This window comes from Gossypium hirsutum, chromosome A05, assembly GCF_007990345.1.
Source record: "Gossypium hirsutum isolate 1008001.06 chromosome A05, Gossypium_hirsutum_v2.1, whole genome shotgun sequence".
In the NCBI taxonomy this organism is placed as follows: Eukaryota; Viridiplantae; Streptophyta; class Magnoliopsida; order Malvales; family Malvaceae; genus Gossypium; species Gossypium hirsutum.
In genome coordinates, this window is record NC_053428.1 from 17,187,498 (window position 1) to 17,468,314 (window position 280,817).

Genomic DNA, 280,817 nt, shown 5'->3' on the forward strand with positions numbered 1-280,817 from the left:
CACCACCATCCATCTTAGTCTACAACGTATAGTATTGATAACCAATGTCCTGCTCGCCAACATTTTCTTGAGAGCACCAAAGGCCGCATGTCACCTCTAAGGGGAGTCAAGTGTCACCATGCATGGCACCTAGTTACCTTTAGTATGCCGCATGCCTTGTAAATACAAGGAGGATCCTCCATGAGAGAGAGAGAGAAATTAACACTCAACAAAACCCAAAATACAATTAAAAATGATCTTAAAAATGAAATTTGGAACTATAGAACAAACCCTCCATTATCCAAATCCTTAACGCTATACTTCGTTATCTCATTTAACATTCGTACTTTTTACATTGATTTATTTTTCAATCCTTGTCATTTCAATTTTAAGGTGCCAATATTAGTTTTCTACCATCAAGTTTAGGCAAGTTTTCCTTTTTGGTAGGCAAAAGGAGAAGGGTTGAGCCCTACAAAACTACAAATCAATCAATATAGGCATTTACTATAAAGCTCAGGGAAGTTTTAATTTCTCCACAAAATTCAAGCAACTTTAGTGACACAACTATATAGCAAAACAGGTTTTTAGCGGCGTTTTTTTAAAAAACGCCACAAAAAATGGAAAAATGAAATACTATTATTTAAAATAATTTAAGAGATTTTTGTTATATGACTAATTGTTTTTTAATTTATATGTTAAATATTTTCTTATATAATTGTAAAAGAGATAGTATTAATTTTAAAATATTAAATTATTTATCATTATAGTTTAGGGTTTAGGGTTTATGGTATATGATTAAGGGTTTAATGTTTATGAGTTACTATTTTAAGGTTTATGGATCATGGTTTATGATTTATGGGTTAACGGTCAGGGTTTAAGTTTTAGGAGGTTGGGGTTTAAGGTTTGTGGGTTAAAGATTAAGGGTTAAGGGTTTATGTTTTATTGTTTAAGGTTTAGGAGTTAAAGATTTAAGGTTTAGATTAATTAGTGTTTTTTAATTTATATATTAAATAATTTATTATATAATTGTAAGAAAGATAATATTAATTTTGATATATTAAAATTATGATTATAGTTTAAATTATTTAAGAGATAATAGATAAACTTTATATATATTAAATAGTTTAGAATTTAAGGTTTACTTAAGATTTGTTAAATGATAAAATTTTTTACAATCAATTAATACTTTTATATTTAAAAATATTTAATAAATATTTAATCTACATCATTTGATATATTTAAATATTAGATTTAAAAAAAACATTGATAAACAAATAAAAAGAAGTAACAGATTGATATGGATAAGTAACTAATCTATTTTGGATACTTGTAACAGGAGTTAATCTTTGATATATTAAATAAATAATATCCGTAGGTAATCATAATTATATACTCCACAATTAACTATAACAGGTTGCATATAAAAGCAGTTGCCTTCAAGCTTGGCAGCAGCGATGCATCCATACTCATTGTCTTTAAAGAAGTGCGTGGGAGAGATCCATAGGGAAGGGATTCCCCAAAATATTGTCCATGAAATAGTGTGGATAGGTAGCCTCCATTACCACAAACTGCATATCCTCAGATGGCTTCCAATGCCTTTTCCTTTGATTAATGAACCAGTTGTTAATTTGCTTCTGGTCCAGACCTGTTGACTCTGCCAACGCTAGCTTCTGCGATTCCTATTGCAACATTCAGTTGATGGACCGGACAATGTTAATACAGTGGACAAAAAAATGAAACCCTTGAAGGCTGCACAGCTTGCCATTTATAAACACAAATTAAGCAAATTAAAACTGAGCCATATTTCCCTAAAACCAACCATGTTTGGGGCATGTTCAAACATAAGTGCGGAGATATGATCTTTTAAATAAATGGAAAAACTAACTAAAAAAAAAAATGATCATAGCGGTGTCTAATATATACCCATCCGACACTTAGAACCCTGAATCCAAATAACTTAGGCAAATTGTGTACATACCGATGGGTACGGCCATTTGTAATGTTTAGCCCACCAATCCAGCAACTTCTGTCTGGCTTCCTTAGGAAGCTTCCCTCTCTTCCTCTTCTTCATAAACTCTTGCTTCAGGCTGCCTAAATATCCGCTGTATTTACGCAAAAGCTGGCCTTTAAGCTCTCGGTCTTCCGCAAGGGGATCGATGAAATGGTGGTTGCTCATATCAGCCTCTTCCTCAGATGATCCATTCAAGTTAACAGCATCTCCACAAGCTGAACACAGAATGAACCAGTCAATCTCCTAATTCTCAAACCGAATCAACTACCATGTTCACCATAAAATTCATTTCTTCTGTCTACAAACAAACCATTACAAGAATCCAATAATCAAAACTATTATTATAAAACCTGTGACGCAGTCGGTTAAGGCAAATTACACATACACAAGATCACTTCCATAGATCAACACAAGGGTTCAAACATTTTTGTACGCACATTTTCCCCAACTTAAAGTAAAAAGGATTGTGATGATTTCAATGCCAAGATATCTAGCATTGAGTAAAAGAAGGCAACCCTTTAATGATACAGAATTAATAAAACTTTGTAATTCCAAAGTATTCTAGCTTCGTATATTTATTCCTAGTGTAAATCAATCTCATAAAAATAAAAAAATGAAATATAAAAAGGATTGTCATAAAACAAAGTAGTATCAGTATTTTATTAGCAAGCAATTCTAGATTAAACCCTACTGAAATCCACAAATGAAAAATTGAAGACTACCTAAGTACAGCATCTATAATACGTCGAAAGCATCAAAGAGCTTTGACATTCAAATATATAACCTTTTGACTTTCAGTCGTCAGTTCCACAGCTGAAAGCAAGTAAACAAGTATTTGGTGATCAAATGCTTTAAGAAGCACCACAAAAAAGGAAGCACATATAAAGAATTCTAAAACGGTCAACCTCATGCATAAATAGCTAAAAACCACTACATGAGTTGAATTACCCACCCTTACATGTTTATAAATCTTTAACACTGTGCTTCATAACTCCCCGTACTCAAAACTTTGTAAAGGAACCCTAGTTTGTTCAAAACCTAAAATTCTTACAAATTTTGATCAATCTTACAGGTCTGTAATCATCTTTGATGTATATAGTTACAAGTGTCATTTCCGGAAGCCTTTGCTACTGAACTAGCCGGTCGCTATTTAGCTACAGCAGAAACATCCTTCCTCAACCGTGACCTTGAAAACCTCATAACTAGCATAGTCGTTATTTTCCAGAATAGTTGAAGGACAAAAACAAGAAATCTTCCATATAAAAGCTAGCAAAACATTGAAATGTCATTCCCTTCAATGGTGGAACTCCGAAAAGTAGAAGAAAAACGGGTCCATTTCTAACATACCAGATGACTTCACAAGAAACCCAAGATGCAAACGAAGAGAACCAAAGCAGCAGGGAATATCTACTATTTGGTTATTGTGGACACCCTAGTTGGTAAAACAGTTCCATATACCCATTGTGAAAAGGAGTAGCACAATTTTAAAGAAGCATCAAAGAAGAAGAAAACAAAAGAGAAAATGGTGCCAAAAGAGGAAGGCGACACTCAACTTAGAACAAGCACCAATAAACCATACATTATTTCGTTAAGATTTGTTGATTAATTATTAGAGCTACATGTCTCCAGAAATATAGACATGCATGGGAGATTGTTCCATATTTAATATTAGCAATAATCCTTGAAGGTTGCGAGAGAGAAAAAGTACTATCACCGGAATTTGAAGGGGAAACAGTGAGTTCTTTAAACTGGTACTCGACACTTTGGAGGAAAAGCATGGCGTCCTTAAATGTTTTAGATAGCTCCTGCTCGTATTTAGCGAGCATCTCAGAATAAGCTTCCATGAACTCGTCAAGTGCTGGATCTTCACCTATGCAGCCGGTGGTACTGGGACCCATAGTGGCCGCAGATGCACATACTTGTTCTAATCTCGCAACCACTTCAGGTGGTGCTCCTACCTGCTTGGTTTTTTTTAAGATCGCTTTCGTTAGAAAAAAAAAACGGTACCTTCACTACTAGGAAAAAAATTTAAAATAAACAAAACTGAAGACTCATGTCTCTATCGGACAGGAAAAAATTATCTTTAAGGAAGGCAAAAGAGATGAGAAATGACAAAGGTATAAAAATCTTCCGTCTCCGCTAAAAACTGCTCAAATGAAATGGCACAAGCGTTCAATACCCAGGTCCCCACAACTTCTAAGAACTTAGTATAAGGTTCATATCCCAAAAACTGGCCAAAGGAGAGAGAAGGGGAAAGCTTGTGGCCAACCGGGTAGCAGATTCATAAGTCAAACCTGTTTGGCTTAGTTTTTTACCTTTTGGCAATTGACATAGGCGGCTACGAGACGGTGGTAGTGAGGATGAGCCATGATCTTGGCCTTGACAGAAGAAGAGCTGCCATCGTTGCTCTCCATGAAATAACATCCGGTATTGTTGTTGGTGGTGTTGCTTTGATCGTCAATAATCATAGAGGAGCCGCTGCTGCTATTGTGGTTCTGGTCTTGATTGTTGGTTGGGGCTAAAGGAAGAAATAAGGAGTTGAAGTCCGAATTATGATGATGATGATATTGATGTTGATCATGAGGATGAAAAGCAGTGAGAGGCATCACCGTCATAGGGCATAGTCCATTGCTGTTGTGCCCAAAAGCCATCATGCAAGAAGTGCTATTGGAAACGCCTTCCATTATCTCTCACTGTCTTATCTTTTTTTTCTCTTTCTTTTTGGCTAGCTGTTGTTCACTAGGAAGCTTTGGTATATAACAACATAAACATTCTCTCACTCTTATTTTCCCTTTTTTTTCTTGCTTTCCCGGTTTCTCTCTCATACGCAATCTTCTTTTTCGCCCTAAAGGTTGTATCTCAAGGACTCTCCCGCGAGATTTATGCTACAAGAACCAGGCTTTTTACAGGAAATCCTAGACAGTGATAGAAATGAGAGTAGTAGTAGGAGCTGCAGCACCAGGCAGTCCGTTAAGAAATGTGGGTTGGGTCTGGCAAAGCCTGCTCAGGTTTCCATTAGAAAAAATGGGTGTTTATCTTTGTAGTGACTAGCAGCATTAATTCCTTCTTTCGAGTTCTCTTTGGTCTTTCATCAGAAGAAAGGAGCAGAGAGAGAGAGAGAGAGAGAAGGCAGGAGTGTTTTGAGTCGGACTGGCACTTGAGAGCAAGCGCACGCGGGGGGATACAGAGGAAGTAAATAGGGCCGTTAAAGCAGGGAAATCGTTTCAAATGGTGTGATATGTTCGAGAAGACAATTGGCCACTGGCTTGACAGCCAAAGCTTTACCTTCCCGATGAAAACTCTCCCTTCTTTTCTTGCACTGCCATTACTGGCCAGGAAGTAAAAACGAAATGAAACCAGCATTTATGTTAAATAACTTGGATCAACGATAGATTTAATCACTTGTATATAGTTTAAAATTTTATTATATATAATTCAAGTCGTTTAATATAATTATTAGTGTAACAAAAAACCAAACGTGTTCGTCAACGATATTTTTCTTTTTCCTTCGCTCTACATTAACTTTATTTTTGTTCTCCTTCTCCTTCTCTCTCACATTAGAGAAGATTTTTGACAGTGGAGTTGCTAATGGAAATAAAATGAAAGGTATGAGGAATTTTTGATAATATTTCAAAATGAAAAGGGAAAAGAATAAAGCTGTTGAACTTGGAAAAATGAAGTTAAAAGGAAATATTTGAAAGAAGTGGAGGAGATAAATGTCAAGACTCAAAGCGCCGCCCGACTTTGAAACAAAAGTAGGAAATGTTTAGGATTTCTTTCTATTACATTATTTTACTTTTTGTTAATTTTTCAAGCTTAATTTTAGCTTTCATAATATTTATTTTTAGTCCTGTATATGAATATTTATAAAAGTTTTATAATAAGCTTATATAATATATATTAAACTTATTTATAATGTATTAGGGATATACTCATAATTTAACATATATAATTTATTACTACTTAATTAAATTTTCAAAAAACTTTTTAATATTACTACCAATTTAATTTCATTACCGATTAATTAATTGAATTAAATCGATTTCATCACTTATTTCGACTTTAACATAAATTTATTTAACTTTTTAAAAAATTATCAAAGATTCATATAATTAGATAAAGTAGTACATTTCTATTTGCAAAGTAAGCTCCAACATGAGGCAAATTGTGAGGGGGCAAATTGTGAGAGGGGAGCCCATTTGTACAAGTAGTTGGATTTGATGGTGTTGTTAAGGTGGATTTAGGGTATGTTGCTGCAAAGGGAGTTTTGATGGATTAAAATGGGGGATTCCTGATTTTAACTGACATTTAGGGAATGTTTAGTCTTCTATGTTGAATTATGGAATATTTCAAATGACTTGACATTATTGCAAGGCAGACATTGCGATAGAGTACTAGTGCAGACGGATAACATGAAGGTTATTGTGGCTATTTAGGAATCTACTTCAAAAACTTCAAACTCAACCTTAATCAATTAAATACATCATTTGCTAAAGAATGTGGGGAATTGGATGTTAAAACATGTCCCTAGAGAAAAAAACAAACAAGCCAACCAAATAGCGAAAATGGCATTTGACAGGGAGGAAAAATTGCAATTTTTTCAGAGATTCCTTTTGTTTTAATTTAATTGGTTGTAATCCTTTTGTTTGTTTTTCACCATACATATATATATCATTTTTATTTTATAGTTGGTAGAGATTAATTGTTTTAAGGTTTGTGGTTGTTTATTTTAATAAAATGTTTTAAAATTTAAATTAATTTCTCCTTTTAAAAAATAATATGAATTTTATATACCCAATATTGATATATTAAATGAGTTAATTTAAATGATAAGATGCAACTGTAAAAGGAAAAAAAGGGGGGTGGGGGGTGGATGCAGAAAATAAACTGTTAGAAGTAAATAGTTGTTACTGATTGTGGTGCAGCAGAGTGAAGGTGAACACAGAGACACCTAGAGATATTAAAATTTGCTTCAAATCCTTGTTAGTCTTCTCAGTCTCAGTTATCACTTAATCCACAATTATTTGGCACGGTAAAAAAAAAGGATGGATTGAACCGGAAACAGGCTGGTAAAGCCAGTGTGGGACAGTCCCAACCTCATCCTCTCTCCCACACACAAATATTAAAAGTTATGTCCCTCTCACTCTTGGTCTCCTCTCCTACAGCTTCCACCGCTGTGAGTCTATGAGTGCTTGTAATGCACCGATACAGGCTTCAACAAATTGTCTCCCTGAGTCTTCATAACGCTAAACCTATCTTATTCTAACGCCATAATTGTTTCGCTGGTTTCGTAACTTCTGCGATGGCTACTACTACCATCCACCGCTGCTAATTTCTCTATATCTTTTCGTTTCATAATATACAAAGGTGTGGCAGTTTAGAATGTTTATGTATTAACTCAGTAAACATTATTATCAACTCGATGATATTTTACATTTATTGTATAATATATTTCTTGGTCGACAAAATGTCACAACATATGCTTAGCCCATATATGTTCTGATTCTGCAATCTGTCTTTTACGCTTCAAGAATGTTATGCCATGCTAAGCTAAGGTACATTGAAATGGATGCGTAAAGTTGAAGTGCACAAAGAACAAACAGTACCATTGAGTCTATAAATCTTAACCATTTAATTAATAAAATAATAAATCTTTTATACGGAGCACAACCTAAGTCTCGTGCTAATGATAGTGGGTGAGGATGTGGGAAAGCTAATTTACTGAGAAAAAAACCATCTCCCATGCACGCATGAGCCAATAAGTTGCAACAAAAACATCTATGGCTAGCAATCCGTGAATCAATTTCTCAACACCCCCCATCAAAATATAGTATAATATCCTTGAAAAAATAGAAAATAAAAATTTTAAAAATAAAAATACAAATGTATCAAATTTTAATTATAATTTTTAAAATTTAACATTATAATTTAATAAAAAATTAAGTAATTAATTCAACTCGAAGGAAGCGGAAACATACATATTTTTATGAGGACAAAGGGAACAAAAGCATATACTGATATTTGCTTAAAAGCCAATAAATACAAATGAAAAGAGAAATGTAATGTTTATGGTTTCCCCCTTTTATTGCAACATTAAAGTTTGAAGTCAGGAGCTAGGTTTAGGGTTAATGGGGAAAGAGCCTTGGCAGGGGTAGCTATAAAGGGCTCGAAAAGAGCGAGTACACCAAAAGAATCCGTCACAACAGAAAAAAGATTGAGAGACGCCAAGTGAGAACTACTGGTGCAAACGCTTTGTTTTCCTTTTTCCTCTGAAAAAACTTTACGTCATTTCCATCAACAGTTGCATGATAAGATGGTGAGAGATGTAAAAAGAAAAAAAAAATTGATATGAAAGGAAGGGATGAAAATTGAAGAAGGTTAAATTCGAATATTATATTATGTATTTGGATAATTTTAGGTTTAAATATTATTGGTATGATAAGAACTCGTATTATTTTTTAGAATTTTTCTTTAAAATAATATTTTTACAAATATCCACTTGTAAACCATCAAAAAGAAGAACAAGTATTCAATCATGATTGATGGTTGTGAAAGCTTAATAGCTAGTTTATCTTTTTAGTTGTGGGTGATTAAAGCTATATATAATTGCGACAGATAATCCACTTATTATTTAACCATATTTCTGCATGAATTGAGCTTCCTCTTTTCTACATCATGCATGTAATTGACAATTAAGATTTCCTCCTAACTAAAATCATTAATTATGGACTAAAAGGTGCTCCCTATTGGTCTGGTGCTGCCAACTCAGCAAGTAGTTAGAATTGGAGGAAATTTTTTAGGCTCAAGGGTGTTGCAATAAATTCTTTCAGGAGCTTTTCGATTGGGATAACAGTGTCCATTCATAAGCTTTGGGAGGTCTTTCGGGTTAAAGCTGTTAAGGTCTCTTGGTATAAGTTTTTTTGTTCTGTACCTAAACACTCTATAATTGTTTGGATGATTATTTTAAACAAATTTTCCACTCGCCACAAATTGTTTTGTCATGATATAATTTTTTATCATTGTTATTTGTTGTTTTTTTTTTATACTTTTGAGTCTTGAAATCATATTTTCTTTTAGTGTACTTATTTTCAAGGTTTGTGGCATCAGGAGGTCTATTAATACGTGGCTTCAAGAATTTAATTAGACAATTTCTTGTTTGAAAAGCAAGTCGTTCATTGTCTGCCTGTTCAAGCAGGCATGAAACGCAATTATGTACTTTATTTGGTGTGAAAGGAATAGTAAGGCTATTTAGGAATTCTTCTAATTCTATTGAAGTTTTGTTAAAGAAAGTTAAAAATGTTGTGCATCTACGTCTTAGTGGTAGATGCCCCACTAATTCAAACCCTATCCGATTATATTTGCAAATAGAGTTTGAGAAATGTTTAAGTTAGGCTTCTAGTTTTGGTTGCTGTAATCTGTTGTACTTTTTTTGATTGTATAGTTATAATTTAATTGTTGTGAATTGTTGGAGGTAGCATAATTTTTTTTTTATGCTTCTTGGATCATACAATATTAATATAAAAAAAAAACTAAATCTTACTTTCAATATAAAACTATTATAATTAATATATCAAATTTATTTCAAGTACAAACATTATCTCATTATTTGATTGATACTAATCTCGATTTCTTTTATTTACTGAAACACATTTTTTTATTAAAAGTAATAAATTTTAAATTTCGTTAATATACTCATTATATTAAATATGGTAATCGATAATTTTATCTATTTTTATTATTTTATTAAGTTAAAATATAATAATTTAATTTATTAAATTTTATTTCCCAGTATTTTTGTATAGATGTATGATTGTAATGGCGATCATCATCTTTCTCTATGAATATATAATTATACATTATCCAACCATGTCACATGTCAAGTACCAAAAGTCCAGTAGTGCAGTACAAACTTATAAGTTCACTGACGATTTTACCACGTTACTTATAATCTATAAATTTAAGGATAAATTATCTAGTTGGTCATCCAATTTTTAGGTTACTTTCATTTTAGCCACTTAAAATGAAATATTTGCATTTTGGTTACTCAACTTTTAGGTCAATTTTAGTTACTCAAGCATTAAATTTTTAACGGCAGTTAACTATACACGCCGCCACATTGTGCTTACACTTTCATTTTGGTCACTCACAAAATATTTTTTAAAGTATTAATTGGGGTAAAAAAATAGAGGATTAAAGTGAAAAGGCAATAAAAACTAAAATAACATACAAATTTTGTCAAATTTTACTTGTTTATCCATTATCAAAATTCTAATTTTTTTAATATTGAAATTTTAAATTTCAAAACATCAAAATAAATTGAATAAATTGTTTAAAAAAATTTATTCATTGGTAATGCTAATCGATTTGTTACAATAATATTAAAATTAATTAATTTAATCTCCTTCTAAAATTTAAAATTTAAAATTTATGTTTCTAACTCATCCTTAACGAATCAACTCAAATAATTTATATTTAATAATCGTCCACCAAACTTAAATTTCTGTTGATTATATAATTTCAAATCTTCCATGCTAAGAGCTAAAAGAAAAAAGGAAAAAAGAATTTTCAATTAATTAAATTAATTGCTTGTTCTTCTTTTGGTTAAAGAAGTGATTTTTGTTTAGAACAGAAGATAAATTTAATTAATTTAATTCATTGCAAGGATTTTTCTTTATTTTTAGCTTAGCATAAAAGATTTAAGATCATATAATAATAATTAGGTTTTGTGGACAACTATTAAAGACAATAGTTTTTATTGATGATTTTTTAAAATTATTTCAAAACATCAAAGTAAATTGTTGAAATTTTTTTATTCAATAATAATGCCAATCGATTTACTACTATAACTTGAATCTTAATATTTAAAAAAATATATTTCAAAACTTAAATTTAGAATTTTCGATAATGGGATAAATAAGTATAATTTAACAAAATTTTTATGTATTATTTTGATTTTTACTTATTGTTCACTTTAATCCTTAATTTCTTTTACCCTAATTAATATTTAAAAATATTTTTTTTTGGTAACTAAAATAAAAAAAACCCAAAAATTATGATTAAAATGAAAGTAAAAATATAATATAATATGTAAAATTAACTGCCATAAAAAATTTAAATCTTAAATAAATCATCCTAAAAATTGAACGATAAAAATAAAATGTCGTAAATAATTAGGTAATATATACAGTTACGAGGGGAGAAAAAGAATCCTGGATTAAAGAAGCTTTTTATCAAAAAGTGTAATCGGTTGGTTGATGGCCATAAACATGATCATCATGATTTAAAATTATTGTTGTAGGGTCATTTTGTGTATCTAGATTAAGGACCTTGACCATACCCATTTCTGGAAACTACTTATCCGTTCAACGGTTGTGCAATCATCCCATAAATTCATTGGGGGATCTGCTTACTTTTGTATCTAATTATGTTTCTATCCTTTGTTTTATATTATGTTTTTGTATTATATAAATATAATAATACCTAAAATTATAACCATGAGGTGTGGTAATTGTTCACTTGATCATTTTTTTTATCATAAATCTCTATCTATGAAAATCAAACACATTTCATTACTAGTCATTTACCTCTTCAAATAATTTCTAGTAGCAAGAAAATTAGTCACTGCTACCTGTAATGAACATCTTGATTTAGATCAAAAATAAATTATAAGGTCTATAATCTAAATGTCGTCGGCTTGTTTTCTATAAGCACCTAGGCTGGCTAGCACATCGTTCCATTAGTGGTTCTTCATTCTGTTTTCATGACGGACTCTTATATCCTAATTTATACTATCATTTCACCTTGCAATTACGGTATAAAGGCACCAAAACTTAATGATCAAATGTATCAGATTTTTTGGTGGAGAGATTCGCAAAGCATTAAGGGATCCTAATTTATATCCCTTAATGCTTTTTCCCTTGCTTCTGGCCGACATATTGCTTTTTCCCGTCCAATCTATACACCACCATCGATGGAGATAAAAAAGGAACTGTATAACTCGTGAAAGGGTGAGATGGAAGTCTCCATCCCTGGCCAACCCTTCCCTTTGTCACCAGACTTGCAAGGAAATGGTGAGCTTAAGAATGAAACGCTTACGGCAGCAATTTTGGCATGTGTATATAATATATGTACGGATATACCAATAATCCTCTGTAGGGAGAAAAACTGACCACTTCTACGATGATTATCTGGTTCAAGAAAAAAATTTCAAACAATTCCATACCATTTAACTAGAAAGAACCATCAAAAACCTGCTTCCAGTATATAGTAGTGGTTCATAATCGTTTCAAGTATTTGGAATCTTTTTCACTTGGTACAATAAGCACTTGTAGAGATAAGCAGATACGACACTTTCGACACAGTCAAGGGCCTAGAACTTCTGGATTACCACAGAATTGGCAAGGCCTGCCTGCTCTATGGTTTGGGTTGGATCAGTAAGAAGTTTAGGAGGGAAACCCATTATCTGCAACTGATAGTTTGTTGCACCCCCAGGTCTAGATGCATTGATGAAGGAACGGATGTCATCAACCGTGTGGTGGAGATTGAAGCGGGTTACCATGCGAGTCCCATCAGCCAACCTAAGTTGAACTGAGGTCGATGGTAAACTTTCATTTACAACCAAGCCAGGTGAATGGTTCGGAGCTGTGTTGAGAGGACTGGAACAGGTAGTTGGTTCAGGAGCTGCCGAAGTACTGCTGCTACCGAGAGTTCTTCCTACACCTTGAAATGCTACTTGGCGTTTCTTCTCTGGTTCCTGCAAGAAGACAAACATAGGAGTTATATCTCGAAAAGGACTTCAAATCAAGAATCAACCAAGTTGAAATTTTATGCTTGTTAAAAGAAGACAGAAGCACTTTTGAATAAGGCCCTTTCAATCAGCATCACTTTCTAAATTCGACTAGTTCAACCTTCCAGGCAAAAATAATGCTAACAAGGAGAGAGAGACTCACAGGGCATTTCTCGTCCCTCTTTATCAGATTGACATGGACAGAAGACCTTCTATCAGCAGGCTCAAGCTCTTTAGGACACTCAGACTTTCTGATGCTCTGATTCGAGATGCAACCAAGTTGTTAATAAACAAGAAATGACATTCTGAAACATAAAAATTAATCCACCCATAAAAGAATTGAAAACATATAGAATGGGACACCTCTTTGTACAATACACAAAATGGAAAAGACAAGAATTCAGAAGACCGAACTCAGTAACCGTAGTCATGCAACTGAGTATTCACTCCAAAAGATGAACAGAAATCGCCCACATCCAATAACAGCTGTCACTTTATTCATTTTCTATAATTCTATTTCTTAAAAGAGGTATTGAATCCTAATTTTCATTACCTCTAAAAATGCTGCATTTTCAGGATCATCCAACCTCCTCAGAGGGCCATCATCCACGGTGAAACCGTTGGTCCAGAAAACTATGTTGTGAATAATGGAATCAGGCTGCTGAGGTGCAGAAGGAACAGTTTCCCCTGAGAGTAATCTACCGGTTCCAGTAAAACTTGTTGAACTTGATGGACGAGGATGCTCGAGAGGACCTTCTACAGCTCCCAGTTGCCTAGCTTGATTGAAAATTTCATCTACATCATTTTTCTTTGAAGGATCTTGAACAAGCATGCCACTGCAATTAACAGAGTTAAAGTTGATCATCCTTAAGCATGCCATCATAATATATTGAATTGCTAGGTTGGGAATTCTATCTGAAAAAATTAACATAAATAAAGGAATGGCTTCATGAATGATAAAAAGAATGATGATTGTGTTGATAACTTGTTCCAGGACCTCACATAAGATATGCAAGTCAAAACATAGAAACTCGGTACTTAAACAGGAGATACATCTAAAATCCAGCACTATTGCATATAAACATTCCAATACTATAAAATGCAAATAATAATTACACATCACTTAATGTGCAGCAAACAACATAAACTTCTGAAGGAAGACTTATTTGTATCATCTAAGAATCAATTTTATTTTATTTCCAATCAAGCAGACAAGTACTCAACGAGGTTAAAATTTTATTCAAATTATTATTAATACATCAAATTAGGTAGCATGTGTTTATTCAAACAACACAAGAAGTACACTGAATACGCCAAAATTTCAAAATCCAAATAAAGATGACAACTTATTCAACTTGCCCTCCATGCACATCAGCTCAAAACTAGCATCATCAAGAAAAAGAGAGAGGATCTTTTCCAGTTACTAAGATCCCTAATTCTAGACGATTATATCTCCAATCTAAAGGTAATGTAAATCCGTTGGACTTGCCCTCATAATTCGTATTCAACAAATGACGTGAACATAATCTGCTATTGTGAGAAACTGGGGTTTTAGTTTATCACATCATCAAACCAAGATAGGCTTCTCAAGCACTTAATTTAGGTGAAAGCAGTGTTAATACCTTGCAAGTACTAACTCTAGTCTCCAACACCACTCAAATCATAAAGTCCCCCAAAAAAATTTCCCAAAGTAGCAGGTGATAGTATAAACCCCAAGTAAGTTCTTAAGTTCTCGTCCAAATTCATTCTCAAAATCCATAGAAATCAACCAAGCTTGAAACTTTAACAACTCATGAATAAATCAAATTCTTCTTTCAACCATTAAATTTACTCAACAATCAATCAAACAATTGGATGATTCATGCTAATAATAACAACAAGAAAAGGCGACAAATAAATTGAAGAAAAATGGAAAGAAAATAAACGAGAAAAGAGATGACCTTTTCTCGCCTCCAGTGTAGTACTCCTGGGGATCATCGGAATCGCTGTCGGAATCGGGTCCAGAGGGCCGGTTCAGATCCGAGAGCGTGCGTATTCCACCGGCACGGCTGCTCGACGGCTTCGCAGGTTTCTTGTCACGCGAGGCCATCGATTTTGTCAGATTTCGCTTTATCTGATAGAGAAGCAAGTTCCGAGAGAGACGACAGATAAAATAGAGAGGAGGAAATTATGTTTCTATGGCTCGCTTGGCTTAAAGATTGGCTTGGCTTGACCTTTGAATTCACACTTGGGAATTTGATTCCCTACGGCTCAAACCGGATCTTCTCATGTGCTTTCCTTGAGCCGAAAATTATATGCTTGTCGGCGGCTAGATTCTATTTTCTACCTTTGAACCAAAGCCAAAACTAACTCATTTGAACCATAACTAAGTTAATGATCCGGCAATCCATTACCAGTCTGAAATTTAAAAATCTTTGAGTAAAACTATTAGAGCTGAAAAATGTAAAAAATATTAGATTTGATTAAAATATGGGTTAAGTTTAGGCTTAACATTGAAAGTCTAAATTTAATCAGACTTATTTTTCTAGTTTTTTAATGTTTTATATTAGTTGTTTTTATATATTATATAATTTATTACATATAAAAAATTAAATCTATAGTAATATATAATATTATTATAATGTAAACATTAAAATAAATTAAGATGAATAAATGTTAAACTATAATAAATAAAAAATATATAAAATTAAATAAACATAAACATATTTTTAAAGAAAATTTAAAAATAACATGGACTGATTTAAAAAATAAATTTAGATTAATCATTTATAAATATAGAGGTGTTTAAGGGTATTTTACCAATAAAGGCCCATTTTTTACTTTTTTTACAAAAATGGGCCGATTTCTTAATTATTTACCGGAACAGGCCGAAAACGGGAAAATCACATCCACGTCAGCGCGAAGTCAATGTATTTGCCAGCAAAGTGCGTCCTTAAGGAAGCCCTTTGTCCACATCAGCAGAAAACGCTTCCCTGAGGACGCGATTTGTGTTGATGTGGACAAAGCGCTTCCTCAAAGACGCGCTTTGCCCGTGTTTTTCAAATGGTCAAAAATTTGACCGTTGGGCTCCCAACGGTAAAAAAAAACTATAAAACCCCCCTCCCCTTGATCTTTTACACAAAAAAAATCCCCCTATCCAAATTCTCTCAAATTCTTCCAAAAATTCCCTCATATTCTCTCAAATTTTTTCAAAGCTCTCTTTAATTTTTGTAAAAAAGCTCTATTTAAATTTTTTTTGAATTAGTTGTATTTTAAATTAAATTTTTGTAATGGAAAGGGAATTAATTCGTCTCGATAATAAACACATCTCCATCGATCAAATGACAATGGTAAGTGATAATTTTAATATCTCAATAGTATTTAATATTTTTTTTAATTTATGCAATTTTAATTAATTTTTCAATACATTTTAATATTTTTTTTCATTTAAGCAATTTTAATTTTAATTTTATAATTTTTTATAACAGTCTGTAGATCGAGTGTTCCAATGCTATATTCGTAATATGTCTGGTCCTCAATCGCTGTTGGTAGAGGGTTACCTGCGGGACGTGGGTTTTTGGCACGTGGCCACGATAGGCCAGGGGTGCAAGTTGGACCTGAAACTAATTAGTGCATCGATAGAGAGGTGGAGACCCGAGACACACACTTTCCATCTTCCATGCGAAGAGTGTACTATCACTTTGGAAGACGTAGAGTTGCAACTAGGATTGCCGGTGGATGGGTACGCGGTCACTAGGTCTGCTTATTCTGCTGCTTGAGGCGCCGTATGTTACGAGCTTTTGGGTGCTATTCCAGACAATATTAACGGAGGTCGAATCGAGGTGGGTTGGTTATGAGATACATTTTCTGAGTTGGATAATGATTCGACTGAACTAAAAAGAATACGATATGCTCGGGCATACATTCTTGAGATGATCAGAGGTTATCTAATGCCGGACTTGTCATGAAACCGCGTACATCTAAGATGGCTGCTGAAACTCGTTAATTTTAGAGCAGCTGGTGAACTTAGTTGGGGGTCTGTCGTGTTAGCAACATTGTACCGGGAGATGTGCGGGGCGACACGACCGAACAAAGCCAAAATAGGAGGTTGCCTATCACTACTGCAATCATGGGCACGGTGTCGCTTTCCATTTTTACGTCTTCGAATGGACCACCCATATACATTCCCACTTATAACGAGGTAAATTTTAAATTAGATTTTACAATTATTACATAGATTTAAAATATAATTGTATACTAAAAATTTATTTAATTAGGTGGAACCATTCGGCGAGTTATGTTGAAATACCTACATCTCTTGAAGATATACGGCTTCTATTAGACCAACGATCGGGAGCACAAGTAAGTTTTAAATAATATATATATAGATAATAAAATACTCGTTTCGTATTTAGTATTTAATATTTAGTATTTAGTATTTAATATTATGTATACAACTAATATTTTTATTATGCACCAAACGAGGATCCCGCAATTCGGGAAATAATTCCGGATAAATTATTTCAAAATCCAAACGTTTGGCACGTGAAGGTTCCATTGGTCAAATATGCTATCGTGGAGATGCACCAGTCAGATCGAGAATTGCGGCAATTTGGCATCCGACAATCGATTCCCGTGGCACCTGAGGTGCTCGATGATGAGCACAAAATGGACTTACGGCAATTGCATACGGATTAGCCGAGATTCCACTCAGCATATATCGAAATGTGGAAGAATTGTTATGATTATATACCTGCTCGAGAATCGATCATCGTTCCTTAGTTAGCGTGCGTGCCGGAATACATGTCATGGTTTAGGATTTATGGGAAGCCATATTTACTGTCCGAAGAAGAGAGGCGACTGTAAATTCGTGTCCAAAGGGAACGACGAGGCCCTTTAAATCCAAGACGAAGGGATAACGACCCGGGCCCATCAATAATGCCCATACAATCAGCTGGCCCATCAATAGCGCCCACACAGTCACCGGGCCCAACACTTCAACCGACGACACCCATATCACAGCCTTTTCAGATTATGCCAAGTGCGTATTCTAGCCCTTATATATATCCTAACTTATATGTTTCCTTTTTCCAATCCTATGACAGGTTGGAATGCACGGCTCGGTTCATATTCGTTCTTAATTACTCCGAGTCAACTGCTGATCTATAGGCCACCGTCACACGAGGCGCCGTCAGGGAGCTTTTCTTTTTACTAATCCCTATCGCCTTATAGGATTCAAACACTTCCACCATGGGTGATGCAAACACCTCCGCAGTCATTATTCTATCAAGGTGGCTCATCCTCCCAACACCCACAACTAGATCTCCAGCCAGATGGACCAAAATCCCCGCCGGAGCAACCAGAACCCTCTCCGGAACCTGAACCAAGGAAGAATCCAGCGCGTAACTGTCAACGACACCCATGTGGCACCGATTCCGACCGGCACCAACATTGATTTTTCTAATATACTTGTATAAACTTTTTTATATTCTTTCATTTAATAAAATAAAAGTTGTTTTTAATATTTTAATTATAATTTACTCTTTCGTATTTGTAATAAAATAAAAGTTGTTTTTAGTATTTTAATTATAATTTACTCTTTCGTATTTGTAATAAAATAAAAGTTGTTTTGAATAAGGAAATATTTTTAATGTTTTCTATCATTTTAATAAAATGTAAATAATGCAACATAATTTTATTACAACAACTATCAGCCATTCCGATTTGGACATTATCGAGCTGTATGGCCTGTGCTCCTACACCATTCGCACAACTTATATTGGTTGGTTATTTCTCGGATATCCATATTGTTACGTATTCTAGTCGAGCAAGGTCAACCCTTTGGTTTACGACGTAAATCTCTATCCAATAACAACTTAAACGGAGCAAGCGATACAGACGGCCATTTACATTTATCTGGGACCGGTAGGAATACGTGTCTCCACACGTTGTACATGTATTCTATTTTGTACACTTCGTCGACATAGCTCATGGGATTCAAACGGAGATTCTGACAAGCTGCAATTACATGAGCGCATGGATAACGAAGTGCGTCAAACCTCCCACAATCGCTGGTCCTATTTGTCAAGGGTACATGATATTGCCCGCCAACAATACCTTGGTTCGGTCTGTCAAACTCCGTCACACAAAATCATAGGTTGTTAATTTCTTGCAATACCTTCGCGCACCATACATGGCCTCCCTGCATTTCGCCTTTATACCTCGCTGCTCGCTTTGGAAATAGTGCTGTTAAACGAAAATACATTTCTCCCACAACCGATGTTATCGGTAAATTACGCGTTCATTTTAGAACAAAATTTATGCATTCAGTCAAGTTCGATGTCATTTGACCATATCGTAGGCCGCCGTTGTATACTTGTGTCCACTGTTCGAAAGGTATGTTACAGAGATAGTAATGGCCTTCTTCATTAACTGAACGCAAAACCGCCAACATCTCATTAAAACGGTCTTTATTGATCTCATACCCTGTGAATATAAGATTATAGCAAAAATTACATACCACTCTTCCATTCAGAATAAATTGAATATTACAAAAGAAATTATTTTAGTAAAGATAAAATACCCATGTTGGTCACTTATCGTCGTTCACTTGTAGATCGAAATTGCCCGTAATAGTTTGACGCAACGTCCCTTAAGTAATACCGATGGTGTGTACGATGCTATAGGCTACCCTGACGCTCAATTGAGGCTAGTATTCCGGTGCCCCAATCCGATATAATGCAGATATCAGGTTGGGGGAAGACATGTCTCCTTAGCCTAGAAAGAAAGAATTCTCAGTCATCAGCTGACTCTCCCGGTGTTATTACAAGCGTAATTGAAAGGATTCTCTCATTATCATCTTGTGCCACAACTAGCAGTAATCGATAGGTATATCTACCATAAATAAATGTACCGTCAATTTGTACCAACACCTTGCAGTATAGAAATGCGTCTCGACATTGCTTAAAGCTCCAGAACAGACGCTTGAACACTTGGCATCCGTAGAACAATCAGTTGTTGTAGTACGCAGGTGCCATTTCAAGGTCTGTTATGTAACCTGGGACATATCTCTCCAGCACCTAACACTACTGCCACACTTCATTATATGAAACATCCCACCCACTATGCATCTTTTCCAATGCCTTTTGCTTAGCTATCCAAGCCTTGCGGTAAGAGGGTGTGTACCTCAATTGGCTACGAATACTGGCAATTAAGATCGGCACTAAAGTCCTGGGATCTGTCTTCACCGTCTGTAGTATTAAGTCAGCTAACATATCTGAATCCATATTTGAATGATCTTGTGAAACACCTATAAACAAAGTACGTTAAATAATGCAACATTACGTAATAACAATATTATTCAGAAACCCTAGAAGTTTAGTGAAACTGTACCGCCAATACATGTATGTGGACCTTTGTATTTTTTAATCTCCCACAAGCCTGTCTTTTTCCTCAACGAGGCCATAATTTTTCATGAACATGTGTTGTCTTGCACTGCACACTTGGCCTCACACTTATCGGTTTTGAATTTAACCATGTTGTAGTTAACCCCGTCCATGATGTTATGTTGTTTCAATGCACCAAGAAAACTATCTTTATTGGAAAACACCTTACCAACTTCCAGTTCACCCGAATCCAATGATGAACTTGTACGATCACGCCTTCTGTGTGGTAGATCTGGAAACTCCAACATATCATATTGAGATGGATCGACATTATGCATGTGAGCTGGAGGCGAGTATGCCCTAAATCGTGGATCTTCTTCTTCTTTGTCTGAACCACCTTCAACATCTTCAGGTATGGTTGGAGTAGGCTCTGGTTTAGAAAATAATGCAACTTCTTCACCATCGGGCCCGAGCTTTCGAGGAGGATCCACATCGGACTCATCATCCGACCCACCATCATTTGTAACGAACGAAGTTCCCTCGCTGGTGGATGTCGTTGGGAGTAAATAGTCCCTTCTTGTGGACGTTTCATAATGTCCCCAATCAGATGTTGATTGCCAATCACTAGTAGTTGATGTCGTTCCCCTGTATATATTTTCAGTATCAAACGTCGACCCACTGAGGTGCATGTCTCATGCACTAACGGAGTCTCGGCCAGGGGTGTGTATTCATATTGTTATAAAACACAGACGCTTCCGTGTTTTACCACCCACTAGCAGAGTCTCGGGTAGAGGTCATGTATTCCTCTTGAATAGCAGTAGATGTTGAAGTCGCAAATGCATTATTTGGCGATGCAAATTGCACATATAACTCGAGGTAGGGTAATCCACTAGGAAGATGAGTCTCCACCATTGGCTCCAAGCTACGAGGACCTTTGATGTCGAACGAGTCATATCTCACGAGATCAACTGAAGCACAAAATCGATACTTAATAGATAAAACATTTATTGGCGTTATTTCGAAGATTTTACGCATAATTTTTTTTCAAAGTTCTGTCAAATCTATGTTCTGGTTAAAAACCAATCACACTGTGTTCTCTGATAAAAAAATAACACCGTTCTCAGTGTAATGGACCTCACAATTATAGTAAATAACAGCACTAATGCGTTTACTTATCTTCAGTTTTTATTCTATTTTAACCTCAGTTTCTCTTGCTGTAACTTATGCATCCTGAGAATGAAATTTGGCTCATTTATAGTCTAAGGTCAAATAGGAACTACTGTAGAAAAAGAGCGTTCACGTGGGAGCTTTTTTCAGTAATTTTGCTGAAAATGCATACCATGAAGCGTTTTTGACACTATTTGTTTAGAAAGGTAATCTCACAATTATTTTTTCAGATACCACTGTATCAAAAGAGCGTCCACGTGAGAGCTTTTTTCAGTACTTTTGCTGACAGTGCATCCTGCTTAAATCATTTTTTACACTATTTTTTCAGAAACGTCTTCTCAAAATTATTTTCTTAGATACCACTGTAGAAAAAAAAGTCTACGTGGGAGCATTTTTCAGTAATTTTACTGACAGTGCATCCTGCTTGAAGTGTTTTGGATACTATTTCTTCAGAAACTTCTTCTTAAAATTTTTTTTCCAGATACTACTGAAGAAAAAAAACCAAAAATTTATTTTAAATACACTAATACATAATTTATATTGCATACATTTTTTCCCAACACCCTAAACACAAATTTAATTACTTAACCCTAAACTCGAATTTAATTAATTTTTTAATTAATATTTAATTTAATTAATTAATCTTAGACCCTAATTTAATTAACTAAACCCTTACAAAAACCATAAATCCTAAAAAACCCTAACCCTAAACCATAAAACTCTAACCCACCCTAACCCTAATCCCAACAGATGAAAAACACGGGCAAAGCGCGTCCCTGAGGAAGCGCTTTGTCCACATTAGCACAAATCACGTCCTCAGGGAAGCGTTTTCTGCTGATGTGGATAAAGCGCTTCCGCAGGGACGCGCTTTGCTGGCAAATACCCTGACTTCGCGCTGACGTGGATGCGATTTTCCCATTTTCGGCCTATTCCGGTAAATAATTAAGAAATTAGCCCATTTCCATAAAAAAGTTAGAAATGGGCCTTTATTGGTAAAATACCCGGTGTTTAACCCAAATATTAGACTCGTGTTTCAAATTAAAACGGGCCTAAAAAAACATGAAATATATAAATATAATACTTAGGCCTGATTTGAGCTTATCCCCACTCAACATCTCCATCCATAACCATGCCTTTTGTTATGAAAATGGGGCTCTACACTGTTAGACTAAATGGGCATGTTCAGTTTCTGAAAATTCTAAACAGATTAAGCCGATATGGCCCGACATTTGTATTTGGAGCGTTACCCTTTCCCAATTTCCTCATTTTAATAAAACAAAAAATACAGTATTTATCAATCAACTTTTATTGGACTGAGATGTAAGGTGTTTAATATTTTTTAAAATAATATCTCGAGTTAGGTTTTAATGGATTAGAAAAATAAAATATTAGATGAGATTTACCTATTGTTTAGAAATGTTAGGTTCTAATGAAAAGATAGAAAACTTCCAGCTTTCCATATATATTGAAATTACATGTTATTCTTTATTATAATAAATGATTAATTAAATTAAAAAGATTTATTTTGGTTAAGGTTTATTGAATTTTAATTATTAAATAAATTACGGATCAAATATATGTAAATATTTCAGTAACTAATTTTTAATTGATGATAAATTAATTAAAAATTAAGATTAATTTGTAAAAGTTATATATTAATGTTAAGGTCCCCAATTTACACATACGTAACTTTTCTAATATTTCATATTTAAAAAAAAAGAATCACTTCTTCTGAATTACTTGTGTGCTAACATAGAAGATAAAAATTACAAAACTAAAAAATCCAAAAATTAATCGATTCAGATACACTTTTACGTATCTTAATTTATTAAGTTTTATATCATATTTTATTTTAGGTTTTTAACAAATATAAATTGTAATGGTAATTTTAGATAAGGTTGGTGGTAGTGATGCTTGGCTGGTTCCTCATTAACAAATTAAATCAAGACAATAGATGATTGAAAAACACCTTTTACTTCAACTTCAGCGGGACAATGATATGATGTGAATTTCATTTAGAAGGAATACCATGAATCTGGAATGTGTGATAATGTGAAACGACAACGCTGGGCCTGGGGAGTTTTCCCTAAGAGTTAATGGAGAAACAAGATTCGTCTACTTTCTACGCCTCACATACTAAATAGCCACAAATAATAGTAGATATGATCAACCAAACTGCAAAGCTAGTAGTTGATGCCAGTAATACTGCCAAATTTTATATTTTAATATTATAAAAAAAGAAGAAGCTAAAGCTGAAATTTTCACTGCTCCACACTGCTAATTTTACTCCAAATAAAATTTGAATGGTCGTAATTATAGTTGTAATTAAAAAGGGCAGAAAAAAAACAAAGTAAAAAAATCTATTATTATCTTCTAAAAACTACCATCGCTTTCATCAAAAGAATATAATTAATTTAAAAATAAAATTTCTTTTTAAGTATTTCCTCTTTCGTAGCTGATGTGACAAAGCTAGTAATTAATAAATAAATTGATTAAATATTTGGTATAGGAAATAAGTATGAAGTCAGAGCAGTTTCAAAAACGAGCCCACAATTTCCAAGATATATGTGATGTATACAAAATAATCTTTTTTAAGTAGAAAATTTTCGACATCTCTAACCGATAATACCACTACTATTTAGCAAATGACATGTAAAATTAAGACTCGAGAGAACTAATTTTATGTTTACATATGGATTCAATGGACATTAATAACAAAAGGATAAACAAGAAAATTACTATAAAAAAAATTAAAATCCAACTTAAAAAAGGTTTACACGCTTAATAAACTTTCTTAGTGAAAAGATTCCGGAAGTTAAAAAAGTTACTACCGCTTCCGACGTTAGGGCCGTTGGTTCTACCATTCCTGCCGCCGTTCGGGTCGGTGCTAATGCCGGCAACCGTGGCACTGTTATTGTCGATTCTACAATTCAAATGATGCTTATACCCAATACACATTGGCACATTCAAATTCAAGACCTTGGCTTTGTTACTATTGTTGTTGCCACTGTTACCAATTTTACCGCGACGAGTTTCGGTAACTTCTTTTCTACTGCTACCTTTTTCAGCGGTCCGGGCCATAACATCGGAGCTCTTAACAGCTGAACCTCCACGACGAACCTGCCAAACCGGGCTGCTTCGACCCAAATGAACCCCTGCCCTGCTGGGACTGCTCGGCCATTTCCTAGACTTGGATTCACCCGCTGAGTTGCTGCGGGAACATGGAGCGCTACTTACTTTTCGGGTACCGGCGGTCATCCTGGGTCTGGTCCCGCTCGTACCTGCGGATCTGCTCCTTGAAAAGGGCCATATGTTTATATTCAACTCAGCTGGACTCCCTCCGCTTTGACTCTGATTTTTCTTTTCTTTCTTCTTCTCTTTCTCTTTCTCTTTCTCTTTATCCTTGTCTTGTTGATTTTTGCTGCCGTTTTTGCCCTTTTCCTTTTTGAAAATATCCCTCCACCGCTTCGAAGCTGATAAAACAGGCAGCGACTGGGATGTTATACGAGGACCGGCTTCGGGTTCTGGGTCGGGTACAGATGGTTCTGACGCGGCGGGTGGATTCTGCTCGGTTAGTGGGTTATCTTCGGGTTGTCTGCTGGCAAATAGATGGAGAGGACGGAGAACGCCGTTAACGAAGAGTTCATCGGCGGAGGTGAGATCGGGTTGAGGAAAAGACGGGTTTCGAACCATCCAAAACTCGAATTCGGGTGAACTTGAATGGCTGCTCGTACTGCTTCTTCTTCCACTGCTACATGGTGATAGATTTTTGGGTTCTTTGTTAACAGTTCTTTGGCTCTCCATTTCTCTTTGGAATAAGAAAAAGAAACTTTGAGAAGAAAAAAAAAAAGGTGAGAATTTATTATGTTTTTTTAAGATGAAAGGAAAGATGAGCGTTTTGTTTTTTAGCGAATGACTACAAAGAGGGAACCAAAAAAAAGGAATGAGAAAGTATTAAACAAATGATAGAGAAAAATAGGGGATCTTAGGAATTACAAATTTTGGGTCCATTTATTTGAGTACTAGAAATATTTGTAATTATTTTTTAATTACATAATTATTAAATTATAATAAAAATTTTATTAGCATCACAAAAAGAATAAGTTATAAAAATTAAAATAAAATCATGTTAGTCCAAAAAATTAGTTAATAATAAGATTAATAATAAAAATAACAAGAAAAATAAACATTATATAAAATTAGTCTAATTGTTCTAGTGTTTCGTAGTTGTTGATATTTAGTATAAATTCATTTTTATTAAATGTTAGTCATTGACTGAGTTCATAATTATTAGATATTAATATCTTTTTTTCAATGTACTCTTCGAAGTATAAATCATTCAAATCCACTTATGAATGAAGTCATAGAATATGTAACATGCTAGTATGATCTACCATTATTTTTTATGCTACATTAAGGTAATATTATTAATACGAAAAATACTTTTTTATAACAATAAATATTCTCTCAACTACATTTTGAATCTTTGAATGTTTCAAACTAAAGAGTTCCTAAGTCATCTCTCGTGCTTGTGTTTACCTCAATTCCCTTAAATGATATCATATCTCACAATATGATGCAAGAAAACCATTTGTATTTGCATAATCAGCATTTATCATATAATATTTGAGTCTATAGTACAAATAGTTTACAATTTTAATCATAAAAATATATATATAAACTTATATTGGAAAAAGAACTATGCTATGTTATAACTCTTTTTATAATATGTAAATAAAGTGAAAAAATGATATAAAATTTATAATATATAAAATTTATAATAAAAAAGGTTTTATAAAGTTTTCAATATTTTTCACAACACTTTCTATAAATATTTTTTAATAAAATTAATTTTTTTTATAAATAAATTATACTAAATTATACTACAATTATATAATTACAAATAATTGTACCCAAAACTAATTATTACAGCGCTTTCTAAAGTATAAACACTGCGTTTTAGTTGAATATAATTTTACTAATGGGTTTTAATTATGAAAGGCAATTTTCGCTATTAGAATCTAAAAAGCTGAAAAAAAAAAACTGTACATTAGATTCTCCAGCATTTTTTCAATCTTTAATAATAATGATTAATAATAATTTAAGTAACATGGCTGCCATTTACACCTTTTCTTTACTTTATCTAAGTGAATAATTATTCTTTATTATTATTGTCGCTATGTTGATAGCAAAAATAAAGTCTCAATAATATTAGTATCGAAGGCAATTTTTTTTAATGTATTTATTAGAACGAAATTAATAATTAATCATTTGTATTTTATAAATTTATTAAAAAATAAATGTTGATCACAAATTTTAAAATTATTTAATACCCAATATGAGAATTTAACCCTCATCTCATCAAATAATCGTTAACAAGGTAAATTACATTTTATCATTGGTAATGGAATTTATGATCACCTTTACATATGCTGCACATATTTTGGTATACATCTTGTCATCATCATTGTGGCATCCAATGTTTATAAATATTGCTCCATAAATTTGAAATTAGTATTATAGAATATCATGACCGTTTGATCCTTGAAGCTAGGAAGTTGATATGCTAGATGCTTGATGATTATTTCCTAGGAAAAAAATGAAAATGAAAAATGATATAGAAGTTGAATATATATGAAACATATGCAAGTGGGTTGACCTTAAGTGCAATAAGGGCAGTCCCAATGTGAAAGTGATGCCGTTGCATGACGGCATGTGATGTGGGGATATATATATATGTATGTGTATACGAAGAAAAGTAGTAAAGCTAAATTTAACGATCTTCTTCCTCAACATAAAAAGTTAATTACTCTCAAAATATGAAAAATTCTATGAATTAGGAGACGAACTAAATCATAACCAAAGGATTCTTGTCCCGCTACTGTTCATTTGATACCGTAACGGCGTAATCCCGAACTAATGTGTGTGCGGTAGGTAATTCTCTCCGTCACCCGTCACCGCCAACCTAATCGCTGCTATTATTATTATTAAAAGAAATCAGAGCCCCTTCAGCAATCAACAGAAAATGACTCTAACATGGATAGCTAACAAGCAATAAAAAAAGAAACCTGTTACTAAAATATTCATTTTTTTCAGGGATTAAAATTCAACAACACTTTTGAATTAAAAAAAAAAAGCTTCTTTTTTTTCCCTTCTTTTCTTGTTCCTTTTTACAAGAATGTCAAAACTTAGAACTAAAGTTTCCAGCCCTTTTTTTGGATGAAAGTGTATATAATAAAGAAAAAGTAATGTAACAATGGAGTTGGAGAAAGCCCAAACAACCTAATATAAAATGATGAACAAAATACTTTACTGGATAAAAAGAATGTTGATGTTTAGCAGATCCCACAGGGGAAAAAGAAAAAACAGTAAACCAATGAATCTGAAGCATGTGATGAACATAAGTCAAATGGGTATTAAAGAAAGAAAAAGAAAAATGGAAGGGTTGAAACATCACAAATTCATAATTGAGGGGACTTAACTAAAATGACAACTTAAACTGGGACCCCAAGGGGAAGGGGTAAGTGGTTGCGTTGTAAGGATAATGGTGGGGTGGTGAAATAGTGTCGGGACTAGGAATCTAAAAGGTGTGAAAGAATGAGAAAAATGAGAGAATGGTTGAGGTTTTTTTTTGAGCTGATGGTTTTCGTCTGTCACCAAAATGATGAGCCATGTGCAAGCCTAGTAAAAAATTACCCATTATTTCATTTGTTGAAATTGGGACGCGTATCTACTCCCAAATGGCCCCCTTTTTTTTTTTTTTGATTGCAACTGCCTTCTACCATTGTTTTAGCCGTAAAAGTATAACCAACGCTCTAATATTTAGAGTTTATTCAAAAAATAATTAAATGAATTTTTATATGTTAAATTAAATAATAAATTAATTTTTTATTGATAATTTTAATTTTTTTTATTGTTAAAAATTAACATAATTGATAGATCAATAAGATGTGATATGTCACATGTGCTTTATATTAATGTAAAAGATTAATTTTTAATAATAAAAATAAATAAATTTTTTAATAAAATGACAAATTACCCTTTGATCTAATTTGTAATTATTAATTTATATTTTTAAACAAAATGATAAAAAGTTTATGACACTTTTATCTTGTTTTAGATTTACTTAGCCTAAAAAAAAACAGTGTATAAGCAATATATAATCACAAATGTTGGAACATTAGAAACTAGTCATTTTTTTTTTCTTTTGATGATTTATAATAATAGGACAAAACTCGAATAATAAACGTAATTAACACAACTTAAATTCAAGCCACACTTGAGATAATAAACATCCTTAATTATCAATATCAAACTATCATATAGAATTTTGAAAGTTCAATTTTCAAGAACATTAGCATAACAAGGCATAAGATTATGGATGCAATTAATCGGAATAAAACGTTTTTTTTTTCAGTTCATTGATTAAAGGTATATATAATTTCAGAGTTGTTCATAATATTCACCTGACATTTGCAATTTTCATTGGCATGGTTTCCATGTATCAAGTGTCAGCACCAGTAAAATTGGGTAGCTTGAGGACAGCAGAGCAGCGCCCTACCAAAAAGGTGCAATGCCTGGTGCATTGCAATGACAAATGAGAAATGTGCATCAAATTGATTAGTTTGCGCATTTACATATGATCCATTGTTAGCATCAAATGGTCCACCGCTGTACACAAAAAAGAAAGAGATTAATTTAAAAAGGGTTATGGGATTTTAAATGTTTAATTTTGACGTATCAAGAATGTGACATGTGCTGTTTTTATGTGCTTTTATTTCATGGATTTAAATGATTGTTGATCCTACACGATATTTTTGAAAATGGTATTTCCTTTTTTCCATTTTTTGCCAAATGACATAAATTAGCGATGAGTGAAGGGCAGTTTCTTTATATATTTACTTCATCGACATTCGACAATCCCTTCTGAGTTATTTTAGGTTTACCTCGTCAAAGGATTCGAGCAACTTCATCTATTTGGATTTCCCGAGGTAAGTAACCAGTATTTTGTTGGTGCACTAAAGGTTTTTTATTGTTATAAATGTGTATTGATATATAGTTTTGGGTTTATTAATATTTTTAAATTATGTATGTTTATATTTTATTAATAAATTATATGTATACAAACATATCTCAATTACTCTATTAAATATATTTAAAATATATTTGTAATTATAAATTATAAATATATCTCAAATATATTTTTAAATAAATTATAGTTTAATTCTATTTATAATTATAAAAAATTTAATTTAAAATATCAATTTTATAATTTTATATATCAATCAGTATTAGTTGAAAAAGTTTTTTCTAAACAATCTCATTGTAAGTTTTAATCATATCTTTTTTTTTTACAAAATGCTTCTCCAACTTATAAATAAGAAAATAATACGCTTCACAGTACTCAAACTCACATTCTCCTGCATTGACACTTATATTAATATCAATTGAGTTAAAACTCAATTGATCAAATTAAAAAAATTGAAATAGAACGAAATTATAAATTAAAAAAAAAAGAAAAAGAAAAGTAGCAAAATTTTAGGCAAGGAACTTAAAATTGTACCAATTTAAGATGATAATAGCATCCAGTACCAAATTGGTATGGGACTATCATGGATTTCACCCACCAAAAAGAAAAGACGAATTCTTCGATATTGACCTCTTCCTCACCAACATAAAATTTAAATTGCCATTGTGACCAACAATGCATTTATAATCAATAAATTGTTGGTTGAAATGATGATAATTTCTTTCCAATTAAGAGTGACAACATATTGTAAGATTTTTTCTAGGTAAATTACATAAATGGTCACTTAATTATGTCTATATTTCTATTTTGATAATTCAATTTTAAAAAATTTTAATTTAGATACCCACAGTTAAATTGACAACGAAAAAGTCTTTTTCTAATTGGTATAATCACATACTTAGCCATTAATATTTACATTTTCTATCAATTTGATCTTAATTCTAATTAATTTAATAAATTTAATGCTCCACATTTACAAATTCTATCAAATTAATCCTCAAACTTCTTAACCAAAGCTTTCAGTTTTTAGAACAGATGTATTACATATCTATGAAATGTTTTACTCTTCCGTAAATAATTAAAAATAAATAAAACATACATAATAATCTCATAATCAGTTTATAAAAAAAAACATTATCAATATAACAAAAGGAAATTTAATTAATTCTTTTATTTTTTTTCTTATGAAAAATTAAATGTTCATAAATTTTTTTATATAATTGTTAATTGAACAATTAAGTTTTGTAAAACTATATTTTTTTAACTCTGGATTTAATTTCTAATTTCAAGAATCAACTTCGACGACTATTTTTATGTACGTTGAAGAAAATATCATAATATGGAGAAAATAACAAAAAAAACCAATAATAAAGGAGCTAGGTAGTACAAGAATAAAGCAATTTTCACTCAACAAAAATACAATATTTCAACATTTTACTTCTAAAATATGTAGACCAAAATAGATAAACGAAGTTAAAAAATTATGGTATGCTTTATGGGTGGTTTTACCATGAGCATCAGAGCTTTATAATATTTTCATGTCATAAACAAATAAACAAATAAATTAAAAGGGAAAGTTCAATATTATCAACCTTTTAAATTTTGATTTCTAGGTTCAACAAACAAACACTTTATTAAAACATAGTACCAATTATATTTATTAATTATATGAAATAGTAAATTACTTTTTGTTTGAAAAACAATATATCAAAATTCAAATTCAAACATACAAGATAAATATAATGAAATTTGCACGCACAGAAAAAAGAGATGATGAAAAAATAAACTTGTAAGTGATAGCCTTTAGGGATATCTGTCAAAATATCCCAAAAAAGTAAATTTAAGAATATGTATTATGTAAATGAAAAAATATAATATTTTTAACAATGAAAAAAAGAAAAACACACTTTGACATGAATAGTTTATTGATAAATATGACATTTAATTTCAAAAACAGTTACGTATTAAATTGGATAAGTTTAACTATAAATAAAACAATTAATAAATATAAATGACTCTATTTTAAAAGTTAAAAGTTTTTAGTAGAGAGTTTAATGATCAAATTAATATAATTTGTAAATGTAAATATTAAATTTATTAAATTATTTAAAATTATAATTAAATTGATAAAATATATAAATATTTAGGATTAAACGTGTTATTATATTAATTTAAAAAAATCATTAATAATTTAACAATAAACTATTAAAATAAAAATAAATTTAAATGTTAATACCTAAATTAAAGGACTAAAATAGTAATGTGGACATAATTTGGTCAGTTAACTTTATTTTTAATGTTAGCGGCTTGGACTAATTTTTGTAACAAAAAAGAAAAAAGAAAATTGGAGTTATGGGATGCATTTATAGGAAGAGGACAAGAAGACAAGATGGGATTGCCCAAGGCAAGGCTGCAGATCTGTGTAAGCTATGATTAATAATGGTGTTAAGATTTTGAAAGGACTTGTGTGTGTGTGAATCTCGAGTGAGTCAGAGTATACAGTTCACCCGGTAGGCGCAGCTTTGAGTCTCAGACATGGCTGGCTAAAAGGAATCCAGAACGTGGCCTAGCACCAGATAAGTCGTAATAAGACCCCCCGTTTTCATTTTCTATTGTGAACTAAATTATTTGGGGAAACTAAATTCTCACCACATCCCAGACGTTTGAATATTGAAAGCAGAATTTAGCAAAAGTACATCGATAAAATATGAACATCTCTCAGACGTTTTAAACTAAATTCGTTTTGACTTTTTTGCGATTTCTGGAATCTATTGAGGTATAATACAGACAAGGAAGAAGAAGATGGATGGTCCATCTGCAAACACTGTTCCTCTATTTGTTTATTGTTTTTTGATGGTTCCATTAAAAAAAAAATCGAAAGGAACTGACATGTTCCCCAAGATTCTCTCTTTTTATCTATCGCCAATTCTTCGTTAAAAAAAAAATAAAGTGTTATGACTTAAGAGTGAAAACAAAACGAAGAGTCATTTTCCAGGCTTTTAGGCTAATCTTGGTTGATTCCTCTGGAGCCTGCCTGGAGAAGATTAAAATCCAAAATTCGGAATATGGGGATATATTGAAAATGCCAAAACCGCCATTAATAAGGATCGTTCATGGTTCCAAAAGGCAGCCATGAAAATGCTCACAGAAGCAGACACGTGCTTTCATCATACCTACTTGTAAACCCCAAAATGAACTCTCTCTTTTTCTTTCACGTAGTAGATGACATAAGAAATATTAATGACTGACTGAAACTGTATTATTCTTTGGTGTCTTATTTGTTTATTTTTATCTTTTTCATTGGGCAGAAATGTTCCAGATTTTATCAGATATGGGGACCATTGTTTGAATTTTGAATCTATAATGATATTTTATTGACGCCTTAATTACCCCCTTTTTTTTTTCTTTTTAAAATCAATCGCGTCTCGACGGGGAGATGAAATAAACCTCCTGCTTCTGCTATCTCTACGCTTTGCCTATTTCGATTTTAATAATTGAAGTTTTTAAATTATGAAGCAGTTTTAGAATAAAAAGTTTAGAAAAAATAATTCACCTCATCAGATATTATTTTTGTGGAAGAGTAAATGGGCAAATAAAAACATTGTATTTAAAGTTGTAAAATTTCTAATTTTGAATCTAATCTTTTAAGGCTTTTTAACATTATTTTTAATAGAATTCTTTACCAGCATTGTTTCTATCTACTATCATCTAAAAATAAAGTTATTAATGACCAAATAAAACTAATAAATAACCTCGTGTACAAATTTATAGAAAATTTCTTTTAAGACCAAATAATTCTTTAGAATTGAGTATGATTATATGTGTGATAGCACTTACTATATAAGAATATCAATGAACACGATTATTATAATGGTTCAGGAAACCTTTTTTTTAGTTTAGCTTCTACAATTTTTTTTTTAGTTCAAAGTCCATTTTTACTAATTGAAATCAAAGAATTAATAAATTTGTTCTGCAAAAAATGAGAATGGGTTGGGATTATGAACTTATAATCTATAATCTGATGATCGAGTTGAATCCATGATTATAAGTTCATTTCATATTAGACCATATTAAAATTGAGCTTTATATATTCTCGCGATGAGATTTCACACAATTTTAAATTGTGAAAGCAATCAAAATTATTATTTTAAAATGTTACATAATTTAACTTAACAATAATTATCAATTTGATTTTAAACTACCCATAACTCACATCTATTGGCACCAATATTAATACCAATTAAATTAATGCTCAATCGATTGTATTGATTAAAAAGGTCGAGAGTATAATTTGAGTTTAATAATCTTTCGCTTTTTAAGCAAAATTGATAGTATTATATTCTTTATTCATTTATCAACAAAATTTAACAATTTTTTATTTATAAAAATACTTATCTAGTAGCCTCAAGAAGCTCCATTGTATTTGGCAAGGACATGGGAGGAAAGAGCCAAGGGCTTATATTATTATACTATATACATTAGGCTCCTAGCACGATACCTTGGGCTTCACTCTTTTTCTTTTTCTCACGAGTAGTGCAACTAAAATTGCACATACTCCCACAGTCATGTCTTACTACTTGAAAGCTTCACAACCAAGAATGACAGACAGGCAAAGGTACATTCTACAGTTTCTATTCCTTCCTTCCAAGCTGTCTCCTTGGTTTATCATTCTCTAATGTCATATGCCTTGTTTATGGGGTTTTAATGCTCACCAACTATTCCTATTATTTTAATGCTTCGTTTCATATGATTGATTTCAATCTTATCTCTTGGGGGTAATGAAATTTAGTATACAACATAGGTGCATTTCAAACTCAACCGAAAACCTAAGCAAATATTATTTTTAAAAGGAGTCTGTGCCCCATATGAATTCATTAAATCTCTTGCTACTCTTACCATTTGACCTGTACTGAAACAATGGTAGCTCTTATTTAGGGCCATAGAGGACCACTCTTTTTATTTCTATTTATTAGGGTTTTCACCTAAATAATACAAAAAATAAAATTAATAACTAAAATAGTATGTCTATAAGATTATTTACCAAAATTGTATAGTTTTTATTGTTGCTGCCTGTCAGATTGGCGTCACCGGGCTGCAATAGGCGACACTGAACTAAAATGTAATAGTCTAAAGTATTTAGGGACTTGTGTGGAATTTTTCTATTTTAGTATGGCTGTTGAAAAGAGAGGGAAAAGGTGCCGCCTAACAGAGTGGCTGCACAAAATTTTAAATAAGGTCAATTTCCTTTTAAGCCATTTTTATTTATTATTTTCTTTTTATTTCTCTTCAACACACTATATTGTGTTTAACAAACTCTTAATTTATTTTTGTAGTAAAATAAGCCCTTGACTTATGGTTTTTTTCTCATAAAACCCCTTTATTTTAATATTAAATTAAATATATTTTACCCAAAGTAAAGCTATTTAAAAAAATATAAACTAATTCACATCTTATGTTGATGTGAATTTGATGAGAATAATTTATTAAATAAAAAATAAAAATTTTAAATTTCTTGAGAGTGCTTATATACATGATATTCTTAACTACTCTTTCGAAATTTTTTATTACTTTTTTAGTTTTATGTTGATGTTAAAGTTGTATATAATTTTTATTGCATCAACAAAAAATTAAGATAAGAGCTTGAAATTCAAAATATATATATTTACTTTAATATTAAAATATAAGGCTTTTATGAATAAAATCCATAAGTTAAGGCTTATTTAACTACAAAAATGGGTTAAGGGTTTGTTTAAACATATTATAGTGAGGTGAAAGAGAATAAAAAGAAAATAATAAATAAGGAAGGCTTAAAAGACAATTAATCCTATTTAACGTTTGGGACTCTAACCTTTCCCTTCCTTATCAACAGCCATACTAAAATAGAAAAATTTCATCACATGTCCCTAAATACTTTAGACCATTACATTTCAGTCCAGTGCCGCCTATTGCAGTCCGGTGACGCCAATCTGACATGCAGCTCCAATAAAAACTATACCATTTTAATAAATAATCTTATGGACATACTATTTTAATTATTAATTTTATTTTTTTGTATTATTTAAGTAAAAAACCCTAATTATTAGCTTCCTTTTGGATTTATTCCCATATTGGCACGCACTGCAGGAATAGAGTCCAAAAGTTAAAAGATAGTGACACTTGGAAAGTGCAACAAAACAGAATATATATAATATCGTCATTACCAAATCGTAAGTAATGGGCAAAAAAGCCTTTAATTTTAGTGGAATTAGGTCGGGGGATTAATATGTATATAAATTCATTGATTCTTTTTGGCAAAGGAAGAAAACCCATATTTGATTGTACCCTGCTGGCGTATATGTTATTAGGTGGTTCAATTAGAGGATGCATGCATGTGTCTAAGTATATATTTTGTATTAGCATTGTTGTCTTGTAGTATGATTTTTGGCAAAGCTGGCTAAAAGTAACAGAGGATTATTGATTAAGGTTAAAGTTGATGGTACAAGAGTGTTGCCAAATGAGGCAGTTCCACTTGATGAGAGACTATTGGTGGGATTTTGGCTGATTTCCCCACCAATCCGATGGATCCTGCACAACAAGACAATTAGAGGCAAATAAGGGCACTAAAGGCAAAGATACTCGTTTCCAAAAAATGTCAGTCAGATACCTGAAGACCCCACAACCACAAGCAAAAAACAGATTATTTTGGTTTGCTTAACTTTCTATTATTGAATTGAAATTAGTAGTAAAATAACTCTGAGCTTGAGCACCAAGTTGGAGGAGCAAAGTGTAGTTAACTGTACTATAAGTTGGCCCAAGAAACGACAACCAAAATCCATTAAGAAAGAAGACAATGGTTTTGATGTTAAGAAACGAAGAACAACCATATTGAATCCACTAAGTACAGATAATAAATAAGGCCCATTTATATCAAAGAACATAAACTGGGCTATTCCCAATGGAGATAACAGGTAAAGTAATTGCTGGTAGGTACATTGGGCTTTTTCTACCAACTGAATTCTGGGAAATTATTGGAAAACAAGATCAATGTATTGGAGGACTAAAGGGTCAGCGTGCAGGACCAGAGATATGCATTCTATATTGTTAACCAACCCCATGGTTCTTCTTGCTGTGATCCTGGGTAGCACCATCATTTTCATACTATTCCTCCAACCGCGCCACCTATCATCTTCCCCGAAGTCTGATTCCATGGCTGCCCGGAGCTTTGTTCTTTGGCTTCACGGGCTTGGTGACTCTGGTCCAGCCAATGAACCCATCAAGACACTCTTTAGGTCTTCCGAGTTCCGAAACACCAAATGGTCTTTCCCTTCTGCCCCTGAAAACCCTGTCACCTGCAATTGTAAGCCTCTTTTTTATACATTTTCTTGACGAATTGGTTCTGCCTATTGACTTCTGTTTTCGTGTTTTGAATGAATTGATGTGTATGGGTCTGATTTTTTCTAGCTTAATTAGAGTTTCAGTGTTTACAGTCAGTTAATACATTGGGAAATTTGTTTGGGGGAAAATGTTTAGGAATGATCGACAATGATCACTTCAAGTTTGGAACCCGTCTCATATTTGCATAGACTTTACTATGGAAAGTATTCATAGCAATAGTATAGTTGAATTTTTGCATAGACTTTCATGATCCTTTAGTATTGCCGTGGTAAATATTCTTAGGAACCCTTTTTTATCGGCTGCATGGAAATTTAGCAGCTGACATGGGCATGAATGTCAATATCTTTGATTTTGATATATCGGGGTATTTTAAACCTATATATATATACCTGATAGCTCATGAATTAAGGTTTACTACTGTGGCAAATTGCTATATTCTCTTAAAAGTTTCGTACCTCAGACGATTTAACTGATGAGTCAACTCTAGATTCATTCTTAAAAATGATGATGCTGTTCAAGACAGCTGATTAACATCCATAACGATAGGGCAATTGTTCTTTCTGATGCATTTTTTTATTTGCAGATGGAATGCGAATGCCTTCTTGGTTCGACATTCAGGAGATTCCTGTCACAGCCGTAAGTAATGCTTGTTCTCCTTCCGTTTCATTTATACTAATTTGACATACTGCAGGGCATTTCTCTTTCAGATTTCATTTAGGTAGTGTCATTCGTATTCTTGAAAACAAATTCATGTAGGCTTTATTATTAATCCTTATATGTAGTGGTTTTTTCTGCCTTTTTGTTTCCTATCCAAACCTAAGTGAAACTGAGTTTTGGTGGTATATGCTTCCTATTATTGGTTTGTTCTACCATTGGTTGTCTTTCTTAACGTTAATGCTTATTGTGGGCTTTCTGTTACATCAACAATCTGCATGTGCAATGGATCACAAAAATGAAAATGCCACCCTTGTTAATTCTTTTATCGTTATCAGCTGACTGAATTCCTTTTTATGTGCAAAAATATCATTGATGGAACTTTGCATATGCTTTTGACTTTGGCTTTAAAATTATTCAAGCACAACATTCAAAGTTTCCTCAAGTATGATTACCTAGATTTTGCGGTCAACCTGTTTTTCTGAAACTAAGTCTTTGCTTTGTAAAATGGAAAGAAAATTGAAAATATGAAAAATTGAACAGGTAGAAAGAAAGTATTTTTTCCACAGTAGTGTGCTTCGTAGGAAAGATGAAAAAATTGAAAGCAAAAGTAATTTTATTTCGTTTCATTGATTGGTAGAGTTCAAAAATGAGAGAAAAGAAAATGAAGCTTTTGAAAAATGCATAATTTTGAATTAACATACATTCCTCTCTCATTGTCTTCCTATCATTCCTATGATTTGTTTTCATGCATGAGGATGGAAAATGATGATCTCTCTTCTTTTCTACCAGTCACCTCGATGGGAAGAAAAAAAAATACATATATTTCCTATGGTTTTTCTTTTCTACACTTCCAATTTTCCATCTTGCCAAGCAAAGACTAAGTTTTATCGTTTCAATTTTCATAAACTTCTTTAAAAAGGATTTGGGACCTGTTGTGCTATGGTGTAAGGTGAAAGATATTTTGCATTAGACCAGTTGTCAATGTCTTGCAACTGTTTATCTTTACTTTGCTGTTACTCTTGAAAGGTTCCCATGGTCTTAAAACCAATTCTATATTTCCCATCATGATGATTTGAATGCTCTGCTTATGGTGCTGGTGATTCAATTGATGTTTGCTGTTGCTTATTTGTATAGGATTCTCCAAAAGCTGAAAGTGATGTCCTTAAAGCAGTTCAGAATGTGCATGCGATGATAGACAAAGAAGTAGCTGCTGGGACGGATCCTAATAACGTATTTGTGTGTGGATTTAGTCAAGGAGGTAGGAAATCTCTCCTAGGATCAGAGCATAATTCATTGCATTGCTTGCGGTATCTTACAAATTGTAACAAGTTCTTTCAGGTGCCTTGACCTTGGCTAGTGTTTTGTTGTACCCAAAAAAGCTTGGTGGAGGTGCAGTCTTCAGTGGATGGGTTCCTTTCAATTCTTCAATGGTAGAAAAGTTCCCAGAAGATGCAAAGAAGGTGATTTCTGTTAAATGCACTTATCTAGTTTACTAATACTTGACTCCCATTCCTTTTCCTGTCTTATTTGATGACTGCATTTAACGAATGATGATAAGCAAGTGATATCCGACAAATAGAACATTTGCTTGTCTGAAATATATTTCCAACAAATATTTGTAAGAGTATTAGTCTGTAAACTATCATTAGCATCCTAATTCACGAAGATGCAATTAGTAACCGTCTTTTATGCTTTCATGGATAAATAGTAATTTGTCATCTGCTATGGGTTGTTTTGGAGATTAATTAATTCTTCCTAAACAAACTGGAATTTGTCATTATTTTGACATACGCTTACAAATCGATTTGAGACCCGAAACTTTTGCAGACACCTATTTTGTGGTCCCATGGAATGGCTGACAGAACGGTGCTTTTTGAGGCTGGACAAGCGGGGCCTCCTTTCCTTCAACAAGCAGGAGTAACCTGTGAATTTAAGGTATATACTGCGAACATTTTGTCTGATTTTCTGGTGCTTTTCATATGGTAGCTACTGATGTGCCGAAATTCCTATGATACTACAGGCTTATCCTGGTCTTGACCATTCAATAAGCAACGAGGAGCTGCAGTTCCTTGAATCATGGATTAAAACACGTCTGCAAAGTTCTTCATAGATCAGTAGATTGTCTTGAGAACGATATCCAATTATTGTCATTGGTTTTTAGTGGAATTGGTAATCACTTGAATGCTACAATTATTGGTGTGGGTGACATATGAGGATATTTTTCATGTTTGGATTATTATAAGTTGGAATCAATTTCTGTATTGTTGCTTTATTTAAAACATAAGTTTCTATACTTGGAGTATGGAGAAGGGTGTATGATCTAATCTAAAAGCTTCACTTTCATAGCAAAATCGCTACCTACCTACTTTTGCATAAATTTGATTTAGACAGGAAGGAAGACGATCGAAGTTCTTGTGACGAACTGATTCTACATACCCCTGCTGTCACCTGGGAATTCTCTGTTCACTATGTATGTGGAAGAGCCTGATTATAAAACACCAAGGAAACTATAATCTAGTAGCTAAGCTTCACTATGGAAACACATACGGTACTCGGAATTTACTGTCCTAATTCCAGGAAAGCGAGCTTTGTTGGTGAGGGTGAGGGTGAGGGTGAGGGTGATTGACGAATTGGATGTCCGAAGTGGCTTGTGGTTAGGGTACCCTCCATGGTTGGGGCAAGATGAGGTAGAACCTAACTACCACCATTTCTATTGGTTCTACCAACCTTTATTTGATTATAGTAACGTATAAAGCGGGACAGTGAAGTGAGATAGACTGAGACAAATGGGTATATCGATCGCATCAGTGCACCAACTGCAACTCGAAACGACATGGATTGAGTAAACAGAAATATAATTTACTCGCTCTGATGATTGGACCCTTCACCATTTAAAGTCCCGTGTCCCACTTGAACGCACACTTCCCCAGGCTAGGTTTCTCTTAAGACCCAACTGCGTCATCCGCTCTTCTGTTATTACTTGTTATTCTCTTCTCTGCCCTTCGTAGAATAATAATATAAAAACCTCGTTAACCCTTCATACTCAAAAGTCTCAAACTTTTTTTCTCTCTCTGTCGCTGACTGTGTACATCAAAGTTAACCATGAAGAAGCTCTACCGCAGAGGCACGGTTCATCCATCACCTCCGAGCACAACCGATCATCTGTCTTTCCTTCCTGCCACCATCTTAGCCCTCGCGGCTGCTCTTTCCCCGGAAGACAGGGAAGTTTTGGCCTATCTCATCTCTTGTGCTAACAACGATTTCAGCACCTTCTCAACCCACCGGAAAAACACCCAGAAATACCCGACTAAAAGAAGCATCAGCTTCAGCAGCGGCAGCGATCATGACCATCCACCTCTTTTTACCTGTGATTGTTTCAGGTGCTATATGAGCTACTGGGTCAGGTGGGACTCATCGCCCAACCGGCAGCTGATACATGAGATTATAGATGCTTTTGAAGATGGGTTAGCTCAAAGAAAGAAGACAAAGAGCAAGAAAGACAGGAAAAAGAAGAGCGGTGGAGCTGATGGGTCTGGTGGTTCGAAACGAACCGATTTGAACTTAGGGAAGGACGAATCATGTGACTCGAAATCGGCGGAAGCCAGTAGCAGTAGCAAAAGTTGTGGTGTTGAAGTTTGTGGGGATGACGGTGAAGAAGGGACAGACAAGGGTCCGGTGAGGAGGTTCGTGAGCTTCATCGGAGAGAGGATTTGGAATGTTTGGGGGCAGTGAATTTAGACGAGAATCCCAAGAAAATAGGTGGGCTTTAACTCCAGCCGATTTTCTCTGTATTAGAGAAAGAACAATGAATTTTCTTCTATTTTTAATTAATTTTCCTTCTTTTTTTTTGTATATTATGCCCTTTTACAATGTAAAAATGGGTAGTTTAATCTTCAATCAACCATGTTTTTGTTGTTTCTTGAAGCAACCTTTTGATATAAAAAGATTTTCTTGTTGCCCACCATTGCCAAGCTTAAGCTATCAGTTGAATACATTTGCCATAATTTGATTTTAGATTTGTTGGAAACGAGGGATAAGAAATTGATATGCTGTCTGTGTTCCGCTCTGCTTGTCATTACAATGCCCTGAATTCTTGCATGGATATGTCGGAATTAAGCTCTGTTAAGAAATGGCAATCGATGTGGTTGGATTTTATCACTGTATTAATGTAATTAGTGTGTGTTTCTGTATGTAGTGAAGATGCCCTGCAATTGTCAACCCAACATGTTTACCGTATTTATTTTATAGTGGATGATGCCAGATTAGGTAGCAATGTTGTTGTTATCTACTTTTTAATCAATCTATTATTTTAACTTATAATAATCTTATTATCTCTTCATTTCAATTCAATCTAACGCCGTTGGTTGCCAAGACTTGCAATAACTACACTACTAAAGCCATCCTATTTAACTAATATTTGCTCATTGTATTTATTGAACCCCTTCTTCCAATACTGAAATCATGATTTCGTCCTTGACCAATCTTTCTAAATAAATAATTAACAGTGTAAGGAAGTGACAGATAGGGGTAAAAAAACAGTGGGCATGCATGCATGCATATCATGCATCGCCATGGGAGGGTGGAGGGTGAGAGCAGTGAATGAAAATGAAGGGCAAGAGGGGAATAGGCTGAAGGTGTGGGCAATAAACGAGGTCGGCAAAAGTAAGGCTTCGATTAAAGCGAAGGTTCTCGCAAATAATATTTTATTATTAACGTGAAGTGGGCCCCGCTCACCTCTCATCCCCTTTTTTTTTTGTTGTTGTTCCCTAAAGCCATTTATTCTTTCCATAAATGTAGTAGTAATCATCAACCCTTACCATGCCGCCATATCCCTCTTCTTCATCGCTAAGAAATTTTAGACAAACCTGTATTATTATCGATGACCTCAGCAGCCCTGTCCTAATTTTAACCCAAGGAATCTAAAATAAAAATAATCCTGATTTAGGTCCAAATTCAATGAGTTGGAATATTTAGAGAGAGGGAATAAGTCAAAATTCAAATTTCTAGTTCAACGAAGTTTAATTTAGTCAATAAAAGGGAACAGAATATCTTTTTTGTTTTTTGGTATGAAAATATTTGTACCGTATGACCCCTTGCATTAACTTTACTAATTACTGCATAATAAAGACAATTAAATCAAGAAAAGTGGTGTCCTTGGAAAGCGCATCTGCCAGCTTTGTGTTTGGGCCATTAATCACACACAAAAGAAAGAAAAGAAGAAGGGGACAACTGTCTCAATTCTCGGGGCGGTGACCCCTATTACTATGGCACATACATATTTCCACCCCCTCCCCTCGCCCTCGCCCTCAACTAAACCATAAACTACAATCTCTCCACTCTGTCATTTATGTTTTGTCTCGTAGTCTTTGCAAATATACCACATATAAATGCCCTTAATTAACAGGGATGGTCTACTAAAGCATTTTCATTATAACCTATGGTCCTTCAAAGAATCAAAAAGGCGTTTTCTAAGACTAGGGATTCTAGTATCTTTACTTTGTTGAATTCATTAATGCAGTAGATCCAAAAAGAAGGGTTTAATATTAGCATTGCCCATTGCAAGTTGGGGTTCTTGATATAAACTAAGTCATCAATCCTGTGACGAAAAACTTTGTCCCTACTACTTGGAGCTGTGAATTGATGATCACTTAGGTAAGTGAGCATGAATTAGTAAATTTGACTTACGGTATGAAATATATAAGGAGTTAGGACTGAGTCAACCAACGTAGGATTTGTTCTACTCATGGGAGGGGCCGCTATAACTCTGAATGGCATTGTTATAACAAGGAAGGGGTCGAAGCTAACACGAAGTGATCAGCCTGCCGCGTTTGAATGGTAACTTTGAAAACGGATGTGCAACAAAAGTTCATGTATAAAACTTTTTTCATTGGCAGGCGAAGCTAGCGTGTATCACCATGATTCACTTACTTTGGTCATAGTCTTCTAATTCGAAAAAAGTCTAGTCTTCTTTGTGACTTGCTCTACGAATGATCTGCGCAGAAGAAGGTTTAATAAAATGAGTGATTTTGCGATAATAATAACACCGTAATATATAGTGTAATTTTATTACGGTCAATTCCTTAAAATAGGGTAGTAAGATAAAAATTTGGATTAATTTTCTTTTTCTTTTTATTATTTTAATTAATTTATACTTTTTTTTCTTAAATAACGTTAACAACTAGTTAAATATATACATATTTCCTAATAGTGAATCAGTAGAAGTACATTACACTTATAATTATTTTATTTTATTTAATAATTTAATTATTAATATATTAATTATGGGTCTAATTAGAATTATGGTCAGTGTTGCGAATTGTAATCACTTTTTATAGAGTATTATAACTATAAATTATAAATTATAATAAAAAGTACAAATTTATTATAATTTTATGAAAATTTAGATTAAAAAATATTAAAAGAACCAAACTTGTTAAAAAACAATTGGAACGTGTATTATCTATATAGGGGGTCCTTCAACTAAGAAGATCCATTGACCTGTGAGACGAAGAGAAAGATTTCAATTTTTCCATGTTTCGAGGTATACGCTAGTCACAAGTTCTAAAATTGTTCTATACCCCAAACGAATATTAAATTCTTAATTACTAATTAAGATAAAAAAACACTCTTACTATCTCACCTAATCCCGTGATTTCAATCTATCCTTTTTAATTATTACCATTTGCTAATGATTTTACTCTGTGACGTGTATTTGAAATCTTCGCTAGTTTTAATCAAAGTTATAAGAAGAATGCTAATAGTGGATACATTTACAGAGTCGTGCAAAGACTTGGTCAACATAATGTTCTCTGCAATCTCGAGGTGCAGTGCAATGTGTGATTCATGTTTATGATTCAATCACAATTTTTTTTTCCCCAATATGGAAAAACGATTTCTCTTTTTTATTTTTTTTCAGCCGTAATTGAAAATTGTGTGATCTTTGTTCTTCATAAGATATGCAACATAATACTGATGTTTTGGATTAAAAGATGGAGGCCAATACCCGCCTCCATTTTCGACCATTTGAAGCATAACTAAGCAAAGTTTAATTCAAATGCTAAAACCAGTGATTTCATCTCCATGACCCACCTTTTTTTAAAACAAAAAAGACTGCAAAAGTTTGTTTTAAATATTTTCATTCTTTCTTGAAGTAGCTTTAAGTTTGTTTCGTTCTTTGTTTATTGTGCTACAAATTGACATCGCATGTTGAATGGCTCATGTTATCCAGGGAAAAGGGAGAAAAGGCTTTGAGCCTTTGTCAACATGTAATAAAGATTCAAGACCCAATTAACTCTTAGTCCAAAATCCTAATTTGAGCTTATGTATTATGGATTAGGGACCCAAACATCGCATTTCCATTTGGTGGGATTGAAGGTTACCAAAACCTTAGTTTTTGTTGTACCCTCATTAGCATCAATTATTATATTTAATACGAGTTTAGAAAAAAAAACAAAAAAAAAAACAAAACTTATGACCTCATTCTTTCTCCTTGCTTGTCGTTTTTTATTGAATTATTTTCATAAATAACAACTATAAACAACAATAATACACATGTATGGTATGTAGTATAGATAACGGAAAAAACATTACAAGCTATATTGCATTGTTAGCAAACAGAGCCCAATAAAGAAAAATAATAAATTAACTATAATTACGACACCGGAATGTTTAGAAACTAAATAGAGATGCATCACATTGATCAACTATAAATAATTGCATCTTAACTACATTATCGCTAGACCAACCCGATGATGAACTCCGGTCAATCAAATAATCATGGTCAAATTTCAAATGGCTTTTCTTTCTATTCATCATATTGTTGTCCAATCTTTATGATCACAATAACAATGCTTTATCATGACAAAACCTTTCGACAACAGTTCCAAATAGGTCTAACAGTGATATTGCCTTGATAAATTCTGTATATACACCAAAATATAATTAGAAATAAAAAGTAAAGTACATAAAATATCATCTTAAATATTAAACAACAAAAGTATTCACAGCATGGTCATATTATCATAAATATATAGGATTGAAGCTCCATAATAGTATACACATGAAATTCTATTCATGAAAGCTTTTAAGGATTTTATTTTTTCTATGCATTTGTTATAAATATTTTTTAATAATTGAGGATGGAGAATGATGTTCCATAGGAATGAATTCAAGCTTTCATACTTATAATATAAAATTTTTTAAATTAGTAACTTCACATTTATTGAAATTTTGATAGTTAAAAGTTTAAATTTTTATTATTTATTACTATATAAGTAAAAAAATAATGATTAATAAATAATTAGAATTAAGAGTGTTATGATACTAACTATTATCAACTCATTGATTCATTAGTCTGTCGAGTCCTAACCCACACTTTGTATGGGTTCGCACATGGGCGAGCAATAAAGGAGGACGTGTAATATGGGTTCGCCTACACATGGTGCAAATCTTGCATATGCGAACTATTTAAGTATATGCGTGTTAACCTAAACTAGAGTACATGTCATCATGCATGGAAACTTAGTTAGTATGTCACATCTATGAACAATAATTGTATCATATAAATACATAGAATTAACTCATATGAGGAGAGATACAGAAAAACACTCAACAAAGAGAGATGAGTTAAACGAAATGAATCAATGCATTTGGTATAAATATTTTTAATATTTGAAATCTTTTTTGTTTTTGAAAAAAGAGATGAAAATGGGGTCTCTTCCTACAGATAAATCGAATTGATTTAAACTAATCAGCGTGTAAAATCAGATATATTTCCTTAATAGGAATTCGGTATTAAATTTTTTCATCAAAAATACCTTAATTGTTGTACGCCAATGAATCCTTGACAAATTGTCCCCTTTTTTGATAGTACAAACATAAGCATTATATTGCGATCCCCTAAGCTAACCTAACTTTGGAGGTCCATTGTTGCTACCCTAACAAATTATGATGAACACATTAGAGAGTACAATGATTGATTCGATTAGATTTTAACTAATTACTCTTTTAAGAGAATAACAATGATTAGACTAATTTGCAAAGAAGCATGAATTTATTCGTTTCAAAATGGAATAAATTAAAGAAAAGGGAGGCAACTTAATTATAGAGAGAATTTTGGGTCTACCCACATCTTAGAATAAAAGGACGAGAATACCCTCCAAACTTGAGAAGATTTTTTGTATTCCTTGCATCATATCTACAGGACACTTATGCCTCAAATTTAAACCTCATTTTTTCTCCTTTTATTTTAACACGCGTTTTCCCTTTTCCGTTTTTGCTCGTTACCAGTAAAATTATTTTAATGTAATTAAATCAACTCAATTTTTTTTTTAAATTTCGAGTTCAAGTATTTAAATTTGAATAATTCGAATATTTTATATAAAACGAATACTAAACTATAATATTTTTTATTTTTACCTAAATTCTTTTACTTTTCCCTTAAATTATTTGTATTATTAAATGAAATTTCATATTTTGTACTATTTATATTGTTTAATTGTTTAATCATGTTGAATCTTTATCAATTTTTGTTAAAATTAAATTATTAATTGTTAGGATCGACCTGGTTAAGCAACAAGTAAAAAAAATAGTGGAATAAATTGATAAATTGAACACACAAATTTAACGTGAAAAAACCCCTCCAAAGAGGATAAAAAACCACAGGTAAAGATAATTTTACTATAATGGCAAAAGAACGAAGAGTACAAAAGATGGAGATAAAAACTAAACCCTGGAAACCTGAAAATAAATAACCCTCAAAACGTAAACTCAAAATTCTCTAAATGTGTTATGAGTTATAATATCTAATGGGTGTATTTTCTGATGTTGTAAAAGAGCCTATTTATAGGCTAAATTCATATGTCAAATAATAATAAAATAATCTAAATTAATCAGTATTTGATTGAAACAAATAAACAGAGTTTAACTGAAAGATTATTTCTCAAATTTGACTAAAAATAGGAGTCATATTTAACAAATCTCCACCTTGACTCATATTTCCACAACGCCATCTTCGCCAAAGCCCGCCATGAGCCTATCTTGAACTATGTAGGGAATTAACTGAGTCAAATTTGTGCTTAGAAACTAGAAGACTTCTAGCCTTCGACTTGTACACTACCAAATCAAAACTAACCCGAGTCTGATTTTCAAGAACACAGTGCCCTAACTTTTCAAAACCTGCATCCAAAAAAGAACATCTCTTCAACGAAACGGTCATACATTTTTTCCTCCTATGACCAAGTTGCCTTCGCTCCAAACGAGTTGACTTCGACTCTGTAACAAACGAGGGACGTCCGATTTCACCAGTCACTGTAGAACATTCCAGAATATAAACACTGTCAGTTCTTTTACCTTTTAACAAAACGAGAGCTCCACGAGATACTTTAATGCCGCTCGACTCAATGTTGATTCTGCATTCTTTCAAGTCTAAAATACTCAAGGAGATGAGATTCTTTCGTAAATCAAGTACATACCTGACATCTGAAAGTGTCCTAAGTCCCATCGTGTATCTTAATTTTAACAGTACCAATACCAATTACCTTACTAGATGAATCGTTTCCCATGAGCACAACTCCACCTTCAACCGAATTGTATCTGGAGAACAATTCTCTATTGGGACACATGTGGAAAAAACATCCCGAATCTAGGATCCATTCAGACGTGAGCTTGAAGTTATCGCTCGTTGACAGTAACAAGAAATCATCTCCGCTTTCATTGGTCAAATTAGCAACCAGTTACATCTTCCTCGTTTCTCTCAGCAGCTCTTTTATTTCACAGTTTATAACAATCTGCTTTGACGTGACCTAACTTTTTACAATAGCGACACCTTTTGTCTCGTTTCTTTGATGCTATCAAAACGAAAGCTTGCCTATCTACCTTGCTATCCAAATGAAGCTCATTGTCGAGTTTGTCTCTGCTCAACAAATAACCCTTCACATCTTCGAACGAGAGTTTGTCTCTGCCATAAATTAGGGTCTCCCTGAAAGACTTGTATGAAGGGGGTAAAGAGCACAATAATAGCATAGCTTGATCTTCAACATCAATATGAACCTCAACGTTCTTTATGTAACACCCCCTAACCCTATCCCGTCACCGAAACAGGATTACTGAGTATTATCGGTCATTACAGTTCGTTTACAATCAAAACATAAATAATTATTACACAGTTCATAAAATGTTTCTTATTGTCCCTTTAATAGGCCTTCGAAACCCGAGATAGAAGATAAATATAAATTGGGACTCAATCGAAAGCTTGTAAAAATTTTCGTGTAATTCTCAAAATTTCCCTTTTTGAACAGTACCACACGCCCGTGTGTCTCCATGACACGTCCGTGTGGGCACACCGTGTGGCTTAATTCGAAGCTAAAATTCAAGATATAGGGGATACACGGCCTAACTACACGCCCATGTATAAACCATATGTCTCACACGGTCTGGCTACACACCCGTGTGCCAAGCTATGTGGACTCACAATGAGCCTTAATGTCAAGTTTACCAACCCTGCAATACAATAACACCAAACAATCCAAAAAGCATACATTCAATCACTTCAATTCACATTTAAGTTTATTCTTAACTTGTCAAACTAGAAATTTTATACTACTATATGATGAGTTTTTTTAAGTATTTCACATACGTTATCAAATAACCCAAATTCATACCAAATAAACTATTTCCTACCCTATACCATTACCAACTCTAAATTTACTTATTTCATTATTGCATTCACAATTCAAAGTGACATACATAAGACATCCTAGGTACATACCATTACCAATAATTAACATGCTTTACCTCATTGAATTTGGGATTGGCCTAGGATGCTGATTCAACGGTCTGGCTTTAACTTACCCTAAGCACAGAAACAAATCGTACGCTAAGTATGAACTCAATGGTATTTCTATAATCCGAACACTTAATAATATGAAAATATAACATTTACTTAAAAATCATATAACAATCACAATTATTTAATTGTTCAATTCGTAGACAAATTCCTTATACTAATTCAATTCTTGTCATCAATTAACCCAATAGCTTTTCACAATAAATTCACAAATCATTAGAACAATAATATTCTTCATTCATATCCAATTCAGAGATACTTAATTCATGTGTCTTATTCATAATTTAGTTCACTGTTCAATTTTAATAAATATTATTTAACAATTCACTTGTCAATCAATATTCTGTACTCATTCATTCCAATAACAATTAGTATTTTCAATATTAATCACTTTATCTATATAATTCAGTAACGATCAATTGTTTAGTAACAGTCAGTTATTCAGTAACAGTCATTTATTTAGTAACAGTCAATTATTCAGTAATAATCAGTTATTCAGTAACAGTCAGTTATTCAGTAACAGTTAATTATTCAATAGCATTCAGTTATTTAGTAACTTTATTTACCATATTAACATGACTCGGACCTAGACGGATACACAGATCCAACCAAACACACCAGTACGGCAAATTGTGCCTCATCGGTGTTGCCGAAGAAAACAGTAGCAATACGGTACATAGTATTTCATCGGATTAAACTAAAGTAACAGTAACAGTACGACACACGAAGTGCCTCATCGACACAAAGTCGAAGTAACAGTACGACACTATTAGTGCCTCATCAACCCATGGTCGAAGTATCTCTGTACACTTCCAATCCTATGACATGTCAACTATATTTGACTTAGCCCAAATACTGTTAATAGGGTTTTCAATTTCACTTTCAATTTTTTTTCAACCAATACACATTTCAATTAATCACATATATTCTCAAATCAATACAATTCACTTTACATTCCAATAACAAATATTTAAATTTCACAATAATCACATATTCATAATTAATTTCATGATCACATTCCCAATTAATATATTTTTCAAATATAACATACATCCAATATTCAATTTTCATATCAACCACATATATCCATATAAATTTAATTCAATAACAATTACTAATGCTTACCTTAATTTCTTACAATAACATATAAACCAGAATATAACAATTAATAATTAAAATTCAGATTAATTACCAACTCAATTTAAATTTAATACCAATACTCAAATATCATATAAATTATAATTTCACAAATACTCAATTCAATATCAAATATACTACACTTACCTTAATTTTCTTACCATAAACATTTAAATTAAAATATAACAATTAATAATTAAATTCGGATTATAGAAATACAAACCGTAATTTCTCGAATTATTCTTCGTCAACTTTCTTTTTTCCTTTATTTGTCGATGTCTCGGGTTACTTATTAGCTACAAAAAAAAATTATATTATTAATACAGCACTAATTATAACAAATAATTTGAATTTCTATTCAATTTACACCTTATTTTCAATTAGGTCTTAATTAACTAATTCACTTTACTATCAAATTCCTATCAAATTCAACCTAACTATCAAGTGTTCATAATAAAACTCTAATTTAAAATTTCTTTCAATTTAACCCCTAAACCGAGACTAACTTTTATTCTTTACATTTAGCTCAATATTTCCATTCAATTTCCACTTTAAACTAATTTCAACTCTCTAATTTCACCATAGGACCATAATTTTAAAATTCTTTCAATTTAGTCCCTACTATTCAAAACTTATGATTTACCTTACAATTCAATCCTTATTTCACTTCTAACTTGAAATTTTATCAATTTAACCCTTAATTCTTTAATTTATTTAACATGAACCATATCTAGAAATCTAATATCTTTCAAAATATCAACTTAATTTCACCAAAACCTTATTCCAAGGCTTTTAAGACATCAAAATTAAGTAAAAATGACTAAATTAACTTACCTATTAAAGTTTAAAACTTTAAAACCTCAATTTCTCCCTTTTTTTCTTTCTTTCCCCTTTCTTTCCCCCCATTTTCGTTTGAGCATTCTGTTTCTTTTCTTTGTTTCCTTTCTTTTTCTTTCTTTATTAACTATATATATAATATAATAAAAATAAAAATAAAAATAAAATATCTATATTAAATATCTTTTAAATAACAAATATTTATTTTACATTTGTATATCACCATCTCCATACACTTGTCATAATTAAATTTATTTATTATATAAATATCTTATAATATAATTACTTAATTAAAAAATATCTTTTATAAATAGTAAATATCTATTAGTAATTAAATACAAGTATTACAAGTGTATGCATTTTTTTATTTACACACTTATATCAAATCATCGCCACACATTTGTCTTTATTTTATTTATTTATTTACTTTATTTAATTAATATAAAAGAATAATATAATAAAAATATAATATTTACTTAAATAATAAGTAGATACATACATGTATAACAAATGTATATACAATATTTATTACATATGTATTTTATTTTTACCACACACTTGACACTCATTTTGGCTTATTTGCTTATTTAGTCCCTTCAATTTTCTTTATTCTATAATTAAATTTTCACACTTTATTCAATTTAATCATTTTATCTAATTATCCTTAATTTAAGCTAATTCACTCCATTAAACTCTAATTAACCACCCACTTAACTTTGTAAATATTTTTAATAAATATTTACGAATCCATTTTTCAGGAACAAAGACCCGAAAATATATATTTTTCGATAATCGTAAAATTCTGGTCGTTACACTTTAAATCATTTAAAAGAGTAATAAATTGACTGGTGTGATCTCTAAGAAACTCACATTCGTTCATGCGAAACGTAAATAGACGTTGTTTCAACACTAAACGGTTAGCTAGAGACTTAGTCGCATAAAGAGTTTCTAACATTTTTCACAAGGCAAATGAGGTCTTCTCCACCAATACCTCTTGCAATACCGTATTCATGAGACACAACTGGATTGCAGACAAAGCCTTTTCATCAAGCTCTTCCCATTCTATTTTATTTAGATTCTCAGGCTTTTTCCTGATAATAACCTTTTTCAAGCCAGATTGAACTAGAATTGCCATCATCCGGACTTGCCACAAATTGAAATTTGTCTCACTATCGAACTTCTCAATTTCAAACATTATTGTTTCCATCTCTGAATGAGTTGATCTATGAAAATTGAACTAACTCTGATATTACTTGTTAGGATCGACCCGATTAGGCAACAAGTAAAAAAAATAGCGAAATAAATTAAGAAATTGAACACACAAATTTAACGTGGAAAAACCCCTCCAAAGAGGATAAAAAACCACGGACAAAGATAATTTTACTATAATGGCAAAAGAACGAATAGTACAAAAGATAGAGATTAAAACAAACCCCAAAAACTCGAAAACAAAGAACCCTTAAAACGTAAACTCAAAATTCTTTAAATGTGTTATGAGTTCTAATATCTAATGAGTGTATTTTCTAAGGTTATAAAAGAGCCTATTTATAGGCTAAATTCATAGGTCAAATAATAATAAAATAATCTAAATTAATTAGTGTTTGATTGAAACAAATAAACATAGTTTAATTGAAAGATTATTTCTCAAATTTGACTGAAAATAGGAGTCATATTTAACATTAATGATGTCATTAAATATTCGTGTTAAAATTTTCTGTTAGTATCAATTTCACGTTTTATCTTTAAAATAACTTTTAATAAAAAAAATCATATTTTTTACATTTAATATATTTTTTAATTTCAAATTACACGGTGACAAGAATTAGAAGATAATTGAAACAACTAAGCAAGTAAAGAAACTAACTCGTATATAAAAGATTAATAAATAAATTATGAGAGGATGAAAGTTAATAATAAAATTGATTACGGTGGGTGACAATGGTTACGAGGACTTAAAATTATTTTTTTAATTTTATTCGATTCGATCCGATCGAACATTCCCCTTAGATACAATTATTATTATTTTCTATAATAACCTATATTTATATTCATTTGAGATTAATCCGATTTAATTTAAGTATAAAACATTTATTTATAAAATTACTAAGTTGTAGTTTTAAAAAAGCCATATATAAAATTGAAAATATCCTTCACAATAAAATAAAAATATTTGTAATGCATTTGATGCATGGGAAGTAGTTGTAGAAGTGAAGAAGAAAGGGAAGGAGAAAGCTTGTGAAAATAATAAAGAATTGGGACGGTGGTGATTGTGATTGGATTATCCTAAACCCTTCAATGATTGTACAAAAAATGAAAGGATAGATTCCAATTTCGGAAGATCTTGCGATAGCATTAGTAACAGGACCCCTATTATCATTAACCATCTTCACTCCTCAATTCAATGCCAACCTTTTTCTCCAGGCTTTCAGGGACCCCCTCTCACTCTCATACATCCCTACCCTAACCACCATCTCTATCTCTCCTATGCCTTTTTCTATATTCCCCCACTCTCATTTATTCCATTACCATGCATAGCTCATTACAAAGCTTTATTCACATTTAATATTATAAGTGATATGGTTTACCATGTAGGAAAACACCACGGTGGTTGTATACCCTCATTGTCGGCATTTTTGGGTAAGATCAAGTGTAATACAACGCCACCGGTGGTTGCTAGACAACAACCTGACAGTGTCATGGGTTGCGCATGGGAACCCGCAACCATGACACATCTGTGTGAACCATCAAGAAGGCAGGAGGCCATTTGGCCCAATCAGACCGGCCCGTTGCTTGAAGAGATTGAAGACCCATCTACAAGTTAGACAAATATAATATATTATTTTATAAGATTACATATCTTAGATAAGATATGTAATCTTAGAAGATATGATTTTATATTCTTAAAGGTTTGGTGGTAGGTGGCCTTTAATCATAGCCGTTGATGTACTTAATTTTGCACCGTTGGATTTGGGGAGGCTCAACTATAAATAAGAGACCTCTTCCCTCATTGTAAAGCACTTGAGTTTTGAGTAAGAAGAATCCTTGAGAGCATTCACTCAAACTTTTCTCTCTTGTGTTCTTATTTTCCTTGGCTTGTTCTTGTCTCATTTTTCTTTCATCTTGTTGGCTTTGAGTTGCTTTCGCTTGAGTTGTGTTTTGGGAGGAATTCTGTTGAATCCTTCTTTTGTGGAAGTTAGGCTGACTTAGGCTTTTTGGAGTAAGAAACTGCCTAAGGCCGCACGGATTCTGAGGCAAGAATCTTAAGTCCGTGACAGTTGGTATCAGAGCCGTTCGAAAGCACTTTTGAGATATGTCGAGAGAAGTTGGTGAGAATGAGCCAATGGAGACCCGTGGGAGGGTCAGGAAGGCTAGTCGATCGAGGGACATGTTGTCGAGCTTGGAAAATCGAGTGGTCAATCTCGAGGAGTCTGTTGGTGACATGAGGGAGACACTCGAAGTGGTCTTAACCCGTATGGAGGAACTGCTGGAAGACAGCAAAGTATTCGTACTTGACACTCTTAGATCCACTTCGGACAAGCTGACGGTAAGGGACGAAGCTCTTGAGGCCCTGGTGACTGCCATGAAAGAGGAGATTGCTGAGCTTAAGGGGGAGCTCACAATTTGTAAGGTCGCTTTGGGAAATGGGATGTTGACTTCAAGATCGAAGCAACGCCATGTAGATGTTCCAAAACCCGAGAAGTTCAAGGAGGCTAGGTCTGCGAGAGAAGTGGACAACTTCCTGTGGGAATTGGAGCAATATTTTCGAGCAATAGGCATTGAGGATGATGCCACTAAGGTAAACACTGCTTCGATTTACTTTACTGATGTTGCTCTCTTATGGTGGCGACGTAGGTCCACGGATGAGAGACGTGGAGGAACGACCATTGGGACTTGGGAGGAGTTTCAAGGAGAGTTAAAGAAGCAGTTTTATCCGCAGCATGCTGAAAAGGAGGCTCGTGCTAAGTTACGTCGGCTTACGCAACAAGGCACTATTCGAGATTATGTGCGGGAGTTTAGTGAGCTGATGCTTCAGATCTCAGACTTGAATGAGAAGGAAGCATTTTATATGTTTGAGGATGGGCTAAGAATGTGGGCTAAGCAAGAGTTGCGCCGCCTAGGCATCACCGATTTGACTGTAGCTATGGCTGAGGCAGAGAACTTCTACGAAGCTGGTGGGAGAAAGTTTGACAATAATGATGCTTCCAAACCCAAGCCAAGACCCAAAGGCAATGGTGGGGGAGACAAAGAGCAAACAGAAAGGAGTGGCGAAGCCCCAAGGAATTATAATGGTAGACCAGGGGATAAGAAAGAGCCAATGAGATGCTTTCTTTGCCAAGGTCCACATCGGTTGAGTGTTTGTCCAAAGAGGGCCGCTTTCAATGCTATGGAAGCACGCGAAGAGCCCAATCCTGACACCAAAAGTCTTGGTACGATATTGGGCGGTGTTGAAGACAAGACGAGTAATGGGCTGATGTTTGTGGACATCATCGTGGCAGACAGAAAATTGAATGCCCTTGTTGACACTGGTGCATCTGATTTGTTCATGTCTAAAGAGATGGCGAAAGAACTCGGTCTCAAAGTGGAGGAAGATTCGGGTCGAATAAAAACGGTAAACTCAGAAAGTATTCCCATAACGGGTGTGGCTAAAGGGGTGGAACTCAAACTTGGCGAGTGGACAGGCAAGGCAACCATTAAGGTAATCCCACTTGATGATTATGATTTTGTGGTAGGATTGAGTTTGTTTGACCGACTTAATGCGTATATTCATCCTTCCGAGAACTACATGATGATCTCTGATTCGAACCATCGTTATATGGTGCGAATGAAAAGAAAGGGAAACATGGAAGGCAAAACATTGTCGGCAATCCAATTTGCCAAAGGAGTACGTAGAAACGAAGTCTCCTATTTAGCCACCTTAAGGAACAATGCAGAGGAGAAATTCGAAGAAGAAATCCCAAAAGAAGTGAAGCAGTTGTTGCAGTCTTTTCAAGATGTAATGCCCACAGAGTTGCCCAAGACATTGCCACCAAAGAGGGAGGTAGATCACAAGATTGAGTTGTTGCCTAATACTGAGCCACCAGCAAGGGCACCATATCGAATGTCTCCACCTGAGCTGGAGGAATTGAGGAAGCAGTTAAGGGAACTTCTAGATGCCGGGTTTATTAAACCTTCCAAAGCCCCATTTGGAGCGCCGGTGTTATTCCAAAGGAAGCATGATGGGTCCTTAAGATTGTGCATTGACTATAGGGCCTTAAACAAGATCACTGTGAAGAATAGGTATCCCATTCCTCTCATTGCAGATCTGTTCGATCAACTTGGTAGCGCGAGATGGTTTACTAAGTTGGATTTGCGATCGGGGTACTACCAAGTGAGAGTAGCCGAAGGGGATGAGCCCAAAACAGCCTGTGTGACTCGGTATGGGTCTTTTGAATTCTTGGTGATGCCGTTCGGGTTGACAAATGCTCCGGCAACATTTTACACCCTAATGAATAAGGTATTACAACCTTTCTTAGATCGCTTTGTGGTTGTTTATCTTGACGACATTATAGTGTATAGTAAGACGCTTGAGGAGCATGTTGGACATCTGAGAGAGGTGTTCCAAGTCCTACGGGAAAATGAGCTGTATGTCAAAGAGGAAAAATGCTCATTTGCCCAACGAGAGGTACCTTTTCTTGGCCATATTGTAGGAGGTGGCATGATCCGAATGGATGCAAGCAAAGTCCGAGCAATTTCCGATTGGGAGCCACCAACCAAGGTAACGGAATTGCGGTCCTTTCTTGGTTTAGCAAACTACTATCGATGTTTCATTGAAGGCTACTCCAAGATCACTACACCCTTGACGGACTTATTGAAAAAGGGCAAAGTATGGGACTGGGACTCTCGGTGTGAGAAAGCTTTTGACCAAGTAAAGCAAGCAATGGTGAGTGAACCTGTACTTGCTTTACCGGATTTTACAAAGGCGTACGAGGTACGCACGGATGCCTCAGACTATGCAATTGGGGGAGTATTGATGCAAGAAGGACATCCAATTGCTTTCGAGAGTCGAAAGCTGAATGAGACAGAACGGAGATACACGGTCCAAGAAAAAGAGATGACTGCTGTGGTGCATTGTTTGCGCACATGGAGGCACTATTTGCTGGGTTCCAGGTTCGTGGTATTCACTGATAATGTTACAAATAGTTATTTCCTAACCCAGAAAAAGTTGTCCCCCAAACAGGCTCGTTGGCAGGTTTTCCTAGCAGAGTTTGATTTTAGCATGGAGTACAAGCCGGGGAGTGCCAACATTGTAGCTGATGCGCTTAGCCGAAAGATGGAATTTGCAACGATAAGCCAACCCAATAGTCCCTTATTGGAGCGCATTCAAGAAGGGTTGTCCCACGATTCCACGGCCAAAAATTTGATTGAGCTTGCTAAAGAGGGAAAAACGAGGCGATTTTGGCTCGAGGGAGAATTATTATACACTCAAGGACAACGTCTATATGTGCCCCAACATGGGAGCTTGCGAAAGGAAGTCATGAAGGAATGTCACGATTCGAGATGGGCTGGACATCCAGGCATGCACCGCACTTTAGCTCTCTTGGAGGATCGATTTTATTGGCCTCACATGAGTGACGATGTGGAGACTTATGTGAAAACTTGTTTGGTGTGCCAACAAGATAAAATCGAGTTGAAGGCTCCTGCTGGGTTGCTACAGCCTTTACCTATTCCGGAGCGCCCATGGGAGAGTTTATCCATGGACTTTATTGTAGGTTTGCCTAAATCTGATGGATTTGCAAGCATTTTTGTTGTGGTGGACAGGTTTTCAAAGTATGCATCTTTTATCCCCACAACCAAGGAGTGTCCTGCTGAGGAGGCTGCTCGCTTGTTTCTTAGACATGTGGTGAAGTATTGGGGAGTGCCACAACCTATCATCAGCGATCGAGATGGGCGATTCACGGGACGATTTTGGACGGAGTTGTTCAAGTTAATGGGTTCAAACTTGAACTTTTCAACCAGCATGCATCCACAAACCGATGGGCAAACTGAACGAGTGAATGCGTTATTGGAGATATATCTACGGCACTATGTGAGTGCCACACAAAGGGACTGGCCAAAGTTGCTAGATGTGGCTCAGTTTTCTTACAATTTGCAAAGAAGTGGGGCGACAAACCAGAGTCCGTTCGAGATAGTAACAGGACAACAGCCACTTACACCCAATGCTGTTGCGACTCGTTATGGGGGACCGAATCCAGCAGCCTATCGATTTGCGAGAGATTGGCAAGAGCAAAATGATTTGGCTAGAGCTTGTCTTCACAAGGCAAGTAAGCGCAATAAGAAGTGGGCGGATCAGAATCGAAGGGACGTACAATTTCAGGTAGGTGAACCAGTTCTTGCCAAACTACACCTGATTTTGCGACATGATGGGTTGCACAAAGGACTCGTACGGCGGTACGAGGGGCCATTTCGAATTGTGAAGAAGGTAGGCAAGGTGGCCTACAAGCTTGAGTTGCCTGAAAAGCTTAAAGTTCATCCAGTATTCCACGTGAGTATGCTTAAACCATTCCATGAAGATGGAGAAGACCCAAATCGAAGCAAGTCTGAACGAGCACCAATGGGGGTAAAAGCCGCCTATGATCGAGAGGTCGAGAACATCGAAGCGGATCGTATGGTCAGACGTAAGCACTACCGACCGCGGCGCGAATACTTAGTCCGATGGAAGGGATTCCCGGATAGTGAGATGAGTTGGGAACCTGCTGAAGCCTTGTGGCAATTCCAAGACAAGATAGATCGATACCATGCAGAGGACGCGACGAGGGCGTCGCTAGATTTGGTGGGGGAGAATGTCATGGGTTGCGCATGGGAACCCGCAACCATGACACATCTGTGTGAACCATCAAGAAGGCAGGAGGTCATTTGGCCCAATCAGACCGGCCCGTTGCTTGAAGAGATTGAAGGCCCATCTACAAGTTAGACAAATATAATATATTATTTTATAAGATTACATATCTTAGATAAGATATGTAATCTTAGAAGATATGATTTTATATTCTTAAAGGTTTGGTGGTAGGTGGCCTTTAATCATAGCCGTTGATGTACTTAATTTTACACCGTTGGATTTGGGGAGGCTCAACTATAAATAAGAGACCTCTTCCCTCATTGTAAAGCACTTGAGTTTTGAGTAAGAAGAATCCTTGAGAGCATTCACTCAAACTTTTCTCTCTTGTGTTCTTATTTTCCTTGGCTTGTTCTTGTCTCATTTTTCTTTCATCTTGTTGGCTTTGAGTTGCTTTCGCTTGAGTTGTGTTTTGGGAAGAATTCTGTTGAATCCTTCTTTTGTGGAAGTTAGGCTGACTTAGGCGTTTTGGAGTAAGAAACTGCCTAAGGCCGCACGGATTCTGAGGCAAGAATCTTAAGTCCGTGACAACAGGGTACGGTTACTAGCCATCACAAGGGATAAGAATTGGAATTCATTATTCTATAAGAAAAAGAATTGAAAAAGTAAATTCAGGGAAAAGAAAGAGAAGAGAAGAAAAGCGTGGGGACCCATACTGTAGGCCGTGCTCCTTGTCTCACTTGCTAAAGCAAAGCTCAAAACAACGAAGAGAGCAGAGCAGCACCGTCATTTGAAACACAAAACGACATACATGTCCTTATGGCTCTCCTCCAACACACTCTCCTCATTTCACCCGCTTCACTCCTCTTCCTGCATCATTCCCTTCACCACGCTCTCTAGTCTACGCGACCTCCCTCCAATCTCTCTCTCTCTCTCTCTCTATATATATATATTCATAGCTAAAATAGACTGATTAAGTTGATAAAAAAAGAAAGGAAGGAAAAGATGGGTTCACGGGTTCAGTCTCACCAGCTAAGCAATGGGCTCATAGTGTCGGGGAGGCCGGAGCAGCTGAAAGAAAGGCAGCCGTCAATGCCGTTACGGGCAGTACCTTATACAGGTGGTAACGTTAAAAAATCCGGAGAGCTGGGCAAAATTTTCGACATCCCAGTGCTTGATCATTCCCCGTCCAGTGCTCCTCCTTCAAATCCCAACTCAAACCCCAACTCCAAGCAGCAGCCACAGCTTTTGCAACCCTCACGCTTTTCCTCTTCTTCTTCTCAGCCAAACAGTGGATCCATGCGATCTGGGTCTAACTCGGGCCCGATCCGGAAATCTTCTGGGACTATGCCGCTTCAGCCCACTGGGCTCATCACTTCAGGTCCCCTCAGCTCCGGTCCCAGCAGGTCGGGGCAGCTCGGTCAGGCGGGGCAATCTGGTGCCGTGTCGGGGAAAGCAGGGTATGGGCCAGCAGTGACTAGTCTCGGGGAAGGGGTGGGATTTGGGTTTAGACTGTCGAAGGCGGTGGTTTGGGTGGTGATGGTGGTGGTGGCAATGGGGTTGTTGGTGGGTGCGTTTCTGATGGTAGCCATCAAGAAGATGGTGGTTCTTGGGGCTGTAGGTGCGTTGGTGGCACCCATGGGGTTGGGATTAGTTTGGAACTGTATTTGGGGAAGGAAAGGCTTATTTGGGTTCGTGAAGATGTACCCAGATGCTGAGCTTAGAGGTGCTGTTGATGGCCAATATATTAAAGTTACAGGGGTAAGTTTTATTATTATTATTATTACTATTTTGTGATTTTAATAACCATTTTGATAAATGTCTCTTATGGTAATTCATCTTTTGTCATTGTTATCTAGGAGTTTAGTTTTTGAATTTGTTAGATGAGTTAGATTCTGGATTCATTCAGTTGGTTAATCGTTCTTATAAGATTCCGAATTGGAATCCTCTGTTAATAAAATTAAAAAACAGAATCCTTTGTTAATATACAAGAATTGAACACATATTTATGTCATGTTTTAACGTTTCAATAGGAGAGATTTAAACTCCCTTTTTGCTACACGTAGGAGTTGCATTCTGAAACTCCTCACCCATTTTGATTTGGGTATTTGTTTATTATTGGTCGTTTTAGTTTTAGATGAAACTGCTTTCGGGGGATATGTTTGTCAGTGACGATGGGAGTTCAGGTCCGATCAGAACTCAGAAACTAAATGTATGTGTCCAAGTCTCACCATCTTATAGTGTTTTGCAAAAGAAGGCCCTTGTTCCTATAAGCAATCTCTCAATGGGGTTTTAGTACATGTTCTTTGCTGGAAAATCTTTTTAATCTTTTATGGGTTAATTGCTTAGTCTATCAGTTGTTTTCCTCTACCTGTGAGCATAACCAGTTGGCACTTTCCTGATTTGGAGGTCTCATGATCTTTTATTCAAAGGACTATACATAATGCTGAACCAATTATAGGTAGTTGGCGTAGACATATTTATCACCTGCGTCAAATATTGATGCTATGGTGTTCCTGTACTCAACTGAAGACAGGGTTCTCGCTTTCAACACTCATGATCGCGTATTAAGTGTTACATTTTGTGCACGTGATCATGGGGCTCATTGGGAGGCATGCTTCACATGCCAAATACACTGGTAAGGTACAGCATTGTATTATGCTGGGAGCTACATGTATTGACAGTGGAAGCCTACAGTCATTTCGTTCTTATGGACTTTGTCTTCTTCAAATTGAGTTGTTCTTCGTTATGCGATCTTAAGGATGAAAGCTGAAATTAATGTTTTATTAAGTTTCCCAGTTGACCCTTAAATTTTTTTCTTTCTCATGTATTCATTTTCCTAAATAATTAATGAAATTGTAGGTCGTCACCTGTGGCAGCATTCCATTGGAGTCATCTTACCAGAGGGAGCCAAGATGTGTTTATGTTTCCACAGAGTTGTACGAGTATAAAGGATGGGGTGGGAAATCTGCAAATTCTAAGCAGCGTTGCTTCTCCTGGGGATGTAAACATTCTGAGGTACGTTTTGCATCAGAAAAATATTCAGAATCAATGACAGTGCTGTTTAGCCAACTAAGAAATGCAGCTTCCTAGTAAATTTTCTCATAGGCAACAACACCTTTTTTATTGTGAACAGAAATTTGTTGCTGATTTCTACATATCAGACTTCCAATCTGGATTAAGAGCACTAGTCAAAGCAGGCTATGGATCTAAGGTTGCTCCAATGATCAAACCAGCTACTGTACTTGATGTAACAAAGGAAAACAGAGACTCGTTTCCAAGCCTTTTACGTTGGCTAGCAGAGCGCAATCTCTCTAATGATGATTGTATAATGCGCCTAAAAGAAGGGTATGCGATTTTTTTTGGGATTATTATGAACCTCAGTTGTATCATTATGAGTAAATTTTCAGTCCAGTGCTGATAAAAGAGGCCGTTTGTTGTGACAGTTGCATAAAAGAAGGGAGCACCGTAAGTGTGATGGGGGTTGTGCGGCGACATGATAACGTGCTCATGATTGTTCCACCGTCAGAACCTATCTCAACAGGGTGTCAATGGAGCAGGTGCCTCCTCCCAACATATGTGGAAGGTCTTATTTTGACATGTGATGATACCCAGAATGATGATGTTGTCCCAGTGTAAATCCGGGTTTCATACAAGTTTCTTTTTGCAACTGGATGTCATAATGTAAATAGTGTTTAAGAATGAAAGAAAGGTTCCAAATATCACAGTGCCAGTACCATCTTCCTTTTCCTGCTAATCAATTGCATGCAAAGACAATTTAACACTTGAAGACTAGAAGGTTATTAAATTGAAAGAGAAGCCTATTAAATTTATTGATCTCCATCACAGCTGTTCCATTGAAGTAAACTATTTCTAGTTATAAAAAATAAGGAACAAAGGACGAGATATCTCTACAAGTATCACTTAATTTTTCCCGCAAGTGAAGGACTTATTAGCTAGTAAAAAAAGTATCCTTAGAGTCTAGAGGGCAATCCCCCTGCCACTATTAGAGTTTCCCCTGTAATATAACAAGCATCATCGGATGCCAAGAAAGCAGCTGCAGCAGCCATGTCTTTTGGGGTACCAAGCCTTCCAAGTAAGGTCTTTTCCTCGTTAGCCGCCTTCTGCAACATTGCAACTCAATTTCAGTTCTTTACAAGACATGGGGCGTCACTTCAGCCAAGAGTGTAACCAAAAATAAGAATCAAACCATTTACTTACCACACCCTCATCTTTTGTGATGTATGCTGCAAAGTTGGTAGGAACAAAACCTGGAGCAACAGCATTTACGCGAGTAACAGGGGCCATCTCAGTTGCAAGTGCCTAAAATATGTTAATGTGATGTTCAGAAGATGAAAAGACCTCATAGTTGTAGAAAATCTCGAAAACATAATTAGCATATGATGAAATACAACCCTAAAACCAACCTTGGTCAATCCAAGAAGTGCTGTCTTAGTTACCCCATACATAGCCATAGCGGGCTGTGGATTATAGCCAGCAATCGAGGAAATAATAACAATGGATGAACCCTTTTGGAGGTGAGGAGCTGCCTCCTGCAATAGATATACAAAGAAGGTAAGTCATGTTCCCTCCTTGAACAATGGTCAAGGATTAACAAATACAGATTGTGGAAATGTAACCAAGTAAGCTTCTATGGCAAGATACGGCTAGCTCGCTGCATAATTCAAGAGGTAAAAGAATAGCAGAAGATGCAACAACAATAATCTGATCATCTGATCATAACGAGTCATGCATCATATAAACTACCCTGAACCCTTGTATGTCCTTTTAACTCTGAACATTATTCTTCACCCAAAAGGTTTACCTGTAGAAGAAGTACAGTTGCTTTGACGTTTATTTCCCAGAGCTTGTCAAGGATAGATTCCAAGGTTCGCAACAAGGGATCCACAGATGGATTTACAGCAGCATTTGATACAATCACATCTATTTTTCCATATTTCTGAAACAAAACGGCAATTCTTAGATCGACTATTATTAAGTACAACATCAGCCAATTACTAAGCATAGACCGATATTAAGATGTTCTTGATAGATAAGACACTCGCAGTTGAGCTTGGCTAATGCATTTGCCTTTCCAGAAAGTAAGGATTTGAGACATTTTAAGTTAGAATTTAGAACTTTCCAATTTCAGAAGAAAAATCATATAGAAGGACAATGATAATTGTGTATTTAATAAGAAAAGAAAAGTTAGGATAAACATATACTAACATCAACAGTCTTTTGAATAAGATCTTTCCTGTGTTGTGCATTTGAGACATGACAAACCACTCCAAACACTTCAAGTCCTTTGTTTTTAAGCTTTTCAACTGCTTCATCCACATTTTTCTGCAATCACACCGAAAGCACAAACATCTATCACCCCTCATTATATTAAGAAGGAATAAAAAATAAATTTTAATTCAAAATTATAACTTTTTTAACTAGTTATGCAAAGGGGGGAAAAGCAGAAATCGATATTGAAATGAAAATCTTACAAATCAATAGAAACTTCCTATCCTAATTAAAATTCCGCAGACGGTCTAACTGATATCGGTAATTGTTTAACCTTAACAAATCCACAGATCATGAATCATAAAAAATCAAAATTTCACGAAAGACTTCAAACCTTGTATTCTTAGAAGAAGAAAAAAAGTGAAGAGATTAAAAAGGAACTAGGAAGGGAAAAAGAAACCTGCTTGCGAGAAGAGATGACAACAGATGCTCCTTCCAAGCCGAGACGCTCAGCGATGGCGAAGCCGATGCCTTGGGTGGATGCGGTGACGATTGCAACTTTGCCTTCAAATCTCCTCCCAATCTTGGTTTCCATATCCATGATCTTCGCCATTTCCAAGAAGAATGAGTTGTCTTCTTTCCGTTATTCCTTGTCTCAATTTATACTATTTTTTAACTAGATGCAATTTTCGTAGACGTAATCTTTTTCGTACAGACTGTATAGGGTTTTATATTTTTTTGGACGGATAGTTTTAGATACTAACAGACCCAATATTTGAATAATGTTTCTGAAACTAACATTAAAGTTTTATCTTATGAATTTCTATAAATTGTGAAATTGGCCAATAAGGTACTCTACAGAGGATTAATCAACTTTAGCACGATAGGCCAATTGGACCAGCTGATTAGCTCAACTAAAATCACAAATATGTATATATAGTTATACTATATGAAATAAAATAGTTATGTGAAAATAAATTGATAGCTATGAAATAACATATGTCTATTTTACAATTTTACCTTAACATATATGTGTCTATATAAAATAGTTATGTGATGAATTGTTAATTCAAGTGTACATGTGAATGCTCATTACATTCATTTATGGATATGAAAATAGTATAAGTGAAATATGAATGATTTATAGTGGCAGAGTCAAAAACTTTTTTTGAGTTGGAATTAAATTATATATTTTTACGATACTAAAAATATAATTTCATCATTTTAATATACTGTATTTTAATAATTTTTAAATGGTTAAATTAAAGTTTTATTATTTTTTGAGGGATTCAAAGTACAATTTTACTATTACTAATTTAAAATTTATAAATTATAAAAGGTTTAAATGAAAAATTTTATATTTTAAGGAGGGGCTGGGGTCACTCCTTGCCCCTTGGCTCCACCACTAATGATTTATACACGAAGAGAATTGGAATTATGATTATATTTGAATTTTGAAATTGATTCGGAAACATGAGTTATGAGTTGTGAAATTTAATAACGTGATGAGATTGAGATTATTATGGAAACATGAAAGTGTTATATGTATAATGATTAAATTAAATGATAATGTGTATTTTCTCTATAAATTTGGTAAATAACAATTGAATATGATTAGCATATCAATAGAAATACATACGTGTGTTTGTACATGATATGTGATATATTAGAGTATTGTTTTGCACACCGCTTTTACGTATATTGTTATGTTTGGTTGTATACGCTTTTGATGTAATTGATTTCATTGGGTGAAAATATCATCATATTCATATTTGTTATTTTGTAAAAGTAGTAATTTCTTAATTATTTTTAAATTGATTTAGTGTTAGATTGTCTCGTGACACAAATTTATTTATGAGCTTAAATAATAATATAAATAAATAGTTATATGAAAATTATTAGCGAACAAGCAAGGTGGAGGGTCTTATGGGAACCCAACAAACGCACGAAAGGCCTTCAAAATAGCCCATCTTGATCAGTAATGGACTCAAAAGCCAGCCGAAAAGCCCATTTAAATTATACAATAAAAGTCGTAAACAGTAGGCACAACCCGGGAATATGCGCCCATTGAACCGCCTTTTGACAGCCAAACTCGGAATTCCCAAAGCCGGAGGACCGGACGTCGACAAACCATAACTTAAACTTGCGCTTACGTTGTCAATCGCCAATTCCCACTTTCGCCTTTCTTAGTTTTCCATTTTTCTTTACTCTTAATTCCCCGAAGCGATGAGTCTCTCTTCATCGGCTTTTGCCGTCTCGGCACACTCTTTCTCCTTCAAAGCTAGACGTCCTAAAACCCCTCTTCCTTCCAGCTTCCAAAACCCTTTGCGTTGCAACTCCACCCCTTCCGTTCCACCGCTATCCAGGTAAATTTCTTCGACCAACTCTTCATTTCCACCACGTTCTAATTATCAGAAAATAAAATTAATTTATGGTTTTTTTTTTATTGTAGGAAGTTGCATCCAGTGAAAGCAACTATCCTGCAGGAAGATGAAGAAGATGTTGTCGTAGAAAAATCATTTCGGACGACGAGTTTCCCAGGAAATGGAATTGAAGAAGTAGAGGCATCTCGCGGGAATTCATCATCTAGTAGTTTGGAGAGATGGATCATCAAGGTTGAACAATCTGTGAATATCTTCCTCACGGTAAAATGTTTTATATATGTATATATATATTTGATTGTGTTAATTTCTGTTTGAATTAGTATAAATCAACCCATTTTGTTCAGCCAAATTGATTTGTTATTGATGTTATTTTTCTTCAGGATTCAGTTATAAAGATAATTGATACGTTGTACCGTGATAGAGATTATGCCAGATTTTTTGTGTTGGAAACAATTGCCAGAGTTCCTTATTTCGGTGAGTGACTTTTTTCTCACATCCTTTATTTACTTGATTCACCAGAAAGGTGCAACACCTTATCTATAGCTTTTGGCCATTTAGGGGAAATTATTATTATTTTTAACACTTTGCTTGAGCTTTCTGATATTATCTTTCATTTACTTGAAAGAGTTTTTGTTGATATTTCGGTGTTTTTTTTTTCTTTTTTTTTTAATTTGTCTTTATGACAGCCTTTATATCTGTCCTGCACATGTATGAGAGTTTTGGTTGGTGGAGGAGAGCTGATTATCTAAAAGTGCATTTTGCTGAGAGCTGGAACGAGATGCACCACCTGCTTATCATGGAAGTAATGGTCCTATACTGGTTGAACGACTTGTGAACATAATCTTGATTAGCATAACATGATTTTGAGTGAGTTGCATAGAAAATTGAAAATTATAGACGGTGAAGATGATGGATAGTTTCTTTAATGAGCCTATTGTTCTTGTAATATTGTGCCTCAAATCGATGACTTTTCTTATCATATTTGGTTTCAGGAATTGGGTGGGAATTCTTGGTGGTTTGACCGGTTTCTTGCTCAACATATAGCAATTTTTTATTATTTCATGACAGTCTTCATGTATGCCTTAAGCCCAAGAATGGCATGTAAGTACATTTATCTGGATTTCACTTTGCAAATGCCCCTTTGTGCACACATACCTGTTTTCATTCTTCTGGCTCCTTCATCCTGAATGATAAAAGGACATTTTCAGCTCCAGTAAATCCCCTTACTAATGAGCTTTTAGGGAAAACCTATTGATGGACATAAGCAGTTATCGAGACCAAAGTTGCCATCTAATTTAGTTGGTAGTCTTTCTTGCATACATCACCCCCTGCTACCCTATTTTCAACCTATTTTACTAGTTTTAACAAGAAAGGACCAAAGAGAATATTTTAAATTTCTTAACCTCTGCTCAGTTCAAAAACGTAAAACTTCTGCTTTCTTGTTGCTTTTTTGTGATTTCATCATTCAGAGAAAATGCTTTTGAATTCTCGAAGTCTTATTTTTTTTTTCTGAATTTTATTTTACAATGACATTGCTCTAATTGCGTAGGACACGAAATACATGCTGTAGAGTGGGTCATTAAGATTGAAACTTGCTCACTTTCATTCATCTATGGTACTTAATTTGATATATTTGGTTTCATGGCTACTGCAGATCATTTTTCTGAATGTGTAGAGAGTCATGCCTTTGAAACCTATGATAAATTTATCAAGGCCCGAGGAGGTAAGATGTCAGATTCCTATTTCCATGTCCTTCATCTTATCTTATCTAGCTTGCAGTTTGTACATGTATCATTTCTCACAAGTTTGGCAACAATTCTAGTTTCCAATTATCTTGCATATGTGAATGGCTTGCTCTGTGATTGCTCTTGACCAGTCTGAAAATAGATTGTTGTATTGCATCAAATATGATCTCCACTATGCTAGCTTAGTATATATGCATTTCATTTTTTTTTATTTGTAACTGACTTTACCAATTTTGACTTGATATATTCCTTTTGTTTCTTTTAGATGAGTTGAAGAAGAAGCCTGCTCCCGAGGTTGCTATAAAGTACTATACCGGAGGCGATTTATACTTGTTCGGTGAGTATTTCCTTTTAAACTGCATGGTTCAGTCTTATAATATGCCATATTGGGGTCTAACAATTTCTTCAATTTTCTGCCCAGATGAATTTCAAACTGATAGAGCACCCTGTTCACGAAGACCAAAAATAGGTGAAGGCCAGGATTTTGCTTTCCTCCCCTTACTTTTGTTCCATTGCATGGGCTATAGGTGTTAAAAGTGTTACAACCCATGTTATTACTAAATCCAATGCTAATGAGTGGTTTTGTATTTTCATGCCCATATCTACAGAGAATTTGTATGATGTGTTTGCGAACATTAGAGATGATGAAGCTGAACATTGTAAGACAATGAAGGCTTGTCAGACTCATGGAAACCTTCGGTCTCCTCATTCATATGAAGAAGATGGCTTTGAAGACACGCCTGATTGCATGATTCCTGAAGCAGATTGTGAAGGCATTGTAGACTGCATAAAGAAATCTTTAACACCTTCTCAAGTGAAGCAAATCAGGACAGTTGAGAGAAATAGATAATGAACTCATGTGAGTCTACAAACATAGTGTAAAAGATGAAATACATGTATAGTATGAGCATAAAAGAAAATTGCATAGCTCCCTCCAATTTATGGCTTTGATTCATAGTTAATGTTTTCAAATTTGTATATCCTCCCTGCTTAGGGGAAAGGTTTCCTGTTAGACAGGATCAATAACTAAAAATGGCCTTTTCATTTGTCAAAATTTCTCTCGAGTGGGGAAAAATAGCAACGTTTTTTAAGAGTCAAAACATTGGAATTTAACTTCAGTCAAATGAATGGAGTTGTTGGTTAGGACTTTGCCCTCACTCTGAAATGGACGCAGGTCTTATGGAAGATTCAAGTCATTTCTTTTCGCTTTTCAGAAATAAATGATATTTGAAACCAATGTTAAACAGTTGATTAAGTTCATTGGCGGTTTTCTTTTTTTACTTTTATGGTAAACTCATTTTAGCAAATTTCTCGATAACCACTTGATAAACAAGGTTACCCTTATGATTCGAAGCTACGTAGGTACACAATCGAATAACACGCATGGGTTTTTGAGATGAAGACCCGTCGTAGCTAGAGTTATAGCTGGATATAAGAAAACAAGATGCAACAACCAAAGGAAAAGAAAGGGTAGACCCAAAAGCAAATGTGGACGAGCAACAATCAGATCGTCAATGGAGAAATGACGACTGAAACGATATCTCGGCCTTCGGTTTTGATATACCTCAATGTTCCCTATGAAGAGACAATCGTATAAGCCGCCTCTTCACTTTTAAAACCGAACAGAGGTTTTCTGACGAAAGTCTGAGTACTGAATAAAGAAAAAGAACCCCATAAAAAAGAACAAAAGAGAGCAAAAACAGACATAAGAAATTCTACAAGCGACAGAAACGAGCAGAATAAAAATAGAGAAGCATTGGCAGCAGGGATGGTGTTTTTATATATGGGTTTCTATAGAGGCCTAACCCTAGAGACGCTGCTGCCAATGACTTATCTGATCATAATAATACACCCTTCTTTAATTATTAAAGTTTGAATGGGCTATTAGAGTTGGGGCATGGCCTAATCCATTTAAACAGTTGATTAAGTTCATTGGCGGTTTTCTTTTTTTACTTTTATGGTAAACTCATTTTAGCAAATTTCTCGATAACCACTTGATAAACAAGGTTACCCTTATGATTCGAAGCTACGTAGGTACACAATCGAATAACACGCATGGGTTTTTGAGATGAAGACCCGTCGTAGCTAGAGTTATAGCTGGATATAAGAAAACAAGATGCAACAACCAAAGGAAAAGAAAGGGTAGACCCAAAAGCAAATGTGGACGAGCAACAATCAGATCGTCAATGGAGAAATGACGACTGAAACGATATCTCGGCCTTCGGTTTTGATATACCTCAATGTTCCCTATGAAGAGACAATCGTATAAGCCGCCTCTTCACTTTTAAAACCGAACAGAGGTTTTCTGACGAAAGTCTGAGTACTGAATAAAGAAAAAGAACCCCATAAAAAAGAACAAAAGAGAGCAAAAACAGACATAAGAAATTCTACAAGCGACAGAAACGAGCAGAATAAAAATAGAGAAGCATTGGCAGCAGGGATGGTGTTTTTATATATGGGTTTCTATAGAGGCCTAACCCTAGAGACGCTGCTGCCAATGACTTATCTGATCATAATAATACACCCTTCTTTAATTATTAAAGTTTGAATGGGCTATTAGAGTTGGGGCATGGCCTAATCCATTTAAATAGGGCACTAGAGTTTGAGCCCTTCTATTTTTTGGTGGGCGAAAATGAAGCTGCAATCAAAATCCGAAAACATGAACTAGCAATAGCAGGGTATAGCATACATGACGTATTTTACGGGTACAGCCTACAAGGGTTTTCCCCTCAAAGTTGTAACAAGCTCACTTTAGATCATTATTCCCACTAATTAAGAACTTGTTTCAATTAAATGTTTTAAGTACTCTCTCCCAATTCTAGCTACCTGGAGAAATCACAAAGTAAAAAAAAAGTGAATCCTACCTTGTTTTTCTTCCTGACATTAAAATGCAACTTGTAGAATGAACATGAAGCCTCAGGTCATAGCTACTGTATTCAATCTGTCAAAAATGGCTAGCTTGACACGCTTGAAGTAAAAACTCCAACATACAAAATATAGCCCAAATGTGCTCTACAATACAATCAGCATTTCCAAACTTTAGATTCATCTATTCAAACCTTTCGACTTCGATCCTTCAATTGGCTACAGATCCGCAGATGATAGAGTACTTTTCCCTTGTCCATTCTATGATGCTGCTTGGTGAGAAGTTCACCATGCAAATAAACACTAGTATCCAATTGAATCGGAATTACTACGTGCTCGTTAATTTACATATTTCTGACCGAGTTTGTGAAATTCCTGTCGGTAGCCTATAAACATTATATTTGATTCTAATTATCTATGCACTGAGAAATAATAATGATGACCTGCTTCTAGATTCTAACTGACTAGGGGGCAGAGAAACAATTCATGATGGCTAGGGCAAAAAGTAGGATGGTGGTGCTGGTGGAATTAGTTAGCGGTTCTATTCATAATTCCCAACACCACCAACTCACCTTCACACTGAATGATGCCCTTCTGGGGGATGACAGACACTCCAACAAGGCTCTGAAGTCAAATTCGCTATAATAATCGACTTTATTTTCGATCAACAAAAAACATGTTGGTATACGTTATTATCACATGTCGATACATATGCCAAAGTACCAAAAAAGAAAGTGGTCCAAGCAGCACAGTGTTGTCTAGGGTAACAAGTAGCTCATGGACAGACAGCATATCCTTTTCTTTCTCAGCTGATGTTAACTTAACGTGTGGTTGTAATGCCCAACTCATTTGTTTTACCTATTGTGTGTGTCTGTCTCTATTATGTAAATGGCAGAATTCTTTTCCTGATTGGCTGTTTTTCTTTACATCCATGCCATATTAATATTATTAGCTGTTTACCATAGATTTGCTTATGCCTAACTATTGCACAGTCAAGTTGGAAATTGTGACATGTTTATTTTTTACTTGAATGCCTTTTCTGGAATTTTCCCACTATCAACACTTGAAAATTCTCTCTGTCACACTTTGTTGTTTGACTGTTGGTGGGTGCTTCTTGAATTCTGAGCTTAGATTCCCTTAATTTCCCCATTCTCATGTCCTTTGCTATCAAATGGATGAAGCAGTAGGGGTTGAGTTTTTTTCCTCCGATTGGCTGTTATTTAAAATATTGTTGCAATTTTTTTTGGCATATTCCTAGTGTTCAGATTGAATAACCAAAGTTCCTACGGCATTCACATTGTAATCTGTTTTAGTCACCCACCTTGTCTACTTATCCTCAACTTTCCATAGCAAGATTTTAGCACAGCTAGACAGTAAAAAAAAACAGTAACTTTATGGCGACTGTGACCTTGAAATTGCCTTTTTGATTCTCCTTGGGGTCACTTTCTTTTCTTTTTATTCGGATAAGTGTCTGGTCACTTTCTCATTCAAATAGTTTACGTTAATCAATGTTTATTTGGATTTTGGGTAACTAAGTTGGAGGTTAAAAGGGTATTACAACAGTTAGTTATGCTACTTTGGGAACTTTATTGAACTCAAGCATTAAAATAACATGTAAACCGAGATTACCAAGGTGCCCCGCGAAGAACATATGAAAAGGAAATCAATTTATATAATTAATGGACACTGAAAAACAGGCCATTATCATGATATTAAATTTATGTTACTTTATTAGGATCTTGCTGAGAACTTTCCTGTCATTGAGTTTAGTGGATTCTATCAGTTTTCCACTTGGAGTTTGTGTGGATATTACAAGCTCTAGCCTTGATTAGCTCACCTTTGGATTGTGATCCAAGAAACATAATAATTATGATCTAAGCAACATAATAAGCATTAATCGGCCGCTTGGCTGACGGAAAGATGATATAAATATTTCTTTATTTTCCTTTAAAAGCGGAGATGTGATTTCTATGCTTTCATTATTAATTTTGACAGCAGTTGCTCTTAGAACAGCTTTTGGCAATGGTCAACTCTAGCTTTCTTTTTTCATTGGGCTATCCAGGTTTTAACCCGAGAGCTGATATTGTAGTAAGCAGTTGATGGAGATATTTAAGTGCTGGAACCAAATGTTTGGTAATCTTTGGTACAGGAATAATAAGAGAATGGCAAGTTGGCAAAAACAAATTGTTGTGTCGAAAGGAGAACCCACCGGCACGAAGTATGTAAAATGTTAAAGACAGAAATGAGACAACGAGTTATTGAAGCCTAATAAAGCCAAAAACAGAATCTTAAGGACAATTTTTCATATCAAATATAGTTTGGTCACTTCCGACAGCCAAAACATCTCATTTAAAGCACAGCCACTAGCGATCAGGCACCATATATAACTGAGGAATTCTTAGTACAAGCTTTTTCAGCTTATTTTAAACTACTAAGCTCCACACCTGCAGGCACTCACTAATTCCAGAACTATAATTAACAGAATATATCCATCAGCCGACTAAACTTATTAACAGAAACACACTGCTAATTAAAACCCATCGCTCTTCACTCACTGAAGGACTCAAACAGTTGCAATAGGACCCAAGTTAACTGCAGACTCCACGGTCTTCATGGCTTCGAACCTTGGCTCCTTGGCTTGGAACTTGAGGCCAGCATAGAGCTTCATGTAGTCCTCAAACACAAATTTGGGGTACACTTGAGATTTGTCAGCTTCTTTCTCTAGCAAAGCTGGTGCTGGATATATAACAGCATCACTGCCCGGGTTGTAGAAGGAAGCAATGGACATTCTGGTCCCATCTGTTTGAGCAATCACACGGTGCATCACACTCTTATATTTACCATTTGTGATTACCTGGTTCAAGCAGGTACAAATAGTCAGCAAGTATATCTAGGAATGGGGCTTATAAAATAATTATTAGTCCCCAGCTGGAATTGATCTAGTTTGCAATAACTTTTGTCCTCCCACTTACATATATAGGCTTTGTGCTTTATGCAATAAAGAAATTAATTAATTGCAATATTATTCCATATTCCGTACGTAGCAAAATAGCCTATTATTATTATTATTATTATCATCATCATCATCATCATCATTATTATTATTATGTGGCATTAGTGTGAATAAAAGGTGAGTGCTTGGTTGGTATACCTCAAGTTGGTCACCAAGGTTGATGACAATAGAGTGTTTCATAGGAGGAACATCAATCCACTGACCATCCTTGAGAAGCTGAAGGCCGCTAACCTTGTCATCTTGGAAGAGTAAGATGATTCCACCAGCATCAGTGTGAGCCCTGAGTCCCTTGATTAAGTCAGGTTTGGGGCATGGAGGATAGTTGCTGACCTTGGTACCAAAGGTTGGCCCTTTGGACCCATAAAACACTTTTTTCAGGTAACCAGGCTCCAACCCCAGATTCTCACACAAAAGGTCCAAAAGTTGCTCTGCAAGCTTCTCCAACTCCACTGCAAATTCCTTCATCACCTTTCTGTTGCCCGAAAAAAATAAGTTAAACATAAGGCCATTTTTCATCATTGACACAGTATACGAAAAGGAAGTGAACTCTGACCTGTAATCTTCTTCAAGATCAGGAATTTCAGACATGTTAGATTCAGGCAAGTGGCGCAAAAAGAAGGTGCTTTCCCAGTCCATGTCATTGATCTCAGATTGAACAGCCTCAAGACCCTTACTGGCCACCATTTCTTTGAACCTTTGCTCCATGCACTTTCTGTAGTGCTCCTTTGTCAGCCTCTCCACAGTTTCCATCAGCTCATGAGATATTCCATGGTTCACCAACTTTTCAACAAAAGAGTAAACAAAAATACAACAAAAAGATTAGAAGCATTAAAACCAATGAATCAACCAAGTAAAAGTTCTATAAAATACACATTTGATAGCATTTAGTACCTCAAAGAAACCCCAATTCTCACAGGCATCTTTGATCATTTCCATGGCGGCTGCTCTCTCCTCACCATTGAGTTTGGAGAAGTCGATTACAGGGAAAGTGAGCTCCATTTTTTGTTTATCCCGGGGAATTTACTAAGCTATTCTATCAATGAGGTTACGTTAGTTTCAAGGTGTGAGTGAAATGGGATTCTGGGAAAGAGCAATTTATAGGCACAGAGTGAGGGGACAAAACAGGTGAAATTAAAAAAAAAAAAAATCAAAGGTGGGGGAACTTAGCAGATTAAGGCAAAAATAGATACTGCAAAACTAAAAAGGTCCAAAAATATTTGTGAATAAATCTGTTTTAATATCAAATCATATTCTAAGAAATAATTTATAAAATGTAAAATTATTTTAGTAGAACAAAATGATAAGATTGCCAGAGTCAGATTAGATACTATTTTGCATGTTACAATTCTTTTTCTTTTTGAGCAAAGCAAATCAGAATTCATGTTTGTAGAAATAGTATAAAAAATAATTACTAACTAGAATACAAGAGATAAGTGATGTAGTATTTAGCCCATTTTTAGAGTCTTAATTTACAATCTAAATTAAAATATTATATCATCCAAGTTATTTTTAAAATCCTAATATATTAAAACTATGAGAATTACAATTATATACTTGCATGGGAATTTTTTATTCTATATATATTTGTAATATTCTTTTATCAAAATCAAGGTTTTTCATACACCCTAAACTCCCAACCTTATTATTAAAAAAATAAGTAAACAAACACAAAACCAGATTGGTATTTTCTAATAAGGCAATATGGTAACTACTTTTGCATAAAAAAATATCCCATACATTGAGTGTCCATTTTTTATATAATACAACAAAAAGCCCCACCTTTTGCCTGATTCTATTTCTATCTAGTATAATTTTTTATAAATTCTGTAGTATAAGCTTTGGTTCCATAAAAAATATTAAAATTTATTGAAACAGTTTGTTACAACTCAATTTAACCTTAAAATCTGAAACAATTATACATTGAGAACTGATTGTATGAAACAGTGACGCTACGTCATCTGTATCCCTTTCCAATAGTTTTATGCCACATCAGTATTCTTATCCTGAATTTCAAGGTTTTATCATGAAAAAAATTAAATCCAAATTAAAATACTAAAATTCAGGATAAAATCCTAAAATTTAGGATAAAAATACTGATGTGGCATAAAACTATTAGAAAAGGGATATAGATGACATGGCGTCGCTGTTTCATACAATCCTTTCTTTTATACATTAACAATAAATCCTATATTAACATAACGTTAAAATAAATATAAATAATTCTTAATATTTACTGTCATAGTCATCATAAGACATTAAAATTAGAGTTGAGTCTAGATTTTTATTTTTTTTATTTTTTAAACTATTCACCATAACTTATTATGATTACTAAGCTTTTCATATTATTTTGGATTTTGAAATTTTTTATTTTATTTTGATAAAATAAATTTTATTTTATTATTTTTTGAATATTATTAGATAAAATTTTAAAATATTTTTTTATATACATTTCTAAAGAAAGTAAAATTTTAATTAATAAAAATCAATCAATAAGTTTTGGACATATAGTATTTTTTAAATTAATTTAATTAATTTAAATATAATATATATTTATATCATAAAATTAAAATTAATTATAAATTAAATAACAAAAAATTCAACTCGATTAGTGGGCTAAATTAGTCATATATACCAAAATAAGTTATTCATTGACCAAATAAGTAGGTTTTTTAAAAATTTAAGGAAATAGGCCGTTTTTGGAGAGAGTGTGTAAAAATTCGTCTTTTTGGGTGAGTTTTTTGCACAGCTGGCAAGAAAACGCGACTAGTTGAAAACGTTTTTGAAAAATTCCAAAGAAAATGTGTCCAGCTCAATGAGTTTCCCTAACATGTCAATAGAAAGCTTTCCTGCCAACTATGCAAAAAGTTCACCAGTTAGGACAACTTTTCCAACATATTTAACTAATTTATCCTTGTTAGTGTAATTGTCTTCTTTTATTTGTGAACCAAAACTGTTGAAATAACATCATATCAATTTTCGCTTTCAGTTTTAAAAAGAACAATATTGTAAATGCGAGGTGCCAGTTTGCGAAATTCTGGTGGCGCAAGTAAGCAGTTATTGGACCCGCTTCACCTCATCGCTCTTACCAACTTTTGGTGTTGAAAGGAGGGGCATCATCCCCCTCTGATCTTTGATGTCTAAGAATTGCTATTTGAGTTTATCTAGACATTCTTTTGGTTGAGAGGACCCCATTGCCCATCCCTCCTACCCTGTCCATATCTTGCTTTCTCTACTCCACTTCTACGAACCCCGAGGGACCTTTCCTATTCCTCCATGCACGCCGCCCCCCCCCCCGCCCTCTCTTCTTTTTCTTTTATCAATATATGTTGAAATTCGTATCATCATATTTTTATTGTTTTAGATATTTGATTAGAGGGACAGAATCTTAATCGTTTTAAAAACACCAGTAAAAAAAATTAATAAATTGGGCATCTAAGAAAGCATTATTATAGCTAACCCTCTTACTTCCATGATGTTAATAAATCTTTACAAATTCTCTTAATTTAGTTAATATCATAATAATATTTTTTTATTAAATAATTATTAATATTGTTGTGACTACGTTTTAATGTTTTTGTATATATTCTTTAAATAAAAGAAGTAAAAATAATATATTGAAACATTAAATATATCTAGGATAACCATCAATCATTATTGAGTAATTTTTTTAAAAAAAATACATAAAATATTTTCTTTTACCACACATTATGGGTGTGGCATAAAAATTTAATATAGATAATTATTTATATATATTAATAATTAAATTATTTAATTTTATAAACAAAATTAAAAATATCATTATTAAAAATAATTAAATTGATTTATTAAAAATATTAATGGTATATACTTAGATTAATTACTTGTCATATCTTAATATTTCTCACACGAAAAAAAGGTATAAAGAAGAGAAGCAGACGCCCCCACGTATCAAGCCGCCGGAATGAAATCAATCGTCGGTGAATCATATTTATGTTACCATCATAATTAATATGGGAATAAATAAGATACGACGGTTTTAGTTCAATATAATACTTTATAAAAAAATTTTAAATCAAATTATATTTTACATAAGAATATAATACTGTAGCTTTTTATTCATGATGTAAAGGTTTCAATATCGACCGATTTGACATACCATGAAATCAGGCCAAGAACCTTTTTTTTATCTTTAATAATTTCTCGAATCTAATTGTGATCTCTTTCACATTTTCCTTGTTCTTGGGCTAAATAAATAAAAATATAGATTCCGGCAAAAATAAAATAAGAAAGAAAAATGTCAAAACCTAGTAGTAATAATTAAACGAAAAGGCAATTATAAGATAATCAGGATTTCCCTTTCATTATCAATTTATAAACAAATATTATAATTACTAATTTATGTATTAGTGCATGAATGGGTAAAGATGAAAATATCCCGGTTTCCACACGTTTGGATTATGCTTTTTTTAACCTAATAATATAAAATAATTTATTAATTATAAAAATAGGATAGGTAAATGATTAATTATCGATATAGGTAAATGTAACTATGCTCGCCGGTGTCGCTTGACACACCGGTGGCACCACTCCCACTTTCCCCTAATCATTCGACCATCATTAGTTTAAAAAAAGAAAGAAATTTTTTTAATACTGTCACTGTGTTAGGCGGCATTCATAATATTTTTAATATTAGTTTAATTGTTAAATTAACAATGTAGTTTATTGGTTAGATGGTTAAATATTAGTGTTTTGGTCCTTGAGCCTTGGGTTCAATTTTTCTTCTAGTTACATTTATATTTTTTATTTCATGTTGTTTCAATTTTTTTATTTAATAAATATTTTTTTAATTTTTTATTTAATACCTATTTTATTTATAAAATAAAATAATAAATATGTAATTATTTATTATTAAAAATAAAATAAAAACTCGAAAATAATATATTTATTAATTATAAATAAAAAAGATTGAAACAACATGATATAAAAAATACATATTAAAATGTTTATAAGAAGAATTGAACTTGAGAATTAAGAAGAAGTCATAATTATCTGACCATCTAATCAAAAAAGCTAATGTGCTAAAAACATTAATTAAAAATATAAAAAAAACTTGAAACATAAAATAAAAAATACAAAAGTGAGTAGGAGTAGGGGTGTGCAAATTTCGGGTAAAATCGAATTAATTCAGTTGGGGTCGGTTAATAATTTTTTGGAAGTTCGGTTAACGGTTAATTCAGTTCGAAATCAGTTCGTTAACCGAATTAACCAAATTTAATAAATAATGTTATAATATATAAGTATTCGGTCGGTTCGGTTAATTTTTTAGAAATATAAATTAATCGGTCGGTTAAGTTGGTTAATTTTTTATATGTTTTACACTTGTTTTAACCAACAATAAAAATATATATAAATTTCGATTAATTCGGTTAACCAACAGAATTAATTGAAAAAGTTCAGTTCGGTTAATTTTTTTTTGAAAAAATATTAGTTCGATTAACAGTTAAGGGGTTAAAATGGTCAGTTAATTCGGTTAATGATAGTTCAGGTCGGTTAACAGATTGAACACCCCTAAGTAGGAGAGAAATCAAACCTGAGACTCAAAGACAAAAATATTAACATTTAACCATTTGATCAAAAATCTAAATTATTAATTTGTCAACTAAAAAAATATTAAAAATATTATCGGTGTCATCTAACATAGTGGCATCACAAAAGAGTTCATTTAAAAAAAATAATGATGATTGAATGATTGAGAAAAAAGTGAGGATAGTGTCGTCGATGTGTCAGGCGATACCGGCGGACATTGTTACATTTATTTTTTTCGATAATTAATTTTTAATTATTCTATTTTAATAATTATTTATTTTATATTATTAGGGGAAAAAAAGCTTTTTGGTTATCTCAACCAATCAAATATGGAGGTTAAAAATACCTGAAAAAAAAAAGAAAAAAAAAAAGCTAGAATGCTCTCATCAAATTGTCTACACTTGTGTGGTGAATGTATCGGAGTTTGTTGGATAATAATGTTTTTTTTCTTTTTTCTCCTTAATTATGGGGAATAACATCAATCATTTCAAGGTAAAACAAAAGTAAGCTGCGCATGCCGTAAAAGAAAAGAAATGAAGCAGGACGGCAAAGAATAAAATTATTGAAAATTTGTAGGAAATTTACGTACTTTAATTTGTCTTTTGATGATCGAACGTCGTGTCGTTGTTTGGCGATATCAAAACACATAAGCATATATGCGCAAAAAACACAAAAGTAAAGCTCTTTCACTTCACAAATGTCATGCTTGCTTCTTCATTTTAAACAAGAAACTATATACCGACAAAGCTTCTAATTCTCTACGCTATGTTTTTTATTGTAAGAAAAAAACACACTATTTCCAAGCTTCCAGAGATATTTTCATTTAATGTATAAAATAAATATTTAATTTAATAGATTAAAGGTGGATTTGGATGAGCGGTGTGTTTATCTACGGTTAGTGTAAAAATATAGGTGGCGATGAGATTAGATACTGTAGCGATACTGTAGCGTGAGACAAAAACTAAACTAAACGCACCGCACCGCACTCAATTGCCCATCCAAACCAACCCTAAGTTAGACATTAATTAACAAAAATATCGTTCATATATGGTGTTGTCTGTCTCTACAAATGCTTAAAACCTAATTTACTAAAAATTATTATGAATAAAACTTTAAGATAAATGTTAAGAGTGAAAGAGAGAATTTAGCTGAAGAAGCAATACTTAGAATAGAAATTTTCAAGCAATACGTCTAGTTTTTTATTCTTCTTGGGGAAAAAAACAAATAAAAGGCAAACAATGGGAAGACTGAAGAGGCATCCGTAACATTTGTCGTGTTATATAAAATATGGATGTTAATTGATGAATTAGCTTCCCACGTAGGACCTCTAAATTCATGCGACGTCCAATCGTCAAATTCCTTAAACCTCTCTTATTTGCTTAATTGCTGGATCTCCACTTACTGCTCACTAACACAACCATCATCCCTTTTGAAAATAACATGCAATGCAATGCAAACAGTACTTATTTAATTCCCTATGTCTACCTACGTCATATTTAATATACACCACCACCCTTTCCAACCAAATCTAATTATCGTCCCACTGCCAACACCCAGCGCCATGATAATTCCTAAAACAAATTGTCATGAGTGGGTATAATTAATAACAAATCGATATGACCAAATTCAATGTCCATTGTTTAAATTACGACTGAATTTATGGACTATATATATACATGCTCAATATTAAAATCATACATCAATGCCAAAGTAAAATCACGCATCCATAAATTTTTATAGAAGTAATTCCTTTATTGATTTAATTAATAAACTATAATGAATCACAAGAAAAAAGAGAACAAATATAACACATAAATTTTATGTGAAAATCTTTTCGGAAAAAAAATCACAAGTAAAGGAAATAAGAGGAATATAGACTATGTTTATTTATAAGTTTATAAAATTATATTCTAATCAAAATCAAATAGAAGTAATATAATAAGGTTAAAACACCTTATTGATTTATTTATACGGATTCTACTTATACAGTCTCTCAAATTCTCATATCTTGCCACTTACATTTTATTTTAACAGTAATTTAAGTCACGCAACTTTAATAGGTACTATGCTTGATGAATGATATCTAATCCATTTAATTAAAAAATAGAGTCAGCTAAATATTGATACCAAAAAAGAGGAAAAAAGTATATCTTATATGTATATGCGTCAAGCACCATTATATTGGTGTTGGATCAAGTTCTAGATTCCATGAACTTACATTTTCGTGCCCTACTAGTTTCTGTGTTCCACTGCCATCAGATATCAAATTATAATATCCATGTTTTGTAATGAATATTGTCGCAAATAATTTTCCTCACTACTATATATTATCCTTCATTCTTTTTATCTTCATTATGTCTGGGCCTAAAATTTAGGTTGTTTTCTTCACTTGGAATTATCTCCCACACGCACACACATACATATATAAATAATATCATCTTAGTTTCCAATTGGTTCCCCATATGCCATAACAGTGGTAGATTTTCAGTGCATGAATGGTTAGATGTTCATAGAGAATTCTCGAATTCCAGAGACATTCCTTTAGGTGCTTGGTGCACATGCCATGTTTTATCAACTCGATGATGGCTAATGAAACGTGGATCCCATTAGATTCCCTTTGGCCTTTTCTGTATTGCCTTCCCAACAAGTTTATATACTATACAACAACATAAAAATACACTACATGTTATTTGCTTCGAGTCAGTGCCAAAAGGTTGTATGGCTTTACCTTATTCTTTCACTTACTAAAGTTAAATAACCTAAATTCACTTCATCGCATTCGAGAAAACCTATTTATGGATCAAGTTATCCATTCAAGCTCGAAGTTTTATCCAAAATATTAAAAAATTTAAACAAAGGGGTAAGACCTAAAATATATGCTTGGACAAAAAAGGGAGTACTATTTAAAAATAAGCCGAGCTTGAATTTCAACATTCAAGACCTGAAATCAGCCTAGCCCATTTTGTACTTTTATAATATGTTTTTATTTTATCAGATATTATATAATTTATATCAGATAAAAAGTATACGTACATATATAATAACACAATATTATATAAACATTAAAAATAATTATATAAAATAGAAATCTCATTTCAATTATATTATATATTAGAATTTATACATGCATTGGATCACTCATCCAAAATGAAATTAAATGAATTTACTTTTAAAATTTTTGAATAATATCATATCTTCATCTGGATCACTCATCACATCAAATATTAATCTTATATATTATATCACAATTCATTAAATCTGAAAAATAATATTTTTAAAAATAAGGATATATATTTTTTTAATCTTTTTATATGAATTGAACTAAAAACATTTTAATTTCTAACAACTCAAACTTACTATTACAACCAAAGCTCCATTTGTTTTTTTATATTAATGTTTTATAAATATATTCTTTTACGTAAGATTTTCACTCACATAGAGTGTGCCATTATATGATTAATTTGGTCCAAGTAATACTAAACACCGACAACGGTGATTATCTTACAAATTAAAGCGCATAACAAATATAAGAGGATTAGTTTTGAAAATGAATACAAACACGCATCAAGAACTGCTTGGTTTATGGATGATCAAACTTCAAATAAGGCATCTCTTTAGGCAAATGGATGGGGATGATGACAATAGTGATTTTAACGTAAAAGACGAAAGAGAATTCCAGATGCTACAACAATATTAAAGAAAAGAAAAGAAAAGAAGGTTGTGTTTGATGCAAATCGAAAGAACCCACCACTGAGTTCAAATAAAAGAGGCCTTTGTGGTAGTGGTTGACGTTTTTTTTTTTTTTTTATCCCAGTTCATACTGGTACTATGCATGTTACAAGAAAGCATCCATTCAATAATGAAATGATCAGGATCCATCAGAATCATATGCTTTTCCTCTTTTAACAGTGTTCATAAGGTTTTGGGAGTAAGGTGGTGCTTATCCATGGTGGATATATATGGCCATCACTTTCCATGTTGTGGCATGCATTTACTTCACGTTATCATATATAGTTTTATATATAGATGATATGTTCCCTCCCTGAGACAACGACCCATCTGATTATTCCCTGGTCTTTGTTTCTTTCACTTTTTTTTGGGTTATGTTTAGTCCTTTTCGGATGCAAATCAAAGCTTGAATGCGCTTAAACTAGACTTTAGTTCCTTCATTAATGTTAACTCGTCTTACAACAGAGAATGAGAGAGCAGCTGCCGTGTTGTGTTTTGTTTTGTTTTTGTAACATTGACCATCGTTCAAGCTATCAAACTGTGAATAATAATGGCATTACGGAAGGAAAGTCTGAATAATGACTGCAACCACCCCGTCGATGTTTTTTAACATCGCAACTATTAGTAGAACGCATCACTTGAAAGCTTCTCTATTTTCTACCATTAAATTATCAATTCATGATAAAACTAAATAAATTATTAAAAATTCATAAAAATTTAAAAAATATTTTAAAAAAATAGAGAAAAAAGCTGTTCAATTATCAGTTTAGTAAATTTTTAACCCAATTCACTTGATTTGTACCGATTCGCGAGTTAATTAATCTAACTTTTTATTTTCGAACTAATACAAGATTGATTTTTTATTCAACCGGTCCAACGACTGATTTGATACTATAAACAATGTTAAAATATGTTATAATTAAAAAGGATACCCAAAAACTCCTATAGTAATGAACATTAAAACCTATTATTGAAATTAATAAAATTTAAAGTAAAGGTATTCCTGCAACGGGTCAAGTAAAGTTTATGTATGGTACCAATGTCATACTTGCTCAAGTTCTATATAGACTTCAAATTTTAATTAAACCACTCGTATTTATAATGACTAACCCGAATTTATTTAGGTCAATCCATAATATTTTTTAATATTCAATAATTATATTTTTATTTTACTACCATCATAAATATTTTATTAGATTTCTAAGAACAAGCAATTTAATGAGTATATTTAATTTTCAGATGATATAAATTACATAATACATAAAATATAAAAAAGAAATTATATTATAAATTTAAAAACAGGTTGGAACGAGCTTAAATTTTTAATATTAAAACTTCAATTTAGTCCATATTTTAAAGAAGTTTAATTTTTTATCCAAACTTATTTTCTAAAACCAATAATTTTATTCAAATATTTCAAAATATCAGACAAACTTCCGAGTTAGGATAAATAAATAAAAGCCTCGAACAAGTCCACTCTAACAAAATATATATTAGATGTAATGTAAAATACACTACTCATATATGGTTTTAAGAATGCTACTTATCCCTTAGATTTGATAAAAAAAATATTGAAATTAAGTAAATTTTAAATAAAAATAATAATTATATCCCTGTTACAATTTATCTATTTTATTTTTATTTTTTATTTATTTCAATTTTTAATTACAAAATAAAATTTTAATTACATGTTTAAGTGCTAAAAAAATTAAATATATTTGATTTTTCATAAAAAATAATATTTGACTTCAATTAAAATTTTATATTTTAAATTTATATTTAACGAATCTTGAGATGAATTCATTAAATTATTTTTATATAAAATTCATTAATTACCATTATTTAGAAAATTTTAATGGAAAAAATGTTATAATGTATTAAAAGTTCATCTAAATGGTAACATTATAGTTAAATTAAATTAATTAATATATACTTGGATAAAAATTTATTAAAACAGAAACATAAAATAAAAGAGAGGATACAAAAATATAATTGTCATTTATAAAAAATTTTAAAAAAAATTATAGTCAATGAGTACTTAGCTTAATAACAAGATTGAGGTCTAAAGAATTTTAATATCTTAAGTTCGAGTTTCACTCTATGTAAAATATGTATAGTCTTTATTTTTTCTAGTTTATGTAACATGATTTCAGTCGTATCATGTTTTATAATAATTAATTTTGATTATAGTTATTCAAATGTATTTTTTGTAATTACAATTATGATGGTAAGTGTAATTTAAAAAAAAATACATTATAAGAAGAGGGCTAAGTCTTTCCAATAAAATTATCAATGGAGTTAAGTTTACGCCATAAACTCAAAAATTTTGATGCTTCCTTATATTACATTAGGTTAAGAAACGGTCACTTGCCCACCACACCAATCTCGTTCTTTGAATTTAATTTCCGTTCTTTAGATTAAAATACAAGTTTAATACTATTTACATTTTTTATTTGGTCATAATTAAAGGCTATTCACTGTCAGTATCTATGATTAATTTCTTTATCGTGAATATTTTTCGAAAAGGTAAATGAGAATAGAAACTTTGATCACATACTAAAAGATCTTTTAACTATGGATTGAGCTTTACGAACCAACTTGGATTCTCGTTTAGTTCGGTCTAGGCTTTATTGACCAACTTTCATGTTCGTCACTTGCTAGGCGTCGGCCTCGCCTCACGGGCTCATAATACGTACACATTGACTCGGACGAATCTCTACCTTTAGCAAACTGGGCTCAAGTTTTTGAGCGTTAATGAAGCCCATTAAAGTGGGTTCTGCCTATAATCTGCACTATAGATTTTCAATTATCGAAGGTCCAAATCTTTGCATTCATATCGGAACACATAACTACAGTGAGTTGATAGTTTTGGACACGGCCCGTAGTTAAAAAATCACACCATTAACGTCAACCACATATGACCCTCGCTTGAGTTATATCATGTACATAATAAATGAATAAATCCTGAATTTAAGATAAATTTATCTTAGGTTATGTTGAGTGTATTATTCGTTCAAACAATTATACTTTTCTTTTTTTAATTTTTAAAAGTTAATTCAGTTTCCATTTATTTTTCAAATTAAATTTATAGATAACATAATAAATTTTTTGTTCATACGATTATTGTTTCAGCATCCCTCCCTCCTAAACTCATATCCCTAAATCCTTTTTACATTTAATATCCAAATTTCAACTCAAGCACTGCTTATCCAAACAAAAACAAAAACAAACTCAAATCCCTAATTCAGCCAAACTCTTTCTTTCTTTTATTATTATTATTATTCAACCATGGCAAATGCAAACTTTCATTTGGTTGGTCAAAATTTGATGGCTATCTTCTCAACCAGTGATGAATGGATCTATAGAGCTTCTTTAAACTTCAGCTTGCATAGTAGATTTAAGCGTATTTTTCATGGAGAATGATATCGGTTCTACATTTGCATTATACAGGGGCCAGTTTTTCATTGCTTTTGAAAAGTACTTTTGAAAAGTGTTGTGGAAAAGTGCTTTTGAGAGTGCTTTAGAAAAATTTAAGTGTTTGATATTATTGTCAAAAAGTGCTTTTGAAAAGTAAAATGTCCATTTTAGACATGATATTATAAAGTAACAAATATGTATTTAAATAATATTCAAATTAGTTAATATGATGATATTTTAGTAAAAATATAAAAAAATAATTTATTATAACTTATTGTTAATATTTTAATATATAATATTAATTTTAAATATTTCTAAGTAATTAATATTAATTATTTATTAAATTTAATTAGAATATATAAATTATATTTAAATATTTAAATATAATAATTAAATATTTGTAATTAGATACTGACACAATTATATTATTTTAAAAAATATTTTTTAATTTTAATTAATGCTTTTAACACATTTGTAAAAATCATATTAAATAACCAAGAAAGAGAACACAAAATAATAGCATCAAACACATTTTAAGTCAAAAAGTAAGGTAAAAAAGGTAAAATAACAGCCAAAAAGCATTTTTGGCTGAAAAAATTAAAATTTACTGCTTTTTTAATCTCTAAAAAAACTCATCCCAAAAGTTAAAAAAGTTGCCCCAATGATATATGTTCTTCATTGCTTTTAAGAGAAAAATACTTTTTTTTAGAAAAAGTTCATCCCAAAAGCAACGGAGAACAGAACCTGAGTGGTTTGATGAAGATGAAGGAGAGAGAGATCGCGGGTGAGGAAAGAGAGAATAAAAAAATAATTTAATTTAAATTTAATATATTAATTTCATGCTTTGATTGGCTCTACATGTTGACTTCTTTTCTTTTTTTTTATAGTTGTTGATTCAAATGATTCATCCAATTGATAGAAATAAAATTAATAGATGATACAAAGGTAAAAGATTAAGTTAATTAAAAGTGAAACAATGTTTACTCTTTAATCTATAAAGAATAAGATAATACATTTCAACATATTCGAATTCATATATTTTTATATTAATAATAATATTTATGTCAATTAAATTAAGACTCAATCAAATCTAAATTTTCATTGCTAAATATTTAACAAGTGGAAATTAAAATTAAGCAGTAATTGTTATATACATAAAATATAAAATGGGGAAATGATTGAGAAGGAGATAGTAGAAGCAGAAAAAGAATAATGGCAGTTATAATAAAACTTTAAACTTTCTAAGTCAACTTTTAAGTAATAAAATAGGAGTAGTAGAATAGAATATACTTCACATAATATAATATAATATGCCCCATTCCTAGAGTAAAAGTGAAATTCCCCCTTGGTCAGCCTTAGCCTTGCATGACTTATGATCTCGAGGCACTAGCACCACCATCATCATCGTCGTTGATCAGTATGTGATCACCCAGTCACCATCGACATGATAATCCATGACTTAGAAAATGTCAAGAATCTCGAGGATTGAACGGTTGCAGAGGGGACAACGCCCTCGATTCAACCACAGTTCCCTTGAACACATCCTGCAAAAAGTGTGTCCACATGGGATAAACGCCGCACCTTTCTTCTTCCCCATGCACACGCAGCACATTGAATCATTCCCAATCTGCGCGCCACCTTTCCCCTCCTCTTCTTCCTCCTCCAACAGCCTCATCAACGACACCCTAATCGGAGTCCCAGGCGCTCTAATCCCCACGTCACCTCCCTCCCGTGCCGGCAATGCCCGAAAATGTCTCTCCGCTGCTAAAGCCTCCGCCAGATTCATGCCCGACGAAACGGGAGCCCGGTTAATGCAACCTAGATCCGGGTTGTGACCTGGGTCTACTCGTCCTTCAGCTCCAACAACACCGTTGTCCGTGACGCTCATTTCCGTTGACCCAAAACCCCATGCGGTCCCACAACAACCCATGACTTTAAATCCTAGCCGTTCCTTGAAACTCCTCCATCTCCTCCTTTCCCTATCTACACCGTCCATTTGTTCTCTAAGAAATCTCAGGATTGTTCTTGCTTCCCTCTCCCGCTGCAATGATTCCTGCAACAACGCACTGAGTTGACTCATTTTTTTTTTAGTAATTAACACGAATACGGCAAATGCAAAGAAAACCCAGAAAACAACTAGGAAGCCAACAAAGAAGAATATAAAAAGAATAAGGTGTTTTAAGCAAAGGGAAAAAAGAGTGTGAAGATTGTTAAGAAGGAGGCATACGTACTGCATGGAAGTCCCGTGAGCTTATTACTCGAAAAACAAACAATTAAGAGAATCCCACCTCTGGCATTGACTCACACTGCTGAAAATGACAGAATTAAACAAAATGGGTACTACATAAAACTGGTTCCCCAGAGTTTGTACTTTAGAGCTTACCGCTCCTCCCTCATTGCCAACGGTATGAAGCTTTCCAAATTTCCGTTAGGAACACGGAGATGGGGCAAGAAAGAAAGAAAGAAAGAAAGAAATGAGGAGTGGGAAGTGAGGAGGGTTGCTTATGGGGGGAATGGCTTTTGTTGGAGTTGGTGGGTGTTTAGTTTTGGAATTTGATTAGTTTCTAATTGGTTGGGTTTAATTATTCAGATTGGACTAATTTTGGTTTTTGTCGTTCGCCGGCCAAAAAACCAAGTCAAAGGGTTGCTGCAACCGACGTCTCCGTTTGCCAAGTGTTTCATTTTGCATGAAAATTCCTTTTCTGCCATCCTTTTCGTTTGTTAGCTTTTTGAAACAAACAAAACCTTCTTATTCTAAATATTTAAGTTTTGGATAACTTGGATTTAATTATAAAATTAATTAGATATACAACATGGGAATAAATTAAGTTGAAATCTTGAATAAATAAATAAACATTGCTTCTGCATGCATTTTTATCAAGTAAAGCTAATTTCCCTGAGTTTGTGCAATGCATGGAAGTGATACTCCTTCCACTCTCAGACAATTATATATTTATATTAAAACGAAATAGTCCAAATTAACTCTCTCTGTCTCTCTATATACAGATAATAAACAATCAGGCTATCAGTTTCCAATGAGGTGGAGCTCATATGAGCTGCAAAACCTCTTCTTCCGGGTGTGAGAGATTGATGAATTTTTAAAAGAGAACTGAAAATAATAAATCTTGCCCCCATGCAATAGTCCAAATCTCTACAGGTCAAGTCAAATAAAAAACAAAGAATGATTGGTGCATCAAGTCTGCAATGCATTATTTATCCATCGACATGGAAGCCACCGAAGACCAAACACAAAGACATCTCTGTTTATCTCTCGCCAATATTCCTCCTTCCTACCTCACCATATGGCCCACAATTGCAATTTTCAAACCCTCACGCTGCGAGTAGTATAATCCCATGCCACGAAAATTTGAGATTTCACCATATAAATATACATTTGTAAAACATCTAAATTTATATTTGCGAGTAGGCAGAGCTGGAGAAGGAAGAAGGGTGTCTAGAGTCTTTAGACAAGTTTTGCTACTACTCGGGTCACAAAGGTCTTCATGGGTTGGAAAAGCCTGATTTCAAAAAATTTTTAAGTCCGAGTGAAAACACCTAAATGATCCATTTAACAGTTTTAAAATAATAAAATAATTTTATTCAAATTTAAATTTAAATTGAATTACAAAAATATATAAATATCAATATAATTGATAAATTTTTGGAATAATGAAGTAGGTTGGGCCGATCCAAGGTTTAAAAAACTAAACCAAATCCAACTCACAGGCTGCACAACCCATAAACCCCTCTTGTAACAAAATAAATTTCAAAAAAACACATTTTCTTCTCTATGAATACTGATCCTAACTTGAGCTCATTAGCTAGCTAATTTATGGCCTTTGATTGGAGAAAATATCAGTTGGTCCATAAGCAACGAGCTAAAAACCAAAATTTGGAGCGATACATGAATTGAAACCTTTGAATGATCATCAAACTGATGGATAAAGGGGAGAGGAGAACCTTCGTGTTAATGAATACCATGGTTGCTAGCATTGAGGATTGGAATTCGAGGATAAATTGAATCATTTTACTGTTCTTGCAATAGCGGGAAATCAACCCACCAAGTGAGAATGTAGGCCTAGTTATTTGTACCTGGCGTTGATCTGAGTAATGGACGTTTTTCAACAACTGATGCTTATAAATTTTTAACCAAGAATCTGGGAGCAGCCTAATAAGTTATGGCAACTAATTGGGGGAGTAAAAGTCCACATCGTGTTAAGCAATTTATGTGGCTAGTGCTTAAAGGTAAGCTTCTCGCAAATGTCAAAAGGAATCGACGGTAACTCACTGACGATGCTCCGTGCAAGATTTGTGGAGACAACCATGAATCAACCCTCCACGTGACCCGAGCTTGTCCCATGCAGCCAGCATATGGAGGAAAGTTGCGTCTCAAGATAGTACTTTCAGTTTTTTTTTTTAAATTTTATTTCTTCACTACTCGATTGGGTTAGTGAGAACATTCAAAAATACTCACAATATTATGTTTGATAATTTGAATTGGACACACTCTTTTGTATTCTTTGCTGGAAAATATGGAATCAAAGAAATTTGCTTGTGTTTGGAAGAGACCATTATGGTTCCTATAACACTCTTGCGCAAGGCATTGCTAGCTTAGGCAAAGTCAGTGTTCAACAGTAGTATTACGAGCAGCCACCAGGCTGTTAAAACTGTAAAGCTTGTACCTTGTTGGCTGGTTAGCTCATGCATTTGGTTGGAAGAAATTGAATACAGATGAAGCATTGAAGGGTATTGACTTGAGAGACTCCTCAGGCAGATGGTTAATGAGATACAATCCAAACACTGGTTCTTGTTCAGTTACTAAGTTGGAATTATGGGCTGGCATTTGAGATGGGTTTTTTTCACTGGGAATCCATATGCCGAATGAGAAGAATGCTCTGGTTAGGAGTATTAACAAACTATGCATTTAACTAACTGTAATATAAATGTTCTTAAACCTTATGTAATAACTGCTGCATAGTTTTGTGCTGTTAGAGCAAAGTAGGTAAAAGAAATCATAAATTATATAATCAAGTGTGTGATATTAAAATTATGCAGATGATTGAAATCTGATTTGATAACAAAATTGCATCATCCCCATCTCTCCTTATCAGCATTTATGCTAAGTCCACTGCTACAAATTATAGCCCTGAATGTCCACCTACTCACATCACTTCCAAATTCAACACACTATGAAAGCGCCCCTAAAACTAAAGCACCAAATTCCTTATAAAGTCTGTTGCTTCGGTCAGAAGGACTGCTCTGCTGACAAAGATTTACCCTAAATATGTTACACCCATTGATTGAACATTAATTGAAAACTTGACTTGTCTACCCAATCTCGTTTTCTATTTTCTCTCCAAACATTTAAATCTTTTTCAGTTTTGTAATTGTAGATCTATTAAACGTTATTATCAATAATAATTAGATATTTTTTCTGACTTTTCTTTCTTCAAAAAAAAAAAGAAGAAGAAAAATTCTAGAATCCCCTATCATTTTGTCGTAGTATACCAATCATATAACCGGTTTCAACTTTCAATTCAAAGCAATAGGTTGGGAGAGAGATATTTTAGGGTTAGAAGCTTCGAGAAGTGGTTTTCACGCCAATAAGGCTCACTTGCCATTGCAATTTGCCGACACATCACAAGTTACTGAATTCAACTGCGATACACAATCCCTCCTCACCACTCGCCTTTTTTTTTTTGTTGTCTTCTTCCTGCAAGACTCCACGTGTCAAAAACATGGACATGACAAGCATAAAATCTCCCCCAAGATGCTCATTGACAATTATTTAGGACATTACGTCGTGGTTTTCTTTTAATTTGGTTACTGTTGAAATTGTATAGACATACTTGCATATAACGATCTCCCCTGTTTTATTCTCTGTAAATTTTATAACTTGGGAACCTAGACACCCATGGCTACTGTTTCTCAATTGAACAACTTTCCATGCAAGACCTTCTTAATAATCCCACAAAACAGTAACTTTACCTCAAAGCTTCCGGTTCTGCCTCTAAACTCTACAAAACCAACTCAGAATTCGATCAAGAAATCTCAATTTTTGACCCAGAAATCAGTCCAGCCAAGGCCTGTTTTCCAGATCCGTGCTTCGGACGCCGACGATGAATGGGGCCCAGACAAGGAGGAGCCAGTTGTAATCGAGAGTCCTGGAGTGGCCGTAGCGGAAGAGAAGAAGCCTGACGATGCGGGGGAAATAGAGAGCTTGAAGAAAGCTTTGGTGGATTCGTTTTATGGGACGGATCGTGGCTTGAAAGCTAGCAGTGAGACCAGAGCTGAGATTGTTGAGCTTATAACTCAGCTCGAGGCCAAGAACCCGACTCCAGCACCAACTGAGGCTTTGCCTCTTCTCAATGGCAAATGGATTCTCAAGTAAGTTTTTTGTCTTGCCCTTGCCGCTTATAAAAAACCTTTGGTTGATGGACTTTGGTTAATCGACTTATATGTAGCTTAGACTAAAGAAAACTATGAAAATAAAATCATAAAAAAAGCACAGGTAGTGTTGGACAATCTAACGCATGTTGATGTTTGATGTATTGAATTGTGGTTCAGGTACACATCATTCCCGGGTCTGTTTCCACTGTTGTCAAGGGGTCAATTTCCATTAGTTAAGGTGGAGGAAATATCACAGACCATTGATGCCGAAAGTCTCACTGTGCAGAACTCTGTTCAGTTCGCTGGACCATTGGCCTCAAGTTCTATTAGCACCAGTGCTAAATTCGAGGTTCGAAGCCCCAAACGTGTGCAGGTATGTTCTTTACCGCTCTACTTTTCTTCTGTTAAAACTAATAGTGAAGTTGTTTTTGTCTTTCACAATCAATATTTGGAACGTAACTGAGCTTATCTGCTGTATCTAAGTTTTCTTTAATCATGACTATGCCAGTAGAGGAAACTGCTATGCTTTGCTTAATGCAAAAGAAATTAAAGATCTGGACTTTGGATGTAACTTAAAAATTTACTCTTGTTTCTTTATGAATATTTATGCAGATCAAGTTTCAAGAAGGCATAATTGGAACTCCCCAGCTGACAGACTCCATAGTGTTACCAGAAAATGTGGAATTTCTAGGACAAAAAATTGATCTCACTCCTATTAAGGGCTTGCTGACCTCTGTGCAAGACACAGCTTCATCTGTTGCAAAGACCATTTCCAGCCAACCGCCATTGAAGATCCCATTATCAAACAGCAATGCTGAATCATGGTTGCTTACAACATACCTTGACGATGAACTGCGGATTTCAAGGGGAGATGCTGGGAGTGTGTTTGTGCTCGTCAAGGAGGGCAGCGCTCTCTTGAACTAAACTCTGGGTTCCGGTTCTTCTTCTTCCTCAGCTATTTATTAGAGTTATCTGTTGTCTTGGTTTTTATTAAGACAGAATGTAAGAACTATACACTTATATGGGCAATACATGGTCATGGACTCTATTTGTTGTAACACTTGGTTCCAACTTGCTGTCTCAAGCAAGCAAGAGTTGGTATATACTACTTGAAACATTTATACATATCATCTATATATATGCCTATACATGTATCTTCGACCAAATGTTTCAGGCCTTCACTCCGGAGCAGCACCAAAGCAAACCGACCACATTGTCGTCCCACTTTCCATTTTCCTCTTCTGAAAGCTAAATAGACACCATTAAGTGACGGATGTGCGGACAAACTTTATATCTCACCTTATGATACTTTTAGTTCACTAATCAGTTATTTATTATTAATCTTCTTGAATACGAGATTAATTGGTACATTTCCTGGTGCAAAGAGAGATGAATGTTTTGGGTAGTCTTGAAAATTTATCATTGATGTTTCTGCATGTATGTATGCTGTTATATGTCGATCTGTGAGGAAAACCTACGAAGAGAGGCAGGTTATACGTATCATAGGCATGGTCTTAACTCAATTCGACTCTGTGTATCCTTAACTCCAGGCGTTAAAGTAGGGAAGTTATAACAAAGGGCACAAAGATCAACATCAATCTGCACAGCAGCTGGTGAAGAACACCCTTATACATGCATAAGGCTTTATTTATTGTCTGAAATGATTAGGTCAGCATACATACACTGATACACAAGGATAAAACCTGATTGTAGGCTGCAATCAAATTTGATAAATAGAAAATATTGAAATATATAAACAGAGGAGTCTATGCTTGTTATCTCTTATGCCAGGGAAAGCAAAAGCATGAAGAGGTTTTGTTGGTATTTTAGCAATAATATAAAACACAGAAAATATGAAAAAGAAAGATATATTGAAAGACTTGCAAAACTTACTCCTAAAAAACATGCTCAACACCCCTTCTTGCATTAGTAATTACAAAAACCTAATTTATTTCTTAAAACTTTAAATTTCACTTTTGAAAGAGCTTTGGTTAATATATCTGCAATTTAATCTTCAATCTTACAAAAGATAGACTTTATTTCACCAATACCAGGCCCTAGAAGTTTGTTTAAGACCACATGAGGCCTTATTTAACATGTAGACTTTTCCTCTTGTCTCTCTACTTGGAATGCCTCTGGTTGCTTTTCTCTCATTGCTTCAATCCGCTTGTCATCCTTCTCAACTTCTTTAAACTTAGCAGACTCAAATAATACAACATTGCACTTTTTATAAATTTTAGAAAAATATTTTGTCACGAACTAGCAATTACTTCATTGTTACTTCTCCTCCATTAGATTTAGAGCAAAAATTTTCGCTTTCATTTTTACTTTGAATACATCTCTACCTTTTATCTTCAAATATGATCTTGAATCCTTTTTCAATCAACTGCCCAACACTTAGAAGATTTTGGTCAATGTTAGGCACATATAGAACATCAATTGTGTGTTTCAAACTTGTTAAACTTTCAATAACCACTGTTACTTTTCCCTTAACTGGAATAAGCTCATCATTTCTAATTTTTATTTTGGAAATGATAGTTTTATTAAGTTCTTTGAAAAGTGTTGGGTAATTGGTCATGTGATTTGTGTAGTCGCTATCGATTAACCAAGAATCATTGGAGAAATATGTCGCCACAAAAAGGAACTCATCTTCTTGTTGCTCAATAGATGCTTTTGCCTCTTCATGTTGTTGAGACTTACAGACCGGCTCTATGTGCCCAGTACTACCACATTTTCTCGTTGGAGAAACATGTCTCGTTGTTGTTACTATTGCTAGTCTCATCTTTAATTTTCTTGTTTTTGCCTCATGAATTTTCAAACTTTGCTTGAAAAGTACCCTTTACTGATGCTTCTTGTCTCATCTTTTTATTTTGTTCTGGAGCCTACAATGCATTCACTAATTCTACTAATGATATACTTGAAAAATCCTTAGATTCTTCTAATGAATAAATTTTAGACTCATATTTTTCAGACAAAGTGACGAGAATTTTTCGCACTATTCGATCATCGGAAAAATCCTTACCCAACAATCTTTCCTTGTTTACTATGCCCTCCAACTTGTCAGAATAGTCTTTAATAGTTTCTGTATCTTCATTTTCATCATTTCAAACTCTCTGATCAGATTGGACATTTGCATATTTTTTGTTCTTTCATTGCCCTCATATTCTTTCTTGAGCTAGTCCCAAATTTCTTTTACTGACCCCAAATTCATGATTCTTGTAAATATTTTGAAAAAGACATGCTTTAGCTTTAGACTTCCTTGTCTTCTTCTCTTTGTGAGTCTTCAGTTGATTTATCGTTGAATTTGCTGGCAAAGACGAAATATCGTAGTCTTCTTCTACTGCTTCCCAAATATCCATTGTATCAAGATAGACTGTCATTCTAATAGCCCAAACTTAATATTTACTATCATAAAATTTTGATGGAACAATATGACAAAACTTTGTGTCAACTTCCATATCTAAAACTTATATGTTTCTCTCAACTCATATATCCCTTAAAGATAAGAGCTCAGATACCAACAGGTTTTCATGCTGCGCTATCCATCATTATACACTGCATTATACACTGCTCATAATTATTTATTTACTTAGCCAGAGTTACTGGAAACCCCAGCTTAATAAATACTAATCCATGCCCATTATACATTGCTCATAATTATTCAAGACTACTAGACCATTTCTCTGAGGAAAAATATATAAAAAGGAATCACATTTTCTTTTCAATGTCGTTTACAACATAAGAACAAATTAGTGCAAACTTCATGGAAAACTTCTAGTATAATTCCATGATACTCCTCTGAATTCATAGATACATAATAATTCAAGAGGTTGCGAAGGTCCTTTGGCTCTTGAATCCGGTTCGCCTTAATCATCTCGACCATAGACTTACTAAAATCTTCTCTTGGATCGTAAGAACACTTCTCCATGGCTACCATAACAATGAATTTAGTCCCTTCACTACTTCTTTGCCGCCTTCTTTCGACATTATGCCTTGTCTCCTGCCTTTCTCTGATCATTTGGTCTAATCTCTCTTGAACCATGGCGTGTGCTAGACTCGATATTGATGCGTATCGATCTGAATTGGAGCTTTCTGCTTCTTCTGAAGAAGAGACACTAAGCCTGCAACTGCAGCACAATGCCTTGCATCCTCTCTGTTGAAGCCCTTGCTGCTTGTGTTCTTTGGAGGCTTTCATCTTCTAGCATGGACGTGAACCTTTGAAGCAAAAATTTGTGCCAAAATAATCATTTATGCTCATTAGGCAAGTGGGTTACGTTAAGCATGATTGTGTCTTGAGTTTGAGACAATTAATACCTAAAAGATTAGGGATAGTTGGGAGGCTATTAGGGAACATTTTTATTTGTTAATTAAGCTTATGATCATCATGTGGGCTAATTGATCTTTATACTATCCTTTATAGGTAGTGTTAGGCGGCATAGTTATCAAAATGGAAAGAACAGGGTCCATGAATGATGAACAGTCAAATTGGTCCTTTATTTTATAAGTTTAGGGTACTAGCTTTAGAATTAAAGACAAATGGCAACCATAAAATAGTTTTGGTTGGCTTCACATTCCTTATGGGAAACTGGGATTTAGCCATTATTTCTCATGGACCATATAGCAACTATAATGATGCAAGTCTGCTAGTAGAAAAATGTTGCCAACTACCCTGATCTGAAAATAAACCTGATCCATTGTGATACCAGAACAGAAGAATTAGTCCCATGAACTCGTCCTAGTGTGTAGTAAAGGCTGTTTCGACTTTCAAGAACAGAGCATGTTCTTAGCTACTTTTATTCCTACTCTGGGTCTTCTTTTGGGTTTAAAATTGAACCTTTTTTTTCTTGTTTTAGAGCAAAAAATGCATTCTTCTAATTGCTTAACGGGGGTTGCCTAGTTGAATTATGGAGAAAATCGACAAAGATTTGCATAGCTGGATGGAATCTCTTTAATGGGTTCTTATGTTTGGAAATGAGGGAGACAAGAAGATGAATAAGAAAAGCAAAATAGAAATGGGGTAAGAGTTACTATCAAAACACTAATCATTTCTTCAATTGTGTGTATCATGAAGACTGACATTACTAGAAATTTATGAAGGGAAAATGGAGTTGTATTTCTCACCATGTCTCAATAAACTAATTGTTTAATATGGTACTTAGAAGGATTCCAAGTTGTTTAACCACGCAAAATGGCACATGTTGCTATGATGATCATCTGTTAAAAAGGAACTTAAAAGCAGTAATTAGCCCTAGTCATCTCTGCTTAGGCGTAATCAAATGACAGGGTGTTCCCTGACATTCTTGGGTTCTTTTGAGAAATCAAGGAGCAGGCAAGAGAGATGAATTAATGATTTTGGATATGCATCAAAGTTCAGTGTTGAAGGGGGCACACCAGGTAAGGACACAACTGTAGCGGCATGTTTTGGTCTTCAAGGACATAGTGAATTCTTTACACTTTCCAGACATTTCGGATTCTAGATTGTCGTGAGCAACATGTTATATAGGTGTCATTCTGTTTCCTATGTTGTTAGAATCATGCTTTTGGTATTTCCATTTGATTTGGTGAGACTAAAGCTAAACTGGTGGTGGTATTTGGGTTTGATTACTATAATCATTTTATGCCAATGCATGCCATTTCCATCCATCTCAAGAAACAGTGAAGAGTTCTAGTTTTCTGGTATTACCGAAAGTACTTTGCAATATCATATCTGCTCTTAAAATATGATGAATAAGCATCAGTGAGAGTAAAGAGCTAATGTAGATCATCCAAACTATGTGCTATACCTACAGATACGTGTTACGATTTTTCTACAATTAAAGAGCTAATGATTGATACATTTTCCAGTTTATCTTGGTGTGATTAAAGAGCTATTGTAGAACTGAAAGTGTACAACATTTATATTGACATGCATGATTTATGAGGACAACATACAGCAATTCATATTCCTTTTTTCGATTCGGAAGAACAAAGAAACCAGCATACATATAATGATCGATTCAGGACGCAGTGACTGACGGGCAATTAGGCAATTAACAATCAATTGGCTTAACATATACTATACAAACTGGGCGCATAAAGAATACTATTCTGCCTAAAATTTTTTAATGGAAAAACATAAAACACAACACCATATACAAATCACTTTCTTTTCCTTCTTTTGCTGTTACAACTTAACACTACCAGGTGCAAGCAATACGTTCCAGTAGCTTGCACAAAATTATGCCCGAATATTTAAGAATGTTCAAGTCTTTCCTGCAAGATCTGTCCCAGCTTCATGAGAAGACTTTGCTGCTCCTCGAAAGTAAGGTTTGTCAATATCTGCATAGAAATTAATCCTCGGTAATCGGTATAGGTTTACTTATAGTATCATTTATTTTGTGGTAATGGAGACTGAAGAAGCACAAAAGCATAGTAAAGATTTACCTGGTCCAGGATCATTTCAACTGAGATGCCTTGACGCATGACAAATGATTGGTGATAGATATATGCAAATACCGCCATCACCATCTACATTAAATGACCAAATAAGTGTGAGCCGGACATATAAACTTAGGATGTAAATTAGGAAAAGAATTTGTGATCCGTCCTTCCACTCCTTTCTAGCTCCCCCCCACACCCCCTCTTCCCAGTAACAGCTAAATATCAATCTCTAGCTTACATATAAAGACACAACATTAACTAAGATAAAAAGGCTCCATTTTCTCACCTGGCAATCCATTCTATCTGTAATTCCACCATGCCCAGGAATACTATCACCAAAATCCTGTGCCAATATCAAAAGTGGGAGTTAACATAATATACTTGAGTCAGTATCTTGAAGAAAGCTATGCAAAAATCAGAAAAGAGAATAGGGAAGGAGTTCACACCTTGATCTTAAAAGCTCTTTTAAAACCACTTGCGAAAAATCCCCCAAAAGGTGCTATTATTGATGCAAACAAACCAAAGCATAAAGCATGCCACTGAACAGGCAAAACGGAGATCTCTTTCCAAGGAAACTGTTAAAAAATAAAAGGTATAACAAGTGATGGAGCATTGTAGCAGAGACAATAGCATTTCAATTTTTTAATGAGAAAACTATCTTTTTAAAATATCCAATCCATTGGCAACAATAATCATCCATAATAAAGTTCACAGCCTTAGAATTTGACCACAAGACACAAAAAGACCCAGCCACTTTGGGCTGAGGAGATAATCATCAACTGGCATTGACGAAGACAATCAGATTTTACAAAGATTTGTAAGAAATATATCCAAAGATGGATAACTTTCCTGTTGACCGTTCATCACAATTCGAACATCTAGTCTTTTCCCCCTAACCAGGGAGTTCTGAACCATAAGACCAGAAATTTAAAGTGACAATTTCTTATGGAGAAGTTGAAGACTAATCCTTTGTTTCAAGAGAATCAAATCTTACTAACTGAAAAGGAATAATTAGGACAATAAATCCAGAGACAATGAAATTAAGCTCACCCATTGAGAAATCCATCCTGGTAAGATATAATTCTCTGGTTTAAACAATGGACCTGGGTCACATTCGAGCCAACCAGTTGATAAATCCTGCAAGCATTACCCTCTCACACTAAGTTTTCAGGAAAATGAATCAGCATGCTTCTGGAAAGATCAAATAATAGGTCAAATCCAATAATTTACCTTCCTTGGACAGGTTAGCCAACAGAAACGACCCAAGATATTTGCAAGCTGCATATGCATAAACTCACTACATGTTTATGAAAACATACTACAACAAAAATCTATACATAAAACAACAGGAAAATAACACAACTTTACCAGTTCCACCAAAGGCATGTATTCTCATTATTGAAGCACAATGAAAATTTGCAAATAAAATTAAAAAAAGGAAGTGTTATTAATATACTTGATTCAGCAACATTAATCAAGGCATTAGCATTAGATCTTAGGATTACAAGTTCAGGATCAACTTTCCCACGAATGCCAAAGAGATCAACACATTTTATAAGTTCTTCACAAATGATCTTTTGGAAGGATGTCCATTTAAATGTAATCCATTAAACCGGTCCAGACATATATAATATCAACTATGGATCCCAAAGTTAGTTGCATGAGAAAAAGAAAAGAGGTACAAATAGAGAAAATGTCAGGTTACTGCAATAGTAGAAGGATCAATAATGCTAAAATTGCTAGAACAGACTTCCACTGCAATAATATGTTCATAAAGAACCTGATTAACTTGAATATTTACAAGTCACCTTGATTATTTCATTCTACAGACACCTATAACTAGATAAGTTTCAAATCTACTGATGTAAAACTCGCATAATATAAACGATACCCTTATCACAAACAAGATGAAGTCTAACACCAATATGGAAAGACTATGCTCACCACGAATGCAGAGATGATAGTTGTAACAGACGCTCCAATAAAACCCTCCCATGTTTTCTTAGGAGACAATTTGATTAATGGGGTTTTTCCAAAGAAGAAACCAAAGATATAAGCAAAAATGTCATTGATAACAATAAGCGATGCTGGAAGAAGAAACCTGGAAAAAGGAAAGTACTTTTGGGTGAAGAAGAATAATGGGAGAGAACACAGTCAAAGTACCAAAAGCATTCAATTAATTGCGTAAATCTTAAGAGGTAATAACTTACATTTTATTAATGAGAAAAGTTACCATAATAAGACTTTTTACTTTCCTTTTCTAACATCTATATACTATGTGCACATCTGGTACGACTGCAAATACGTAGGTAGGTAGGAAGGGGGTCTGAGAAAGAAAAGTTACCAAAAAATTCCTTCAAAGATATTGGCCACAGTAAAGGACGACTGTGTGAAGACCACGATCAGAATCATGTGTGTCCATGCATACTGGCCAAATTGATACTTGTACATCTTCTTCTTCAATGTAAGAATAAACCACATAAAACCTGATCCCGAAAGCCAAATGAGAATATAGAAGATACCAATGGTCATATGTTATGCTACAGGAAAGGGAAATTCAAGGTGCAATCACTAAAAATAGCAAGTACGAAAACCATACAACATATGAGAAAATAATATATTTACAGAAATAGAAGGCATCGAATCCCACTTCGGTCAGAATTGAAATTCATTATATCGATTGATGAATTATTGACATAATTATTCCTCCATGCTTTCAGTCAAAAACATCAAATTATATGCTTAACTAACCTGCAATGTACAAGAAGTAACAGATAGCCATATGATACTTGATAAGGCTGCTAACAAACTGATACAAAAACTTATCCGAAGTTACAGTATTGACGAGTGGTTGGCTAAGAAGGCGGCCATATACAAAAAACATTGCGGTGAAGAAGAAGTGCCTGTGCCCATAAAATGAAGAAGAACCATTCTAATCAGATGAAAGCAAGTAAGATTTAATACTAACTCCAATGGCAGAAAAATCTTGGTCACCATATGGAAGGTAAAGGTAGTAATCTCACCAATTTAATAGCCTAAACCCTGGAAGATGCCTATCTTCATGTGCTTTCCTGAGAAGATTGAAAAGCTCTTTTGCCATAAATATTTGGATAACCACCACCATAGCTGTAATATAGAGATGACCCATGTAGACAATTAATGCAAAACCCCCAATCATCCAAACAGTAGAGTGTGTTCGGATCCACATTGATTTGTATTTGTTACGGTCATTAACAAGCAAATTTCCACCATTTGCTTTACTAGGTTCTGGAATAACCTGACAGAATGTTTGAATTTTAAGAAGTTAAGGGGGGGAAATCCCTTTCTTGGAATGGATAATATTTTGTACAAATGCAACAACATCAGGAACCATGACCATAGACATGAAAAAGGAACCAAACAAAATATATTAATATTTAAGTGACCAACCTCATTGGATCTTTTGCGGTGCCGAATTCTAGGAGTAGTAGCTGATGGCACAGTTGTATTATTCTCCTTTTGCATGGCTCTTTACTTTAATGTCGATCGTCAAATGAAAAAACTCGCATATATTCCTGGTGCAGGGGAAATTGCTGTCCTGCTATTCAATCAAACTCTAAAAGAGAAGTAACTGGGACTCACTGAAAGAAGCATGCACAATTCTATTAAGCAACTTAGGTAGAAGATGCGTTACAGTAATAAAAGGATAAAGATCTAGGCAACCAAAATGGTGACAAAATTTTCTCAGGGAAGTTATAATCAGCTAGGTGTAGAGACACATGTAGAAAGAAATGAGCACATCAAAATCTCATAAATATGCATGCAACAAAAGGTTCAGTCTTGATAACCAGCCCAACCTGTTCTTTTTTTTTTTGAAACATGTTAAATCCATGACTCACTTTCACAATGACTGACCATTAAACTAATAAATAGACATAGCACAGCCAGAAAAGAACCTTTTTTTCCAATATATGCCAGCTCAAAAAGCTATGAAAATTCCATCCAGAAAAAAACCATGTATATTACGGTTTCATGTATTCTTTCACTATCCAAATAATTGGGCTTTTTATTACCTTATAGAACCTCATACTGAAGTTGTTCTCACAGGGCAATTATGTTTAATCCAGTAGAAAATACCAGCACCCCGACCGAAAATTCTCACCGAAAAAAGATACCTTGTTGCCACCCTGCCCCCCACCACCCCAAGAGAAAGAACAAAAAACACCAAAAAGCATCTCTTATTCAAAAAAGATTTTGGAATCAGATGCTTCAGACATTTTTTAGACAAATAGTGATATTCCAACAAGATGAGAGCACCAAAGAAAGTGCAGAGTAGGTATACTTGACAAGACCACATCGTTATTCCTTCTTCTGGTTAGGCAGTATTGAAAACTTAAAGGTTCAAACTCAAAATAAAAAATTAGGCACAAATCATGAAGTGAACTTTACTGAACGACAACCTAATCTACATATCGAATATTGAAAAGAGAAATTATATGTCAGATATAAAATGATTGCTAAACCAAGAAAGAAGTTGACCAATTATAGCACACATATACTTACTCCTATTCGTCTTTTCATGTCCAAGATTTAAAATTTCGAGTTCCAGTTTCCACCAGCAACAGCAACCTTTAAGAAATAGAACTCTACTCGGAACTCTTAAGCTAATTAAAATACAGAAATCCATAAAAATTAATCCAATAACACAAACCCATCAAAGTAAACCAATCAAACTTAAAATTTGACATGGTAAAGAAGGAAAATAACCACACAAAATCAAATCTGAAGCAGAAAAAAGCTCAATTTCTTGAACCTAATGGATCAACAGGGAAAAAATCAGCGATAAATTTAAAGCTGCAAACATTAAAGCAGTTTGAGAGCAAAAGAGAGTTAGAAACCTTGGTTTAGCTTTCAGTTGCAGTAAACTTGGAAACCCACCAAATGAGAGCAAGCGAAAGAGTGACAGAGAGAAAAATAAAAGAAAAGGTTGAGAAGGCCAAGCGTAAATTGTGTTGTAAAATAAAAATAATAATATTTGAAAAATAATTTTCCTACTCGAAGGAAATGCTATAAACACAGCTGACTGAAATTTTTGGTTTATTTACCCTTTTCCAGGAGAACAAAATAGTTCTGGTCACATGTAGAAACTTGTTGCACAGTTTTCATTTTCCCCCCGATACTTTTGTAAATTATTATCTGAACACTCTTTTTATTTCGGTTTTGGTCCCTCACTAGTCACTATAATTAAATTTAAAATTTAAACATCTATTTTTATAACATAATTAATTAATCCATAAAGCTAATTTTCTTAACTATGTTGACATAAATTCTTTATTAAAAACACCAATATTTTATTTGTAATATTTAATAATTTCAATTGTTTAAACTAAGTGATGATATTTAAAAATAAAGTATCAAATAATGATAGATTAAAATAAATGAATAAATTTCAAATTTGGGTACACTTTTTCATTTTTATGATATTGAAAGAGGAACAGGGTAATTGCTTAGAGTTTGTCCTTTCATCCCTGGCCCCAATTTTTTCTTAAATATAACCCCCATCAATTGATCAAATTTGGCAAAATGACAGTCATCCATAACAGGCGACCGATTTTGACAATTTATGTTCCTCAATATAATGGCTGGCTGGATGATTAATGGACACAACCAAAGGACTTTTATATGTGAAATGATATTTTGATTAAAAAGCATAGCTAAAGCAAAGCTCACATGGAAAATGCTGGTACAATCTGTCTCACTTTATTTCCCTATATATCCCTGATTTATTCTTTTCTTTTTCCAAGTATATTTCAAAGTTGACATTAAGCAAATAGCAAACCCTGCTTTATGCCTTTTCTTTTATGGGTGGGAAACCTATGGTATTGGTACCTGAATAAAATGTGAAAGAAGCAGAACAAGCACATATCTAAATGCCTCAAAGCTGACCAAAATCTTGTGTCCACCATCTTTTATCAGCATGATGGAAACCTTTTCCTTTTTGCTTTATTTCACTCGAATGATGGAACAAGGAAAATCCATATGCTTTTTCAACCAAATCGGGCTTTGGGGTGAGAAATGCTAGTTTTGACTTGAGATTATAAAATTGTTCTTAATTTATATTGGGTATTGAATACATAGTTTATTTTAAAAATAATAATAATAAAAGTATTTATTTTGGGTAATATAATTATTTTATTATTTGAAATTTATATCAAACAGTCTTGATACATAAAGAGGGATACAATATTTGTTCATAATCACCCAATCCAATACATGAATGGGTGGAAAGCATTGTGGTGGTTGAAGGTACTTTGATAATTATTAGATTAGGATGGAAACTGTTTAGTCGGAGGCAAATGAACATTTTAGTCTAGTTTTTTTTTTCTTTTCTTTCATCTTTGGAAGTCCAAATTAGATATAAACTCTTCTAATCTCAAGGTGTCACTTGTCTAACCATGATTGAGGGTTAGATAAGCATACATATCACACCATTAAGCATAGCAAGGTGGTGTTGTCAAAGTACACACCCTCTCAAAAATTAATGGAAATGTTTGTGCATGGGACTTAACTAATATGTGAGAAAATATTGTTAGTGATCTTGTTCAGTGATATGAGTCGTTCTAAGGTGTTTGGCGAGGTGTTGAGTGAAGGGTGTAATAATTAAATAGTATTATATATTTGAATTTTGTAAAAATTATGTGTCTAGTTGATTTTAATATATATAATATGATTTATATATTTAAAGTAAATTTTTCAATAATTTTATTAATTATTTAAAAATATTTAAATTTTATATATTATAATATTAATGGATTAAAATGCTATTTAAAATAAATTTTTTATTTTGATACAATTTTAAATAAATTATTTTTTACTTCTCAATATCATAAATAAAATAAACTAAAATTTTAATTTATTTTTTAATGTTAATACTAAATATTTGACAAAAAAAATACAAAATATTTTTCAACCACAATAATAATTTTAATGTAGCCGCGAGTCCAATAAATAAATAGATTAGTGATAACTATAAATGGAAGAACCTAAATTCTTAATGTCCATTACACTATAAATGGATTTAAATTTCGTTCTAATTTAATAATTACACTATGCAATAAGCATCTTCGAACTTTTAGTTAAGAGTTAAAATTATTTTTGAAGTGTTTACTGTTAATAGTAGTGATTAATCGTTTTGTCTAAATGACTGATGATTAAATATGTTTTATTCCTATAAACGGGGATTGAATCTGTCCTCGTATTGTTTTTAATTTAATATCTTATGTATATAATAAAGCAAAGTTTAGGTAGAAAATATGAAGGTTTTAGTTTTGGTGGAGTTTTAAGCATTACCAATGAAGTTTTGACAAATAAAGCTCCGTTTGTTTTACTGAAAATAACTTTTAGAAAATGATTTATGGAAAATGATTTATTTTTGTGGAAAAGCTAATATTTTTTGGTGTTTGGATGAATCTGTGTAAAATATTTTTTGTTGTTTGGTAGATTTCTTAAAAATATGTCATAAAAGTTGTTTTCAATTAAACAAACATACATTTGAGATTTTCTTATTTTTTCATCATTTAATTGAATTTATTTTTATCTATAATTTTATATTTTACATTGTTTTTGCATATATTAAAAATATTATGTTAAATTCAGATTCATTACAACGTCATTTTTTAATTATATGATTACTAAATGGGTATTTTTTATTTAAAAATGTGACATCAACAAAATCGACAAAAAAATTAAATATGTCAACAATTGGACTTGATTTTTAAATTTGAAAAGTAAAGGGACAAAATTATTAAAAATAAAAGTACAAAGACTAAATTACAAATCTGTGAAGTGTATATAGACTTATGACATATTTTAACCTTTATACTACAAAACATTTATTATTAATATATTTATAATTGTAATAAATATTTATTATTAAAATATTAATATTGAATATTTTCAATAATATGTGAATAATATTATTTAAAATTATTGTTTTTAAAATTTATTATTGAAATAAAATTGAAATATTAAATAATTATTAAAATAATAAATTATATTTATTATATTAATAATTTATTATATGACTAAATATAAATAATTAAATACGTATGTTTAATAATATTAAAAATATAATATTTTAAATATTTTTAAAAATAAAAATAAAATTTATTATCAATATAATAATATTAAACTTAATTTAAGTTAATTTTTATATAAGCTCTTTTCCGAAAAATGACTTATGTTTTTTCAAAAGGGTAAATCATTTTATTGAAAAAATTACTTATTTTACCTTGACCTATAAGTTATTTTTCGTTAACTAAAATATTTTCTATGAAACAAACACAGGAAAATGCAGAAAACATTTTCCGTAAAACCTTTTATATATAAACAAACGGACCCTAAGTAAATTTAATTTTTCGCAACTGAATTTTATTGGGTGCAATAAAGTTTAACTCGTGTAAAAAAACAACTTTTATCTTTATTTTTAAATGTAATTATAAAAAAAGTTGAAATAAAAATATTAAAATATTATATGAACCAGTATGAGTTAGTATGAAATTCTATAGACAAAAATGGATTGAAATACACTAGTATTAATGGTATTGATTGAAATTTATACTAAAACGAAAATTAGAATTTCTTGTTCTGATATACTATCGAAACAGGTGATAGTAACATGAAATTGACTTATCAAATTGCCCCTTAATAAAATGGAGCCATTGTACTTCCAATAATTAATAATTTAATTTAAGTTGATTTTACCTTTAGTTAAATGAAATATTTGCAATTTTTAGAATTAATAATTCAGTTTAAACCGTCTTTATACCAAAATTTTAACTTTAATCCTTGTAATTTTTTTTTATAATTTTAACTTTGACTTCTTAATATAAAATTTTGTATTAAGGGCCAAAGTTACTCCATTGGTTCATCTTCTTCGTGGAAGGTTAAAACCCTAAGGTCTAAACCTATCTAGCAACGTTTCAAGGTTTCTATATAAATAAATGGCATAAATAGAGGGTTAAAATGGGCTGCAGATGACGGTTGTATAGAGTTAAAAAAAGGTGGGGTAGCTGCAGCAACTAGGCGGATCTTCCAACGATGTAGAAACCTATATCCAAACAAAGAAAAAGGATACTTAGATCATCTATGGGTAAACTCCAAGGGAACAAAATTTGGTATATGAAATGCCATGGAAGGAACAAAGAGGAAGTTACAGGGTTCAAAATATTACTTGTACAAACGGCAACATCAAATAAGGCTCCAAACAATGCTTGAATCGAGGACCGCATAGAGCGATTTCACTCCTAAGATCTCTCATGTGTTGGGTGTGGTTGGACTTGGATCCTTCTGGGCCATGTATGTACCCATGCTCACATAATGACAAAAGCGAAAAGTATGGTTGCTAATTGTTTAATGACGATTCCTTTTTTCTCAGCTCTTTTGACGATGCTTCCAAGGAGACCCGAAGTTTCCTCCACATGCTTTGCTTTCAACTACATTAAATACACCAGCTCTTTGGGAACGTGTTGAGTGGCTTTTGGGTTTTACTACTTTACTAGAAAATAGTATACCCAAAATCTGCTTTTGACCAAACAGGAGTATATAATTAAACAAGAGTAACCATTAAAAAGATATTTGGAGTTGAAATTTTTACAATATTTTAAAATTTTGTATGACAGAATTATTAAACGTAACAGAGTGGTACACGTGGGTTCTCAATAAAAAAAGTTTAAAATCAGCGGCCTGATGAGTAAAAAGAATTCACCATGTTCTATAAATTAATGCATCCGTCAGTATGGTCCTGTACTATGGTGTAGGTACACTGTCAAAATTTAATAGGTTCACACAATATAAAAGCTATTAATGCAGTGTTGGGTTAGTATGTATTAGTAATTTTAATTTCGTAATATTTATGTAAGTTTGATTGTATTAAAATATATTATTTTTTTATTTATGAGTTAAAAAAATATAAATAATTTTAAATATTATATAAAAAGAAACATATATAATCGATTACATATTGTATATACATCCCATACAATATTGACCATCATGTTGCTTTATTGACATGGTAAATGTGATCAATGTGCAGTTGCAGTATAAGAAAAATCCATTGAATGAAATTCCCAAATTTTTTTAAAGAAAAAGTTGAATTAGAACGGTAGTTGTGAATGGTAACTCGGGGGGGGGGGGCCGGGGGGGGTTAGTGACTAGGAAAGGTGCCAAGAAAAATAAGAAATAGACGGGCCGTGCATCAAGAACCCGACAACACCCAGTCCTTGGAGAAATGGGACACTCCAAATGGCAAACGCATTGGCAGTTGAAAGGGAGCTTTATTTTGGGCTCACACCAACCATTCCTTCATCTGCTTCTGTTGGTTTCGTGTAGGAAATTGCCAGGATGGCTTTTCCTCTATTGTACTAAAAAAACCGCTTCTTTTGCGCTTAACAAACTTCATTCATTCATTCAATCACCTACTCTTTCTTTTTATTTTTTTTTCTCTCAAAGAAGCAAGCAAAAATTTTAGGGAGCACAACTCCCCCCCCCCAAGTTTCGCTGTTCAGTGACAATGGCGATTGTGAAGATGGTGATGGCTGTGGTTATCATGGCAGCGTCCCTCGGAGGGAAATTGGGTGCAGCACAAGTGCACCATGTGGTCGGAGGTGACCGTGGGTGGGACGTTTCCTCTGACGTGGCATCTTGGTCCTCCGGTAGGAGCTTCAGGGTTGGAGACAAAATTTGTAAGCTTTTACTTTACTCTTTCTTTATAAACTAGCTTGCCATAGAGAAACACGTACAAGCCCCTTTCAACTTCGATGATAAATTGATTGTTTTGTTGAATGAGTAAAAAGAAAAACACTAATACGGTAATCTATCATTGTTCAATTTTGTTGCCTTTAGTGTGTAAAAAAGAAAATCAAAGCATCATAAACCCTAGCATTAATTATTCGTATCGAACTATGAACTCTTATTGTAAATTCAGGTTACAAAAATATTGAGTAAAATAGAAATAAGTTCTCCTATAACCCATCAAAACCCAAACACTCTTAACCTTAATCTATACTAAGATCCCACTGTTGTTACTTGAATATATATATATGAAAGGATCGAGCTGTAAAGCTGGTGAGATCCATGATTTTAATCGGCACTATTCTCTTTTTTCTCTAATTTATTTTCGTTTTTTTCTACGATCTTTTTTACACTGATGCACAGGGTTTGCCTACGCCGCAGCACAGGAGAGCATTGCTGAGGTGAATAGCCCGGAAGAATATGAGTCGTGCGATGTGAGCAACCCCATAAGAATGTACACGGACGGCATAGATGGCATCCCACTGGATGGGGAAGGGATCCGTTATTTCGTAAGCGGCAAGGAAGAGAGCTGCAAGAACGGTCTAAAGCTACACGTGGAGGTGATGCCTTTTGGGAACCCCGAGCCCGAAAGGCCCAGAGTTGCAGTGGCTGCTGCGGCGCCCACCACTCCTTCTGGATCAGCCCGGCTTTACGGAAGCTCCGTGCTATTATTGGCTGGGTTATGGCTTTGCTATATGGCTATTTAATTGTACTAGTTATGTAGTTATGACCTCTCTGCACTCTTTTTCCTCTTTAGACTTTTAAAGCCTAGTGTTCTTACCTTCTGCTTTATATTGTTGTATGAGAATCTACTTTAAATTTCAAATTATGTGTATCACTTGATATCTTCAAGAATTGAACTTGAAGGACCATAATATTAGATTATGAAAAAGTTGCTTCAGTGGTAGAGCCCTTAAATTTTCGGACGAAAAATGTTCAAACAATTAAAACATGGACATAGTTGATAAGTAGAGGTGTGCGTGGACTGAGCTAGGTCAGGTTGACTTTAACTAAAAATTTAGCTCGAGCCTAATAAATGGGTTTAAAATTTTACTAAAGTTTGATCCGGATAAAAATGTTAAAATTTGGGCCTGACCCGACCGTCCCATATTAATTTTTATATTATTATTTTTATATAATTTTAAAATATATATAATACATAAAAAATATTAAAAACATTAAAAAATATTTTTCAACAAATTAAAAATAAATTTTAAAAAATATACATACTTAAATAACACTAAAATAATTACAACTTAACAAGCAAATCCTCTAAAATAATAACAAAATTAACAATAAAATAAGTTTTATACAATATCCAGATAATAACAATAAAATAATAGCAATATAATAGTAAAATGGTAGCAAAATAGGGAGAAAACAATAAGAAAATAATATTAAAAAATATATTTTTTATCATTTAGTGAATTTGGGCCGGACTAGGCCAGAGAAAAAATACCTTACTCGAGGCTTGACTTTTCTTTTAAATAGGTTTATTTTTTTGTCCAAGTTCATTTTTCGGGCTTATATTTTTGCTCAAACTTTCTCACATTTTGGGTAAGCCTTCAGGTCGAGCTGGGTGGCCCGACCCATGAACAGTTCTATTGATAAGCATAATTGCTTCATAAATATAAATTGATAATTGATAATTGATAATTTGGATATTAAAATTTGTGCTCCGCTCATGTTCTTCGGGTTTAATGTTTTTATTTCAGCTTTATTTTAAAAAATAATAAAAGGTTAATATTTAATATATTGATAATACATTTTTTATTTTATAAATAATTCTAATATTTTTTTAATAATTTATTATTTTCATATAAAACATTTGCCAATCCCATGAATTTTTTTTTTATCTTTTTATTACCATTTCCAGATTGTTTTTTTTAAATCTTTGGTCACATCCAAAGGTTATACTTGGATTTTTGGAAACCATGGTTACAGCAACAATAAATTTTAATATGTAATTATATATATATAAATTTTAATTTGATATAATTATAAACTTAAAACTCTAATTGTGATTTAAATAAATATTTAAAATTTTAATTTTAATTTAATTATATACATTTAAATAAATATATTAATTTATATTTATATTGATAAATATAATTATTTATGTATGTAATATATAAATATAAAATGATGGTAATAATTTACAAGAATTAAATCAAATCAAAAGTTAATGTATAGTTTTGAGATTTAACCCTTTTTACTTAAATACTTTTTTTTTTGTCAAATGTGATATTTAAATTACATATTTTATTTTATTTTATCTCAAATTAAGATACTAACCAATGAAAACGCATGCAACACGTGTTAAAATACTTTATAAAATGAATAATATATTTTTTTAATGTGATAAAGTTGTGACAAATACATAAATATTTTCAAAACAATATATTACTTTACAAGAAGAAATTATCTTTTTATTATTGCACATTAAGTTAAAGACTTAACTAATGAATAATATCATCTCAATTAAAACTTTTGTGTAGTAATCTTTTCTCGATTCGTTTCTTTGTACCTAAAGGAGGCTGTATAAAATTTAGTCATTGCTGTTTTATTAAGTAATTTAATTAAATTTCAATAAAAAATAATTATAAATAAATTGATTTAAATAAGAAATACGCATCATGAACAAACACAGTTGTAGAAATTAAATTTTGGTAAAGAATCAGGGTTCTTCTGTTGCTGTCCCATTTTTCATGTCACAAAAAGGAAGAGGCAATCTTTAATTTTTTTATTTTATTTTTATTTTAGCGCATTAACTAAGATCAACTAAAAACCGAGCAGAAGAGTGTGGAAAATAATTTTTATATATTATCAAAATAAAATCATTCCAACCGGACACTGCGATTATCTTTCTGGTCATCCCCTTTTGACTCTCGTTTTCTCCCCTCCTCTCGGCTTCTGCTAGTCTGCTTCTGCTTCACCTTTGCCCCTTTATCTGCAACGCCGTTTCGTATACATTCATGGCTTTGGAATCATTCATTCAAGTCCTTCCAGACTCCCACTTCTCCATCCAAAACCTTCCGTATGGAGCTTTTAAAGCCCATCCTACAGTACCTGCCCGTCTCGCCACCGCTATTGGTGACTATGTAGTAGATCTCTCCGAGATCGCCAAAGCCGGTCTTTTCAACGGCCCTATACTCGCCGCTTCCGATTGCTTTCTGCAGGTTCGTTTCTCAATTCTCCTTCTCTTCACCTTGAGAGGTAGCTCAGTTCATAATTGGCAGTTATTACATAAATTGTACAAGTAAAGCTTCTTGTTTGAATCGTAACTAACCATAAAATTGGTAGTTGAAATTATCGTCGTAGCCTAATTCACGTTCTTAATCACATAATCAAGTTGCGAAATAAGATTATGAGTTGTTGATGTTGCCTAGATAATGAAACTCTATATTATTATTACTCTTTTTTTTTGTTGTTGAGAACTTTAAGCTAAATCAATTTCTTGCTATTTGGTTGGTTTTGGTGGTGCCAGCCTACTCTGAACAAATTTTTGGCGCTGGGACGGCCTGCTTGGAAGGAAGCTCGTGCTACTCTTCAAAAGCTTTTGTCATGTATGTTAAAGACTTACTTATCCTCTTATCTTTTTTTCTTTTTTTTTTGGTTTAAACATGTAATGGATTGAGGTTAACTGGTGAAGATTATACCAATAGGCGATAGCATGAGCTATACTTAATATTATTGAAGTTGCCGTATTTTGGTCCTTCAAAAGCACAATATTGTTTTCAACTGAAATGAAAATACATTTCTGAGATATGGAAGGGAACGGTTGACACTTATTGGATCTTGCAGCTACGGAGCCAACCTTGCGTGATAATGCAGACTTGAGGCAGAAGTCACTTGTGCCGATTGTAAGAATATACACATAAGTTCCAATACAGGATCTGAATGAAGATGTTTATCTGAATGAAGATGTTTGTTGTTCAATTTCCTAATGTTTCAGTTTATTCATGCTTCTTTAGAGCAAGGTAGAAATGGTTATTCCTATGGAAATTGGAGACTACACAGACTTTTATTCATCCATGCATCATGCAAAGAATTGTGGGACCATATTTCGTGGACCTCAAAACGCAATTCCACAAAACTGGTATGCTGATTTTTAAAGTTTTGACAAATAAAGAGTGAGAACTTGTTTGAATGAAAAGCTTTATATATCATACCTTCTCTCACTTGGAAGCATGATGATTGTGCACTATTCAGGTTCCATCTTCCTATTGCCTATCATGGGCGAGCATCATCTATTGTCATCTCTGGAACAAACATTAATAGACCAAGGTTAGAAGTTCAATAACTTGTTCCATATATTGCAGTTAGTGACTGGGATACTAGAAGAACTGTCCACTCAGCTGTAGACACTAACTGGCTTAATTCTATATCCTTCTAGGGGTCAAGGCTATCCAACAGGTCAATCTCCACCATATTTTGGACCTTCATTGAAGCTAGATTTTGAACTTGAAATGGTCAGCATTTTGTTTTACTGTCATGTTATTGTCTCATTTTACCTTGCTATAAATTTTTTTCTGACATAGGTTCTTACCAAACTGGCAGGCTGCTGTGGTTGGTCCAGGAAATGAATTAGGGAAAGCCATAGATGTTAATGAGGCTGCAGATCATATCTTTGGACTTGTCTTGATGAACGACTGGAGTGGTATAATTACCTTTTGTTGCTTCACTTCATCATCCTCATTTTCCCCCCTTTTTGAATACCATATTTAATACACATTTGGTTTTGGCAGCTCGAGATATTCAAGCATGGGAATATGTTCCTCTTGGACCCTTTCTTGGAAAGAGTTTTGGTAAGACAATGTATTCCTGCTTTTCTTTTGAGTTAAGGCTACAAACAGTATGTCTAATTACTCATGGCAAAACCACAGCTTATTTTGAAAGGGGGACCCAAATTAATGAACAAGATAGTAAGGAATCAATATATAATCCAATATAAGGGAATGAATCTCTTAACCATCTTAATTTTGGTGAGAAAAGATTAGATAAATCTGGGGAAGTCATGGATTCTACTGGACTAAAAGTAGGTAGGCTAGTGAAGATTGTGCATGGGCTGTATCTTTTCTTGAGCCCACAGGTTGTTACAGCTTGGATTTACTTTATTTCCATCATCTTTTAGGTACTACAATATCCCCTTGGATTGTGACACTTGATGCTCTTGAACCTTTTGCATGTGATGCTCCTAAGCAGGTAGGTATCTATACTGGGGGTCTTAGATCTTAAAGCCATTTGAGTTTCTATCTTTTTTCCCTAATTTTCTTTCATGGTGGTTCTTTTAGTGAACTAACTAAAACTGCATGTTCTGCATTTCAGGATCCCCATCCATTGCCATATTTGGCAGAGAAAATATCCAAAAACTATGATATTGAATTGGAGGTAGAATCCGGCTTACCTCTTGATTTTCAGTATTTCACTAGTTATTTTATTGGATGTTTCCTGGTTTGATATGATGTGTTTGTAGTATCATGAATTTAAGTTATTTTCTTGCTATTGAGTTACGGGTGCTTAAATTTTATAAAATTTTCAAGGTGAACTTGTTTCTTGATTCTAGGTTCAAATTAAACCTTCTGGACAAAATGATTCATGCGTGGTTACTAGAAGTAATTTCAAGAACCTGTAAGGGATTCCACTTCACTGCTGCTCTTATTCTTTTGAAAGTCCTTTCAGATGATAGCTGCCTTTTCCCTTATGATGTCACGAAAGAAAGAATCAAATTGTTTCATTATTTGATGTTGGGAGAAAATTTGAGTATTTTTTGAACTTGAAGATGTTGCATCTCTTGTTGTACTTAATATGCTGATTTGTTGCTTTTCAAATATATGCTGATTTTTGTTGAACTCTTGTAACAGATATTGGACAGTGACTCAACAAGTAGCACACCACACAATCAATGGTTGCAACCTGAGGCCAGGCGATATCCTTGGAACTGGGACCATTAGTGGGCCTGTATGTTTAGTACATTACCTTTCATTTTTGTATCCTTTTTCATTTGTATGTATGTATCTACCAATCCACACACAAACATGCACAAGTAATGAATCTGTTTATGTGTTAGAAATTTCTCAAACTTAATCAACTGCTCCTAGCCTCTGGTGTTCTTTCAATGCACTGAATAAGACAGCCAAATGGGTCTTTGGACATTACATTTGGCCATTCCCTGAGAAAAAGCTCATTTAAACCAATTCTCTTAATTATTTATTGCAACTACCTTTAAAGCAAAGTATGAGATGGAAGAGTTGCATTGATTTTTTTTGGAAAACTAAGAGTTGAGTTTTTATTGAATAGAATGGTTATGCTACTGAGAGTTGGGTTAAAGTGATGCATGTAATCCTTCCTTGAATATTCCAATAGTTTTCTGTATTTATGTCAATTGCCTTGGATGAAGTGAAAAATAACTGAGAGTCAGTTCTGGTATAGTGTTGATCATGCTGCTTGTTTGGTATGTGAGTCACAATATGATGATTATTCGGTCATACTGCGTCTGATGTTTTTTATTCTTCAAGCAATAACTATAAATGAGTCTGGTACTGTTTGCTTAAAGTTTAGCCTCTTATATTTTGGGCAGGCATTTGAATCATTTGGATGTTTGCTGGAACTAACATGGAATGGACAAAAACCATTGCCATTAAATGGGACAACTCGAAAATTCTTAGAAGATGGAGATGAAGTAATCTTCTCTGGATGCTGCAAGGTACTTCCTGTGTTCCACATGGTTTTTAAAACTAAGTTGGAAACTCATTTATCTCCCTATCATGCAATTTATAGATAGGCTCGAGTCTTTGGCCTTGAAGGAATTTTAAACAGGTGAAATAAAACCACAATATTTTAGGATCTTTCTGGTTCTGGGTTATTTGTTGAAGTTTTGGTAGTGATGGGATTTAAAATTATGGAATTCAGAAGCTTAGTATGGTGGGGTTTAGAATCGAGGAGAGCTTAAATTTGTTTATCTCCAAATCCGTGCTGAAAGTGAAAGTTACCATATAGAACGTGGAGTCATTTGATGTTAAAGTCATGGTCATGTATTGTTTCCCAAAATCTTTTACCTCCAATAGGAGGAACAGGAATATGTGGAGTAGTATAGAGTGATTGATTTCTGAATTATAAATTGCATACAGGGAGATGGTTACAACGTTGGTTTTGGAACCTGTGCTGGTAAGATTGTCCCACCACGCGATTGAGGAAACTTTTTTACTTTGGAGATAAAAGAAGATCACGTGCCACTCACTCAAGTCGTCGTTGATTTAAAAGAGATCTTACTGGGAATTCAGAGAGCTGATGAAATGGTGTGTTTGTTGTATATGTGTTGATTGATCTCTCCTACGATGTTAATATAGTTGTAGTACTTGATGGTATGCTGGAACTTGGGTTTGCCCATTAAGTAATAATATTTACTAGCTAGCAAAGCCAACTTTTTTATTTATTAATTTTTGAAGGAAAACTAAGCACTTAAACACACTAGGGCCATATACTACAGTTGAAGTTGAAGGACCATTCATTGGCTGGTTGATTCCATACCTCAACGTGACACATAAATTCGCAATGATCAAATCACTTTCACATCCCCTACATTGAAGTCTACCTTTGCACTTGAACCCTTTCCCATTTCATTTATTTGAATCCCTCATCCACAGAGCCAACGCAAATCCTACTTCTTTATGGTAACTATATTTATAGAGTGAGATAATTCGTTACGCAAATTTTCACCAAATATTCCAGATTGATGGGTCATGGAGTTTATGATTTGGGTACAAAAATCCATTTTCCTTCATATATTTTCTAGGTCAAGTTGCCTAAAGTGTTCCATTAATCCTGAAAAGTGGAAACTAGATCATATAAATTGGAGTTGATAGAGAAGATTAATTAAGATGTAAAAAGAATTATTGAAAATACTTTATTTAATTAATACTATTATTAAACATATGGTCTTTGATAATTGATAAATACTCATAAAATATTTTTATTAATATTTGTCACTATCATGGTCTAATGACTTGTAAGGTAGTATTATTTTCTTAAGTTATGTGACACAATTACAGTGAGTATAATATTGATATCGTCCTTTTTTACATTCACCAATCCTCCAAGATTTTGTCACTTTGACGGGTCTTTCCTTTTGCATATCCTAATCTAGGATCTCTTCATATAAGAATCTCTTTTGCAGCAGTAGTACCAGGAAAAGATGACAATACCATACCCCGGTTTGACATGATCCAAGAAAGTGGCATTATTTACTGGTCAGCTAGTTCTCAATGACTCCATGGAAAGAGATTTTTTATTTTAAAGAGCAAATTTTGAATAACATCCTTCAAACATTGGTTCGAGCTTCTGATAGTGCTTGGGAAACCCATCGCATGGTGGGCCTAGATTTTGGTTCAACACATATACAGGACACAGCATGCCTCACTATAGAAGCAACTTCCAGAGCGGTTTCTTCATCTGCGGGAGTTCGAATACGAGGGTCTAGTATTAGTTGTATATCCTTTTGATCCAAACATGAATTCAGAACAGAAACAAGCTCCGCTGGATGTTTCCCCATCATCACTTCCAAGGCCACAACACCAAAACTGTAGACATCACATTTTTCCGTCGCGCTAACTGTGTAAGCTAACTCTGCATCCACCACCAAAAAAAAAAAAACCTATCAACCCTTCAGTTTAATTTAAATAACTTCTATATCTGGATGCCAGAGTCGGAAACTTGTAAGAACCTTCCATGCCAATCAAACAGTTTAGATACAATAGAGAAGCAGAAAATGGAGTGCATAGAGAGGCTTAAATTACCTGGAGCAACATATCCTAATGTGCCTGCAAGGACTGTTACATTAGACGAATCGGGGTTCAGAATCTTAGCAGTGCCGAAATCCGAAATGCAGGCCTCGTACTTATCATTCAACAATACATTCTTGCTTGATATGTCTCTATGAATTATTGACTGTACGCAGTCATGATGCATATAGGACAAGCCATTTGCTACATCCTTCACAAGTTTGATCCTTTTGCTCCACTCCAATTCTTTGGCTTTCATATCATCCCTTAGCACATCAGCTAGGCTTCCTCTCTCGATATAATCATAAACCAGGAACTTGTGCGGCCCGTGGCAACAAAATCCGTAAAACTTGACTATGTTTTTGTGGCGTATTTCTGTTAATGCTCGGATCTCGTTGGTAAAACTTCTCAGTTTCTCCATCTGTTCCCCGCCCAGACACAATAGTTTCTTGATGGCCAGAACAGGTCCTAGTGTTAACTTTGCTTTATACACTCTTCCACTTCCACCAGACCCAATACAATACTTTTCATCAAAACTCTCGGTAGCTTCGATTATATCTTCATACACAATCTTCCCGTCGTAGTTCAAAATCGAGAGTGGATTTCTGGCGTCCGATACCATAGCTTCCTTCGACTCTCTGCTCCTTTTTGCTCTTCGGGAGAGTGCATACAGAATAAACAGGGCTAAATAAAGTATCAACCATGATAAAGAAGCACTGACAATGATTATCGGAACATTGTGATTTTTCTTATGAGTTTCCTTCTCCACTGATGTATTACTGCAGGGCTTCAAACCTGGGACTTCACCGCATAGGTTTTTGTTGTTGCTGAATGCGGCAAGTGAAGCACGGCGAAAGAACCCACTGTCAGGAACCGGTCCTTCCAAGTCATTGTACGAGAAGTCAATCGACGTTAAGCTAGTCATTGTACCGAATAAAGAGGGGATTGAACCTGACAGCATGTTGTGTGAGACGTTTAAATGTTCCAACATGGTGAACTTTGCTAGCTCGGGAGGTATCTGCTGTGTGAGCAAATTTTGACTAAGATCAAGTGAACCCTGCAAAGCTAGAGAACCAAGCTGGAATGGGATAGACCCATTGAAATAGTTCTTTCTCAAGAACAAATTATGTAGCTTCAAGCATTCACCAAGTTGTCCTGGAATTTGCCCATTCAGCTTGTTTTCTGAAAGATCAAGATCCTCAAGACTCGAGAGCTTTCCAATCTCAAGTGGCACCACATCTGATAATTGGTTATTGCTCAAGTTGAGGAAGTACAGAGTGGTTAATCTGCCCAATACTTTTGGTATATTTCCAACAAGTTGGTTCGAAGAAAGATCGAGTACCGCTAGTCGATTCAACTTGCCGAATTCTTCAGGTATCTCTCCTTTGATCATATTACCAGCAACTTTTAATTGTTCCAGGTTTCTGCATCCTCCCCATTTAGCTGAAAGCAACCCTTCCAATCTATTGTGACTCAACTCCAAGTAATTCAGATTCGGATAAACTCCGAAGTCTCGGTCCAAAGATCCCGAAAGCTGGTTGTTGTGGAGCCGTACTCGGACGAGGCTGGTACAGTTCCGCAAGCTCTTCGGGATGGGACCTGTAAAGTTGTTGAACGCTGCAGTGAAAAGCTGAAGCTTTGCACCTTGACAGACTTGTGGTAAGGGACCTGAAAAGTTGTTTTCACTCAAATCCAAGTCTCTTAAAGAAGTGAGGTTTGCTAATCCTTGAGGTACAAAACCCGAAAGCCGATTCGTGAACAGCAGCAATTCAACAAGAAGATTACAGTTGAGTAAACTATGAGGGAAGGTTCCAGAAAACTCATTTTGGTGTAAAAACAACATTGTTAATTCGGTCAAGTTACCAAAAGATGAAGGGATTGGACCTGAAAGATGGTTTCGATGTAAAGCCAAGGCATCCAAGTTTGTAAGGTTCCCTATTGCTGATGGAACAAAACCATGGAAATGATTGCTAGACAAAGCTAGCTCCACGAGATTAACAAGCAGGCCAATTTCCGAAGGAATCATCCCAGTGAAGTTGTTGTTGTGGAGCTCAAGAAATTGAAGCCTGTTCCAGTTGGAGAATAATCGTGGGTCTAGCTCGCCGCTGATCAAGTTATTGCCCACATAAAGCAATGAAATTTGACTGAGGTTGGCTAACGAAAGAGGAAAAAAACCAGAAAGATAATTCATGGAGAGATTGAGGTGGGTTAGTTTTGAAAGTGAGCCTAGCTCGGATGGGATTGGACCAGAGAGAACATTGGAACTGAGGTTTAGACAAGTGAGGTTGGGGAAGTACGAGAAATCCAAGTTACTAAGATTACCTCTAATACGTGAGCTTGCAAGGTTAATTCCTATTATGCTTCCAGCATTGTCGCATGAAATTCCAAACCAGTTACATGGACTGGTAAGGTTTTCGTTGTTTACTGCAAGTGTCCATGTTTGGAGAGAGGATTGATTTGGGAGATTCTCTTTCCATCTAAGAAGAGCTTTTGCTTCCAACAGCTCCACTGCTCTTACATACCAGAGAGAGAGCAGTAAAAATGAAAAACGTTTCAGTAAGTAGGCCATTATTTGCTTAACGAATGATACGAGTTAACTCAGGCTGAGTTGTGAGACTACCTAATACCTACCAGGAAGACCCTTTATTTACAAGGCTGATAACTGAAGACTATTTTCTCATCATCATTTTCATGTTAGAAATCTCCAACTAGCTCCTTAAAAGTCAAGGACGTATGATATGGAGATTAATCCATGAGACCGTCACTAAAAATATTGTTTTTTCTAGAGTGGAATCGACGGTCAATACTTATTTTCTTGATATGGATTGTTCAAAATTGAAGATTTATGAAAACAAATTCCACCACTAAAATTGCATGGAATGGTGTTAATCACGTAACATCCGACTCTAGGAACCACTGCAATATTTAGCTTTAAATGCTAGGAAAAAGGAACTAATCGTTGGGAATGGCGCAACTCTGGGGTATTAATCACGGAAATATATTGTAATAATCAGTGCAAATGCCAATTGATCACAACACAAGCTTGCCATGTTTGTAGCTTTCAGTCTCTTTGCCCTTCCCTTAAGCTGGAAGAAGAAAGAGAGAACACGTACATGCATGTCAAGTCCTCTGCAAATATGATCAAATATAGTGGGGGGGCTCTTTCAATATTTAAAAATATTTGTGTTCATACATGTGGATGAGGATTTATCATATAGACCGGTCTGTTTTCATCGTAGACTTGGGCCTTAGATATGGCAAAGCTAGTTTCTTGTTCTCCATTCCTTACGTTAGGAGAAAATTTTAAAGAAAAAATAGGCATGGCAAGAATTTTATCATGGCTTTGATTCAAATAAAAATTGATGTATTTGAATTCAATATGTTTGTTCAACATTACATTAATCACAGTTCGTTCTTTTTCAATTTATCCTTCCATTGAACGAGAAAAAAGATTAATAAAGTAACTCATAAGAGGATTAAGATAGCTTTATCTTAAGTGCTTTTAAAATTCCTCCAAATATTCATTTACCTTTCCTTAAATAAGTATGATATTTTTAGTACTCAAGAAGCCGAGACACATAAATTTGGGTGTACAAAATAAACTTTGGTTTAACTTGTCTCCCTCGCATGCTTTTCTTTTGTTCTAGCATTTGTTTTAATATATAAAATGTGCTTTAACCCTAAAAAGAATTTAGACATTGCACATCTCAGCATAGTTAGAATCTCAATCCATTTTCCAAATACAAAAACTGGATCGTGAACAGTCATTTAATAGTGGGTTTTGATTGGGACAGAAAAGAAACAAGGTAAATTGGCTTGTGACAAAAAAAAAAAAAAGAAAAAAGAACAAGGACCAAATAAAGTTAAAGGGACAAAGCGTTTACACATGCTTTGGCTAACTTTCACTTTCCACAGTGAAGGAAAACAACAGAGACCATACAATTATGTAACAACCCCCCTTCAAAAGTTTTCAACTTTTTCATTGTTTTCCATTACAGATCAAATTACTCCGAATGGCAGATATAATAAAGCTTAACACAGTGCAAGATTAACGCCGAGGTTCCCGTGAAGGAAGGTTAAAAAGCAAAAGCTTTAACTTTTTTTTTATTAATCCATTCCTAAAGAAATGAATGTCTAACTGCAACTCGGACTCGGAGCAAAACAGAAAGCTAATTGATTAAACTCCATTGTGTAGATCATTCTTAGTCTCACTCTCACAGAGCAGGATATGGGCGGCAAAATAAGAACAAAGTAAATGAATGAACTATGGTCACACCTAAAGGAGACTTGACAAACAATGGAACACAAAGCAAACCAATTCGCTGACAATGATTCCTTCGTATGTAGTCTACGATTGCCATTCTTTACGGATATCGAAAGTGTAGTTGATCTCCAAGTAGCACTTGTTGTCATCGTCCACAAACTGTAAGGAGAGAAATAGGGTAATGGAAACAATATCAGTAAGCCTTCGTATGAATGCACACTATCAAGATGGTACAAAATTTCAACTATGATTTCATTATCTATAACATGAGAATGACCCACAAATTTGAATCTCAAAAGCCTGTTTCACATAGATCCTGACAACTCATTAATGGGATGTTTATCAGTAAATTCGGAGACACCATCTAACAAGAAATCAAGTAATAAAAGCAACAGAGAACCAGAATCATACAAACCACTATGGATATTAATGAGCAAGCTTAAATGGCTTTTTATTTTATCATTGATTTTACCTTACTTCTAGCTGAATAAGATCCTCTAGCAAACATTCCAGATGGAGTTGTTTCTTCACAAATTTCATGTGTGTAAGGCTCTGCCTGGGGACTGAAGGTTCCGATCATCTCTTTCGTGCTATCAACTGGTACAAGAGTTCATGGTGAAGAATATCAAATCCAATGGTTAACATGAGAGGGTACAATTCTTCCATATGAACAACAGAGAAAGGGAAAGAGGAATTACCCTTGACACCAGTTTTCCAAACCATATTAGTGTACTTGAGGCCGGATACAATGTTGTTGCTCACTTGGAAAGTGAATTGCAGGCTGTATTTGCTTCCTTCTTTTAGGGTAAACCACAAGCCTTTAGGCTTTCCGTTCTCCGGAATTGGAAGTACCATATCAGGTCTACCATGTGATTTGATCGCAAGGCTCAATATCTTCACTTCAGGTTCTAGCTTTTCTATAACATCATAAACAATAGAAGAAAATGTCAGGATACAAAGAAAGGACACGTTACAGAGCATGGAAACCATTGATGAAATCATAGACAAAAAGAAGGTATGAAGCTTTACTCTACGCCTACAATGTTAAGATAAACTGTCCACCAACAAAAAAGTTACATTAAAAGAAGCTGAAATTCAATATGCAAACAAATTGATCTTGCATCCCATTCTTACCTTTTTAATAATGGTCTACCAAGTATTGCAACATTTGAGATCAAGGGATTATATTCCAGATATTTTACACACAATGTAAATTTCATCAACAGTGAAAGAAATCCTCAAGTTTCAAAGAATAGAAAATGAAAGACGAGAGAGAGAGAGAGAGAGAGAGATGTAGTAAGAGAAAGTCAAACCTCCAACGGACTCGAAATCCACAGTCCCAAGAAGTTGTTGCTTCCACCTCCTCAAACTCTCATCATCCTGAACCCTCAAATTCCCACCAAAATACAGATAAGATTTAACATTAAAAATGTTTCAAACAAAAAGAAAGATTAGTATATGAAGGAAGAGATGGAACAAAGGAACGAACCTTATCTTTTTCGAGTTGTTCTTTAAGGGTGCACTTCGGGCCTAACTCAATCTCCCTCTCTTCTTCATCATCATCGTCTTCGTCTTCAGTTGGACAAAGAGAACTCTCGCTTGCTTTTCTATTGATTCCAGGGGGATGATGTCCGTCAACGGCATCTTCGTTTGGAGGAATCTTTGATGGTGTTTTTGTCTCTGAAGCTTCACTATCAGTAGCACTCCCCTCCTTATCAAACCCCATGGTTTTGGGACTTGGATTCTCACCAACCGCCAAAGACATCAACAGCCCATCAAACAGGAACAAAGAGAAAAAGAGACTAAACACACTCACCGAAGATATATACAATAGTAGAAACTAACAGAGTTTGCCCCAAAGCACAAAAGAACAGAAAAGATAAGCCAAAGAAAAAAAAAGAAAAAAAAACACTAGGAAGAATCTCAGAAGAAAACAACAAAAGATGAGGGAAACCTAATTCAAAAAAAAAAAAAGAAATATATAATATTAGTATTAAAAGAAGTATATTGGGTCAAAGAATCCCAGAAAAGTAAACGGAAAACAAATACCAAGGAAGGAATAGGATGACCCTTCAAACAAGAAAAGACACCAAGAAAAAAAGAAAATATAGGGAACGAATAGCAAAAGAAGGAGATGGCGGTCAGATACTATGTAACATCATAAAATGAAACAAAAAAAGAAAAAAATATATATAAGAGAGAGGGGGAAGAGGTGGGGAGATCGTGAAGGTCACTCACTCCTGCACTAGCTTCCACGCAGAGCACGATTCGAGGAGGGGGGCTTTTCGATTTTAAAAATCTCTTATTTAACAGGGAACACAAACTTGGAGGCAGAGATATACAGCCTAGACAGCCTCACCCCTTTGTTTAATATATATATATGCCTTTTTCACATTTCCTCAGACACTGATGTTAATGATTGGAATAAAGGGTGAAAAGGAAAGATGTTTACGCGCTAAACTAAGGAAAAAGAAAGTAAAGAGGGGAAAATCAAAGCATGGTTAAGGGAAGAAAATTATATAATTTCCTAAGGAAAGCATATAATTTTCATGTTTTTTATTTCAATAAATTATGAAAGAATAATTATACATTACAATTTTTAAAAATTACTTTCTTTTTCTTAGTTTAAGGAAATTAAGGATTTTACTTTCCCTTTTTTTTCCTTTGCTTTTGCTTACAACTATATATAATCTTCATAATTTTAAATTTTTAATTATTAACACTCTTAAAATATTTTATTAAATTTAATTTATTTTTAATTACATTGTTATTAAATAATTTTTTAAATTTTAAAATATATTAACAATTAAACTTAATTTTTAAAATTTTAAAAATAAAAACACCGAATTTTCAAAAATAAAAGTATATTTTAACGTTTATGATATGCTAAATAACCTAAGCTGACTGCTATTATCAACCCTTTGTCTTACTCGACACCATATATGGAGGGGGGCAGTGAGGGTACGCTAATTCTAACTTGTTTTGAGTCTCCAAGTGGGTGGTTCTGAACTATATGTCGTACTTGCAGCTTGCAACCCCCTTTGGGCATAACTTGTCAAAGTCTTTTTCATGGCTTCACACACAGTTTACAATTCCAATTACTGACATTCATTATAGGGGGGGCAACAGTTTCGAGGCAGAAAAAAGAAATCCATTCGCACTCCACCCTTTAAACAGATCTTCATTTTCAACTTGTTACTTGGATAATTGATGCTTGATTTACGCCAAAATTTATATGATATTTAATGATATCGGGGACATAGAATAATCAATTATCCAGAAAATATACCCCAATTTTCTAATTCGTAATTATTTTCAGGCAGTCTTTCTGTCTGTCTAGCTGCTGCTCTTTTGATTTTGATCATTGATTAGTGATTAGGTGGTTGGAGAAACCAAAACTAATGCTTCCTGCACGTTTCTTCCATCTCTTTCTGTTTTGTACAACATTCATTTCATTTAACAACCTGCATTGATGAAGGGATTCAATAATACATGCATTATTCTCCAAAACTGTGCACTCTTCAACAAATTGCCTTTTTTTAAATTTGAGGGAGGTGGTTCTGTCATCATAATGGATATAATGAAGAACACAACTAACCTGCTTAAATTTGATGCAACACACAGATATTGAGCTTAGCCTGGTAATCGGTGTCATCTTAAGAATGGCAAATAGGTTGTAACAGAAATATTCATAGTTCTAACAATAAAACAAGGGGAATCATTGCTTGAATGACGATGAAACAACTCTCATGGTCCTACATCCGACATGATTAAGTTATAAAAAGCAGCTAAGGGCCCAAGGAGTATAGTTTCATAAACAATTTCTGTGCTTGTTTTAATTAAAATAAGTTGATATGTACCATCAAATTATCTCAATATCGACAAAAAATAGTAATCCTGCGTAAAGAATGAACATTCATTGCCAAGTTCATTGAATTATATTGTTTATAGTTGTGATTACACATTCCAATAATAAAAACTATCAGCAGCCAAATTATTTTATTCATTTCTTTGCAGCCAAACATGAAATAACATAAGAATTAAATAAAATAAGATATAGGTCGGTAAAAGTGTGAAATCCGGTGTTACCTCTCTGTGATTGTATGAGGGAAAAAGAAAAAGGCAAGAAAATCTGCCGTCGCAACTGAGATTGAGAGCTCCAATTAGATCAACACTTTGATTGCGTCGTGAGAGATTAGGAGCCAATGCGGTCGGGTCGAAAACGATGACCCGAGATGATTTAGGTTTAGAAATTGCGCGATGGTTTTGGGCATTTTGCGATCCCAAGCTGTTTAGAAAGCTCTCTCTATCTTTCGGCCTTTTCACGGGCCTGGTTTTACTATTTCATAGGGATGGCTATTCGGATCATACATTCAAATGTGAATAATAAAAAGTTACTATTTATTGCAGATTTAAAATAAATGAGAATAGACCGATTGAATCTTAACTTAATTTGTATAAGCATTGTTGATAATGTGGAAGGATATGAGTTCAAATGCGCTAAATCGTATTATCTTTTTATTTATGGGTTGAGGAGAGACTATAAGGGATTTTAAACTTTTTTTTGTTAAAAAGAACAAATATAATTAAAATCACATTTTTTTTGAAATGAAAATAGAGATCGGGGAAAATACATTATCCAAATCCGAATCTATGACCTTTTTACGTTCTATAAGTTTTAATTTGCCAATGCTAAATTTAAAATTTTATTATGAGTAAGACAATTTAATATATAATATATAAAATAATATAATAAAATATCGTTTTCTGAAATTAAAGTAATTAAGTTAAATATCTTTAAATTTTAAAGTTTTAAATATTTTAAAACAAATTTTATTATTGAGAAACTTAATTAATTAAATTATTTTAAATAAATTTAATTAATCTTTACATAATTAAATGAATATTATAATATACATTTATTTTTAATGTGACATAATTATATTTAGCATATATTATATTTAAAAAGTTAGTAAATTTTCAATAGAGTTATTGATTTATATTATTTATGACATCAACTGAATTGTTAATAATTTAATTAAACTCAAATATAAAATTTCATAATCAATGGATTATGGTAGGTACACACGCAATGTGTTGAAAAAAAAACATATATGAATATATTTATTAAAAGTTTATGTAATAATTAAATGAAGTTTTAGTTGAAATAGTAAAGTTGAAAGTGTAAAACTATAATGTTTTAGGTTTAAATCTCGTAGATGTTTATTGATTTTATATAAAAATATTTTTGAGTAATATTTCCTCATGTGTTATTGTTAGGAATGTTTGGGTATTTATACATGTTCTTGTAGGTGCTATTACAACTCATGATAGGGTCCCATTATTTTGTCTTGGCCCAATTACCTCTAGTATTGACATTCTCAGTCCCTAGTATTGACATTCTTTGCGAACTCTTGCTGGGCACGTATTTACGGGGCAAGTGGTCCTTTCTATTCTTGGACGTCTGTTTACGGGTGGGTTCCATACTTGTTGGACGCGTGTCTAGGTGGCTTGCGAGGCATGCAGCCCTTTCTGTGAGCTTTCTGGGTGTTTGCGAGTTGAGGTGATGGCCTTGCGTTGCGAGCTGGGATTGCGAACTTGTCTTGATGTTCTCTTCGTAGCCCGTTTTTCACTCAATCTTCTAGTGGGACCTATTTGGGTTGCGGGTCGAAGACCCAAATCCCTTTTAAGATATGGGTCAGTAACTACTGATGTATAACAATTTACTCCCCCTTAGTGGGCCTAAGAGGCATTATAAAGTGGCAACCTTTAGGTCCACCATGTCAAGTTTAAATGCAAATTCCTGAATACGTTACGAGCTATGATACATAACAATTGCTTTGCCACGGCATGAGCGGGTATCGAGTGTGCGTATATGACCGTTAAAAGCTGAACCGTTTCCATCTGTTCGCTTCTGAATTATTGATTTTCCTCGATTAAACGAATCTTCAAAGAGCGAGAAGAGAAATCCCTCTTAAAAGGGGAAACCTCTAAAGCCCTAAATCTTTCACGCAGCATTCGACAGCCTCCTAAGCGGCCATTTGTTTCCTCATAAGTTTCATTTGTTCTTGGAGAGCCAAGAACTACTGTGAAGGTGGCTCTTGGTTGAGAGGGAGTGGTAATCCTTGATTGGTAGAAATATTCAAGTCCAAATGACCAGAAGCTCCCTAATAAATCGTGTTGTCGAGGTTTTCTGGTCTATCGGTGAACCATCTGGCCAATAAATATGTTTTGTTGTGCTGGTCACTGGATCCTCAAACTCACCTTATTGTTCTCTTCGTGGCCCGCTTTGCACTTAATCTTCTGGTGGAACCTATCCAGGTTGCAGGTCGAAGACCCAGATCCCTTTTAGGATTTGAGAAAGAGATCCGGGTCGGTGACTAGTGATGTATAACAAATATGAAAAAACAAAAATATCATCATATAATATGACTGACTTTATATAAAAAGCATAATTATTTAATTAGTTTTCAAGTAAATTAAAGTACATAGCTTATAACACAAATTCAGTTATAGGTATCAATATATATTATGCATACACTATTATAACATATATAATATATCAAAAGCAACATATGTATAATATAAATGTATGATAAATACTAATAACAATGATATATAATTTTTAATTTTAAGAGAATGTAAGTCGGAAAATTTAAATTAATATGGAGGTGTAGTATAAAATAATAGTAACATGTAGTAAAAGGGACATAACTAAACATTTTGTGGAGATTTAGAAAATTGTGGGTTTATAGGAAGGAATGATTGTGATGATGCGTGGCCAAAATCCGATCCATAGAGATACATCACCATTCACATGATTAGCAGAACATTGCATCTTCTGAAAGCGAAAGGGCAGGAACTGAATTATCAATCAAATCTTAAAAATGCAAATGGAGAGTGGACCCTTTCGTGTTGCTTTGCCACCGCCCTACACTCACTTCGTTCTTGCCTTTTCCTTTTTCCCTTCTTTGTTTGGCAATTGGCTTCTGTCCATTACCATGTATACAGATACATCAATCTTATCATTGTTCCTTTATTCCTCAATTGTCAATGGAATTTATATAAGGAATTGGAAAGTGAAAGTGAAACACCCTGCTTTTAATTATACTCAAAAGCTAAACATTAATTTGACCTTCATCCCTACCCTCTCTCTTCTTTTCATTACTGTGTATGCATGAAGAATTAATTATTTAAACTATTTGTGCTTGAAGTAAAGGCAGGTATGTTCATCACGAAATAAATATATAACATGCAATACTACTAGTTACAACATTAATATCTAAAAATGATTTTTGGGGCCTTCCTTCCAGGTTCAATCAACTGCAACAGCATTGCCAGAGAAGGAGACACCAGAGGTAACCCAGGTTGAGAAGCCAGCGGCCACGGAATAGAAACAGATGCCCCTGTTGTAGTTGCAGAGGAAAGCGAAGCTCCGGTTGAAGTTGATACCAAAGAAGCCAATGCTGATGAGGAATAGAAGCCAGATGATACCAAAGAAGAGACTACAGAGGTGAAGCCAGAAACAGTTGCAGTAGAGATACGGTGGAAGCACCAGCAGAAGAGGAAAAGGCTGACAAAGCAGAACGAACAGGTTCCTGTTGTTGATAAGGCTCAGGAATAGAGAGCCACCATAATTAAGAAGAAGCTTTTATCTTACAGGGTGCATCACAGTCCTAGTGCCTCTGTTATTTGTTTATTATTATGATTTAGTGTTTTTGGTTCTATATGGTGTTAATTTGGGTCGAGGGTCAACACACATACCATGCTGATGCTTTTGTATGATTTATATTGTTTGGGTTCCAAGAGAGTTTGATATAGTGTGATATATGATATGTGATCTCTATTATGTTTTGCATAAAGGTACATTTTTGTTTCATCATATTTACAAAATTCTCAGATAATTACTTATTGGTGTTTATATAAAACAATTTATATCATACCTGTACTTAAATAGTTGAGTCCAGAAGAAGATAACGACATTTCTTGAAGGGAAAAAGACAATTAAACTACACCGTCTTCTTATATAGCATAATATTTTATCCTATATCCTGTACAAATTTATCTGTGCAGTTAAAACCCGATTTTTAGCCCCCACCAAAATGCGAAATATAACTAAAGTGTTTTTACCAGGTGCCAAAGCTGCACCTAATATGTTCTTGAGTAATAACATTAAGACGTTTTCGCATTTCACCCACGGACGGATATGGTGGGAAACATATCCGGTAAAAGCAGGTATGAGAGGAAGGAAGATAATCGTACGGCTCCGACGTCTTATAAATATAAAGCCGGGAAGCTAAACACCGGAAACCTTCAACAGGTAGATACTTCACTGAGGTCCAGAAGAAAAGAAGTTGCTTCCTTTGATCTGCTGACATTTCTCTAACAATCTGCAAATTTTTTTCAACTTTCGAAAGTAAATTATTAGGCAGAAAAAATAGTAAAAGCATATGAGTTCATCAAGCCAAGTACTACAACAATCATTGCCTTTTATCTATTGATATGTTACTAACATAAACAAACCATCTTAAAACAGTTTCATCACTGCCTTAACCTCAACCAGTTATATCAAGAACTCTTTTCGAGGCTGATACAACTTCTTGGGCATTAACAGTCAGTTACTATAAATCAAGAACATTCTGGACATATCCTTGCTTCTGAGGTAGTCTCTCAATCACTGTTCTAATGCAGTTCAACTTTTTGTCTATAAGCTGTAAGTATCTAATAAAATATATAAAATAAAATCCAGGTTGTGATTTGCAGCAATTAAGCTTATCAAAAAGAGACAGGACAGAGGTAAAGACAATGGTTGCAATTTGCTAATTAGTTGTAGCATATTGACAATCAATTTAACAACATTCACCCTTGTTCCATACGCTCATTTTTCAAAATAACTGCATATATGTGACAAGCAGAATGAAAATTAACAATACAGAATTAGATTTTAAAGAAAACATAGATACCAAGACCATGTGTGATTAGAACACATTCCTATATGTCCATACCTCCCAGAACCAGGTTATTTGAGGATCACTTTCTTTGTAGCCATTGTACTCAGTATGTGCCTTCCAATCATCAACACAAATGGGACTTTCGCTGCCATACAGCATCCGATCAAGGTCCTCAAGCTCTAAACTTTGGAAAAAGATCTTCTGGAGCCTTGAGTTAGAAAGAATATGGCCGAAACCTTGGGAAAAATAGTCTACCTGTTCAGAAGTAGATGTTGAAAAGCGATCACGAATAAGAAGATTAACATATTCCTGTCTATTCCTGCTATTTACTACAATGCTTTTCCCACCAGCGCATAGTTCCACAACTCTCCTGGATCCTAGCTCCTCAACTTCTCTAACAAACGTCAGCCCTAAAGCATCTGAATCAATAAACTCAGCATCCATCTCCAGAACCTTCTTGCAACTGCTATACAAGCATGGATCTGCCTCTCGTATATCTTCCAAAGATATATCCATGCCAGCCAGTTGTAAGAAAAATACACGATCAAAGACAATACCCACTTGCACTTTATGCATCAATGCCAATGCAATCACGCGTCCAGCAAAACTGAAATACTCGAGGTGCAAAGGATCCATCCTAGATGCTGCATATAGGAGAAAATAAATAAGTAAGCATACACTTGCGCCAGAGTAAAGGGAAATCCATGCAACTTATGAAGTATCACAGGGTCTTCAAAGACTGCTTAAAAATATAAGAAAATAATTAATAATAGAGAACATTTCAAAAGGAACCTAGTTCCATGAATTTTCTCAAACAAGCAACAAACAGAATCTGGTTTCGATGGCAACACTCAAAAAAATGAATCAAGGTCTTGATGTCAATAAAATAATATAACGGAGAAGCAAACATGTTTCATCTTGTGAGGTTGGCCGACAATCACATAAATCTCAAAAAGAATTAAAGTAGTCCTCTCGGTTAAGCTCTCTCAAAATTCTTGTTCACAACCAGATTCAAAGCCTTCTTTTCTCTGCTTACTTCATTTTGGATTCTCTCCCCTCACCGCCCTTTCTATTGTTCCTGTTCCTCAACTCAAAACTCAAGCTACTAATGGGCTATTGTCTTTTCTATTGTTCCTCTTTCTCAACTCAAAACTCAAGCTACTAATTGGCTATTGTCTTTGTTTCATAGCATATAATAACATATACTGCCTTTGGGCAGGTTGAGATGGTGTAACATGTAAGGTGCCATATCCAATGTGCCAGACACATCTTGTATTACCAGGCATGCAATATATTTGGAGTAAATTACATAGAATGACCAATGCAGACAAACAAAACATGAAGCTTACAACAGTAAAGTGAAATACAAAGCCTCATTTGGTCTACATAGAATATCATGCTTAGGTTGGAAAGGAAACAACTGTTTCTTAAAAGCAGCCCAAAACCAATGAAAACTAGAGATCTAAAAACCCTTCAATGACTCATCAATTGAAATTCATACTCAGGGTCTGAGCAGAAGAAACAATAAAGATTGGAAATAAATCATAGGTCTCACTTGCCAAAAGCAAGAGAAGGAAGAAAAATGGGTAAGAAAACATAGGCCAACAATTCAGGTATGCTTTGAACTCAACACTTACTAGGACCATGAGAATCTCTCTTTATGTCATTAAGGATACCTAGAAAGTACACTGTAAATAGTATTCACTTGTTTTCACATTCTGCTAAACAAAATTTTGATGCACTGTTTCTTTCTTTGAAGCATGATAATTGACAACTGACATGGATAGGTACTTTTGCTTTTAATTTGCTAGAGCCTGCACTGCATGTGACATAATTGAACCAGTACAAAATGCGAAGACAGTCCTCAAGAATTTTACCTTTCTACTACCTCAATCCATATTTACAGACAAACAAGAGAACACCAACACAGAAAAATGACAGAAAAAGAGAGCAGTAAAAATTCTTCACTAACTGAAAGTAAGTTCAGAATTTTAGAGGAAGATTACCAGGATTAGGAAAAAATCTTCTACGATCATAAGCACAAGGCAAGAAAAGGGCATTCTCCGGATTGAATATAGCTTGGCATACCAATAAAAACCACTCCCTCAGTACACCAGGGCCAGTGGCTTCTTCATTTTTGAATTCCATGAACAGACCAGCATGAAGTGATTCAGAGTCCACACGAGCAATGTATTCAAATGATTCAGCCAATAACTGAGACCTGTCAATCAGCATCTCATGCAATTCCTCATAGTCATCTTTTACCTCAGGAAACATCATCATGACCAAATGCCTCCTGGATTCAAAATCGGTGACATCCTTGTGCTCAAGTAGCCATTGATTATCATCATCTCGCCTGGAGAATCTAATTATTAAGGCACACAAAGAAGCCTTCATATTCCTCAAAACCATCCAAAACTTTTCTTCAGCACCTTGATAAAGTTTTGAGATGCCATTTAGTTCCTTCAAAATGGAAAGATACAGGGACCACCCTGAATGAACAAATTCATCGCCATTGCTTCCTCTTGCCACAAGGCTTTCCTCCACTCTGATAAGGCAATTTTTCATTTGATGCAACAATTTATCAAATATGATATGAAGATTCCTAATCTCATCCCTATAGAGAGGATGGTAATCAATTGATATCGGAATTCGGGACTCCACCTGCTCAATAATGGCAGACTTCAAAGGGTTCAAGAATGCTACGAATTCCCGGAAATGACTTGATGATGGTCCCTCACTAGTGGTTGAATACAAACTAGAATCCAACTCCTCAGATAAATGACTAACCAACTCATTAAAAAAGGGAAAAATCTCCGGCACGGTAAAGCCTTTGACCTTTGCCCGCATTAAACCCATAGAACTGCTAACACTTTCAAGCAATACGCTCAGTGTACTTCGACACCAAGCATACAAACTATCCTCATTAACAACCTTCCGTAGTAACTTGCAAAACTCTAATGCTATTGGTGCACAATAAGAATGCAGCTCTTTTGGTAAGTCCATCCTACATGATGTTAAGAAATCTCTTATTGAACTATTTGCACACTGCTTATTACCGTCAATAGGAGAAATATAAAGCATTACCAAAGCGGCAGGAGCCGAAGATACCATAAATATCTGCAAGTCAGCAGAAGCAACCTTGCCGTTGTCCTTGTGAGCAATTGTGAAGAATTTGTCCAAGCAACCTTTGATGCTTTGGGTTGGGGAATGGACCGTTTGTCCTCGGCAAAGGGAGGAAATAAGGGAGACCAAGTCGTCCATGACTTGCCAGGTTTGCGGGTGGTCAGTGGACCGCATACGGCCGACGAGTTGGAGACCGGCATCGTTTTCGATGTGGCAGTCTGCTAGGGATTGTTCCCACTGTAGCTGTTTCCCATGATAAATTAACCGTTGTTCGAATACTGGAATTCCTGTCATCACATGAATCCGTTCGTGTAGGGATTTCACGGTGTCCTCCGAATTAGCCGTGACTACCATGGTCTTGCCCCCCGAGAACATCCGGACAAAGAATTGGAGGCGTGTGGAGGAAGAAGAGGCGGAAGACGACGAAGCATCGGAAGAGGAAGGGCGGCAATCGATGAGGGAAGCAGGGAAGGCGAAAGGTGGGGCTTTGGACACGGCTGCGATCGGGTGATGGTGATCGTCTTTTCGCATTCTAACAGGGACTAAGGGAGCCTCGAAGTCTTGGTCGCCGTCGAAAGCAAGGGCATAATCGTCGAACTTGCGCTTGGAGGAAAGGCGATGATCGTAGCCGTTGGAGAATTGATCAACGGCTGGGGATGGGAAGAGAGACATTGGAGGGTAGAGAGCCCCCAGCCTGGTATGGTTGGGGGGAAGCAGATAATCAAGAAGCCGACACAAACATCAAAAAAGAAAAAACAAAAGCTTGAAATTGGAAAACCCCTCAAAGGAATAGAGATGGAAAACCCTATGGAAAATACAAAATATAAGGAAAGAACTTGTAGGCAAAGGATCCAAGTTTTACACACTCGCGCGAGGCCTGTGGTGTCGTCACCTAAGCAGCGCAACAAACACTATTAACTAATAAATCTTATGCTATTTTTTTTATTTATTTTTCGTATTTATGTGTTATCTGTCTATCAGTATCTATATTTATACTTAATATTAAGTTTTTACTGAGTAAATATCATGAAAATTACATTAATTTAATTTAAAAAATTATTAAAATATTTTTATACATAAAATAATATATATTATTATGAGGGTGTTTTTATCTTTTTACATTTTTATTTAAATTTTATACTAATATTAAATCCTAAACTATGTTGGTATCACGAGTTAACATACATTAATTCTTTTGAAAAATTACTAAAATATCTTTTATATATAAATTGAGAGATATATTATCATAAGGGTGTTTTTATCTTTTTGCATTTTTATATAAATCTATATTTATATTAAGTCTTAAACTGTGTTGGTATCACAAGTTAATATACACCAATGCAAGTTTAAATGATAAAAGAGACGAAAAATTAAATGGAGGGTTAATATGACTTTTTTGTAATGTTAAAAGACAAAAAAGTCATTATGTCAAAAAAATTGCTGATAATTATGTAACTACAATGTAATTGATTCTTTTTTTTATAGTAAAAAATTAAATTAATTTATTTAATAGTAAAAATATTAATTTAATTTAATCGATAAAATATAGTGACCTACTAGATGTATTTATTGTTAGATTAATGTAAAATAGATTTGATCATGGTCGATTCAGATTCAGGTCTAGCCGATGTAAAATTTTAGGTCAATTTTCTAGGTCTAGGATCAGCTCAACCCGAAAAATATTTAAAATTTTATCCAAACCCAACTCAGTTTAAAAATACTAAACTCGAGCCCAACCCAGCTTGCCCATATTTACTTTATATATTTTTTAAATAAAAACAAATTTTAAAAATATAATACATCAAGTACATTAAAAATATTAAAATAAATATTTTTTAATAAATAAAAAAATATTTTTATATTTAATTAACAATAAAATAAGAGTTATAAAATATCTAAACAATAACAATAAAATAATAATAATATAATAATAAAATGACAATAAAACAATAACATTAAAAAAGTTTAAATTAATTTGAATTAGACTTGGGAAAAAAAACCAATCCAAAACTCACTCGTTTACAAAACAAACATTTTTTTATAAAAACTTATTTTTTAAATTTATATTTTCATTCAAATCTCTATTTTTAAAACGGATAACTCAAATCATGGTTGTAGTCCGCAATAGAGAGTCGGTTGATTTAGCGCTAAGCACAAAGGGTTTGAATTTCGGCTTCAATTAATTCCATGTAAGGTAGCTTCTATATACATATTTAGACTTTGATTACGTAATTTACTCGAAAATTTTAAAGTAAAACGTATAAGTATTAAATTTATACTAAAATAAAGTTTTGAATATATTTATATTACTATAATGCAGCAGTACTTAAAATAATAAAGAGTTCAAAGATGATTATATATAAGACCTCCGCCTATATTTCAAGGAATAACTTCTTTTATATAAATTTTTTACTTTCACTTCAATCGAAAAGTGTGAAATAATCTAATGTATTATTATTATTCAAGAAATTGACTCGAATAAAAGGAAAAAAAAAAGCCATCTTCAATAATTCATGTATTTGAAGAGAGAAGGGAGTTTCTTTGCCGGTGCTAATGGTATAATACAAGTTTCGTTTGATGAACCCAGCAATAGTTTGTGTTTTACTAATTATTTCACCATCTTTTTAAGCATTGAATGAGTGGGTACTGAATGGGGGATGAATGCATGTGAATTGTGAAGGTGGTAACTGGGGTTTTCCTTCTTTGCTTTGCATGTGAATACGAAGAAGGTGGAAAATAAGCTAGGTTTTGCATTTTTTTTCCTTTTTTTTTGGTTCATTGCATTCCATGTGACCGTGACTACGAAGAAATTGGAAAATAACCGAGCACACTTACCTCCGACAACGGCAATATTATTTTTTAAAGGGTTTACTATAAAAATAGTTACTTTTATTTTACTCAAATTATATTTTAGTCATTTATGTTTAAAATGTTATGTTTTAGCCACTTACGCTAACGTTTTGTTACGAAGTGGTCACTCTACCATTAAACTCCGTTACCTTCCTAACGACAGTCTTGTGTGGCAATCCAAATGTGTTTTAAATGCCAACTTGGATGTCTAGTTGTTGGGATGAAAATAGATATTTAATTAAATAAATTTAATTTAGATTGCCACGTAGGACATCTAAATTGGCACTTAAAACCCATTTGTACTGTCACGTAGGACCATTATTAGGGAGGTAATGAAGCTTAACGGTAGAGTGACCACTTTGTAACAAAACGATAATATAAGTGGCTAAAATGTAATATTTAAACATAAGTGATTAAAATGTAATCTGAGACAAATAAAAATGACTATCTTTGTAGTTTACCCTTTTTTAAAATGCAATTTTAAAATTAAAAGTGATTTTAATAGTCATTCGAATTAATGAATTCTTCTAAATCTAAACTCTCATAAGAATTAAAACAATTATTCAAAGTATTCAACCTCGTTGAAATAAAAAGATTCACTATTTATAATGATTATATATGTTAAATTTGAACATCTATAATTGTTTTCAAATTAAATTGATTTCCCCACAAATTCTAGACGGATGATTCTAATGTAGATTATTTTTAAAAAAATTATAAATAAAATCGAAATATAAATAAAAGTATATGTTAGAGAGATTACAACATAGTGTAATCCGAAGATCTATAATATAATATATAGCAAATCTGTGTAGTTCACAAGTTTTTGAATATAATATAATTATTGGTATTATCTTAAAAAATTAGTAGCATTATCCATTTACCTCGTAATGATTTATAGTGGTAAAAATATCAAAATACTAATTTTCTTAGAAAAATACGAGGTCAACTGTTTCTGTGATTTTTTTAATAGAAACTGAATAAACCTGTCAGTCAGAAAATCCACATCCAAATAGACCCCACCATTATTTAACTTGGGTTTTGTGTACGTGTTGATATAAGATTGGTTCTACTGAATCTGTGATGTTGTATAATCCTATGTGGGTCCGCAATCGAAGGGAACTAAACACTCAGCTCAGCTGAGCTCAACCCATGAGTAAAAAGAACGGCAATTAGTAACCAACCAACTGTTAGAGTGAGTGATTCATGTCTAAATAGCAAGTAATGAAAATAAACCGGAATATCTTGGGAACAAAAGCCAAACCCCACCCGTATTCATCTCTCATCATTGTAAAAAACAGTCCAACACAATAACGGAGAAGTGAGAACCTGAGACTGGATTTTATTTTATTTCCCGAAAGAATAGGAATTTGTATATTGAAACCAGGCGGTGCGACGAGCAGAGCCGTTGCGCGGAGGCTTCCGCAACCGGTTGCGCTACTTCACACCGCCACTGCCACCAACGTCTGCGACAAGTCCTCGCCTACCAACATGAAAGGCCTCTTCAAATCAAAGCCGCGAACTCCCGTTGACATCGTCCGGCAAACGCGTGATCTCCTCATCTATGCTGATCGCTCCCCCGATAGTCGTGAATCCAAGCGCGAAGAGAAGGTTCTCTTCATCGAACACCTTTATTTTTTTAGCACATTAATTATTGCGATTTTTTTTTCTTTGTTGATCTGGAGTTCCCCCGCCCTCCGGTTATATTTGGAATCTAAATTTTTTCGAGTTTTGGCCCCGATGAGAATTCAATTGACGGGAGCTAGGGATTTTAGTTACTGCGGAATCAAATGTTTGTTAATTTCTTTTATGTGGTTGATGTTTGGTGTGGATATTTAGAGCTTGAGCAGTTGTTTGATTAACTGAAAGTAGCATAGCTTCAGCGTCTAATCCTTACGTTTGATCTTATTTTTTATTCAGATGGCAGAATTATGTAAAAACATAAGGGAATTGAAGTCTATTCTTTATGGAAATAGTGAATCTGAGCCAGTTTCTGAAGCTTGTGCACAACTAACTCAGGAGTTCTTTAGAGAGAACACACTGCGGCTTTTGATCACTTGTCTTCCTAAATTGAATTTAGAGGTAACACCAATTAACTGTTAGTTTATCCTAATTGTTACTTCTATGATAAATTGACAAAGTATCTCTTCCTTTAAAGGCGAGGAAAGATGCAACTCAAGTTGTTGCAAATTTGCAAAGGCAGCAAGTGCATTCACGGTTGATTGCTTCTGATTACTTGGAGGCGAACTTAGATCTAATGGATATTTTAATAGCAGGGTAAGTGGCACTCAACATTGGTTTGCAGAAGTTATGATTACTATTTTCACCATCATCTGATTCTTAGATGTTGTTATTCAGTTATGAGAACACAGACATGGCTTTACATTATGGTGCAATGTTGAGAGAATGCATACGGCATCAGACTGTTGCAAGGTGAGCATAGCCAACAAAGTTAATTCATTTTTTCATAATTTGGATTTGGTTCTCATCCTTTTAGTTGATATAATTGGACAACCCAAGCCATTCCTTTTGGTGTTGCACTTCAGAGGCAATCTGGCCTATTATTTACCTGTGAATTATTTCCTTTTTATAACAAAACTTTTCATTTGATTTATTATTGTCTGTATGTGTGATGTTTCATTTGATCTACAGGTATGTTTTAGAATCAGAGCACATGAAGAAGTTTTATGACTATATACAACTTCCAAATTTTGACATTGCTGCTGATGCTGCTGCAACTTTTAAGGTTGAGTACTGCTGATTAAACTATGTTAAGATGATCACCTTTTTTTTTGTCAGTCTGACTGCTTCACTTCCAATCTGCATTCGTCCTTGGAATCTAGTTTCAGAACAACTAGTTTGCTGTAACTTTTAAAGTAGGGACTTGTTTTGCTTTTCAATTTTACCATGTTCCCCTAAAATGTAGGTTGCTTTATGTTGAGTCATTCTCTGCTTCTTTCATTGAGGGTTTTGAGTTATGTGGCTACTGCTATTCTCATGTAATATCTCATTTTCTTACAGGAGCTTCTGACAAGGCATAAATCCACTGTAGCTGAATTTCTTTCCAAGAACTATGAATGGGTGAGTGTTACTCCTTCATTCTTGTCATCCTATAAGTTCTGAAGTTTTTATGTTGAATACTTGTCATGGTACTTGAATAATTAGTTTTCCTCAAAACTATCAGTATCATTTTTTCTCTCTCCGATACTGTCAGCCCATAATTTTTTCCAATTAGAATAATTGTATTTGCTCTGTCATATATGATTAGATATTTTTATCACATTATTGAAGATTGTAGTGACGCTACAATAGCTATATCAATAGTCCCTGAATTTCTTCTTCATGCCCCTTTTTATGTTGAAAGTTTTCATTGATTACAGTTCAATAAACACCTTGTTTTTGGTTTCAGTTTTTTGCAGAATATAACTCAAAGTTGCTGGAATCTACCAACTACATTACGAGAAGACAAGCTATTAAGGTATGACACTTCAGAAAAAAACAGTGAGCGTTCTAGTGGTTTTTTTTTTTAATCAAAACAAATGTGCTTTTAAACATGCTTTATTCTCTGAAATTGATTGTTTCCTTGAGATGATTAAAGAGGTTATATAGATGGTCTAAGGTCTCAAGAGATGCCAATGACCTGACAGATAAACTGGCGAATGGGGTCTACAGAGCTCAAGATTTAATTGCATGGCGTTAGGATGTTTCTGTATTCTGTAGGATGCCAAGGTTTATGTTCAGTTCGTTTTATCTATTTTGTACTGTTTTAAACCATATGTTCTTAGGTTGATTTATTAATGATATTCTGACTTAGCAAAAGAAAAAAAAGGAGTTTTTGAGAAGTATGAGGAGTACAAAAAATGTGTTATCCTTCTAGAATCTGAAACATCAATAGTTTGTTAAGAGAAGGATTACTAGAAGTGCTGCTTAAGATTTGATCACAACTCAATTCAATTGAAGTTCCTTCGTTACATTGTCAAAATCATAGTAGTATGATGGCCAGTGTATCTCTAAAGATTTCGAAATCTGATGTGGCAGTGTTAATTCCTGTTTTATAATTTGTTGCTTAGGAGACCTTTATATCTTGCTTATTGTTTACTCTGTTCTCGTCTTATGTTACAGTTGTTGGGGGATATTTTGTTGGACCGCTCAAATTCAGCTGTCATGACTAGATACGTGAGCTCAAGGGATAATTTAAGGATTCTTATGAATCTTCTAAGGGTATGATACTTACCCGGATTTCTTGATTTCATGTTTGATTATCCAGATGTTATTTTCTTGGTTTATTTTATTCTAACAATATAGTATATTCAACTTGGCTGTTGTACACATTTGACATGAAGGTTAAGTTGTCATTGACTATTGTCACAATGATAGGCGTAAGTTTGCCAATATTGTTCTTTATTTAGTTTTTGGTTGTAAAATTTAAGTGTTATACTGGCTTATTGCTATTATCAGCACAGTAGCTGCAACCACTGAGATTTTCCTTGTTCAAGACTTCAAGTATTAAAACGCAGTTGTAATGTCTTTAAGTCTGATGTTATTATACGGAATAAATATAAAAAAAAAAAATAATAATAATAATAAACTAGTCTTTAAGTTTGATGTTATTAAATCGAACAAAATTCAAACACTAAACAGTGAATTCCTTTTCCGCAGGAATCAAGCAAGAGCATCCAATTAGAAGCTTTCCATGTTTTCAAGGTGTGGTGTTAAATTTCTTTTCCACTTGATCTTAGATAGTAGTTTGAAATATTAAATGGCTCACTATTTCCCTTGGTTATTTATATGTGTGGGTATGTTTCTACAGTTGTTTGCTGCGAATCAAAATAAGCCTCCAGATATCGTTAGCATACTGGTTGCAAATAAAAGCAAGCTTTTGCGTTTGTTTGCTGATTTCAAGACTGATAAAGGTACAAAATGGTAACAAAACCTTTTTGCTTGAAAGTTTTATGGTTGCCACTTTATTTATCGTTTCTTATTGGATGACTTGCAGCTGATGAACAGTTTGAGGCGGATAAGGCTCAAGTTGTGAAAGAAATAGCTGCCCTTTAGCTTTAAGACTGGCCAGGGCATAGTGATCTCTAGTGTACTGTATTCTTTCTATTTTTGGTTTTAATGCTATTAAAACAAGTTGACTGTGATTCACATAGTGATTTTTAGTAGGACGCATGTGCAATATTATATTATATATTATATATGTAAAAGAGGTTCTTATTGTTAATCTTAGTTTATCATTATCTGTAATTAGCACTGGTTTGCATGGATAACTACATAAGCGTTTTGTTTGCGGATGCAAAAAGACGAATGGGCTGGGCTGGTTTCTTGGGTTGGGAGAATAAGGCAGGCTGAGAGAAGAAAGAGGTTGTGGGAAGCTTCGCAGGGAGGACCATTTCCGGTTGATTAGCCTGTGCTATAAGCTATTTACTACTGGTATTTCTGGAGGTGGGTGGAGCAGATTAATATTTAAATGAATTTGGGCCTCGTACATTCACAAAGTCATGTGATCACGAGATGTGAAACTTTTGGAATCATCATCGAATTCAAGCGAGGAGCTTTTGGCAGCACATTGGCATATTCCATGGATATTCTTATGACAAGGACATGACTGGTCTGGACTAGAATAACCTCCATTATTCGAAGTTGCCTCTCCACTTGCTTTCGCTGGTGTTAACACTAAATGCACATTTTAGGTATATTCTTCAAAGCAAAGTGAGAAGAATCCCTCGTCTGCTTTTTCTTAACCACCCATCCCGTCTAATATAAGAGCACTATCTATCATATCTAATCTGAATTAATCTTTTTAGTCCTAACAAACAATTATAATAGGATCCATTTTCCTGAGTAATAATATCCCTAACTGTTACTGAATTAATATATGCCATAATTAATATGTGAATTAGTTTGGCCTAAAATCATATATAATAATGGAAAAAAAAAAAAAACCTCACCACCGAACATCATTGTTGAATCTCACCTGCAAAATGCAAATTGCTGTGTGTGATTTAAAACATGGATGGCACAATAAACTTAAAGTCCTAAAGCGGAAGGAGATAAAATTTTAGAGAAGAGAATCCAAGGCCATTTTGTTTCTCCAGTAAAATTTTTGTGTTATATAAACTTAAAACTCACGGTCTCTTTTTGCTTGTCGCTTGCTACATGAAAAGCTCTCAATAAAATCATCCATCAATTTTCCTAACACGTTCTCGTGCCAAACGATTAAGCATGGCTGACAATGGTAGGACCCCCATTATTAAGCATTATTATGCTTTTGATTTCCTTTGGTTTCCCTGGTTCACTTTTTCTGTCGGATTTTGGTTTCTTGTTTTAGTTACTTGCTTTTCCTTTTTTTGGGAAAATTATTTGAATTGCAGTTTCTGTTGAAGAGTTCTTGGCCACTGCAGTCGACGCAGCAAAGAAAGCCGGCGAGGTTCATTCAAAATTCCATTTCTTTTTCTTTTTTACTTTCTTATTTTCTTGTATTGCTATTTTACTTCATTGATCTGTTCAATCTAAATTTCTTACCTTTTTCTTGGTCTTTAATGATTTTGTAGATAATCCGTAAAGGGTTTTATCAGACCAAGCATGTGGAGCATAAAGGCCAGGTCGTTATATATTTCCATCTCAAATCTTTGATTAAACCATATTTTTATTTTCATTTTCATTTTATGTTCCTCTATTTCTGGTTAGTTGCCATGAAATCCATGTTCGATGAAAAATGCATTATAATGATTAATGCTTAAGGATTACTGAGGCTCAACCATTCATTGGTTGGTACCAGAGTTTTATTAAACTAATCTTCCTATAGGTTGTTTTTAAGTACATTTCAAATTGGTTCCTCTGTTAACTAATCAAATCTTTTAGGTCTTGCCAAAAGTAGACACCGCTACTTTCCTATTTAGAATTGGAAATGACTACTTAAAAGTTGTCTCTTTTTACCTAAATTCAGGTCGATTTGGTCACTGAGACCGATAAGGCATGTGAGGATCTTGTGTTTAACCATCTTAAGCAGCATTACCCTTCTCACAAGGTTTGCACTTTTTCACAATTCTCTTACCATTTATCTATCAAGATTAAAAGTAAATTTGAGCTTAAGAGATAATCTGGTTTTTCTCAGTAATCATCTTTTCTGATTTTCCATAGTTGATATTTGTTGTAGTTTATCGGGGAAGAAACTACCGCGGCTTACGGTACATCAGAGCTTACCGATGAGCCTACCTGGATAGTTGATCCTCTTGATGGAACAACTAATTTTGTCCACGGGTAATAGCTTTTCCTTGAATCGTGTCTTGTTTCATTTATAAAGTCATTTTCATGTTTCTATTGTTGCAACCCTGCAGGTTTCCCTTTGTCTGTGTCTCCATTAGTCTTACCCTTGGAAAGGTTCCTACAGTTGGTGTTGTTTACAATCCAATAATGGATGAGGTTAGATTTTTCTCTTCACGTCATTGAAGTTTGCTGGAATAAGGCTCTGTTTGGAACGAAGGATGGAAAGAAGTGAGGACGGAAAATTTGTTAATCTAATGGTTAAGCTACAAAGTAGGAATGTGGTTATGAATCTTAACCATTTTATGAACAAATTTACCTTCCTTCGTGCCAAGCAAAGTCTTGTATCTTCTGTTAAGTGCTAAATAAACATTTCTGGCTTCATGATATGCAGCTCTTTACCGGTATACTTGGGAAAGGTGCTTTTCTCAATGGATCTCCTATTAGAGGTGAATCCGGTGATCTTGATGTATGGGTCTCAAATTTCATTTCAATTTTCAAGTGAATGTCTAAAAGCTGAGGCCTTGTTTCCTGAAAATTTGCAGTGTCATCTCAAACAGAACTTGTGAAGTCTCTGCTTGCAACAGAGGTGTGAACATTCTTCTGTGTCGAAATTCCGAGCTTAGTCCTTTTTATTTGTTGGTTGAAACTGAACATGAAATTTCTGCCTCAAAATTCCAATCCCATTTTAAAGTATTATCTCATTATTACTAGGAGATTGTTATTGAATAGTGTTAGGCTAACTGACACAATAAAGTTGTCCTTCTTGGCAAGCATGTAAAAGTTTGATCCAATTTTGTTCAATTGAGCAGGCTGGAACAAAACGAGACACACCAACTGTGGATGCTACTACAAATAGAATCAATAACTTACTTTTCAAGGTAATACCAAAGCTGTGCCCAGATTCTTTTTTTTATTTTTTATTTTTTTGTTACCATGTGTTGAAATCCATAATCACTTCCTCTGATTAACAGGTGAGATCAGTCCGGATGAGCGGTTCATGTGCATTGAATCTTTGTGGAATTGCATGCGGAAGGCTTGACCTGTTTTATGAACTTGGATACGGTGGTCCATGGTATGCTTTTGATCATTTCGACATTTTACGGAGTTACAATATTCACTACACGATTGACACAGTGTGCCTCTATGATCAGGGATGTCGCAGCTGGTGTTTTAATCGTTAAAGAAGCTGGTGGCCTCGTGTATGATCCGTAAGTAGCTAACATGGTTGACGATGCACTTTCAATTTTCTTCTGAATCTAATGGCTGCACTATAAGTTGAAGCCTTTAAAGCTTTGTTTCATCTAATGATGGTTGTGTTGTTGTGTCCATCAGGTTTGGCAAAGATTTCGACATCACAGTTCCACAGGTCGCCGCTTCGAATCCGTTCTTGAAAGATGCATTCCTTGAGGCTTTGCAGCATTGATAATCTCCTGAGTCCTGAAATTGCCTCTACTTGATATGATATATCTTAGCTTATTTTTGTTATTGTTGTAATTGGTCAAAGATTCCTTTCAGGGATAAATGTGGGTTTAGAAACATTAATGATTCTTGGAATAGGCATGGTCCTCCCTGACCGGTGGCAGACAGATTATTTTGTAGAACCCAGTTGATATTAAATCTCACAAGGTTGGCAGATACAATGAAGAAAAATAAAAACATTTTGGGGAAGCTACCAGCCCAATTTAATGAAAAACCCTTTAGACCACCTTCAGCTTGATGTAGACCAGATGGCCTGGTCGGCATCCTCCAGAATTGTTGGTCCCTCACTGCCAGTTCAATAAGGATTAAGATTTCAGAAGAATACCCAAATAAATATATATTAAAACGAAATTATTATTTTTTATTAGCTGGTATTTATCTTATTAAATGATAATAGACGAGAGTGTGAAAATGTTCTTTTCACCGCACATTGGGCCATTAGCAAATCAAAGTCTGGATGGATGTCCATAGTTTAGATGTGGCCCTTTCTCAAAGGTCATGGTCTACTACCCCTCATATAATTTATTATTAGTACCATCCCCTTATTTATTCTCATAATTTTGTCCTTGTCGGGGTTGAGTTGGACAATTGCTATTTTCAAATTCAAATGCAAAATCCATCAGAATCAGTGAGAAGTCAGGATATATCAATTAATATGTCATTTATTAGTCGTCCTGTCCTGCCATGCAATTTGCTTACCACCCATCCCCCCCACCCCCCTTTTTTCTAAAGAAGTTTCCTCCCACACCAATCAATAAACAAGCTGTTTTGCAATGATATACCTACCATTAAGCAATAGCAGGTGGGTTTAGTTTCCAAAACCGACTATATCTATTTGAAGTTTGTTTTTCAGATAAAATTATCCGTGGGCTCAATCATCTACTAGCCTGCAGATTTTATCTGTTAATTTATTTTGACAGTCTCTTCCTTTTTAACTCTCTATGATTAATGATTATATACTCTTATCCTAATCCCTTTTAACCCTAAACCCAAAATAGCTAATTGACTTTGACTCATAACCTCTCGTTATGTATTTCGTAATGACTTGCTGGTTGCATTAGTTATTGTCCATCTTTTAAAATATTGTATTTTTCGACTGATATTTGATGTTAAAATATTGTAGCCCCGCATTCAAGTCTCCATTGCTGATGATATGGATGCTCCAAAGAGATGCTGAAGCTGCGCTCATCTTGCTTTCCCTAGAAGAACTGCTCCATTCAACTTTTTTAGTCAAATACGCGTAATCAGGCATCACACCTTCACATAAGTTTTAGTTCAACCAATATCATCAACTTTGCTTCTTTATTACTACTACTACTATTGCTATTATACTCTCCATAAGCTTGTAAACGGCTGATTAATTAATTTCTCAATATATTTATTTTTGAAATTAAGTATCCTCTATATTTATTTTACAGTTTAATCCTTTTAAAATTCGAGATTCAAAAATTAAATTCTTTCCCTAACAATCCTACGTACAATACATATGTATATTATACATAAAATATGCTAATAAGAGTGGTTAGGGTGCTAAACAACTCAGCATGTCGTATAATTGGCTGCACAAAATTGCACATAATATAAATATAAATAGTACTAGCTAGTACAATATCTACCAATATATAATATATGATATTGAAAGAGTATGCATTAAGATATGATATATGTTTTAAACAAATGAAATGAGTCTATTATATAATATATAAAGTGCGCTTTTTTCAAGCTTTGGCAGCTCTAATATCAATATATGCACCTCATCCTAAACTTTTTGTTTCTATAGAGAGAATAGGCTTGATTTATATGATATATATTACAATTTCAAGGACTTAAACATAATTAAATAAATTTACATTGTATTTACAATAGGAAAATGAAAAGTTCAAGAGTAGTGTTCAGTCTTGAGTGAAATTTGAAGGTCTGTTTATGACTTTTAAGTAAAGCAAAATTTGGATAAGGTTGAATTTATTAGATGAATAAGTCAAAATTTGTTGTTAATGGATGATAAGTTGATTAATGCTTAAAAAAGGCATTTGACATAATTTTCTTAGGAGTAAAAAAAAAAGAAAGAAAGAAAGGGCAAACTCAGAGCTGTACCTGCCGGCTGCCGCCGCATGAGTTAGCAATTAAAATGGTTTTTTACCAAGGCCCATTTTGGCATATTTGGGTTCAACTAATAAATTGGCAGGCGGCCAGCGTTGAGAAAAAATGGGCATTGGAGTTTGATTCAAAACACGTGGGCATGGCTCATGCCTCACGGCTGTGACCACCGTCACACCTGAGCTGACCAGATCTCACCACCCAGCGACCTTTCCTTTTATTTTGCTTTAATTATGGTTTAATCCCTTTGCTATATAAAATTTCAAGAGCAATAGGGACTAAAACTAGACTTAAACTAATGTTTATGCTTTTAAGAAAGTTTTGGGCCCACAGGAAAGGAGCACGTGTTACTTTATTTGGGACGACCGTTTTACTTTATTTAACTTTTACACAAACCAAGCGGGAGCAGATAGATAGGCAAAGAAACCAAATCCACAGCAGTTCCTTTCACCCTCTGCCCAATAAATACATAGATCGACCGTCCAGGCTCCAACCCTCTTAGCTAACTTTGAAATGAATTTCTCTTAACCAACAAACCACTGTTCGAATTTGTATTAACTCTTGCTGTTGTTTCTTCTACTCTCATTTTATTGTCTCTGAAAAAGAGAAATGGTTTCTGTTGGAGATTCCAGTTCAAGCAGGTCTCCGTTAGGTCGAAACATTTGCATTCAAGGTTCGGCTTCGACGGCTAAAAACGACCGACACACAACTGGTCGTTCCATGCGTACGATACGCTCCAATTTCTACCAAAACGACGACAGCAGCTGCTCCTTTACTAGCTCCGTCCCCCAAAGGTCCGGATGTATCTCCGAAAACCTCACCGAATCCGCCATCGACATGCGTCTCGGCCAACTGGCTTCCAAGAGCAACGCCAAATCTGTTAAGTCCGACTCAGAAACCGAGGGCTTTTTAGACATTTCTCAAGCCTTCAGCGATTTCTCGGCTTGTAGCAGCGACATCTCCGGTGAGTTGCAGCGGTTGGCTACCTTGCCCTCGCCCGAAAACGCCTTGGTAAATGAGAGCGGCAATGGAGCTATGTGTGAACTGGAGCCGTGCCAAGGCTTTCTGCAGAGAGAGAACTTCTCGACGGAAATTATCGAGAGTATTTCACCGGAGGATCTTCAACCGACGGTCAAGATCTGCATCGATGGCCTCCAATCACCGTCCATTGCCGTGAAGCGATCGGCTGCGGCTAAGCTCAGACTGCTAGCGAAGAACCGCGTGGATAACCGTGAGTTAATCGGAGAATCCGGTGCGATCCCTGCTCTCACTTCGCTCCTTCGGAACACCGATCCATGGACTCAAGAGCACGCAGTGACCGCGTTGCTAAATTTGTCTCTTTTCGAAGTGAACAAAGACCGAATTATAAATGCTGGAGCTATAAAATCATTAGTGTATGTTCTCAAGACGGGAACCGAAACCTCCAAGCAAAACGCGGCCTGTGCACTTCTGAGCTTAGCTTTGATCGAAGAAAACAAGGCTTCAATTGGAGCATGCGGGGCGATACCACCTCTGGTATCCCTTCTTATTAACGGATCCAACAGAGGCAAGAAAGATGCACTAACAACCCTTTATAAGCTGTGTTCGGCCAGGCAGAACAAAGAAAGGGCGGTTAGTGCGGGTGCAGTTAGGCCTTTGGTGGGGATGGTAGGCGAGCAAGGGACCGGAATGGAAGAGAAGGCGATGGTTGTCCTCAGTAGCTTGGTAGGAATTGAGGAAGGAAGGGAAGCTATCGTTGAGGAAGGTGGGATTGCGGCACTGGTGGAGGCGATTGAGGATGGGTCTACCAAGGGGAAGGAGTTCGCGGTGTCGACACTGTTGCAGTTGTGTGCTGATAGCATTAGGAATCGAGGGTTGCTTGTTAGGGAAGGTGGGATCCCTCCTCTTGTGGCTCTTTCTCAGACTGGGAGTGCTAAGGCTAAACATAAGGTAATTCTAGTTGATGTTTGATTTACTTGTGTTTGGATGAAGATAATGTAATTGATTGATTCTTTCTAATCACAATGCTGTTTTTAGTTGATTGAATTGCTTTGATTGATTTAAGTAATTGCACTTGGATGATCAGAACTGAGAACGTTTAGTTTTGCATCAAATCTAACCATGCGATTGTTTGCTTCATTTTAACAACCAACGTATTTGTTGAATGTTAATTTTGCAGGCTGAAACTCTTCTTAGGTATCTAAGAGAATCCAGACAAGAGCCTTTGTGTTCCAGTCCTTAGAGAAGAGAAGAGAAGAGAAGTTTATTAGTAATTGAGGTAATTAGACCAGATTATTGAGTTTTTTTTATTTGTTTAGGGAGTGTTCTGATGGTTTGTACAGTGTGGTTGAGTTGTACAAGTACAAAAGACAATTTAAAGGAGGCTAGTCTGCAAGAGACTGACTTTGAGCTTACTTGTATTGATTAGGTTTTGGGTTTTTTTTTTTTTTTGCCTTTTATTATTGACTTGTGTTCTCAGGGTTTGACTTGTGGATTTTGGGTTATTTTCCTTATGTTTTGTCTGAGTGACCCAAAATTCTATTGCATAGATCTACTGGGTATTGATTGTCTTTCTGCATAGTGAATATGGACTATGGAGAATATGTTAATGTGATGTGATCTACATCCAAGCATTTTTTTTTTTGATCATCTCAGCTTGTAGCTCAAGCCTTCTGTAATGGAGACGATTGTATTAGGTTTTGCATAAAGTTGCCTAAGGATGGCATACGATAAACTTTCTGTTCTTGTACTTATTGATCATCTCTAGCACCTTGTGTGGTTAATAAACATTTCTCCTCAAGTTCTCGGTTGTCAAATAGAGATGTACATAGCATGTTATACATGGCATCAACATTCGAGACCTGCAGAATGAAGGAAGAATGTATAGCATATGGTTTCATTTCCAAGCTGCCAAGGGGATTGATGCAGTATTGACGAGGGACTGTATTTTGCATTAGGTTGATGCATATTGCGGCATCTTAGGACTCTTGATCTTCTCCAATTTGGTGTAAAGTCGTTTCAACTATATGGGAGATTCACTTTCTTTTTGGTTCTTTTGTGTTGTTATCATGTATTAGCTGGCAGGAGCAAGTGTGTTTTGTCCTACTGTACAAAGGATAGTGAACTTGTAATTGATGGTCTAATCTATGCATTCAAGTAAATGATTAATCAAGAAACCTAACTGTTGGCATCTATTCTGGTTTTGTGTCCTACTGTAAAAAGTGACATATAAATTAAAAACCAAGAAATTGTTTTGTATTTGTAAAGTCCTACTGTTTGTTGATTAACAAGATTCTGTTACAGCATTTATGAATGGACAGTAAAATAAAAACCAACATGGGGATTTGGACAATACTTATACAAGCCATCTTGATCTTGGAAGGCTAAGGCCCAACTAGAAATAGTAAAAGCCTAGCAACTAGACCGGCCGGCCGTTACCCTTTAGACTTCTTCTTCGTAAATGCTTTGGGCTTGAACCCAGTCTCAAGCAGCTTCTCAACCTCCTCGAACGACAGTCCCTTAGTTTCAGGTACAAAGACGTAGATGCAAGTAATCCCAGTCACAGAAAACCCAGTAAAGAGGAGGAAGGTGCCAGCGGAACCAAGAGCCTTGGTTAAGGTCAAGAAAGACTCGCTGACTATGAGATTGGAGACCCAGTTGGAAACTGCGGCCAGCCCTCTTTACTGGTCAAGAGCCTTGGGCAACCATCCTTGAACCAAGTACGATGTTTCCCCTGACATGCATTCTTCATATCTTTCGTCACTACCAGACATGCTCCTGGGGCATACTGAACATATGGATTTTGATGCATTAATGGATGTGTCTAATGTGCAAGGAAATGGAGAGGTGTGGATATACTTACTTCATTTACCGCATTAGCACAGAAACCACATTCGGCTTTCAAGCAAGACATGCAGTTCCATGATGGTGCATCAGCAGCCGACTTAAAACTTGGACACGTACCATTTGCACCGAATTGCGTGGATTCCAACATGTTAAGCTGCGGGGACCGGATGGCGGCCTGCCAGAACACCACGGTTAAGGCTAAAAGGCATGTAATGATACCCATCATTGAAATCAGCATCATCTTCCTCCTCCCGTATCTGTCGACAAAAAACATGCTCACCACAGACCCTAGCGCGTTAAGACCAGATGTGACAAGAGAAAGGGCCATAGCCGTCTTGTTTGATGCGAACCCTGCGAACTGAACTATCATCGGGCTGTAATACATCACTGTGTTGATGCCTGAAAATTGCTGAGCCACCTGAACTGTCACCCCAGCATACAGCCCCCTTCGGACTACCACATTTCCAAATGCACCTTTCAACTTTTGCATCAGACTGTCTCCAATGGCGTGTTCATCAGCTTTTTCAGCCTCTACAGAGATTCTCAAGGCATTAATTTCTTCTAAAACTTCGTCAGAAGGATAAAGTTTTTCTAGTATGGCCTTGGCCTCTTCGACCTTGTTCTGAAGAGTGAAACATAATAATAAACAATATATCATCATCATCATTATTATTGTTGCCTCATCACATCAATCAGGACAAGAGTTAAACCTGTCTGTAAAGCCATCTAGGAGACTCGGGGAGTGTGAGCATCAAGATGAACTGAACCAAGGCGGGGAGTCCAGCTACTCTAAGCATCCAACGCCAGGTTCCAGGAGCCTGAAACACAATGGAAGTGGTACTTTCAAGTTGAGCCAATAAGAGATGATAAATTTTGAACTGTAATGATTAAATATGACATACATGAGTGAAGGCCAGATTGATTAGGTAAGCCAGAAACTGGCCACCTGTAATTAGCAAGCCATTGGTGCTAACAAGTGCCCCTCGGATTCTAGCAGGGGAAGCTTCCGAAATATAAAGAGGTGCTGTCATGGAAGCCATTCCGACTCCAAAACCAACAAAAATCCTTCCCAGGATAATCATCCATTGAGCCATAGCCACAGCCATCACTATGGAACCTACGAAGAAAAGAACATCAGCAACCAAAATCGACACTCTTCTCCCGAACCTGTCATTCATCCACCCTCCAATTCCAGCTCCAAATATAGCACCTGCGACTGCCATACTCACAATGGTTTCCTGCATCATCATCATCAACTCATCAAACGATATTCCCTTTCTTTAATTTCTCTGCCCTACAAGAACTCGGTAAATCACTATCTAACCTGTAGCCATGTTTTCTTATCAACTTCCTCAAAGTCCTCTTTGATGTAAAGTAGAGCACCAGATATCACCCCCGGAATCCAAACATTAATGATTATATACATTATACATATACAACACCATTTATGTTACAAATGAACATGTAGCATCATATGTTATTTACCAGTGTCATAACCAAATAGAAGCCCTCCAATCCCAGCCGACAATGCAAGCTTCATAATGTAAGGAGTCTTCCATGTCGTCCTCCAGCACTCAGTAAACTCCGTCTTGTCTGCTTTTGCGACACCGCCTTCAACCATGTTGTCCCAACAGGCAAAACGAAATTTCCTTGTATTGAAAATAAACAAAAAAATTAGATAAGAAATCGTGCCAGTTTGGATCAGCCATAAAAGTAATGTAAGCTTAATACCAAAAGAGTCCCCCAGAGATCCGGCTAGTTAAAATGCAATGAAGATTTGTGTTATAATTAATCCTAGGCTTTGAGTTGAAATGAGTTAAAAATTGTTTTCGTGGTTAATTAAATTAAATAGCTGAGATTTGAGTGTGGTTAAAATGGAAGTGGGAAGCTATCCTAACAGTCTTTTATACGGTTCCATTGTCTTAATTTAACTAATTTTGTTTACCATATTTAGAGTAGTAAATTGTAGTTCTTTCCTCTTTGAGGTTCAACACCTTTTTCTCCATGGTCAATTTTAAGAAATTGGTAATTATAGCCGCCCCTTGCTTTTTACTTTTTCTCATGCTTTTCATCACAAACATTATTAATATTTTATATATTCTCGAGACGAATTATATTAAACTATGATTCCACCTCATTTTTATCTTTTTTTAATAAGAAAATGACAAATTAATATGCATAATTAAATTATTTTTAAAAAAAATAAAATTTCAAATAATCTTTCATAATAAATTATATACACAAATTACATTCAAATTGCATATTCCAAAAAAAAAAATTTATTCATACCTTACTTAAATAATTCATACTATAAAAAAGACATTGTTGTATTATTTTAGGATGTTGAGTATCTTGTTGACAAAAAAGGTCAAATTTGGAACTAAAATGTAAACAGAGTTCTTTAAATTTAAAAGGAATTAGGGAGAACCGAAACAGGCAAACCCTGTTCTGTTTCGTCTACACTCTGAAACTGTAAATATTTGTTATCTACAATGCTGAAAAGCTACAGACTACTCCTTTCAAACCTAAAAGATATGGGGAGAGGTAAAATTTCAGGAGACTCAGGGGTTCCTTTAGTAGAAATATCTGTACACTAATTAAGCTTGATTGACCAAAGATTTGTGGATAGTAATTTATTTGAAGCTTGAAACCGTAAATTCGTGGTGTTTACAAGTTGGAGCTCTGATTTTCAACTCTTCTCATTGTGAACAAAAGAAACAATATAGCCATCATTTTCAGCTGATTCACGATTGTTGTCTCGAGGCAAGTATCTTCAATCACTATAATGTGTTTTTTACCTTCTCGATAAAACAAATCCCGACACTTTTGGCCATTGTTCAACAATGGCGAGATAACTTCCAAGTTCACCTGCTCTAATTTTGAGATTATTGGGCGAGCTGTGGACTTACAGGTCTTCAAGTTGAGTTTGATTTCGGACGACGCATTCAATTAAAATAGAGTTGGGCAGGTGTCGTGCAAAAATCGATCACCACAACTTGATCCAATTTTAGCTTTTCCCAAGCGTCCCATGATGAAAGCAGATAGTATGAGGGAATTCAACTTCATCCAATTCTAGTTTCTCTACCATTCTTCAATTTCTAACATCGGTGATCACCAAGTTCAAAAACTCGAGAAAAAATTCAGACTCGAAGGAGCTATTTTGTTTAAATAATTTTAATTAACAATATTTTAATATATTTATATTTGAATTATATATTAAATGAAAATTTGAATTAAATATAAAAAAATTAAGAGAGGACCACTTGATGATTACAAAAATTGAGGTTGCTTATATTAGGCAGGGCTCCAACAGTTTTAATCCAACTTAAATTACCCCAAAATAAACTTATTACTGATGTGGAGATTCAACATCTCTCCTTTTTGTTTTGTATATCTGAAATATATAAGTAAACAGAGTTTAAATAGTGGAGTGTGGGTAAGGCCTGACTCAAATGACACACAAAATGAGCCCACGTTTCTAAGAATCCCGTAGTGTTGCACAACTAGTGATCAAATTAATTAAAATCGTTATACAACAATTACCATGCTCTAACAGGGGACTGTATATAGAATTCCTACAAGAGGAGATTATTTGCCAACAGCATTCTAAACTTCACCCCATTGCTAACTTGCTCTTATGGTGGCTCAAAAACTCGCCTCCTCTGTAGTCGGACGCCTCAAGTAATATCGTAAACTATTTGCAAGAACCTGTCAGGTATCATAGAGCAACATTTCATAAGCACACATTGAAAAAACCCTATACAATTTTCTTTTAAAATATATCTCTTCTAGCATGTACACTTTGGGTTAGCAGGTGGAGAATGAGTAGCAAAAGTTTGGGTTTATGTTGTTCTTTACCTGCTGCAGAGGCTTGATGAGGGCTTTACCCTTGTAACTGACGTGAAACTTTGCCTTTGCAAGCAACCCCTAGGTGGCAAAAAAGTAGACAAAACTAATTATTATGCTAATACGAAGTTACCAGTACCAATTCTTCGAAAAAGAAGGTGAAAATATAATCATCTAATCCTCTAATTCCTCGGTTACAAAAAGAAAAAGAATAGCTGATCAATCACCTCCGTGTCGAACTCTCCGGACTCAACTGCAACGTTGATGTCGGTAATAGTTTTCACAAGCTCCACCAACAACCCTGGATGATCGGCTGTCTCTACATATAGCAAGCTGAACAATTTTTTTTACATTGACACACCATAATCGTCAGGGTATGGGAGCCGACTAGCAAAATTTCAAAATGTGGCCAAGGCTATAGTCCTAAGCTATCAAATTTCAAGGGTGGGGATTGCATTGTATAAGACTATAAGCCCCAGCATTTAGAGAGAGACCACAGTATTCATTACCTACGGTCAGGACCATCATCATGAACTCTAATGCGAGTAGCAATGTCTACATCAACCTGAGGAATTCCAGCAGTGCAAAATTTAATAAGAGATTAATGCATGCTCAGCTCAATAATTGATTGACAATTTGTAACATTTATGACCAATTTGCATAAGTCTCGGTAGCAAGCATCAAAACTCTGCATAGGAATTAAGCAAATGGCAATGTAACAGTCTCTTCTTGTGGTGGCAGAAAGTTTATTTCGACAAACATTCAATTCATAGGAAAATGCTTGAACTCATTGGGTGAGAAGAAAAGAGAAACTTTGCAAGAGGAATACCGTTTCTTTTGGTGGCTCAGCACCAAAAGTTGCACCCATTGCTAACTGGGAGCTTGATTCCTGGACCACAACCACATAACATGTCAATAGGCTTTACTGGGAGATTCCTCACCAAGAATAAGGAAAAAAGAAGAGATGGTTACCGGATGAAACTCAAGTAAGTTGTTTATAATCGTCAAACGTATTGCCTCGAGCAGTTCTGGTTCTTCAACTTTCCTTCCAGTGCTACTGCAGGAACACACCATCACTATATTAGTAAAATTGCATCTAAAATAGCTTGTCTAACATCCAAATTTTATCTGAGTTTTTTAATTAACAGCCTTGAATTCCCAAAGTTTGCCTTAGCCCATTTTAGGGAATTTACTTGATGAATGAGATAATTGATTCGCCACAATAACAAGACTTTATTAGTTCAAGGGAAATGAAGAACCATACTTATGTCAAATAATTCAAGCAAAATGGGGATCTAAACTTACGCCTTGGTGATGCAAAACTTGTTGTGCTTCCCAGATGAATCCAAATAGACATTTGCCTTAGTAACATTCAACCCGAGACTTTTAAGTGCATTCATCTGCAGCTCATTAGCTAATGGTTAAGATCATACATAAAAAGTTTTTATAAAATAAAATGAAAGAGAATACAAATTATACAGTATCAAGAAGCGCTCCGAGTCGATCGCCAAAGGTAATTTCAACAACAGTGGCATCTGGATCCGAGTCTTGATCAATTATAACTTTGGGGGTTGGAACCATATCAGTGTCGGGGAAACTTCCATCATTCTTCAACCATAAAACCATAAGGAGTGGAAGTTTAGGCAGTTAATAAATGGTTAACAATCAACTAAATATGTTACTGCTCTTCCATACCTCTACAGCAGTGGCTGATGGTGCTGCTGCCCGTGGATTGATTCCCGTCGTTGAAGATAACAATCTGACACTGTAACGACTAAAAGCCAAGATGTAGCTTAGAAAAGAGATTACGCATCAATATATATACAATGTTAGCAACCGCAAATCCAGTTGAGGAGTAACAGTAGCAACTGAAGAAAAGGGACGATTGGTACAGCAAAATTGCAGCAAAAGCGATTTAAACTATAATCAGAGAGACGTGCTTTAAAATCCCATACCTGATCCAATTTCTAAGACAATAACGACGGATTACAAATGCATTAATTTGTTTACTTTCATGTACCATAAAAAAAAACACCCTATAAAATTTCCCAATCAATAATTTCAACACCCAGGGCATAAAAAGAAACTAGAATTTAAGATCAGCAGTCATACCTTCTTTTCCCAAGAGTGTTGTTGTTGGGTGGTCTGCTGACAAAGCTAGCAGGCAAAGAATGGTTTTTGAGTTCAGAGACAGTAAGGTAGTTAGTGTTGCTGCTAAAATACACTACACAGTTAGCAGCAGAAGCCATAGCTACAATCAAACTAATGGCAATTGAAAAGAAGAAGAAGAAACAGAGGCAGCTGTTATAATAATAGAGCTTGAAAAGAAGCAAAGAAGAAAGAAACAGATAGATCAAATTGAAGAAGAAGAAGGGAGTTTGAAGAGATGAGAGTGGTAAGGTGAGGCTCTCGTTTTATCCGCCATGGAGATAGAGATTAGGAGGAGAAAGATAACACTCATTTATTTTGCTCCTCTCTTTCCTTTTCCTTCCTTTTTGAATTACGTATAAATATAATCCAAACCCATTCGGCCATTCCCTTTGTTGTCATAACATCTCCCTAACGTTTAAACGGACCCATCAAATTTCCTGAGCCGTGTTTGGTCTTTTTTCCTATTTAACATACACGTCGATTATGGATGTTAAGTTTGAGAATCAAGGTAACCAAACATGGCCTTAAATGTTGCGGAAGTGACTCGGAAATATTTTCAAGTATGGAGAGCACATAGAGGCACGCACGCGCGCAACTTACCTTACATGTTATGATTCCCGAAGTGCCCTTATCCCAACGACACTTACACATGATGGCGTTAAGTTCAAGACACCATCACTCGAGGCTTATTTAGCATTTTGCAAGTGTTGTTACGAGCATAATTATAAGTTTAAATATAATTAATAAATTATAATTATAATATATGATTAAATTGAAATCTAAAATTTATTTAGATGGAGCTGATATATTATGAATTTATATTTAAAGTAAATTTCAAAAAAAGAACACTTCGAAACATCAACTTTACAAACACAACTAAAGCATAGTTCTAGTGTTCTCTAAACAAAGTGTGTTTTTTTTCCTACCTAATGTTTTTAACCAAAAGCAAAAATTGCCTTAAAAGGTATAATTACTTTATTACTAATCATACATTCACATATTTGTATAATATGTATATAATTATATTATGAATATCACTTGCTAATTTTAATTTTTTAAAGTGGATAATAATTATTTTTTTGTTAAGATGATATTTTCTTTTTAAGAAAATTAAAAATCATTTTTTATATAAATTTTAAAAATTAAATCGTTATATATATATCTTTATACTGTTCATTTATTGGATTACTATTACAAATAATCTATAATATAGTTTTTAAGATAATGTCCTTTTCAGACGTTTTTATCATTTTAAAACTATTTTTCCATTATAATGCAACACTATAAATCTCGTAACTCTCTTCTTAATAATAATAATAATAATAATAACTCATAATACATCCTAATATCAATTTTTCAACTGCATTTTTTTTACATAATGATTAATTTATAGTTATAACATCTCTCAGCTTTTTTACTGTGATTTTCTTTATACAATATTTATTTCTAGTTATAAACTCTCTTAACTCTTAAATAAGAAGAAAAATACATTTAAACACGGTAAAACTAAGGTCCTTATAGTTTTTGCTATAGCAAAATTTTAAATGCATTTTTTAAACTGATCTTTTTGCAATGGTAATAGAAATGCTAAACAAAATCAATATAATGTAATGTGTAAAGATTAGGTTGTTAGAGGCATTTAATTCTGTATATGGCTTATTGTAGTCATTGCGGGAGAAGGCTAATGATGAAGGCAAAAGTATAAAGAAAGGAAATAGCATGGCTTAGCAACAATGAACAACAATCTTATTTAGGTTTTGGCTTTACTTGATATATAGTAAATATTCTTGTACATCACGGTAACTTAAAATTGCTTGCATTGCTACCACTCGAATGAACACCATTATCCATTATATACTTAATGCCTGATGCTGTCATTATATGTAATGGTAGTTTTCTTACATTATCTTACAATCTTAAAGTAAATTGTTCCCTTTTTATATGAACTAATGCAGAGATCTGCCAAGGACCACCTCAATAGGTGATAAAATCCCCTATTCATGGAAGTCGAAGGTGATGATATACCCATACAACGAAAGTGACTACAAAGCACAAGCGTTAAGAAATGTTAGGATAAGATAAGAGGTCAAAACCACCACACAATATTCTGGTATTTAATAAAAGATGCCTCGTCGGCTGCACTTGGTTCGGGACAACTTGTGTTTACAAAAATGCACTCATTTTTGCAAAGGAGCAGTGCCTTGCAATTTGTTTTCCTTGCATGGAAGATAAGTTTTGTAAAAAGTAAAACAGTGTGTATCAAATATAAATCGAGTGAATAACAAAATATACCAAAAATAAATCACATTCTTTTTTAAACTTTTGCAGCATCTTTATTCACGGGGATCTCTTAAATGAGTAACCCTCCATTTCAGAATGTAAATCCAAACCAAATAGACATCTCACTAATACCTACAATATACATTAACCCGGCAGCTTCAATGGATATAACACCATAAAAATCGAACAACTCTAAACTCCAAAGGAAAGAATGGGAAAGAAAAATTACAATAATCTGCATATACTGGCAATCTGATTTTACATTTAATTAAAATCCCAGTAAAGAAAACCTGTGTTAGAAAATGGAAAGAACAAAAAAAAAAAAAAACCCTCAAGCACATACCTTACATGAATTCTTTGTAACTCGTCTCTATAACAGGTTCATCAAAACAGGTAAACCAAATCAGCTCTCTACTCGTATTTTCGTATAAAATTGAAATATCTCAGTGGGGGCAATGTAGAAATCCAGTCATTCATCCGCTCCACTGTTCAAATATCCTACCGTTATATCGTGACATCATATCATCATCAACCTATGTGGCAATCCCTGGAAAAGATGGTAAGCAATAGAAAATGAGTACCACAATAAAGCACCCAGATTAATATTATCTGTTTCTCAACTACTAACTGATGAATAGGTTTTTTTTTTTTTCGTTGCTAAACATGGATTCTGACATTGATCCTTAGAAGGACTATAGATAAGTTGATGACACCCTAAAGACGGCCAAAACACAATGAAATTGCCTAAGCAGCATTGGTTCTTAATCGCATACCGGTTTTAATTATCTAGTAAATGACAACTAGACAAATATAATTCAATCAACCTCGCAAAACTAGTATAACCCAAGAAATGCTTTTGGTCTAATACTAGTGTGTATTCTCTACATCTGTTGATGATGTTCTATATGTAAAAAAAGAAACAGAGCCATTAATAAGTTTAAGAAGACAAGCAAGATATCTGAGGAAAATAAATGTAAAGAAACAGTTAAATAGAAAAGGTTAAAACGTGCCGGAAGTCCCTGTACTTTTTGAAATTTATGAATTTAGTCCTCCTACTTTTCATATTTCAAAATTCAGGTCCAACTGTTAACACTGCTAAATCCTTTTTGTTAAGTTTGTTGCTGACATTTTTGAAAAAAAAAAAAAACACTTTGTAATTAACTTGAATTTAACAAAAAGGATTTAAGACTTAAATTTTAAAATCTGAAAAGTAGAGGGACTAAATTTCATGAAATAAAAGTACAAGGACTAAATTCCCAATTTTCAAAAATTGCAGGGACTTCTGGCACATTATAACCAATAGAAAATGAACCAAGTCTTACCTCCATTTGACTGCCTATTTGTAACGTTATAACCGCCAATGTAACCAGCAGAGTTATTAGACATAACATCTGAAGTTGTATTTCCCAGACCAAAATCAAAAGAACTAGACTGCTCTAGGTCTAAGGGTGAAGATTGCCACGTAGAATCCTCGAAAAATGAACCATTGTCATAAATATCAGCATAAGCCCTGTCATAACCACCATGGGATGATACCTGGGCAACACTGGTTCCACTGCTTCTCCCATGGCCTATCCCTCCCGATGCAATACCAAAATCGCCACTTCCATACCTAAGATTGCTACTATTGTAAGCAGAAGCAACACCTCCACCTTGACCTGACTTAGGAGAGGAATCCCAAAGTGGTCCAATGCTGCCCAAAGAACTCACACCTGTTTTCCCGCTTCCAGGCCCCAACATAGCACTAGAGTTTGTGGGGTTAGTTGCATAGTTAAGACTTCCATTTCCCCACACATTTCGACCAGCTGAGTTTAAGACGGAATCATTTCCTCCACTGCCCACACCATACCCAAAGGGACTTGCAAATCTGTTTGAATTTCCATTAAATGAAGTGTTAAATCCCCATCCATGGCTCAGGTTAGAACCAAGGTTCAATTTCCATCCAGAGCTTGGACTCAAATTTGACTCAAAATTCAGTCCCATCCCATAACCATGACTCAATGGAGAAAACCCATTATGACCAATAGTACCAGGACTAGATCTACCTTCCATTCTAACACCATAACCACCGACTGAATTAGTATTATAACCCTGCATGTACCCGTTAAGGAAGCTATTGACTCTACTAAGGCCAAAGTTATACCCACCTAACTGGTTCCGGTTAGGACCTAAAGATGATTCTTTGGGGACAGCTCGCTTGACCTCAACCATTTTCCCGTTGAGCTCATGAAATGTTCTCTGCAAGACTTTATCCACAGCTTCCTCTGAATCATAAGTTATGAATCCAAAACCTCGTGGCCTCTGAGTGTTGTGATCATACATCACAACAACATCTGTAATTGTACCGAACTGATCAAAGTACCTCTTAAAGTCACTCTCAGTGACTGTGGATGCCAAGCCTCCTACAAATATCTTTTTTGTGCGAGAAGGACCAGGTGATCCAAGTGTGCTAATATTATTTTTGTTCAACATGTTCTGGTCATCCCTAGGAACTGCCTTCTTTGCCTCAACCTGTAGAGAGAGACATAGAAAACGGAGTTAAAACACAATTTCAGTCTTACAACATAAATACCGGTATCTGAAGTGCACAAACTCTTTGAATCTTAAAGAAAGGCACCACCTAAAGCTGATCAACTTTACCCAAATTCTTTTATGAATCAGGGAAACTTGCACTATTCTACAAATATGCTTTTTCCCCATGATACAGATTGTATTTTTACACCGCTCTAGTACTTAAGGTTGTAAAGTCATCATCACTTCGATTGCTATACAATTACCAATGGTTCTTTTTTCACAATTAGAAAATTCTGTTTTGAATGCATTGATCCATCTAAATGCAACTATAAGAAGAACATTTGTTATATTTGAGTCACGTCTAATATAAGAATTTTGGTCTTTTTGAAATTTATTCTACTGCTGAAAGCGATTTCGTACTGGTGATCAAACCTGCAATATGAAGCTGTCAACATTGACAACGTTTGGAAATCTATCACCTTCATTAGCCCTCAAAAGGGAAATACATGTTACTGGAGTAGTTCTTACTCAATAGCAACATGCTGCCAAGCAAACCTCACAATGTACAATACAAGCATCAAAATTAAACCAATACAGTTTTTTTTAATGTCCTATTTTAATCAAATAACCAACCAATCATGACTGAAAAATAAACGAAAAGATAATATGAAAGGCCATCAACTGATCGAATTGCATGTTATACAATGAAAAGTATATTGCAGAATAAATCATGTTATAAGGGAGATCAAAAAAGTTAAGAACTCACAGTTCTACCGTCTATCATATGCTCTTTCATCACAACCCTTTCTGCAACAGCCGGATCAGCAAAAACGACAAACCCGAATCCACGGGCACGGCCGGTAGCCCGATCCTTCATTATCACAGCTTCCACAACTTCCCCAAAAGTTTGAAAATACTCTCTAAGACGGTCCTCATTTGTGCCCCAAGAAATCCCACCGATGAATAGCTTGCCAAGCTCCATTTCCATTCTGAATATTGGATATCAAATTGAATCGTAAACAACTTGAATATAACATGTCATATATACATATATATAATTCTATTCAACAAGAGAAGAAGCAAGCATCGGATCTAGAATTCGACTCGTAATTTATGTAAAATAACGCCAGATATAATCAAGACTTTGGTTTCTTTAAATTTAAAAGCCAATACAGAATTCAGCATCATGGTTTAAAAAGACAATCCAACATAAACATTGTAAATGTAGATTAAACGAAGATAACCGTGCCTTGTCAGGAATCAAGCAAAGCTTCGTTGTTTATATCAATATAAAACGACCCAATGTTGGATTCAATCGGAAAACGTAAAACCAATTACGGATCGACTATGAATCGGCCAACAATCCAGGATTCCTAAAAAACCCAACGCATGAAAAGGGAGCAACTTTAACGCGAAATGAGTGGAAGGATCCAACACCCAGAATTAGTTTAGAGCAAATAATGAAGAAAACATAAGAAAAACAAGATTTGGGTGTTTATTTTAATCTAGTTTTGAAGGGACAATGATATAAACTGTACCAGGGAGGGAAAAAGAAAAAGGCCCAGAAGGTAAAGCAAGAGAATCTAAGATCTGAGAGGAAGCATAACAAGAAGAGAGGGCTGAAAAGGCCCTCCTTTTCCTCTCTCTTTTTTTTTTTTTCTTTTCTTTGTTTCTTCCGATTACTGTTTTCGTTATCAATGGAATTGGGATTTATAAAAAGAATATATGTGTGTGTGCCTGTGGTGTAAATGAATGGATTTCGTGTATCAAACAGAGAGGCAGAGATGTGTGAGAGAAAATGGATTTGGATAAAAAACAAAGGGATATTTATTTTATATATATTTAGCAGAGAGAAAGAGAGAATTGTGTAAGGCAGCAAAGGGTAGGCTATCCTTTTCTTACAAGAAAGTTGTTAAAGAAAGACGATGGCTGTTTCCATGTTTTGAATTTGATTTTAAAATTGTCTTCTAAACGCGGTTTAAATCAATATTATTAACCTTTCACATATTTTTATCTTATTAAATCCAATTTAATTTATCCAAAAATAAATAAAAAATTAAATATTTTCTATTATATCTTTTATTATTATTATTATTATTATTATACTTAATATTCAATACTATATCAACTCCATCCTAAAAACACTTTACATTATAAATAAACATCATTACATGCATCTTTCCAAAGTCCCTTTATATAATTCTCAAGGGACCTAGGGACCTAAGCAGCTATTTTTTAATATTATATTTCTTTTTTTTTAATCTATCTAGAAAAATATTAATATTCTGTTTGTTTCAATGAAAAAATTTTTACGAAAAATATCTTCAATCTTTTTCAATGTTTGTTTCATGTAAAATAAGATGTTTAACGTGAAAAAAATTTTAGGCAACGTAAAATTATTTCTTTATTCCTGTAAAATGTCTTATTAATTTTTTTCCGTAAAATATTTTTCAAACTAATAAGGTTCCGTTCATTGTAACATCTCATACTCGACTTGAACATCGGGTCAAAGCACTGAGAGGATACATTCTTCACTTATCTATTATTTCTTATAAAATTTTATAACTTTTCAATTTAGTCCCTATCTGTCATAAAAGTTTAATATTCACTAATTAATTATATTAAATTAATTTTATTTCTTGTTACAATTTAACCACATAATATATCTCAATGTCTTGTTTTACATATGTAATTTCTATATATTTTATTTCTATTATTTCATCTACATATTTTCTCAAATTTAACAATTTAATCCTTATCATCATAAAAATGACAATTTTTTTTTTATTTTTCTCTCAAAATCATCTATTAAAATTATATTTATTTCTTAATTTTTTTGAACTCTTAAAAATTTTCGCTGGAGTGTTTGAATTAAATTATATTATTAAATAATAATTTTGGTGGTCCATAACTAACACAGTGCATTGATTCAACAATGTTGTGTGTTAAAATCTTTTCAAACAACATGAATGTCTTTGGGCTTTGAGCCTTTTGCTACTTACGTACATATAAACAGTAAACAAAACAAGATGTATGTGAGAGAAAATGAGTTGAATGGTTCATATATAAATTTTACTTCAATCAAAAGAAAATTAACATTAATATTTATACTGTTTAATATAATATTTAAAATTATTTATAGTCTAAAGAATAATATATTTTAGTGTACACGAATTTACGTTTTTCTATATTAATAATAATATTTATATAAATCAAATTAAAATTTAATCGACATAGTTAAAATAACTAAATTGGAAAAAAAAATGAGTAATTTCCTCAACCAAATAAGAGATTGAATATAAAGTCTAAAATTGTATGCTAGATACATTTAAAAAGTCGAAATATTGGAATTGAGAGAAAAAAAATCATTAGTATTTATATATATATATATGTATGTTTGGAATAAATAACTTTGCATCCAACTTTTAATATTAAAAATAAAATAAAATAAAATAAAGCAAAGAAAGAATAAAAGGTGAGATAGAAATGTGAAAGACAGAAAGGATTGGTTGTGCACCCACACCCACTCTCCCCTCCCCATCACCAATTCCAACTCAGACTTAATTTACTTACTAATCATATTATTATTAGCCCAATTTATTTTATTTTTTTCATCGTTTAATGATCTGCATCATCATCATCATCATCATCATCACCGCTAAAATCTTCATCAACATCGATTCATTAGCCTTCGATATTCCCCTTTTTTTTTGAAAAAAAAATAAGTTAAAAAGGTGTTGAAAATTAATAAAAAAATAAAGATATATTTTAGGTGGACGAGGGATGAGTTTATTTTATTTTAATTTATATATATATTACATTTTAAATAAGAAGAATGATTGGATAAATTTTGATTATTGGACTATCTCAATTAAATCAGTCATATATATTGGAAAAAAGTAATTGATGAAATAGATTGGTTTTTTTAAATTTTAAAATAAATTGTATTTGAAGAGAGTGTATGGAAGCCATTTAATTAGGTGTGTTTTCTGTATAATTGACATGAAAATTTTTCTAACTAAATGAGTTTTCTGATGACATGTTAAGAAAAGCATCCCAATTTGACGCAATTATTTTTTAAAAATTTATAAAAAACACTTTCAATTGGAAGCTTTTTCTCGATATGTCGATAGAAAACTCGTCCAATTAAACAAAATTTCACACGCACTTTCTGAAAACGATTTATTTTCTTTAAGTTTTTTAAAAGGAAAAAACCTAATTCACCAATTAATAAATTTTTTTTAATATATATGAGATATTTAACCGACTATCTCATATAGTATGAATTAATAAATTGTTGATAATTAGGGGCTAGCCCTGACAGGCAGGCAAGTGGTCGGCTGCAGAATACAAAGAAGATTATGAACCTTACTTATCAAAATCATACAGTAATAGTGGTTCAATTTGAGTTTAAGAAAACATCAATTTATCTATATTTAATTAGGCAAAAACAAAGTCAAGCTGCTTGCTGGCTGGCTGATTCTAGTTTTTATCTAGTTATGACCTAAACTATATATATGGGTTAAATTATTTGGCAGGTTTATTTTTTTATTTATTGGAGTTTAATCAAATTAAATTTTATTATTAAATGATTAAATTTAGTTTTTATACTATTAAAAAATAATACTTTTTATTTCCCTTAAAAAATATAATTGATCAATTAATATAGTTAATTTTTAAAATATTTTATTATTTTTCAAATATTTTTTTTGTTGAAACCTGAATTGTAAATGAAAAAAATAAATTTTATGTCATTTTTTAAATAATAAATATCAAATTTATTATAAATGATTTTATTTGATTTTTTAAATAAAATAAATTTTATTTAATAGTAGGAATAATAATTTGGGTAGAATGTATTCTTAAATTTGTATAGGTGGCATTTCATTTTATGATGATTACAAGACCAAATGGGGCAAATGGCAAAGGACATATCGAAGTCATATCAACACAGAGGTTTCAACTTCTATATCCTAATCTTATTGATATAATTTAATAAAAAAATAAAGTTTGATGTGTGGTGTAACTAAAAGGAGGAACTCCAATCCAACAATGGCAACTTCCCATCCCTTGCCTCCCACCTACTAAGACAGGACATGACTTCCTTTAGGTTTAGGGTAAAACTCAAGCTGGTTGCTTATTATTAATTAGGGAGAAAAGAACATCAACTTAATCTGCAAAATTTTTGTTCACATTCATTTTTTCAATTTGGTCCTTACATGAAATATAATAATATGATATTTTGAAATTATACCATTTTTTGTTCACACAATATTTTTATTCAGTTTGGTATTATTTTTACTTTATCAGACTACTATTATCTTTAATAATCTTTTCGTTTCTATAATTGTGTTTGTTTTTTTATTGTTATTTTATTACTAATTTATCATTCCAAAAAGCACTCTATGGAAACGTGCTATATCATACTATATGGAGAAAAACAAAATGTTGTCGAATACCAACAACTCTACTTTGCCTTGACTTTTGTCTTTTTTATTCTTCTTTTTAAAGGGAGGGACTTCCGGACTTGGGTGTCTGATATAAACGTAAAGCATAATTGTTAAGACACGGACTAGGCTCAAAAAAAGGCCATGAATGTTCATTAGATGGGCTTTTATAGGAAAATGTATGTATACATATACTGGTGGAGTAGGAATTGTGATAATATTATATCTCATGGAAGATCATAAAAATTTGTAAAAACAACACTTTAAATAATAGGATAAAGCGACAAAATTATTGTTTTAAGAGAAGAAAAAGTGAATAATAAACTTTTAGAAGCCAAAATACATTTTAAGTATTGATTCCTTAAAATTTGAAGGAGTAATATAGAAATTTTACCATTTTTGGGGCCAATTATAAATAATCTAACTCTATAATTTTCTATTTCTGTAATATCAGAGCCCTTAATTGTGCCAATGGATGTTCTATTTTTACTTCGGTCATATCATTTGTTTGGATGCATTTCATGGTTTCAACTTTGCCAATATAATTATATAAATTTTAGAATTATTATTTATATTGAATAATATTTATTAAACAATTATGCTTGCTTTTTGAATTAACTCTAAAAACAAAAAAGATTTAAAATACCATTTGACATGAAATGCAAGAAAGAGCTGCACAAATTTGTTTGCGATATAAATATTATTAAAACAAATGTAATTTGGAAGGGGCTCAGAATTGCAGAATAACAGCAAGGCTTTAGAAGCCATTCAGTCCCGAAAGATGGTGTTTTGAAATTGTTTTCCTCATTGCCCACATTCTTAAAAACACACAAACAACTTTTAATATTAAGGGGGGGAAAATAAAAGAATTGTAAGTCTCATGGCCAATCCCAAGAAGTAAAAGCAGCAACGCCGCTCCACAAGGCAATGGAATATGAGACTGCCGTCGACGGAGGAACTCCCCCGAAGGAGGACCATCAACGTCGCCGTTCATTTTTTTATGACGTTATCTTCGGGATTTACAAATATTATCCTTTGATTTGCCCCAAATTAAGAAAAGGATTTTAGTCCCCCGTCATACCATACTACCAAAACTAAAACCAGATCAAAGTTGAAATCTTTAATTTACTTAAAACTAAAAGAAAAAAGAGACAGAATATGAGAAATCGAAAAGCGAAGAGAAGAATTGGAATGTACGTCTCATGGCAAGTCCCAAATGGTTAAAGCAGCGACGCTGCTCCACAAGGCGATGGAATATGAGACAACTCATCGACGGAGGAGCTCCCCGGAGGTAGGACCGTCTACATCAATGAGCGTCGTTATGTGACGTTATCCTCGGGATATACAAACATGATTTGGTTTGCCCCGCTTTATAGATAAGGATTTCAAATCCCCCGTCACGTTAGATTGAACACAAGAGAAGAAACAAAGAAGAATAAAACAATAATGTAGGACATAAATTGAGAACAAAACCTACAAAATTTTGAAAGGACTAATGCAGAAAGTAAACCAAAAACTGATAACTTTGAACATAGAACAGACCCAAATCAATCGAAACTACTAAAAGATTTGTTATGGTATAAGAAGAGAAATCACTTCACTGCCGCGTCAAAGAAGGCTGTGTTCTGGTGTTAATTTATAGCCTGGTTTTGATCACCACGAATTGTTACTGGCCGCCGCTCATTAGGGTTGCGATTACGTAAGAAATAAGAATACAATATTTGAAGGACCATGAAGGACCTAAATCTCAGACGGCCCAACACCAAAGCCCAATCTGCATATTTGCGGCTTTGCAAATCTATATTGTTAAGCATGTAGTTTAATAATTTAATGTATTTGATACAAAAATTATAAATTATTTAATTGACTATTTTCAATATAAACACATCAGAAACGATATCACTAAAAATAAAATAAAATCTATTATAAAAATCAATTCAGATTTAGCTTAACTTTTGATTATTGAAAAAATATTATTTTTATTTGATATTTAATTATTCAAAATATAAAATTTATCTTTATCAAAAAATATAGGTATTTTAAGTAAATACCAAACCATTTTTATAATTCAAATTAAAAATTCACCATTTAATTTTTCAATTTATGAAGAACACCCAGAAAAAAATAACATAGTCATTTGAAGACGTGTTTATGACTCTTTGGTTTTTTTTTTTATTTATAATTTTAGGCGTGAATAGGACAGAGATGAAATTTTACTAGCGGGAAATAAATGAAGATCGTGACATTTCAATCTTGAGTTTTCAGTTAAATACCAAGTGTTGGAACTCCCTCCTGCCCCATAGTTTCTTTATCTTCGCACCATTAATTTGCTCAAAATAAAGCTCTAGACCCACATCCAAATTCCAAGCTAAAAGAACCGAGAGCTGATAGTCCATCTCAGTAGCAATGAATGACAACTCATCGAAATAATTTGGTCGGGAGTGGGGGCAGGAAACAGTTAAGAAATCTAAGTAAATGAAAATTTGAGAAATTAAAAAAAAAAAAGAAAAGAAGAATTTACAAAGCCTAACCTGTCTGAAGAAAGAGGAAGAAAAACAACAAATATATTTGTTAAAATAGATAGCAGCCCTCCCCTTGATATGTGAAAATCTAGTCCTAGCAGATCGCTTTTCTCATCATCATCATGCAACTAAATTCTAAACCCTCTCACCCTTCTCCATCGACTTGTCTACATCTGTGATGCTCCTCTGCTTTTGCAATTATCCTTTTTTTTTTCCTCCAGCCTACCTTAAGTCTTATAGGACAACAAAAATCAAAGCATACAGTGTATTTTAGTTCAAAATACAAGTTTCCAAATCCTGTATAGCTATCATTCTATATTACTGAATTATTACTAAATGAGGCAATATGAACATGTCTGCTGATGACTTAGGTTCATACAAATGTTTCATCCCTTACAGACAAATTAGAAAAAAATTCTGATGGAACCAGTAGAATATGCAATGCAATGAGAAGGGAATATCAACTATATGCAAGAGACCATAAAAAATTAACAAGTGTAATAAACTTACAGATCTTCAACTGAAAGAATCTGGGGAAGAGCCAAAATATATTTGTATGACTCGGTAAAATGGCTATCTGTCTTCAGCAGTAAAACAGAAATGTTCACCCTAAAACATAATAGCAAAGTGTTCTTGTTATTCTTCTCATAAAATTGTCCTGTTGGACCAACTAAATTGCATCATAAAAGCAACTATTAGCTTATCAGATATACCATCAGAGACTATAATTTGTGAACGTAATTAAACTGTAAAACATAGGCTCATTAGACCTTATCAAATGAGTTTCTTCCTAAAGCTGAACTTTTTTCAGCTGCACTAAAGATTGCCTTATGAAATAAATTTATGAAAGCAAAAACGTTTGGCAAAGAACAATGAATATTTTGTGACACAACACAACCTAAAAAATACACAAGATACATTTTTACCTTCTGTTCTTATGGTTTGAAGACTTAGACTAGGAGCCTCTTGAACAATAGGATGTACTGCCCGAGCAAGACGTTTAATATGGTTTAATCGTACCCCTTTTGATACTAAACCTGGACAGAAGGTTTTGAATATATAAATTTGTAATCTGAAATGGGGCAGTTCATTTATAAATGGTTCCAAATGCACATCAATCACATGACTAACATATATCCTTCAATAATATAAACTAAGATGAATCCTTCAACTTACAATTGGAAGTTCCATTTCCCTTCATCATCCCACCTATCCCAACCCCATCACAAACAGGATTCTGTATTGCTCGTGCCAGATGTTTTATGTGATTCAAGCGTACCTTTCCAGGTAAAGTCGCTAACTTATGAGCTGGGATTTCTAAACCTGTTGAGTAAATTACAAGGAACAAGTAAGAACGCAAGCGAAGTGTTTTTTTTTCTTTAAATACATGGCAACCACTAACATTAGAGGTAAAGAAGTGGAAGCCTACTCTGGGCACTTCTCGTATCCGGCATTAGTCTTTCTGGTCCATGATTGGGATCCACAAGAGCGGCAGCATAAAACTGAGGACTTATATTTGAAATGGAATTGCTCAAGGGCGATTGAATTGTTGAAATGCTTGTATCTTCAAATTGAACGGGAGGTGGAGCAGGGTATAACCGAGCAGTTTCAGCTCTCTGTCTCCGCAATTGATAGTTTCTTCGGCGTCTAGCGAGATGCTTCTCTCTCTCCTCATGGCTCATAGACTGCCTTCTTTGCCGGTCCCTTACACGACGGCGTTCTCTCTCTAGCTCTTTGCGCAACTCTGATCTGCTTGCTATCCCTTCCATAATCATCCCCAAACAAAATTCAACAGAATCACAACCTTAATAAATATATATGTTCCAGTGGACCTTTTTTTTTAATTAAAATTTTTTTTCTGCAAAACGAATTTTAAGAACTTATGTTTTAATTATTCTGTTGTGAATATTCTAATCAAGATAATAAATAAATTCGAAATTATATTAAGAGAAAGGAAATAACATTGAGAGAGAGAGAGAGAGAGAGAGCTAAACCGTCATTAAATCATGATTTTGCGTTCCTGATCTTAAGAATATCCATAAATCCAAATGATCAAATAAAAATGAATTAAAGAAAAATACTGAATAAAAAATGCGAAGGAAACGGAAAATGTAACCTGGACAGTGGAGTTGATCGCAGGAAGAAGAGAAGAAACGGGAAAGAGACGGGGGCCGAGCGAGGATGGGTTTCGGTTTTTGCCAAATGAAATCAAATCTAAGCAGAGCATTGAATTTTTTCCTTTTTTTTCGGATTTTGGGTTAATTGCTCTTATTACCCATTTTATTCTTCTTCTCTTCCGCCTGCGTCTAATTAGGAGTTAGGACCCGTTTTCCTGTTTTGACTGGGGTCGGGCAAAACTTAAGTTAAACGACGTCGGACGCAATTAATGAAAATGGAACAAAACCTTTTAAACCCTAAAAGGCAAAAACGCAAAGAACAGAAATCCAGTTATCTCATATGAACACAACGATGGAGGCAATGCAAAATGAGCAAAACGGTCAAGTAAACCCTCCCGATCCCAATCCAAGTCCCGTTCCACAGCCTCAGTCTCTGTCGAAGAATGCCCAAAAGAAGCTGTTGAAGCAGCAGAAATACGAGGCGAAGAAAGCCGAGAAGAAAGCACAAATGAAAGAGCAAAAACAGAGGGATGCGGAGAGGAAGCGCAAAGAATGGGAAGAGAAACTGGCCGCCCTACCCGAAGACGAAAGGCTTAAGCTCATAGATTCAAGAAAAGAATTGAGGAGAGAGAGGATGGAGAAAAGGTCCGAGGAAAGAGGCCAGAAAATCCAGAGACTGACCCAAGCCAAGGAGACAGGCCAAAACATTGTCGTCGACCTTGAATTCTCTCATCTTATGACCCACTCTGAGATCCACAGCCTCGTCCAGCAGGTGTCTGAAGTTTTTGCATTAAAAACAGAAAACAAAAAACACCCTTTGTTTTAAAGATGTTTCTTTTATTAAGTTATTCTTCTTGCATTACACTTATGAATACTGTTGTCTTATGTTTTTCAAACCCTGCAGATAATGTACTGCTATGCTGTGAATGGAAGATGCAGTTCTCCTGCTCACATCTGGTTGACTGGATGCGAAGGGGAGATGGAAACTCAATTGCAAAGGCTCCCTGGTTTCGATAAATGGATTATTGAGAAGGAAAAACAATCTTATATCAAAGCATTTTCCGATCGGAAAGATGATTTGGTGTACCTTACTGCAGATTCCGAAACTGTGCTACATGAACTTGATCCCACCAAAGTTTATATTGTCGGCGGATTGGTGGACAGGAACCGGTGGAAAGGTATAACTATGAAGAAAGCAGAGGAACAGGGAATTCATACGGCAAAACTCCCGATTGGAGCTTATATGAAAATGTCCAGTTCTCAGGTATTCTTGGTTATATATAGTACACTACAATTTGGGTCTTGAATGTTTTTACCTCTTTCAGATGAAACTGTTGGTTTATGATCTTTTTTACTTTTTATGGCATTAGATGTTAGTTGCAAGAAGCTGAAAAGGAATCTGCTAACCTCAAGTCTCTTGGGGTAGCTTTTTAATTGTATGCGAGAGCTATACTGCTTTCTTTCAGACAATGCTTAGGATGTAGGGTGTGGATTACCGTTTCTGTTGATAGTCATGCTTGGTAGTTGGCTCACTTAGCAGGCTAAGTTTCTACCAAGCAATTAAAGAAGCAAATGTTTATTCCAAGTTTTTCTTGTCTAACTAGCAGTTCATTCCTTCAAGTGCAGGTCCTTACTGTGAACCAAGTTATAGAGATACTACTCAAGTTCCTGGAGACAAAAGACTGGAAAGATTCCTTCTTTCAAGTAATCCCTCAGAGGAAAAGAACCGAAGGAGATTCAGAAAACTGCCAAGAAGTAGATGGAGAAGATTGTGAGGAGGAAACTGAGAAGAAAAAGAGGTGCCTCGAAGTGCCTTCTCATGACTAGAAGTCGCTGAATTTTTGCTTATGTTGACACTTAACATCTCGCATTACATGCGATGGATGTACAATTGGAAAATTCATTACATAAAAAGTTTTTGGTGTTGAAGTTCCATTAGTTGCCACCTACATGTCTCAATCATGCATTTGAAACTTTTAACTCAAAATGTAGAGAAGTGGATGCTCAATTTGAGCAAATAACTACTGCAAGGAAAAAGGTAAAGTGGATGCTCAACATTCTCTTTTTTTCCGTTATTTTGTCCATCTCCAATTTATAAGAAATATAGGCAGCAGAGACTGGCATGACCCTCTTATATCCTGCCATCCATCCATGCATCAGTTATTTAAGTAAATGGAAGGATTTTGTGGACATTTTACTAGATAGTAGTAGAATTTGATAGTGACCATGGGTTCCTCAATCCTCACCCTCTTAATCAGTTAAAATTGCAAAGTCAATAAATTGATCTACTAATGTCCAAATGAGAAGCCAAAGTCAGAGAAAAATGAACGACCTCTTCTCATGTCCAGATGCAGAATGGAGATACATTGCTGATATTTTGCCGTTCAAGGCACTTCCCTTTCCTAATGCTATCTCAACAACAACAAACTACGAAAGCTAAGCTCATATTTCTTTAATTTACTCTAACACTAAATGGCCTTGCTCTTAAACAGAAAACTAGAAAACAAACAAAAATGTGGATAGAATATACAGAATTCATGGAGTATTAGGATTTTCACCTCCAAGCCGAGAATGTCGCCATTGCTCTATTTACCCAGCCAAGATAGAGTGCCCCTTCCCTCTCTTCGAGTCTATACTTATGGTCATACTCCTCCAGCATATCTCTTACAGCCATAGCTACTGACGAGCTCAGCGGATATTGTGAAAAACCAGCCATCATAAATCTTGACCTCCACTTTCCATGAAGTTCGTGCCTTTCCACCCTCTCAGGTCCTTCACAAGCAATCATATTCACAATATCGCGTGCAACACAATGCTGCTCAGCATTGATCCTTTGTTTGTCGTCTCTTGGACAAGCTACATCTATTGATTCAAACATAGCTGAATAATAATCAAGTGTCTCAAGGTACCTTGAAAAGAATGGAGATGTATTCGTATTAGACTCTTGCTCGGTGAGAGTCACAACCTTGGGTGACAAACTCTTAACCAGCCTCAATAGTCGATCTCTGTGATTCCAGATGCTAACACTCTCATCCGGCATGTGGTGCAATACATATGGAAAGTTCACAGCTAGGGCTTCCCCCGGGTGAACCTTAAGATGCTCTAGTTGAATTTCACAACCAGACATAGCAGCATCATGAAACTCAAACGGCACGTTGTATGACCGAGCAAATTCAGATAGCCTCTGCCCCACAATATGAAGTCCCCCACCTCGAGCATGATTTGATTGAGAATCATCAATACCAGTTATGCGGATTGATGGTGGTCCGCCAGGGCGTTTTGCAAGAGCTGCAATAAGGAACATCCATTGGGTGCCCTGTGCTATTTGGAAATCAATTATGTGAACTTTTCCTTCATATTCCAAGACTTCCTTGATGACAACATTACCTGATGTGTATGCAAACTTCCAGTATGGGCAGATCCTGAACAGAATATGCATGTAAGACATCAGTTCTGAGCTTGTTGGCTCTTTGCATTTTAGGGCTCTGTAGATATTACTCCCCGAGGATTCCAACCTCGCTCTAAGCCCTTCCAGCACATAAGCACCCAATCGTTGGATAGGTTCCCCAGACACTGAAACCATTTTCTCCAAGACATGCATTAATCCTGTCACTGTCAACATGTCATCATCATGAAGTGCTTGACCACAGGCAACAAGAATCTGTTTCAAGTTCAATTTAGGGACCAAGTCCACCAGTTGGGCACAGTTGAAGCTTGCCATGGAAGCAGCTTGGTGGTCTCCAGTAATGAAGCAGCCATTGCAGCTATCTACAGTATCTGATTCAGGCCCCAACAATGAGAGTTCCAGCTCCCGCAGCTTGTGCTTCAATTTGTTGCTATCATCAACAACAGAAGATCCACTGTATGGTGACCCGTCAGTGTTGTCAGGGGAAGGACGAGGATCAGACAGGCATGATTGAGAACCGTGTGGGGAGAAAGGACTCCTGCTCGACGAGATGCTTACAGCAGAAAGGGAATCATAGGCTACAAAACCGGCACCTGCCATGGATGATTCCAGGGTAAAAACTTGGTCCTTGCATGTTTGAAACGAGACATCGGTTCCTTGGCCGCCAGTATTTGAACATGCATTATTGTCTAACATCTGGATACGAGACAAGTAAAATGGATCATTTTCTTTGACAGGTTGGTCATACAACCTGCGGATGGTAGCTGGATTTTGGTGTTTCGGAGATGCTCGCATCTAAGCCCAACCTGCCTATAAACTTCCTCTAAAAAACTCTTTGTTCCTGAATGATGTTTGCAGCGATAACAAATTTTTTTGAACACTTTCCTTCTTTCCTTCTCCTAACAGCAGCAGTTGCTTGATTGAGCAAAATCAATTGCTAATAGAAAGGATATAAGATTGTGCAAAGCCTTCATATGCGGATAAAACTGAATTGATCCTCAGCATCAATGTGGACCATTAATTGCTTTGGTTGTGCAAGGCAGAAATATCAAGGGAAAAAAAGGCAATCTGGTAAAACAAATCCAAGAAAATAAGAGCTTAGACAATGCAAGTGATGGAAGCACAGTATAGTCAGTCAGTCAGTCAGTCAGTCAAGGGATGAAACACCAGAGAAAAAAGAAGAAGCAATAACCAAAGGAGCCCACATGGAGAACGGGTGTAAGACAAGAGGAAATTTTTCTCTAGGCAACTATGGTTAGAACTTTGAATCAGGAGTTGATCAACCAAAGCACAAGACATCAACAAAAACTATAACCAAGTGGAAAAAAAAATGCACGGTGGTAGTACCAATTTAAACCTCTCTCCCATAAAATAATATGAGGAAAGTTAAAGCCCAAAGGTTATAGACCGAAAGCCAACATACCAACCAAAAGGGTACTATCATGAAAAAAAGAGGGAGAGAGAAACCACTACCAGTAGCAGATGACAAAGCATAAAATTCAGCATACAGATATAATAGACCAAAAGCATAAAAACAAATCAGCTACCAGATTCATGATTCATTTAAATCCTTAAAACACAAATAACTTGAAAATTCATATCTAATATCTCTATAAACTCGCTTATACAAACAAATGGAAAAAAAAAGATTTTTTTAGTTCCTTCTTATCACGTCAAGAGGGCCAAACTTTCATTTTCTACAGCAGCAACTAACAAATGAAAATATATATACATAAATTAAATTGAAGGGTAGCCTAGCTATTCATTCTCTCCCAAAATCATGAATATGAACATAAAACCTTGAATTGAACTCAAATAAGAGTGATGGATCGAGGAAAAGTGAAAAGAGAAGGAACACAATTGAAGATAGTAATGATGAAGGCACGAGCAGAGAAGATATGATTATGGGAGAGTTGGCATACCTTACTAACCTTAGTAAAATAATAATAATAATAAATAGTTTTTAGCTTTAGGTTTTCTTTGTGACCGTCTAACACACGAACCCTTTGTCCTTTGTGTGTCTCTGTTTGTCTCCAGAAATATGTGATGGTTTTCTTTATTGTTTGTTGTTTCATGGCGGAACTTTATATAGAGAGAGAGATGCACATACAGATAGATAGATACAAGAAGTTATCACTAACGGACCTTAGAATTGATCTTATTTACACGGATGCCACTAAGAAAAAGCTTTAAAAAGATGCGGTCAAAATTTTTATGCTTGCCTAATGCATTTGCATATGTATGAAAATAGCCTTTAGTGGCTCGCAATGTGTGGTGTGTGCCAGTGGGTCACACCACTCGCTCCTCGGTAGCACACCACTCGCTCCTCGGTAGCAAACCGACTATGTGCGCCATTCGTACTTTCATATAATGTGTAATTGTGAACTACAAGTACAGCTATTAATTATACTCCAAATTCTCCCTCACTTCTTTTCGTAGAAAAATCTCCCCGCTTAACTTTTTCAAATTAAAATTTTGTTTTATTAGCCACGACAACAGCCTTTAAGTTGTTGCTGAGCATAGTTTCTTCAACATCTTTTTATTTTATTTTTAATTTCGTCATTTTAATTTGTCCACAGTTTTATAGTTTTATTATATCTTGATTTTTGTTTTGTTTATTGTTTTATTTTTATTTTTAATCATGTTTTAGAGTATATGTGAGATTTGAAAAGTGCCACCAAATATTGATATACAAAGAAACCAAAAAAATTGAAAAATCGATTCAAACCGATGTATTCAATTCGATTCAGATTTTATATTGTTCAATTTGAATTTAGGTTGGTATTATCATCCAAATTGCTCAATTCAGTTCGGTTCAATTTGTCCAAATAAATTCAATTTTATTCAAATCAAAACCGAATGAAAAAAAAAATCTATGTTTAAAAAATTAAGCTTAATAACATAATAACTTGACCATTTTAATATCTATATGGACTAACTCTTTTAACCTTATTTATTATTATTATTATTATTATTATTATTATTATTAACGACAACTAGTTATGATCTTACATAAAGATAAAGTTATGGGAATAATTCATTAAAAAAAAATTAAAAAGTGTAATTTTATAATAGAATAAGTGTATCATTTCTTAAATATAATAATTATAAGTATAAGTATAAATCTAATTTTAGGAAAATAGTTTATTAAATGTTATAATATTTTATTTATAAAAATAAAATAAAATTTCACAATTATGTATGTTTGATAGTTATTGATTTAGTCAATCATATGACATATCATTATTATTTAGTTATACTACTAAAACCGATTAAAGAAAAGATACAAAAAAACATCAATATAATGATGATTTATATATTAGCTTTCTATTTAACAACTTCGAATAATTTGTCACTTATTAACTTAACTTAAAATGATTTTTTAAATAGCTTTATTGATGATTATGATATTAATTTGATTATTTAATTCATTTTATAAATGAATTTTAGAGAGTGTATTATAACTGTTGTGAAAATTAAATAAATCAAGAAATGCATTTTTTGATTTTTTGGGCCCAAAATAAGGTAATATTGTTTTTTTTTCAAATTTGGTAAAAACAAACCAAACCGCAATTATCAGTTTTGGATATTTTAATTTTTATTTATGTGGTATCAGTTTTAAAAGAAAAAAATAAAATATAGTGATTCGATTCAATTTAATTTTTGTTCAAAAATCGAATCGAACCGAATATGTCTCTATCGTCAAATCTATTAGAAATCGTTCTTGAAGGGGTTTGTCATGATAAATCATAATGATTGTGATAGATTTGAAATGATAAGGAGAAAGATAGGCTATATGAGACTTAATCTTTTGTCCATCACTGGTGCAGTGAGTTTTTGGGGACTTTTGACAACTTTTTATTGTTTGATTGATGTTCATCGTCAGGTCGATTTGATGACGGCAAAGTTAAAAAGCAAATTCGATCAAGTTGATGCATTTTTAGTTTATTTTTGAATTATTCTAGTGTTGCAGTTATTGCCAAATTGTTCTTCTCTATTTTTTTTTTAAATTTACTTTACATATTTATACATTATTTTGTAGTGATTTATTAATCATTTGTACTATGTATCATGTTTTTGTATTATTATTATTTATGATTCCAAATAATAATAACATTTTCTTAAAAAATACAGCTCATAAATATGTATAAGAAATTAATTAATTAATTAATTAATATTACCACTTCTCTTTCTAGATTGTCATTAAAAAAAAAGCATAAAAATGTTGAGCTTCTTCCCAGGAAGGGGGATCTCAAAATGATGCAACTGTTGATATTAAAAACAAAAACTACTTCGAAGTTTGAAGACGGTAAAGGAATAAAGGAAAGTCGTACTATTTGTTAATCACAATTACGTAGTAATTGGTAGAATTACATATATCTCCTCTTTAATTTTTAAATAAAAAGATAATAAACTAAAAAAGATTTTAAATACGGCAATCTAATTGAATTAAAATAATTGCTTCCATAAATTCAAAGATCAAATGCAAATATGGGAGGAAATATTTAAACCCTGAATCCTCACCGCATGTTTAGAATGTCCCAAAGATATAATCCCAACGTTGATCGAGACGTAAGGTTATTCAACAAGTCTCGAGTGCAACCTGTACCATTGAGCCATTATCTTATTACTAAGGTTTGCTTGGAAAATGAGAATATTTGAATAAAAATAAAAGTTTGAAATATGGATTTGAATTATAAAAAGGGTTTGCTTTTCTGACACATGTATTTTCAAAAAATGTTAAAAAATTTTTGTTTTAATATTTTTAATATATTTTAAATTTATTAGGAAATTATTTAGTTTAATGTTATAATATATTTGATATATTGTACTTTTAAATTTGTTTTATATAATAGAATAATTTAAAAATAATAATACGAAACAAGTTAAACTAGGCCTTAATTTAACATCTATAATATGAGTTAAATTTAAGTAAAAATATAAGTTCATTTTTTAAGCAGAATGAGGCCTAAACATATCAATCGGACCTGAAATTTTGTTAAGACTTAACCTGAACTTGACCGGACATATGAACAACATTAGACTAGTCTAACATAATTTTATAAAAAAAGTCGTATTTGTACTGTAGAGTTAAAACAAAACAAAGGGATTTGATTTGAGCTTTAAAAGTGGTGGCCTTGGCCTAGCAACCAAGCAGGTTTTTTCTGACTTCGAATGCATATTTTACGGTACAAGGAAGGATGTGATATTGATATTGATATCGATGTTGATGTTGATGTTGATAAACAAATTAGAAAAAATAAAGGTGAATCTTGGGGCTTTTCCTTTTTACACTCTTAATTTACTTCAAACAAAGCGCTCCGCAACTAATCAAATAAAAATATTGGCCCACTTTCCTTATCTTAAGACTTAAATGCTTCAGCATGAGATGGAAGTTGAAAAAGAGAAGAAAAAGTAATAAGCTACAGCCGAACGTAGGAATTTGGGAGGAGCTGCTTGGTGATTGTGACTTGAGAATCTGACATGATGGCCCATCAATATTAATTACCAATGAAACCAACCCATTCTCTGTTATATGGTAACCTACTTCTTTTAATTTCTTAATTAAGCAACAGAGAAAAAGGACCGTGCACATTAATAACTAATGGTCTTAAGTGAATCTCTAAAACAGGACAAGCAATATTCTTTGTCATATGAAGGAATGTCATTCGACGGTTTTTATTAGAGAAGCGATTCAGTATCAGAGACAAAGAGCATCATTTAAAAAAAAAATCATGTAAATGTGGGAAGATGTCTTTGCTGTTCTTTAGTTTTAATAATTTATTCTGTCTTCTAATCGGATCTCTTATCTTACTAACCTTCGGTGCATCTTTGGCAGATGCTCTAACACCGTCCCTGCAATTCAGTTGTAAAAGGTATTGTCGGCAACACAAGAATCGATCTCGTATAACTACGTGTGATTAGAGGGGGGCGATTTCCGAACCGTTTATGTAAAAGGGAATATTCCCAATATTACTTCACGCATTACAGATATAGGTTCATCGTTAATATCAAAATCAAATGATAAGGGAAGTTGGGGGCAACAAATCTTATCGTATGAGAATGATTCCCAACTAAGTTTTATTGTTTATATACATATCATCCCAATCAAAGGTACTGTTTTACTGACCTCACTTACTCCTTTATTCTTTCGTCCCTTTACTCTTTACTCGCCCTTGCTTTTTTTGTAATTAAAAAAAAAAAAAAGTGGGTGGGGTGGTGAAGTCGCATCACGTGTGTGGAAATCTCCCCTCTCTTCCAACTGGTAAAGAAAAGACCATAACTTGGAACAAAAGATGGTGGGATGAGGTCACCTGCTTATTTCAGAAACACTTTTTTCCCCTTTTCTTTTAAGAGAGGCACAGGGCGTAGATATCTTTCTAGGCGGGTGGTAAGTACAGAGTAAATACAATATCATTATTTATCCTCATCATTGTTATGTTTTTCCCACGTGGGAGTTGCTTACCTTTGTACTTGTAAATTATGACCTTTTTTTTTTAAAGAAAAATCATACAGAATTAAACTACACTGGTAAAATTAAAAGCACCCCTAACTTTATCATTACTAAGGCTTTAGGTAATTCTGTAAGGATTTTTGGTAAGATATGTACCCTTTTTGTATACGTAGTAATCATCTTTACAATACGATCAGCCTCTCTAAGTATATGCCTTATCATCTCACGTTTTTTAATTTTATAATGGCTTTTGAATTTGCGCGACCAATTTTGGTGAAATTCTTCCTTAAATTATTTGGAAAATTTTTAAAGAATGTTAACATAAGAGTAAAATTTTTTAAAATAGTTATATAAAGTCAAACATTTATTAAAGTGTTTAAATAAAGGTCAAACATTTTAAAAATATTATTCGAAGGTAAATTATACTATTAGTCATTAAACTGTGGGTAGATTTTCATTATGATAATTTAATTTAAAAAGTTACAATTTGATCAGTGCACTATTCAAAAGTTTTCATTTAATTCGCTCCACTATTAAAGTTGATGCTATGTGGCTCTTTCTATTTGTACTGTTTGTAACAATCGAAAGTTCTCTTTCTCTTTTTTTTCTACAGTAGTTTTTTTCATGAAATAACTTTGGACATCATGAATCAGCGAACCAAAATTTAAATAGTTTTTTTCTTCGATCTTCAACATTGATCGTTTAGATCGGCTAGGATCTAAAGTATGTTTTTCTACTTGTCAAATTTCAAATTGTCACTTAGAGTTCACTGATAGAATTTTTTTTTAGAAAAAATATTTGTACTGTTTGTAACAATCGAAAGTTCTCTTTCCCTTTTTCTTCTACAGTAGTTTTTTTCATGAAATAACTTTGGACATCATGAATCAGCGAACCAAAATTCAAATAGTTTTTTTCTTCGATCTTCAACATTGATCGTTTAGATCGGCTAGGATCTAAAGTATGTTTTTCTACTTGTCAAATTTCAAATTGTCACTTAGAGTTCACAGATAGAAATTTTTTTTAGAAAAAACTTAACAAGTCAGTGAATTAAATAAAAACTTTCGAATAATTTACTAACTTAAACAAAAATTTTCAAATAATTCAATAACTAAATTATACTTTTTTTTTAACTAAGTGACCAAAAAAACACCCATAACTTAGTGATTAATGATGTAATTTATTATTTTGTAAAAGTTTAGCGGTTATATGATATTTTAAATAAAGCTAGATCTCAATTTCAACATTTAGTGGTTACCTGACTATCAATATAATGCTGCGCCTTCAAATGCTTTTGAGATGCATGCTTATTTCAATACCTTTCATTCCACATAAAGGTCAAGATTATTATGATTTTGGTTCATTAAACATGGAGTAATGAAATAGGAAGATGGCAACCTTACCACTAATTTTCACCCTGTTCGACCAGCCATTAGGTTTAGTTTAGATTTGGTCATAGGTCAAAGTCAGATGTTATCAAAATTTAGGCTTATTTACTAGATTCGAGTCTAAAAAGACTTGACCTGAATAAAAATACTAAAACTCGAGCATAACTCACCTAAATTATTTTTTTATATAAATTTTTAAAAAAAGATAATACATGAAAAATACTAAAAATATTAAAATAATTGTTTCTTAATAAATTAAAAATAAGTTAAAAAATATTTATACTTAAATAATATTAAGATAAGTATAACTTAACAAGCAAATGCCTCTAAAATAGTAACAAAATTAACAATAAAAGAAGAATTATATAATATACAAATGATAATAACAAAATATATAGTGAAAGGGTAGCAAAACAACGACAAAATTAAAAATAGCAGTAAAACAATAATAAAACAATAAATTTTTGTCTTTTTACTAATTCGGATTGGACCAAAAATATCTTATTTGAGGCTTGATTTGTTTTTTAAATATAACTTATTTTTTTAATTAAATCCATTTTTTAAACTTATGTTTTACTCCATCCCTCTTATTTTTCTGATGAGTTGATTACACCCAAGACTAGATTCACGATTAATAGAACTTAGTCTCCACTCTCGAGTACGTCCTCCAAGACTCAGTGTGATAGAGAGACCAACGATTGTACCAAACAAACCCTTCCTTTCAGATGTTGGGCCTAAACGACTTTCACCTTTTTAATGGTTCCACTACGATCCCAAGTTGAAACGAGGGCAAGGCCTGAAGTATACCCAATAATGGGCTTCAAACAGACCCATAACTGAAAACATTGCAAGACTGCTCAACTACAACATCAATCATTCAATAATTCACCAACTCAAACCTATCAGAAACAGATAAAAACATAGAGACCTGTCGGAGCTTGCTTTGATGGGTGTTGGCATCACTTACAAAGCAAGATTAGTGGAGAATTCAATTAAGCTATGATTAAATTTTTAATCAAAATCCCTTTTGACTAATCTGGTTTCTATTCAGGTTTAATTATGGCTTTCTTTAATGTCTACTATATTTACAATCGCCAATGGCTTAGGGCTAATAACAGCTGGAGCTCCGTATATTATGTATTACGTATTCATGATAGTCCTACTTTTTATATAATACATATCTAATCATCAATCAATCAATCTTACTTTTAAGGAACGATGAGATGAGATGAGAAATGTGTGTTTGAGTGACATCATTCCACTAAATATAATATAAAAAGCAACGCCTTGGTTTCAGCAATTTTTAGCGCTGAAGAAATCTAACTATTCCATTGAAAGAGCTTTCCATTACCAAAATTAATCTCCATCGTTTTCACATTTAGGACAATTAATTAATATGATGAATAAAAGTTACAACAAAAATAATTTGGTTTAATTATGTCACTTACTTTTTTTTTTTAAATTTAAAATTTAATTCCTCTACTTTTAGATAGTGCTGAGTGCTTTCTCATTTTATGATTTAAATGGGATGTGATTGTCGGAAAAGTTACTTTATAACATTTAATATACATTGAAAGGTATTAATTAAAATTTTACGAAAGTTATATTATCATGTTTGCTTCAGTGAGTACTTTCCTAAGAATGTAATAATAATTTATGAATTTACCCTTATTAAATAAAAAATAATATTCATATTATAATAAACTTTATTCTCAAAAAATATTTGGATTGAATATTTATAATAAAATTTAATTGATATTTTTAATTTATAATGTTAATTGAAAGTAAAATTGTTTCAAATTTGTCCTCCATATATTTTGTAAATAAAATAATGTGCATATAAATAATGAATATATATACTTGTCTTGGAATAAATTAAAAAGATATATATATAATACTTGTGAAGAATCCGTTGAAGTAATAAAGAGAATCAAGTGGTAGGGCAAAAGAAGAAGAGGAGGAAGGCAATAGCTTCTTCTATTTTATTTTTTTATGATTATTAATAGAGTAATACCTTAAACAAATATAAAATAGGGTTAATTTTGTTTTAATATTTCTTTTAACTTTCCAATCCAGAAGGAAAAATAACTTTCCTACATTTTATCATGGAAACTGCATCGCCATGTTCATGAGAAGGTAATTCCAAAGGAAGGTAAATTAAATTTGGCATATCAAATATTGAGATAACTTTTCAATGGATTAAATTCTCAAGAAAATGACTATTTTTCATTATACCAATGCTACCTTATTTTGAAGAATTTGACCTCTATATTTGTTTGATTTAAAAATTAAAGTCTATTTGATAATTCTACTAATGAGTATTCACTAAATTCAAATATGCAATGTTTCAATATTCAAATGTCTTATTTAAAAGCTAAAAGTCCAATTAATAATACATATTAAGATTTAGAAGTCGATTAATAATGTTATTAATTGGATTTTAATTTCTAAATTAAATAAGCAAAGATATTAAATTCTTAAAATTAAAAGTAAGAAAAGTCGAAACAACTTAAAAAATTTAAAGATAAAAAAGAGAGAATAAAAAAAGAAGGGAGTTGATATAGGGTTTCATTATGAGGACATCCCAAACCATGGCCATCAAAATGCAGGCAAAGCAAGGCAAGCTTACAACTATATACATATATACGCATAGAGAAGTAATAGTATTCTGCTTCATTTTAATTTATTAGTTTAGGAAATTAGAAGGGCATCATCAGGGGCTTGAAAAAGATTGGATAGAAAGCATTGGAAATAATGGATTTATTTTTTTATTTGTCTCCCTCATTAGGCTTTTTCTTTTTGAAAATTATCTGTCAGTCATACACTAACAATAATATTGCAGCAAATGGCACCCAACTAGTAAAGGTTTGGTATCCATATCTTTCTCTAACCTTGGACATATATGTACACTCCAAAATGAAAAAGCAGTTGTTTAGTTTCTTGAGAGACGAGTCTGTACATGGAGATTAGTTAGGTGTTCATTCGAAAGGTAAACATGAAAAGGGGAAAATTCCATCAAAGTGTCTAATATTTATCATCATTTCATCAAAAACAAATATAATAATAAATTAATAAGCATTTAATATTCGATGGGGCGTATCATCATTTTAGTTAATGAATATAAAGTTTGAAATCTGTAGTCACGATGTTAATAAGAAAGTAACCGTTACTGCCCAAAGATTAAGACATAAACGAAGGAAAGAAAGAGGATTATATATGGCAGTGGCTTTCAGTGATTGCTTAAGATTAAGGAAATGTCAGTATTCCTCTCTTTGCGGTCTTTTCCTTAAAGAGACCGGCTCTCTCAAATTTGTCTAAGTGGTTTTATTGTTGTTGTTTGGGGAGGGGTTGTTTTGGCATTATATATGCTACCACCAAGTGCCAACACTGAGACACAAAAGCGCAAAGATGGTGATGGCGGGTCATAGCCATGTATTTGGAGGCGAAGAACAGCTCCCTCTTGCTATTGCTGATCACCCCGACCCTTTTGTGTTAGAGCTCACCCGATTGCAGAACCGACTCAAAGGTCTCTTACACCAACAGTATTACATCTGTGTATCGGCTGCTTCAGTGAAACATGTTTAGGATTATTAGCTCTGAATATTAATTTGCTATTGTTCCAGAAAAGGACCGAAAGTTGGGAGCTGCTCAGGCTGAAATCAAGGCATTGAGAGCAACAGAAGCGCTCAAGGATAAGGTCATAGAAGAGGTAGTGGAAAATCAAAGTTTTAATTGCTATATCAGAAGAATTCTTTGTTAATAAAGTGCTAGCGGCACAGCTATAATATACTGAATACGAATATGTACATGTATGTATATATAGGCTGTAGTTTCAGTACTGTCACAAGAGAGCAATAAAACACTAGGATCTGTTGAATTATTTGAAATTACAGGATGAAGTTTGTAATCAGATTCTGTGGGTATATTTGTAATTCTTTTTGCAGCTCGGTGAAGAAGTTCAAACGTTGGATGAGAAACACAGGGTCGCTGAGAATCTGCTCCAACAAAAGGTTCGTCTCCTTTATGGAATTCTTGGATTCTGCATGTTTGTATATGCATGTGTGTGTGTATAAGTAATGAAACTTAAATTCTATTCGATGTAGAATCTCGAAATGAAGAAACTGGCAGATGAGAAGAAAGATGCAGTGGCTGCACAATTTGCTGCGGAAGCAACTCTCAGAAGAGTTTATGCAAATCAAAAGGATGATGAGGATGTGTCTATGGAGTCAATCATTGCTCCTCTTAAGGCTGAGATTAAAATGTACAAAAATGAGGTAGGGTAGGGAAGGATTTGTGGGAAAATATGTAGTGCTCCAAATGTATTAAACATACTAGCCTCATCATCATGCTCCACTTCCACTCTCAGATTGCAGTGCTCCACCAGGATAAGAAGGCTTTGGAACGTCTCACAAAGTCAAAGGAATTAGCTTTGACCGAAGCAGAGAGGATTTTGGATCTGCTTTAGAAAGGGCTTTAATAGTTGAGGAAGTTCAAAACCAAAACTTGGAGTTAAGGAGGCAGATTGAGATTTGCCAGGCAAGTTTAGCTTTGACAGTTTGGTTATTGAATAATTAGAGGGGTTCCAGAATTTTAGCCTATGATCAAAATGTACCCTCAACTTTATCATTACGCATTGCAGGAGGAGAACAAAATCCTTGAGAAAACTAATCGCCAAAAGGTCTTGGAGATTGAAAAGCTTAGCCAAACCATTAAGGAACTTGAAGAGGCCATTTTGGTTGGTGGGGCTGCTGCTAATTCTATCCGTGACTGTCGGCGACAGATTTCTCAACTTCGGGTAGGTGCCATGCTCTCACTCTGATTCATGGAAGTGGTATAAGTTACTAAGTGGAATGACTCAATTATTCAGGAGGAAAAGAGGACACTTGAGAGGGAGCTCGCTAGAGTTAAAGTTTTGGCAAACCGTGTAGCGACCGTGGTGGCTAATGAATGGAAGGACGAAAATGACAAAGTAATGCCTGTCAAGCAATGGTTGGAGGACAGAAGGCTGCTGCAGGTAATTCTTTCATAACAAACTTCTTAAGCAAGCAATGTCAGTGACTTAATGTTGAAGTTAGCCTCGAACATAACTTATTGAACAATGAAACATAATGATGAGGTATTTACAGGCAGAGATGCAAAGATTGAAGGACAAACTATCTATGTCAGTGAGAACAGCAAAGGCAGAAGCACAGCTTAAGGTGAAATTTGATTTGCTGACCCGAGATAGCTCAATTGAATCTTTTTTAAATGCACTATTTCTCAAGCTCAATGTAACTATCTATGCATTAGGATAAGTTCAAGCTAAGGCTCAAGATTTTGGAAGATGGATTAAAACATATATCAAGTATCTCAATCAATCCTAATGCATCTTACGGGTCCCCAAAACCAGAAAAGTCCATTAACATCTTAGGATTTTTAACAAGCACCGGTGGACTAAAGAAGAGGTCTACCTCTCAGCCAAGGGCTTCTACCATCAGTACAAGTTCTTCCCTGCAACGGCCAAGGGCAACATCAGGAGAAAACATGGTAAGAAAAAAATTGTGGGCATCTAGGTGTAAGGTTGCTGATAGCAATGAGAAGGAAAATGCAGAAATGAAGGTAAACGGGGACAGCAGTATACGCAAAGACGGTGACACAAAAGATTCGGCCGAAATAAAAAGTAATGGAGGTAGCAATGAACAGACAGGAAACAGAGGAATTGCTGATAGCAATGCCGAAGATATGGTTTCAGGATTTTTGTATGATAGGCTTCAGAAAGAGGTCATAAATTTAAGAAAGTTGTGTGAGGCTAAAGACAGTAGTTTGAATACTAAAGATGAAGAAATAAAGGTGAAGAAACACCAGTAAATTTTCTGCTGTTTTTAGATACTCACAATGCACAAGCATGAGTTACCGAACATATGTTAATTGTCTACAGATGCTCATGAAGAAGGTTGAAGCATTCTCAAGAGCCATTGAAGTGGAGGCTAAACGGGTGAAGAGAGAATCACTAACGACAGAAAAGGAAAATGGATCAGCGAAAATGGGTGATGATACCAAAAAGATGAAACACATAAACTCCTCTAAGACCAGAAGGTTGGTTTTAACTTTAAATTCCTCCTTATTGTTCTATTTCATAATGTCTACCAGAAAGATGTTTCATTTCATTACAAACATTTTTGCATTTAAATATAATTTTTAACGCATTGGATGGTCTGGAAGTAGCAGGGGTAACCCAAACATCTTGATCTTGAAGACTCCCATGAAGGGTGGATGTTGAAGAAAACTTGGAAATTGATTTGATTCTTGTTCTGTGTTTGTAGTTTTCAATTCACTGTAAATTATTGTTGAATTTTTTTACTGATGGTAGGTAGCTAGTTAAAATAAAGTTAAATGATTGATGAAATTGGGTCTGTAAAAAAAAGGGTTTGGCTGTGGGTGAACGTTGGAGATCTAAACTTGTAACATCCTAGGAATAGGATTCCTTTGGTTTTCTGATTGATGGAATGAAATTGCTTTTTGCAATGCTTGAGGACTGTATTTGTCTAATTAGTGTAAGATGTGAAAATGACAATAACAATGCAGAGAATAGTAACAGGGAATACAGACTACAGAAACCGGGTAGGGTAACCCGATAATACTTTACGGTTAGTCACAGTCGAATCTAGTTAGTAGGTTCAAACACACGAAACACTTTAAACACAGCAGAAAATCATAAAATATATGGGCGAGAGAAGGCACTGCAAGAAAAAAAAAACATGGCAGAAACAGTCTCCCGATGGCTACTATCTATACAATTTACGAATCACTGCACAGGTTTTTTTGCTCCCCTGATTGAAAATAACAGGCAGAAATCCTATATGGCCTTAAAAATAAGGCTCCTCAGGAATGGCAGATAAAGATGGTCGCCATTTCTGATTCCCTGGCTTAGGAGTCCTAGAGGTTGGTGGGATGGATACTTTCATAGACTGAAACATCTTTGCATGTCTGAGGAGAAACTCCAGTTGCTGCCTAGAAACCATAATCTTTATACTACTACGTCCTCCTTTGCAGCTTTCTTTTTTGATGATTTTGAGAGAAATTGGATGGTGATTTGGCATGATACAGCCAGCCGGAGGCAGAAAATAGTGGACCTCTTTGACTACCTTCGAGTCTCTAAACTCCTTTTCTCCTTCATTGTGGACGACAAGTTTACCCTTCTTGGCCGGAGACGGAGCGAACAAATGGTTTAAGCAGTTGCCCATGATTTCTTTTTTTGATACTTTTTGAGTTATCGAGTCGTGCGGACTCTATATATAATCTTTCACGCTGGAGACTGTATGAAACATGGACGTGCAACCCATATCACTTTGTTCTTAAGACAAGGAGGTCAACGCCCGCCTGTTGGAAAATTAAAATTATTTAGTGGAAAGTCAACTTCCTACTTATATTATATATATTTGGGTCCGGGAAACATTTCTCGATAACTTTATCAAATGGGAAATGATGTTGTAGTGGTTGTAGTGTAGTACCGAAAGCAGTCTATATATATATATATTATATGGGTCGTGAATTGACGATTAATTCTCTGCTATATAGTTTAGTAGGCAATGGCATTCACTGTCACGTACTATTGTTAGCATTGTCATTTGAGGGTGGCTACCAAGTATTTTCCTTTGATAAGAATATAGTAAAGAGGAAACTGAGAAATAAAATATGTGTAGACATTACACGTGTATGCAAAAAGCCGGCCTAGTACAAACATGAGCACACACGATTGACTAGCCTGCAACTTTTGTCACATCATTGGTTAAACATGCTTGTGCAAAGTCCTTTGAGATTAGCCACTGCCACTGCCTTTGCCATTTACATTATATTATAATTTATTTATTTATTATTTTTAAATATTAATTAAAAATATGTGACCGTTAAAAATTTTTAAAATCAAAACTGGTAATCATAAATTTAATAAATATTAAAAATTATCACTATCCTTTATTTTGATTAATATTCGATGATAATGCAAAGTAGTAAAATTCAAGATAAAATTTAAATATAGTGGTCTGTATACTTTCCTATTTTTTTTTTAGTTTTGGATTCTGAATCAATTATGGGTCATAGCAATAAAGGTTCTAGTACGGGGTGTATATTTGTAAGGGTGAATAAAACTTGAATCGAATCGAAAAATAAATAAAATTTTAAATTTTGAGTTATTCTAATTATTCGAGTTATTGGAGTAAACTTGAATAAGTGATTCAAGTTTCAAGTTTGAGTCAAGTTGAACTTTACAATTCAAATAATGATTGGTGTAAATACCCTTTTGGTCCCTGTCAATTTTGAAAATGTGCAAATTAGTCTCTCTCTCAACAAAAAATTACAAAAAAAATTTAAAATAATTTTAAAAAATTAAAAATGTTTATAAAAATTCCAAAATTTATATTTTTAAAAAATTATAAAATTTCTAAAAAAATATAAGAAATATATAAAGAAATTTAAATTTTTAAAAAAAATTTAAAATAATAATTTTGAGGACCTAAATAAGTTAGTTAATAATTCAAGTTTATGATACTAAAACTTCTTCTTCTTCTTTTTAAATTTATGTGCTATAACATGTAATTAGTTATACTGTAACAATATTTTAATTTAACATGTTTAATTTTTTAAGTTAACTCGAATAATTTCACTCATTTCAACTTGGCTCAAATTTCATTTTACTCAGCTTGATTCAAAAAATTTTCAAATCAAGTTAAAATAATAAAATAAAACTCGTCAGCTTAAAATTTCGACTCGTCAATAGAATAAGCCTCTTGGCTTGAGATTAGTTGTTGCCCCACCGTATGATTTGTTTCCATTTATTTCTTTGTTAATAATTTTGCTTTGTTATTTTTTTGGTAAATAATATTTTTTTGTTATTAAAAAAAATGCACATTCACACAATTTCAATTTTAACTAAAAATATACCCAACAATTTGCACATTAACCTTTAAAATTTTTTATCACCAATACTAAATAATTTATATACGATTTCTTCAAGGATATTTCCTTCTTTTTGAAATTACAAAAGGACTAACTAATATATATTAATATGATTCCTTGGAAGAATTTTTTTTTCTTTTCTTTTTGATGTTTCCAAGTCGGAAAGAAACTTAACGCTACTATTAAGCGAAGGTTTGATGGGCGATCTGTTTAGAAGATATATATGATTCCGCACCACAAGCTGTCTTATCTCATCTCATCTAATATGTCCAAGGAAGGCATAATCACGTCTCATGACGTGAAGGCTATCAACCACTAACGGTTGACGGAGTAGCTATCAACCACTTTTCTTAAATCCATTTAAAACACACATTCATATGATATATTTCATAGGGACCCTAACCGAAGGACAAGGATTGAACTACTAATCCACAAACAAGGATTAAGTTATATTATTTTAAAGAAAAAGGGTATGTAAAAGTGATAAAAAGAAGAAGAAGAAGCAAACGCACCCATCACCACCTGTCTTTCTATAATAATATAACCTGACAAAAAACATGCTCGTGAAAAAAGGAAAAATATAAAATAAAATTCATGTAAAAGTAATTGGTATAAAGGAATCATCCTATTTTCGTAATTTTATTTTAATTACTATTTAATTTTCATTATTTTTTGGGTAGTTTTCTTTGGAATTGTTTGTCTTTAGTATGATTTGATTGTAAGTATTGAGATAGAGAAACAATCCATTAAAAACAATTTTTTATTTCATTTCATGAAAATTCTCTTGATTATAATCCATTATAATTAGAATTTTTGTTTTTTGATTTTTAGCTTTATTAATTGAATTTAAATTTTGTCAAAGAGGAAAAATTTGAAAATTAAGAGGAAGAAAATTTGACTTATCTTTTTCTTATTAAAAATGGATAAAAAAAATGTGTAATCACAATTTCATATCATTTCTTCCCAATAGTAATTAGCTTTTGTGAAGTTTATTTAGGATTTATCTTTCTTTTGTTTTTTAAATATCAAACAATTTTGTAAATACAATGTATAAAACATGAAAACATTCAACGTTGTATTTTAACTGAATGACAATAATTCAAGGGAGAAACGTAGAATAACTTTATTATGAGCGTCCCACATGTGCCATGCTACAACTTACATGACTGAGCATTGTGGGTTTTCTTCAAAACAATAACAGTAGGTGCTTCCGCCGCAGCCGCCCCAGTTAACATAAACTGGCCTACCATAAGGCCAATAGTATGGGGGCGGAGGTGGTCCACCAAAGTAGCAAGGGCCACCACGATGACCATGATAACAATCCGTGCAACAAAAGCCTTCCGGAGGAGAAGCCTGTTTCGCCGGTGACTTTGGTGGTGTTTCTTTGGGCTTTTCAGACTTCTTCTCGGACTCTGTAGGCTTCTCTGTTTTCTTTTCAGGTTCCTTCTCAGAATTCTCGGGGTCCTTGGGCTTTGGAGGTGGTTTGATCTCAATGCTCTTGATGGAATCGCCACCCTTGCAACGTATCTTGCCCCTCATCTTCTCTGGATCGCAGCAAACTACCTTGATTGTCACCGTGTTGGCCTTCTCGTCGTATATCTGGTCTCGTATTTCTGTTATTCATAAAACCCGTAATCAAATATCAACTCAGACTTGAGCTCTCAATGATCACCCAAGGCCTAACTGACTACCTACTACCGTGTTGCAATTCAATAATACATAGTACATAAAAACATATAATGACAAATACGAATAATTATGTACGTACATATAACTGCAGATAATGCATAAAAGTCAAGATACTCACGAGGGAATTTGCAAAGTACTTGCTTCACCTTCTTGTAGCAGCGTCTACACTGAAGGTCGACCTTCAGCACCATTATCGTCACCTACATCCGTACATATATTGCATAAAAATAATTACGTACGAATGATGGAAGATATAGTAATAAATAATTTCGTAGCACAACTTAAGCATTTTTTTTGCCGATTTATTTTACAAGAGAAAGGGACATATATAAGTGTTCAGGTTCAGACATGGAAGAATTCGCAGACGAGCAAAGGAATAAATTTTTACAAAAGCATATATAGAAACCCTAAAGAAAAGGAAAGTATAGAGGAAAGAGGAACCTTTACCTTCTCCCCCATCTCTAGATGTTATATGTTGAAACTGAAAAGAAAAGTAGCAAAGCGAGGTAGTGAAATGAAGAAAAAAATTTGGAGCCAAGAGCCTTATAAGGTTAAGGCAGGCAGGTAAGCTGCCTAGTGGGGTAAGGTTTCGAAATAAATGCATTAGTCCTACATTCACTCTCCATGTGCTGGTGTTGATTGGCACATCTCACCTTACTTGGAATCAAAATTAAGCCACGTGGTTATTGATTGGTGTAATGTGGCATTGGAGCAATCGTACATGTGTTCCAGGGCCAAGTGGCTCGAATCGTTCGGCGTTTGTCTATTTCCATGTCCAAGTCTTCCATGTCTTCGTCAACCATGCAACACCCTCAAGTTTAGTTAAAACGTTGACGGATTCTGGAGATGAACGCGATTCAAGTCTTAGCCATATCAAGTAGGGATATTGATGTAATTTAAGCACGATGTTTGTACAATGTATACAGAGAGGGATTCATTGTAAGGCTAAACCAATTAATTTTTCACATTTTTGTAATGAGTTCATAATTTGATTCATTCAATTGGCTCATTTATCAGTTATCATTGCACATGTATGACAGTGGAAAATGGATTTGAAATACATTTGCTCCTGTCGCAATATATGGCATACGGTATTCCTCGCCAAATATCCCTACCATATATATATAAATGTTAATTAACCATTTGGTTATGCTTGAAATTGTCATCTCGTCGATGTATCAAACTTGCGGTGAAATTGTCATCTCGTCGATGTTAACTACTGTCGGTAGTCTTACAGCCAGTAACTAAAGGTGTATTTTTCATCACCATTTGTGGCCTGTAATAGTACCATCTCATTAATCCGCAGCATCTGATTCAAAGATATTAGTCCATACCCAAAGCCGCATCAAACTTGCTCGGTCCCTTTACAAAGCACGACTATAAAAAAAAACATTTAAAAAATACACTTTTATAATCATTCCAATTTAAAAGAATTAGTTTTTATACAATAAAATAAAATTGACCGCTTCTCATATATTTTTTCCTTTCACTTGTCTTTCCTATCAAGCAAACTTAAAATTTATTTTCTTTTTACTTTTTACTTCCTCCTTTCATCCAACCAAACACACCCTAAAATTTCCTCCATTGTTAAAGTCCTTGTTGACTTTGGTTGGAAAATAAATAATTAGAAAAATATGAATAATTATGGTGCATTTGAAAAACTAGTATAACTAAACTATTTAGTTGGAAAATACATAAATAAGAGAACATGAATAATTATGGGGCATTTGAAGAAGAGAACATGAATAATTATGGGGCATTTGAAAAACAAGTGCAACTAAACTATTTAGTTGAAAAATAAATAAATGGGAAAACATGGGTAATTAAAATTACCTTAATGTTGAGATGGAAGGGGGAACGAAGGAGATAGTGGGAGAAGACGACAATGGAAGCATATTGAAGGCTGGATTTAACATTTTTTTATGTTATTTAATATGGGTTTTTGATGGAAATTTAAGAGATTAACTTAAAAAAGTTGTAATTTTTAAAGGGATAAAAAAATAAAATTTCTCTTTTTTGCAAGTCCAGTAAGCAATTCGTTAAAGGTTTAATGGTTAAGTGATCATCCTGGTCAATTTTTCTAACAATAGTGATTAAATTGACAAAAAAATTAAGGTGACCAAAATAAAAACAATACTATTTTAATGTAAACTATAGTATAATTTATCTTTTTTGGATCTTAATAAAATTAAATGATGTAAATTATATTAATAAATTATATTTTAAAATATTATGCTTTAGTTTGAATCCCATCGGACAAGAGGTGTGGTGGGATCTAAAAAGTTTTATATATCTTATTTATTTTTTTAAATGTGAATTAAAATATATGATAATTTTTAGCTCTTAAATTAAACAAAATTCCACTGTTAACATATAAAATAAACCCAGCAGGAAAAGAAAAAAAAAATACCCAGACATCTCCTACCACCAAGCTTTGAATAAGCTAGTTCGAAAAATTCCCCCTTTAACCAATCCATCTGCAAAGCCATTTCCCTCTCTCAAGATATAATGAAATGAGCCCACCAATTCCATCGATCTTCATGAAGATCTAAGCCAAAGCCCATGGTCGCCTGCTGCAATTTGAACTCCAAACAACGGTATTATTCTGAAACCGACCCTATGATCATCAGCTTTGAGTCATTAAGAAGACCCTCTTCAACAAACACTTTCAATGCAGTAGGAATTTGCCGACAATTCAGCAACATTCCACTCCATGACGCCAGCCAGGGACCCTGTTGGAAACGTAGCGGATACTCAAATCAAACTAATTTTATTACTCACAAATAAATATTTGTAATCACCAACTGCTGCTAGTTTCTTTCATTCTTTACTCATGCCACTTATATTTTTCATACACATTATACTTACATATTTATAGGCTTAGTTAAACTGACTTAGCCCACTTAATCTCAGTGGCGAATCCAAGCTAAAATGGAAAAAATTCTAGTTTATATTTTAAATTAATAAAAGGTAAAATTGTATTTTAAGCCCTAAAATGATAAAAATGTATTTTCACTATCGTAAAAATATATATAATTTAATTCTAACCTTCCAAAAATTTCGCTTCGCCCCTGCTTAATTTGCTACCAAACTTTTCCATTTATTATGATAATGCTTAAACTCATGCCATATTCATGCTGTCAACTTGAAACAGATATAAGGTTATCACCTTGCTTGTTTTGTCAAGTTGCAGGTCAATATCTTGACAGCTTACTATCCACTTTTTGCAAGCCAATTTCTTTGTCAACTTATCTGCATACTTAGCCTACTTTAAAAGTCGCTTTGACTCCAACAGACCCAAGATTAGTGCATGCCATAACATCTCCTTTATTCTGTAAGATCATTTTCCCCTCAAACACTTTCCTTCCTTCTTTTCATTATTCATTATTGTCCAAGGAACGCGTAAGGCGTGAAGGTTGAACTTAAAGTTTCTAAGAGAGTAGCTATCGGTTATCAATTTTTCTTGAAACCATTTAAAACACGAAGTCACATACTGTATCATCATCTTAACTGAAGGACATGGATTTACCTATTAATCCTCAACAACTTATTATATATTATTTTATTGGTATAATTAGGGGAGAAAGAATTACCAACAGAGTTTTACCTGTAATCATTAAGTTATTCGGCGTGAATAAAATTTATTTTTCTCTTTATTGTGTTTCTTATTGTGTCTCATTTATAAAATCTTTTGGTTTCTCAATATATTCACTGAAGCGAGTCCAGTGATTAGTTCCCCATGTTTTATAAATTTATTAAGAGAGAGAGTCTAACCACGAGTTTTATTACTTATAATTTTTTAACATAGTATGTCTTTCTCTTTTATGTTAACATGTCCTACATCCAAAGCATAACGTCATTAACTTTTTTTTTTTTTGGTTATACACAGGTATAAAATCGCTGATCCTATAGCTAATGTTTAAATGTGGGTGAGCATTCGATTGAGTCGAGTCAAAAAATTTTAAGCTAGTCAACTTGGCGAATCTTATTTTAGCAACTAAACTCAATTTGAAATTTTTTCGAATCGAGTCAAAAAATTTCAAGTCAAGTCGATTCGAGTTAATAAATCTTATTATTTATACTTAATGTTGCATTTACATAAACTGATTATTTAACTAGTAGACGAAATACAAGATTATTTAATTACATAAGTAAGGTTGGTGGATAAATATTAATCAAAATGACGTAGTTTCGACTTTTCTTATTCGAAGTTTCAAATAACTCGAATTGTGTAATTTATATTTAAGTTAAATAAAAAATTTTAATTTTTTTATTCGAGTTGATTCGAATAACTTGATCGACTCGAATAATTAGAACTATTTAATTCAAAATTTAAATCTTTTATTAATTTTTTTGAATTAAATCGAATTTTTCTGAACGCTAATCTTAAATGAGATTAAGCTTAGCTTTAATGAATAAATAACCTCATCACTTAGGTCCACGTTCTTGCATTTGATTTTCTTGGGAGCCAACATGGCTTCTACCATGTAAATTTATGATATTTAACTATAATTTAACACTCTTGCATATTTATTTTGAGAAAAAAAATTGTTGTTTTCTTGGTAAATACCTTCAAAGCCCCAACTAATGATAAAGAAATTGAAATCTACTTTGGACTGGTGAATTCTATCTTGAAATATTACTTTTTTACAATATTTTTGGTCGTCAATGTAATTTTCCTTCTGTCTCTTACTTTGGAAATTGCCCCAAAAATTTACATATTAACTTGTTGATTGTAATGTGATAAAGAAGTATAAAGGAAGGGTTTGTTATCTTGGCTATCAAATTTCTCCAGTTCTTCAATTCAAATATTGTCAGCCTTTGTAACAGCCAAATTTTTCAGTGGTGCCGGAAACAGTGATTCGAGATCACTAAATCCAACGAGTAAGTTTAGAAATTTTAATAAATAATAATTATAGGCCAAGCACGAGCCTAAAAGAATTATTTTTAATTAATGAATTTTGCGATTTTAAAAGAATTAATCAGGTAAATTGGGTTGAAAACGAGGTATCGAGATCTCAGATTCATAAACCGAGCCATAAATATTTTTATAAATATTTATGGAGTGTTATTAAGTTAGTATTAAAGTTTCGTTAGAAAATTTTAACGTTTGGTTAGTCAATTAATTAAAAAAAACTAAATTGAAAATAGTGCGAAATTTATTCAATTATGATTAAATAGTTTAAGTGATTAAAAAGGAGGGATTTAAAAGGGAATTGGACCCAATTTGTATGGGCTGGACGGCTGGGTAAGAAAATCAGCAAAAAGACAAAGAGAAACAAGGGCAAAATGGGAAATTTTGCAAATTAAACATATAAAACAAGACAAAATTGAAAAATTTGGAGATATCATCATTTTTCTTCAGCAAAAACGCCATGGAAGGTCTGAAAGCTGCTGGTTTTTCATACTTTGACATATGTGAGTTCAATTCTTGCCCTTTTCTTTGAGATTTTTATATTTTTTGACTTTTACAATTAAGTCCAAGTGTTTAATTCATTAGTTTTTTATTTTATGGACAAAATTAAAAGTTATCATTGACAAGTGTTGGCTGTTTATGATGAATTAAAATGAATTTGAAGCTTTGATTTTATTGTTTGATGATTTTATCAAGTAATTTCAATAGAAATTGATTTTAGGACCTAATTATGAGAAAGTTGTGAATTAAGGTTTAGTGTTAAAATTCTAATTTTCAAAGGTTGTGTAATAGTTTAGAATGATGGAATAAATGTTAATTGAGAAAAATTAGCTTATTAGATGAGCTAATTGAGCAAGGACTGAATTGTATGACCTGTGAAATTTAGAGGAAAATTGGTAATAAACATCTTGAACTAAAACAGTTTTGGACAGCAGCAGTAGGATAATTTTACAAAATCACCATAAATTGTAAAAATCGAATTAGAGGATGAATAATATATGAAATTAAAGCTTATTGAGTCTAGTTTCTCATAGAAGAAACGGTGTAAGCAATTGAATTGTAAATTATGTGCTATAATGAGTTTTATGAGACAAGGTCAGAATGAATTCGGATTCCCCTGTTTTAAATTTAGAAAATCACCAAAAATTGGAGAAAATTAATTAGAGGCTCAAATTTATATGCTTAGGATCTTTAATGAGTCTATTTTCAATAGAAATCAACGGGAACATTATCCGAGTTCTGTACTGTGATATAATTAATTTTTAGTGAAGAGAGATCAAAACTGTTGGATAGTGAAACAGGGGAAACTTAAATGAATAAACTGTACTAATTGGCTAAACCAAAAATTATGAAATTTTTATGGTAAGAAGACATATGAGTCTAGTTTCTGGGAAAATTTATGGATCTTAATTTGGAATTCTGTAGCTCAAGATAAAAATAATTTAGTAACTATAACACAGATGGACAGCGTGAATATTCACATAAGTAGATAGTGAAAATTATGGATAATGTTACCTATAAGTGTGTTGTTTATACTAAGGATGTGGATGGAGAGGAGGAGGAGGAAAATATACATTTATATATGAATGACTTGTGTATAAATTGATCACGTGCCCGATTATAATCGATAAATGTTGAATTAGAAAGGATATAATGTTTTATTTGGAATATTTAATATGAAATTATGATTATCGTTATAATACAAAAATCGTACTAGTGAGTTTGTATAACTAAATTTTAGTGACCGTTTGTTAATTTTATGAATTTCATGATGTGTTATTTCATATGAATTGATGATAAAATCGTGAATAATGTAAGAGCGTGAAAATTGAATAAACGATCAAATTGAATATTTTCAGTGACAAGATGAATTGATGGAAAAGACAATGGTTGATCCATGGTAAAGTGCGAAATATAGGTATTGTATTATCCATACCGAGTCGTGAAATGTAGGTATGGTATCATCCATACCGAGTTGAGAAATATAGGTATGGTATTATCCATATTGAGTTAAGAAATGTAGGTATGGCATTTCCCATACCGAGTTGTGAAACGTAGGTATGGTATTTTCCATACCGAGTATAAAATGTAGGTATGGTATTTCAATGAGGAAAACCATACCGAGTGGTGAATCGTGGCACTGAGCAAATGACAGACTCAAATTCGTAAGACGTTCTCTAATTTGACAAAGATTGATAAGTGACATATGAAATGAGTATTTGTAGACTTATGGTTATTATTGATATTGAGCTGAATTAAGTGTACCCATTGATATTTAAATGATTCAAGGGGTAAGGTTCTGATATGAGATAATATAAGTTTGAAATGAATTATCACCGGTATATACCTGAATTATATGGAAATGATGGTACGTGAAAAAAATTGATATAATGAAATGAATAATAAATGTTTATAAAGAAACAGTAAAAGAATTATATCTATCATGATATGTAAAAGCGTGATTATCTTTTATATGTTGTTACAAGTGAAATTTCTGTTAAATGATCTGTAAATTTTGGTAATACTCTGAATCCCTATTCCGACGACGGATACGGATTAAGGGTGTTACAGCCTTGCTTATTGGCATCTTCTTCAATGTGTTTGATATTCTAGGTAGCATTTATGTGGTTGATAATCCTTAATTCCCATACAAGTTATAATAATTTTGAAACACATTAGTCATTATGAATTAGCCATTGGCTATGTGTGATCCAAAATCTTAGACTTGGAGAGAACAAATTTCTGTAGCAGGAAATATGCATCTTTCTTTTTGGTAGGTACAAGAGATTGTGAAGTGAAACTGAAAATTACTGTCACGTCGAAATAATGGTTTCAAATTGTGGGAAAAAAAAATGTTATGTAGATTGAAAATCAATAATTCGTTTTAACTCATTTGGTTTCTTTGAATCTTTTTATTAAGTCAACTAAGAAATGAGATTGTAGCTTCTTTGTTTTCAAGCATCTGGCCATAAAATTATGAACAATCTTTTTCTCATGAATTTTCCGTAAGAAATTAGAGAACTTGTTTCTCAGTTTGGAGCTTGGAAGTATTAGTCAAGAAATTAACAACTTTTATTCCCAACTTCAAATTACTCGAGAGTAAAAAATCCCATTAAACAAATCTGCAGGAGAGTTATACTTTCATGATTAGGAATCATGAATAGGTAAAAGATGTTGTCTATATCATATGATGTTAGTTCTAAAAAAATCAAAAGTGATGCTGAAGCTTAATCTTGTTTAAGTTATTAGCTGATTAAGGATGGTAATATACCAGTTTATGGTAGAAAAAAAGGTTAACAGCCACGTGCTTTGGATGGGAAACTTGTTAATGTAAAAGAATAAGAACATACACCTGTTAAACATTTATAGGTTGGACAGGATAAAGAGCACAATAAAGTGCAGAAGATTTTTGTTCTTCAGGGAAGAAAAGTAGAAGAATATTGCTAGCAACATCCCTCAAGAGCCATGTTACAACTTCATAGGATTGAGCAGGCTTGTGGGTTTTGTTCGATAAAACAATCACCATGGCTCGACTAACAATACTTGTAGCTGCCGCCGCCCCACCTATCATAAACGGGCCTACTATAAGTCCAATAGCATGGAGGTGGTGTTGGTCCACCAAAGTAGCAAGGGCCCCCACGTTGGCCATGATAACATGCATTGCAACAAAATCCAGCCCACGTACCAGCCGTCAGCTGTGAAGAAACCGGTGTTTCTGGTGGTTTCCGGAGTAAAGTAGCTGGTGGTTTCTGCGGTAAAGTAGCTGGTGGTTTCGGCAGTGAAGAATCCCGTCTGGCTGGTGATTTTGGAGGTGGTTTGATCTCAATGCTCTCGATGGAAAAGCCACCCTTGTAACGTAATTTGTCCCTCACCTTCTCCGGATTGCAGCAAACCACACTGATGGTCACCGTGTTGGCCTTCTCGTTGAATGTCTGGTCTCGTATTTCTATTGTTCACAAAAGCCATAATAAAATATCAACTCAGACTTCTCGCCTTGTGCACTCAACGATCACCCAAGACCTAATTAACTATATTACTGTGTTTCAATTCAATAATAATAATGCGCCACAATACAAAATGACAAATAGGAATAAATATGTACATATAATTGCGTACAAAGCATAAAAGTGAAGATACTCACGAGGGAATTTACGAAGTAATTTCTCCACTTTCAAGTCGCAGCGACGACACCGAAGGTCGACTGTCAGCACCATTATCGTCACCTTCGTCCGTAGTATATATTGCGTTAAATAACTACTTATTAATGATGAAAGTGTACGTAATACCTTAAATTTAAGGTTATTGGAATAGTGATTTCATAATTATAAATCCGATTTAAAGAAAAATTTATTTTAATATTTTTGCATGAATATTGATATGATAGGAAAATTGTACAAAAATATCGATAGAAAAATTTTATCGATTTAGTGGTTAGTTAGAAAAAAAATTATTGAAGAAATTGGGTAAAAACAATGTATCGAGACCTCGATCTCGTAAAATCGAGTTGAAAATATTTTTATAAATATTTATGAAATTTTAGTAATGTGGTATTAAAATTTTGTTAGGAAATTTTAATGTTTGGGTATTAAATAAAAAGGACTAAATTAGAAAAGGTGTAAAAATGGCTAGGATGATTAAATAACTTAAGTGTCTAATGAGAAAGGATTTAAAAAGTAATATTAGACCTAAAATTTATTTGGGTTGGACCAGCAGGGCATGAATTCAGCAAGAAAATGGATGATTTAAGGGCAAAATTCAAATATTGCATAATCAACTAAATAAAATTAGGACTAATGTGAAAATATCTAGATTTCTTGTGATTTCTCTTCATTCTCATCAGCCAAAGCGCCATAGGAGAGGTTCTTTAAGCTGTTATTTCATAATTTTGCACCAAGTGAGTTAATCCTTGCCTTTTTGCTAATAATTTTTGTGTTTTTAAGACTTTTACAACTAGATCCTACTATTAAATTCATTAGTTTTTGATTTCATGGATGAAATTGAAAGCCATCATGGTTGAGTGCTGTAAGTTTATAATGAAATAACATGAAATTGAAGCTTTAATTTGTTTATGAGATGATTTTATTAGGTAATTTCAATAGAAATTGATTTTTAGGACCTAATTATGAAAATGTTTAGAATTAAAGTCTAGTGCTAATTGAGTAGGGACGAAATTATTATTTATTAAAAGCTTAGGGGAAACAGTTTTGGACAGCAGCAGTAGACTAAATTTGAAAAGTCACCATAAATTGTGAAAATTCAATTAGAGGATGAACAAAATATAGAATTAAAGCTTATTGAGTCTAGTTTCTCATAGAAGAAACGATGTAAGCAATGAAATTATAAATCATGAGATATAATAAATTTTGTGAGATAAGGTCAGAATGAATTCAGGTTCCTCTGTTTTGACTTTGGAAAATCATAAAAAATTGAATAAAAATAATTAGGGGTTTAAATTTATATGTTTAGAATCCTGAATGAATATATTTTCAAGATGAATAAACGGGAACATCATTAAAATCTTGTATGAAGAGATAAATAATTTTTAGTGAAGAAGGGTCGAAACTGTCAGACAGTAGAACATGGGTGAATTTAAAGAATAAACTGTACTTATTGATTAAACTAAAAATTCTGAAAATTTTATTGTAAGAAGATACGTGAGTATAGTTTTAGGGAAAATTAGCGGATCTTAATTTGGAGTTCTGTAGCTTAAAATATAAATAATTTAGTGACTACGACTCAAGTAGACAGCTTTGAATGAACTATAAATAATAGTGGAATTGTAGAGAATGTTACATATGAAGATGAAATGTATTAAATTGATGATTAAATTTATTTATTTAGATCCAAAAAATTTAAATACGAAGATAGATCGAGGAAAAGAAAAAGTTCGAGATTAGTAGATTTTTGTATATGAACAAGTATCGATGTAAGTTCGTGTAACTTGAATTGTATTCTTAAATGCTTGAAATGTATGTTATTGATGTGAATATGATTTGAATGTTTATTGTATGAAAATTGATGAAACATTGATATATTTGATAAAAAGGGGAAGTAATCCCGGTTGAATGAATAAGTTTGATGGATCTCTGAAAAAGAATTGATGGTAAAAAGGATCTAGCTAGGACGGGTGATCCTATCCTGATATAGCCCTCCCGAAGAATATGTGTAAAATGGATTTAGCCCAGACGAGTAATCTGAATTAGCGTCTGAATTTAGTCTAGACTGGTAATTCAAATCCAAGCTCATTAGAGTAATTGTCGTTGTAGGGGATTTAGCCTGGACTGGTAATCCCGCTGTAAGGATGAGGTTCGCGGGAGTGTACTCTCTGAAATGGAAATGTGTGCACATGAATATGAATTGACGGACCCGGAATTGTACACTAAAAGTGTACCTCTGAAAATCCATCGAAATTCTAAGAAATTTAACGAGATAAATATGGAAAAATAACAAGGGAATAGAAATCATGGTATTGATGAGCTAATCAATCATGGTATATATTATTGATACATGGAACTTATTGGACTAACTTGAATGTTGAGTTTGTGCATGTTAGGATAATAATATATTGAATGGATATTTGAATGTTTATTGCATTGTATTGAAAATATTAGGTAAGTATAATTCTTGTTACATGAGCTTACTAAGCACAAAGTGCTTACCCTGTTTCTTTTTCCCCTGTTTTATAGTGTTAAAAACTTGGAGGGCGGATTCAGTTGGAGACATATCACACTATCAACCTCAAGATTTCGGTATATAAAAAAACTTTATTTTGGAAATCAATGGCATGTATAAGCTAATATAGTAAATGTTAATGTGAAATGATTGTAAGGTGTTAATGTGAAATGATTGTAAGGTCAGCCATTGGTATGGCTAACAAATCTTGGTTTTGGTATGTGATGAGGTTATCTTATAAATATGCATGAATTTATCTTGAAAATATGTTGAATTGGATTGGTTGATGTGAATTAGTCTCGGTTTAAAATTGTAGGGAAGGCTGGATATCTATAAAGGGGTTATATTGAATTAAAAAAATTTAAATTAATTTGTAAACTCCGGTAATGCCTTGTACCCTATTCCGGCAACGAATACGGGTAGGGGTGTTACAGGAAGACCTAGTTACATGAGCGAATTTAAAAAAAAATGCTGATTTTAAAAAACACCTCTCAGCTTCTACTTTTCTCCAATTTATTCTTTCGATACATCAACTTTTTTTTGTCAAATATTTAAATGTTGAGAAGTAATTGTATGAAATTGTGATTTCACCTCATCCTTATCTCTTCTCAACGGGAGAATAACAAATCAAATATTTTCCTTCTGATTTTCAACTTTTTCTTTGAAAAAATTCAAATTCAACTAAAAATACTAGAAATCAATACGAAAAAAATCAGTCAATGAATGACGTGGAATTACAGTTCAATACAATCCCTTCTCTTAAATATTAGTGGCTTTATCTTCGACTTTCGGATTCGACTCCTCACTTACCCATATAATTTTTTATTTTATATTGTTTCAAGTTTTACTTTTATTTTTAATTACTATTTTTAAAATGTTAGCTTTCTTGGTTAAATGGTTAAATAAAAATGATTTTATTTTTTAGTCTTTTTTTTAAGCATGTTTGTATTTTTTATTTCATATTGTTTCAAGCTTTTTATTTTTATTTTTAGTTAATGTTTTTAATTAATAAATATATTATTTTAAAATTTTTTATTTTTAATTCATCTTTTTAATTAATAAATTAGTTAATGTTTTAAAAAAATAAAAATAAAATTATTAATTAAAAAGACGAATTAAAAATAAAAAACTTTAAAATAATATATTTATTAATTAAAAATATTAAAAATAAATATTAACAAATGTGAGTAAAAAGGAAATTAAAGCCGAGACTTAAACATAAAACTACTAACATTAATCATCTAACAAAAAAAAAGGTTCATATATTAAAAAATCAGAAAGCATGTTTTATATCTAAAAAAAATACACAAAACCCTAAATATTTTTTAAAATAAACTTTTGTTTTCAAATTCCGCCTAGTTCTATATCACAAATTAAGCATTTTTTTGCTGATTGATTTGACAAGAGAAAAGGGAAATAAGGTATTCGGGTTCTGGCACGGAAGAATGGGCATGACTTGATGAGTTATATATTTAAGGGCAAAGGAAAAAGAAAAGGAGCCACAAAATCGAAAATAGGAATAAATTTTTACGAATGAATAGAAGCCCTAACAAGAAAAAGAAACGGGTGTTTGCTGGTAATTAACACTGAAAGAATGGAAGTATAGAGGGAAATGGAACCTTGTGCTTGTCGGCCATCTCTAGCTGTTATGGTGGAGCTGAAATTCACAGATCTGAACTGAGAAGATAAGTAGCAAAGCGAGAGTGGTGAAATGAAGATTAAATTAATTTTGAAGTGAGAACAGTTTGATATACCGAACTAAATCCGCGGTAGAAGTAAGAAACCAAGAGCCATATAAAATTAAGGCAAGTGGGTAAGGTTTTATAACTTGCACGTTAGTACAATATTTACTCTCCATGTCAGGGGCGTATTTAAAGTCCAAAAAAAAATAAAAAAAATTGCGAAATTATAAATACAAAAATAGGAAATTTTAGCACGCTTAAAGTTTAACAGCCAATCTAAATAAGAAATTTTCATATTTGGTCCCTGAATATTTTAATTCATCACATTTCAATTTGATGATGCTAATATGTCAGACAGTACCCTTAGAACACTATATCAAATTTTCGTAATTAATCTGATTCACATACATTTTTTGTAATTAATTTTTTATATTATTTATATAAAAAACTGTAAAATTATACTTTAGTCTTCGAAAAATAGAAAAAATTAATTTTAATCTCTTAAAAAATAAAATTATAAAATTATATTTTAACCTCTCAAAATTTTATAATTAATTTTCAACTCATCTTACAAATTTTCAATGTCCTGCAAAGCATGCTTTCAACCCCTGATTGCCAACTCAAATGAAAGTCCATCTAACAAAACACATTTTTATTTCTATCACCAAAATTGACTTAAAAAGAACGACTTAATTTCTTAATTAATTTTTAAAAATAACCTTTTTAACTAATTTACCCGAAAAAGTAACTTGATAAAGTTTTGTTTTTTTATTATTTAAACTACATTAGTTATTATCACCTCAATTATTTAAATATTAACTAATTATTTTAAATTATAATTATATTTATATTTAGAGTTTAATAATATGATAGAAAGAAGGTAAATTCAAATAATTATTTTAAATTAAATTAATTAATTATATTATAGATGTAATCGTCCAACAGTACACGTGTGTCCTAGTGCCACGTGGCACAAATAAGCCTATTTCCATGTTCTCCACGTGGCTGACGTCATCCATGCAACATCACACCTGAGTCACTGTTAACGTTGAGGGATCCAGGAAACTTAATATGATTTCAATATTCAATGACTATCCCCCGCTCTCAAGCAATGCATTAATGTACGAGTCCAACCTTCTCAAAGTTGTTAGCCAAATATTCATCTACTTTTAAAAAACCAACTATATGAGTAGATTAATTTGAGATTGTTTTTAAGGATATTTCATCGTTAACATATTTTTAAATTTTAACAACCTTTTCCGTAATTCCACAATAAATTATTGTAGGAAAAAAAAAGAGCGAGGGAAGAATGATAAATTTTTCATTAAAAATAAAAAAGTGAATTAAATTAATTAAAAATAGTTTAAATATAATTTAATGAATGTGGAGTCGGATAAAAATAATTTCGATTGGTTTAAGCTCAAACTATTTTTATTTTCGTTATATAAGTGTTACTAGTTAAAAATAATATTTTTAGAATTAGATCAATGGTTAAACTACTTATTTTTGGTTTGATCAATTCAATCGGGTCATAATAAAACAATAATAAACTTTTATAATATTTATTTTAAGCAATTTCATTATAGATTTTGATCATAAAGACTCATTTTGACACAATGTTTAGAATTACTCATTGTCCCTCCTAACTCATATATAGGAGAATAATATGTTTCAGCATACTCGAATCTGCATCCTCCTACATTGACAACGATGCCGACGCCGACGCCGGTCGAGTTAAGACTCAATCGACAAACCTATTATAATATTATTTAGGCTTAAAAGTAAAAAAAAAAACTCTTATAGAAAACTAAAAAAGCAATTAAATCTTAAGGAAAATATTCATGCTATTGAGTCTTTAATGACTCCAAAAAATCAATTAGGCCTTTCTGTTAACGGAAACTGTCAGCTGATTGGTTAGAATGTAAATGACGCTAACATGGCATGTTGGTATAGCAAACGAGAATTTTTAAAAATTAGGTGCGTGAATTCATTCAAGATGAGTACAAAACTATAAATTTTCAAAAAATTATAAACATTATTAAAAATAAAAAAAATGAAAATATTATAAAAATTAAATATTTAAAAAAACTAAAAAATAAAATTTTATTAATAAATTATAAAAAATTATAATTTATAAGTTTACAACAAAGCAATTAAAATGTTCCCAAAAAAAAAAAAGCCTGTCAATGCCTTCCTTGGCTTGGACTGGTTTAATATTACAAGGTCCTGAAGCAGACGATGGCATAATGAACAACATTTATAATATTCAACTAAAATTCCAGAAAATTACTAATATATATTCATACTATTACTTAAAGATTTTGGTTGAGTTGGTCTCATCTTCAATTAGGTTATTATTTTTTTGTAATTAAAATAAATAATATTATTTAAGGCTATTTTATTCTTTATACTTAAAAATTATTAAAACATGTCAATTACATTAACAAAACCTTTAATTTATTATTTAACTTAAGTTTTTATTTTATATTTTTATACATTTTAATTTTATTATATACATTTTATTACCTTCATCCGATTGAGTCTTAGCTTGATTTGCATCGACATTATTGGCAATGCAAGAAGACATGGGTCCGATTACGCTAAAGCTCATTATCCTCCTATTTAAAAGTTGGGGAAAGACTATTGATAGTTCTAGGTATTATATCAAAAAGAACAAATATGATAAGAACTTATAATGATATTAATGTTAAAAAAATAATGTATTTGATTGAGTTGGTATTGCAATTTAACTCGGCATCGACTTATGATTAATGACAACAAAATGATAAACAATTTAATCCATTTTTTTCATTTTAATAATGTGCATATTCCATATATTATTATTGATCAATTTCAAACCATACATTTCATTATTTATTGTATATGATTTTTAATTAAACATATGTGTTCTAAATTTATGATTTCTAGATGCAAACATGTGTGATAGGCTTTTTAGAACATATTTAATTTTTATAATTAATAGTGTTATAATTTCTTCGTAAGGTTTATATAATAACTAATATTTTATAGATTTATAGAAGAAATTATAATTTATTGGTAAAAGCATATATATATATTTACATATTTAAATAATTATTAACAATTTTATAAATTATAAACTTTTTTTAAATATTTTTGCACTAAATTATAATTTCTGTCACGATTTTCATTAACGAAAGGATTTAATTGATTTTTTTGGGACGTCATTAAGAATTCTATAATATAATTTTTTTTCTAAAAGCTTAAATGCTTTTTTTGTACAAAATGTATTTTTTTAACTCTTAAATTTATTATTTAGATGAACTTTTATAAAAGTAATATTAAAATTTTAATTAATTACAAAAATAGGTTGAAAAATTTTAATTACACGATAGCAGCACCGCCCCAATTTTCGGTCAATCATTTGACAATCATTAAGCTTTTAAATTATATATGTATCTTTGGTGTCACTACAATGTCGAGCGACACTGATATGTTTTTATGAACATACTCGTCAAAATACAGGTATACACGGTGGGAGAATAAAACAAAAAGAAATATTTTTTAGTTTTGTTGTTGGTGCGTCAGGCAGCATCACTCAATTTTTTTTAATTTGTGTGTGATAGGCTTTTTAGAACATATTTAATCTTTATAATCAATCACGTTATACTTATATTATTGTTGTTCAACATAGTTGTGCACTAATAGGCTATGCATGTGCTTAGTTTTCAAAAGTGCTTTAAAGATTTTGTCAAATATCTTATAGAAGTGGTCTCACTTCACATTCATATATGTCAATCCATCAAGTGTATTCTGTATATTAGTACACTATTTATAAGGGATATGAATTTGATTAAGAGTTTTTACTCATCTTTACTAGCCATGTAGTTTTAACACTATTTACACGATAGGAGGAACATAATCTTACAGTGCTTTACAGATCAACCAATGACTTTGTTATTACTTATACGAACCTAATTCATGGGATCTCCAATCAAATAGATTGGGTTTCCATCATTGCTAATCTTATCCTCAATGGCAAAATAATGGGTGCAGGCAGGGGCCCCGACCCCCCTACAATGAAAATATTTTCATATGTCCCTCTAAATTTTTTAAAATTTTAAAATAGTAAAAGTAAAATTGCACTTTGCCTCCCTAAATATATAAAAATTTAATTTAATACTTTAAAAATTATAAATATATAGTCTATTAAAATGGTAAATTACAATTTTTTCTATCATAAAAATTATAATTTAATTTCGGACCCCCTAAAAAATTTTCGGGTTTTGCCCTTGCTTATCCTTCAACCAAAGTTACATTCCCCTCTATGTTTCAGTCACTAGTTTCTTCCCTAGTGGTTTTAGTCAAAGAATTGGCCAAATTCACTTTGGACTATATAATCCAAAGATTATAACTCCATTTATCACGGCATGTGTTAGACAGAATAAACTCTGAGTTCATGATAGATTTTGCTATAATAGATTGGTTGATCTCCACAATATTGCACCACCACCAAGAGTGAGTATATAACATGTGGTGGATTTTATCTCATCTAAATTTCAAATCGAATTAACATATATAATTGTATCTTCTAATATAATGAAAAATAATTCGTGGTACTCTCTAAATATTTCACAAATCTTGTTTATGATTTGGGTTTTGCTTAATCGACATACATACATTCATTAAATGAATCAACTTCTAATAGTTTGTGCATACCCTGACTTAGTAATAGGCTCACATTTATTTTTCCTTAGTTAAGAGCTAACATTTTTGAACTTATCATTTTTTAAGAGATCTAGTCTCTATAGGCTAGAAGACCAAGTGAAGCATAATTTCAATTGCATATTCCGTTCAATGTTAAATTAAAGAAGATTGTTGTGATAACTGCTTCACCATGCTTCTACACATTTCGACAACAATGCAGTTCTTGTGTTTTGCTACACGATTCTGCTCGGATATATAAGGTGTTGTGAACTATTTGTTAATACTATTTTCTTTACGAAAAATGTTAAATTATATTTACATAAACTCACTTATGTTTGGAGAGTCATTTTTTTTGGTTGCTCGTATTGCAATTCAACCTTTGGAAACAAGGGATTTGCATGCAATATGTGGATGTTGCACATGTTGCCAATAAATAGAAAAATGGGTGAAGTTTTAGCATATGATTATCTTGTTGTGGGGGAGGGAGGCAATATCTGCATATAAACTTAATAATTTTTACACATATTGCCAACAAATAGAAAAAGAAAAGGGTGGAGTTTAATGGTTGATATTTGGCAATAAGCTGGCCTCACCATTTTTTATCAACTGAAACGTGCGGTAGATTTAAAGTGCATGCATCTGTGTGAATGAATTGATTGTTGTTTAATTTAGAGACAAAAGGAATCTTAACAGCCTCAAACTTGATAAATTAATTGCATCATATTTAAGAAGAAAGTAAAATACAAAAACCCAAGGTTAACTTTGTTTCATTACTATCTTGTTACTGTTTTATGTAACTTTTTTGTTTTCTCAGGAAGAAAAGAAGGTTAAAACAAATGCTACTGAAAGAGGAAAAATAACAGGCAATGATGGTAATAGTATGACCAAAACGGGGAGCTTTTATCGTATGGAAATGGAAAAGAGTACTTCATTTATATGTATGTATATTTGATTTCTATACATGATGTAATCCAAAATTGGGTTTGCCTTTTTACAGGGTAAGGATGTTAAGAAGCGAAACTCTTGCTTTGATCATACACCTGAAGAGGCATTCAAGTCCATCTTCAAGATCTTGAATAAATAGCTCCAAGTCTTTTAGCTGGTTTTGAATCTCAAGATTTATGATCTCAGATTTGGTTATTCCGAAGGATTTCAAAGCAACATCAACCTTTTCGAATTCATTCACGTTTCTTGCAGCATCTTCGCACGCTATTCTTCTTTGATGCAATAGTTTCGAAACTGATAACCAACTTCCAGGCTTTGGTCCGGAGATGAGAGATAACAAATCCTCAAACATAGAACATGTCACAGCTTCAATCTCCTTCAGCATACTAACAGTTTCAGAAGGTGAGACTGTGTTTTTCCTTTGTATGACCTTCAAGTTTCCCAATGCCTTGTGGATAGTCTTTTTGGCAACTTTCCTGGAGCTTATGTATTTCCTTGCTTCACTTACAATCTCGGATTCACCGATTTTCCTTCGACGCAAAGCCGATTGAAGTTCATTTGCGCTTTCTTTTGTTTGCAGCACAATATCTTTAGCAGTGCTGCAAAGGTCGAGGAGTCTAAGAGAACCATCCAACAACTCGTCAGCACATTCATGGGCTAAATCATGGTGGGACAGAGGCAGCTGAAGAAACTTAACAACACAATCATACAAATCTTGAAAGCCATTTAGTTTATGGCTTATTGATGATGATGATGAAGTAGATGCCTCTTTAGAAGCCCTCAATCTATTCAAATGCTCATTAACTTCTGTTGCTAATGGGTGTTGTCTAGATGAGCGGGGGAAACTGTTGGATCGAGTGGCTACCATTGTTTTTCTTCTGAGAAAAGAAGCCTATTTGTTGAATCAATGTTTCTTGCAATTTTCACTGAAATACTAGGCATCTGCTCCCAAGTTATATATATGTATATGCATATCAATCCATGGAGACAAAGGGAATCTCAAATGCTTCTTCTATCTGCTAATGTTGACATGATTAAGATCTCGATCAAAGGGTGTCGCAATGTCTCCCCTCTACCATCTCTCCAGCTCACTATCCAAGCACTTCAATTTATATATATATATATATCCTTGCCATTTCTTTGCACACGTTGAAACCATCCTAGTTGCCAATGCACGGGAGTTGGTGACATTTTTCAAATTTATTAAGGAAAAACAGACAACCAATTCATTATTTCCACGTGTGTGTTAGCACTTACCATTATTTTTCATGCAATTTGATAACCAAGTAAAGAAGGGTTTGAAGTTGAACACGATCCACTTCTGATCCTTGCTTCCTTTTCCCCTAACATAAGAAAATTTTATGATTAACATAATATCAAATTAGCATCTTTTCATTGCCATCTTCCATGTGATAAACTGATGGGCATCGAGTTTTTAATTTTTAGCGAGTCTTCCATTGTCTTCAGTGGGACAAGAGGAATCCTGGCAACTCACATATCCATAGAAATGTTTCATGAGATATTCCAAGATACCAATTGTGATGATGAGGCTCTATAATTCAACTTGGTAAAATTAAAGGTAGGTCTAAGTTACTCGGATTCGGGTGTAAATTTTGGATATTAGCATGTGCTGGATAAAAGTATTTTTCAAATTTTTTCTTGTTCATTGTTGAATATGCTTGATTTCTGCAACCATTTTGGAAATATAACTAAATGATTTCACAAGAGTTAGAATTTTGAGAAAGAAGATTGCCTAATCTTTGTATTTCTTTTCTATTGTATAACCTCTAAAATTACAGTATATGTACAACTGCGATGCCAATATTTAACAGCTGATGATATTAAGAACAGTAACTCTAGTTTTGATCATACGCCTGGAAAGGGTTTCAAGGCCTTCTTCAAGATCTTGGATGCTCAACTCTGAGCTTTGAAGCTCCTTTTGCACGTTCTCGACATGCTTCATGTTTTCGGATTTGATGCAGGAACGCACTGCAGCTTCAGCACTCAAAATTTCATTTGCTTTCTGTTCTTCCTCGCACATTACTTTCTTCTGGTGCATTAGCTTCGAAACCAGCGACCAACGGCTCGATTTTGATTCTGCCCCTGCCCCTGAAATAAAGGACAATACGGACTCTAGCACGCTGATGGTAACTGCTTCTACGTCTCTTAAGATGCTAATCACAGCTCCATTCTCGCCAGGAGTACCGAGTTTGTTCTGTATATGCTTCAAGTTCTTTAAGGCCTTGCAGATTGCCTTTTTCATGGCTTTCCTAGATGTTAAGTATTTCCTAAACTCATTAGCAAGCCCTTCGGCTCCACGTCTTCTGCGCAAAATTGATTGAAGCTCTTGTGTGCATTCTTTTGTCTGCAACAAGGCATCCCTAGCAGTGGTACATACATCCAAGAGCATGAGAGATCCATCCAAAAGCTCTTCAACCATTTCCCTTTGCTTCTCTTGGACTAGAGCTTGTTGAGTGAGGGGAAATTGAAGCAATACATCAACATATTCATGCAAATCCTGAAGACCATTTAGATCGTGGCCTATTGATGATGATGTAGAGGCTGATTGAGATGCCCTCAATCGGTTCAAGTTGTCGTCGATTTGTGAAACGATGGGGTGTTGCCTTGAGGGCAAGCTGTTTGATCGAGCATGGTAAGAGGCTGCCATTTTATTGTTTTGCAAAAGCGATTTGTGTTTCAACTCTGCTTAGCTATTTGCTGTAGTCCCCTTACCATCTGCTCAACATATATATTACAGGTTGAGGGCAGACATGAGGAATCTCGATCATTTTAAATATCAATTGGAAGCAAGCAACATGAACTAACTCGATCTCGATCCCCACAACTATCGCCAAAATGTTTCTGCTGTGTCTCCTCTCCACAATCACAACTCATCACCCTTCGGTAGCAACAAACACTACTAGTTTTCAATGCCATAAAATCCATATATACAAATATTATATAATAATGCGCACGGTGGTACTACATTCAATGCCTTGTATTAATGAATCATTTGCTTTTGTCTCGTCTTCTTGTTGTTATTGCTGTCTTGTTGATATGGTTCTGCAAGGAGGCAAGATCCGCTTGCTTCTTACAATTTTTTATTTTATTTTATGCAGCAACACATGTATGTGAATGAAATTAATTCTTTATTATTATCTTTTTTTAGCTACGAGTCCTTTAGCTGGTTTTGCATCTCAACATGATGTGTTCATCACCTGACCCACAACCAGCATCAACATTTTCAAATTCATTAATGTCTCTTCCTGTTTGCTATTCGATTCTGGAAACTAACAACCAGCTGGTCTTCTTTCATTGTTCTTTTGGCCCTGAGATAAGGGACAATAAATACTCAAACATGGAACAAGTCACGGTTTCAATCTCCCTTACCTAGTTAACCATGGCCATGCTATCATCATCATCTCACCAAGAGAAAAACATGTTCTGTTTCCGAGCCCTTTACATTTTTCAATGAATTTTGGATATGGATTCTACTAAATTTGGTGCTTCATTGTTTATCTTTCTTTTAAGCACCAACTCTCTATATAAATATAAGTCCCATTACTGGGAATTTCAAACGTCTCCACCTTTATTCCTTATTTCCCGTTTTAGTTAAAAAATTTCTTTTGTAATTTCCTTTGGTTATCATTTTATTAAGTCTAGTTAAATTTCACTCTAGCATGAAACCAGCACTTCATCTCATGTTTGAATTACGAGAAAGATGAAGATCATCTCTTAATATGATTGTTAAATATAACTCGATCAGAGATGATAATTTTATTTTATTAAAGAAAAAATTGGCATGGTTTAATTGGGTTGCAGTTGGATAATGTAGTGCACAATTAAGAGTGTTAATTAGAGTCAATTTTTTATCGTTTGTAAAATTGTCGAATAATCTAAATATTCTGGATCCCTTAAAAACCTTGTCGAAAACGAAAAATGACTATCAACATCTTTTAACTTTTTTGATAGAGAAGCTGAAAACAATCTGGTCATACTCTGTTTATCGTAATCTCTTCGATTTCTTTTCGTTGCACATGTCTTCCATTTATCAGCTTCCGACTTTTATTGAAATCATTTAAAATACAAATACATAATATTTCATTACTTTAACTGAAGACAGGGATTAAACTACTTGATTTTTAATAATTTTAATGATTTTTAATCTTTAAAAATAGTTTTATAGTTTTTTTAAATTTTTAAAATTTTTAAAAATTAATCAAATGTTCACGTATCATTCATGTGACAATCTACATGTATGCAACGTCAACAAAGTTCAAAAAAAAATATTAAATTTTTTATTTATTTTGTAGTGATTTAATAAAATATACAAATTTAAAGATTAAAAAATAAAAATAATTTTTTTTTATAAAATTGAAGGAGTACGTGTATATGTTTGTGTAAGCGTTTGAAATTTTATTTTATAAAAAGTAGGTTCAGCGCTTAGCGTGCATGTTTTAATCATGGATTACTAGTGCTAGTAAATTATTAATAATAATGGAATTTTTTGGTTAAATCTTGCCATTAGTCCTTATATTTTGTAAAATTTATGAATGTAGTTTTTATATTTTAATTTAATTTAATTTAATTTTTTGTATTTTTTGAATTTATCAATTTTAGTCTTTGTATTTTTTAAAATTTAAAAATTTAAACTAGACTCAAATAGTAGTAATTAAATATGTTTGGTTGAATATAATTACTAGTTATATACTATGCATACAGTTGTAGTTTTAATCTATTTTTTTCAATTGGATCTTTTTAAATCCCTATACTTTCTTACATTTAAAATTTAAGTCTTTGACATAAATATCCATTGTTAATCGATTAACTGGAATTTTTAGAGACTAATATTTAGAAATAATAAGTTACCATGACATTATACATACGATAAAATGTTTGGCACGTTAAATTTTAGAAATAATAGAACTTTACTTAATGAACTTAACAATTATTATTTGGTGAAGACTGGAATTTAAAAATTTTAAAAAATACTATCAAATAAAAATACATAAATTAAATATATAATTTTTATAAAGTATATAGACTAATAGTAGAATTTAACTAATATTCTTTTAACGAGGGTGAAGGGAAGCAAGCATTAAGTCAATTTGCTTTTTAAAATCAATTTTTCGTTAACTCAACAAAATTGTGTAAAAATAAAAACAATAATGTTGTAAGAGATTCTTTTAAAATAAACTCAGTAATTTTATTAAAAAAACTAATAATTTACTTAAAAACATTATAATATTATAGATAATTCAATAATTTATTGATATCATTGCAAATACGAAGCCTATTTTTCCATTTTATTTTTATGAATGAAAATTAGAGGACGATAGACAACGCTAGCTCTTATCAACATAAATGCCACTCAATGAGTGGTTTTACATTTTCACGTTTTCTATTTCTGGTTGATTAAATAAAGGATTGACCACTACTGCTACATTCACAGCCGTTGGATTTCCGAACCAAAAGCACAATTATTTGTATTTTCCTTTTAAGAAAAAGTCGTTTCGTGGGTGCGCGGTCCTGCTTGTGTTGTCTGAAATCCATGAAAAGAAAAGCTTATCAACATGTTCTTGGACTGTTATAAGCATATGAATGATGCTTTTTACATTCCTTACATCTCTCTCTATGTATCAATCTTGGAATCAAACTTTAATAATAGTTTTGGTTACATCATGTGATGGATTGATCCGAATTGAATTAACTCAATTCATGACAAATAAATATCAGTGATAATGGTAAAGATAAAAAAAAAGAGTTGATTAAAGATTTTATTACAAGCAATGGTAATTCTTATTATATTTTTAAGAGAAGAATTTAAATTTAAATTTTAAAAATGATATTATTGAGAGAAAATTATTAATCCTAAATATGAATTATAAATTAGATATTATAATCTCTATAATTATAATTAATATTTTTTTTTCGAATAATTATAATCAATCACTTTAGTAAATTAAACTAATCAATCATAATATGTTAAAATAAACTTATGAGACTTAAAAATCTTAAAATCAAAATTGTTGTCAATTTTTTTGTTTTTTGTTTTCGAAGTAGAATTCTAAAAAAATAAAAATAAAAATAAAAATAAAAATCAGATGCAAACATGACAATGATTTGATAATTGATATGACCCACACGTATGCTTTTATTATCAAATAATATCCAACATACATTACGAATCAAAGCCGAAGGTACGGAGTACAGGTCCAGCAACTTCACTGCAAGCAATTAATAGGAAGAGGAGGGAAATTAATGGAGTTATTGGAACCCACCCATTGTTTGAAAAGTAAAAAAGGGTGGGCACCGAAAGTAGAAAGTAAAATTGGTTGGCAAGTTGGGTTAAAAGTTGGCATGGGATAATTGCAATTTTGGTCCCTAATTGTATAGGGACATTGCAAGCTGATCCTTGAACCTCAACTATAAATAGGCCTAACCATTTCTTACTTTCTTCATCCCACACTTGCCATTCTCTACTTAAGGCAATTGTTCTCTCTCCCTATTTGTAAACTTTCACTTGTATTTTTGGAGTGAAATATATTTGGTAGTGCCCGAGGACGTAGGCAAAATTTGCTGAACCTCGTTAAAATTCTAGTGTTCTTTATTTTTGTTCTGCATATTTTGCAAGTGTCATTGTAGTGATTTATTGTGCTATTAAATTACGATAGAGGGATATTCTGGCTAGGAAAGATCTGGTATGTAAGCGATCCTCGTGATCCACCTCTCTTTCCTGGGAATTGAACTTAGTGTGATTTTTCAGTACAATAATTTTACTCTTTCACACGCTTCCGCGCAACAATTGGTACCAGAGCCAGGTTCGTACTTGGGGAATACGACCGTTTACGGTACTATTCACGTATACGACACTATTCACATATACGGTACTATTCACGTATACGGCACTATTCGCGTATACGGTACTGTTCACGTATACAGTAGTTGGGATTGAGGAGAAAAATGGCAGCAGCATCGTCATCAGCAAGGACTACTGTGACAAATGCAAAATTTGAAGTAGAGAAATTTGACGGTACCAATAATTTTGGTATTTGGCAGTGTGAGATCCTGGATGTCTTATGTCAGCAAGAGCTGGATATAGCCCTTCAAGAAAAACCTGACAAGATGGATGACAAGGAGTGGGCCAAGATCAATAGACAGGCGTGTGGTACAATCCGCCTATGTTTGGCCAAAGAGCAGAAGTACTCCGTCATGAGGGAGACATCAGCGAAGAAGCTGTGGGATACATTGGAAGAAAAGTTTCTAACAAAAAGTCTTGAAAATAGGCTTTATATGAAAAAGAAACTTTTTCGGTTCACGTATGCACCCGGTATGTCGATGAATGACCATGTGAACTCATTCAATAAAATTTTAGCAGACTTGCTAAATTTGGATGAGAAATTTGAAGATGAAGACAAGGCATTATTGTTGTTGAATTCCCTTCCTGATGAATATGATCATCTTACCACCACATTGCTTCATGGGAAAGATTCAATCACATTTGATGCAGTCTGTAGTGCGTTGTATAGATCTGAGACTCGAAAGAAAGATAAAAGAGATCACAGAGATACAACTGCAGAAGTCTTAACAGTAAGAGGTCGTTCACACAGCAGCAAACCTGGTAGAAGGGGTAAGTCCAAAGGGAGACCCACCAAAGATGAATGTGCCTTTTGTCGTGAGAAAGGGCATTGGAAAAAGAATTGTCCTAAGTTACAAAAGGGCAAGTCTATTTCTAATGCATGTGTAGCGAAGCATGATGAGGAGTCAGACTTTAGCTTGGTTGGCATGGCAATGGCATGTCAAACGGATGAGTGGATATTGGATTCGGGATGTACTTACCATATGTGTCCTAATAAGGACTGGTTTTCTAGTCTTGAAGAACTAGAAAGTGGAGTTGTTTTTATGGGCAATGATAGTGCCTGTAAGACAATGGGTGTAGGTACAATCAAATTGAAGAACCATGACGGCTCAATCCAAGTTCTGACAGATGTTCGCTATGTACCCAGCTTGAAGAAAAATCTCATCTCATTAGGGGCCCTAGAATCTAAAGGGCTCACAATCACTTTGAGAGATGGATTACTAAAGGTAGTAGCTGGGGTATTGACGGTGATGAAAGGCACTAGAAGAAATAACTTGTACTATTTAAATGGAAGTACAGTTATTGGATCAACATCAACAGCTTCTGCGAAAGATGCAGATTCAGAGGCTACCAGGTTATGGCATAGGCGATTGGGACATGCTGGTGAAAAAGCTTTGCAGACTTTGGCGAAGCAAGGCTTGTTGAAAGGTGCGAATTCTTGCAAATTGGAATTCTGTGAACATTGTGTTCTGGGCAAGCAGACGAGGGTAAAATTTGGTTCAGCAATTCACAATACGAAAGGAATTCTGGACTATGTTCACAGTGATGTGTGGGGACCTACCAAAATGGCTTCTTTGGGAGGTATGCACTATTTTGTCACTTTTCTTGATGATTATTCAAGAAAAGTATGGGTGTATCTAATGAAAAGAAAAAATGAAGTTTTGGATGCATTTCTGAAGTGGAAGAAGATGGTGGAGACTCAGACAGGTCGAAAGGTCAAACGACTTCGATCAGATAATGGTACTGAGTACAAAAATGATCCATTTCTACAAGTATGTCAAGATGAGGGCATTGTGCGACACTTCACTGTTCGAGATACACCACAGCAGAATGGGGTGGCAGAACGCATGAATCGGACTATACTGGAGAAAGTTCGATGTATGTTGTCCAATGCTGGATTGGGCAAGGAATTTTGGGCTGAGGCAGTTACATATGCGTGCCATCTAATTAACCGATTGCCATCAGCTGCAATAAATAGAAAAACTCCTATGGAGATGTGGACTGGTAAACCTGCTACTGATTATGATTCTTTACATGTTTTTGGTTCCACTGCATATTATCATGTAAAAGAATCTAAGTTAGACCCAAGAGCAAAGAAAGCATTATTCATGGGTATAACTGGTGGTGTAAAAGGATACCGTCTCTGGTGTCCTGATACAAGGAAGATTGTTTTCAGTAGAGATGTAACTTTTGATGAATCAACCATGATGAAGAACGAGGATTCACAAAAGAATGACAAAACCAGTAGTACTTTGCAGCAGGTGGAGTTTGAAAAGGTTAATGATGATCCAGCTAATATTGAAAGAACAAATGATGAAGAAGTTTCGACCCAAGAACTTCTACAGCAACAAGATTCAATTGCATATAGGAGGCCAAGAAGAGAGATTCGTAAGCCTGCTCGCTTTGACGATATGGTGGCCTATGCACTTCCAATTGCAGATGATGATGTTCCTTCCACTTACACAGAAGCAATAAGTAACTCTGATGGTGTAAAGTGGAAGCAAGCTATGAATGAAGAAATGCAGTCTCTTCATAAAAATAGGACTTGGGAGTTGGTGAGACTGCCCAAGGGAAAGAAGGCAATTGGATGCAAATGGGTATATGCAAAGAAGGAAGGATTTCCTGGTAAAAATGAAATTCGATACAAGGCTAGATTGGTAGCAAAGGGTTACGCTCAGAAAGAAGGAATAGACTACAATGAAGTGTTTTCTCCAGTTGTGAAGCATTCGTCTATTCGAATTTTGCTAGCCTTGGTTGCGCAATACGATCTTGAACTAGTTCAGCTTGATGTGAAGACAGCATTTTTACACGGTGATTTGGAAGAGGAAATCTATATGACTCAGCCTGATGGATTCAATGTTGCTGATAAAGAAAATTGGGTTTGCAAACTGACAAAGTCGCTTTATGGATTGAAACAATCTCCGAGGCAGTGGTACAAGCGATTTGATCAGTTCATGAAAGGGCAAAGGTACACAAGAAGTAAATTTGATCATTGCGTATATTTTCAGAAGCTACAAGAAGGAACTTTCATATACTTGCTCTTATATGTTGATGATATGCTGATAGCATCTAAGAGCAAAGTTGAGATTGAGAGATTGAAGACTCAACTCAATCTCGAGTTTGAGATGAAAGATCTAGGTGAAGCTAAGAAGATTCTTGGCATGGAAATATGTAGAGATAGAGCTCATGGCAGAGTTAGCTTGTCTCAGAAGCAGTATTTGAAGAAAGTACTACAGCAGTTTGGCATGAACGAGCAGACCAAACCTGTAAGTGTAACACCCCTTACCCGTATCCAACACCGGAATAGGGTACGAGGCATTACCAAAACACATACACTTGTAAACGTATTTAACCGAGTTATAAAATTTCATCAAAATTAAAACTTTCAAAATAATTAACATGTTTCTATAACTTTTCACAATATATCCTCAAAATATTATAATCATAATAATTAGGGCCTGCGAGACCCGATACATACTCATGCAATTTAATGCTTCATTTCCATTTCATTCAATTCGCAATTTCTCATGCTCATAATTTAAATCATATCACTAGAAATTTCCATTTAATTCACGTACAATTCAATGACATCAAATTCAAAACTAATACGTATTTACCATTTAACTCAATGTTTATTGATTATACCATTCAATAACACATTTATGAAATTCTCAATTTAGCAATGAAAATATCACTTTAGTTTGAATAACAACATCGTCCTGATATAAATACACTACCACTTATCCATTTACTTTAATTCTTTTGGGCCCATTTGTCACTTACCATCCTTAATCAAATTAGGGAACGGTCACGGAAAATTGAGTACTTCACTTTCACTTTGCCATAGTATAACTATGGTCTTACGTATGATCACTTATCACTTTGTTTCTTGATCAGATAAGTGTAACCACTTATCACTTTGTCTCTTGATCAGATAAGTGTAGCCACTTATCACTTTGTCTCTTGATCAGATAAGTGTAGCTAAAGCTATCACTTATCACTTTTCACTTGTCACTTGATCAGATAAGTGTAGCCGAAGCTATCACTTATCACTTTTCACTTGTCACTTGATCAGATAAGTGTAGCTAAAGCTACCACTTATCACTTTGTCACTTGATCAGAAGTACTCAAATCCGGCGTTCCGCTCAATTTGATCATTTATTCATATATCAGGCTTACCAACATGTGTTAATTCATAAACCATTCATGATATTATTTCATGCCAAATCATATATTGAATATACCATACACACATACTATGAAACTTTATTTTCACACATGAGCTTAAACCATGACCAATAATGCACAAAAATAAGCATCATTCATATTTCATCGTTTATGAGTTATAATCAAACATATGACCATTTATACACGAATCATTCATATATTTCCCAATTTTCCTCCTCCTCCTCTCCATTCCACATCCTTAATGTGTATAACACACTTAAACAACATTAACCATAATTTCAATATTCACTAACATGTATATTCAAAGCTGTTTATCCGAGTCAGAGTCACTAAATTATTTTTATCTGGAGCTACAGAGCTCCAAATTAAGATCCGTTAATTTTCCCTGAAACTAGACTCACATATCTTCATATCATAAAATTTTCATAATTTTTGGTTCAGCCAAATAGTACAGTTTATTCTTTAAAGTTTCCCCTGTTTCGCTGTCTGACAGTTCCGACCACTCTTCACTAAAAATTAATTATCTCATTGTACAGAATTCGGATGATGTTTTAGCTTGTTTCTTATAAAAATAGACTCATTAAGGATTCTAACCATATAAACTATAACTCATAATCATTTTTGTACAATTTTTAATGATTTTCCAAAGTCAGAACAGGGGAACCCGAATTCATTCTGACCTTGTCTCACAAAATCTATTATATCTCATGATTTACAATTCCATTGCTCACATCATTTCTTTTATAAGAAACTAGACTCAATAAGCTTTAGTTTCATATTTTATTCATCCTCTAATTCAATCTCTATAATTTTTGGTGATTTTTCAAAGTTACACTACTGCTGCTGTCCAAAACTGCTTTAGTGCAAAATGTTGATTTCCATTTTGCCCCAAATTTCACAGTTTATACAATTCGGTCCTTTCTCAATTAACCCCTCAATTAATCTAATTTTCTCAATTAGTACTTTACTAGACATTATAAGTTGTTACACAACTATTGAAATTCAGAATTTCCACATATAACTCTATCTTCAAACTCTTTTACTATTAGGTCCCAAACATTCACTTTCTATTCAATTCTTTCAATAAAATCAGCATATGAACAATTTAAAGCTCTAATTTCATGCTAAATCATCATATACTTCCAGCACATATTCATATCAACTTTCAACTTCTTTCATAAAATCAAAAACTAATGGATTTAACAAGTGGGCCTAGTTGTAAAAGTCATAAAAATACAAAAATTTCAAGAAATAGTCAAGAATTGAACTTACTTGTAATAAAAATATGAAGAACCAGCTTGAAGAAGCCCTTCCATGGTGTTTTAGCTGATGAGAATTCAGAAAAATGAAGAGAAATCTGGATAATTCCACTTGGGTCCTAACTTTATTAAGCAAAATTTGCAATTTTCCAATTTTGCCCTTAATTCTCCTTACTTTCTTGCTGATTTCATGCCTCTGCCGTCCAGCCCAAATAGACCTTGGGTCTATTTGCCTTTTAAGCCCTCTTCCTTTTATCATTTAAGCTATTTAATCATTTCCCAAAATTTTGCATTTGTTACAATTTAGTCCTTTTTGTTCAATTAATTATCGGAACTTTAAAATTTCTTAACGAAACTTTAATACTAACTTTTTAACACTCCATAAATATTTATAAAAATATTTATGGCTCAGTTTAAAATCCCCGAGGTCTTGATACCTCATTTCGATTCTAATTATTTTAATATTTATTTCTAGTGCACTATTCACTATTTCAAAATTTTCCTAACTTCATATTTAACTTATACTTACTAAATTAATAATATTTTCTACCCATTTGTCGAATTTAGTGATCTCGAATCACCGTTCCGACACCTCTGAAAATTCAAGCCATTACATTTTTTTTTCGTCGGATTTGTGGTCCCGAAACCACTATTCCGACTAAGCCTAAAATCGGGCTATTACAGTAAGTACCCCGTTGGCTTCTCATTTCAAGCTTTCTGCACAACTATCTCCTTCGACGAATACAGAACGAGAATACATGTTGCAAGTTCCGTATTCTAATGCAGTGGGTAGCTTGATGTATGCAATGGTGTGTACAAGACCCGACATTTCACAGGCAGTTAGTATAGTGAGCAGGTATATGCATAATCCTGGAAAAGGACATTGGCAAGCTGTGAAATGGATTCTACGGTATATTCAGAAGACCGTGGATGTTGGATTACTGTTCAAGCAGGATAATACACTTGGTAAAGGTGTTATTGGGTACGTTGATTCTGACTATGCCGGTGATTTGGACAAGCGAAGATCAACCACCGGTTATGTGTTTACACTTGCTGGAGGACCAATAAGTTGGAAGTCTACACTACAGTCTACAGTTGCATTGTCAACCACAGAAGCCGAGTACATGGCTGTAACAGAGGCTGTAAAGGAGGCTATTTGGTTACAAGGTATGGCTAAAACCTTGGGGTTGGTTCAGGAGCATATTAACGTGTATTGTGATAGTCAAAGTGCTATTCATTTAGCAAAGAATCAAGTCTATCATGCACGTACAAAACATATCGACGTACGATTCCATTTTGTGCGGGAAATTATTGAAGAGGGGAAAATTTGTCTTCAGAAGATCAAGACTGCAAATAATCCCGCAGATATGATGACCAAGGTGGTAACAGCAACCAAGTTCGAACATTGTTTGAACTTGATTAATATCCTGCAAGTTTAACAGTTGAAGAAGGCACTATCAAGTATTGTTGTCAAAGGCAGAAAGAATTGTGTGAAGATAAGATTATCCTAATCAAATCTTCAAGGTGGAGATTATTGGAACCCACCCATTGTTTGAAAAGTCAAAAAGGGTGGGCACCGAAAGTAGAAAGTAAAATTGGTTGGCAAGTTGGGTTAAAAGTTGGCATGGGATAATTGCAATTTTGGTCCCTAATTGTATAGGGACATTGCAAGTTGATCCTTGAACCTCAACTATAAATAGGCCTAACCATTTCTTACTTTCTTCATCCCACACTTGCCATTCTCTACTTAAGGCAATTGTTCTCTCTCCCTATTTGTAAACTTTCACTTGTATTTTTGGAGTGAAATATATTTGGTAGTGCCCGAGGACGTAGGCAAAATTTGCTGAACCTCGTTAAAATTTTAGTGTTCTTTATTTTTGTTCTGCATATTTTGCAAGTGTCATTGTAGTGATTTATTGTGCTATTAAATTACGATAGAGGGATATTCTGGCTAGGAAAGATCTGGTATGTAAGCGATCCTCGTGATCCACCTCTCTTTCCTGGGAATTGAACTTAGTGTGATTTTTCAGTACAATAATTTTACTCTTTCACACGCTTCCGCGCAACAGGAGTGATGATGAGTCAGCTAAATTAAATACGTCTACCCTGCATCAATTAAACAACTCCACCTCAGATCACATCTCTGCGTTACTTAAATCTCTTCTTTCTTTGCTGATAGATACAAAGTTCTCAAGTAGACTACTGCTCCATCATCGAAGAGCTGGGTGAGGTAAGCATCTCTCTGGACCTCCTACCCACTAGGCCTAGCTTAGTATATATAGTATAAGTATATTATATTTACAATTTATATATTTATTCCGTTATAATCCGTTCAGGAGAAGAGAGAAGAAAGCAAAGGCAATCAAGATGAAACGAACAAGGAAGAAGAGCCTGCAGAGATTGTACTCAAAGTTGACATGCACTGTGAAGCTTGTGCCAGAAAGGTTGCAAGAGCCCTCAAAGGATTTCAAGGTCCTCATTTCATTTTCCCTTCATTAAGTTACTACTTTCATCGTTAGCTTACACGAACCTCCTTCATCTTTCACGGAAACATTAATTAAGATTCTTTGATATATGTTAATGTTTGTAATACTAGTGTTTGATAACAGGAGTGGAGGACGTAGCCACAGATAGTAAGGCAAATAAAGTAGTGGTGAAGGGAAAGACAGTAGACCCCATCACGGTTTGTGAAAGGCTACGAAAGAAGAGTGGAAGAAAAGTGGAATGTGGAATTAATTTCACCTTTGCCTAAACCACCATCGCAAGAGGAGAAGAAGGAAGAAAACAAAGAGCTCAAAGAAGAAAAAAAGGAAGAGGTAGTGTATGGGTTTCATTCATAGTTAACGGTATAAAGAATCAAGCATAATGATAAATTTACAGTGGCAAAACGACTAATAATAAACACTCGCAGCGTCCTGTCCCTTAGTGACTCGTTCTCTTTTAGACTTTAGTTTTTGGAGCCATAGAAATTGAAATGCAATTAGCTAGAATCCATTTTGGACTTTGGGGTTTGAACTTCCTATACCGTGAAACCAGTGAGTGGTGTGCTGTTTGCAGCATTGAAAGTAACAAAACAGCCCAATACCCGAAGCACATATTCCAAGGATGGAGGCCACTGTTTAGTGCTTTAGTTTGTCTTTTGACCCCACTGCATCTGCACTTCTGCACGTTGCAGCCATGGGGGGTAAAGCCCTAACGTACGCTCATTGGTTGATAGTGATGTTAATTTTACTTGGAATTTACAAACCAACATTGTTAAGTTCAGAGTTGTATATTACGGGATTTTGGTGCTCATCCCTATTCATTATGGTCTTTAATTATATGTAATTATCGGTAGTTCTGAGCATGCATGCAAAGTATATGGTGATCACTTATCATCTTAGTTTCATTTGTTTCTTGGATTGAACAATTAACGGGGCTTGACCCTTAGGGTTTTTTTTTTTGTTGTCCTTAATTATTATTTTCTGGTCGTAACCGTAACTTTGCCAGCCTCCAGCGGCGATAACAGTAGTATTGAAGGTTCATATGCACTGTGAAGCGTGTGCTCAAGTTTTGCGGAAGCGAATCCGAAAGATCCCAGGTAATATATTTACTACTATTCTTTTCTGTTAATTTTTGCAACCCAATTCAGGTATAATTAAGAAATTAGAAACTGCATTTATATGTTTCTTAATCATCAGTGATGACCTTAATTTTCTACTCATCTTGTATGTAAATGCAAACAGGAGTAGAGACGGTGGATACTGATGTGAGAAATCATCAAGTAATAGTAAAAGGGGTTGTAGATCCCGCAAACCTGGTAGATTATGTATACAAAAGAACCAGAAAGCAAGTATCCATAGTGAAGGACGAGGAAAACAAGGAAGAAGCGAAGAAAGAAGCAGAGAAGAAACAAGATGACGGAGAGAAGAAAGAAGAAGATCAAGGCAAAGGAGATGGAGATGATGATAAGAAGATGGACGATATCAAAAGAAGTGAATATTACTCATCCAAGTACTACTCCGAGTTTGCATATCCTCCTCAATTTTTCAGCGACGAGAACCCGAATGCTTGCTCTCTCATGTAGGATCCATCTACGTACGTGACCACCATTTTGTGATACCCATATGCAATTTTCCAACGTACTTGTTATTTACTACTGTTGATGACAATGTATGATCCGTACAATTTAAGTGATCTTGAATTAATTGGCTTTCCTGAATATGCAGTTTCTATTCTCTTAATTACTTCAGATACTCTATATAGCAAACCAAAAAATGCCTGGAATTTATAACACAATTAAATATCATTGGAGACTACAAGGAGTAGTCACCATCCATCACTATCGCTACTACTTAATTTGCACGGTCACATACTTGGGCCAGTTTGTCCCCTCTTCCCTTTAGAATGTACAATTGCAATGTTTTGGTGGTGATGAGAAAGAAGGTGAAATGTCCATGGCCATGAGAGAGGTACTGCAGGAAAATTAAGAAGTGACCGTTGTAATTTTACATTTACTTTTAACAAATAACTAACACATTCAAATAATTGAAAGGAATCATGGGAGCCAATGCCCTGAAATTGCCCATGCATGCCTTAAAGAGGCTGAGGAGAAAAAGTATATGTTGTTAATTTTTTTCTTTTTTGAGAAAAAAAGGAGCCCAAACAGAATTTTAGTAGGACAAATGGTGGGATGACTATGAAATGTTCAAGCAAAACTGTGGATTAATTAGTCACATATCCATCATGCAACCAAAGCTATAATAGCGTCGTCGCGAAAGTTTTGAATCTAAGTTCATAACTTTAATCCTTCTGAAAAATTAGTGTTAAAAGTATCCATATGAACTATACTTAAATTGATTTCCGTAAGATTAAATATAGTACAATTTTATGTATGCAGAAAAAATGCAAACGATTTGACTTATGCAGGAAAAATGAGGCTAATTAAGACATGATCGATGGATGGAACGAAGATCACTTTAAAATTGTTGATCAGGACATTATTAACCCAGTAGTTAATAGACAGCATGAAGGGACAACACATGCAACGTACATAAGCCAATGGGAATGAAAGGAATCATATTAGTAAAAGGCGTCGTGTCCATTTTAAAGCAATATAAGTATGCATGCATTGCATGTTTTATTTACGTATTAGATAAACCCAAACATTCTTCCCTCGAATTCATATAATTTATTAATAAACGACTGAAAACAACAAATAACTGTGTATTTTTGGTGGTTAATATCCCAACCAAAGCATATTATCATCAAATACAACTGAATAAAAGGGAATAATACTACTAGAAAGCAATGAAATCGCCATGGATCATCATTTGGAGGCATGAGAGAGGTAGATGAAAACGAAGACCAACACGAAAGCGAAGATGAGGAAAATGTAAGCGGGTGGAGGCTGCAACGGTGGCATTCCGAGCGGACCCAATAACAGCAGAGCAACTACCAACAGCATCATGGCTATCGAATTGATACCGCATCCGTAATCTTCCATCTTCACTCTCACTGATATGCCTTACCTCTCGCCAATGTAGCCAGGGAAAATTAACTTCCTCGAATATGCAAGAAAAGAGACGCTGTTGATCTATATATAGAGAGTCGTGGTGCTGCACGGATTGATGCACCTTTGGCAAAGAGTTGCGACGATTGGTTCAGCAACATATCTACCCAGCAGCCGACGTGATTTTTGGCCCCCCGCCCCTCCCCCTCTCACAACCGCAAGCCACTGATGGTCGCCTTTTCTGAAAGGGCCATGTGTCTTGTGCAATTTCGGAGATAAAAAGAATATACTTTTAATAAAAACTTCAAATTTCATCGCTTTGATTAAGCAGACCTATCCATAGATTTGGAAGCCTGGCCCAACAAGGGTCGCTTTTAAAAAAGATAATTCTTTTTCATTCGAATTTAGAAGATAAAATTTATTTGAATCTAATTACAAAATATGAATATATTAATATAAATCTACTTTTAAATATATTTTATAATAATTATATGAACAGTAAAAAAGATGCATCAAGTTTTGTTGGGTTGGATTCGAGTTTGGGTATAAAAGTTTAGGCAAAATATGCTATTAATTGTGTAAGTTTTGGATTTGGTCGTTACTTTAATTTAGTTAATTTTAGTGTATGTACTTTTCTTGTTTAATTTTAGTCTTATACTTTTTAATTTTAAAATTTCAATCCTAACTCAAATGTTAACAATTAAATCTATTTAGTTAAATTCTATTACATATTAGTCCTATAATACTATATGTAAAGTTGTATGTTTAGTCGATATTTTCCATTTTAATCATTCTTAATTTCTATGTTAGACATGAAAATACCAAGAGGGAAGTAAATTGATATTTTAAAAATTCTTTACAATTTTTTTCTAAAATGATAAGGAAAGGGAAGAAAAACTTGAACTAACTTCTAATTGTTCAACCCCAATTGTCTATTTCCACTATATTGGTATACCTTAACCAGATATTTCTTAATTAAATAAACTTGAATTGTTATCTTGCAAGGAAAATATATAACCTTTACAATCCCTGTATTTTTGTCAAGCCTGAGAACATTCTCCTAGTTTTTATAGCTTGACTAATAGCCTCTATCTTTTTCAAGGGCTCGACTAGAAACTTCTCTAATCTCTTTAAGATTTTATACTTCAAATACCTTAAATATACCCTTTAATTACAAAGAGAAATGTGCTAACAATGAAAATTTCTCAAAGGTGAGTGTTTATATGTTTTAACTCAGTCAAAGAATGGAGAGGAGAATACAAAAATATATTATAATAAGTTCTAAAAATATATGTACAAGAGAAATGAAGAAAATGAATAAATGAAGTGTTTTATTTTAACTTTTTGCTAGAATGTTGTTCTATTGTGTTTTGAGATGTCTTTGACTTGTATTTATACCAAGAAACAAATTAGTAGATATTTATTGTTGTTAGAAGCAATAATCTTAGACTAAAAAGGAGACCCTACAACTCATATATCAATACATCATACATGCATGTCAAGAATGTATCGATACATCTCATAAAAGCAACCATTAGTGATTAATTTGACAACCATGTGTAGGTACATCTAAGGGATGTATACATACATCTCCTTCTAGTGTAGCTATTTGGCTACTTACTTGCAATGTATCAAAACTTATACCCAATATCTATATTTAACCATCAAATTATTTTAACACATTAAAAATATTTGAGTAAGTTGAAAACACATTTCAAACATGTTTTTGAGTGCCTTGCAAATTTTTGAAATGCTTTGAAAATGTTTGATAACTAAATAACTTGTTAATAAAATATATATTAAAAGTTTAACAGATCAAAGTTAACACTATTTTTTTTATTTTAAATTTTTGTTCATGACATAAGTGATAGATGTTAAATTTATTAATTGTTTTTTTGTGATTAATATTTATAAAAGTATATGGTAATATATTTGATACTTATAATTTTGAAAATAGCATAATTTATTTTAATAAATTTAACTTTTATGAGAACTAAAATTTTAATTTTTGAAAAATATAACAACTAAAAAATTAGAATTACTAAAAGTCCCTCAATATAGGAAACAATAGCAAAATTTAGCCTTAAATTTGTTGTGGAACCAGAATCCTATGTATTTACCTGATGGTCAAAGTATTTGTCACTCTAAGTATAACCTAAGTTCAAATCATATTAATTGTGTTACTGTTAGAGTTTTACCTTCCTCTTATCATTCACACACAAAAAAAAAATTTAAGACCACAAACATTATGAATTGTTGAAAAAAAACCCCAATATATTATGAATTAAGAAAGTATAATTAAGCAAGGCGATGCAGCTACATGCTCGGCCTTGCGACAGCCAGCGGTGAGTCAACTGGGACTTATTTTCGGGTATGGGTTCGGGTTTTGGAGGCTGCAAAATTACATTACATCGTTGGCATCGCCATGCCACGTGGTTTTTACCTTTTCAGGCACTATAAATGTTGACACTTGCCAAGTGCTCTCCCTCGTATCCTCTTAATTACGAATTAACAAGATCGCAGCATTTTACTCTTAAAAGTTGCCTGCGTGTGTGCGAGCGAGAGGGGGATCCAGCTACAGGAGAGCTAGAAAGGAGAGACAGATGGAACGTGGAGGCTTCCATGGCTACCGTAAACTCCCCGACAATACCTCTGGTAAAGTGTATATATACACACCCACAAACACATATTTTAACTTGAAAAAGGAAATGGTGAAAATTATTGCTTGGATTGGATCTATGTTAATTTGTTCATTTTAACAACATGCAGCTGCAGGTGCAATATTGTATCTGTGTAATGTATATGTTTCTTTTTTCAAGAGATGATTCTATCATCTACCCCTTTCATTAGTGTTTCCTCTTACCTGCTGGTTCATGAGGGACCTTAAGTGTCTAGTGTTTGGATTATTTCTTGCATGCAATTGATACTAATTTGGTTTATAATGTATATTGTATCTTTATAATTGATACACACCCACAAACACATATTTGTCCTTGATTTACCACCATGGATATTAGCATGCAGATTTTTGTGTTCGTTGTTTCTTACTGTCTTATTTTGAAGCTGTGTTCCGATGTACTGATATCCCGACCTGAAAATGTCGATTTTTGTACCTTTCTTCGAGTGGTTGTTTTCCAGTTTCGAAACGTACGCTTTGTTGAAATTTTTAATGCCCATTGTGACACACTGCTCTCTTTTCCCACATTTCCTCTCGTAAGTTACTTGAATGGGCGTACAAGAAACTTGTTTCTCCATTAAGTGGTTTTGTGGTTGCTTGTGAGGACTCAAAGTGGAGACGCAAGCAAAATGGCTGACTTGTCGGTAAGCGTGTGTACAATTGGGAAGGCATCCAATACCTGAGCCCCTCGAAAACAAGTGGCACCCATGCATTCATTATCTGCCAAAATGAATAAAAGAAAAGCAACGCTTGTGGGGTTCAAAATTTCAAACTTTTCAGCTTAAGCAGTTATAAGTTCTTCTAACCGGCCGGCCTTTTCCTTGCATGCTTAACTGCGTGTATATAAAACCCGAATATACGTAGAGCCTTCTACGCGGAGACAAATGGTCCGTCGGTGAGATGGCCCGTGGGTGTAGGCTTGTATAAAATATAGTTAAACCAAAAAATTGAACTGACTGGGTCACACATTACATGCTTGCCAAGAACTGACCAAATATTAGCGTTTTCTTGCTATAAATGGATAATTTTCATGTCTTTGAAATAAGTTGGGAATGTTTGTTTGAGTCCAGGGCTGAAGGTGGCGGAGATGAACATGAGAATGGGTGAAGCCAACCATACGAACAGCCACTCAAACTCTGATGACAATGAGTGCACCGTGAGAGAACAAGACCGTTTCATGCCCATTGCTAATGTAATAAGGATCATGCGCAAGATCCTTCCCCCACACGCCAAAATATCTGATGACGCCAAGGAAACGATCCAAGAATGTGTGTCCGAGTACATCAGCTTCATCACCGGCGAAGCCAACGAGCATTGCCAACGTGAGCAACGCAAGACTATCACTGCTGAGGATGTGCTGTGGGCAATGAGTAAGCTAGGCTTTGATGATTACATCGAGCCTTTGACGGTATACCTCCACCGCTACCGAGAACTGGAGGGTGAGCGTGGATCAATCAGAGGTGAGCCGGTGGTGAAGAGAGTGGTTGATTATGGAACTTTGGGTGTTGCTGCTTTTGCACCTGCCTTTCACATGGGGCATCACCATCACCATGGCCATGGGTTCTTCGGGAGTGGAGCCATGGGAGGGTATCTCAAGGATGAGTCCAGTGCAGGCTCATCACAGGCTGCAGTGGCAAATGGGGAACCATATGCCCAGCAGCATAAATGAGGCTGCAGTCTCCAGCTATAGTAATAAGGATTAAGGAGTGCTTGTTGGGTTTTTTCAGAGGAAAAAAAAGAGTAAATGAATGCTTGCTGGTCTAACTATGTGACAGTACTAATTAAGTTAGTGAACTCTTTTTATATGTTGATTTGACCTGCATGGACTTCTGCTTCATTTACATATTTAAGGTGTATTTTTATGCTTTGACTAAAACTTTATTATCACTATATATATGCTGTTAATCTTAAAAATTTATGATCAATATATAGTATACATATAACACTATTATTTGCTAAACTACCTTATACACATAATAAATAATAAGGTGCTCACGAGTACAAAAAATGAAAAAGAAAAAGAACATGTAAATAAATATAGACGAGAGAAAACAGAAAGTCAAATATATAGTCCAAGTTCAATCCGGCCTACTTTTGAAGAAGTAAAAACAGAAATTATGAAAAACTTTCATTTTGGATCTACTAATTACTTCATTCTAAACTCTTGGTAGTTCATTCATAAAATCACCAAATCATGTAGTCCACATATAAAATTATATACATAAGATTCCTCTTGCAGTTTTTGCCAACCATGTGTTTCTATCCTCATAAATCCGTTGATCCTTTGTAGGATAGACATGCCAATTATTAAGTAGTATCAACTTGCTACAGTGTGGGTCACTCCTTACACCAACCAAACCATCAATAAAAAACAAGCTTGAGATCAAGCATCATAAGGTATTATCTCTCTCTCATCTCTTTCACTAAGCTAAGATTCTTTGTTTTTTTTCATAACCAATAATCCTTTACTAGCTTCAGCATTAAAGAGTGATTGGAGTGTCAATTCCGATATTTTTTAGTTTATTTTTTAATCTTGCAAATCAAATCTAGCCCCTTAAATACCACAATAAGCTCGATCCATGCCGGTTCAAAGAAGACTCTAACATTTAGGCGTATATGTTAGAATCAAATTCACGACCACGTGTGTTAAGCAACTATTTATTCAGCTTACTAAATGTATTAAGCAAAGCAAGGATGATAGATGACGTTGTTCTACCCTAAATAATGTATCTAGTAGTAATAAAGTATAGTATAGAAATTGCTTCTGATTCCAATTCCATTGAGTTTGCGTATCCGACATGTCATCTATATGGATACTCTTTCTTCACTGATATCTCTGACAAAATCCTAGGCATAAGAGAGTATCTTGATCCTTGACTGCAAATAAACTGTGCTGGAGCGCACCTAATAAAGGAATAAAATAAAATCCTACACCAACCTGGAAGATTTGAACCGGCAAACAGCAGTAATTAATGATTAAACAAACAATTTACTGTTCCTAGAAGGCTGCAAATGCATGTTCAATTTGACTTACTTTCACAGCAAATCTGAAAACCATGTGTCATACAACCAAAGTCATTAAAAGAAGCGTTAAACACTTTTTTTCTAAAAGGGGCAGAAATTAAACAACATCAGAGTGCCTAAACGAAAAGGAAAACGTAAAATACGAAATGCAGAAGTTGAACCATGGCGAAAACTAGGCCAGGGTACAATGCGACAGCGGAAGAAGAGTGTCCCCGAGCACGATTGCCTTTTATAATATGGCCTCCTCCTCTGCCTCTGGCGCCGCCGCCTCTTCCAGCTCCTTTTCCTAGCACCGGTGATACCATCAGAGCGAGAGCAATGCCAATGACCATGAGTATTAGAATCATGTTGGCAGACTTCTTGGCTGATGGAAGCTTGGTCATCTTCGTTGTCGTAGTTGAGACCTCCAACGCAGAGGGTCTTAAAATAAAGGGGAATGTTGCTTAGAAAGAAAGCTGAGTACAAAATCATATAAAGGAAGGGTAGGCGATAGCTTTCTTCATTAGAAACGGAAAGCGGAAAGCTTTCCTTTAATAAATACACCTTATCATTCAGTTTATTTCAGATTCTAGTGATGTGAGGGGGAAGAAAGAGAAAAAGGCTGCAGTTGCCCGCGTCCAAACGAAGAAATATATAGTATATAGATAAATGGCAGTCATTTCAGCTTTATGGGTGAGCCTAATTCTTAATTAATTAAATTTTTTGTGGTTTGATAGATTTTTAAAGTTATTTTATATTTAATATAATGATTAAACTTTTAACTACTGATTAATATAAAAATGATTTTATCATCTCATTTAACTTATAATTTTAATTTTTAATTATTTTATAGGTGAGCAAAATTCGATTCGATTTGAAATACTCGATAAAATTTTTAAATTTTAAATTAAATAGTTCGAATTATTTGAATTAATCAAGTCATTTGGATAAACTTGAATAAAAATTTAAGTTTTTTAGTTTAACTCGAATATGAATTACACAATTTGAGTTATCCGAAAATCCGAATAAAAAAGACAAAACTACATCATTTTGATAAATGTTTACATTTTCTAAAGTTAAAAGTTAAAACCATTAAGTTAAATTAAAACTACGTTATTTTGATAAATATTTACTTATTAAGATAAAAGTCAAAACCATTATATTGTTTGTATAATTAAATAATGTTATATTTCATTTACTAGTTAAATGATTGATTCGAAATTTTTTGACTCGATTCGAAAAAAATTCAAATTGAGTTCAGTTGCTAAAATAGGATTCGTCAGCTCGATTAACTCGAAATTTTTTGACTTGATTCGACACGACTCGATCAAATACTCACCCCTAATACTTTCGACACTCTCAAGATTAAAATCAAAATATTTTATGGCAAAGTTTTAAATTAACGATTTTAATAATCAAATAGTAGTCTAATTTTTTATATTTTTATATTGGTGTTTAAAATTATTTGGGTCAAAAATATTCTCTAAAATTTGTTTTCATCCTGCAAATTCTGTCTTTTCTATTAAATATGTGGCTTGATTCGTGAATTTTTTTAAAAATTAAAATAACTCTTCTTCCTCTCTTAACTATTAATTCGTTTTATTGAGGACATTCTCTTCGTTTAGAATATCTTTTACTATAGAAATTGAATAAATTAGCAGCCCCTTTCAATTCATGAAACCTTCTTGCAAGAGAAAGCAACGCAAAATTTCTTACCAGAATCCAGAAATGTGAAAATTTGAAGGCAACTATAGACAAAGTGATAAGGAACCAAAGCCAAATTTTGCAGCACCAAACATCAACAGTTGCAAATGAGAAAAAAGCAACCTTTTTATGCATTAAACGACCACTCTTTGTATCTGACTTTCGGTGCCTCGTGTTTTGCTAAGGTCTTTGTTTTTTCTCGTTGTTCCATTCCCGATCATACATCATGAACTTTCTTTAAGAAAATAACTTCTATTTGCAGTAGAGAAACAGTATATGTGAATGACAAAATTTATTAGGCTTATTCGCATTTATTCTTTGCATGAAATATGCAAATGTTTAAACGAATATACGATAATTTAGCTCAAGTTTTAAAGATGCGCGTCTGTGTCTTGACAAGCCATCTTGCCGATTGCCTCTATCCCATCAATCCTCTTCACCAACCTTCATTGTTTTAATGCAAATTTTCTTTCAGCCTTTTTTTATATATATAACCAAAACGAAGCTGAGAAATATATATAGATTCTTTGCATTTCTTTGCTAATTTTCACTGCTTTTGATTCACCAAAAAGTAAAACAAAAATATTTGTCACTTTTCCATCATATTTCACAGCTATAGTCATTATAAGCCGTTTGGTGGCCTTCATAGGGATATCAAAGAATGATAATATTTTCTTTAAGCTCCAAGCCCTTGATACTGCAATCAAACTCTTCTATGATCCCTCGGCCGTTGAATCAACCTCTCAAGATTTTGGTCACATTGTATAAGCCATTGTTGAAGCTGTTATTTTCCCTTCATGGCTTCATCCCCTCAAGAATGCAAAATCACGATTCATGTGAATAAGAGTTTACTAGGGAGAGGGAGAGAGGAGGAAGAAGAAAGGAAAAAAGTTAGGAGTAAAAGAGAGGGGGAAGAAAAAGAAAAAGAAATTGTCGATCCAAAGTGTCCATTTTTAAAAGCATTTTACATTTTAAGACTAAAACGTGTGACCGAATAAATCTTTAAAGACTACTTATTATAAAAAAGAGCTTTAAGAACCAATTAGGAAATCGAGATACAGAGCATAGGACATTTTATTATTAAAGTCCAAATTAAATGCAGAAAATGTTGATTTACACAAAGTAAAATTATCTTTGATAATAAAGCTATTAAACTATAAAACAACATAATGTTAAAAGCACGACACAATAAGTTCAAACTCCAGTATAATGCAATGGGCTCAAGCCCTAAAACACAACATTTGCTCAAAAAAGAGTCGGCTGGCTCAAAAAAATCCAAGCCTAAAGAGGCTAATTAGCCCAAACAAATTGAGAGCCTGCTCAACAGCCTTACATGGGTCTTCAGTCCCACTAGCTCAAACGCTTGTACGCATGGCATCCTCCCAACTTTTTTCTTTTTAACAAAAGAAACGTTTACAAAGAGCTTCACCAACTCGACTACTCAACAAAATCAAGCAAGGGCTACTGTCCTAAGAAAACGAATGAAATAAACTAACCAATTAACGACTGACATAGGCACAAGTCCAAGTAATTTTGGGCAGCGAAAGGCCTACAAATACCAAGATAGTAAAATTGACCATATATAAACACTATTCTTATTATTCTCTATATTTCATTCTTATTTGTGATCCGTACTAATTTAAACATACTTAATTTCGGTGTCCTCTAACTTGTTTTTAATTGTGTAGATCAATTAAAAGCACAAATTTAATCAACTTTAATAATATGTTATTGAATATGTTGTATTACTTTATTTGATTCATTTAGTTGAAAAGTGATATTTTATTATTTAATTTGAATATATTAGTAATTTGTTCTTATTATAAAATTTAATTATTCCTTTTTAACATATAAAAAAACTTAAAAAGATAAAATTGGGCATCATTAGCATGCAAATTAGACTTATACATGCTATATGAATGTTTACTTTCATGTAATTTTAAAGCCTCGTGCATTGTAGTAAATATGTTGAAAACTCCAAGCATATATGCTTCCTTTTGCTTTAAGTAATTAGAACCAGAATTCATTGGCAGTAATATTAAATTACTTTATCCGGAAACTATATTAGAGTTCCATTTTGTTAAATATAAATAAATAAACTAACATTTATTAAATTGAACTACATTAGTTTTTTGATTTCATTACTTACAATTTGTTAAATTATCACAAATAATAAAAAATAAGATTAAAAAAAAAGTTGTAATGGACAAAAATTATAAGTTAAAATTCTCAAAAAAATCAATATTACCCTCAAATCTTATATTAGTTAATTTTTACTGAGTTGCTATCATGAAGTAAGTAAATTTATAAATATTATGATAAATTCATGACGTGGTGAACAAAATATTATGTAAATATATTTATTGAAAGTTTATATAAATATCAAATAAATTTTTCCTTAAAATGGTAATATAACTAATTTCATATAAATAATGAGTTTTGATCATTTATTAATTGAGTTAATACTTGATTAACTCGTAAGTAAAACAACTCATGGGTCATGTTAGGCCAATGTAAAAAAAAAAAAAAAACAAGTCCATTTTCTAGTCCTGCACTCAACTTAAAAAATAGACTTAAAATTTTACCCAAGCCTAACCTAGATAAAAACATTAAACTCAAGCTCTGCCCGGGCACCCATATTATTATTTTTTATATAAAAATAAATTTTAAAAATATAATACATCAAATAGACCAAAAAAATTAAAATAAATGTTTCTCAACAAATTTAAAATACATATACAAAAGTCTTTATACTAAAATAACACAAACATAATTGTAACTTAACAAGCAAATGTATCTAAAATAGGAACAAAATTAACAATAAAACAAGAATTATACAATATTCAAATACTATCAACAAAATAGTAACAATATAATAGTGAAATGGTAACAAAACAATAACAATAAACTTTTTTGTCAAATTCGGGTAGGGCAAAAGAAAGTCTTGCCTAAGACTCGACCTATTTTTTAAACGGGCCTATATATTTGTCCAAACCCTCCCACTTTTTAAGCAATCTTTTGGGCATGGACGGGTGATTTAACCTGTAATCAAGTTTATATGCAACATAAATTTAATTATATATTTAAATAATAATATAAAAACATCTAAAAAAAAATAAAACTACCATAATATAATAGTAAAAGTGTGCATATATATATATATTAAAAGTTATGCACGTCCTTCGTCCATGATAGTTAAGAAGAGTTTTTTTTTTTTTTTTTCACTTCCATCTACTCGTCATGTTATATATTTTGAATATCACGTTTGGTACATTAATTATTTCATATTAAAGTAATCGTTTCATATTTATATTGTGGAATCGAGTGCCAAAAAAAAAATATTTGTAACATTTTTATTGATTTTTAATTAAAAATAAATAAAGAAACATGAATTTTTAATTTCACGATATCTTGTAATAATAATAGGATGGTATATAATTAAGGACGCCAAAATTGATAGGTTAGAGAGTCTAAGGAGGCGGCCATTACTAAAATGAAGTAGCAGTCAAAACTGAAGTTGAATTTATGTAATATTCAATTTCTTGGTGCATTAGCAACAGCAGTAAAACAAGTCTCATGACTCATGAGTGTTGAATTTCATTTAAATAATAAATGGAAGAAGCGCCTTTCCAATATTATTTGTATTTCTTAATTATAAGCATATTATTTTGAATGATGAAGTAGTTGTCAAATTTTGAAAAATCACAGAATAGGTTGAATTTTGGTTTCTTGTTACAATAAATAATTTGCGACGTCATTCTCCTTTTAGATATTTTAATTAACGTTGCCCAATTTTATTGGTTTTCTTTTTAATTGAATTTGTATCATTTTTTTTAATTTTAATATTTCATTCACATCAACTTTGAAAACGTTTTATATATTTTCAACTCATATTTATAAAAATAAATAAAACATTGATAAATTATTTATCCCATGTGTATAAAATTAAATTGAAAAAAAAAACTGGCTATCAAATGCATCTCTGATTTAATATAATAATATGTGGTGGTTGGTGGTTTCCATTGTTTCTTTATTTTTAAATAATAAAGAAACAAAAAATGTTGTATGGAGTGCTGCTCTATCTTCACATGACAGCAAAATTTAGCATCAAACAAGATCAGCTCACCCTAGTATTTGCCCTATCGCATCTTTCATCCTCTCTTTCTCTTTTTAAAAATATATCTTCAAATCAATTTATCAATCTTATATTCTTGTTTTTATTTTATCTCTGCTCTATCTTCATGCTTAAATATTCCATTTAATGTTTCTTTAGCCCTTTGCCCATTGGGTCATTCAATTAATATATTAAAAATATATTTATTTATTTCACACTCCAATTTTATAAAAAAAATTACTTTAATCCTCTCTTTAAATTATTTTATCATTTTAAACCCTTAAATTTATTTATTTTTTTATTAAACCACGTCAAAATGGTTGTAAAAGATAAACATATTTTTTTAACTTGGTTGATATGGTGTGGATAACAATTCAACGTTTAAATAATTTTAAATTTTTTAAAATTTTAATAAAAATATAAAATTTATTTTAAAAAATAAAAAATCACTAAAGTTATTTAAAAAGTATTAATATATATTTTTAATATTTTTATATTTTAAAAAATAATTAAATGATGACATTTTCTATTTATTTTAAGATAATTTAATAAAAATATAAATTGAATGACAAAATGACAAAAATTTAAATAAATGCATACTTTTTTGGTATATTAGTCGATAAAAGAAAACATACGTAATCAATAAACTAGTGGTATAATATCTTCTTTTTTTTTATTACTTTATTGTTTCTCTACAAATATGGACATAGTGTAATGTAACCTATTTTCAGAAAGAAGAAAAGTAGTGTAACCTAATTCTACTTTTTGTTTGAAGGTGTTGAAAGTGGAAACTTTTGAATGAATACCACATTGAATCTTTTCATGGAAAAGTTTTAATAACTGTGAGATGAATATTGTATAAACATTTTATATTTATAATTAAAGTAATAAAAATTATATTTATTACTTAATAATAAACCATTTCTATAATAAAATTAGTTTTAATAAAAATTATATATTTAACTCTTTTTATACTTGATCTATCGCTTAATGGGATGATACCTTAATAACACTGAATAAAAAAAATGTAAATTTAATAACAAAAAAGATATACTAAAAGTAAAATATTAAGCCTTAAATATATTGACAATGGTTTTAGAGACAATCAAGTACAAGAATCTGAATAAGCTAATGGATTGAAATTGCATGATCACATCGGCTTTATTCTTTTTCGAGATTAAGGGCCAGTTCTGCATTACTTTTCGAAAGTACTTCTGGTTCCAAAAGCACTTTTGGAAGAAAAACTGTGCAGAACAAGTTACTTTTAGCTGAAATTTTTAGCTTTTCAGAAGTGTTTTTGAAAAGCACTTCTGAAAAGGAGAAGTTAAAATTTTTAGTTTTTCCTCTCCCAAAAGCACTTTTTAGTGTTTAATTACTTTTTCACCCCTCCAATAACATAGTATTTTTCTTTTTTTCTTGGTACTTAATTACAAATGTGTTAAAATCATTAATTAAAAATAAAAAATATTTTTTAATATACTAATTACAAATATTTAATAGTTATATTTAAATATTTAAAATATAGTTTATATATTCTAATTAAATTTTAAAATAATTAATATTTATTACTTAAAAATATTTAAAATTTATATTTTATATATTAAAATATTAACAAGAAGTTATAATAATTTTTTTATATTCTTACTAAAATATAATAATATTAACTAATTTAAATATTATTTAAATATATAGTTGTTACTTGATAATAACATGTCTATTTCTCAAAAGCACTTTTTCACAGCAATGCTAAACACTCAAATTTTAAATCAAATTTTTCAAAAGCACTTCTCAAAAGCACTTTTCCACAACACTTTTTAAAAGCACTTTTCAAAAGCATTGTCAAACTAGCCCTAACATAAGAGGAGTACGATTCTGCATGGTATAAAAATGGGTGCCATCAAATATATTTTGTACTGGAGTTTTGAAATCATTGCTAACAAATTGCATAAAGTGTTTGGAAGGGGTGGTGGGAAAGTGTATACTTTTTTTGTACTAAATTTAGAAACTGAAAATAAAATCGAATATATAGGAATTGTTTACGTAGTTTGATTTTCCTACTCCATAAAGATTAGCTTAATGAGAAATAAATATTTTCAACACTTACAACAAGTGATCCTAATCTATCAGACATATATGACAATTTCTTCACCTTTGCATATTAAAAAAAAAAAAACTCTCACCGCTAAATTTACTCATGTGAATTCAGCAAAAAAACTACAACACTAAAGATTTTACTATCAATATACACTCACAAAATATAGTTCCTCATTTGAACAAATTTAGTGTTCTCAATTATCGGTTCATAAACCTATACAATTCTATTAATTTATAAAGAATATTTCGAGACTTGCTAACATAAAATGATCTATCATAATCCCTATAAAACAACCACAATATATATAATAATATTGAAAAAGATAAACAAGGATTCTTGGCAACTAAGTTTTTTGTGATTCAATCCAATTCAACTCCCTTGATTCAAGGGATTAGATAAAGGTGATCCAATTCTATCCGATCTCCAAAATATGTTTCTTCAAGTAATATGATCTTCATAGATGGGCCACATGTCGTCCATATACTCAACATAGTCTATTCAAACTGTTCAATAAATTGCCAACAGTTCAAATATGAAAACTATCTTTGAACAAATCCAGTGCTAGGGAAGTGGGTACTTCCTTTACACTTAAAGGCTAGTGTCATTTTTTTTCAACATGTAAAAATTACTAACATTATGGCCAACTACTACCCAGTTTATCCAGTAAAATTGAGCAAGGATCCCATCAATACCTAGTGCCTTGAGGGGTTGCATCTTAAAAACCACACATTTAATCCCCTTATCTACCACAATTTCTAGAAGAATCGTACTAATAAGAAAAAGGCGTTGGAAGCAACCTTTATACTGATAAGAAAGGTCCAATTTCGAAAAACAGCCTCCTAAATAAAGTCAAGACCCGTCAACAAATGACATTTCAATTATCATACCACTTGCCATTTTCCAACCAAAGATAATCACACCTATGTCTCTATATTTTTTAGGAGTCATTCGCTCCAATAGCTAAGATAATGTATCTCCTCAATTGGACTTGATAGATAACATAATAGTCGCTTGATTCAATTTGCTCAGTTTGATTCCTTAAAGTACGAACTATTTAGATTACCTACTATTAAAAATTGTCTTCTTGCATCATAATCCATCCCTGTGATGCAACTTAGTATTAGTTAAATCTTAGGTAACCGGTAAGTCAGTATTTTTTTTGTTCATTTTATTTTTTATGTAAAAATCGGTGAGGACAATTCTATACAAGATAATAATTTAACCATGAATTTTTATTAACCAATATGTTCGAAAAGTTACAAAAATAATAATAAAATAACTACACAAAGGGAACAAAATCTCAACACCTTTTTGGTATGATGGCGAAAGGCTCTTGGTGTACTGATGAAGGGTTTCTAATGGTGTAGGTGAAGTGCCCCATTATTGTGCTACTGAAAGGTTCCTTGGGCTTCCCATGGTTGACCCCTTCTTGGGGTGTAGAGAGTGCTTCTGTTGACGTATTTAAGGGAAGCATCTTTGTTTCCCCTCAAATTTAAACCTCCAAGAAACCCAAATATTGCGAAAACTTCAAGAAACCCCCACAGTATTAAAAGCTTCAAAAGATTCATTATTGGAGAAAGATAAAAGAGCTTGAGGGGTTTAAGTCAAGCATTCTTACTTATGGAAGAGACACAAGTTTTTGCTTAGCTCCCATAGATGACACCAATTGTTGTAACATGTATGTTACACCAACGGTAAAATGATACAATGGTTCCAGTTCACACCGTAAATGGATGTGAAAAATCACTATAATATGGGCAACTTATATTGTAAATGGTGTAGAGAGTTGTTAGAATAGAGGTTTGAGGATGTTGGAGTTGAGTTTGAGTAGAGTATAAATAATGTGGGCTACTTGAATGTCTTCCTCTTGCTTCGGTGTTGAGAAAGGGTATTTATAGAGGGAGGTTGGCTGGCAGGTTCCTAAATATTGAATTCCCCACTCTATAGGTGCGGTGGCAGAATGAAGACTGTTAGGTGAGGACATTACTGGAATTGACTTGAAGGGATTAGATGAAATGCTTGTCAAGTTAGAGCCGTGATAGATTGATGAGTGTTAGCAAGAACTATTCCCCATATATTTTTTTAGTATCATGTAGGCTCACTTGATGTGATGAAATATTCAAGTGAGACATTGTAATCTTTTGGTGAGGCCTCCTATTTGAGTTTCACCGTACTCTTGAAACCATTGAATAGTCTAGCAAAGGAGCAATTGAGTTTCACCAATATTATTTATAGTATTTTTAATTAATTTCACCATAATAATCAAAGCATTGATTTGATTTATATTAATTTCTAATAAATATATTTGATACATTTCACTCGTACAGTTGATATATGGTAAATCTAATATTATTTATAAGTCTTCTTAATTAATTTATTTTAAATAATATTCTAAAAAAAAAACTTCTCCTTTATTTATTTTATTTTTGAACTATTATTCTTTTTCAGTATATATCACGTGAATCAGCCAAATTAGACTATTAATAAATAATCTTAGTACAGACATTTACACAATGCCAAACTTTGGCTGCTGAAGAGTGAACGGAACAAGTTGAAGTTGAAGTTCAAGTCTAAGCCCGGCCGCCCCCACGTTCCCTATCCATATTTCTTTCTGCCTATAAAATACCGGTTGGTCAGAGTCTGAGTCTGAGTCAATTGCTCATTCTCATTTTTTTTATTGGCCTTTTTTTTCCTCTTTTCACCAATCACCGGTATTCAAATACTAGTACAAATACAGCTGCAGCAATTTGTCAATTACTTATTTGCTGCTTCACTGTACTTTGTGGAGAGGAGAGGAGAGAAGCCAGTTTCAATCGTCCCTCAAGAGAAACTGTCACGAAAAAAGACATTGGGTCTTCCCAAATCTTGGCTTTGCATTGATGGCGGATCTCAGGTCAGCATTTCTCAATGTGTATTCCCAGCTCAAATCGGAGCTCCTTCAGGATCCTTCTTTCGAGTTTACCGATGATTCTCGTCAATGGGTTGAACGGGTATTCCACTTTCTCCCCTTCCTTTCCGTTTATACTTAGCTGTCTCGCCATAGTTTTTCATTTTTCTTTTTTTGACCATCCGATTTCCTTTACCCTTCCAGATGCTGGACTACAATGTGCCTGGAGGTAATTTAACGACCGTTGTATGACTTGTTAATTTTTTAAAGCTTTTTCTAACTTTCTTGGCTTGATCTTCATACGCTGCAACTTGTTTGTTTTCAGGGAAACTGAATCGTGGACTCTCTGTGATTGATAGCTACCGCCTGTTGAAAGATGGAAAGGAATTGACCCAAGATGAGATTTTTCTTACAAGTGCGCTCGGTTGGTGTATTGAATGGGTATCCCTCTAATCTTGTCATTTTCTCTCCTTTCTTATTCACGTAACAGACACTTGCGCTGCTTCCTCTAGTTGTTGTGCTGTTACTATGAGATGACAATAAACCTTGTGCTTGCTTTCTCGCAATAAAAACTGCAGCTTCAGGCATATTTTCTTGTTCTTGATGACATCATGGACAGCTCTCACACCCGGCGTGGCCAGCCTTGTTGGTTTAGATTGCCGAAGGTCTGTACCAAATCTGATCCTATTGTCGTATCATAATTTGCTTAAATTTTCCCTCTGCCAAAATCAATTAACTTTGTTTGAACTCCTCGTAGGTTGGTATGATTGCTGTAAATGACGGTGTTATACTTCGCAATCACATCACCAGGATTCTCAAAAATCACTTTCGTGGGAAACCTTACTATGTGGATCTGCTAGATTTATTTAATGAGGTAATGAATTTGTGTATCTTAATTTCTCTTCATTCAAGAACTATACTAAATGTTTTCGGATATTTGGTTTACACAGGTGGAGTTTCAAACAGCTTCAGGACAGATGATAGATCTGATTACAACACTTGAAGGAGAAAAGGATCTATCCAAATACTCATTGCAACAGTGAGTGAAACTTTAGCAATTATTTGTTTTATGAAATGAAAGTTTGTACAATCATCGTGCATAATCCAACTGCTAACTGACCTTTAATCATATTGTGGTCGAACAGCGAGAAAGTTCCACCCTTTGCCTCGTTTCAATTTCTGCCATTTCAACTCTTTCTAATAGTATTTCTTATATATTGGTTAAAAATCTCTTTCAGGCACCGTCGCATTGTTCAGTACAAGACTGCCTATTATTCATTTTATCTTCCTGTAAGTATCAACCTCCATTTCACTTGAAGCATGCACATTGAATTATTGGCAATCTTTTTTTTCTGCAGTGTTTATAAAGGACATGGTTTCCATTCTAATGATATTGTTTTAGGCAGCACTTACTGCCTATTATTCATTTTATCTCCCTGCATCTACTCTTGAATATTCTTAATGCATGCTTATGTACATCAATAGGTTGTTAGCTGGATTTGATTAGTTGCTGCTTTATTGGCTATATCCCCTGTCAGATTAGCCATTTTGCTTCTAATGCTCCATCTATCTATTTAGGCAGCACTTACTGCTGATATTTTTACATAGGATCCTTTCTCTTAATTCATTCAATCATCACATTAGAGTTTGATAGAATGATAGTTGTATGGGTTATTTGCTTCTTATATTACCTAAATGAACCCAGGTTGCGTGTGCACTGGTTATGTGTGGTGAAAATCTTGACAACCACATCGATGTAAAGAACATTCTTGTTGACATGGGAATCTACTTTCAAGTACAGGTAATATTTGGCCAAATTCATTAGACTTTTAACCTCTACAATTTTATTCTGATATTAAAGTGGATAGATTTGAACTGAAAGTTAAATCCAAGAGTATATTTAATAGGTTAGTTGTTTGAATGTATCAGAGGTTTTATTGTAGTTGAACTTTTAGAAATTTGTGATTTCTGTTGAACATTGAGAAGGTTTCATTCAAGAACTACCTAGCACGGTTTGATTCCCAGAATGTGCTTGTGATCTGCTTTCTTGGCAGATGAAATTAATTTCTTGGTTGCTCTTCTTTTATTGTCAGATACCGTATGTTAATATTGAATTTTCCTTTTCTGCAGGATGACTATTTGGATTGCTTTGGCAATCCTGAGACCATTGGTAAGGTAAGATAGAAACTCTGGAACTAGAAGTCTTTTGGTGAAAGTTAGAAAGCTCACATCATTTGTTTTAATGAAAGAAAGCTCACATCATTTGTTTTAATGAAAGTCTTACTCAAGCTCTGTGTAAATCTCAGATTGGAACTGATATTGAAGATTTTAAGTGCTCTTGGTTGGTGGTTAAAGCTTTGGAAATCTGTAATGAGGAGCAGAAGAAAGTGTTATATGTAAGATTGGAACTGTTTCTACCAGTTGTCTTATTTCTAATAAAATTTGATATGGTTACTCATTTATGTTATGCTTTGCTTCCAGGAGAACTATGGGAAACCAGACCCTGCCAATGTTGCTAAAGTGAAGGCTCTATACAATGAGCTTAATCTCAAGGTTCAATATAATTAGGGATTTCTTCTTGGAACATAAAAAGAAAACAGGAAATGTTCTGTGATTTATTTAACGGTATTTCCTATTGTTGTATTGACAGGGCGTATTTGAGGACTACGAAAGCAAGAGCTATGAGAGGCTCGTAACCTCAATTGAAGCTCATCCTAGCAAACCAGTGCAAGCAGTGTTGAAGTCATTCTTAGGGAAGATCTACAAGAGGCAGAAATAGAATCCAGTTTCCAAAGATGAATGTGGCTGGAAAACCTCTCCCACTCTTCTGTTCTATGCTCATTTGTTTGTCTTAATATTTTATAATCAATCATCTTCTTGTTTTCTATTCCGACAAACATTCGGTTTCAGATTTAAATAAATTTCATAGAGTTCTGTCTCTAGCCAATTTGAATAAGTTAACCAAAATAGGATGCATGCTCTTCTGTTTATAGATTCTGGTTATTTGGATCACTTTTGTTATTATACCTTAATAAGTCTACGTTGGGGGATGGATGAGTTTACACACAGGATTCAAAGTTCAAACTAACCTTGGATATGGTGTTGAACAACTCAAAACCCATATAAGTAATTGCCGGTAGACCGGTAACTTGTTGGCGTTTGATCTAGTTTCTACCGGCTGGATTATCGTTAAATATTGCAAGAAATCAGGGAGGTCATTTGATATTCCAGTGAACAATAATAAAATTATTGTACAGACTCCAGACCTCCAGTTGCAGACATAGAGCAGAAAGGTAGACTGCTATAGCTAGGTTCATCATTCAAGGGCCTATAGATAACGACTCAAGTGGCTTAAGGCCTAAACTAAGGGACCAAATGATTATGAATGGGGGACCCTTTTGCTTGTTATCATACCTAACAACAAAGTTCATATAATAATTAGCAAGACAGCTACTGGGAGTTTGCATAACCAATTATCTTTCATTTTTGGAAGTAAAAATACATCGTTTTTCCTATTCACTTTTGTTACAAGTACGTATGCTGGACTAGTATTGTTCGTTCTTCAAGCGTGAAAAGGAATTATTTTCTTTCAAGATGTTTTGTAGTCCACTTTTTTGCCCCAATTTTTAGTTTTTCTTGTTAGATCAATTTGCTGGCCTGTGGCTAGTACTTCTCTTTGTGCATTGCTGACACTGTGTAATTACAATTTTTTTACGAGTTATATATCGGTTTTCTTTTGGCACCGGGATTTCTATTTCTTTATTTATTTTTAGATTGGCCCTTGAACTTTGTTACTGTTCCTCTCCTCTCCTGTTGGCTTTGTTACTATTCATCTTGTATAAAAACATCTTGTGGTTTTTAGTTTATTCTCTTTTATTCTTCTTCTATATTCTTTTCCCTTCACTCCTGGTTTTATGGTTCTTCTCTTCTTTTTATTTGTCTTGGTTTTAAGGTATCTTTTTGTCTCTTGGTTTTACCCGAAGCTGCAAAGGTTCTTGCCATTATTTGCAGAACTTCCAGAAAATGCTAAATAATGCCTTGTTGATTCTGAGGTTGCAAGTATCATAGAAGGCATTCAGGAACAAATTGTTATACTCTCGAAGGATCATTCAACTATTGAGCTCCCTTCGTAATTAACTTAATCAGAAGTTTTGAGCTTGTGTGGAAGGAGTCATCGAATTGCTCAAAGTTATCATCTCTTTTCAGGTCATTTGGTTCAGGACTGCAGTATGAAAAGACTGGTAGCTCGTAAACGAATCCCCACTCTGTTTAGACGGCTTCTCAAGTATCCCTGATCTTCTCATTTCAGTTGAACTTGGTATATAATATAGACAATGTTCTCATCACCTGTTGCTTTACATGACATGTATCTCATGCGCTTCATCTCCTATTGAACCATTAACTAGAATCTCTCTGGGCTCTTTCAAAATATGATGTATCCAACAATGAGGTATCAGGTCTTAAAATGAATGTTAATTTTAAACAATCATGCCGCCGTCTGAGTTGCAATTTGTTGTCCAGAAATGGTTGATGAAATTTTTGCTCTTGTTAGACCCTTGGGAGGTATAATTGGTTAGTATGAGTGCTTTCTTAAAGCTTAAAACAGCTTACTATATCATAGCAGAATAGAAGAGAATGATATGTTGCAGCATTGTTTAGTGGTGATATACAAAGTATCAGTAGTAGTAGTCATACAACTCTATTAACTAATATCGACACAGATAGCTGTAGTGGTAATAATCACTGCCACTGCCATTGGTAGTAAATAAGTAAAAATAAAATAAAATCAAACTGAATTTTGCTTGGACTTGACAAAATCAGGCTGATTGGTGATAGACCTCACCCATTCCCATTTATGGTCCTTAATATTCACTTCATTCTTAGCTTGTGCCACATCCGCCAACGGGATATATGCATGGTTTCCGTTAATAGGACCAGTCACGAATCCAGTATACCCCGCCATGAGCCCATGGATAGCCGAGTGAGCCACGAGTGTACAATACAAGTTATCCGTAGCATTTGCTGGCACCGCACGTATCATGTAAGTAGGATCTATGTACTTCACCGTAAACAACTCATGAGGATGCTCCCTGTCCCACCATTTCTTCAGCTCTGTCTTTAACCACGCACCCACATCTAGGAAAACCATGTTCCCGGATTCGTCCCTTTCCTCTTTCTGGGCTGTGGTCCTGGGTATCAAATCCTGCCCTGCCCCTTCAGCAACCACCACAACTGCATGCCCCCTCTCTTTCAGCCTTTGTTCGAGGAATTCAAGTAGCCCTCCCTTCCCTTCCAAGTAAAATTCAGTTTCGGGAATTAAACAGCAGTCCACATCTCGGCTGCTCAGTGTTGCATGGAGGGCTATGTGCCCTGTGCTTCGACCCATTAGCTTCACTAAGCCGATTCCATTCACTGCACTCTCGGCCTCCACATGAGCTGCATGGATTGCTTGCTCTGCCATTTCTACAGCTGTCTGGAATCCAAATGATCTATCAATTATGCCGACATCGTTGTCAACTGTTTTTGGAATACCGGTAACTCCTACTTTCAGTTTCCGTCGCCGAACCTCCTCAAATATTTTGACAGCACCACGCATTGTGCCATCTCCGCCTATAATGTAAACCTACAATATATTCAACTAACTTGAATTAGACAAATTTATTATCAATTAAGACAAGAGAAATCCATCCAATTACTTTAGAAACTAATATATGTATACACATAATCGGCGACAACAAACAACCTGATTAAAGCCGTGGTTCTCAATAGCATCCACGATCTTTGTGAGGTCAAAGCCACCCCTAGATGTTTCAAGCACAGTTCCACCCCTCCTATGCCAGTTATGCACCATCTTAGGATTGAGCTCAATAGGTTGAATGGAATAGAAACCACGGTAGCCAGCTTTAATACCGTAAATTTGGCGCACCCCATAGAGGTCCCAAAGACCAACAACCAGCTCCCTTATAACAGTATTCATCCCAGGACAGAGTCCTCCACACGTGACGATAGCAGCCCTGGTGGCACAATGGTCAAAGAAAATCTGTTTGCGGGGACCTGCTCTGATATATGCCAAGTGGTGAGAAGGAGAAGCAATTGTTCCAGAGGGAGAGAGGCGGCAGGCGACTTGCCGGAGAACTACGTCGGATGTGTTTACGTAGAACCCGTCCGAAGGATGAAAGAATGGATTATGATCGAGTGGATTGGAGCCAGCAGGTTGGAGGTCTTGCAGGTAGTCGCTCAGATGAGGCAGCTTTTTGAGGGTTATAGGAGAGAATGAAAAGGCATGATCGTCAAGGTGATCATGAAGTTGCTGTTCCGGTGGTGGGTTTCGACCGGCGGCGAGATTGGTGGCTTCCGGCTGCGATAAATTAGCCATAGAGGATGAGTTGGTGTTGGCAACAGATTCAGACGGGTCGGTGTAGTGTGTTTTACTTTAAAAAAACGATGTTGTGAAAAGTGTACATATGCTCCTACGTATGCAAGACGAATGAAGGAAAAACAGATGTTTTTGTTTTATTTTACCTTTGAATTTATGCATCATGATCATTCTTGTCTATCTGTGTGTGGCATGTTTCATTCTCCACACGTGGCGATCTTTTGGTGCCACTTGTAGCTACCTGGACTTTTTTTTTAATTTCTAGAATCTAGAACTTTAATAGAATACTGTTCACTTGGGTTGGCCTCGGCTACGCTTATTAAATTTATCCAAAAATATAAATTGCTGTGAAAGACAAAGACTTGAACCGACCGCTTCACTATGCTTAATTGAATCAGATTCAAATGGAGGAACTGAAGTCTAAGATACTATGCAATGATGCAACAATTACTGGGCCTTGCTTGCATGCACCATGCAGATGAGATGCAGTACATAAGAACAGAGCCTGTCAAAAGAGAACTGAAATATAGTATCCATGCATACCACGCAGAAGTTGTGACTGCAAGCTAAGCTATGTTTGATTATTTTGGAACTAAAAGTTTTAACATTTTCATTTTTGGGAATTTATTAGTAATTAAGAAGTAATTTTTTTTAAAGTAATATCCATTTATCAATCCATATATAATAATGGTAATGGTAGTACCAAAGTTTTGACTCCATGGTTCCTACCTTCGACCAATCAAGTAGCTTAGCTTATCTTCCCTTAATCAATAATTAGAAGTTGTTCCAAAATAGAACTCTTCTTGGTATAGATTCTTATTTTTTCTGCTACATTTCCCTTCCTTCAAAAGTAATATATTTGAATTAAGTTGATGTCTATCTATTTATCTATTTATTCAAGATTAAACAGAGTTCCATTTTGCATGAAACGGGTGAGCAGCAACTGCAATTGCAAACTGGTTATTGGTATAAATTACCAGAATCTTTTATCCTCAAAGGCAAAACTGAATACAAAACCTGCTCCGTCAATGGCACCATTCTCATGTCAAGGACCTAATACTATTACAGCAGAGGTCATTGAGGTTTGTTGTGCAAGTTCTTTTTTTATGAGGCTAATGCCGAAGGATCTTAATATCGGAAGAACAACATTTTCTATATATATCTGTGTGACAATGTTCACAACTGACATTACCGCACCTGGAGTGGACATCATAGTTGCTGTTCATGGAGCAGTGCCCCGCACATTGTGTTGCCCTCACGTTTCTAGGGTTGCTGGTCTTTTGAGGACTCTTAAGCGCAACTGGAGTCCAGCCGCGATCATGACTACTGGTAAATTAAGCTTTCCTTTTTTCATTCACCCGCGTTATCATTATCAGTTGATATAAATAATTGTAAACCAAGTTTTTGTGTGTCTGTGTGGTGTAATAGCGAGAACAAGACAGAATATGGTGATCGGATCATTGTTTAAGGCAACGCCATTTAATTATGTTTGTGGACATATCAGACCCAACCGAGCAATAGATCCTGGCTTGGTGTATGCTTTGAAAGTCAATGACTATTTGGACTTTCATTTTGTCATTGGCTACAACCAGACAAGGGTTAGAGCTTTCTGTGAAGGTCCCAGTGTCACGTGTTCGGAATTTAAGCCTTGCTACGTGCGGCCTTAAGCTAAAACAACAAATGACTATAAAAAGATAAATCCAGAGCACGATTATTAAACTTATTAACAACAAAAGCACAATCCGACTTTAGAACGACTCTGAAAAACCCCTTCTCAAATGCCTTCTTAACAGCACAAGATAAAGCAAGAGCTTCAAAGTAGCATCAAAAGCCTCTGGAGGCTCATTACAAACATGAAAAAAAGCATTAAAATTATTGAAGTTGCTGGAGCGGCGCTTATATGAAGTCTGCTTCTTAAGCTGGTTTGTCAAAGCATCAGTACTACAGTTCCCTTATCTGAAGATATGTTTGATCGTAATCATCGGAATAGTAATAGTACCATATTGCAATCATCAACTGTTAGAATTATGTGACCCAAATTCTAAGAGATTGCTTGCAAGTCAAGTTAAACAAAAATATATTTTCTTTCTAGAAGATTTAGTATTTATTAGTATAATATATTTAGCATTTATTAGTATAGTTTATTTGACTTACTAATTTAGCCTATAAATAGGCTCCTTTACAATCTTAGAATTAAGAGATACCCATTAGATTAGAACTCATAACACATTCAGAGAATTTTGTGTTTACGTTTGAGGGTTCTTTGTTTTTCGGGTTCTCGGGGTTTAGTTTTTATCTCCATCTTTTGTACTCTTCATTCTTTTGCCATTATAGTAAAATTATCTTTGCCCGTGGTTTTTTATCCTCTTTTGAGGGGTTTTTCCACGTTAAATTTGTGTGTTCATCTTCTCAATTTCTTCTACTATTTTTACTTGTTCGTTGCTTAATCGGGACGATCCTAACAAGTGGTATCAGAGCTAGTTTAACTTTCATAGATCAGCCCGGTCAGAGATGGCAGCAACAAGGTTTGAAATTGAGAAGTTCGATGGTGAGACAAATTTCAATCTGTGGCAAGTTCGGATGATGGCAATTCTAGTTCAAAATGGCTTGAAAAAGGTTGTTACAGGGAAAAAGCCTGAGAATCTAAATCAAACAGAATGGGAAGAGCTTGATGAAAAGGCCTTGTCTGCAATCCAGTTGTGCCTCGCGAATACAGTATTGCAGGAGGTATTGATGGAGAAGACCTCATTCGCCTTGTGGAAAAGGTTAGAAACTCTTTATGCGACTAAGTCTCTGGCTAACCGTTTAGTGTTGAAACAACGTCTATTTACGTTTCGCATGAACGAAGGTGAGCTTCTTAAAGATCACATCAGTCAATTCATTACTCTTTTAAATGATTTAAAGAACGTTGAGGTTCATATTGACGATGAAGATCAAGCTATGCTATTATTGTGCTCTTTACCCTCTTCATACAAGTCTTTCAGGGAGACCCTGATTTATGGCAGAGACAAACTCTCGTTCGAAGATGTGAAGGGTCATTTGTTGAGTAGAGATAAACTCGACAATGAGTTTGATTTGAATAGCAAAGCAGATAGACAAGCTTCCGTTTTGGTAGCATCAAAGAAACGAGACAAAAGGTGTCGCTATTGCAAAAAGTTAGGTCACGTCAAAGCAGATTGTTATAAACTGCGAAATAAAAGAGCTGCTGAGAGTAACGAGGAAGATGTAGCTGGTGCTAATTTGGTCGATGAAGGCGGTGATGATTTCTTGTTAGTGTCAACGAGCGATAACTCCAAGCTTACGTCTGAGTGGATCCTAGATTCAGGATGTTCTTTCCACATGTGTCCCAATAGAGAATGGTTCTCCACATACAGTTCAGTTGAAGGTGGAGTTGTGCACATGAGAAACGATTCATCTAGTAAAATAATCGGTATTGGTACTGTTAAAATTAGGATACACGATGGGACGATTAGGACACTCTCAGATGTCAGGTATGTACCTGATTTACGAAAGAATCTCATCTCCTTTAGTATTTTAGACTTGAAAGGATGCAGAATCAACATCGAGTCGAGCAACATTAAAGTATCTCGTGGAGCTCTCGTTTTGTTAAAAGGTAAAAGAACCGGCAGTCTTTATATTCTGGAAGGTTCTACAGTGACCGGTGAAATCGGACGTCCCTCGTCCGTTACGGAGTCAAAGTCAACTCATTTGAAGCGGAGGCAACTTGGTCATAGGAGGGAAAAAGGTATGACTGTTTCGTTGAAGAGAGGTTCTCTTTTGGATGCAGGTTTTGAAAAGTTAGGGCACTGTATTCGTGAAAATCAAACCCGGGTTAGTTTTGATTTGGCAGTGCACAAGTCGAAGGCTAGAAGTCTTCCAGTTCTAAGCATAGATTCGACTCAGTTAATTCCCTGCATAGTTCAAGATAGGCCCGTGGCGGGTTTTGGCAAAGATGGCATTGAAAGAATTCGTGTCAAGGTGGAGATTGTTAGAATTATGTGACCCAAATTCTAAGAGATTGCTTGCAAGTCAAGTTAAACAAAAATATATTTTCTTTCTAGAAGATTTAGTATTTATTAGTATAATATATTTAGCATTTATTAGTATAGTTTATTTGACTTACTAATTTAGCCTATAAATAGGCTCCTTTACAATCTTAGAATTAAGAGACACCCATTAGATTAGAACTTATAACACATTCAGAGAATTTTGTGTTTACGTTTGAGGGTTCTTTGTTTTTCGGGTTTTCGGGGTTTAGTTTTTATCTCCATCTTTTGTACTCTTCATTCTTTTGCCATTATAGTAAAATTATCTTTGTCCGTGGTTTTTTATCCTCTTTTGAGGGGTTTTTCCACGTTAAATTTGTGTGTTCATCTTCTCAATTTCTTCTACTATTTTTACTTGTTCGTTGCTTAATCGGGACGATCCTAACATCAACCAATTTGACAAGAATGTTCCGATGATATAATATGAGAATATATCCTACATACATACACGCAATTTATTAGAATATTTAGATCGTCGTTCCTAAGATTATAAAAGTAAAAAAAAAAAATATTTTTACTAGCTGTAGAAATATGAGTGATGAAATTAACAAAAAGTGAGCAATGTTGATGTGGACGTGGCAAGCGAAGAGAAGGAAGTAGAAAAGGCAAATGAGTGAGAGGAAGGATAGGGAAAGGACGGCCTAATGTCTTAATCCAATCTAATCCTCTTGCTTTTCTATCAACTACGAATAACTGTCTCACATCTTATCTCACATTAAATATATATGTATTTATGTATATATATGTATACATATATCAGTATCCTCCCTCTCGTCTGCTCTCCAAACTCCAGTATTACCCCCACAAATTAAATACTATATAATACTATAGTAGTACATTAATCAACTAGTTCCTTCTTAACGGTTTTTAACTACCGGAAGAAGCATGCGCAGGGTGACTCAGCTGGTTCACACCACCGCCGCCGCCGCTAATGTCTTGTCTCTACTACCCAATATTTCTACTTTCTGCACTCCCTTTGTGCCCATTAGTAATAACCTAAGCCAAGACAAGTTTAATTTCTTCTCCCATACATCATTGTTTCTCACCCGGAACCAGAAATGGAGACAGAACATGTTGCTTGCAACAAGACCACTTCTAAAAGATGGGAACCTCAGTATTAATGGCAAGGAGGTCTTGAAAGATGTCCCAGAAAACATCGTAGTCATGCCATTAACGGATACCTCCGCTTTTGTCGGTGCTACCTCCCCTCACGCCAGCTGCCGACATGTTTTCAAGCTCGGAGTCATTAAGTAACCACTCATCTTAATAAATTTTCGGATTTTCTTTCCTTCTTTATTAATTTACTAATAAGAAATCCAAATTTTTCTTTGTTTATTTCGGATTATTATCTAATTCTGTCATTCTTTCATGTCATGTTACATAAAGGGATGTGAGGCTACTCTGCTTGTTTAGATTTAAACTTTGGTGGATGATACCCCGGACTGGAAGTTCAGCAAGTGACATTCCTCTTGAAACTCAGATGCTGCTCTTGGAAGCAAGACAAGGACCAACTTCTAGCCAATCTACTTGTATAATTTTCTTGCCTGTTCTAGATGGCAATTTTAGAAGCAGTTTGCAAGGCAACTCATCAGATGAGCTAGAGTTTTGTGTTGAAAGCGGCTAGTATCATTATTTTTATTATTTTTACTTTTTTCTCCATGTATGATCACTAGTTGATTTTTTATTGATTCTCTAGCTACAGTTCTATCATGATAACCTTACGGATCCATGATTTCTTTTTTCTTTCTTTAATAGGTGATCCTGCAGTTGTTACATTAGAATCCCTGAAAGCAGCTTTTGTGAATTATGGAGACCATCCATTTGATTTGGTGAAGGATTCTATGATGTAGGTCACCTCTCTGAGGAAACCGTTAAGTGTTTACCAACTGCTGGAGTTCATATAAATGTAGCAGATAGGCTTAATGTGATCATGATTTGATTTGAACTATTCATATAAATGCACCAGGATTCTGGAGAAGCAGTTTGGAACCTATTTGGCCTACCATTGTCTAGAGATAAACTAACACTAGCCAAGGTGCTTTCTTTTAATTTTCAGCTAAGGCTAACAGAGTGAAAAAAAAAACTGAAATATGTTGTGGTTTTTGAAGTGCAGATGCCAGGAATTCTAGATTGGTTCGGTTGGTGCACATGGGATGCATTCTACTCTGACGTTAATCCCCAAGGAATTAAAGATGGGCTAATGAGTTTATCCCAGGGAGGGACACCTGCAAGGTTTCTACTAATAGATGATGGGTGGCAAGACACCATTAATGAGTTTCTGGAACAAGGGGAACCATTTGTTGACGGGTTACAGTAAGCTCACTCTGCCTCTGCCTCTGCCTCCTTTTCTTCTATCTAATCATTTTAAGCAACATATATATAGTACGTATTTTTATATGCTCATGCTCAATATCCCACTTTCCCTCCAAATTTCAGGTTTGGTAGCAGATTGGCTAGCATTAAGGAAAATAAGAAATTACGGAGAATAGCGAACGAAGCTAACAGCAAGACGCCCAGTGATCTTAAAGAATTTATTTCAGATATTAGGAGGACTTTTGACCTAAAGTAAGCTTTTTCGAGACCTTTCACTATTATAGTATAGTATAGTATAGTATAGTATAGTATATGACAACTGAAGGAGATTTTCATCTTCCTATGTGTTTTTGAGATTTTCATCTTCCTATGTGTTTTTTTCTGATTTGTCAGGTATGTTTATGTTTCGCATGCACTGCTGGGGTATTGGGGTGGCTTGGTTCCAAATACAGTGGCAACTAAAAATTATGATCCGAAATTGCGATACCCTATACTCTCACCAGTATATTTAGCAAATATGAGGGATATATCAATGGATTCAATGGGGAAGCATGGTATTGGTTTGGTTGATCCTGATAAAATATCTCAGTTTTATGATGATCTACACGGGTACCTTGCTTCACAAGATGTGGATGGGGTCAAAGTTGACGCTCAGAACATACTAGAAACCATCTCTGCAGGTTTTGGTGGTCGAGTCTCGCTTACAAGACAAATTCAACAAGCACTTGAAGGGTCCATAGCTGCCAACTTCAGTGACAACAGCATAATTTGCTGCATGGCTCAGAGCACAGACTCCATTACCAGTAACTTGTGCTTTCCTAAAGCTCACCAAGTTGTCCATTTTCTTTAGGCAAACAAGAGGGAAAAAAAAATCATCCAGCTCTGATTTTGTTGCTGCAGTTTAAAACAAAGTGCTGTCTCACGAGCCTCTCATGACTTCTACCCAAAAGAGCCTGCAGCATGGGCTCGACATATAGCTGCTGTGGCTTTTAACAGCATTCTTCTTGGTGAATTGGTTGTCCCAGATTGGGACATGTTTTATGTATGGCATGACATCCTTCTTTTTATCTATTTTTTTGTAAAGGTCTCTCTCACATGGTATTCTGATAATCTTCTTAAAAACCTTTTAGAGTCTCCATGATGCAGCAGAGTTTCATGCTGTTGCTAGAGCAGTGGGAGGCTGTGGTGTTTATGTCTGGTAAAGTGTGCTTTTTTTATGGTTTAACCGTGTAATTAATTAATCTTGTTAGCTATACATGTATATAAAACATGTTGCAAATGATAAGATGACGCTGACAAAAGAAAAGACAGCCAACATACGTAACCTCCAATGATTTTCCGGTACTGTGTCATTTGCTCAAGGCAAGGATCATAAGAAAACCGGTCCACATGCTTTGGAATATGTCCTAGAGAATTGAGAGATAGTATTACAACATTCCTGCTTGCTTCCCTGCCCCATGTTTCTGTTTTTGGCTCACAAATAAATATGCAAACCACTGAGCCTGACCACATCTTATATTGCATGTATGTATGCATGTAACCTTTTTATTAACAGTGATAAACCTGGACGGCATGATTTCAAGATACTGCAGAGGCTTGTACTTCCTGATGGATCAGTACTAAGAGCTAAATACCCTGAAGACCATCTCGAGATTGTTTTTTCACCGATCCGGTCACTGATGGGAAGAGGTATAGTGTGTTCGAGTCCCTCGGAGTAATGCATAAAATTGGTCGATTCCTTATTTGGATGTTTGTTTGTTTGTAGTCTTCTAAAAATATGGAACTTGAACAAATGTACTGGAGTCATTGGTATCTTCAATTGCCAAGGAAGCTGGCCAGTGCCTTCCACAAACAAGGCATTCCAAGTGGTTACTGGCTCCGAGCTATCACGACAGTCTCTCCAGCTTGCGTCGAGTATTTGGAGGAGGTCATAGGGCTGCTATGGACCGGCGAATGCGCAGTCTTTTCCTTCAAAACAGGTATCCTGAATTTTCTTCTTCTTCTAATTTTATAGAAGAATATCATTTCATTTGATGATTGATGAGCATGTGGTAAAAAACCCGACTGTCAGGTGGTGTTTCTCGATTGCCGATGGAAGGATCACTGAACGTTTCATTAAAACCTTTGGAATGTGATGTGTTCACTGTATCTCCTATAAAGGTCTTGCGTTCATACCTTTGCATTAAATTTACATAAAAATATTTCTAATAATAATTAATGATTTTACAAATACCAACAAGTGGGGCGAATCGCAGGTTTACTGTGAAGGAATCGAGTTTGCAGCGATTCGATTAATGAACATGTACAATTCAGGGGGAGCCCTGGAGTGTGTTGAGGACTCCACTGCCACTGATTCTTCAGGATGTAGTAAATATATAATGCATGTGAAGGGAAGAGGAGCTGGTTGCTTCGGTGCATACTCTAATTGCAAGCCCATTTCTTGCTCCATTAACTTGAAAGATGAGGATTTTAACTTCAATGATCAACTCAATCTTCTTACCATAACCATCCCTCCCAGACATAACTCATCTTGGGACATCGCCATCTGTTACTAAAACTCTCTCTCTCTCTCTCTCTCTCTCTCTCTCTCTTATAACTTCATATTTACCGTTAATATTTTGTTTTTAATTATTAATTTTGTAATTTTGACATATAACATTAAAATCAATTATTATTTATATTAAATTTTTCATACTCATTTTTTAAGGTGACAAATAATTCAATTCATTCTCATACATATATCAAATTAATTTTCATTAGATTTTTTAGGTTTTATAGTTCATGTATATCAAATTTATATTTATATTCAAATTCAAGTTTAATTGAAGTTATTGTGAATATCAAAGAGTGAAAACCCATATAAAAGAAATTAACTTTAATTAACAACACCCTTGGCAACTTAACTAACTAAAAAGGTTGGTTTTTAAAATTAATTAAGAAATTAGACTTTTTTTTTTGGAAAATAGACTAATCTTGAAGAGAAACAGAAAACGTATATTTTCAGCTTTAACACTAGCAAGGAATCTCTTGAAAAAAATTTTAGAATTCGAGAATCCCGAGATAATTTTCAATCATCACACCTTGAGAATTCCGGATGCTCCCCACATAATTTGTTTTTTTTTTTTAATTCCTCCTCCCTAATTGCTTATATATCTAGGGGTTTTGCTCCCCTACTCAAATAGCTCTGTTACCCATCGCCCCTTAGAATTTTTTTAAAATTGTTTCTCTTTTCTGGTTGAGTCTTAAAATTTTGAGAAGAGACATTTGTTTGTGTTGGAATTTTAGGAAGATATTGTGATAGTTTTAAGGTATATTTGAGTTCACGATAATGTAGTGGTACTTGGAGACGCACACATTTCATTTGTGGTGTGGGAGTGCACCATCACCTTAAAGATGTCGCATTACAACTCAGACTCCCAATTCACAGTAGTTATATGATCATGGGTTGAAGTATAACTAGTGCTCCCAGTTGATGGTGGTTATGCGGTCACATGTTCACATATAACTTGGGCCCTCAGTTCACAGTGGTTATGCGGTCATAGGTTCAAGTTTCATGCCACTAGAAAATAATACTTTATAAACTTCATAAGTTTGAAATCATAATTATAGGGAAAAAAAATGGGGTTCACAGATATAATTAACTTATTTTTTTCTCCATCAAAGTAGTATCCTTAATTTATTGTCACATGTGGCAGAGTTGGGGGCAAGAAGACTTTCAGGGGGAAGAGTGACTGCGACAGTAAAGAAAAGCTGAAATGCGACTTGGGGCGGCAACGGTTGATATGATTAAAGAACTTATTAATAACTACAATCATTGTCGCCCCAACTCAAGTTTCAGTTTTTTCTCTACTGTCGCAGTCACTCCCCACCCTAGAAGTCTTATTGCCCCCACCTCTGACACAAGTTTCGGGCAATGAGATTAATGATACTTCTTTAATGGAGAAAAAAAACAAGTTGATAATATTGGTGAGCCGTTCTCCCTCATGATTATGATTTCAAACTTACAATGTTTATAAAGCATCCGCTTTTAGTGGCATGAAACTTGTTAGTTATACTTCAACACGTGACCATATAACCACTATAAATTGGGAGCCCAAGTTGCAATTCGATATCTTCTAAGGTGATGGTGCACTCCTCACATAGCAGAAGAAATGGGTGGGTCTCCGAGCATTATTGCATTACCGTGAACTCAAATATACCTTAAAATTACAACAATTTCTCCTTATAACACAAACATAAATAATTTTTTCTATCCAAGTTTCCAACACCCAACACAAAAAAAATTGAAAGGAAAAAAACCCATCCTCCTGAAAATGTTTTCAGCTGAGGTGGCAGCAGTGAGGCTGAAAACGCTTCCAACTATTTATTTAAATTTAGGAAAAATTACTTAATTTCTTAATTAAAATTTAAAATCCACCTTTTCTGCTAATTTTTTAGCAAGACAATAATATTGGACTTGGATTGCTGAGTTTGAGGCGGTTCTTCACCCTATTGGACTTGGCTTCTTTAAAATTAAATTCAGATTCAGATCATCCAACCGAAGATAATAACAAATAACAACTCATTTATTCCTTGTGTTTTGTTTGGTGACTTGGTCGTTGTCGTCGTCTTTTCTTCTTCAATAGAGTCAGAATGTCTTACGCTTACCTCTTCAAGTACATAATCATCGGTGATACTGGTATGATTTACTCATCTCTTCTTTCTCCTTTATTATTATTATCGATGAATTCACCATCTAATCTTGTTCTGACCATCTCTCATCTGATTTGATCTCTCCAAGGAGTGGGGAAATCATGCCTCCTCCTTCAGTTCACCGACAAACGGTTTCAGCCGGTACATGATCTTACCATCGGGGTTGAATTCGGGGCCAGGATGATCACCATCGATAACAAACCCATTAAGCTGCAAATCTGGGACACCGTATTTTCTCCCTCTCTCCCTTTTGTTCTTCATTTTTATTTTTACCCATGATTTTTATTTCTTACCCAATTTTCTTTTTAAAAACATGGGCAGGCAGGTCAAGAATCCTTTAGATCCATCACAAGATCCTACTACAGAGGAGCTGCTGGTGCCCTGCTTGTCTATGATATCACCAGGTACCGACTTTCGTTTTTTATTCATATTCATGTTACTATCTGTTCATCTTTAAGTCTAATTTGATAATTGATTCGATTCTACACAGGAGGGAAACTTTTAATCACTTGGCTAGCTGGTTGGAGGATGCCAGACAGCACGCTAATGCTAACATGACTATTATGCTGATTGGTAATAAGTGTGACCTTGCTCATAGAAGGGCTGTAACCACCGAGGAAGGCCAGCAATTCGCCAAGGACCATGGTTTGATCTTCATGGAGGCCTCTGCTAAAACTGCTCAGAATGTTGAAGAGGTCTGCTCTCCGTTGTACTTTACAATATTCTTCTCACTCTCAATCCTATCCTATACCATTACCAACTATTTTACCTCTATCTCTCTTGTTATGCAGGCATTTATAAAAACTGCTTCAACCATATACACCAAGATTCAGGATGGGGTTTTTGATGTCTCAAATGAGGTTCTTACCTCTTCTTAACCATGCTTACATCTCCTGACATTGATTCTTCGAATTAATCACATTTATGCATACTGAACACTCAAAAGAGTTTGATTGATTAAAGGTTATGAACTTCTAGAGTAGCTTGAAATACTGAAGGGATGAATCATATTGCTTCTTTATTTATTTTTTTTAACTTAATATAATTTTAAAAAGAAGTCCAAAATCATTTTTTTCAAGCATACCTTCTTACTAAGGTAACATACTTCTATGCTATGTTTGGGAATATGATGATGATATATTTGAAAGGTATAAAAACGAGAATTTCAAATTCGCACATATTATATAGGAATTTCTGTTCGTTTGCAAATTGGTATCCAATGGAGCCATGGATTTGATAATTAATGACGAATGCTACATTTACTTGATTGCATCTGTGTCATCATACAACTTACACTATTTTTAATTCCAAATCCCTTTTAAAATTCATCCACATTCTACCCTAGTGGATATTCAAAATTCAGAACTGCTGAAAAGGATTTAGGTCATTGTTTCTGGACATGAACGAATGTACTTCCACTTTGTCAATGATCATTCCTTTGAAAGGTTATTCCATCTAAAAGGATAAAGTGAAATATGCACATTGACTGTGGAATTATAATAACAATGTAGAAACTTACAGAACTGGTTTGACAACTAAGAGTTAAGGTGAGGGTAGGAAGGTTGATGAGCTTCATAGTATCCTGAATGACAGGGTAATATTGTTTTATATTGGATGCAAGCAAAGTTACCCTACATTTAGGCAATCCTTGAATATTTGGCTAGAAATCCACACTAATCTTATAAAGAAGCTTTAATCTACTTAGATCTCGATTGCAGACTACTGAAATCCTTCAACAATGTGATACCATTATCGATATTTTTCGTTGAGGAAGTTTTGAATACTTGATGCAGTGCTAAATGAAAGTCATTCATCTTTGAATATTGATAAAAGAAGAAAATGAATTGTTTTGTTTCTTTTGCTTTACCATGTTGAATAGATAGAATGTGCGAATTCTGTTGCTGACAATCTTTTCTTATTGGCTTGAAGTCTTATGGCATAAAAGTTGGATACGGTGGAATTCCGGGGCCATCTGGAGGCCGAGATGGTTCTTCTTCTCAAGGCGGTGGCTGCTGCAATTGAAATTCGATTTCTCGTTTTCTAAAATGAAATATAGCTTGTTCATGTAACTTCCTTTGTTTCTTCTTTTTAGTTCCTTGTTTAATTTGATAATCCCAGAATACTGTGCTTGAGTGTGTGATTTGTATAATCCATCTAGATGTGTTCTCCATTTGGTTGTAAATTTGATAGCTATTATTGTTTCATTTGTCGAGAACTATGGTGAAGAGAAATGGCGAAAATATGGGGAATTGATCTATAATTTTATGGTGTATTAATATTTGAATATTTGCATATGTTGATTAATAACAATATGATCATTTTTTAATTTTATTTCTTTATTGTCATTTTATTGAAAATTTTCGACAGGCTGGTAGGTAAAACGCATTCTATCCATTTCATTCCATCCCTGTACTAGTCTTAGGCGAAAAGAAAATTAAGAGATGAAAAATTGAAGGAGAAAAAGGTAAATAAAAAAAATATTTTTTTCATTAATGTGTTTAGTAAGAAAATTTTAAAATTTAATTTTCAGTAATTATTTGATAGAGTTGGAAAATGAGAGAAAGAAAATGAAGTGTTTGAAAATTTCATAATTTTGAACTTACATTTATCATTCAATTGTTTGTTTTTATGTATAAGGATGTTTTTCAGTATTTATTTTACGTTTAAGGGTGTAAAAAGTCATCAAATTAGAAAAAAATTAAGTCCTCTTTTTTTTTCTTTTTTTTCTTTTGTATTCAATTGAGCATTTGAATTTTCAAAATACATCAAAAAGACCTTCAAACTATTTCAAAAAAAAAAAAAGCAATTAAGCCCTTACTTTTTTTTTCATTTAATTGAGTACTTAAACTTTTAACATGTATAAAAAAAGACCCTTAAAGTTTTTTGAAAAAGCAATTAAACCCCTACTCTTATTAAAAATTAGAAAAAAATATAAATAATAAATTTTAGAAAAATTATTGAATTTAATAAAAATATATGAAATTTAAAATTTATTAAAAATTTGAATTTTTTTATAAAAATCGTAAAAAAATAAAAAAAATTAAATATTATAAAAATAAAAAACTAATAACCCCTAGTTTTTTTCAATTAAAGTCATCACGTGTTGCAACACAGTGTGACATATGACGAAAAATGATAAAATAAAAATAAAAATCAATAAAAGTTATAGAAAAATTATAAAATGCTTCTTTTGGTACGATCATTTTTATAAATATTTTTTTATGAGATTTATATTTCTTTACATTTTGTATAATTTTCTTATGACTTTATAAAATTTTATAATTTTTTATATTTCTATATATTTTTATAATATTTTACGATTTTTATAAAATTTACATTTTTTTTACTATTTTATATTTTTTCCTAATTTTTAATAATTTATTTTTATTAAAATTTAATATTATTTATAGCTTTTATTGATTTTAATTTTTTTTATAATTTCTTTTCTAATTTTTAATAAAAGAAAGGGTTTAATTGCTTTTTTTTTGAAAATTTTTGAGGGTTTTTTTGATATATTTTGAAAGTTCAAGTATTCAAATGAGTGTAAAAAAAAGAGCAGGGGCTTAATTGCTTTTTTTTTTAAAAGGTTTGAAGGCTTTTTTATGCATTTTGAAAATTTAAGCACTCAAATGAGTGCAAAAAAAAATAGGGGCTTAATTTGTTTTTTTTTTATGTTTGAGGTTTTTTTGCATCCTTAAATCATTATTTTATAAAGTTGAAAAATGAGATAGAGATAATGAAATTTTTGGAAAATGCATAATTTTGAACTTACATTCTTTTGCTCTTATCGTTCAATTGTTTGTTTTTATGCATAATAATGAAAAATGATCATTTGTGTGATATGGAATAGGAGATCCATGTTACTGTTAAGATACATTCTTCAAATTCTCACTGATTGTTGTTAAGATACATTCTTCAAATTCTCACTGATTGTTATTTTTTGTTTACGTTAGTCCTAGGCTAGTTGAACGTAAATTACTCTGGCATAATTTGAAACTAGTTTCTGAGTTACATCAACTTCCTTGGATTGTTATCGTAACTTTAATGAGGTGGGCTTCCTGCGACTCGAGGTCAGGTCAATTGTTTTCATGCATGCTTAAATCATTGTAATCTCATCGATCTAGGGTTTAATGGTCCTAGGCTTACTTGGTATAATCTTAAAAATCTGGCCGGTCTCATTTATAAGAGAATAAATTACTCCTTCGCTAATCTAGGTTAGAGGTTACTTTACCCTAATACTCAAGTTACTCATCGGTCTAGGATTTGGCCCAATCATTGCCTTATTTTGATTTCCTTTAAAAACGATGTTTGGGAGTCTCAAATATCTCCTTTTCATTTCCAAAAAATGTGGATGAGTCATCCTGAGTTCAAATCTATCCTTAAGGTTTTTTTTTTGTTGCAAAATCCAATTGTTATCTACCTTTGGCTATATTTGACTTTACTTTTTATTTATCGGATTGGAATAAATCAATTTTTGGAAACTACTTTGCTCAGAAAAGACGTCTCTTAGTAAGAATCTCAAAAGTGGAAAGGGCCTTGGCGGATGATCTTAATGATTTCTTGATTAATCTTCAAAAATTGTTGGTTAATGATCTTAATAAGCTCATGCACCAAGAAGAACTTGTTTGGACACTCAAATCCAAAGTTAATTGGATTATCAATGGAGAAAGTAATACCAGATTTTTCCTTTCTACGCTTCGTAGAAATTTCAATCATATTGCTGGTCTTTTTTATGGAAATGGTAGGTAGGTTACTAAGTATCGAGATATTGAAAATATGGTTCAGGATCACTTCATCCAACTTTTTACCACTTTCGAGAAAGTATCCAGTTTTACCTTTTTAGGTTTTACTCTTGATTGGCCTAGACTTTCTGCTTCGAAAGCTCAATCCCACCTTGTAAAGGTTTCCTTGTTGATATTACCAAGGCAATCTAGCCTTTCAAACCCCGGTCTAGATGTTATTCACTCATTTTTCTTCCAACAATGTTTGCTCGATGTCAAATAGAAAAGTAATTAGGACAATCTCTGAGATATTCTCTAAGACTTCTATTCCGCCTTCACTAAATGAAACTCTGATTTCCCTAATTCCTAAATCAAGAGAAGCTACTTCAATTTCTCAATTTCGTCCAATTAGCCTGAGTAATATGATTTACAAGATCATCACCAAAGTACTGGTTATGAAGCTTCCACCTATTCTACGCAGGATAGTCTTCCCCTTTCAAGGTAGTTTTGTGCCTGGAAGGCAACCTTTGGGTAATGTCATTATTGTCCAAGAGATCATGCACTCACTCAAGAAGATGAAAAGAAGAAGGGAGTCATGGTCATTAAACTTAATTTGGAGAAAACGTATAACAAGTTGGAATAAAGCTTCATTAAGAAAATCTTACACTTCTTTGGGTTTTCGGATTCCAAAATAAATCTTATTATGAGTCGTGTTACTACTACCTCCTCCACAATTTTGTTAAATAGTTCTAAGGTTAAATCATTCAGTCCTTATTGTGGAATTAGACAAGGAGATCCTGTCTCTCCCTACTTGTTTATCTTATACATGACATGTCTTAAATCTTGAAATCCTTCGTGCAATTGATCAGAAGGAATAGCAACCAATCAAAGAGTCGATGAGTGTCTCGAGTTTCTCTCATCTTTTATTCACTAATGATATCATCTTTTTTAGGAAAACTGATTTGAAAATGACGGAGTCTATAAGTTGAACCTTGGATCTATTTATAATGGAATTTGGTCAATGTATTAACTTTAAAAATTTTAGAATAGTTTTCTCTCCCAACTGTCTACCAAGTATAAAGGCTTAAGTAGTTAATTTCTTAGGAATCGAGGAATCTTCGGACGTTGGGAAATATCTAGGATTTCTAATCTTTCCTAGTCAGTCATTTTGAGGAGATTTTAACTTCATTATGGAAGATCCAAAACAAACTGAAAACCTAGAATGCGAACCTCTTTTCCCCGACTGGTAGATTGGTCCTCTTGCAATCTACTATGGCCTTTACTCCTAAGTACTTTATCAGATTAGGTTACTCCCTGCAAGCATTCTCGATTTTCGAGATAAACTTAATAGAGATTTTTTGAGGGGTAGTTAGGAAGGGTCAAGAAAATTCTACCCGGTTAATTGGGAGGATATATCTCATCCTAAAGCCCTAAGTGGTTTGAGCATTCTAATTGCCAAGTTTAAAAATCAAGCTCTTATTATAAAATTGGAATGGAGACTCGTCCACTAGAAGGATAGTATTTGGGCTAAGTTGCTCATGACCAAATATGTTCAGATCCTAGGAATTCTTTATCAGTGTAAAATATTTCATCGACCTGAAAATTTCTCCTAAGTATTAGCTCGCTCATGGCTTTTGGATTTAGATGGGTGATAAAGGACGGTCATTCCGTGAACTTCTAAATGGATAACTAGTCAGGCATATGACCTTTGAGAGAATTGCTTCAAGAACCATTTTTAAGGGAGGAGGAACTCATGACTTTAAACAAGTGTGGGACAAGTGGGAAGATCAAGGGCCTTCATGTATTTCTTTGAACTTACCTCGAATTTTGATTGATACGTTCCTAAGTACCCTAATTCCAAATTTTTCCAATGTCCCTGATTCCTTATGTTAGAGGTGCACTAGTAATAGAAACTTTTCTTTGGCTAATGCTTATGATCTTGCTGCTAGTATTGATACCAAAATCCCCGATCCTAATGCCCCTCTTTGGAAGCTAATATGGAAAGCCAAACTCCCCCTCCCCCCAGATTAATTTTTTTTTCTTTAGAAACGTGGGCATCACACACTTCCAACGAGGACCTTTTTTAGGAGTAGACATCTTTCATTGGAGGACCCTTGTCCGTGGTGCTCTACAGCCCCTGAAAAGATCTCCCACGTTCTTTGAGATTGTGCTAATTCCCAAAATCTCTGGGAATCCTTGTCTAATTCCATTCTTTATAGACCTAGACCTCAGTCCTCTTGGATAGACTAGCTTACTTCTAACTTGTCTTCTAGGGACTTCTTCTTCTAGCCTCCCTTAGTATACAGTGTTTGCATTTGCTCTTTCGGAACTCTAGTTGACTTGAAATGTTGTTATTTTTTTAACTGCTTATCCCAAAGAAAATTTTGTTCATAGAGTGTTATCAGTAGTAGTAAGGGAATTTGTTGCTTATTCTTCTGTGACTTATCGTATTCCTCTCCCTACCTTTATCCCAATCTCTTAGAAACCTTTTGATATCGATGGGTCAACTCTTGGAAATTCGAGAAAGAGAGGAGTGAGAGCAACTGTTCGAGATTATCAGGGCAATTGGGTGATTGGCTCCTATAGACACATCCCTTGTGCTAGCAATGTCCAAGTCAAACTGTGGGCAGTCAGAGACGAGCTTCAACTAGCTAAGTCTCTTAATCTCAACAACCTTGAGATTGAAGTTGATGTCACCATTGTTATTTCCTTCATGTGAAATAATAATTCTACTAATTTGGTTTTATCTCTTTTGATTAAAGAGTGCAGGATGCTCCAGCAATCTTTGACTACTAGACCTTTGTTGCATATTTTTTGGGAAAAGAACAAATGGCACTGATGCACTTGCCCAGCTAGAGAGTAGTTTACAATTTAACTATTCTTCAAACGAGGCTTTACCGTCTTTTTACAGTTTATAATATTCCTTCTAATTATTTGGAACCTTTACTGCTTAATGATAAGTATGATTGTGTTTTATATGGAGCTTGACTTTTTTAAATTTTTATGAATCTAATTTCCTTTTCCAACCAAAAAGAAAATATAACCAGCATATGTTGTGTTTCATTGCAACTTTTGAGACCTCCATGAGAACAAATTTAAGTAAATAGTTGAAAGAAACGACCAACCAAAATAAATTGATACCTCAATTTGAAATTCTAAAAAAAAGAAATTGCTTTTGTATCAAAATACTACTTTTTTATTGCTATTTGCTTTTGAAACAGTTAAAATGAAAAAAAGTAAAACGAGTCATTTACTTCTACCTCAAAATTTATAACACCAATGCGCTTGTATCAAAATTATTTTCTCTCTCTCCAAAATAATCTCATGTATAGTGAAAATTAAAAAGGTAAAACTGATTACCAAAATAGACATACTTCCTTCCTTAATCTAACTCTTAATTTTTATTAGCACTTAATGTTGATTATTAACTTCTTAAAAGAATTCGAATTTTTTTTGTTAACTTTTTAAACATAACATTTTATATAACAAGTTTCATGTACTTCATTTTTTTGTATTTTTTTTAATTCTTTTTAACATGATATATAAAATAAATAGTGTCATGTTAACTTGAAGTGCATATGAACTGTTATATAAGTTGTCACATCAATATTATTAAAAAGATTAATATTTTTTAGTCAAATTTTTTAAAATCAACCCGATGGTTGAACAATCCAACCAACTTGATTAAAAATCATTGAAAATGAAAAAAATAATTAAAAACTCTGATTCAACAAGTCCGTACTAATTCTCAATCTAATCGATTAAAAGCCGTTCTATAGATTAATTCCCTAGTTAATTTTCAATCCAACCGTTGTAACCGGCTAATCTGGTCCACTTCACACATCATTGGTTTTAGTTAGCATTTCCATTTAAAAAATTGATTAATAATGGAATTTAATTAAAAAATAAAAATTAAATTAATAAAAAATAAAAATTAAGAGTTAAATTTATTATTATACAATTTAGAAATACATGAAGCGAATCCCTTCAGCAAAAGAGAAGTGTAAATCAATGACAAAAAAGAAAAAAAAAATTGAAGAAATGTTGTTTTTCTCCCTTTATTGTCTTTGCATGAAAAATATTTTCTCCCTTTATTGTCTTACATGCATAAATGTAAGAAGAAATAAATAATAATAATTTTCTATGATTTATTTTATAAATGTTATATAATTATAATTCGAGTTAGAATTTGACTCAGGATTCGACTCTATTTAATAAAAGTCGGACAAACGTTTTAAAAGAAAGAGATTTCTTCTTCCTTTAGACTTCAGGTTCTCTGCTCCTAAAGAATTGAACCATTCGACCCTATATTTTTTCACGACTGTAGTATCAACAATAAGATAAGGATAAAAATTTAGAAAACAGATAAAAGATTTAGCATATATTAGCAAGTATTTATAGTTAAATCGAGAGCTTCTTATTTTTTTAAAAATATATGATAATATTTAAAATGTATTTAGTAATTTTCATAGCAGTTTTTAGTTTTTAGTGGTAGAGGACATTTTGTTATGAGACCGGTGTTAAATAATGATTTTGGCTTCTAGTTGAGGGATTAAGCTCAACTGCCTTTATTGTAACAAAAATAAAAATGTATTTAGTGATTTTATTTTGAAAACTATATATTATTAATACCATAAATTAAGAAGTTTAAAAATAAAAAGAGTAGTATACGCGCGGAATATATCTCAACAGTAAAAACCAAAGAGTTTTAGTTCGAGTGTGTGTGTTTGTGTCCGTGAGTCACCAACAGGACACCCTCGCAAATTCAGCATTATCTCACTCGCATAACATAATAAAGTAGATGGTAGAAACAGAATCCTTCTCCTCCTCAAATATTAACTCATCCTTTTTCTCTTTCCCTCTGTACTCTTTCTCTTCACTTTTTGCTGCAAGTTGCAACTGTGTACTCTTTATGTTCTTCTCTTTTTTCTAGTTGTTTGTAAAAAATTTAAAAGGAAAAATAAACGAAGATGAAGGTGAAGGTGAGGCATATAGTGTTGAATTTGCTATGGGTTTCCGTGTTTTCTCCCATCTTTATTTACACTTACATGGTCGGCACTTTCTTCGATCCCTCTTTCTGTATGTCTACTTCTTCTTTTCTCTCTTTAATTATTTATTTTTTGATCTTACTGTTGTTTTACATCGTTCACGTTTCCCTTCTCTTATTGTAATTTTCTGCAGCGAGACTCGATTTTCTTGACGATGTTGCAGCATTTGTAAGTTCCTTTTTGCAATTCTTTCATCATTTCTCATTATATAAACTACCCAGAATTTTGAATTTTCCTTTCTTTATTTCTTCAGACGTTGTCCGGTGATACCAGCCATCTCCATGTTGTTCCTCTGGTAGTAATATAATAAGATTAGTTCAGTTTATTTTTCGTGGCTGGCTTGGCTTTATATGTTGACATTGGTATTGATTTTGGTTGTAGGAAACTTCCACAGCCCTCAAAAAACCCGTTGGGGTCGTATATTCCGACCACTCTGCTAATTCCTTCCCCAGTGGTAAAACATGAAGTGAAAATTTATCTACTTATTTAATTTAAAATTTGGAGAATTGGATGATGATGATGATGATGATGGTTTTAAATTCCCAAATTACAGAGGTGACGGAGCATAAATCTACAAGAGTGCTTTCTGCTGCGAGTGAAGAACGTCAACCCCTACTAAACAACCCCATTACACAGGCCAATGAATCTCAACTCTTCGTAATTTCTTTCAGTCTCATTACCTTACTTGCAATCTCGCATTCGATTTCAATTTATGGTTGTTCCTCTTTCTTTAGTCTTACTATCCTACTTCCATGGTTACTTTCCTTTTTATGTGGTAAGGGTTTTGAGTCTGCATGTAGGCCTTGTTTGCTACAATGGAAATGCTGACTGTTACTCTTTTCTACGGTCTGTTCTAAACCTTTGCTATATGAGGAGCTTCATTTGTCTGCAATACATATAACCCTGATCTTCTACTTCTAACCCATCATTTTCTCTTTCGATGTCCTAGTTATCCAACGGTTTCCTTCAGTTTTGAGTTGCTATATAATGAAAGCATTCCTTTGATAACGTTTGTGTTAACTTTAACCTCTTAGAGATGGCATTCACTAACCCTTTTGTGGTTGTTAACCCTTTATTCTATTTTGCCTATCGATAACTGCTTAACATTTTGGAATAATTGTTCTCTACAGCTAAAACTAGTTTCTTAGTCTTTTACACGTTTCCAGGTTTAACAGTGAAAGGAAACTTCTAACATGAATGTATATGTAGTTAACAGTTTTCTTGCCCTGTTTTCTCTGTCAATAGGCTATAAGCCTTGAGGAACAACACACGCTGCCCCCTGGTAAGATTGAGCAAAAAGAGCAATCAGTTAACAAATCTTACGAAATGACTGAAGCAGCAGATGTTCAGGTCCATCGAATCAAAGACCTGCTCATCCGTGCGAAAGTGTACATCTCCCTTCCAGCCATAAAAAGCAACTCGCGTTTGACAAGGGAGCTTCGATTGCAGATTAAGGAACTTTCACGTGCTATTGGTGATGCAGCCAAGGACACTGATCTGCCAAAAAGGTAACTCATCTTTCTGAAACAAGGATGCTGCTCTTATTTTAATTATTTTTAATTTCTTTTTGTTTGGAGGATTTTAAGTGTAGAATGTGGCTTCCACTTTGCTTTTATCCATCAACATGAATCTTATTGTTGCAGTGCCTTTGAGAAGTTGAAAGCAATGGAGCAATCATTAGAAAAAGGTAAGCAGATTCAAGATAACTGTGGTGCTTCGATAAAAAGGCTTCGGGCTATGCTCCACTCAACTGAAGATCAACTCCGAGTGCACAAAAAAAAGACCACGTTCTTGGCACAGTTAACTGCAAAAACCCTTCCCAAAGGTCTTCATTGCCTGCCTTTGCGTCTTACTACTGAGTATTATACCTTGGATTCTTCACAACAGAACTTTCTAGATGAAGACAAATTAGAAGACCCCCGACTGTACCATTACGCGCTTTTCTCCGATAATATATTAGCAGCTGCTGTTGTTGTAAACTCAACCATTTCCCATGTTAAGGTAAATGTACTCCCCTATAGAGGCTTAACTCATACTTTCAGTCGCCAATGGAAAGTGAAAACGGTTTCATTTTTAATCTTAAGATTGTCTTAATCTTTTTGTTCATAATTTTCATGATTATGGTTGACTTATTTAACTCAGTAAGTTTATTTAACTCATTAAGTTTGCTTAATTCCTCGCAGCACCCTTCGAAGCATGTTTTCCACATTGTTACAGATAGGCTCAATTATGCAGCAATGAGGATGTGGTTTCTGTGTAATTCACCAGGGAAAGTCACTATACAGGTTCAGAACATCGAAGAATTTACATGGTTAAACTCAAGCTACAGTCCAGTCCTTAAGCAGTTAGGTTCTCCTTCGATCCGTGATTATTACTTCAGGGCCCACCGGTCTAATTCTGTTTCAAATCTGAAGTACCAAAACCCAAAATACTTGTCCATCCTGAACCATCTTCGGTTTTACCTACCAGAGATCTTCCCAAAACTCAATAAAGTATTGTTCTTAGATGATGATGTAGTAGTCCAGAAGGACCTTAGTGATCTTTGGTCCCTCGATTTGAAGGCCAACGTTAATGGTGCTGTTGAGACTTGTGGAGAAAGCTTCCATCGATTTGATCGGTATCTCAACTTCTCACATCCTCTAATCTCAAAGAACTTTGACCCACATGCTTGTGGATGGGCATATGGAATGAACATTTTCGATTTGGCGGAGTGGAGGCGGCAGAACATAACAGAGGTGTATCACAGATGGCAGAAGCTGGTAAGTAATGTGTAAATGCTGGCTAAACAGATAATAGGATAGGCATTAAAGTAACTAAGAAACCAAGTGAGTTCATCTTGTTTGCATTGTTAGTCTTCATTAGAGATCAGCTACTACCCTATGCTAGTATATTATCTTTATTATTATTATTGAAGGAAATTTTGTTTGCAGAATCATGGCAGGCAATTGTGGAAGTTGGGGACCCTGCCTCCTGGTCTCATTACATTTTGGAAACGCATTCATCCCCTGAATAGGTCTTGGCATGTGCTTGGGCTTGGCTACAATCCTAATGTCAACCAGAGGGAGATTGAACGAGCTGCTGTTATACACTATAATGGCAACTTGAAACCATGGCTGGAGATAGGCATACCCAAGTACAGAAACTATTGGGCAAAGTACGTAGATTATGATAGTGTGTATTTGCGAGATTGTAATATCAATCCGTAGAAAGCCTTCTTTAAATGTCCTTACACATAATGAACCAAAAAAAAAAAAGAACCTTACATATTGTTTAGCGGTGATCTATGTTAATTTAGATTCATTCTTTCTTGTATACATAGTCAATTTTGGTTTTGGTTTTTTCAGTTTCTTGTCACATTTTGTTACAAAATCATGTTGATGTGGCTATAAGTAGCTACGTATGAATATGATCTGTGGCCATCATCTTTCCAAATTCCCTCTTGTAGCTGAGCGTCTTGCTCGTTTGAATTTCTTCTTATTATCCGCTCGCCAGCCCACACATCATGCTAAAAGCTTTTTAACGAAACCTGCTTCTTCATCATATACGTGGGAGTGTAATGTGAGGATTAATGAATTTGGTCACCGTGGCAGTGTCGAAGAGGCGAAGAAACTGTTCGACGAAATGCCTCACATTCTAAAGGATGCCGCTTCTTATGCTTCCATGATCAATGTTTATTTGAAAAATGATGATCTTCCCAAAGCTAGACACTGTTTCACTCCTTGCCCTACAGAAATATTTTTGCTGAATCTGCAATGATACACGGATACGTAAAGGCCCATCGTCTACCTAAAGCTTGTCAACTGTTCAACGACATGGTTAACAGAAATGCCTTTTCCTGGACTAGTTTGATTTCTGGGTATTTTGCAATCGGGCAAGTTGAAGAGGGTCGTCTGCTTTTTGAACAAATGCCTGATTCTTTGAAAAATGTGGTGTCTTGGACGACTTTTGTTTTGGGTTATGCACGAAATGGTTTGATCAATGAAGGTCGCCACATGTTTGATAGAATTCCTGACAAAAACATTGTTGCTTGAACAGCTATGCTCAAGTCTTATGGTAAACATATATGCTAACATCAGGTGCCAAACCAAATGAGATCACTTTTGTAGAAATCTTATCGGCTTGCAGTCGGGCTGGTCTTGTGGAGAAAGAACTAAAGCTATTTGATTCAATTCACGCATTTGGTTTACAACCCAAGGCTAAGCACTATTCCTGCCGTGTGGGCATCCTTGGTCGAGCAGGACAACTGGACAAGGCCATGAGTGTTGTCAAGAAAATGCCTCCATCCAAAAGAGATGGCACCTTTCTAGGGGCTTTACTTGCTGCATGCAAAGCGCATGGGGGTCATAAAATAGCAAATCACATTAGCAAACTGCTTATTGAGCTAGAGCCCACAGATTCCGGTGTCTACGTTCTCTTGGCCAATGTATATGCAGCGCATGAGAAATGGGATGAGTTTGCCCAAGTAAGGA

At 33.7% G+C, this 280,817-nt stretch overlaps 34 protein-coding genes, 3 long non-coding RNA genes, 3 other non-coding genes and 4 pseudogenes across 60 annotated transcripts; 21 read left to right on the forward strand and 23 right to left on the reverse strand.

The window, feature by feature from the left end:
* Positions 1 to 1,303: 1,303 nt before the first annotated feature.
* On the reverse strand, positions 1,304 to 5,278 carry LOC107958295 (homeobox protein SBH1). Its single transcript, XM_016894014.2, has 4 exons — positions 4,306 to 5,278; positions 3,705 to 3,948; positions 1,958 to 2,205; positions 1,304 to 1,658 (listed from the first exon to the last, which is right to left on the reverse strand). The coding sequence occupies exons 1-4, from the start codon at positions 4,672 to 4,674 to the stop codon at positions 1,455 to 1,457; spliced, it is 1,065 nt and encodes a 354-aa protein (XP_016749503.1). The 5' UTR covers positions 4,675 to 5,278; the 3' UTR covers positions 1,304 to 1,454.
* Positions 5,279 to 12,181: 6,903 nt separating this feature from the next.
* LOC107958296 (plant UBX domain-containing protein 4) lies at positions 12,182 to 15,143 on the reverse strand. The gene is made up of 4 exons (XM_016894015.2): positions 14,717 to 15,143; positions 13,330 to 13,612; positions 12,940 to 13,035; positions 12,182 to 12,743 (listed from the first exon to the last, which is right to left on the reverse strand). Exons 1-4 carry the CDS (start codon positions 14,863 to 14,865, stop codon positions 12,360 to 12,362), a joined length of 912 nt encoding a protein of 303 aa, XP_016749504.1. The 5' UTR covers positions 14,866 to 15,143; the 3' UTR covers positions 12,182 to 12,359.
* Positions 15,144 to 23,978: 8,835 nt separating this feature from the next.
* On the reverse strand, positions 23,979 to 25,289 carry LOC121229418 (uncharacterized). The gene has a single exon (XM_041113673.1). It carries the CDS (start codon positions 25,109 to 25,111, stop codon positions 24,089 to 24,091), a length of 1,023 nt encoding a protein of 340 aa, XP_040969607.1. The 5' UTR covers positions 25,112 to 25,289; the 3' UTR covers positions 23,979 to 24,088.
* Positions 25,290 to 36,309: 11,020 nt separating this feature from the next.
* On the forward strand, positions 36,310 to 39,658 carry LOC107905669 (probable carboxylesterase SOBER1-like). The gene is made up of 6 exons (XM_016832369.2): positions 36,310 to 36,672; positions 37,294 to 37,346; positions 38,502 to 38,625; positions 38,706 to 38,827; positions 39,195 to 39,302; positions 39,388 to 39,658. Exons 1-6 carry the CDS (start codon positions 36,360 to 36,362, stop codon positions 39,475 to 39,477), a joined length of 810 nt encoding a protein of 269 aa, XP_016687858.1. The 5' UTR covers positions 36,310 to 36,359; the 3' UTR covers positions 39,478 to 39,658.
* A 31-nt stretch (positions 39,659 to 39,689) lies between these two features.
* Positions 39,690 to 41,331, forward strand: LOC107905670 (uncharacterized). Its single transcript, XM_016832370.2, has one exon. The coding sequence runs from the start codon at positions 40,470 to 40,472 to the stop codon at positions 41,097 to 41,099; it is 630 nt and encodes a 209-aa protein (XP_016687859.1). The 5' UTR covers positions 39,690 to 40,469; the 3' UTR covers positions 41,100 to 41,331.
* Positions 41,332 to 59,336: 18,005 nt separating this feature from the next.
* Positions 59,337 to 62,719, forward strand: LOC107905672 (uncharacterized membrane protein At1g16860). The gene is made up of 4 exons (XM_016832371.2): positions 59,337 to 60,760; positions 61,862 to 62,017; positions 62,136 to 62,347; positions 62,446 to 62,719. Exons 1-4 carry the CDS (start codon positions 60,005 to 60,007, stop codon positions 62,636 to 62,638), a joined length of 1,317 nt encoding a protein of 438 aa, XP_016687860.1. The 5' UTR covers positions 59,337 to 60,004; the 3' UTR covers positions 62,639 to 62,719.
* An 88-nt stretch (positions 62,720 to 62,807) lies between these two features.
* LOC107905675 (short-chain dehydrogenase/reductase SDRA) lies at positions 62,808 to 65,058 on the reverse strand. 2 transcript variants are annotated; one of them, XM_016832375.2, is made up of 6 exons: positions 64,692 to 65,058; positions 64,229 to 64,345; positions 63,825 to 63,959; positions 63,427 to 63,552; positions 63,221 to 63,322; positions 62,808 to 63,123 (listed from the first exon to the last, which is right to left on the reverse strand). In XM_016832375.2, exons 1-6 carry the CDS (start codon positions 64,842 to 64,844, stop codon positions 62,974 to 62,976), a joined length of 783 nt encoding a protein of 260 aa, XP_016687864.1. In that variant the 5' UTR covers positions 64,845 to 65,058; the 3' UTR covers positions 62,808 to 62,973. The 2 variants fall into 2 exon arrangements, with proteins under 2 accessions (XP_016687864.1, XP_040969609.1); XM_041113675.1 differs by having other exon boundaries at positions 62,808 to 63,120; positions 64,692 to 65,043.
* A 1,224-nt stretch (positions 65,059 to 66,282) lies between these two features.
* On the forward strand, positions 66,283 to 69,517 carry LOC107905673 (ubiquinol oxidase 4, chloroplastic/chromoplastic). Its single transcript, XM_016832372.2, has 9 exons — positions 66,283 to 66,597; positions 66,684 to 66,876; positions 66,996 to 67,089; positions 67,302 to 67,417; positions 67,608 to 67,716; positions 68,270 to 68,338; positions 68,626 to 68,697; positions 68,782 to 68,829; positions 68,969 to 69,517. Exons 1-9 carry the CDS (start codon positions 66,458 to 66,460, stop codon positions 69,208 to 69,210), a joined length of 1,083 nt encoding a protein of 360 aa, XP_016687861.1. The 5' UTR covers positions 66,283 to 66,457; the 3' UTR covers positions 69,211 to 69,517.
* Positions 69,518 to 69,846: 329 nt separating this feature from the next.
* Positions 69,847 to 69,976, reverse strand: LOC121230195 (small nucleolar RNA snoR111). The gene has a single exon (XR_005928142.1). It is a non-coding gene; the product is annotated as a small nucleolar RNA snoR111 (small nucleolar RNA).
* A 542-nt stretch (positions 69,977 to 70,518) lies between these two features.
* On the reverse strand, positions 70,519 to 70,648 carry LOC121230196 (small nucleolar RNA snoR111). Its single transcript, XR_005928143.1, has one exon. It is a non-coding gene; the product is annotated as a small nucleolar RNA snoR111 (small nucleolar RNA).
* Positions 70,649 to 73,508: 2,860 nt separating this feature from the next.
* On the reverse strand, positions 73,509 to 75,442 carry LOC107905674 (1-aminocyclopropane-1-carboxylate oxidase). Its single transcript, XM_016832373.2, has 4 exons — positions 75,130 to 75,442; positions 74,792 to 75,018; positions 74,377 to 74,710; positions 73,509 to 74,079 (listed from the first exon to the last, which is right to left on the reverse strand). The coding sequence occupies exons 1-4, from the start codon at positions 75,235 to 75,237 to the stop codon at positions 73,789 to 73,791; spliced, it is 960 nt and encodes a 319-aa protein (XP_016687862.1). The 5' UTR covers positions 75,238 to 75,442; the 3' UTR covers positions 73,509 to 73,788.
* Positions 75,443 to 88,152: 12,710 nt separating this feature from the next.
* LOC107905677 (uncharacterized) lies at positions 88,153 to 89,630 on the reverse strand. Of its 3 annotated transcripts, none has more exons than XM_041113677.1 (3): positions 89,333 to 89,630; positions 89,181 to 89,255; positions 88,153 to 89,015 (listed from the first exon to the last, which is right to left on the reverse strand). In XM_041113677.1, exons 2-3 carry the CDS (start codon positions 89,183 to 89,185, stop codon positions 88,409 to 88,411), a joined length of 612 nt encoding a protein of 203 aa, XP_040969611.1. In that variant the 5' UTR covers positions 89,186 to 89,255; positions 89,333 to 89,630; the 3' UTR covers positions 88,153 to 88,408. The 3 variants fall into 3 exon arrangements, with proteins under 3 accessions (XP_040969611.1, XP_040969613.1, XP_040969612.1); XM_041113679.1 differs by having other exon boundaries at positions 88,153 to 89,002; positions 89,333 to 89,621; XM_041113678.1 differs by having other exon boundaries at positions 88,153 to 89,002; positions 89,177 to 89,630.
* A 2,866-nt stretch (positions 89,631 to 92,496) lies between these two features.
* Positions 92,497 to 94,464, forward strand: LOC107905678 (plastid-lipid-associated protein, chloroplastic). The gene is made up of 3 exons (XM_016832379.2): positions 92,497 to 93,336; positions 93,517 to 93,712; positions 93,952 to 94,464. Exons 1-3 carry the CDS (start codon positions 92,864 to 92,866, stop codon positions 94,261 to 94,263), a joined length of 981 nt encoding a protein of 326 aa, XP_016687868.1. The 5' UTR covers positions 92,497 to 92,863; the 3' UTR covers positions 94,264 to 94,464.
* A 2,568-nt stretch (positions 94,465 to 97,032) lies between these two features.
* On the reverse strand, positions 97,033 to 98,185 carry LOC107902669 (probable transcription repressor OFP9). Its single transcript, XM_016828806.2, has one exon. It carries the CDS (start codon positions 97,532 to 97,534, stop codon positions 97,061 to 97,063), a length of 474 nt encoding a protein of 157 aa, XP_016684295.1. The 5' UTR covers positions 97,535 to 98,185; the 3' UTR covers positions 97,033 to 97,060.
* Positions 98,186 to 99,267: 1,082 nt separating this feature from the next.
* LOC107905679 (phosphatidate cytidylyltransferase 1) lies at positions 99,268 to 104,916 on the reverse strand. 4 transcript variants are annotated; one of them, XM_016832381.2, is made up of 13 exons: positions 104,637 to 104,835; positions 104,302 to 104,402; positions 103,189 to 103,379; positions 102,783 to 103,036; positions 102,511 to 102,662; positions 102,104 to 102,245; positions 101,704 to 101,860; positions 100,990 to 101,037; positions 100,810 to 100,896; positions 100,206 to 100,334; positions 100,046 to 100,102; positions 99,763 to 99,846; positions 99,268 to 99,657 (listed from the first exon to the last, which is right to left on the reverse strand). In XM_016832381.2, exons 3-13 carry the CDS (start codon positions 103,261 to 103,263, stop codon positions 99,571 to 99,573), a joined length of 1,272 nt encoding a protein of 423 aa, XP_016687870.1. In that variant the 5' UTR covers positions 103,264 to 103,379; positions 104,302 to 104,402; positions 104,637 to 104,835; the 3' UTR covers positions 99,268 to 99,570. The 4 variants fall into 4 exon arrangements, with proteins under 4 accessions (XP_016687870.1, XP_016687869.1, XP_016687871.1 ...); XM_016832380.2 differs by lacking the exon at positions 104,302 to 104,402 and having other exon boundaries at positions 104,637 to 104,916; XM_016832382.2 differs by lacking the exons at positions 104,302 to 104,402; positions 104,637 to 104,835 and adding an exon at positions 103,812 to 103,929.
* A 5,011-nt stretch (positions 104,917 to 109,927) lies between these two features.
* Positions 109,928 to 111,490, forward strand: LOC121229419 (mavicyanin). 2 transcript variants are annotated; one of them, XM_041113681.1, is made up of 2 exons: positions 109,928 to 110,480; positions 110,953 to 111,490. In XM_041113681.1, exons 1-2 carry the CDS (start codon positions 110,309 to 110,311, stop codon positions 111,294 to 111,296), a joined length of 516 nt encoding a protein of 171 aa, XP_040969615.1. In that variant the 5' UTR covers positions 109,928 to 110,308; the 3' UTR covers positions 111,297 to 111,490. The 2 variants fall into 2 exon arrangements, with proteins under 2 accessions (XP_040969615.1, XP_040969616.1); XM_041113682.1 differs by having other exon boundaries at positions 110,060 to 110,480; positions 110,971 to 111,490.
* A 1,745-nt stretch (positions 111,491 to 113,235) lies between these two features.
* On the forward strand, positions 113,236 to 118,020 carry LOC107905681 (fumarylacetoacetase). The gene is made up of 14 exons (XM_016832383.2): positions 113,236 to 113,768; positions 114,077 to 114,155; positions 114,394 to 114,452; positions 114,564 to 114,688; positions 114,802 to 114,876; positions 114,986 to 115,061; positions 115,150 to 115,249; positions 115,338 to 115,397; positions 115,724 to 115,794; positions 115,918 to 115,980; positions 116,156 to 116,220; positions 116,454 to 116,550; positions 117,170 to 117,295; positions 117,720 to 118,020. The coding sequence occupies exons 1-14, from the start codon at positions 113,565 to 113,567 to the stop codon at positions 117,780 to 117,782; spliced, it is 1,263 nt and encodes a 420-aa protein (XP_016687872.1). The 5' UTR covers positions 113,236 to 113,564; the 3' UTR covers positions 117,783 to 118,020.
* Positions 118,021 to 118,564: 544 nt separating this feature from the next.
* Positions 118,565 to 121,938, reverse strand: LOC107902670 (MDIS1-interacting receptor like kinase 2). Its single transcript, XM_016828807.2, has 2 exons — positions 119,385 to 121,938; positions 118,565 to 119,214 (listed from the first exon to the last, which is right to left on the reverse strand). The coding sequence occupies exons 1-2, from the start codon at positions 121,936 to 121,938 to the stop codon at positions 118,910 to 118,912; spliced, it is 2,859 nt and encodes a 952-aa protein (XP_016684296.1). The 3' UTR covers positions 118,565 to 118,909.
* A 1,507-nt stretch (positions 121,939 to 123,445) lies between these two features.
* Positions 123,446 to 126,120, reverse strand: LOC107905683 (rho GDP-dissociation inhibitor 1). The gene is made up of 5 exons (XM_016832387.2): positions 125,123 to 126,120; positions 124,947 to 125,013; positions 124,332 to 124,550; positions 124,106 to 124,230; positions 123,446 to 123,792 (listed from the first exon to the last, which is right to left on the reverse strand). The coding sequence occupies exons 1-5, from the start codon at positions 125,396 to 125,398 to the stop codon at positions 123,718 to 123,720; spliced, it is 762 nt and encodes a 253-aa protein (XP_016687876.1). The 5' UTR covers positions 125,399 to 126,120; the 3' UTR covers positions 123,446 to 123,717.
* Positions 126,121 to 130,287: 4,167 nt separating this feature from the next.
* On the forward strand, positions 130,288 to 131,499 carry LOC107905684 (uncharacterized). The gene is made up of 2 exons (XR_001686581.2): positions 130,288 to 130,856; positions 130,947 to 131,499. It is a non-coding gene; the product is annotated as an uncharacterized lncRNA (long non-coding RNA).
* A 91-nt stretch (positions 131,500 to 131,590) lies between these two features.
* On the reverse strand, positions 131,591 to 136,600 carry LOC107905682 (E3 ubiquitin-protein ligase UPL5). 2 transcript variants are annotated; one of them, XM_016832385.2, is made up of 3 exons: positions 134,591 to 136,600; positions 132,639 to 133,228; positions 131,591 to 132,040 (listed from the first exon to the last, which is right to left on the reverse strand). In XM_016832385.2, exons 1-3 carry the CDS (start codon positions 136,380 to 136,382, stop codon positions 131,963 to 131,965), a joined length of 2,460 nt encoding a protein of 819 aa, XP_016687874.2. In that variant the 5' UTR covers positions 136,383 to 136,600; the 3' UTR covers positions 131,591 to 131,962. The 2 variants fall into 2 exon arrangements, with proteins under 2 accessions (XP_016687874.2, XP_016687873.2); XM_016832384.2 differs by having other exon boundaries at positions 131,591 to 132,023; positions 134,591 to 136,599.
* A 3,117-nt stretch (positions 136,601 to 139,717) lies between these two features.
* Positions 139,718 to 143,784, forward strand: LOC107905685 (putative MO25-like protein At5g47540). Its single transcript, XM_016832388.2, has 11 exons — positions 139,718 to 140,171; positions 140,481 to 140,642; positions 140,719 to 140,837; positions 140,919 to 140,993; positions 141,213 to 141,306; positions 141,582 to 141,641; positions 141,970 to 142,038; positions 142,683 to 142,781; positions 143,220 to 143,264; positions 143,371 to 143,473; positions 143,557 to 143,784. Exons 1-11 carry the CDS (start codon positions 140,052 to 140,054, stop codon positions 143,613 to 143,615), a joined length of 1,005 nt encoding a protein of 334 aa, XP_016687877.1. The 5' UTR covers positions 139,718 to 140,051; the 3' UTR covers positions 143,616 to 143,784.
* A 572-nt stretch (positions 143,785 to 144,356) lies between these two features.
* Positions 144,357 to 148,698, forward strand: LOC107905686 (inositol-phosphate phosphatase). Of its 2 annotated transcripts, XM_016832390.2 has the most exons (13): positions 144,357 to 144,798; positions 144,935 to 144,990; positions 145,115 to 145,165; positions 145,510 to 145,590; positions 145,720 to 145,823; positions 145,901 to 145,985; positions 146,221 to 146,275; positions 146,372 to 146,415; positions 146,639 to 146,707; positions 146,801 to 146,901; positions 146,981 to 147,037; positions 147,162 to 147,195; positions 148,432 to 148,698. In XM_016832390.2, exons 1-13 carry the CDS (start codon positions 144,786 to 144,788, stop codon positions 148,483 to 148,485), a joined length of 804 nt encoding a protein of 267 aa, XP_016687879.1. In that variant the 5' UTR covers positions 144,357 to 144,785; the 3' UTR covers positions 148,486 to 148,698. The 2 variants fall into 2 exon arrangements, with proteins under 2 accessions (XP_016687879.1, XP_016687878.1); XM_016832389.2 differs by lacking the exon at positions 148,432 to 148,698 and having other exon boundaries at positions 147,162 to 147,497.
* A 1,111-nt stretch (positions 148,699 to 149,809) lies between these two features.
* Positions 149,810 to 152,576, forward strand: LOC107905687 (U-box domain-containing protein 4). The gene is made up of 2 exons (XM_016832391.2): positions 149,810 to 151,334; positions 151,564 to 152,576. The coding sequence occupies exons 1-2, from the start codon at positions 150,015 to 150,017 to the stop codon at positions 151,624 to 151,626; spliced, it is 1,383 nt and encodes a 460-aa protein (XP_016687880.1). The 5' UTR covers positions 149,810 to 150,014; the 3' UTR covers positions 151,627 to 152,576.
* Positions 152,577 to 152,673: 97 nt separating this feature from the next.
* On the reverse strand, positions 152,674 to 155,139 carry LOC107905688 (inositol transporter 4-like; annotated as a pseudogene).
* A 1,586-nt stretch (positions 155,140 to 156,725) lies between these two features.
* On the reverse strand, positions 156,726 to 159,742 carry LOC107905689 (ACT domain-containing protein ACR11). Its single transcript, XM_016832393.2, has 10 exons — positions 159,189 to 159,742; positions 158,772 to 158,850; positions 158,556 to 158,684; positions 158,382 to 158,476; positions 158,049 to 158,133; positions 157,906 to 157,965; positions 157,586 to 157,641; positions 157,304 to 157,409; positions 157,089 to 157,157; positions 156,726 to 156,938 (listed from the first exon to the last, which is right to left on the reverse strand). The coding sequence occupies exons 1-10, from the start codon at positions 159,323 to 159,325 to the stop codon at positions 156,876 to 156,878; spliced, it is 879 nt and encodes a 292-aa protein (XP_016687882.1). The 5' UTR covers positions 159,326 to 159,742; the 3' UTR covers positions 156,726 to 156,875.
* Positions 159,743 to 161,537: 1,795 nt separating this feature from the next.
* On the reverse strand, positions 161,538 to 165,946 carry LOC107905691 (heterogeneous nuclear ribonucleoprotein 1). 2 transcript variants are annotated; one of them, XM_016832394.2, is made up of 4 exons: positions 165,271 to 165,946; positions 164,788 to 165,010; positions 162,830 to 164,018; positions 161,538 to 162,054 (listed from the first exon to the last, which is right to left on the reverse strand). In XM_016832394.2, the coding sequence occupies exons 2-4, from the start codon at positions 165,007 to 165,009 to the stop codon at positions 162,041 to 162,043; spliced, it is 1,425 nt and encodes a 474-aa protein (XP_016687883.1). In that variant the 5' UTR covers position 165,010; positions 165,271 to 165,946; the 3' UTR covers positions 161,538 to 162,040. The 2 variants fall into 2 exon arrangements, with proteins under 2 accessions (XP_016687883.1, XP_040969618.1); XM_041113684.1 differs by having other exon boundaries at positions 165,560 to 165,917.
* Positions 165,947 to 170,193: 4,247 nt separating this feature from the next.
* Positions 170,194 to 170,282, reverse strand: LOC121229921 (small nucleolar RNA SNORD96 family). The gene has a single exon (XR_005927872.1). It is a non-coding gene; the product is annotated as a small nucleolar RNA SNORD96 family (small nucleolar RNA).
* Positions 170,283 to 171,695: 1,413 nt separating this feature from the next.
* LOC107905692 (scarecrow-like protein 13) lies at positions 171,696 to 179,578 on the reverse strand. 11 transcript variants are annotated; one of them, XM_041113689.1, is made up of 7 exons: positions 179,445 to 179,578; positions 176,666 to 178,581; positions 173,420 to 173,752; positions 173,167 to 173,313; positions 172,917 to 173,027; positions 172,501 to 172,599; positions 171,696 to 172,223 (listed from the first exon to the last, which is right to left on the reverse strand). In XM_041113689.1, the coding sequence occupies exons 2-3, from the start codon at positions 178,306 to 178,308 to the stop codon at positions 173,662 to 173,664; spliced, it is 1,734 nt and encodes a 577-aa protein (XP_040969623.1). In that variant the 5' UTR covers positions 178,309 to 178,581; positions 179,445 to 179,578; the 3' UTR covers positions 171,696 to 172,223; positions 172,501 to 172,599; positions 172,917 to 173,027; positions 173,167 to 173,313; positions 173,420 to 173,661. The 11 variants fall into 11 exon arrangements, 9 of the variants coding, with proteins under 9 accessions (XP_040969623.1, XP_040969622.1, XP_040969625.1 ...); XM_041113688.1 differs by having other exon boundaries at positions 179,436 to 179,578; XR_005927159.1 differs by lacking the exons at positions 176,666 to 178,581; positions 179,445 to 179,578 and adding an exon at positions 174,107 to 174,254 and having other exon boundaries at positions 173,270 to 173,313; positions 173,420 to 173,848.
* LOC107905693 (tRNA methyltransferase 10 homolog A) lies at positions 174,330 to 176,040 on the forward strand. The gene is made up of 3 exons (XM_016832399.2): positions 174,330 to 174,879; positions 175,012 to 175,371; positions 175,734 to 176,040. The coding sequence occupies exons 1-3, from the start codon at positions 174,448 to 174,450 to the stop codon at positions 175,932 to 175,934; spliced, it is 993 nt and encodes a 330-aa protein (XP_016687888.1). The 5' UTR covers positions 174,330 to 174,447; the 3' UTR covers positions 175,935 to 176,040.
* Positions 179,579 to 187,925: 8,347 nt separating the features above from the next.
* Positions 187,926 to 191,856, forward strand: LOC107905694 (microtubule-associated protein 70-5-like; annotated as a pseudogene).
* A 3,528-nt stretch (positions 191,857 to 195,384) lies between these two features.
* LOC107905695 (protein PYRICULARIA ORYZAE RESISTANCE 21) lies at positions 195,385 to 196,562 on the reverse strand. Its single transcript, XM_016832401.2, has 3 exons — positions 196,423 to 196,562; positions 196,094 to 196,175; positions 195,385 to 195,899 (listed from the first exon to the last, which is right to left on the reverse strand). The coding sequence occupies exons 1-3, from the start codon at positions 196,432 to 196,434 to the stop codon at positions 195,445 to 195,447; spliced, it is 549 nt and encodes a 182-aa protein (XP_016687890.1). The 5' UTR covers positions 196,435 to 196,562; the 3' UTR covers positions 195,385 to 195,444.
* A 2,545-nt stretch (positions 196,563 to 199,107) lies between these two features.
* LOC121229420 (uncharacterized) lies at positions 199,108 to 200,172 on the forward strand. The gene is made up of 2 exons (XR_005927160.1): positions 199,108 to 199,309; positions 199,865 to 200,172. It is a non-coding gene; the product is annotated as an uncharacterized lncRNA (long non-coding RNA).
* Positions 200,173 to 201,089: 917 nt separating this feature from the next.
* Positions 201,090 to 203,195, forward strand: LOC107905697 (uncharacterized). Its single transcript, XR_001686585.2, has 2 exons — positions 201,090 to 201,393; positions 202,750 to 203,195. It is a non-coding gene; the product is annotated as an uncharacterized lncRNA (long non-coding RNA).
* A 976-nt stretch (positions 203,196 to 204,171) lies between these two features.
* Positions 204,172 to 209,342, reverse strand: LOC107905696 (protein PYRICULARIA ORYZAE RESISTANCE 21). The gene is made up of 3 exons (XM_016832402.2): positions 209,182 to 209,342; positions 205,032 to 205,113; positions 204,172 to 204,836 (listed from the first exon to the last, which is right to left on the reverse strand). Exons 1-3 carry the CDS (start codon positions 209,197 to 209,199, stop codon positions 204,424 to 204,426), a joined length of 513 nt encoding a protein of 170 aa, XP_016687891.2. The 5' UTR covers positions 209,200 to 209,342; the 3' UTR covers positions 204,172 to 204,423.
* Positions 209,343 to 214,921: 5,579 nt separating this feature from the next.
* Positions 214,922 to 215,743, reverse strand: LOC107902672 (uncharacterized). The gene has a single exon (XM_016828811.1). The coding sequence runs from the start codon at positions 215,741 to 215,743 to the stop codon at positions 214,922 to 214,924; it is 822 nt and encodes a 273-aa protein (XP_016684300.1).
* An 876-nt stretch (positions 215,744 to 216,619) lies between these two features.
* LOC107902439 (uncharacterized) lies at positions 216,620 to 217,893 on the reverse strand. Its single transcript, XM_016828622.2, has one exon. The coding sequence runs from the start codon at positions 217,541 to 217,543 to the stop codon at positions 216,701 to 216,703; it is 843 nt and encodes a 280-aa protein (XP_016684111.2). The 5' UTR covers positions 217,544 to 217,893; the 3' UTR covers positions 216,620 to 216,700.
* Positions 217,894 to 235,162: 17,269 nt separating this feature from the next.
* Positions 235,163 to 237,165, forward strand: LOC121229421 (nuclear transcription factor Y subunit B-6). The gene is made up of 2 exons (XM_041113693.1): positions 235,163 to 235,327; positions 236,420 to 237,165. Exons 1-2 carry the CDS (start codon positions 235,276 to 235,278, stop codon positions 237,016 to 237,018), a joined length of 651 nt encoding a protein of 216 aa, XP_040969627.1. The 5' UTR covers positions 235,163 to 235,275; the 3' UTR covers positions 237,019 to 237,165.
* An 11,551-nt stretch (positions 237,166 to 248,716) lies between these two features.
* Positions 248,717 to 252,094, forward strand: LOC107905701 (farnesyl pyrophosphate synthase 1). Its single transcript, XM_016832405.2, has 12 exons — positions 248,717 to 249,255; positions 249,357 to 249,381; positions 249,478 to 249,593; positions 249,731 to 249,817; positions 249,910 to 250,026; positions 250,103 to 250,191; positions 250,391 to 250,442; positions 250,858 to 250,953; positions 251,283 to 251,327; positions 251,459 to 251,548; positions 251,634 to 251,705; positions 251,803 to 252,094. Exons 1-12 carry the CDS (start codon positions 249,145 to 249,147, stop codon positions 251,929 to 251,931), a joined length of 1,029 nt encoding a protein of 342 aa, XP_016687894.1. The 5' UTR covers positions 248,717 to 249,144; the 3' UTR covers positions 251,932 to 252,094.
* Positions 252,095 to 253,778: 1,684 nt separating this feature from the next.
* LOC107905700 (ATP-dependent 6-phosphofructokinase 2) lies at positions 253,779 to 255,630 on the reverse strand. The gene is made up of 2 exons (XM_016832404.2): positions 254,896 to 255,630; positions 253,779 to 254,775 (listed from the first exon to the last, which is right to left on the reverse strand). The coding sequence occupies exons 1-2, from the start codon at positions 255,526 to 255,528 to the stop codon at positions 253,939 to 253,941; spliced, it is 1,470 nt and encodes a 489-aa protein (XP_016687893.1). The 5' UTR covers positions 255,529 to 255,630; the 3' UTR covers positions 253,779 to 253,938.
* A 4,695-nt stretch (positions 255,631 to 260,325) lies between these two features.
* On the forward strand, positions 260,326 to 264,490 carry LOC107905702 (probable galactinol--sucrose galactosyltransferase 2; annotated as a pseudogene).
* A 1,687-nt stretch (positions 264,491 to 266,177) lies between these two features.
* LOC107905703 (ras-related protein RABB1c) lies at positions 266,178 to 268,905 on the forward strand. The gene is made up of 6 exons (XM_016832407.2): positions 266,178 to 266,565; positions 266,668 to 266,807; positions 266,901 to 266,983; positions 267,070 to 267,274; positions 267,371 to 267,439; positions 268,509 to 268,905. Exons 1-6 carry the CDS (start codon positions 266,520 to 266,522, stop codon positions 268,599 to 268,601), a joined length of 636 nt encoding a protein of 211 aa, XP_016687896.1. The 5' UTR covers positions 266,178 to 266,519; the 3' UTR covers positions 268,602 to 268,905.
* Positions 268,906 to 276,015: 7,110 nt separating this feature from the next.
* On the forward strand, positions 276,016 to 279,660 carry LOC107905741 (probable galacturonosyltransferase 4). Its single transcript, XM_016832466.2, has 9 exons — positions 276,016 to 276,379; positions 276,482 to 276,516; positions 276,602 to 276,643; positions 276,730 to 276,802; positions 276,902 to 277,005; positions 277,594 to 277,856; positions 277,992 to 278,349; positions 278,532 to 279,107; positions 279,279 to 279,660. The coding sequence occupies exons 1-9, from the start codon at positions 276,271 to 276,273 to the stop codon at positions 279,552 to 279,554; spliced, it is 1,836 nt and encodes a 611-aa protein (XP_016687955.1). The 5' UTR covers positions 276,016 to 276,270; the 3' UTR covers positions 279,555 to 279,660.
* Positions 279,661 to 279,753: 93 nt separating this feature from the next.
* LOC107905743 (pentatricopeptide repeat-containing protein At4g16835, mitochondrial-like) overlaps positions 279,754 to 280,817 on the forward strand; it is a 1,824-nt pseudogene continuing 760 nt past the window's right edge.

What these genes read in the sequence shown, in the direction of transcription:
- LOC107958295 (XM_016894014.2), bottom strand. Translation starts at nt 4,674, where the DNA reads ATGGAAGGCGTTTCCAATAGCACTTCTTGCATGATGGCTTTTGGGCAC. An exon ending in CCTATGTCAATTGCCAAAAG is followed by an intron (nt 3,949 to 4,305) that starts GTAAAAAACTAA and finishes AAAACCAAGCAG; the next exon opens with GTAGGAGCACCACCTGAAGT. An exon ending in TGTTTCCCCTTCAAATTCCG is followed by an intron (nt 2,206 to 3,704) that starts GTGATAGTACTT and finishes TTCTGTGTTCAG; the next exon opens with CTTGTGGAGATGCTGTTAAC.
- LOC107958296 (XM_016894015.2), bottom strand. Translation starts at nt 14,865, where the DNA reads ATGGCCTCGCGTGACAAGAAACCTGCGAAGCCGTCGAGCAGCCGTGCC. An exon ending in TACACTGGAGGCGAGAAAAG is followed by an intron (nt 13,613 to 14,716) that starts GTCATCTCTTTT and finishes TGTTAATTGCAG; the next exon opens with TGGCATGCTTGTTCAAGATC. An exon ending in AGAGGGACGAGAAATGCCCT is followed by an intron (nt 12,744 to 12,939) that starts GTGAGTCTCTCT and finishes GTCTTCTTGCAG; the next exon opens with GAACCAGAGAAGAAACGCCA.
- LOC121229418 (XM_041113673.1), bottom strand. Translation starts at nt 25,111, where the DNA reads ATGGAGAGCCAAAGAACTGTTAACAAAGAACCCAAAAATCTATCACCA.
- LOC107905669 (XM_016832369.2), top strand. Translation starts at nt 36,360, where the DNA reads ATGTATTGGAGGACTAAAGGGTCAGCGTGCAGGACCAGAGATATGCAT. An exon ending in AAACCCTGTCACCTGCAATT is followed by an intron (nt 36,673 to 37,293) that starts GTAAGCCTCTTT and finishes TTTTATTTGCAG; the next exon opens with ATGGAATGCGAATGCCTTCT. An exon ending in TCCCAGAAGATGCAAAGAAG is followed by an intron (nt 38,828 to 39,194) that starts GTGATTTCTGTT and finishes AAACTTTTGCAG; the next exon opens with ACACCTATTTTGTGGTCCCA.
- LOC107905670 (XM_016832370.2), top strand. Translation starts at nt 40,470, where the DNA reads ATGAAGAAGCTCTACCGCAGAGGCACGGTTCATCCATCACCTCCGAGC.
- LOC107905672 (XM_016832371.2), top strand. Translation starts at nt 60,005, where the DNA reads ATGGGTTCACGGGTTCAGTCTCACCAGCTAAGCAATGGGCTCATAGTG. An exon ending in AATATATTAAAGTTACAGGG is followed by an intron (nt 60,761 to 61,861) that starts GTAAGTTTTATT and finishes ATGAAATTGTAG; the next exon opens with GTCGTCACCTGTGGCAGCAT. An exon ending in GGGGATGTAAACATTCTGAG is followed by an intron (nt 62,018 to 62,135) that starts GTACGTTTTGCA and finishes TATTGTGAACAG; the next exon opens with AAATTTGTTGCTGATTTCTA.
- LOC107905675 (XM_016832375.2), bottom strand. Translation starts at nt 64,844, where the DNA reads ATGGCGAAGATCATGGATATGGAAACCAAGATTGGGAGGAGATTTGAA. An exon ending in CAACTGTACTTCTTCTACAG is followed by an intron (nt 63,553 to 63,824) that starts GTAAACCTTTTG and finishes TATCTATTGCAG; the next exon opens with GAGGCAGCTCCTCACCTCCA. An exon ending in TCACAAAAGATGAGGGTGTG is followed by an intron (nt 63,124 to 63,220) that starts GTAAGTAAATGG and finishes GCAATGTTGCAG; the next exon opens with AAGGCGGCTAACGAGGAAAA.
- LOC107905673 (XM_016832372.2), top strand. Translation starts at nt 66,458, where the DNA reads ATGAGTCTCTCTTCATCGGCTTTTGCCGTCTCGGCACACTCTTTCTCC. An exon ending in ACCACCTGCTTATCATGGAA is followed by an intron (nt 67,418 to 67,607) that starts GTAATGGTCCTA and finishes ATTTGGTTTCAG; the next exon opens with GAATTGGGTGGGAATTCTTG. An exon ending in TTCACGAAGACCAAAAATAG is followed by an intron (nt 68,830 to 68,968) that starts GTGAAGGCCAGG and finishes CCATATCTACAG; the next exon opens with AGAATTTGTATGATGTGTTT.
- LOC107905674 (XM_016832373.2), bottom strand. Translation starts at nt 75,237, where the DNA reads ATGGAGCTCACTTTCCCTGTAATCGACTTCTCCAAACTCAATGGTGAG. An exon ending in AGAATTGGGGTTTCTTTGAG is followed by an intron (nt 75,019 to 75,129) that starts GTACTAAATGCT and finishes TTTGTTGAAAAG; the next exon opens with TTGGTGAACCATGGAATATC. An exon ending in ACCTTGGTGACCAACTTGAG is followed by an intron (nt 74,080 to 74,376) that starts GTATACCAACCA and finishes TGCTTGAACCAG; the next exon opens with GTAATCACAAATGGTAAATA.
- LOC107905678 (XM_016832379.2), top strand. Translation starts at nt 92,864, where the DNA reads ATGGCTACTGTTTCTCAATTGAACAACTTTCCATGCAAGACCTTCTTA. An exon ending in AATGGCAAATGGATTCTCAA is followed by an intron (nt 93,337 to 93,516) that starts GTAAGTTTTTTG and finishes ATTGTGGTTCAG; the next exon opens with GTACACATCATTCCCGGGTC. An exon ending in GAAGCCCCAAACGTGTGCAG is followed by an intron (nt 93,713 to 93,951) that starts GTATGTTCTTTA and finishes ATATTTATGCAG; the next exon opens with ATCAAGTTTCAAGAAGGCAT.
- LOC107902669 (XM_016828806.2), bottom strand. Translation starts at nt 97,534, where the DNA reads ATGAAAGCCTCCAAAGAACACAAGCAGCAAGGGCTTCAACAGAGAGGA.
- LOC107905679 (XM_016832380.2), bottom strand. Translation starts at nt 103,263, where the DNA reads ATGCAAAAGGAGAATAATACAACTGTGCCATCAGCTACTACTCCTAGA. An exon ending in GGGTTTAGGCTATTAAATTG is followed by an intron (nt 102,663 to 102,782) that starts GTGAGATTACTA and finishes TTATGGGCACAG; the next exon opens with GCACTTCTTCTTCACCGCAA. An exon ending in ATCTTTGAAGGAATTTTTTG is followed by an intron (nt 101,861 to 102,103) that starts GTAACTTTTCTT and finishes TCCTTTTTCCAG; the next exon opens with GTTTCTTCTTCCAGCATCGC.
- LOC121229419 (XM_041113681.1), top strand. Translation starts at nt 110,309, where the DNA reads ATGGCGATTGTGAAGATGGTGATGGCTGTGGTTATCATGGCAGCGTCC. An exon ending in CAGGGTTGGAGACAAAATTT is followed by an intron (nt 110,481 to 110,952) that starts GTAAGCTTTTAC and finishes ACTGATGCACAG; the next exon opens with GGTTTGCCTACGCCGCAGCA.
- LOC107905681 (XM_016832383.2), top strand. Translation starts at nt 113,565, where the DNA reads ATGGCTTTGGAATCATTCATTCAAGTCCTTCCAGACTCCCACTTCTCC. An exon ending in TAGATTTTGAACTTGAAATG is followed by an intron (nt 115,062 to 115,149) that starts GTCAGCATTTTG and finishes CCAAACTGGCAG; the next exon opens with GCTGCTGTGGTTGGTCCAGG. An exon ending in CTTGATGAACGACTGGAGTG is followed by an intron (nt 115,250 to 115,337) that starts GTATAATTACCT and finishes TGGTTTTGGCAG; the next exon opens with CTCGAGATATTCAAGCATGG.
- LOC107902670 (XM_016828807.2), bottom strand. Translation starts at nt 121,938, where the DNA reads ATGGCCTACTTACTGAAACGTTTTTCATTTTTACTGCTCTCTCTCTGG. An exon ending in ATTAGGATATGTTGCTCCAG is followed by an intron (nt 119,215 to 119,384) that starts GTAATTTAAGCC and finishes TGGTGGATGCAG; the next exon opens with AGTTAGCTTACACAGTTAGC.
- LOC107905683 (XM_016832387.2), bottom strand. Translation starts at nt 125,398, where the DNA reads ATGTCTTTGGCGGTTGGTGAGAATCCAAGTCCCAAAACCATGGGGTTT. An exon ending in TTGGAAAACTGGTGTCAAGG is followed by an intron (nt 124,231 to 124,331) that starts GTAATTCCTCTT and finishes CTCTTGTACCAG; the next exon opens with TTGATAGCACGAAAGAGATG. An exon ending in CTTATTCAGCTAGAAGTAAG is followed by an intron (nt 123,793 to 124,105) that starts GTAAAATCAATG and finishes CTCTCCTTACAG; the next exon opens with TTTGTGGACGATGACAACAA.
- LOC107905682 (XM_016832384.2), bottom strand. Translation starts at nt 136,382, where the DNA reads ATGTCTCTCTTCCCATCCCCAGCCGTTGATCAATTCTCCAACGGCTAC. An exon ending in AAGATTTTTTCCTAATCCTG is followed by an intron (nt 133,229 to 134,590) that starts GTAATCTTCCTC and finishes TCCTATATGCAG; the next exon opens with CATCTAGGATGGATCCTTTG. An exon ending in AAATAACCTGGTTCTGGGAG is followed by an intron (nt 132,024 to 132,638) that starts GTATGGACATAT and finishes AAAAATTTGCAG; the next exon opens with ATTGTTAGAGAAATGTCAGC.
- LOC107905685 (XM_016832388.2), top strand. Translation starts at nt 140,052, where the DNA reads ATGAAAGGCCTCTTCAAATCAAAGCCGCGAACTCCCGTTGACATCGTC. An exon ending in TTCCTAAATTGAATTTAGAG is followed by an intron (nt 140,643 to 140,718) that starts GTAACACCAATT and finishes CTTCCTTTAAAG; the next exon opens with GCGAGGAAAGATGCAACTCA. An exon ending in TGATTTCAAGACTGATAAAG is followed by an intron (nt 143,474 to 143,556) that starts GTACAAAATGGT and finishes GATGACTTGCAG; the next exon opens with CTGATGAACAGTTTGAGGCG.
- LOC107905686 (XM_016832389.2), top strand. An exon ending in AGCATTACCCTTCTCACAAG is followed by an intron (nt 145,591 to 145,719) that starts GTTTGCACTTTT and finishes TATTTGTTGTAG; the next exon opens with TTTATCGGGGAAGAAACTAC. An exon ending in TCAATAACTTACTTTTCAAG is followed by an intron (nt 146,708 to 146,800) that starts GTAATACCAAAG and finishes TCTGATTAACAG; the next exon opens with GTGAGATCAGTCCGGATGAG.
- LOC107905687 (XM_016832391.2), top strand. Translation starts at nt 150,015, where the DNA reads ATGGTTTCTGTTGGAGATTCCAGTTCAAGCAGGTCTCCGTTAGGTCGA. An exon ending in GTGCTAAGGCTAAACATAAG is followed by an intron (nt 151,335 to 151,563) that starts GTAATTCTAGTT and finishes TTAATTTTGCAG; the next exon opens with GCTGAAACTCTTCTTAGGTA.
- LOC107905689 (XM_016832393.2), bottom strand. Translation starts at nt 159,325, where the DNA reads ATGGCTTCTGCTGCTAACTGTGTAGTGTATTTTAGCAGCAACACTAAC. An exon ending in AACACTCTTGGGAAAAGAAG is followed by an intron (nt 158,851 to 159,188) that starts GTATGACTGCTG and finishes CTTGGCTTTTAG; the next exon opens with TCGTTACAGTGTCAGATTGT. An exon ending in CCGGAGAGTTCGACACGGAG is followed by an intron (nt 157,158 to 157,303) that starts GTGATTGATCAG and finishes TTTGCCACCTAG; the next exon opens with GGGTTGCTTGCAAAGGCAAA.
- LOC107905691 (XM_016832394.2), bottom strand. Translation starts at nt 165,009, where the DNA reads ATGGAAATGGAGCTTGGCAAGCTATTCATCGGTGGGATTTCTTGGGGC. An exon ending in ATATGATAGACGGTAGAACT is followed by an intron (nt 164,019 to 164,787) that starts GTGAGTTCTTAA and finishes CTCTCTCTACAG; the next exon opens with GTTGAGGCAAAGAAGGCAGT.
- LOC107905693 (XM_016832399.2), top strand. Translation starts at nt 174,448, where the DNA reads ATGAACACAACGATGGAGGCAATGCAAAATGAGCAAAACGGTCAAGTA. An exon ending in TCCACAGCCTCGTCCAGCAG is followed by an intron (nt 174,880 to 175,011) that starts GTGTCTGAAGTT and finishes CAAACCCTGCAG; the next exon opens with ATAATGTACTGCTATGCTGT. An exon ending in TGAAAATGTCCAGTTCTCAG is followed by an intron (nt 175,372 to 175,733) that starts GTATTCTTGGTT and finishes CTTCAAGTGCAG; the next exon opens with GTCCTTACTGTGAACCAAGT.
- LOC107905692 (XM_041113689.1), bottom strand. Translation starts at nt 178,308, where the DNA reads ATGCGAGCATCTCCGAAACACCAAAATCCAGCTACCATCCGCAGGTTG. An exon ending in GCGACATTCTCGGCTTGGAG is followed by an intron (nt 173,753 to 176,665) that starts GTGAAAATCCTA and finishes TGATTATGGAAG; the next exon opens with GGATAGCAAGCAGATCAGAG.
- LOC107905695 (XM_016832401.2), bottom strand. An exon ending in AGTACTTTGCAAATTCCCTC is followed by an intron (nt 195,900 to 196,093) that starts GTGAGTATCTTG and finishes TATGAATAACAG; the next exon opens with AAATACGAGACCAGATATAC.
- LOC107905696 (XM_016832402.2), bottom strand. An exon ending in ATTACTTCGTAAATTCCCTC is followed by an intron (nt 204,837 to 205,031) that starts GTGAGTATCTTC and finishes TGTGAACAATAG; the next exon opens with AAATACGAGACCAGACATTC.
- LOC107902672 (XM_016828811.1), bottom strand. Translation starts at nt 215,743, where the DNA reads ATGGTAGCCACTCGATCCAACAGTTTCCCCCGCTCATCTAGACAACAC.
- LOC107902439 (XM_016828622.2), bottom strand. Translation starts at nt 217,543, where the DNA reads ATGGCAGCCTCTTACCATGCTCGATCAAACAGCTTGCCCTCAAGGCAA.
- LOC121229421 (XM_041113693.1), top strand. Translation starts at nt 235,276, where the DNA reads ATGGAACGTGGAGGCTTCCATGGCTACCGTAAACTCCCCGACAATACC. An exon ending in ACTCCCCGACAATACCTCTG is followed by an intron (nt 235,328 to 236,419) that starts GTAAAGTGTATA and finishes GTTTGAGTCCAG; the next exon opens with GGCTGAAGGTGGCGGAGATG.
- LOC107905701 (XM_016832405.2), top strand. Translation starts at nt 249,145, where the DNA reads ATGGCGGATCTCAGGTCAGCATTTCTCAATGTGTATTCCCAGCTCAAA. An exon ending in TCGGTTGGTGTATTGAATGG is followed by an intron (nt 249,594 to 249,730) that starts GTATCCCTCTAA and finishes TAAAAACTGCAG; the next exon opens with CTTCAGGCATATTTTCTTGT. An exon ending in ATTATTCATTTTATCTTCCT is followed by an intron (nt 250,443 to 250,857) that starts GTAAGTATCAAC and finishes AAATGAACCCAG; the next exon opens with GTTGCGTGTGCACTGGTTAT.
- LOC107905700 (XM_016832404.2), bottom strand. Translation starts at nt 255,528, where the DNA reads ATGGCTAATTTATCGCAGCCGGAAGCCACCAATCTCGCCGCCGGTCGA. An exon ending in AGAACCACGGCTTTAATCAG is followed by an intron (nt 254,776 to 254,895) that starts GTTGTTTGTTGT and finishes AATATATTGTAG; the next exon opens with GTTTACATTATAGGCGGAGA.
- LOC107905703 (XM_016832407.2), top strand. Translation starts at nt 266,520, where the DNA reads ATGTCTTACGCTTACCTCTTCAAGTACATAATCATCGGTGATACTG. An exon ending in AGCTGCAAATCTGGGACACC is followed by an intron (nt 266,808 to 266,900) that starts GTATTTTCTCCC and finishes AAACATGGGCAG; the next exon opens with GCAGGTCAAGAATCCTTTAG. An exon ending in CTTGTCTATGATATCACCAG is followed by an intron (nt 266,984 to 267,069) that starts GTACCGACTTTC and finishes GATTCTACACAG; the next exon opens with GAGGGAAACTTTTAATCACT.
- LOC107905741 (XM_016832466.2), top strand. Translation starts at nt 276,271, where the DNA reads ATGAAGGTGAAGGTGAGGCATATAGTGTTGAATTTGCTATGGGTTTCC. An exon ending in TTGACGATGTTGCAGCATTT is followed by an intron (nt 276,517 to 276,601) that starts GTAAGTTCCTTT and finishes TTATTTCTTCAG; the next exon opens with ACGTTGTCCGGTGATACCAG. An exon ending in CCAATGAATCTCAACTCTTC is followed by an intron (nt 277,006 to 277,593) that starts GTAATTTCTTTC and finishes CTCTGTCAATAG; the next exon opens with GCTATAAGCCTTGAGGAACA.